Source organism: Vulpes lagopus, chromosome 2 (assembly GCF_018345385.1).
Source record: "Vulpes lagopus strain Blue_001 chromosome 2, ASM1834538v1, whole genome shotgun sequence".
NCBI classification, from domain to species: domain Eukaryota; kingdom Metazoa; phylum Chordata; class Mammalia; order Carnivora; family Canidae; genus Vulpes; species Vulpes lagopus.
Window position 1 is genome coordinate 13,302,616 of NC_054825.1, and position 288,358 is coordinate 13,590,973.

Below are 288,358 nucleotides of genomic sequence, written 5' to 3' on the forward strand. Positions count from 1 at the left end.
CCGTATAAAGTGCCTTGGTTGTTGGGGAAGGTGTGAGTGGACCCTTTGTGTGCGTGAACCCTTTGGTTGTTGGTGTGTGTATGTGTGTGAAGCTCTTCACTTATTGGTGTGTGTATACGCTTTGATACTGGGTGGCCACGTGAAGCCCTTTTGATTATTGAGGAGTGTGTGTGTGTGTGTGTGTGTGTGTGTGTGTGTGTGTGTGGGTGTGTGAAGTCCTTTGGTTGATGGGGGGTGAAAACTCTTGGCGTGTGTGTGTGTGTGTGTGTGTGTGTGTGTGCGCTTCAGAAGCACATTGCTTGTTGGGTGTGTGTGTTTGTGGACATGAAATGCTTTGGGGTTGGGATGTGGTCGGCTGGCCTGGAGGGAACCCTCCAGCTGTCTGCACGAGGGTGTGCAGTGTTGGGGCTGCTGAGGGCTACGTGTGTAGGAGCCCTTCAGAGTGCGTGTAGGTGTATGTGCCATATGTGCCATGCTTCTGTGTCGCACCCCAGACCATAAGGAATTATCAAATGGAGGTACTGGCCTCAGAGGTGGAGCTCCCGGGTAAACACAGCATTTCTTTTTTCTTTTCTTTTTTTCATTTTATTTTTTTTTTCACAATTTTGTATTTTTTTATTCATAAATTTATTTTTTATTGGAGTTCAATTTGCCAACATATAGCGTAACACCCAGTGCTCATCCCGCCAAGTGGCCCCCTCAGTGCCCGTCACCCAGGCACCCCACCACCCCCCCGCCTACCTCCTCTTCCACCACCCTTAGTTCATTTCCCAGAGTTAGGAGCCTCTCATGTTCTAAAAACAGCCTTTCTGTTCAGGACACGGAGTTGAGCCAGGTACGATGAGGCAACTTTCTACGCTGGGAAGCAAGGACGGCACCCGGGGGCCCTGGTGACCAGAGCCCTGGGCCCCAGACCCCCCAGGAAAGGGAGGGCACAGTTCCCCCAGCTTTCCTCTCACCTCGCTCTCCTCTCCCCTCTTGGCCCTGATTGGCCTTCAGTCTATCGTGCAGTTGTTATGAACACTCCCACCACCCCAAGGACAAGGTGGACACAAATATTTGCAGAGCATGCAAAAGCTCCGTGTGTGACCCTGGAGGAAATGAATCTGGGGAGGGAGAGTTTTCAAAGGCAGCCAGTGACCCGCTCGGGGCAGGGAGGAACTGGGGATTTATCACCTCCACCGCTGAGCCCAAAGGCAGACCCTCCAGACCCGTCAGGGTCCCAGCAGATTATCTTCAGGCTGCGCGTAGATGGTCTGCCCCAGAGCAGCCGTAAACAGGCCTAAAAACACAGGGCCGTGTGCTCAGAATGCTCAGCAGGGCCTAGTACAGGGCCTTCCACTACGGTAGCCACTTGCCCTGCGTGGCCAGGGGGCCCTTGAGACGTGGCTAGTCCACACTGAGATCACCTCTAACAGAATCCACACCGGAGTTTGAAGACTTGGAGTGAAAATCATATGTGACGTATCTCATTAGCAGTTGTACGGGCAGCCTGGGTGGCTCAGTGGTTTAGCGTCACCTTCGGTCCAGGGTGTGATCCTGGAGACCCGGGATCGAGTCCCACGTCGGGCTCCCTGCATGGAGCCTGCTTCTCCCTCTGCCTGTGTCTCTGCCTCTCTCTCTCTCTCTCTCTCTCTCTGTGTGTGTGTCTCTCATGAATAAATAATTAAAATCTTTTAAAAAAAATTAAAAATGGTGCACGTGCATATGTCAAGTACTTTGACGCACCTGATTCCTTTATCTTTTTTAAAGTGACCGCTAAGAATGTTTCAGATTACATATGTGACTTGCATTTGCAGGCCCTGTCCTATCTGTGTTAGCACGAGCCTCTGATGTCATACCCTCTTTCACGAATATTGTAATTCCCATTTTACTGATGAGTAAACCTGCCCAGCGGTTGAGTGACCAGACCAAGAACACCAGCTAATGAGCCACGGAAGCCAGAATTCACATCAGGAGAGGCCAGTGACCCTGGCCCGAGAGTCTCCTACTTGCTGAGACTCCTAAAACGTCACGTACTGTTGTTTTGACAAGATCTTCTGCAGAAGTGTCTGGTGCCAGCGAGGGCCGCAGGAGATCTGGAATCTGGGAAGGCAAACTAAAAGCCTGGGACTTGGCGATGAGGTGGGGGGTCTCCCAACACTAGCCAGGGAGGGTAAAGTGCAGGACAATTCTTGGTGCCCGGTGCCTGGGTGGGCTTTTCAGTTCTCCGAGGGAACTTGGGCTGGCCCCTTCCCCTCTCTGGGCCTCAGCGTCTCCATCTGTGAACAGAAGGGGCTGGATTAAATGTTCTCTGAGGTTTGTCAGGATCTGTGGTGCATCTCAGCAGATTCCTCCCTCAAGCTGGTTGAGAGGGAGCTTGAGAGCAACGTGCTGGGTCCTTGGGCAAGTGACACCTCTCTTATGCCATCTGTGAGATGGGGACCAGAACTGTGGACGTGGGGATGCTGCTGGGAGGGCCGATGAGGTAAGGTGGCCGGCGGCCTCAGCCCAGGCCTGGCACACAGAGGGCACCGGATAAATGCAGCTCTTGTCTTCCCCGTGCCAGTCAGTACCCAGGCCGACCTGCTGGCTCGGAGGGTTCTGGGTCAGTACACTCGGGTTCACAAGCAGCATGTGCCTTGGAGCCTCCCCCTAACCTGACTCACTCAAATGCTGGATTTGATCGAAGGCAGGCTCACCTCCTGCACTTGGCTTCTGAAGGCTTGGTTACAGCTGCAACTCCATTCCCTGATTACAGGAGTAACAGAAGCACCCAGAAAGAGGGCGGCTTGGCCGGGGCCCAGGCCACCGTATTGCAGCGGGAGACTCAAGGTTCTCGGAATAGAGCATCTTCTGGCACGTTCGGAGGAAGGCGGGGAAATTTCCACCCATCTCCCCACCCCACCCCAGGTCGTGTATTAATGTGTAGTCCCCTCGGATGTCGTGGTCAGATGTCACTTTTCCAGCCTTTGGAGGAGAGATGCAGATCCAGGGCCACGAACCTTCTTCACCCCCTGTCTCCCACCTCCCTCGCCCTGGGAGGACGCTGACCTTGGATCTTCTCAGACAGCTGTTTTCAGTTTTTCACCCCTGAAGCGTGTGGGTAAACACCCTCCTTTATTAGATAAGAGCTTTATCGGCTCAGCCGCCTCATCTTCTACATACAACCTCTTTCTCACAAATGCAAGTCTGCGTTAAGAGTCAGTCGAACCGGATTTTGTCCCCTGGGTGGTGATGCTGGAATTCTTTTTTTCTTTTTTTTTTTCTTTTTCTTAATTGAAGCTCGATTTGCCAACATACAGTATAACACCCAGTGCTCATCCCATCAAGTGATGTTGGGATTCACTGGGGGGAACCTGGAATTCCGGGCCTAGGCGCACAGCAGTCTCTGGCGTTCGCCGGCTGCCATCTGCTGGGCAATGCTGGTATGACATGGTCCCCAAGGCGGGACCGTCTCTCCAGGGGTGAAGAGGTTCATCCCTTCAATCGAAAAATACTGATTAAGGGGAAACTGTGTACCAGGCATAGTTCTAGGGGTTCATCGGTGAACAAAACTGGCAAGTATCTCTATTTTTCTGGAGCTTACGTTCTTGCAGGGAGTGACAGGCAGGCCAGGAGAAGCAATAGAGAATTCCGTTAAGCTAGAGTTAAGCTTCCCTCTGCCCCTCCAGCTGCTCATGCACTCTCTTTCTCTAAAGTTAATAAATAAATCTTTTTTTTAAGTCATCAGTGCATTAAAAAAACTACAAAGTAGAACATGTAAGAGGGATGGGAAGTGTTGGGTGGGGGAGGTGAGTTGCCACTTTAAATAGTTTTCGGGTCAGCCTCATTCAGAAGGTGACTTTTGAATAAAGGATTGGAAGAAAGGAAGGCCTTTGGGGAAGGGGAAAAAAAACATACCTGGCGGAATGGATGGGAATGCAAAGGTCCTGGGGTAGGACTGTGCTTTGTGCATTTAGGGAGTAGCCAGGAGGCCAGGGTAGCTGAATAAGAGTGAGCCAGGGAAGAGGAGTCAGAGAAGTGATCAGAATGAGGGAGGAAGGCCAGATAGTCCAGGGTCTTGTGGGCTGTTGGCTGTCTTGATTGACTTGGGCTGCCATAATAACGTATCATGGTGGCTTACACAATAGATATTTACTTCTTAACAGTTCTAGAGGCTGAGAAGTCCAAGAACAAGGTAACAGCCAATTCAGTTTCTGGTAAGAGTCCTCTTCTGGGCTGTGAACGGTGACTTGCCCACTGTGCTCATGTGGACTTTTCTCAGTTCCCTGCTGTCTTCTTCTTATAAGGCACTGACCCCACCTGGAGAGCCCATCCTCATGACCCAGTTTAACCCTAGATAGTCCCCAAAGGCTCCAAATGCCAGCACAGTGAGCATAAGGGCTTCCACATGTGAATTGGGGGTGAGGAAACAAACATTCAATCCTTATGGATTGGCTTTACTATTGGCTTTTACTTCAGAGATGCCATGAATGGTGGCGTGTTGGGGTGTGTGTGGGGAAGTCAGGTCTGTAGCATCACGATGCCAAGACGTATGGAAAATGCTCTCAAACACACACGCCGCTCTGCTAATTCTCTTCATTCATTCAGTGCATGAGATGGGGAAAATTAAGTCAAGCCATGTGTGTTGAGGTGATGTGTGCGTGTAGCCTGTCAGTATGTGCATGGGAGTAAGTGTGTGAGTGTGTGTGTTTGTTGTGTGTGGGTATGTGTGTGTAATATGGAGCAGCTGCTCATTGAGTGACTAAATGCTTCATTCTTCATTTTGGTACCTACTCCAAGAAAAAAAAATCAATTTGTACCACAAACATGCTTTCTTTTTTTTTATTTTTAAAGATTTAATTATTATTATTTTTTAATTTAGAGGGAGTGAGATTGGGAGAGGGGCAGAGGAAAGAAAGAGAGGATCTCCAGCAGACTCTGCACTGAGGGGGAGCCCACCTTGGGCTCAATCCCATGACCCTGAGATCATGACCCAAGCCAAATCAAGAATTGGATGCTCAACCTACTGAGCCACCCAGACATCCCAAGCAGGCTTTCTAAGTATCTGCTTGCTGAGACAAGTGAGGCTTTCATTAGGGCCCCTCACTTTCCTTCCCCATCAGCTCTGCCCCAGACCCTATAACACACCCTCTTGGCATATTTACCTACAGTAGGTTGAGTTGCTCTTCCCTCAGTCCTGAAAATGTATCTAGATATCTTTCCTTCTGCAATCTTTGCTGCTTGCCCCTCTTCTTGGGAGTGGAGCCCACCCTTCTGCTAGCTTCCTATGGAGGGTACAGAGTTGGGTAAGACCTGCCACAGCCCTGCCCGAAGGAAATGACCTTTTCCTGGAACCCCAAAGTCATGACTGATCTCAATTGCCCAGTGTAGAGAGGTCAGAAGTGTTTGAACTCTGGGGCCCGATCTGGGTGGCTCTAAATCATGGATTTGCTACTTCCCAACTTGGGGACGGGGGGTGAATTATTTCATGTCTCCCAGCTTCTGCTCCAATGGGCAGGTCAATACCCATCTCATGGAATAGTCGAGGGGACTGTCATTCACATCCCTCATATTTACTGAGTACCTACCATGTGTCAGGTGTTGGTCTAGGTGCTGGGGGCACAGTAATGAACTCCATGGAGTATATGTTCTAGCAGGATATAATGTTAACTGGCGTAAGATGGCAAACTTTCAAAAGCAGGTGTTCAAGTTTCTAAAAGCACATATTCAGTACACTCCCAGGTGTTGTGTGTGTGTGTGTGTATGGAGGATACCAAGAGATGGGTACTGGAGATACTGTATAACACCATTTATATTTACTTAAAAAATACAAAAAAAATACAAATTTACAAAAATACAAAATACAAAAAAAATACAAATACAGGTGTATAAATATTTTTAACATATATCTATTTTTTTAAAGATTTTATTCATTTATTCACAAGAGACACACAGAGAGAGAGAGAGAGAGAGGCAGAGACACAGGCAGAGGGAGAAGCAGGCTCCATGCAGGGAGCCCGATGTGGGACTCGATCCCGCGTCTCCAGGATCAGGCCCTGGGCTGAAGGCAGATGCTCAACCGCTGAGCTACCTAGGGATCCCTAACATATATCTAAATAGTAATATTATTAAAACATTTACCAGAAATATAAATATTAACAACTTCCAGATAATGTTCTCTGGTGAGGGAGAGAGAGAGAGAGAGGGTGAGAGAGACCAGAGAATGGAGTTTGGAACTACATGTTAACTACCTCTGTAATATTTTATTTCTCAGTAAGAAAAAACCTGAAGCAAATATGGCAAAATAATAACTTCCATTGAATATTGTTAGATTTATTATTTCAGCTACTAAATGCAAATATGAGTCCTAAATTATATGTATTATTTCTGATTTACCTATCAGCAAACTGAGCTCAGTGAGTTATTTTACCAAACAGGAAGCTGGTAATGGAAAGTAAGTATAACTAAATGTGAAGTCTTAGCTCATTTCATTAAATCATCCAGACTTCTGAATGTGGGTTAATACATAACTAGATACTATTTGTTAATATTTTGTGGAGGATTTATGCATCTAAATTTATGAAACATTTTGAACTACAGTTTTCCCTTTTTATTACTCTTCATTTTTTAGAGCAGTTCTCGGTTCACAGCAAAATTAAATGGGAAATACAGAGAGTTTCCATATAACCCCTGCCCTAACATATCCATGACCTCCCACTGATCTTTTCACTGTTTCCACAGTTTTGTTTTTTCAAGAAGGTGATGTAGTTGGAATCATATGATGCGTAGCCTTTTTCACATTGGCTTCTTTCACTTAAAATATGCATTTACGTTTCCTCCGTGTCTTTTCACGGCTTGATAGCTCATTTCTTTATAGTGCTGAAGAGTATTCCATTGTCTGGATGGCCCACAGTTTCTTTATTCCTCCCCCTGAGGGCTCTCTTGGTTGTTTCCAATTTGGGCAATTATGAATAAAGCTGCTATAGACATCTGCATGCAAGTTTTTATTTTTATTTATTTATGATAGTCACACAGAGAGAGAGAGAGAGAGAGAGAGGCAGAGACACAGGCAGAGGGAGAAGCAGGCTCCATGCAGGGAGCCCGACGTGGGATTCGATCCCGGGTTTCCAGGATCGCGCCCTGGGTCAAAGGCAGGCGCTAAACCGCTGCGCCACCCAGGGATCCCTGCATGCACGTTTTTGTGTGTGTAAGTTGTCGGTTCATGTGGGTAAATACCAAGGAGGGCAATTGCTGGATCATATGGGAAGGGTATGTTTAGTTTTGGAAGAAACAAGCTCTCTGTCTTCCAAAGAGCCTGCCCTGTTTTTCATTCCCACCGGCAGTAAAAGAGAGTTCCTATTGCTCCACAATACTTCTCAGCATTTGGTGTTGTCAGTGTTTTGGGTTTGGGCCATTCCAATAGGTGTGTCGTGGTATCTTGTTTTAATTTGCTTTCGTGTGGTGATATATAATGTGGAGGATAATTTCATAAGCTTCTTTTTGCCATATATGCATCTTCTTTGGGAAGTTCTGTTCAGATCTTTTGCCAGTTTCTAAAATCAGGTTGTTTGTCTTCTTATTGTTGAGTGTTAGAGTTCTTCGTATACTTTGGGTAGTAGTCCCTTATCAAATGTGTCTGACACAAATATTTTCTTCTGGTCTGAAGTTTGTCTTCCCATTCTCCTGACATGGTCATTTGCAGAGCAGAAAGTTTTAATTTTAATGAAGTCTAGGTTACCAATGACTTCTTTCATGAATGGTGTCTTTAGTGTCATATCTAAAATGTCATTTCCATACCCAAGTTCCCCTAGGTTTTCTCCTATGTTAACTTGCTCTTCTCTTCCTAGTTTCCTAATGTGGAGACTTAAATTATTGATTTTTAGATATTTCTTCTTTTCTAATACATGTATTTAATATTATGAATTCTCTACTGAGCACTGTGCTTTCACTGCAGCCCACAGATTTGGATTAAGTTGCATTTTCATTTTCATTTAGTTCAAAATATTTGAAAATTTCTCAGGAGAAGTCTCACTTGACCCATGTGTTATTTACAAGTGTGTTGTTTAATCTCCCAGTGTTTGGGGATTTTCCAGCTATCTGTCTGTTATTGATTTCTAACTTAATTCCATTGTGGTCTGAGAGCAGACATTGTAGGATTTATTTTCTCTTAAATTTCTTAAAGTATATTTTATGACCCAAGAACATGGTCTATCTTGGTGAATGTTCTATGCGAGCTTGAAAAGAATGTATTCTGCTGCCGTTGGAAGAACTTCTTCTATTAAAGCCCTTTAGCATATTACTCAGTTTTTTAAAAATTCCTCATCTGATTATTCAAACATTCCTTCTATATCTGATCTGGTGCTGATGCTTGTTCAGTCTCTTCAAACTGTGTTTTGCCTTTTAGTATGCCATATAATTTAAAAAAAAAATCCAAAGATGATGTACCAAGTGAAAGGAACTGCTATAAATAGGCCTTTAGGGATATAGTGTTAAGCTGGGGTGGGGGTGGGGGTGGGGGTGGGGAACCGTTCCTTAGTCCTACAATTAGCTCTCCTTCCTTTTTTAAAAAAAATGTTATTTATTTATTTATTTATTTATTTATTTATTTATTTATTTGAAAGAGAAAGGAGAGCAAGTGGTGGAGGGAGGGGCAGAAGGAGAGAGAAAGAGTCTTACGCAGACTCCATGCTGAGTGTGAAGTCCAACTCAGAGCTTGAACTCATGACCCTGAGATCATGACCTGAGCCATAACCAAGTGTCAGAAGCTTGGTCAGGTGCCCCTGGGTGAGTCTATGCTCCTGGACTGTGAACTCCACTTCACCAGTACCTCTGTTCCCACCCTGCCCTCAACTTAGGTGGGAAAGGATGGCTGGTCAGGGCTGGGGTTGGTATTTCCCCTCCTTCACATGAAAGACTGAAGCAGGCTGGAGCTGAGTATTTCTCCTTCCCTGGGTCGATTAGGCTCTGATAAAACAATAACAGGTTAATCTCAAGGAAATAGCTTCTCTTCAAGGTAAGTATTGTTGAAGAGAGAATTGTCTTTAGAATGTTCCTTTTTCCATCCCCTTGCTGAAAGCACAAGGATATTTTCTCCGATGTTTACTGTGAGAACCTGGTGGAGTTCCTGAAAATAAAAGTCACAAAAACATGCCTCCCCCATAACTGGGCTCCCTGGTTTTTGTTTTTGTTTTAAGATTTTATTTATGTATTAGAGACACACAGAAAGAGACAGAGACATAGGCAGAGGGAGAAGCAGACTCCCTGCGGGGAGCCCAATATGGACTTGATCCCAAGACCCCAGGATCACAACCTGAGCCAAAGACACTCAACCACTGAGCCCCCAAGGTGTCCCCCTCTGGGGTTTTTATTCACAGACTTCTGTGAGCAGAGCCTCCAAGTCTTTGTCAACTACAGGGCTGGGTTTCCTCCCTGCTCCCCCTTAGTGATTTCCCCAGAGATTTTGTCAGTGGGCAAATTGTGATTCTCTGTATCCTCCTGTCTGTTCTCCAATTCAGGGGGCAGTGGTTTGCCCTATGACCTCACTTCTCGGGTGGATGTAAGGGGAGTTGTGGAGTTTTCAGTTTGTTCAGCTTTTTATCTGTTGGGAAGAGTTGGCACCTTCTAAACTCCTTAGCTACCAAGGGAAACCAAAAGTTTCCTTGTCTTTTTGTCTTTGCCTGGTTTGGGTCCACCAGGAGAACACCAGCTTCACAAAATGAGCTGAAAAGTGCCCCCTCCTCTTCTACTTTCTGGAAAAGATGACATAAAATTGATGTTACTTCTTTAAATGTTGGAAGAATTCTCCAGTGAAATCATCTGAGACTGGGGATTTCTTTTTCAGAAACTTTTTAAATTACAAAGTCAATTTCTTTAATGGTTATATGGCTCTTCAGACTGTCTAATTCTATCTTGGTTGAGTTTTTGTTGTTTGTGGTATTTGAAGAATTGCTCCATTTCTTTAAAGTGGTCACATTTATGATTATTGTCTTTTTATCTTTGTCAGTCTTAGTCTTGCTAGAAGTTTATCAATTTTATTGATGTTTTTGGAGAACCAAGTTTTCGTTTGATCTTTCTCTATTGTTTTTCCGTTTACAATTCCAAGGATTTCGGCTCCTACCTTTATTATTTCCTTCCTTCCGCTTACTTTGAGCTTAGGTTTGGTCTTCTTTCTCTAGTTTTTTTTTTTTTAAGATTTTATTTATTTATTCATGAGAATACACAGAGAGGAAAGAGAGAGAGGCAGAGATACAGGCAGAGGGAGAAGCAGTCTCCATGCAGGGAGCCCGACGTGGGACTCGATCCCAGGTCTCCAGGATCAGGCCCTGGGCTGAAGGCGGCACTAAACCGCTGAGCCACCTGGGCTGCCCTGTTTCTCTAGTTTCTTGAAGGGAGAACTTAGATTGTTAATTTGAGACATTTTTCTTTTTTCTACTATAAGAATTTAAGGTTTTAAATCTCCCTCACTCCTGCTCTAGCTGCACCCCACATATTTTGATATTATATTTTAATTTTCACTTATGATCTATGATTTTTATATTTCCTTTGACATTTCTCTTTAACCCAGGAGCTATTTAGAAGCATATAGCTTAATTTCCAAGTATTTGAAGATTTTCTTGTTGGCTTTCCACTCACTGAATTTTAACAACTGTCTCCAATATTATTTTATCTTCATGAGAACAGGATTTTGTCTATTTATTCTGTTGTTGTATTACTAATGCTGAGAACAGGATGATAGCATGTGCTTAAAAATAAGGATGAAAAAATAAGGATGAATGAATGATGGAAATATTTAACTTAAAAGTCAATAAAGAAAAAACTAATTTGTAAAGACATATGCACCCCTATGTCAGCACAGAGTTATTTACAAAAGCCAAGGCATGGAAGCTACCTAAATATCCATTGATCAATGAATGGATGAAGATGGATATACACACATATACATACAATGGAATATTACTCAGCCATAAAAAAGATGAAACCTTGTCATTTGTGATGATATAGAGGGACCTGGTGGGTATTATGCTAAGCAAAATAAATCAGACAGAGAAAGACAAATATTACATGATTTCACATATATGTGGAATCTCAAAAACAAACAAAAAATTAAAAACGAGTAGAAATAGTCTCATAGATACAGAGAACAAATTGATGATTGCCAGAGGAGAGAGGTTGGAGGGATGGACAAAATAGGTGAAGGGGATTAAGAGGTCCAGTGTTGCAGTAATAAAATAAATAAGACATGGGGATATAATGTACAGTACAGGGAATATCATCAACAATATTGTAATAATTTTGTACAGTGACAGATGGTAACTAGATGTATTATGGGGACTATTGGGTAATGTATATAAATAACAAAATACTACTTTGGACACCTGAAACTAACACATGGTTGTATGTCAGCTAACACATGGTTGTATGTCAGCTACTCTTCAATTAAAAAAAAATCAATATATTTTTTTTTATTTTTATTTTTTTTTTAATTTTTATTTATTTATGATAGTCACACACAGAGAGAGAGAGAGAGAGGCAGAGACACAGGCAGAGGGAGAAGCAGGCTCCATGCACCGGGAGCCCGACGTGGGATTCGATCCTGGGTCTCCAGGATCACGCCCTGGGCCAAAGGCAGGCGCTAAACCGCTGCGCCACCCAGGGATCCAAAAAAAAAATCAATAAAGAGAAAACTAGAAGCTACAGAGAGAAAGAGAGGTATCAGAACATTGATGGTGATTCTCACTGGCTAGGGAAATATGGTTTACTTTATTCTTTCTATATTTCATATTTTTCAGATTCTCTGCAGGGAGCATATACTACTTTATAATCAGGTAAAAGAATTCTAAAAGTGGGACCTCCTATTTCTGATCATTTTCACTCCCTCTCTGAACAGGCTATATCAGAATTTGAATTGCTGAATTGCTGAAAAAGCTGAAGATGAGAGGCAGGGCTAAAAAGACCCTGAAGAAGGTCCCAGAGCTGGCCTGAGCCAGACTCCCTCCGGCACACAGGTAAGGACCCTGCCAGCCATCACTTTTGTTGGCTTCTGGGATTCCTGCTACAATCACTATATCACGTGCATTTCATGTGATAAAGGTCAATTTCATCCTTCTCACTGCTCAGAGGCCCCTAGAGAGCTCGTGAATTAATGTTCATTCCAGGAGATCTGGTTTGCCCTTGTAAATAAAACATCCATCTGCCTAGGTCCAGCCATAAAAACTCCTTTAACAATTTACTTTAAGGAAGCGGTATTTGTGTTTGCTTTCAGGACTCATGGTGTGCAAAAGATTACAGAAAAAAAAGATAGGAGGGAGCAGAGAAGAGATGCTACAGCGTCTACAGTGTTGTTTTTTTGGTTTTAGGCTTTTTTTTTTTTTTTTAATGTAACTGTCTTTTACACCTTTGGTCACAGCCTCTTCATGTTTTTTTTCAAGGCAATTTCTTTGGGAAGACAAATAGATGAGACACTCATGGTGACCCCAGCTGGCCAAGGTCACCACCCTAACAGTTATTAGGTGTGGACAATTTCTGAAGATGATTGAATATGCTTTTCTACTTCTGAAGATAATGCTGAAACCCTGGTTTAAAATTATAAAATACATCCATTCAACGGAGAGGTTGCCCAGATCTGGACATTTGTATTCATTCTTCCCTAGTTTTGAGATGAAGGGTCTTGCTAGAAGGTTCAGGGATTTCCTCGGGGCCCAGGATTGGGCAGGTATGGAACCTGATATCTGGGGATGGCCCAGAGTACCATTCCCGGGGGACAGGCCACACACAGTGGGAAGCAGTGTGGCAGCAGCTACCTTGTCCTTGGAGTGGAGCCAAAGGAACCATCAAGATCAATAGGCATAGCCGTACCGAATTGTTGGAGTTTTAAAGGATAGCGAAGGACATGAGAATCTGGAAAATAATGACATAACCTGATGGGGGAAAATGAAGATCCACATGTCAGAAAGAGTTACATCAAACAAAACAGGCTCTGCTAAGACTGGCCAGAAATAGAATATTTTTATTAATTTATTTCCATTAATATAAGCCAGTTTGCCCATTCCTACAATTCCTAGGCCCCTGACCTGTTTATCCATTTGATTTTTATTGACACCTACTATTCAATTAAATTTTTAAAAACTTCAATTATTCCTCTATGGCTCCCTGGTGGAGACCATCTTTGCTCATTGTGGGGACCATTCACCAAATATTTCTGACTCTCCGCTTTCTGAAAGTGTAAGGATTTTGCCTTCCTGGCCTGTAAGTGTTAGGCATGGCCATGAGACCTGCTCTGGCCACTGACATTTGTGCAGAGGGACACTTTGGGCAGAAGCTGCAGCCAGTACATTATTCATTCCATCTTCCTCTCTCTTCTGCTGTGATTGTGGATGCGTGTGTGTCAAGAGGAAGGTATCCTGGGTCCCAAAGTATCCAGAGCACTCGTTGCTGACCTGTGTTGGACTGGTAGCATGAACAAGAGAAAGCATTTATTGTGCAAAGCTGCCAAGATCTGGTGGTCATTGCTGCTGCATAACCTAGCCTGTCACTGATGTGCACACACACACACACACACACACACACACTTACTGAGTACCTATGTGTGCAAGAGATGGACCCAGGGCCAAAGGGGGAAATGTGAGGTAAGACGTAATCTCTATCCTCAAAGTTTACAAGCTGGCTTGGGAGAAAAAAAATATCGAGACAATGTGTAATGATAACAATACGAGAGTGGATGGGTCAAGAGCAAAAGGACAAGATGTTTGTGTAGCTGTCGCCTTAGAAGGAAGGAATCAGGTGGGGTCCAGGCTGAATGGCCCCCCCCAGTTGCGCTTTTTACCCTCTGCACCCTGCTTTCTGCCCCAGGAGACTGACCTGCCTGTATTACATTAAGAGGCTCCTTTCTCTGTGGCTACTGACCGGGTTGGGTGAGTGTGGAGGAGGATAGGGTGAGGGTGCGGGAGAAGAGCCAAGAGAAGGAGGAGACTGAGGCTGGAATATTCATTCCTCTGGCTTCCTTGTTGTGGGGTTACCCAGGCTGGCTACGCCCCTGGCTGCCAGGCCCAGCTCCTCTCACAATGATCCTCTCCTCCTGACTGTCTCTTTCCAGATTCCCATACTGTTCTCTCCCCTTACCCCTTAGGCCCACGGGTGGCAAGAGCCCCACAATCAGATATTAGCCCCATAGCCTGTACTCTCCCATTTGGTTTCCCTATACCTTTTGTAAATAGTTCTTTTTCTTTTTAAGGATTTGTTAAATTATCCTATTTTGAGCATGCTGTCTGTTTCCTGATAGACCCTGACTAATAGATCTTGCTTTGGAGAGCCAGCAGGAAATGATCATGCTTGGTCTAATTATAGGGTCAGCTGGTAAAAGAGGCAGGAGGCTTTAAAAAATGATTAACTCTTCATTAAGAAGTGAATTATTAACTGGCTTTGCTTCTCCCACCCAAACTGCAAGATTCTGCTCTAAAGAATAAAAGGATTGGAAGCAAAGCACTGTCCCCTTTGCACCTCTGAGGAGCACAAGTGGGCCATTGCAGAGCCTTTCTCTTATAAAGCACTTTGCAAGTGCCAGGGCCACAGGAACTAGCTAGGAATCATGTCATCTCCAAAATGCTTCCCCAATCCCACTTCTCTGAATTATTGATGCCAGAATTCCAACTACTGTTTTCAACTAAAATCTGAGGATAGAAACCTAATTTCTGGGTACTCAAGGAAAATCCTAGACCTTTCTTTTGAGTTCCCACATACAGCATAGAGCTGCTTAGGATAGAGATACCGGCTCTTTGTCACAACCCTACTGACTGGGAGTTCCTTTTTATCTACCTTGGGCTTCCTGGCGCAAATTCGCTGGGTCTATTTATTGGTTATTTGGCCAATTGGTTGGTTGGCTGGTTGGTTTTCCCTGGGAGAAGCCAAAGGAAGCTTTGAGAAAGTTGGATTTGAGAGAGTTCTGGGCTCCTCTGTTCCCCACCCCCAGGGACTCTGCTTCTTAGCTGCACCCCACTCCGGGAAAAGATCGGAAGAGGTTGGTCCCTGGAGCCCCAGCAGTTCTCAAAGCATCTGGAATGAGCAGACACTTGCTTGCAGCTGCTGGGGCTGGGGCTGGGCCCGGAGGGGCAGGCTTGCTGAGGCATGCAGGGATGTAAAGTTAGAGGAAGTGTAGCCAGCAATTTGGAAAATTTAGGAGTTCCTGGGCTGTCATTGCGTTTTTCTGGTTGTCATTGACTTGTGTCTGTATTCTCCCCCAGAGTAGGTAGGAGGTGGGGAGGGTGGAGGGAGGGCATTCCTGTGTGCCAGGCCCGCACATCTGAGCAGATGAAGAAAGAGCAGAGGAGGGGGCAGGGATTGTCTGGAAGTGTAAGGGTCCTATTGGCTCCCGAGTGCCAGAGGGTGTGTGCCAGGGCCTGGAGCCGTACCCACCAGGCCACCAGGTGCAACAGAGCACCGCCATGGGAAAGCCTCATCAACAACTCCCTTGAAATAAAAACATGCTTTTCAGGGAAACAAACACTGATTCAGTGGGCGGGTAGCAGAGGATTCACGTTATAATCATAAAGAAAGGCAGGGCTGCTGAGCAGTGTATGTGTGTCAGAAAAGAAGAGGGGAGATGAGGCGGGAAGGAGTGCAAGCCCTGGAGAGCCAAGTCCTGCTGGTCAGACCCCGGGTGCACATTTTGGAGGGGGAAGAAGAGGCAACTCCTAGATGCTGGGTTTTCTTCTAGAGGTCACTGGAGAGCTCATCACATCTCCGTGGAAGTTGCACTGGAGCAGCACTCTCTCACTCTGACACACACACACAAACACAGACACACACACGATCATCCACGATCACACAAGCTCACACGTTCACACATGCTCACACTCACCGCACTCACATATATACACACAGAATCATGCACAACACACACTCTCCCTGTTACACACACACACACACATGATCATGCACCATCACACAAGCTCACACACACACGCACCTCTGATGACCACATTCTCTTTTAGATAATGCTGCAAATCAAGTGAAACAATGTCTTTGCTATTCTCTGCTCTGACCTATTTTGTTTGTTTTATAGTTTAACTCTCAGAAGATTGTTTTATTTCTCTGAATCCAGGCACCATGGGGCCCCTCACTATGGTCCAGAACTCCTTCCCGCTTCTAAAGCTCCCAGATGGTTCTGCCCAGCTCCTCCTTTGACATCCCCAACAGATAGGAGTCTTAAATGGTCCAGAGTGTTGATGGTTCCTTTTTTTTTTTTGTAAACTGCTCCCTTAAAGAGAGATCAGACAACTTGCATCCAGTTTCCATCCATCTGGGGTTTAAGGGCTGCTGTTTGTTTTTTATGTGCGGGAATCTCTCCTAGCCAAATTCCGTTTAACCGATGCAGTGGCTAACCTCTGCTTTCTATTCCTGCAAACAGCTGCTGCCCACCGCATGCTGGGCCTGCTTTGCTAGCAAGCCTTCCACTGGCGTTCTTTTCGGCTTTTCAATTTACCACCTAACCACCAGTCTCAATAACCACAGATAAGCAAGTTTCTGCTGCGCTGTGCTTGTTTTCAAAAACTGAAAATGTTATCAACCCAGAGTCAAGTCCAGCCTTAGACAGACTGTAAATACCCAAGGGAGCCAGACACACCCAAGGCCACTGAGTTTGCAGTAATTCCAGGAAGGGGCATTGCATGAGCCTGTTGGGTGCAGAAGGCTTCCTGGAGGAGGTGAGATTGCTGATGAGCCTTTGTTATGGATTGAATGCTGCCCCCCCCCCAATTCATATGTTGAAGTCCTAGCCCCTGGTACCTTAGAACGGGACCCTACTTGGAAATAGACTTATTACAGATATAACTAGTCCCACTGGAGTAGGCTAGGCCCCTAATCAACAGAGCTGATGTTCTTACCCAGATGGGAAATCTGAAGACAGGTGCACACGAGAACGCCATGCAAAATGGAAGTGATGAGTCTAGAAGCTGAAGATGGCCAGCAAACCAGCACAAGCCAGGAGAGAGGCCTGGACAGAGCCTCAAGAGGGACCGACTCTGCTAACTCCTTAATCTCAGACTTCCAGCTTTCGGAACTGTGAGACAACACACTCCCATCATTGAAGCCACGTAGCTTGGGGTCTTCTGCTACGGCAGCCTGGCAAGTGAACACAACCCGAAGGACAGGTAGGAATTTGCAATGTACAGAGAAGGTACCTGGCCACCACTTATCGAAAATAATAAATCTGAGCAATTCCTACCCCTGCCCCTCCTGTCACTTACAGAGCTGTTAAAAATAATGCATCTCCGGGAAAGAATCTCTGAGCCTGAGGACAGGTCACTAGAAACCTCCAAAACTGAAAAGCAAATAGAGCAAAGACTGGAAAAACCAGAACAGAACATCCTGGGACTGTAGGACCGCTACCGAGCTGTAGCGTATGTGTATGGGAATAGCAGAGGAGAGGAGAGGGCCTCTGGGCCTCAGCTCCTGCCCCTGAGTGGGGACGAGGGGGCCTCGAGGTGTGTCCTGGGGTTCGAACCCTAACAGGGCCATTTCCAGCTAACCCCGGGTTACTCTGCAGGGGGCGTGGACGCTGAGGGCTGCGGGAGCAGGATCCCCACCCAGCCGGGCCTCTGCCCACCCACCCAGCCCTGGGAGTCCAGGTGCGGTGCCCTGCCAGGGCAGAGCAACGAACTGGCTTCATGTCCTTCCTGTTCACGGAGAACTCTGCAAAGACTTGGGCATTTTTTAACAGTCCGGCCTTCTCCTGTTACCCCGATGCCTCCCACCCCCTGTCTCACGCGTACACAGATTTTTAAAGATTTTTGATGGTAGTAAACTTGGCCCATCACCTCAACCTCCAAGTGGAGACCACAGGTGGAGTCCCACCCACCACCAGGACCCAGGGGAGCCACACCCTACCCCATGTTAAGGACACATCTGGGGACAGCCATTGTGACAACATGTCAGGGGGCCAAGTGGCGGTACCTGCCCAGCCGGGGCTCAGCTTGGTCCTCAGCACTGGACAGGACTCCCCTGGGGGCCTCTGGCCCACATGCTGTGACCCCTGAAGAAGAATCAGCTCAGGATCAGAACCCCGTTCAGGGAGCTAGGCCCTTTGTACCTAGCGAGGACGCAGATGCCAGGAGTCAGGTGGCTGAGGTCCACCGCCAGGTGGGAGCCACTGTCTGGAAGGCTGCTGGCTGGCAGCTCTGACGGACCCTCGGGGTTCCTAAATCCCTCTGTCTGCGCAGGAGCCTTGGTTCTTTGGGCTCGGCCTGGAGAGGTGGGAGCAGGTGAGCACTCTCCAGGGGTGAGCGGCACCGCGGAAGGGGTAAGACTCCTAAAGGCAAGCTTACGGGCCTGGGAGGTCATGCCTGGCCAGCAGGGGGAGACGCTGCGGTTAGAGGCAGCTGGGAGGCAGGGGCCAGCCTTGTGCCAACCTCCAGTTCTTCGGCTCCAAACTGGAGAGAACCTTCCTGGGGCTGCCACCGAGGGAATGGGCTAACTCGGGAGAGGGCGCTCACTACGTGCAGAGCACACGCATGCTTCGTTCAGCCTCCTGCTCAGCACCTGGCATCCGGGGGCCCAAGGTCTGGATTCAGAGGGGCCTCTGCTCACCTCCCAGCCCCTGCAGGCACAAGCTGTTTGGCCTTGGGCAAGTCTGTACGTCTTTGAGCCTGTTTCCCCATCTGTAAAATGGGCGCAATTACAGTGCCTACCCCATGGGCAGGCTTGCGCCGTTGTCTCCTTGCCCTTCCCGCCTCTATTTGCCGGGGTGATGTTTATTGAGCATGTCTGGTAACCCAGACACGGTGGGGGGATGAGGACAGTATTTCAGGAAGGATGTGGTCTTAGCTGGGGTCACGTCCTCAGAGAGAGAAGCAGATAACGCACCACAAAGCAGCCACCTGCTCTTCAGCAAACACAGCAAAACTCCCCAACTTTAAGTCCCAGGAGCCAAGGCCACAAAAATGAACAAGATACGGTGCCTATCCTCAAAATGTCCAATAACGTCTGATAATATCGTTCCCACCAGCAGTTAGCTGAGTACTTCCGGGGGCTTTGCATGCTTCATTTCGTTCACAATCCTCCCACTCCATGCAGGAAGCCCTGTCATCCCCATTTTACAGACAACGATCCTGAGGCTCTAGAAGATTCACGTGCCCAAGATCTGCATGACGGCCACTCAGTGTCCAAAGTGCTCTAACCAGAGCCTGGGAGCCTGGGGACGCCTCTGCAGAGCAGCGCAGGCTGTAGTGAAGGAAGAACAGTACCGGGGCTGCTTTTCGAAGGCCTCAGAGAATCTCCAGCAGGCAGAGCCAAAGGGAAAGGAATTCCTGGAGCAGAAACAGCGTGTACAGAAAGCACCTGGATATGAAAGAGAACGGTTAGTGGGTATGTGCCAGGTGTTGAATTCTGGAATCTAAGAGGCGTTCAAGGTCGTGGCCCCTTCAGCTGTGAATGGAGGCAGGGGCGAGATTATAAGGAGTTTTGAATGGCAAGCTAAAAGGTGGAACTTCGGGAAGCCATAGGGAGCCATTGAAGGTTGCTAAGCAGGGGGAGAGAGCATCTGAAAGACCACAGGCCCGGAGAAGTGAGTCATGCTGTCGGCGTCCCGAGGGGACCGCATGGGTGCGGTGCTCTGAATAGATTCCTGAGGTAGGGCCCTCTGTTGGGGAGGAGGATCCAACTGGGCCCAACATCCCAGTGAAGGCAGCAGGTTGAGAGGGAAAAACAGTTGTCAAATTAGGACGTGGGCAGAGCCCGTGAAACCTGGAGCGGGGGGTTAGATCAGCCCGGAGTTTCCCCGCTCCCGCTTTAGCACGGGGAACTAAAGAAACAGCTACGAAAGTGTGTGATTTACTGAGCTGAGGTCCTACCTCTCTCCGGCCCCCTGGCTCGGACTTTCCCACTCTATTGAGATGTTCCAGAATTCTCCGCCTGCTCAGGCATTCTGCACATACCCACGCCCACAAAGATGAGCCCGTTTCCTGCCCCCGTGTCCATTGCCGACCCCGCTCAGCTGCCCACCCCATCCCGAGGCTCCGGCTCCGGCAGGAGTCGCAGGGGCCCCAGGTGTCACAGCCTCGATTCCGCGAAGAACTGCCCAGAGCCCGCTGTTATTCTCCTATTGAAGAAAAGTCTAGATAAATTCGTTCTTTGGCTGGGTTTTTCACCATGACTGGTTTCCATTAGCTTCTCAAGTGGAAAATAAATGCTACCCGGTGGAAAGCTGCCACTTACGTGCAGAGAGTCATTGTTCATTGAATATGTTTCATGCCGAGTGACCCAAACCCCCAGGCTGCTGCGGCTCTGGCCAGGGCCCGTGGGGAGCGTGTTCTGGAAAGCCTCGTGGCAGGCCCCGCTGGAGGAGCCAGTGGCCGGTCACCTCTTGGTAAACCTTCAGGCTCGGGCAAGTCGGAGAAACTTGAATATCCGCTCTCTGCACCAGTCTGCAAAGCCTGGACCCCATCCTCAGCCTCTTGCTTGCCAGCCTGGCAGAGAAGCTTCTCGAAGCCTCCTAGCCTCTCCTCACCCTGCAGCTAAAAACAAGGGTTGGAGGGGCAGGGGTAGAAAACGAAGCCAGGAAAGGAGCCCAGGCAGCTCTGTGGGGCCCCAGGGGGCCCTCCTCCTGGACACAGTTCTCCCCATGGGGGGCCAGCTCTGGGGCGGGGGGGAGTGAGGCCAAGAAAGGTGTGGGCTTCCCAGGCCAGCCCCGGGGCACTGAGTGGCAGGGTAAGGCACAGGTAAGGAAACAACAGGTTCCAGGAAGTGGAGACAGAGGAAGCAAGTAAGGGGACCAGAAGCGGGGAGAGAGCAGAGCCAGAGAGATGGGAAGTGGAGAGACTTGGCCGGTGGACGCGGCTGTGGCCTGCAGGGGCCAACGTTGCTCAGCCCTCCTTTGCCAGCTGGACTCTCCCTGCAAGGAGACGGGAGGACTGAAGTCTCTACCAGGAAAAATTCAAGCCTGGAGATAATTTAAGCTTTCCTGGGACTTTGCCAGCCATCTCCAGGGTTTTGTCAAAATTTCCACCTACTCCCTTTGCTGTGGAAGCCCAGCCTCCACCTTAGAAACCCCATCCTCAACACGGGCTTTTGGGCCTTTTTTTTTTTTTTTTAACTTTTTTGGTTATTCAGAAGGGTTTATGGATGAAGATGTGAGGGATAAGGAGTTTATAGGAACTGGCTAGCCCTATAGGCCTCTCCCCTGCCTCCCCTCAAGGCCCCCTCCCCACATACACACAGGCTTGTGCAGGAGGCACTTCTTGGAGTAGAGGCAGAGAATCAGGAACTGGGATGTCCTGCTTTGACCCCCTCTCCCCCCCCCAGAGAAACACCAGGCATCCAGAGAGGACACACTCCCCACTGCTTGGAGTGGCAGTTCCTCCGAGGAGTAGGTCAGGATTTTTCTTCCCTGGGAAGAAAAATTTATTTATTTTATTGGGTAAATATAGAACCAGATTACACAATATATAAAGTACTGTAGGTAAACATATATTTATGTTCTCTCCTTCCAACCCCTCTCTTCTGGGGATTACTATTTAGATGGGTATCATTGATTTTTTTTTTTTATGCCTATAAAAACGTATTGACCTACTGGCTTTTTCCTCCCCAGACAAAAACTAGGACACATATTTCTAAACTTGTTTTTAAAACAAGAATTTAGTGCTACACCAAAGTATTGTTCCAGCTCATGAGATATGGGACTGACTCCTTATGTTTTAACCACCGCATTGTATCCCATTGTGCGGATGTACCATTGTCTTAATCCGTGCAGGCTGCTCCAGCAAAAATAGCATAGACCTGGTAGCTTATAAACAATAGGGATTTATTTCTCACAGTCCTGGAGGCTGGGAAGTTCAAGATCAAGATGCTGGCAGGTGCAGTATCTGGTGAACCCGTGCTTCTACGTTCAAGGCTGCCTGTCTTCGGGATGCCTGGGTGGCTCAGTGGTTTAGCACCTGCCCTTCGGCCCAGGGCGTGATCCTGGAGACCCGGGATCGAGTCCCACATCGGGCTCCCTGCATGGAGCCTGCTTCTCCCTCTGCCTGTGTCTCTGCCTCTCTCTCTCTCGTGTCTCTCACGAACAAATAAATCAAATATTAAAAAGAAAAAAAAAGGTGCCTGTCTTCTCACTGTGTCCTCACGTGGTAGAAGGGGCAATGGAGCTCCGTGTGGTCTCTTTGATAAGAACACGAATACCGTTAGTATTAATACTAATACGGGGGAGCCCCATATTAGTACTTGTTACATCATGATGTCATTGGTGGGGAAGGCCCCACTGTCTGGCTGCAATCACCTGTCAAAGGCCCTACCCCCAAATGCCATTACATTGAAGGTTAGTTATCAACAAGTGAATTTGGGGGACACACCAGTTCACTCTGTAGTAACCGCGATGCTATTCACCAGCCTCCAGTTGATGGACATTGAGGTCATTTCCAAGCAGGCTTCACTTGGTCTTGTTGTTGGCTCAGTTTGGTTTGATGTTGCTATTATTAGAGACTAATACCTATTAGTCTATTATTATAGATGATTAGTCTATTATTATAGATTAGAGATGATCACGGTGGCCCTCCCCTGGGGTCTGACGGCAGCCAAGGGTCCGGGGTGGCTTTCTGAGCCAGAGGAAATGTGCGTTTCAATTAGAGGAGGCCCCGCCAGCCGGCATCTCAAAAAGACCTTGCAGTTCATGCTCTTCTAATTATCTTCAACCCCCAAACCAAAGGGAGATCATTTCTTGGGGAAAGCCTTTTTTTTCTATTTCATTTCACTTTTAGGTAAAACATGTGAGATTCCTTTGTACGCTCTATGGTCTTCGCAGCTCAGATGCCAGCTAGTGATGATGTGCTCCCTGTAGTCTCAATAATGGTGCTTCCCATCCCCTCCCGCAGATTTTCCCAAGTCAGGGCCCAGCCAGGTTTCCCGGGAGTTCTTGGAGTGGGGGGAAGAGTTGGCAATTTTAGGGTTCCCTCCAATTCCTCACTCTGAGCAACCCTGAAATCATTTTATTTGGGATCATTTTGTAATCCCATGCATGCTGTGCTGTCCCACGCCTCATTCAGTCACATTGGGACTGAGCCCTTTTCTGTAGCACATGCACCCCTCACACCGCCTCACACACACACACACACACACACACTCACACACGCCCTCACATGCACCCCCACACACCCCTCACACACGCTTATTCATGTGCCACAGACTCCGGGAACCTTAGGAGAACCGGAAGGATTTACATCTTTGGATACATTGAAATAACATTTCAAAGTTCGATACGCCCATTACTATAAAACTTCCCCCAAACTTTTCCAAAATGGGGGCTCTGGTCCTTCGGATTTTTTACTTGATCCATCTCTCTCTATCCCTGTATTTCTGCTCGCTCTAAGAAAAACAACTGCCCAAATAATAATAATAATAATAATAATAATAATAATAATAATAATAAATCCTTCCCTTTTCGGATACACCAAAATTCAGGTCTCCGCAGCTCTGCTCCTCATGTTGGGCAGGAGGACAGGACGCGTGGAAGGGGCCTTTCAGACCAGGGGACCCACCCTCCTTACAAAGGGGGCCTGTGAGCCGCTAAGGGTTTTCACCCTTTTCCACACCAAGCACTTCCATTCACTCCTTTAATCCATTCTTCACCCTGAGCCGAGAGTTCTTTAAAAAAACCTAAGTCAGATTATCTCAGAGCCCTGCTCCATCGCCCCCAGCCTCCCTCCATCCCCACCAGCCTCCCCCCTTCCCCACCAGCCTCTCCCCTTCCCCACCAGCCTCCCCCCTTCCCTGCCAGACTCCCCCATCCCTGCCAGTCTCCCCCCTTCCCCGCCAGCCTCTCCCCTTCCCCGCCAGCCTCCCCCCTTCCCCACCAGCAGCCCCTTCCATCCCCACCAGCCTCCCTCCATCCCTGCCAGTCTCCCCCCTTCCCCACCAGCCAGCCCCCTCCATCCCCGCCAGCCTCCCTCCATCCCCGCCAGCCTCCCCCCTTCCCCGCCAGCCCCCCAGCGCCATTAGAGTAGAATGGGAAGGCTCTCCTGGGCACCCTTTCCTGCGTCTGTGTCCTGCACGCAGCCATTCCTGCACTCAGCTCTCCAAGCTTATTTTAAGGTTCTGCTGTATCCCCTTCCCTCTTCCCCCCGTCCCCCCCCCTTTTAACAGACTGGAAGTCCGTGGGGTTAGGAGGAGCCCACAGGAGTAAGGCCTCTGGTGCCGCCAGCCCCTGGGCCGACCTGCTGGGGCCCCCGGGACAGCCTCCCGGGGCAGGGAACTGGCTCCGATCATCAGTCACGGTTTCTAGATCTTTTGATCCAGACTCGAACCCCGGTTTTCAAACCCTGAACTCTTGGTCTGTGCATTGTGCTGCAATGGCTCTCTCCCTCCCTCTCTCTCTCTCTCTCTCCCCTTCCCCCCCCCCTTTTAGATTTTTTGTTTTATTTGAGAGACAGTGAGCATGTGCACAGGCAGGGGGAGCCACAGGCAGAGGCAGAGGGAGAGCAGGCTCCCCACGGAGCAGGGGGTCCCATGCGGGACTCGATCCCAGGACCCCGGGACCTGACCTGACCCAAAGGCAGATGCTCACCTGACTGAGCCACCCAGGCGCCCCAGCAACGGTCTTCTCTTGAGGTGACAAGGGTCCCACGGCCCAAAGAGGGACACAGATCGACAGAAACCAGGAGAACCACACATTTTAATGAAGACATCAGCTCATATTCTCTTAGCAGAGATGCTCTCACAAGACAGCAGCTTCTTTCCAGAGAACACTGTTCAGTTCTTGCACATGGAGGGGTGAGGAAGGGGTGGCCCAAGGGGCACGCCTGAGGGGCGAGGGCAGTTTCTAGCCGGCTAACCACTTGACCTGCGTTGAGACAGGTGCAAGCATGGAGGGCAGATGCGGGATTGCTCAAGATAAGGAAGATGTTTTTGGAGACTGTAGATTAGATAAAAGAGGAAATATGAAGCAGGGAAGAGAAACTTCAAGGAAAGAGCAAAGATATTTCAAGGGGATTTCTATAGCATTTTGCTGCATCATGACATCTCAGCTTCTTTCTACGCTACTGGGGCTGTGTCCTCACTGGCCTCCCCCTGGGTCCCTCCAGTGCCTTCTCCCCACACACTGACAGTGACCAATCTGAAATGCAACTCTGATTGTCCCTTTTCTGTCTGAAGCCTTCCATGACTCCCCACTGCCCTCATAACAAAGCCCAATCTTTCCAAGTAGCCATGAGACCCTTCATGGTGTGGCAACTCAGGGCCTCTCTCTCTCTCTGCTCACCTTCTACCCTACACTTGGAGAAGTGAGCTGCCGCCCTTTCCGACCTCCCTAGCCCTCCCTGTGCCAGCTGCTCCCTCACCACTGGGCCTTTGCACAACCATAGACCCACTGAACTCCCTGCCTTTTCCCCCATGATCTCTTTCTAATCCTCACAACTACCCTGGGAGGAGGGCATCTTTATCCTAGTTTCAGAGAGGAGACTGAGTCTTGGAGCCCTGAAGTCCCCTACCAAGACCACATGGCTTTCAAAGCAGAGGAGCCAGGTTTTTAAAACTAGGCCTCTCTGATGTCTGTGCCCCATCCAGAGACGACTGTCACCAGGGCTGGCAGTCTCAACATGATGTGAACATATGATACTCAGCACAGGAACGACTTATCCAATTATTGCACCACCTTACAGAACCCTGATGCCAGGTAGTTTTTCTCATGGGAAAGAATCAAGAAGAATCTAGAAAGACAAAGAAAGCCTGGGTGGTTCAGCCCTTTAGTGCTGCCTCCAGCCCAGGGCGTGATCCTGGAGATCTGAGATCAAGTCCCACATCCTGCTCCCTGTAGGAAGCCTGCTTCTCCCTCTGCCTGTGTCTCCGCCTTTCTCTCTCTCTCTCTCTCTCTCTCTCTCTGTGTGTGTGTGTGTCTCATGAATAAATAAATAAAATCTTAAAAAAAAATAAAGACAAATACTGTAGGATTCCACTTATATGAAGTCCCTAGAGGAATCAAATTCAGAGACAGAAAGAATGGATGTTGCCAGGGGTCGGGGGTGGGGAGTGAGGGGGGAAACGTTTAGCGTTTCATAGGTGAGAGCTTCAGTTTTGCAAGACAGAAGGAGTTCTGGAGATGTGTGGTGAGTGGGTGATGGCTGTGCAACAACGTGAACACACTGGACACCACTGAATCGTAAGCCTAGAAATCATTACGATGCTAAATTTCGTGATGTGTATTTTACCACAATTTTTAAACAATTAATTACATAATAAAAGTTACCAAGTTCGTAGGAAAAAGTAAAGTTGGGGCCTAACACTCAGAAATTTGGTCAATTATGCATTTAAAAGAGAGATAGGAACCTAAGAAAAATGATAGCATGGTCTTACATGGTGATGGTTAAAAATACACAAATACTAAATAAATACAGAACCTCACTTTGGGGACGCCTGGGTGGCTCAGCGGTTGAGTACCTGCCTTCAGCTCAGGGCGTGATCCCGGGATCCGGGATCGAGTCCCGCATTGGGTCCCTGCGAGGAGCCTGCTTCTCCCTCTGCCTGTGTCTCTGCCTCTCTCTGTGTGTCTCTCATGGATAAATAAATTAGATATAGATATAGACATAGACATAGACATAGACATAGACATAGACATAGACATAGACATAGATATAGATATAGATATATAGATAACCTCACTTTGAAGGAGAAAAAGAAAGATCCAGAATGGAGGTGCTCAAACTTCTTGGTTTCAAGATCCCTTTATACTCTTAAAGCAGTAGGAACTCCAAAGAACTTGCATTCATATGCCTTTTATTTTCTGCATCCAAAATCAAAACGGAGAAACATTTAACAAACTAGCAGGCACAAGCACACATTCACCAGCCATCAGGGTGATGATGTCATCACATGTCATAAAGCTTCTGAAAAAGTCCACGACACACTAGTGAGAGAATGAAAGGGGAAAAGGCCAACAGTGTCACAATATTCTAGTATGCAAATAGTTTTGACCTTGCAGATCTCCTGAGAGGGTCCAGCAGATTTGCAAACATTCCCAGGACCCGCTTGGAGGATTTATGATCTCTTCTAGAACTAAGGTAGGGTCCTCAGTGGGGCCGTGGAGAGGACGGGAAACGGGGCGGTGAGGTTATCCCAATGCACAGTCAGGAAGGACCCCTGAGGAGCTCCAGGGAGGCTGGTGGATGCAGAGAAATGCTGGCGAGGCTCAGCCATGCCCATGTGACTGGTGCACCGCGTCCCCTGTCGCTCAGCAGCTGGATGCAGGCTGCCCACACTCAGGTGCTTCCTGGGAGGACACACACCTTCTGGATCCTACCCAGGCCTCTGGGCAGCTGCCAATCTCCCCAGCTTACTCCCATAGTTGCAGCAGGAAGGAGCAGTTGTCTGAAAGTGGCTTTGCAAAGCCTTGCCCTGCGATGCTCCTGCAGATCCCACACGAGCCGCAGCCAGTTTAATAAGCCTGATTTAAAAACAAAAACAAATCAGCTTATTGTCAGTGTGAAATGAGTTGTGTTCGGCCTTAATCCCCTGTGGTCAGCCGGCACTCAGAGGCTACACCAGCTGTCCCGGTCCCCGCAGACCGCCTTAGTGAAGGTTACGTCCTCTTTTTAATGACGAGAAGCAGAAATCCAGTAATGCATTCAGTGCAGTGAAGACTTAATCCCAAATATCATTTTTACTCATATGAGGAAAGTTAACTCGCTGAAGATTCAATTCAACAAACACTGTCTCCGAATTGAGGTCATCCATTTACTTAATTGTAACATTGCTCTGTCCTACACCAGCTTCTGACCAACCCCCAGGTCGAGGCTCTCTGTTGGGTTTTATTCATCAGACTTTCTGGTCGCCTTCTGGTAAGTGAAGTCAGGGCAGGGAAGGCACTGGCAGGGTGCCCCCGCTGATGCCAAGTGGAGCTCCCTGCACAACCAGGCATTTATGGGTCGGGAGGGGGTCACAGGCATGCGGAAATCAAAGACATGCCCCTTTGGGAATGCTAGGGGGGTCCAGGACCATATGGGGGAGATGGTGGAAGGGCCGTGGAGCATGAGAGGAGGAGCCCTACACTGCAGAGTGGGCGCTGTGCTAGGGTTCTCCAGAAACAGAACCAATAGGAAGTACCTATAGAGAGAGATTCGTTATGATAAGGAATTGGCTCACAGGATGATGGAGGCTGACAAATCCCAAGACCTGCACATTGCGTGGGCAAGCTAGAGACCAAAGAAAGCCAAATGTGGAGTTCCAGTCCAAGTTGGAAGGCCTCAGAACCAATGATGTAAGTTCCAATCCAAAGGCTGGCAGGCTCACGACCCAGGAAGAGCCAGTGTTTCAGTTGGAGTCTGAAGACAGACAGACACTGCTGTCCCAGTTTGATGGCAGTCAGGCAGGAGGGATTCTCTCTTGCTCAGAGGAGGGTCAAACTTTTGTTCTACTCAGCCCTTCAACTGATTGGATAAGGCTCACCCACATTAAGGAGAACCATCTTTGCTTTATTTAGGCTACTGATTTAAATATGTTAATCTCATCCAAACACATCCTCACAGAAATACCCAGAATTGTATTTGACCAAATATCTGGGCACCCTGTGGCCCAGTCTATTTGATACATAAATTAACAATCACAGGCACTCAAAGCAAGAGACAAAGATTATCTCTGAATCATGAGGGATAGGGTGGTGCTGTCTCCGAAGCACAGGAGAGCTGAAAACTGGGTGCTCTATCTCCGAACGGTGGTGTTTCTGAGGCTGGGACTCTGTCAAGTGCTGCAGCCTGAGGGGGCATGATATGAAGATGAGCTAACTTTGTAGCATCTATAGGGCCTGAACCATTAGAGGACCATTGTTCCTCTGGGCAACAATCACCACTCCCAACGCTGGGATCAAGGAGGATCTGTCCCCAGCTGCCAAACCTTTCAAGACAAGGCAACATTTTTTTTTTTAATTGGAGTTCAATTTGCCAACATTTAGCATAACACCCAGTGCTCAAACCGCTAAGTGCCCACCTCAGTGCCCATCACCCAGTCACCTCATCCCCCCCACCCACCTCCCCTTCCACTACCCCTTGTTCGTTTCCCAGAGTTAGGAGTCTCTCATGTTCTGTCACCCTCACTGATATTTTCACTCATTTTCTCTCCTTTCCCTTTATTCCCTTTCACTAATTTTTATATTCCCCAAATGAATGAGACCATATAATGTTTGTCCTTTTCTGATTGACTTACTTCACTCAGCATAATACCCTCCAGTTCCAGTTCCATCCAAGCAAATGGTGGGTATTTGTAGTTTCTAATGACTGAGTAATATTCCATTGTATATAGACCACATCTTCTTTATCCATCATCTTTCGATGGACACCGAGGCTCCTTCCACAGTTTGGCCATTGTGGACATTGCTGCTAGAAACATCGGGGTGCAGGTGTCCCGGCGTTTCGCTACATCTGTATCTTTGGGGTAAATCCCCAGCAGTGCAATTGCTGGGTCATGGGGCAGGTCTATTTTTAACTCTTTGAGGAACCTCCACAGTTTTCCAGAGTGGCTGCACCAGTTCCCATTCCCACCAACAGTGCAAGAGGGTTCCCCTCTCTCCACATTCTCTCCAACATTTGTTGTTTCCTGTCTTGTTTATTTTCCCCATTCTCACCACTGTGAGGTGGTATCTCGTTGTGGTTTTGATTTGTTTTTGTTTTTCTCTGATGGCCAGTGATGCGGATCTCATTGTGGTTTTGATTTGTTTTTCTCTGATGGCCAGCATTTTCTCATGTGCGTGTTGGCCATGTCCATGTCTTCCTCTGTGAGATTTCTGTTCATGTCTTTTGCCCATTTCATGATTGGATTGTTTGTTTCTTTGCTGTTGAGTTTAAGAAGTTCTTTATAGATCTTGGAAACTAGCCCTTTATCTGATACGTCATTTGCAAATATCTTCTCCCATTCTGTAGGGTATCTTGTAGTTTTGTTGACTGTTTCTTTTGCTGTGCAGAAGCTTTTCATACAAGGCAACATTTTAGAGCAAAGCGTCTCCACTCCGGATTACATCTCTGTGGCTTTATTGATTAACGCTGAGTCTCCAGACAACAACGAGAGTAAGAACATTCACCGAGAAGAAAAGAAAGGAATGAGAATTCAGAGAACCTGCTAGGAACCGGGTTCCAGGAAACACTCTGCAAGTATCTCGTTTAACAGATGGAGAAGCCCATGGCGGCCCTCCTGTAATTAGCTAGGATTAATGGTTAATCAACATTACTGGGGACTGTGATAAGCCTGACCCTGTGCTCTATAGTCTTAACTCATCTAATCCATTAATAACATTAATTAGAATAACCCGAAGGTAGGAACCATATCCTTCCCATTCTACAGTTGAGGTAAATGAGGCTCATAGGCATGAACGGACATGGGGTCATACAGCTACAGAGAGGTGGAGCTGGGATTCGAGTCCAAATGGTCCCTCCAGAATTAACCACTTCGCTATGCCCCCTCCTCCTATAAGTGGGGCACCCATATGGGGTCCCCTAGGTTTGAATTATACACTAGGCACCTAGGGAACATGGCTGGGGGCTGGCCTGAGAGCACAGCTGAGTGGAGTGAAAAACAGCCTTCCTGCGGGATAAGGAGAAGCAGAGCAGCCTTCCAGCCTGGACCTCGCTGGCTCCCACCTTCCTCTTGCTATGGCCACAGGCAGCCTCTGGAAGAGGATTACTAGAAGCTGAGGGGGAAAACAGCCCCTCAAGCTAGGCCTAGGGGGCAGCGGCAGCCCTGAGGGCAGGAGTATGGGTGCCCCCGCCTGCAGGGAGAGTTGCCATGCAGAACAGGTGGGCAGGAGGCTGTTTCCTGTCTAAGGGTCCGTTGGCCTCTTGTGTCCCACTCCAGACTCCCCTATTACATCTTAAACACTGTGGTGACAGGGACTCTGTCCTGTCTCAACACATAGCAGACAGGCCACCAAGCAGCGGCCCCTGTGCTCCAAACCGCCACAGCGATGCTCCTCAAGCCAGCTTTTTCCCCGAGGAAAATAGCTAAGTCTTCCCTTCAAGTCCAGAACAAGTGCTGAATTTTAATTCTGGATTTAATTCCATGTGGATTGAGCCAGGAGCCATTCGGAGGCGGATTAGTAGCCCTGACATTCAGCCTTTGGGAAAAGTGACATAAATCACTAAGCCTGGCCCCTGTGGAGGACTCCCTATGACTCAGGTAATGCTTTTAGGGAATGACCCCTCTGGGCCAGTTTAATGTATTTTGCAGATCACTTTGCCTCCCCCCTGCTCCCTGCCCTCCCCGCCAGGAGCAGGACTCAGCAACATGATGGGGAGGCAGCCAGAGAGGAAGGACACAGCAGAAATAAGAGGTTTAATACCAATTACCACAGATTCCTAAAGTGGGAAGTTTTTCTCCTCAGGGCGTTTGCTAGGCCCCAGCATATGCCCAAAGTGAAGAGTAAAGAGAGTCTGAGGAATTGGGGCTTGTGTTAGTCAGGGTTCTCTGGAAAAAACAGAACCAAGGTCTGAGAACCAGGTGAGCTGATGGTGTAAGTTCCAGGGCAAAAGCCAGCAGGCTTGATCCCCAAGAAAAGCTAATGTTTCCATTTGTTTGTTTGTTTTTTAAAGATTTTATTTATTTATTCATGGGAGACAGAGAGAGAGAGAGAGATGGAGACATAGGCAGAGGGAGAAGCAGGCTCCATGCAGGGAGCCCAATGTAGGACTTGATCCTGGGACTCCAGGATCATGCCCTGAGCCTAAGGCAGATGTTTAACCACTGAGCCACCCAGGCATCCCTAATGTTTCAGTTTGGGTCAAAAAAAGGCAGAAGGAATTTTTTCTTTCTTGCAGGAGGATGAGCATTTTGTCTATTTGGGCCTTCAACTGATTGGATGAGGCCCACCCACCTTAGGGAGGGCAATCTGCTTTCCACAGTCTGTAGATTCAAATGTTATTTCATCCAAAATCCTATTCACAGACACACCCAGAATAATGTTTGACCAAATATCTGAGCCCACTCAAGTCTACACATAAAATTCACCATCATAGGGCTCAAGGTAAAAAAAAAAAAAAAAAAAAAAAAAAGAGGAAACATAGTATAAACACCCAAGTGCTAAGCAAGAGAAGTCACCTCTGTACTTCATGGATGAGATCGATGCAGCCCTTGATTTTAAAAATGTGTCCATTGTTGCATTTTATATATATGAACAAACAAAAAATGCCCAGTTCATAATAATTTCTCTTCGAAATAATATGTTTGAGATTTCAGACAGACTTATTGGAATATACAAGACATACAATATAACAAAAAGTGTTGCAGTAAACCCAAAACAAATTGCATCTAAAGGACTTTGTTGAAATTGTTTATACTCCAGATTCCTCAAATTGGATCAGTATAAATTCAGCATATTGTATTATTGAGATTTTCTATTTGTAAAGGATTATAAATTATGTAAAATATATATTCCTAAACTGGATCATGTAATTAACTGGTTTCTATTTTATGCTATTAGGAAATATTATGCTGGTACCTCTGACCCAGGAAAAGGCCTACTTATCTTGCAGCTGCTTCAGCCTGAGGCCAGAGCAGGTGTAAAGCCAAGTAGCGCCAAATGATTGCAGAAGTGAAGAGGAGCCTGGGGAGGGACCAGGTGAGGGGATGTACAAACTATGTACAACCTGGACCATAATCAATCAACTAATTAATTAATATGTAAATTCAATTACCTTCTATTCTTTAAAAACTATACTGAAATTTCTCTTTAGGGACAAACATTGGATTATACATCATTCATTCAAACCTTCTAATAATTCCAATTCATTTGTGGGATGATATTTTTTCCCCTTTGTTGGTGCCACCAGATAGAAAACCCCTGTCTGAGCCATGGTTGCCTACAGGGTCTGCCTCAAACTCTTCCAAGGGCATCCCCAGTAGAATGATGGTCACTAGGGTCTCTGGCACCCAGTGTTCTATTACAGCCAGGGCTGTAAGGTGTCCTACCCACACATCATGGCCAGGAACACACCTACCACATGGCCTGGATGTAGACAGCACCTGTCACGTGGCTGCCTGGCCTGCCCCCTACTTTGTTGCGTTACCAAAGCTGGCTGCTCTACAGTGGTGGCAGGCATGGTACTAACCCTCACTGCCCCTATTTACTTGATGCTACCAATGGCTTCTAGCATCCTCTCCAGCATCCCCCTTAGTCCTGGTAACCTCCTCTGGACTGCCAGGGCCAAGGTTATCTGTTGGTTTATAATCTCATAAACTAGTATTTTTTATCATCCTATATGAGAGTATTTCAATATTTTAACCACAATGAGACCTCACCAGTAAGTCCTCAGTAAATCACAACCCTAAGTCAGAAGGACCTGGAGAGCATAAAGAAGTGGGTGTAATAGAATGGGACCAAATAGGAAGGGTTTCCCTACCAACTAGACAAGAGCAGCGGAGTGGGGCAGCCCAGGAATCTAGAACAAACACTCCCCAATCTCCACTGTGGAGTTGAGGAACAAACTGGAAAGAGAATCTAGAAGTACAGGTCTGCTTTGAAAATCTTCTAGACTCTGTGCACTTAGCCACCAAATGGTAAGAATTAAGGATAGAGCACTGGACATATATACCATGTACCATGCACCCATACCACACTAGCACCCATGGAAGGCATTCTTCCAATAGTTTCCTCTACAATTCTCAAAAAAAAAAAAAAAACAACTCTTTAAAGAACATATTATTAGCTCATATTTCACAAGAGGGTGATAAAACTCCAGGAGTTTGAATTCACTTACTCATTTATCCCATAGATAAACATACCAAGTACTGTGCCAAGCACTAGGTAGTAACCAACCTCAACAGACCCCAACAGCCTTCATGGACTTTACAGTCTGGGGGGCATTAAAGAAATGAGCCCACATATAAATATACAATTGCATGCCACCGTAAAATACAATCAAGGAAGGGCCAAGAGGGCCATGAGAGGACGACATTGGAGACCTAATATAGAACGACCACCCAGGGAAAGCAGCCTTCTGGAACCTATAGTCACCCAGCCAGTAGCGGAACCAGGATTCTAACCTAAAGCCATGTTCTCCCCCACCAGTTCCCTATCACTAAGCAAATGGGAACAGAGAGAGCATCAACTGTTCCTTTGATGTCAGTCCACATGTCTGGGACATATCTGGGGCCACTGGGGCCCGAGGTTGCCACTTTTAGATTCATACTTCTTATCCTACCTCCCCTCTTCAGTGTCAGGGGTCAGGCTAGGTCATGGGAAGCTGGTGATGGGACCATCTGGAAAATGCTGAATGGTAGCAAGATGGTTCAAGGCCCAGATTCCATTCCTGACTTTGCTACCAGCCAAGGATGAGACTGAGACATTTTGCTTTAAGTGAACTATAAGGAGTCATGCAAGATCATTGTTGCCATTTACTAAGCACCTACCACATGTCAGGAGCTAAATAGCTGCACTGAAGGAGCATTGTCATCTGTGGTTGATTGAATGACAAGCCCTGTTCTTCACTCCTCCTCGCTCCCACACTCTTGCCGTGGACTAATTGTGGGCAGACTGTTTCCTACCCCTGTCACTGGGCTCAGCCTGTGACTTACTTTAGTCACTGGATGTTTGTAGATGAGATGCAAGCAGGGCCTGAAATGTGCTTGAGCAGTCTTGTCCTGTGCTCTGCCATTGTTATGAGAAGAGATTTCCCCCAGATGGCTGCTGCCACTTTAGCTGGGCCCACAGCGAGATCCACAGAGTAGACTTGAGTCAGCCAGACCTGCCACTTGAAGCTGAGCTGCCCAGTGCACCCAGCTACAATGATTGGCCTGACCAGCCCTCGGAAACATTTATTGTGTATGTCACTGAAATATGGTGGTTGATTGTTACACAGCAGTGGCTAGCTGATACAGCACTTCAATCTCACCCCAACTCTATGAAATAAGTATGATTCTCTACCACTTTATAAATGAAAAAACTGGCATTGAGGCTTCTACATTGGCCTGTGTCATAAAATCAGCAAGTGGCAGAGCTCAGATTTAAACCTTGGACTTTCTGGAGCTAAAGTCCAAAAAGTAGGTATTGGTACCTGTGCAGTAGAACCCTGCAGGGATGCGCTCCTGTGATGACAGATTCGGATATAGTATAACTGATAATAGAGCTTGGCCAATAGACCCTGGAGCTGCCCAGGGCACAAGCTTATCCCAGTCGTTTTATAAACTTATCTGTGATGTTGCCCTGCATTTCGTGTGTGTGAGTTTTTCCTCCTTTAACAGCATTATGGTGGGTCTCACAGTATTATAATTAGCTAGAGATCAGGAGCAATGTCTATTTTTTATTTTATACTTTACTGTTTTTTAAGAGAGAGAGTGCATGTGAACAGGAAAGTGGAGGGGCAAAGGGAGAGGGAGAGAGAATCTTAAGCAGGCTCCACACCCAGCACGGAGCTGGACGTGGGGCTCAGTCTTGACCCTGAGATCATGTCCTGCACAGACACCAAGAGTCGGACGCTTAACTGACCGAGCCACCCAGACGCCCAAGAGCAATTTTTAAAATAAAACTCCAGTGCATATGTGGGAAAGAAAGAAAGAAAGAAAGAGAAGTGAGGGAAATGGATTGTAATTAAGAAGATAAAAATTCCAGGGGGGAAGAGAATAAAAATGATAACTATTATTCATTACAGGAGCTGGAATGGAGCTGTCATTCCAACCAGGACATCATTCCAACCAGTCTGGCGGTTATAATCAGGTAAGTGGCAATGGTGACTTGATCCAGGGGTATAAGAGTTAAATGAGCAGCAGGAGAATGAGAGCAGATGCTATGACCCAAGTGCCCTAAAGCCACGCTGCAAAGAAGATAGACAAGTAAGCCAACTCAAGTCCGGTGGATTCCTCCAAATTCTTTCCTCTCATCCAAATCTCTGAGCCACAAGCTCTGGATCTGAGACAGTTTGTAGTTAACTTGGCACCTCACCTCTTTTCTTGCCTGGGGAGGCGGCCCTAACTGAGCTGGAGGGAGGGTCACCAGCAGAGGCCTGTGTCCTTACAGCAGGAAGGGAGGCTCCAAGGTTAGGGCTCCTCAGTCCCCCTGGGGCTCTCCATGCAAGCTGGGCCCAGGTGTACTCCCCTCCACCTGGGTCTGGACCAGCTCCGGGCTGCAGACCTGGGACGAGCTTAAAGAGAATCTGGAGAGGCTTCTGGTTTTAATAGAGGCCACGCTGGGTTGGTGATGGGGGTGGAGAAACATCAGGAATAGGAATCCAGGGTAGGATTGATTTGGGTCAGAGTTTGGGCTCCCATCTTCAGCATGTAAACTGAAAGCCAAGAGAGGGGTTGATTTGTCTGCCAGGGGATGTACCAACTCTGTCCCCTTCATCCCTTCAGGCTCAGCTCCCAAGGAAGGCCTGAGGACAGGATCAGGTGCCCTTGACAAGTGTCAAGCTGTCACTGATGGCAGCAGCATCTGCTTCCTACCCCCTGAAAACTCAGGAATGGACACTTGGGAAAAATAAAGGACAACCATGCAGGTCACCGAAACACACCAGGACCCCAGGCTCATTGCCTCTCGCGTCCCCAGACTTGGCTCCGGAGGCCAGTTCCACCAGGGGTGGGGCATGCCTCTCCCTGCCCAACCATCTGGGTCACAGCTTTGTTAAGTGTTTGTTTCTGAACAGGCTGACTTAAGCAGTGACTAAGCTTGGGAGTCATAAAAGCTGGTAATAAACCTGTCAGTGAGGCTGTGGGCCAGGCCAGGATGCGGACCTCGGGTGTCTTTGCAGCTGGGCAAGGCCCCCAGGCAGTCCCGGCCTCAAATGTGCTGAAACCCACAGAGCTTGCCAGGTCCTTTCTGGTGGGCCAGGATCATCCAGCTGGGGTCCACCTTGGATAGAGGGCAGGGCTGAGCCCGGACAGGAAAAGGGGCCAAGATCAGTGTGACCGGATGACCTGGGCTCGAGCATCCTCTGAAGCCCTGTCTGAATCTATGGGCAAGAAGCCCTGGGAATTGAGGAAGGAGGTGTCTCCCTGGGGATTTCCAACTCAGCTTGTTGCAACACCTTCTGTTCCCTGTCATGGTTTTCACAAACAGTGGCCGTGAAACCCACAGTCTGAAGAGCCTGACCTCAGCTCAGTTCAGCCGTGTGACTGGGGCAGGAAGCATCACCTCCGTAAGCCTCAATTTTGGGCAGCTGTAAAATGGGAATGATAGTACCACCAAGCCCTGCCTGCCCCACAGGCATCTGCCAGGCTCCAATGGCAGAAAATATTCAGAGGATTCGAAGAAGGACAAAGTGCCACAGAACAGTAAGGAAAAATCTCTGAATTCAACCCATCAGACCTTTACCAAGCGTCAGCTTCATGCCAGACAACGTCTGGGCCCTGGAGAGGCAGAGACGAGGGACAGCTCTGGTTCCTGCCCTCCTCCAGCCTAGCACTCGGGGGAAGCTCGGAGGCGACAAAAATGTACTCTAGTAGCAGCACAGTAATAATATAGCTCATCAGTGCGCGCTCACCGTGGCCCCGGCTTGAGCTGACTCCCTCATCCACATCTCATCCTTGAAGAGTTACGCAGGACACGCATCGTTATTTTCATTTTGCAGGTGAGGAAATTGCTGGTGAGGTCAGGTGGGGTGAAGTCATTTGCCCAAGCTCACTCAGCTAAGAGTTGTCTGATTTCAAAGTCGTTCCTCTCCAGGGGGTACACCTTTCTAGCACACACGTTTTACCTAGTGCTGCTGCTACTTCTGCTTCTTCTTAGGTTTTATTTATTTATTCATGAGAGACCCACACAGAGAGAGGCAGAGGGAGAAGGAGGCTCCCCACAAGGAACCCGATGTGGGACTCGATCCCAGGACCCCGGGATCACACCCCGAGCCTAAGGCAGATGCTCAACCGCTGAGCCACCCAGGCGCCCCTTACCTAGTGTTTCCGTTTGCAGCCTCTTGCAGCAGAACTAAAGAGCTTTGTGCTCTATTATATCCGTACATGGAGGGAGCAGGTCTATAAGGGTCTACAGAGAGCCCTGGTTCTGGAAGTGTGTCCTCACCTGCTCTCCTGCCCAGGTGGGACCCATCTCGCAGACGCGTGAGCAGCCTCCCTGTCATGTTGGTTGCCAGAAGTGGAGGTCACAGCACAGCCTGGCCCAACCTGCTCTGTATTTAAAAACAAACAGACTGGCCTCCTTTTCTTGCTATGGGATCTGGAGCAAGTTCATGCTCTTGACCACACTCTAGTGGCCTCTGGGAGAATAGTGACACCCACGTTGAGGTGCTTTCATGGGGAGGAAAGAGAAGACTGCTGCATTATGAAGCACATGGCTTCTGGAAAACCCTCACCAGCTGGTCTTCCCCTTCTCCACCCTCCTTTCTCTCCTCCACTGGTTTCCAGGCCCTCAAGGAAGAGGCTGCGCTCAGCCTTCCCAGCGCACCAAGCTCCTGCTCTGGAAGCTTCTCCTGCTTCTTAGAGGGCTCAGCTCAGCAGAGGCTAGCTTTTTGTACTTGTTAGAGTCAAAACATAGTGGTGATGGAGCAAGACTCATTTCCCCTGGGCTTTGGCTGCCAGGAAGGTGGAGAGACTCCTGAAACTTGAGGTATCTTAGATACGGCTCCACATGGATCTCCAGGCCAAACATCGTTCATTCCATCAACAAGCACCTGATGGGCCCCTGCTGCTCCGAAGGCTCAGGTTATAGAGTGAAGGCTTCCTTGCCCAAGGGGCTCCAAAAGAGACACATGCTCCTCTGCATGCAAAAAAAGTGCTGCAAGCACTTCCAGGGACGTCTTCGTGAGGTGTCGTCGGGGTGCCAACATAGGAGAGGGAGTTCTGCTTTGGCAGGAGGGAGGAGGGAGATCAGGACTGGCTTCCTGAACCGGCTCCTCAATGTATGAATTAGAGAACAAATCTGAGTTTGCCAGTGGGGGCTTTGCAAGGGGGGGGGACCCCCAGGTGTTCAGTGTGAGGAAGCAAAGGAGCAAGCAGAGAGGCAACTGGCTAGAGAGGTAGAAGGGGACAGATACCGAAGGATCTGTGGCTGTTCTGGGGGGTGGGGAGCCAAGACATGGGGACGTGGCATGGTGAGATTCATCCCTCGTGCACCAAAGACCAGGAGGGAGCCTGGAGGTCTTGAAGCCTGGGAGCCACAGCTGGGAAGGCCTGCCCGGGAAAGTCATGCTGGTTCCCATTTCACTGGTTCCAAGCTAAGAATCCACTCATCAAGGAATAGGACTAATTAATATTACTTCCAGTATTTCACGAGAACCTTGAAGGACCAATCTCCCTACGTACACATGTGCACAGCCTGTTCAAAACTGCCAATAGCACCCCCAGAGAACAGCTGTGTACCCTCCTCTGGGGGGCATGCCTTGCTGCCCCTCTTTCCAGCACAGAGTGGCTTCCCCAGCTGGAAAATGGGCCTGTCACTGAGGCCACCTCTGAGCTGCTGAGATTGCAGCTCAGCAACCCTCCCCACCTTCCTCTTCAGCACTTGGCTCCAAGAGCCAACTTTCAGGTTCACATTTGTCATCTTCCCAAATCACTGGGGCCCAAAAGAGAATAATAAGAAAACTAATACTCAAGTGGCGTCTTCCTGGAGAAAGGGAAAACCTGGACCCCTTGTACTTTGTTTCTGCTGCATCTAATTCAGCGGTTCTTCAGCATGAGAGTGTACAGGTGACCACCGGGTTGGGGGGGTGTTGCAATGCCAGTCCTCAGGTCCTACCTTCAGATATCCTAGTTCCGCCAGTCTGGAGTGGAGCCCAGACCACACTTCGGGAAACCCGATTGTATCAGTGAAAGCATCTGATGGCCAGAAGAGAAGAACTCTGAGTGTGCCTTAACTCTGCCAGAATCCCAACAAGGGGGGGGCGGGCCGATTATGGCCGCCTCTTCAACAGCCATCCCCATCCCTGGTCCACCACCCCACCTTCTTTCTTGCTACCTAGAAGCCCAGCTCTGTTCAGGAACCAGGCAACCATGTGTTTCATGGCAGGCCACCCCCTTCCTGCTCTAGCTCCAGATCCCCAGAGAAGAAACCTGGTTGGTCTACATGAAGGGTTTTCAACCCTGACTGTGCAGTAGAGTGCCTGGGGAGATTTTAAAGGTACCCCTGGGTGGATCTGAGATCAGGTAAAACAAGAGTCTCCAGAACTGGGACCTGGATATAAGCACTTTTTTTTTTTTTTTTAACTCTCCAGGTGATTCTAATGTGCAGCCTTTGTTAACCACCAAGCCAATCACAGTAGCAATTCCATTCTCCCTGCTGGTGATTGACTTAAGAATGCACACATGGCACAGTTATGGCATAAAAGGAGACGTGGAAGGGAGTCGGCTCCATATTCTTCAAAAGGGATGTGAGGAAAAGGTATGTCTTCTGACCTCGTGGCCTTTGGACATGGTTGTGTAGATTGATGGCAACCATCTTGTGACCGCGAGGGACAAGCTTGCAAAGGTCAATACTGTAGTTCCGCTTTATCTGCACTTGTACCTTCTGTGGCTTCGGTTACCCACAGTTAACCACAGTCTGGAGGCAGATGATCCTCCTCCTGACATATTGTCAGCAGGTCCACAGTAGCCTGACACCGTTCCAATGTCTGTGTCGCTCACCTCACTCCATCTCATCACATGGGCATTTTATCATCTCAAACCATCGCAAGAAGAAGGTGGTGGTAGTTCAATAAGATACTTTGAGAGGGACAGGCTACACTCACATAGCTTTTATTACAGCGTATTGTTATAATTCTATTTTATTATTAGTCGTGTTATTCTCTTACTGTGCCGAGTTTGTGAGCCTTATCATAAGCTGATAGGGAAAAACCTCATTATATATAGTGTTCAGGACCATCTGTGATTTCAGGGATCCACTGAGGCCTTGCAATTATCCCCCATGGGCAAAGTGGGGCCACGGTACACTGAGAATGGATTAGCAAAAATATGGTGAGAACCTAGGTCTTGCATTTGCCATTGAAGCATTGCATTTGATATTGAACTGTGAAGTCAACCAGACCTTGAGCTGCTCCATCTCTGGACCTCGGGTTATGTGAGAGAGTTAATATTCCTTATTGGTTAAATCACTGGCTAGGTCATTCTGTTGTTGGTTTTTTTCATTGTTTTGTTTTGTTGTTTTGCTAGCAAATAGCGTTTTAGATGACACAAAAAAGACAAGATTTTCTTTTTGTTGTTGTTTTTTTTAAGGTTGTATTTATTTGAGGGAGAGAGAGCACACACGCCCAAGAGTTGGAAGAGGGGCAGAGGCGGAGGGAGAGGGAAAGGGACAGTCTGAAATCTTAAGCAGACTCTACATGCAGTGCAGAGCCCAGCAAGGGACTTGATCCCACAACCCTGAGCTCATGACCTAAGCTGCAACCAAGAGTCAACGTTCAACCAATTGAGCCACCAGGTGTCCTGACAAAATAGTCTTTAGATGACACAAAAAGACCAAGATGTTCTTGGTTCCGATTGCCCTTAACAATGATGCCTTTCTGATCTTTTGGTGATGAATATCCAAATGGCCTTCCCGCAGCATCTACACTGAATTTGGCTTCCTTAGCGTTCCAGAGAGAACCCAACATCTTGTTGATTAAGCCTATGGGGTCTGGCCCTGAAGTCAGCCTGCGTTCAGGTATGTGCTCCATTATTAATCAGCTACGTGACTTCTGAAATTATGTAAGCTTCCTCAGCCTCAGTTTGCTCATCTGTAATTTGGGGATCATTTTGCCTATTACCTTTTTCGGATTTGACATATGGATTTAATGAGATAATATTGCAAAATAAAATGCAAAAATCCATTTAACAACAATATTGGTGCCTATAAGTGTTACTACTCAGTATTGAGTCAGACACAGGGAGTCTGATATGAGAACACTCCTGCCTTCTCTGTAAAGATAACTCAGTAGTAAAACTAACTGCCTTTGTATGTTTATAATTGTTGGGATCCCTGGGTGGCACAGCGGTTTGGCGCCTGCCTTTGGCCCAGGGCGCGATCCTGGAGACCTGGGATCGAATCCCACGTCAGGCTCCCGGTGCATGGAGCCTGCTTCTCCCTCTGCCTGTGTCTCTGCCTCTCTCTCTCTCTCTCTGTGACTATCATAAATAAATAAAAATTAAAAATATATATATAATTGTTAAAGTCAAGAGAAAGCCTTTGCCAGGCTCTCTCAATTCCTATCTCAAGCAATGTGGTCTCCCTGGCTCTTCCAGGGAACGGAATGAGCATAACTTGCTACATCCTCTAACAAAACAGAGATGAGGGATGATCCATGGTACAGTTACCTGGGCACAGCATCCATATTCGTGTCATCACAAGCCATTCTTGCTGCTGCAAACTTGAATACTCAGAGGTCTAGGGTGCCTGTTTCCTGACACATGATTCATCAGGCTCAAGATATCCCACAAAGATGCCTGTCTATCCATGTGTGTCTGTGATGTCTGTCACCATGGTACTCAGGAATGCTTGGAGCTGCTGCCATTTTTCCAAATGTGGGAGAAAGTGGCTTCCTGGGCCCGGGGCCTCTCCTGGTAACGTGTGGCTGATAGGCTTAGGACCAGTCAAGGCAAGAAGTAGGTCTTCCTCTTCTGGAACATCCTGATCCCAGGCATGCACCCGAGTTACACATTCAAGGAGTTCCTAGGCCTACCCTACCCCCTCAGGAGCAGAGCCCTTTCCCCAGCCCCCATCGCCTGCGGTATGTGTGAGCAGTATCCAGGCAGAGGGCCCCCCGGGTGCTGAAGATATCCGCCTGGGCTCCCTGGGGCTCCAGCCTTTACACTGGCCTTGCCAACAACCACATGCTCACTACACTGTTCAGCATGGCTGGTTCTGAGGGGTAAGATGAGATCTGAGGAGGCGTGTATGTTCATGTTTTACTTTAATCACATCTGGTTGAATTTCTTGCGGTGAAAATGTGTTCTGTAGGGGCGTCTGGCTGGCTTAGTCGCTAAAGTGTATGATTCTTGATCTCAGGATTGTGAGTTCGAGCCCCATGTTGGGTGTAGGGCTTACTTGGAAAAAAAGAAAAAAGAAGAGAAAGAAAAGAAAAGAAAAGAAAAGAAAAGAAAAGAAAAGAAAAGAAAAGAAAAGAAAAGAAGAAAAGAAAAGAAAGAAAAGAGAAAGGAAAGGAAAGGAAAGGAAAGGAAAGGAAAGGAAAGGAAAAAAAGAAAAGAAAAGAAAGAAGAAACAAAAAGAGAAGAAAGGAAAAGAAAAGATGTCTGTGAAATACTTCTTTTCTTAAAATGAAGGTAGGTGGGGCCAAGGGACCCTTCCATGCCTTGTCTACAATGAGAGTTTCCTGTTGACCTAACTCAGACGGGCACTTGGCAGCTTGGGGGAGGGAGTGGTACCCAGTCGCCTTCTTCTCCTTCCTCTTGCTTCCAGACACTGGATCTGTACCCACAGGCTGAACTCACCTTTGCCCTTACAAGTCTTGTTTATTCTATGAGACTTGTTCTGAGGCTACACTCAGACCCTGACACCAAAGCTAATCCAGACATAGCAGCTGGATGAAGCCAAAAGTTGTCACCAGTTGATTCTCTTTCCTACGTGTCTCCTGGCCTTGCTTCAACACCATTCCTGCCAGTGCCTTTTAAAGAAGATTGCACTTAAAAAAAGTAAAATAAAATAAAATAAATAAAATAAAATAAAAAGATTGCGCTTATGACATTCCAATAAACCCCCCGAATGATAAGATATCATTATTAAACACCTGTATGCCCACCACTCAGCTTAAGAAACTAAGGTTTAACCAATAATATTGAAGATGATCACACTCTCTCCCCCTCCTCCTCCTCAAAATAACCTGAATTTGGTGCCCCCCATACATCAATTGAGATTAAACCTGACTAAAAATAACAGAAACCATGAAACAGGGGCTGAAGGGAGGGAGAAGTGTATTTACCTTTGTAAAAAGATCTGGAGGGAATCAGCCCACGGCTGCTGTGGGAGCTCCGTGAAGTTCAAGAAGCAGCCAGCCTAAGTGCCACGGCTTGCAGCGCGGCTTCTTCCTCCCAGACCAAGATAGCTGCCAAGCTCCAGCCGTCTTGTCTACTGATCCGGTTGGAAGGAGAGAAGGAAAGAAGGGCATGTCACCTGCCTGAAGCAGCTTCTTGGAAGTTTGCAGGCTATCGTTCCTTTACATCCCCCTGGCCGGGCTTAGTCATGAAACCATACGCACAAAAGAAGCTGGAAGCTGTAGTTTTTATTCTAGCTGGTCCTGTGCCCAAACAAATGTCAAAAGTCTCCTTCTAAAAGGGAAACAGTGAAATTAGGAGATACCTAGGGGTCCCTGCCTCATCATGGCCTTATCCACATGCCAGCTAAGGACCTTAAATTATTGAAGATGCCTTAAAAAAAAAAAAAGAAGAAGAAGAACTCTTCTATATCTTTAGTGTACTTCAATTAAAAGTATGCAAATAAGAGGCACTTGGGTGGCTCAGCCAGCTTAGTGTCTGACTCTTGGTTTGGGCTCAGGTCATGGTTTCAGGTTTGTGAGATCAAGTCCCACATTGGGCTCCGCACTGAACGTGGAGTCTGCTTGAGATTTTCTGCCTGTCGCCCTCCTCTGCCCACCCCACCCCTGGCCACTCGTACTCTCTCCCTCTCTCTCTCTCTCTCTTTCTGTCTCTCTCAAATAAATAAGTTTTTTAAAGTATGCAAACAGGTAAGCTCAATGAATTTCACAAGTGGATCCAGATGTAGAATGTTACCGACACCCCAGGTAGCCCCCCGCCCTTAACAAAAACATAAAGTCCATTATTAAATAAAATCCCAGGTTAGAAGCTCTCTCATTCAGTGCTGGCTCGTGAGCAATGAGTCTGCATTACCCCTCAGGCTCAGAGGGCTGTGTTCCACTTTCTCATCAGTAAGTATTTCTCCTGTTGAATGAACAGAAACAGAAGTTGAACTTCCCCTAAGAGAGATCCTGACTAGAATGTGTCCATGGGTTTGGTTACAACAAGCATGTTAGATACATGGCACATAGCACGCATGGTGACAAAGCCGAGTCACAAAGCCACTGGTGCTGCCCTCCCCATGCCTGGATCTGCCCCTGATGGGAGGCGTGTGATAACACCTGAACGTGGCCCTTGAACCAGCTCTGCTTTAGGTTTCTCGTCCGCAAAATGAGGATAATATTGTTGCCGTGACCAAAGAGGAAGATGTGGCCAAGGTGGTCTGTAAACACAAAGTTCTACGGAAAGACATTGCCCATTCCTCTCTGAGTTCTGCCTCTATGGCCATCCCCCCACAAGTGCTCCATCTCTGTTGGTACCCCGGACTCCCAGGAAGGAGGAGACACCGCCACCCCCCATCGCAGAGCTGAAGAAACAGCCGGTTGATGGAGCCAAGGGCTTGTTATTTTCCCATTCTCAACTGGATCTGAGTCCTGACCCCTTCGGCCCGTGTTGCAGCAGCCCTCCCCCGGATTTCTGGAACACTCGGGCTTGATTCCATCTTTCACTTTTGTGCAGCCTTTCTCCCTCCTGTTCTCCCTCCTCGTACTGTGCCTGCCCATATATATTTAGCTCTTTTAACCCTGCTCCATTAATCATTGGTGCAAGTCGAGTCCCTGAAAATGTTTCCCCTGAATTCCTTCCAAACTGTATCTAAAATACTTACCTTGCAGTAAATGTATCATCCAGGGTGTCCCTGCTGCCTCCATTACCAGGAGGAAGACAGTAGGGACACTGCGAGGAGCAGAAAAGGCGGGGCCCGGGCACTCTGTGTAGAGTCCTCTGTGTCCCCCCGGCCCCCTGCCCAGCTTCTTTTTCTAAAGATGCTGACACAGCATTGAAGGCCTAGTGTGTTCACCGTAGCAGTATAATCTGGTGATGAAGGGTTTGGACTGTAGCATCTGAGAGCCTGGGTTCATATCCCGGCAGCTTCATCATGTCTCTGCCTTGGGATCTTGGCCAAGTCACTTAATTTTCTGAGCCTCCACATCCTCAGCTACAAAATGGGGATGATGAGCATTGATTGACCTCCCTGGGCAGTTATGAGAAGTAAAAGGGCTAAAGCCTACGCAGTTCTCAGCATGGTGCCTGGTACTTGGTAAGTGCTCGGTAGACGTGAGCGCGGTGGCTGTATTTCCTGCGGCCTACCCCGTATCCATTCTTTTTGTTGTCATTATTAGCAGAGCCCTGGTTTTATGCCAGGTGCCAATACACCTCAATTTAAAAAATACTGATGCTAGCTTTTTCTGGCTTCCTTTGAAGCCAGATGGTCATGTGACTTGGTTCTTTTTTTTTTTTTTTTTAAGATTTTATTTATTTATTCATGAGAGACACAGAGAGAGGCAGAGACACAGGCAGAGGGACAAGGAGGCTCCCTGCGGGAAACCCAATGTGTAACTCAGTCCCAGGACCCCAGGATCACGCCCTGAGCCAAAGGCAGACGCTCAATCACTGAGTCTCCCAGGTGCTCCACATGATGTGGTTCTTGCCAGGGAGACAGCCACTGGAATCCCAGCTGGTGCTCCCAGGAAAGGTTTTTAAAGGGAACAGATAGAATTGGTGTGTGCCTATCTGCCTTTCTCCCTTTCCTTCTTTTTCTTGTTTAGAGTACGAATGTGATGTCTGGCGCTTCAGCAGCCATGTTTTGACTAGGAGCCAAATTTGAGAATGGCAACCATGAGTTTGGAATGATAGAATAGAAAGAGGAAAGGAGCCTGGGTCTCTTCTCCCAGATAATGCCACGGAGCTGCCACATTAGCCCTGCAGTGCCTGCCTATCGACTTTGTTACCAAATCAATGAATAAATAAATAACCCCCAATCTCCTTAAGCCCTTATTTGTCAGGTTCTCATTACTAGCAGCCATACACTATTCCTAGCTGCTGCAAGCGTTAAGCTCCTTCAGATGAGGGGTAATTCCAGTTAGAGCCTGATGGGTAGTTGTCAACTGTGTGCTGCAGAAGCCAGGGGTTCTACAGAGTGACGCTCTCTCAGACCCAAGACTGGGCAGGGGGTGGGGGGCAGTATGGTACCATGCTGCTTCTCCCTACCCCATCTTTTTTTCCAACTTTCTTTTAATATATTATATAGGGAGAGAAGCGGCCTAGTTCATTTTTGTGTAAAGGACCAATTCCAGGGCAAAAGGTAATAATAATAATAAAAAGTTTGGAAACCTCTGTTCCCATCCAACCCCTTCATTTTACAGATGAGTGATCTGAGGCTCCAAAAGTGAGGTCATTTGCCCAGTCAAGCTCAGCCAAGCAAAGCCAAGAGGAGAACCTAAGTTTTCTGCTCTTTCCGGGTCCCCTGCCAAGGGCTGGACCTGCCATAAAAAACCCAAAACAAAACAAAAGGCAGATTCGAAGAGTTTACAACCACTCACAAAGCCCCCACCGCCTGAGCCCTGATGGGCTGCCCACTCTGGGGGGAATGGACAGACCAGCCAGTTAAAACTGGTAAAGGCTGGGAAAGCCCTTTCAGGGCCTTGGGCAGCCAGTCCGCCCTCCTGCTGAGACAAAATTGGACCTAGTTCCTCTTCTCTCTCCACAGAAGTTTGTTTATTTTCTTAAAAGCACCCCCACACTAGATGTGTGGAGCAAAGGGGGTGAATGGATGGTGTGAAATTCTCAGGATTTGGGGTTCTTCGTCCCATTCTTGCAGTTTTCCTTTTCACAATGCTAGCTTAATCAACTCCAGATCAATGGCTGTGAAGTTGCAGCTGGAACCACCTCCTCATTCAAGGTCAACCCAGTTCTACAGCTGGGTTAACTGTGGGAGGGCGGGGAGAGAGAGCATTTATCATGGAGCCCATAAAATAAGTGTTTAGAGGCCCCATCATTTGGTTTGCCATTTGGGCACACTTGAGTGGAATAACCAGATGTAAAAACAATTCAAAAGATCTCATTCTAGGACTTGAACTAGAAACTCTTCTTCTCATCCTTTCATCTGATCTCTCCTTCCATCTACCCACCCAAGAAATATTTATTGAGCACCTCCTCATGCATCTAGCACCGGTTCAGAGGAAAACAGGGGGGTGACTGAAAATTAGCCAAGTATATAAACAAGTATACAAAGAGCCCCTGGAGCAGCCCAGAGGAGGCCCCCTGCATGGCCTCCAGGGGTAGACAGGACAATGCAGCCCCACCCCCAGCCCCAATTTATCGGATGTTTGCTTGTTATTAAGTGCCCAGTGTTCAGTGCTCAACACTGGATTCTCTTGCTTAACTCTTTTTGGAAACAAGCTTTCTTCTGTCCCTCAAGTTCCGGGCACCCAGTGGCAGAGAGGAGCCCCACAAGCTCTCAGGGAAATCCCCATTATCAGAGAGAGCTCAGCAGCACTTCCCTGGGCAAGACCCAAGGCTGCTTAAAGACTCTTATTTATAAACTGGGAAGATTTCAGAACAACTGTAGAGCCAAAAGAAATCAGCACGATTCGATCTTTCATAAACTCATTTGGCAACTATTCTAAAAGACAGTGGAGGGGAACCAGAATTGACACTCTCCTTAGAATTAGAGACCTAAATTCAAATACTCCTTCAACTATCCCTGCCTCCCTTCGCAAAGCCCTTCACTTACTGAGCTTCATTTTCCTAGTGATAACACTATTCCACTCATGGAATTGTTAGGAGGATTAAAAAAACAAAAAAACAAAAAAAACAACCCTGATGCTCAGCACATTTCTGGCATAGAGCAGGGGCTCCACGGACAATGACTGAATCTGCCTTGGGGCCCGGTGGCTTAGGCCAGAGGCACTGAGGGTCTGCCCCGAGGGTAGGCACTAAGGATGGAAACAAGGGCTGTGAAAGACAGTGAAGTGCTAAGATTGGTGGGACTTGGCCAAATACCCAGATAGAGCAGAAACAACCATCACAAGGGGAAGGAACTAGGAAAAGCTTGGGAGACTTGCTGGGGTGGTGCCATTAATAAAGCCTGGGACACCAGAGAGGCTTAGCTCGGGGGTGCCGGTGGGCCAACTAGGTAGACATCAGTAGGCATCTGGCTACGGGGGACGGTAGAAATTATCCACGTGGTGGTGGAGTCGAAGCAGTGGGTGTGGGTGATCTCTTGTAGGAGACATCTCCCATTTTTCACTATCCAGCATATACACACACACATCACTTTGAAGAACTGCTCCTCCTCCTCTCCCATCATGGGCATCTGGCAGGACCACCATCACTGCGCTCTGCGCCACCATGGACAAGAGTAGACAACAGGCCTGGGTCTACTTGGTCCTGGCACACAGCTGCATGACTGTGCCCATGTTGAGTGTTCAACCCAACACAGGGTGCTCAGAGTCCTTCCTCGACTTTTAATTTGGAATTAGAGAAGAGCTTTGTCTTTGGGTCCCAAGTAGGAAGAAGTTGAGAGCTGCCAGGTGCCATCTTCTGTGGTATGTGAAGACAGCTAATGTGCTGGAGAGAATAAGCCAAGCAGAAGCCAGCAGAATCGAGGAATTGAGAGAGGGAAAATCCTGACCACAATGTGTTCCTGATTCCAGCCCCCAAAACCTCCAGAGCTGCTGTGCTTCCTTCAGTTCTTTGAGTTACTCCAGGCATGGAAGTTGTGCAATTCCCTGTTCATTCAACTCACCTTAAGCTAGGTTTCTGTCTCTTGCAACCCGAAGAGCCTTGGTTAATTTGGCTCTCAAAGACAGAAAGACCACATAGCTGTGTCTTTTAACACTTTACCACTCATAGACCCATTTGCGAAGCTGACGAAAGATATGATGTCTATAAAGTGTTGTCTATGGTCTTAGGGAGGGCCCATCCAGGAGCCTGCCCAGAACTACTAGAACCCCTAGGATGGAGGAAACAGCAGAGAGCCTAGGACTGAACACTGGAGAGCAGATCCTTTCAGAAGACAAGGAGAGACTAGGGCCAGAGGAGAAGAAGCAAGTGCACAGAGGCAGAAGGAGAACCGAGAAGGAGTATCGTGATGGAAGCCAAGGATGAAATGCCCTGAGGACAGATACCACCAGTGACTCACTGAGGGTCAAGAAAGGCTGTGGAATTTTGGGGGCTGCATCATGGAAGCCTGGGGGAGCTCCGCAAGTGAAGCATGGGGCAGGTCCATGGAAGCCAGGCCACAAGGTGTTTAAGTGTGAGTGAACCTTGAAAATATGATGCTGAGTGAAAGAAGCCAGACACAAAAGGTCACATGTCCTGTGATTACATCAACATGAAATGTCCAGGGTAGAATCAGTAAATTCATATAGATAGAAAGTAGTTTTGTGGTTGACAGAGCCTGAAGAATGGGGGAAATGGGGTGTGACTGCTAATTGGTATAGGCTTCCTTTTTAGGATAATGACAGTGTTCTGGAATTGTATAGTGTTGCTGGTTGCATATCTAATGAATACACGAAAAACCTGCTCAATTATACTCTTATTTATGTTTTAGAGAGAATGAGAGTGTATGAGCCGTGCAGAGATAGGCAGAGGCAGGAAGGGAGAGAATCCTAGGTAGGCTCCACGCCCAGCACAGAGCCTGACATGGGGTTCAATCTCACAGCCCTGAGATCATGACCTGAGCCAATATCAAGAGGTGGATGCCTAACCAACTGAGCCACCCAGGTGCCCTAAATTATATACTTTAAAAGAGTGAATATTATGGTAAGTGAATAATACATCAAATTTTTTTAAAAGAGCAGCTAATGAGGGACAGGAAGTAATGAGAATAGACCCTCCTCTGAGGAGTTTAGCATGGACTCCAACAGGAGGACTGCGTAGCACTTGGAGGCAAGTGACAAGTTCAATGAAATGATTTTTTAGGATGAGAAACCCTGACCTTAGAACATGGGTGTGAAGAGCAAAATAATGGCCCCCAAAGATGTTTCTGTCCTAAATCCCTGGAAACTCTGACTGCCCCCTTACATGGCAAAGGGGAATTAAGGTTAAAGACAGAATTAAGGCTGTCAGTCAGCTGACGTTAAAATAGTGAGATTATCCTGGATTATCTGGTGGGTTCGACGTAACCCCAAGGGTACTTAAAAGTAAAGGGAAGCAGAACAGTGTCACAGTGATGTGAGGACTCAACTGGCCATTGCTGGCTTTGATAATGAACAAAGGAAGCCATAAACCAAGGAATGGGAGCGGCCTCTAGAAGCCAGAGAAGACAAGGAAATTATTTTCGCCTCCAGAAGGGAAAGCCACCAGCTGACACCTTGACTTTGGCCCAGTGGGACCTATGTTGGACTTTTGACCTATAGAATTCTAGAATAAATTTTTGTTCTTGTAAGCTATCGAGTTTTCGGTAATTTGTTACAACAGCCATTGGGGGTATTCTAAAGGTGGGGTGACTGAAAGTGGAGAGGGAACTGAGTAGATGTGAGATGGTAGGGAGATAAGAGGAACGCTGGCCAAGAACCAACTAGTATGTGAAACCACAAACTGCCACTAAATGGACTGCAGAGCCAGGGACAAATCATTATTTTTCTTCCTAGGCCTCAGTTTTCCCATCTGTGAAATGAGACTATTGGAGTGGATGGCCCCTGATACTCTGACTCCAGAGGCAGGGCCCTGGGCTTTGCAGCTGCAGTCATTGGGCAGCTCACACCGTGTCTCTCTGCCCTGGGTCTCATAAGGGAGACTGATCTTATCTTTGGCTTTACACTGTGGTTTGTCAGGAAGGCTGTCCTGCCAAAGGATGGTGACAAAGGAAGTTCAGCTGCCTTCCACCAAAGCAGGAGAGTTGAGGGGATCTGGGACACTCCACCACCAGCACCACAAAATATATCCCCCCAAGCCCTTGAAACTCCCCCTTTGAGTTTAGGCGTGGGAAACAACTACTTGGTAAGAGCAGTACCACTCTCTACCCTCTCCCCATTGGCAGACCCCACTAACGAGTTTGCGCCTCAGAATCCTCCTCAACACAGTGCCTCATGTTGCCACTACCAATTGAGCAGAGCTGGCAGGTGAGGTGATAAGTGTATGGTGGCCTTGGGTTGAGGCATCGCTGAGGCTAGCATCCTTTTTGAAAACGTGGAAACCTTTTTGGGATTAGATAAGACCTTAAAATGGCTTCAAATCATAAACAGCAACCTGCAGGGTAATTAGTTCATCAAGATTCTGATTAAGATTCCTGGTGGCAAGCAATAAAAATCAGCTCTGGCCAACTAAAGAGAAAACACCAAATCTGAAGGTACTGGGTTGTTCGCAAAATTGAACAAGAGGCAGAGAAAAGAGGCGAGACCACAGACATTAACAGTGAGAACACAGTCATATTGGTGCCACTGAAGCTTGATTGAGGCGCTACCAGCACAGTTGGTGCCATTGGGCATTCCTCACCATGGCCACTGTGTTGGCAACTCCGCTGCCAGCCTCGATGACCTCTACCTGAGCCCATGTCTTTGGATCACGCTCCAGGTCCCAAGTCCCAGGGGAGAAAGCCAGTTGCTTGAGCACAGGTTAGGTGCTGCCTCTGGTAGGTGAGAACAGAGGGAAGGCCTCGGCCCAAGGATTTGGGGGCCCTGCCTCCCAACTTACCCCACACTCTGGAAGAATGCCCCTAGTACCAAGCAGTTTCACCTACTAAATCCCCTTCAAAGGGAGTAAAACCTTCTGCATTCAGATAATTTACCATGGAATGTTCCTGCTAGTAAAGACTTGATGTCAGCAGTTCAACTCCTGTTTCCGAAACTCAAGTGGCTGCTTAGCATCAGAGCTGGGACTAGAACACTGACCTCCCAGCACCCCCAACTCCAAGTGGTCTTTCTGCCCCACTGCACTCTCCTCCAGCCCGCCACTGGTCTAGTCCAGAAAGTGGGCATTGCCATGGCGACAGGAGGTCACAGCTCTTCCAAGCTTGGATTAAGTTCCTGAGGGGTCCTAACTCTTTAAGAAGGGATGAGCAGTAGCTCTATATAATTTAATCTTAACTTTGTAAACACAACTTTCAGGTGAATGCATTTATAATTCAGTGAAACACCACATTTCCGGTTTCTGCATGCTTCTGTATATTTCTTCTGAGAAAATGATTGCTCCAGGGACAAGTTCCTAAACACCACAGCAAGGACCTCTGGGAAGCAGGACAACAGGATGCATAGTGCCGGCGGTGAGAGGAGGAAGAGGAAAGACAGACAGGGAGGAAGCTGGCACTTCCAGTGACTTCATTATTTTTCATCAAGTGGCAGCACTGCATCTTGGTTGGACAGGGCAATTAACAGCTCCCCAAGTTCCTAATGAGCACTGTTCCTGAGATGAGAGCTTCCTGCAGAGTTTCCCAAGGGAATTTATTCCTGGAAGCTAACTTCTCAAAAGTGGCCTCCTCTGGGTGCACCTGGGTCCAGGGCTACTGGATTTGGCCAATTGGTTAGAAACAGGAATTCTGGGGCCAGAGCCACCATGGAAGTTTTGTGAGGGAAGATCAGTAGCACAGCTCAGTCCTGACTCCAGCACTCATAATTGTGCCCAACAAGGACACTTAACCCTTTCCTAGGAGCTTATGGGTCCTGCTTTCTTACAAGCCTCTTCTGAGACCCTTTTTTCCGCAGGGGTCCACCATGCTTTGTACCTTAGCTTACTTGGGCATGGACACAGCCCCCAAAGGAGAGTTTATGGTTGGCCAGGAGCCAAAGCTTTGTCCTAGAGCAGAACCTAACCAACCAGACTCTCTCCTGGGGAACTTGAACTTGAGACTTACAAAGAATTTGTTACTAACTATTAGCAAGAATAGTAGAACTTGAAGCTCAGAGACACTGAGTCTCTGAGGGAAAGAGGAAAGCTCTTGCAGCGTGGCTGCTTGAAAGAATGCAGAGAACAATATGCCCTGTGATTTGAGATCATCGGAATTCCAGATCTCTGTGACCCAAAAGATCCTCATTCACACACCCAAACACATGGTCACATAGCCAAGTGGACAATGAAACATTTTTATCCAACTGACTCAAGCCTCAAGCCTAAAGGAGTCCACTTTTGCCTCACACTGAGAAGACATGTGGGATTCAGCCAAGTTTTAAAAATGACTTCAGTCCTAATCTTAGTTTGTTAGTGAAACATGGACAGGGTTAAAATCTAGGAGCAATTGGTTCCTTAACAAGGAGAAATATTCTCAGTGGAACATAATCCTCTAAAACCCCAAGATCTAGCCTTTAATAGCCATTAGCCATCTAGAAACCATGGAAATGGTGGGAGGCCTTTGGTTCAGTGGAAAGCACTGACCATAGGTAAATTATGGAGGTTCCCAAGGCCACAGTCATCTGATCTGTAAGCTAAAGCGTGGCCTGCAAAGTATGGGCTGACCCTTATGCTTCTTCAGCTCCCACTCACCTTCTATGAACAGCTCTAGCCATACTCAACGCTTCCATGGTACTGTTCCATGCCTCCATGCAAAGAGTACCTCTATTTAAAATGCCTTCCCAAGACTTATTTGCGTAGCAAACTCTATTCCAACCTTCTATACTGTAGGAACTAAATCCCTTGGGTTGTAGGATATGAAAACTGACACTGAATGATTAGAAGGCTCTGGGATGCCTTGCAGATTTAAAAAAAAAAAAAAGAGAGTTTACCATATTTCAATATGGACAGTGATAAGAAAGCTCATGAATTGAGGAGTGTCACTCTAAAGAAGTGGTTCTCAATTGGGAGTGATTTTTGCCCCCCAGGGGACATTTGGCAATGTCTGGGGATGTTTTTGTTTGTCATGACTGGGATATGGGGTGTTAGAGGCATCTACTGGATGGAGCCAGGGCTGGTGCTAACTACCTTAGTCACTTAACAACCATTTCACCTCATGATTTTGTGAGTCAAGAATTTAGGCAGGGCTCAGTTTAGTAATTCTTCTGTTGCACACAAGCTCAAATGGGGTAATCAGGAGTATCCAGCTGGGCACTGGGCTAGTCTAGAGGAGTCCAAGATGGCTCCTTGTATAATTGGTACCTTAGGAGGACAGCTGGAAAGCTGGGTTCAGCCTTTGTCTGGGCTCAATCTCATGCCCCTGAGACCATGATCTGAGCTGAAGCCAAGAGTCGGCTGCTTAACTGACTGAGCCACCAAGGCAGCCCAGGGTAGCCACATTTCTTATGTGGCAGACCAGGGCTCAAAAAGCAAATATTTCAAGAAGATGTAGGCTGAAACTGAATGGCTCTTAAGACCTATCATTAGAAATCCCAGAACATCATTCAGCTGGGTCCTCTGAGCTAAGCAAGTCACTAAGAACTGCCCAGATTCAAAGGGAAGAGAAATGATTCCACTTCTGGATGAGGGACAACATGCCAGAACAGAAAGGGAAGGAACTAGTGGTCGTCATCCTTACAGATCATCTACCACAGTCTACACCGGTAATGGCTCAATAAGTGTTTAATGGGTAAATTAATCAATGTGAAGATAGATTAACCCTCCTGAGTTCACACAGTTGATAGAATGGTTAAGTGAAAACAAAGCAAATGAAAAATGCTTTTGAAACTATCAAGTGCTATCAAGATGTAAGGGGTTTCCTGTTGGGAGAAATAGTGCCAAGCTCAGTCCAGTTTTTAAGTGGATGTTTGCGGGGTTCCCTCTGGGCTCTCTTTTCTTTCATTGCAGAGATTCATGGTGGCCATTACTAATCAATCTCTGTTCTTTTTTGCTGGCATTGCACATGGTCTCAGAATCATTCTCCACACAGCACTCCTGTCATCCAGCACAAATTGGTCAGAATTGACGTAGACATCAAAAACCTCTTTGCTCTCTTGCCTAAATTCGTATTGCTAAGCCATCGCCCAAAACCCAGGTCCTTAGTTTCTTAAACCATATACACAAATTGCTTCCTTATTTTTTTTTAAAAGAGAAAAATATAAAGTTTGAACCCTGAGGAAGATGAAATGACAAACACCGTCACCCTCCAAAATTGGATTTATAATGGAAATACAAACTGATTATGGTACTGAGCTATGCCATTACAAATTATTTTTTAAAAATAACTGTATGCAAGAATAGTCATATGACATCTCATAAAGGAGAAAATCTGTTTACCTTGACATATTTTCCTCTGTGAAAACTCCATTTTAAGGTGAGGCAAGCCAAAACTTGTATATCTAGATGAAAGCAAGCCTTGCTGGCTGGCCACCATCTGCTTCCATCCTCCTCACCCACCCAGATTCCCCTAACACCCACTCTGCTGACTACTCAGCTGTTTAGGGAATTTGGAAAATATGTTTGACTCTTCAACTAAAGGCCTTAAGGGAAACCGAGAAAACAACACCATACAACCTCTAGCTCTAGTGTGACTTTCTGCCATTTAATCATACCTTTGACAGGGTGCATAGCCTTGAAATCTTTCTCTTCCTTTCTCAGCCTCTAGGCTCCCACCACTGTCCTCAGGCAAGAAAACAGGCTGAAAACAAGTAAGAGAAGTTGGAGGGCCACCTACGTGTCTCAGGACTCTGAGCCCATTTACTTACCTGTATAATAGGAACAATCAAAGCAGCCTTGAGAGACCAAGAGAGTTCAAAGGCAGTGGTGGATGGGAACCTGGGGGTTCTCTTTTCAGCTATGCCAGGAACTACCAGCAAAATATGGAACAGAACAATCAGACAGTTAGCTTTCCAAATGTCAGCTTCCCAGCTTCCTCAAATGTGGGCAATTCCAGGATTGTAGCTATCCTTCCAGGTGGCAGGAATCAGGCCCTACTGACTGGGGCATTGCTTCATGGAGCCATGTTCTATACTGTCTTCTTAGAAACAACCCAAGTAGAGTAATAGCAAACCCTACGAGTACTGTGCTATACACCAGCTCCTACACCCAGTGTTTACAAGCAAGTCTGTGAAGTAGGTGTTATTGTTCTCATGTTACAGACGAGCAAATGGGGGCACAGAGTGGTAAGTAGCTCACTCAGCATTTCCCAGCTAGTAAATGGCAAAGTCTGGCTCCAGTAGCTTTAACCTCTAGGCTATGCCAGCTTTCCAGAAGATGCAGATGGTTGGAAAGAAGATAGGGCCAAGCAGGTCAGCTGGAAAGAGTTTCTCCTTCCACTTCTTATGCCTCACAAGTAGCATTTTCAGCTTTACACCACAAGGCAAATAAACAAACCAAAGCTACGTGTAAAAACGTGGGCAATTCTCATGTTTGGTGTCAAGCATTGTGTTAAGCAAAAAAAAAAAGCAGAAGGATGATACACTATGATTTCATTTATATAAAGTTTTAAAACATACAGAAGGTGACATATTATCTGGAGATGAGATATGATCTAGAGATTTGTACATATACAGCAACCGCACCAAGACGTTCCCTGGAATGAGAAACCTTGCTTTCAAGATTCACCTTGGGGACAGGTGCCTCCTGGGTCGATATCCAAAAGCTTTCACATATATCTGCTATTTTGAAAATTGAGTTCGATGGTAGGAGCATGAATGTCCAGTAAACCTCTGTGCCTTTCTGGATGTCTGAAATATTCCCTGATTTAAACAAAATTTTTTTTCTACCTTAGAATACTGACATCAATGTGGACATCCCGTTCATCTGTTGCCCTTTAGTTTATATCTGCTTCTACCTCTTTACATTAATTATCAGATGGCCTGAGTTCTTCTAATAATGCCAGTGTAATATTAACAGCTCACATTCTGGGGGAGCTTAGTATGAACCAGCACTTATATAAAAACACCAACTCACTTAAATTCAAAGGAACTCTAAGGTGGGGACTGTTAGCTCCTTTTTGCAGATGCAGGAACTCAGGTTGAAAGGAGCTGGGGACTTTCTGTGGTTCCTCAGCTACTATGTGGCAGAGATGGGATTTGAATCTGTGTGGGTCAGACCACAGGGCCTAAATTTGAGCAAAAGTCAGGTGCCAGGGGAGGAGCGAGACAAACGGGAAGGATGACACGGCCCTGACCTCGAGGGGCCTCTGCTCCATCGTGGATGGCTTGTGCCCTCATTCTTCCAGCTGCTGGGAGTGCTGCCAGCTGAGCTCTCAGCTGAGTCTCTCCCTAGGACTTACCCTTGGCTGAAGAAAATCCAAAGTTGCACCCTCTTCCTGGAGCAGCAGCTTCCTATGCCTGTTGACTTGGGATTATAAAGGCCAGCCTTTGGCCAACTCGGAAGGGCCTCCCAGTTTGGAGCTCCTGGGGGTGAGGACCTCAGCTCTGACTGCACTGCAGCTCCACTTCTCCCTCTGCCCGCTCCTGCAGCCATCACTCCCCCATGAGTTTAACCCCAAGAGCATCCCCCAGTTACTGTCATGCACACAAATCTCCATCTCAGAACCTGCTTTCCAGGGAACTGGCCTGCTACGGTCCCATGGGGGAAGGATGGCTGTCACATAAGACACTGGAATGATCCCAGGCTACACCGTGAATATCCCAGAGAAAGGTCAGGAGAGCCCAAGGAGTTTACAGACAACTTCCTACAGGAGGTGGGGACCAACCTGAACCTTGAAAGATGGGGAAAATTAGACTATTATTTGACTGTCAGAAGGCATGAAGTACTGATGCACACTACAACATGGGTGAAACTTGAAAATACTCTGCTAAGTGGAAGAAGCCAGACACAAAAGACCACATGTGCAATTCCACTCATGTGAAACATCCAGAGCAGGGAAATCTATACAGAAAGAAAGCAGATTGCTGTTTCCCTGGGTCTGATAGCCGGGGCTGGGGACTGGGAGGTGAGAGCTAAGGGATGTGGGGTTTCATTTTGAGGTGATGAAAATGTTCTAAAATTAACTGGAAAGGTTGCACATATCTGTGAATGTACTAAAAACCATTGAATCTTACACTTTAAACAGATGACTTGTGCGGTGTGTGAATTGTATCTCAATAAAGCTGTTAAAAAGAAAAAAGACAGAGGAGGGGGATCTGGTTGGCTCAATCTTAAGTGTCCAATTCTTGATTTCTGCTCAGGCCATGATCTCAGGGTCGTGAGATCAAGCCCTGCGTCGTCGGCTGCACACTCAGGGGGGAGTCTGCTTAAGATTTTCACTTCCTCTGCCCCTCCCCCTACTCTCTCTCTATCTCTCAAAAAAAAAAAAGACAATGTGCATGGGTTGACAGGAAGCTGAGAGAACTGCACATGGGCCACCATGTGAGCAAAGGTGTGGCAACCTGAGTGTGTGGGTGTGTGCAGGTGAGACGGGAAGTAGAAAACAATAAAGACAGTCGGGAGGCTTTGGCCACATAGGGAAGGCCTGAGGCCCACACAGGAGGAAGCTTGTCCCGGGAGATCTGGGAGTAGTGAGGTGGAAATGGTGCTTTACTTTAGGCTGATCAGTCTATACTGAAAGGACAGTGAGTCAGTGGAGGCCGAGAGACCAGTCAGGGGACCCTTGAGCAATCCCGTATGTGAGCTGGGGGACAGTGTCTTTGCTGCAGCAAGATATTACCTCATTTAACGCACGTGCTCACGCACACATGCACGTGAATGCACAGGCATATACACACATGCACACACTAGAGTTACATGTCCTTTTGTGTCTTTCTCGACTCACTGGGCTCATCCCTGTATCTCTCCTACCAGTCCACCTGTGTCCCACACCACACGCTCAACCACATCAATATCCACCATGACTGCCTTCCTATAAAATGCTCTCTGCCAGGTTCTAGAATTTCCTTTGAGATGGGAGTGAGCTTACAACAGTGTGCAGCCTCCCTATGAATCTTGTCAGTTACCTCAACAACGCTTTCTCACCTCCTAAAACCAAAGCTATAATTTGGGCAGGGATTTTTGTTTGGCTGAAGATAAAAGTAATCTTGCCCTTCCCCCAGGACCTCACCCATCGGCCATCTGGGACTTCATTAAATCACTCTTATCCACTCCCAAGGGTGAGCTGAGAGTCTGTCCACCCGGCTCATCGTGAATGAAGTCAGCCAGGTGAGATGACTCAGGCCATGCCCCCAACCCAACTACCCTAAGAAACACAGAACGTTAGAGGCAGATGGACCTGAAAGGTCCTCCAGCCCCACTTGGCCATTTGACAGGGGAGGACCCTGGGGCCCTCCACCTATCACTCACTGGAGGAGGCAGAGGGGCTTCCCCTCCCTCTGAGTTTCACCACTGAACCAGCCTGACCTGACATTCCACCCCTGACATGTGGGGAACAAGTCAGTGTGTCTTCTTCCCCTCCCCAGGAGAATGGGCAAGAGTTCTTGAAGAGGCTTTTCTCCTCGGTGTCCCTTCTTTCTGAAAACACAGACCTTCCCATACAGACTCTGTGAAAGTCACGCTCACCCAGCAGCCACTGGGATCTGGGGTCAAATATCAGCTGAGGACCCCAGCAAATCATCCCTACCTAAAACTGAATCTGTGTCTCTGCTTTCTTATGGCGTAACCCCAACCTCACCAGCCTGAAGATACAGAAGTGGTAATAGGAATGTACACAACAGGAACGACACTGGAGCAGTGTCACTGCTCCTGGCACCTTTCTGCCTGGCTTAAGAAAGTCATGTGCACATGGGGCATCTGACTCTTGATTTTGGCTCAGGTTATGATCCCAGGGTTCAAGGATCAAGCCTTGCATCAGGCTTCTTGCTCAGTGGGGAGTGTGCTTCTCCCTCTCCCTCTGCGGCTCCCTCAGCTCCTGTGAGCTCTCACTCACTCCCTCCTTCACTTACTTGCTCTCTCTCTCTCAAATAAATTAAATCTTTAAAGAAAAATGATTCTCTCTCTCTTCCTCTGCCCCTCCCCTCCCCTGCTCACACACGTGTTCTTCTCTCTCTCTCTCTCTCCAATAAAAAAAAAAAAAAGAGGGATACCTGGATGACTCAGTGGTTGAGTGTCTGCCTTCAGCTCAGGGCATGATCCTGGGGTCCTGGGATCGAGTCCCACATCAGGCTCCCTGCAGGAAGCCTGCTTCTGCCTCTGCCTGTTTCTGCCTCGCTCTGCATCTCTCATGCTATAAAATCTTAAAAACATAAAATAAGAAAGAAAACTTTCTTACTTTCTTGATACTGTGCACAGTATCAACTCCAAAGGGCAGGGACCAACTCTGTTTTCTTCTTTGCTTTTTCCCCAGAACCTAGATAAGAGCAGTTCAAAAAATAAATTTTATGACAATGGAGCAAAGACATATGGAGATGATGGAGAAAAGATCGACTTCAACAAATGGTGCTGGAACAACTGGACATCCACATACAAAAAAAGGATCTAGACACAGATCTTATGCAAAATTAACCCAAGATGGGTCACAGATCTAAATATAAATGTAAACTATAAAACTGCTAGAAGATAACAGAGAAAAAAACATAGATGACCTCGGGTTGGCATCATCTTTTTAGATACAACACCAAAGGCACAATCCACCAAAAATAAGAAAAATTGCAACTGGACTTCATGAAAATTAAAACTTCTGTTCTGCAAAAGACAATGTCAAGAGAATGAGAAGACAAGCCACAGACTAGCATAAAATTTTTGCAAACAACACATTTGATAAAGGACTGTTATCAAAGATATAAAAAGAACTCTTAAAGCTTAATAAGAAGACAAGCAGATTTTTAAATTGGCAAAAGACCCAAAAAGAACTCACCAAAGTTGATGATCAGGTAGCAAAAAATAGCTTATAAAACTATGCCCTGCGTTATATGTCATCAGGGAAATGCAAATTACAACAGTGAGATACCATTATGCACCTATTGAGATGGACAAAAAACTGACACCACCAAATGCTGGCAAGGATGTGGAGCAACAGGAACTCTCAATCATTGTTGGTGAGAAAGCAAAATGGTACAGCCACTTTGCAAGATAGTTGGGAAGTTTCTTACAGAACTCAGTTTATTCTTATCTAGCAACCACATTCCTTGGTGTTTATCCGAATGAGCTGAAAACTTACGTCTGCACACAAAAGCTTCACGTGTACGCTTATAGCAGCTTAATTCATAATTGCCAAGACTTGGAAGCAATCAAGACGTTTCTCAGTAGGCGAATGGGTACACTACACCATAGTACACTATTGTGTACACTATAGTACATCCAAACAATGAAATATTATTAAGCCCTAAAAAGAAAAGAGCTATCGCACCATGAAAAGGCATGTAGGAAACTTAAATGTATTTTACTAAGTAAAGGAAGCCAATCTTAAGAAGCTACATGCTGTATGATTCCAACTATACGATGTTCCAGAAACAACAAAACTATTGCTGTTTACTGAAGACAGTAAAAAGATCAGTAGTTGCCAGGGGTTAAGAGGGAGGCAGGATGGATAGGTAGAGCACAGAGGCTATTTTTAGGGCAGTAAAACTACTCCGTGTGATATTGTAATGATAGATACACGTCATTATACATTTGTCCATAGAATGCACACCACCAAGAGTGATCTCTAAACTATGGACTTTGCGTGACAATCGTGTCAGTGTAGGTTCGTTGAATGTAACAAAGGTACTACTGTGGTGTGGAAGATTGTTAGTAGGGGAGGCTGTGCATGTCTAGGGGCAGGAGGGAAATGAGAACTCGCTGTACTTACACTCAATTTTTCGGTGAACCTAAAATTGCTCTAAAAAATAAATTCTATTAAAAATACATTTAGAATCAATATTTCCATTTTTCCTCATAATTCCAAGGTTCACAAAGGTGCCTAAATGTACCCATGAATCAGCCTGCTCAGCTTGCCTCAGAGTCCAGGACTATACAGCCTTGTGACAGACCCTCTGAGGGTGCCTCTCTGAGGCTCAAACTGTCTCTAGCAAGGGTAGAAACCCACACCATATGCCTAATGAAATAAGAGAGAAAAACACACTCTCTCTGGGTTATTTTCATTCTACAGATGACCCACAGCAAGGGTTTCTGGGCCCCAGAACCTCACATGTCCACCCAAATTTGATTTTAAGTCATGTCAGTCCGTGCCCTGGGTGGCCAGGTCAGAATGTACTTGACCACTAATCACCGAGATCCACCCTTGATGTGTAGACACTGTTGCTAGGTTTCCATGTATGAGAAAAGGCCCTGACAATATGTGCACCAGATTGAGAGGACTGGAAGGCCACTTTGAACTAAAAACAGCTCCCAGGGGCTGGGAGTAAGAGGGATGGGGGAGATCAGGGTCATCTGTCAGTTTGGAGAGAGCAAAATAAGTCAGGTGTACAGGCTGCCCCAGGAAAGGCAGGGAGGGTCCCAGGAAATGTGAGCTATCTGTTGGGCTAGCTCAGAGCTGTGCTCTTGTGGGCTGTTGAATCTGCCTTCCCACTCCAAGGCCATCTGTGCCAGTCCCCAAGATGCAAAGCTCCTGGGCCTCCCCTTCCCCTAGACACAGACATTTGGGTAAGCCCCAGAGGGACCATGGAAAAATATTAGAGACAGTAAGGAAACCCCAATATTCTGGAGTAGAAAGGCCCACTCCACGTTCCCTAGCTCCAAACATTGTGCGATCTTGGACAAATCACACAGAGCTGCTGGGTGATAGTAACAGAAGGTGCTAACAGAACAGTTAAGAGCATGAGTTCTAGAATCCATCAGGCCTGGGTTTGAAGTCTAATTCTACCACTGGCTCCTCAGACACCTTATTTTGCCTCTGTAAACCTCCATTTCCTCACCGGCTAGTACCTCGTAGCGTTGCTCTAGGGCCCAAAGAGAAGTGACTGAGTTCATGCAGGGAGAGCACTTGGTCCAGGGTCACTGAGACTGTAGCACCTAATACCACTGGGGCCAGGTCCTAAGCCGATGGCACCTTTTCTTCTCTCCCCTTCCTCCTCATTTAGTGGCTGCTCCATAACACTTTCTTGTTTCTATTGTTATTCAAGCTACTCACTTGCATAAAGAGTCATAGTTTTTTGAGGCTCTCCCCATCTCAGTTTTTCTCATCTCAAAGACATCCACTTCAGTCGTTTGCGTTATAATACTTTTGACACACCTGGAGTTGTACTGTCCTTGAGAAGGGAGTGAATCAGCCAACAGAGATGTTCTAAGCCCCTGCTTAGAAGGCTGATTGTTCTCTCGCTCTTGCTAGATCAGATCCAGAAGAGCTAAGCTCAAACAGCATAGACGAGGGATCCAAGGACAGCAGCCTGTCAGCGATGGGGCCTCAGAAACCCAACCGTTTGGTTAAAATAACATAGTCACCGTACACTTTGCTTTTAATCGACATACTTCCTCCTGTTCCATTTTAAATCCTGGTGCTGGTGGCTCTCCCTGGCCTGGGAAAAGATTCGCTTATCAGGCATAGATCAGTACTGACATCCAGTGGTCACAGAAAATTGTCTGCCTGAAGCTCTCCATCTCTCTCTGTCCAGAATCCAGTGGGTGTTCACAGGGAGGAGTGATAGAGGATGTCGGCTATCAGTGGGTGCTGTTAACTTGGGAGAACCCTGTGATTTGCAGTCGGAGGCCATGTAACCCCCGCCAAGCCCTTGGCAGTTTGCAAGAGGCCCATGGGATATTTGAATACTGATCCCAGAATCACAGGGACAAATGGGGACCATCACTGGCAATGTGGTTAAGACCATAAAAAATAAAATGTCAGTGGCTACACAGGCTTTTAAGTTAAAAACCTTGGTTTAAGACCTGCTGTTTCTCTGTCACCTTGGGCAAGTCCCTTAAATTCTCTGTTCATCAGCTGCCTCATGATTGAAGTTCAATTTGCCAACATATAGTATAACACCCAGTGCTCGTCCCATCAAGTGCCCCTCTCAGTACCCGTCACTCAGTCACCCCATTCCCCCCCACCTCCCCTTCTACTACCTCTTGTTCATTTCCCAGAGTTAGGAGTCTTTCATGTCTTGTCATCCTCTCTGATATTTTCCACTCATTTTCTCTTCTTTCCCCTATAATCCCTTTCACTATTTTTTATATTTCCCATATCAGTAAAACCATATAATGTTTGTTCTTCTCCGATTGACTTACTTCACTCATTATAATACCCTCCAGTTCCATCCACGTCAAGCAAATGATGGGTATTTGTCGTTTCTAATGGCTGAGTAATATTCCATTGGATACATAGACCACATCCTCTTTATCCATTCATCTTTCAATGGACACCGAGGCTCCTTCCACAGTTTGGCTATTGTGGACATTGCTGCTTGAAACATCGGGGTGCAGGTGTCCCAGCGATTCACTGCATCTGTATCTTTGGGGTAAATCCCCAGCAGTGCAATTGCTGGGTCGTAGGGCAGGTCTATTTTTAACTCTTTGAGGAACCTCCACACAGTTTTCCAGAGTGGCTGCACCAGTTCTCATCCCCACCAACAGTGCAAGAGGGTTCCCCTTTCTCCACATCCTCTCCAACATTTGTGGTTTCCCGTCTTGTTCATTTTCCCCATTCTCACTGGTGTGAGGGGGTATCTCCTTGTGTAGTCCCCTGATCAGCTGCCTCATCGTTGAAGTGAGGCTGATGCCGCCCACTGAGCAGCCTCACAGGGTTGTGGTAAATGTCCAATGGGAATGTATGCAGAGTGGTTTGTAAATTGCAAGCACTGCGTGGCTGGACCACCAAGATGAAGGTGGTGATGGAGAGGACAAAGGGGAGCTGGTAAGGAGGTACCAGGAAGGACTAGGACTCTGGGGGCGTGGCCACATGACAACTCTTCCAATTTCCAATGTCACTGAAGCTCTGGAGACTCAGCCTTGGACTGCCAGCGTGACCTCATCAGAAAAGCATTTCCTCTAAGTTTTCCTCTGGACTCAAGCATTGAGATAAGCATTGGTGAGTAACTTTAAGAACCACCTACCTTCAACAATTACATCTTAAAAAGATTTTATAACATCAAGACATAACTCAAATGAAAACTTTGAGGCACTACTTAGACTTACGTCAGAGGGAGCTCCCATTAATATCAGCTGGACTAGTAGACCACACCCTTGTTCATTTCCTTATCATTTTTTTCTTGTGTCTCCATTTGTCTTTGGCCTAGGGCTTTGCCTAGGGAGACTAGTCTCTCAAAGTAGCTCTAAATGAAATTATGAGATGACCAGCAATAGAGAAATAATGTGTACGTAAGAGAAAATGTAAAGAGGTGATTTTTGAGACTCAAAGACCACATTCCTTACTCAGTTTGTGCCATCAAATTTCATAACTTATTAGAATGTAACTTGAAGAAGTTGAGTCTTCCTACTGAGCTTTATTTAAAAGAAACAACCAATTCTCTCATTCTTCCTTAAGTTATCAGAGGGCTTTGAACCCAAAGAAATATCATGCTGCCTTTTCCAGATTTCCATATAAGTGTATCTGTAGAGGAAAAAGAAAATCCATTCTAGCCCCTAGAATAGTGTTTTTCACAATTTATAGAATTATAGGAAGGGCTGAAAAAAAATACAGTTCCAGTTACACAGCAAAATCAGGCCACAGGGGAGCAGCTGACTCTTCTAACACGAGGAAGCTACCTGCTGAACTGGGAGGCTTCCATCCTGAGCTGCAGAGACATGCCACAGTTGCTCCAACCCAGGCCAGCAAGTAGTGCCCCACACCTGTCCCCCACAAAGTGAGCAGGGGATTGGACATTAAGATTTCCTCTAACACTGCCTCAATAGAGCCCTGTCCCTCCTCGTCAGTCCTTGTCAGAGCCAGCAGCATCAGAGCAGCCTCTACTTCATGTCCACTTCCCAAATCTCTCTGACTGGCTAAATAGAAGTCACACCCAGAATCCTAGCTACAAGGGATTCTGGGAGATGCTGTTTTACCGTTTCTGGTTTCTGCATGATACCAGGAGAGCAGAATAAATGGTGAGCACCAACCCACTGTGCACACCATAATGGCTTATTTTTATTTTCTTTTAGAGTTATTTTCTTTTTTATACTAATCTTTTTTTAATTACAACAGTACTATATGCTCTACCGCCAAAGATAACAAACAATATAGAAATGAAGTAAAAAAGTGCCCTGCCCCAACCCCATTTTCCAAAGGCAATCACTGTTCACAGTTTGGCTTCTATACGTTGGGGGGTGGGAGTTGTACCACATACTGCTCTGTAATTTGCTTTGTCACTTGAACGCATATCCTGGACATCTTGACCATGAAAGGACATGTGATTCTAACTCATGCTTTAAAAAGAGACACCGAGCATCCCATCAGAGAAGTTTGCTACAGATGGACATTAAAGTCGTCACTAATTATTCCCTATTATACATAATTCAAAAGGAACAGCTGTTCAAGCATTTGGAAAGGTCAGTTTTCCAGAAGTGATAAACCTGTACCATATTTTGAAGCTGTGTCTTCCTAATCACCACACAGTCAGGAGATTTAGTTCAGCCAGCCAGAATTTAAGACTCAAAAATTTTAGCTTAAGCCCTGAAAATTTTTGACTCAGCAGATATTGCTGGAACCTCAGAGGTAAGCATGAGGGGTTCACAAACATGCCCCCCTTCTTATTCCCAAGGTGCCTGCCCTCTGCCAGGAACACACAGGTCTATGCACAGCTGGTGGGTACCTGGCCCAGGGGGTGAGACGCAGAGGGCTGGGAGAGCAGGAGCGAGGACATGGTATTGACCTTGATGGACAGTTGTTGAAAGTGCCAGAAAGCTAAGATTAAGAATCCTCTACCATGGGCAGCCCGGGTGGCTCAACGATTTAGTGCTGCCTTCGGCCCAGGGCATGATCCTAGAGACCCAGGATCGAGTCCCACGTCGGGCTCCCTGCATGGAGCCTGCTTCTCCCTCTGCCTGTGTCTCTGCCTCTCTCTCTCTCTCTCTCGCTCTCTCTCTCTCTGTGACTATCATAAATAAATTTTTTTTAAAAAAAGGAATCTTCCACCACATGAGTATCAAGGGGTCAGAAGGAAGGCTGGGTCATGCATCATCTGCTGAGTCCCCAGACGGCCAACCATGACATGTGACATTGCTTGGCAAACTGGGCACCAGCTGCTACAGATCACCCCAAAATGTGTTTCCCCTGCATTTGTTCTTAAAACCTTCACTTCCCCTTGTCTATACATGAGCTAGGCTTCCCCCAGCATCTCAGCCAACCACAGTCTAAGCCTGTATAACACAGTGGCCTCAGTGATAAGGGTCACGGTGAGCATGTGCTGCTCTGTCCATCACATCCATCCCTGCTTCTCTCCCCGACAGATTAGAGAATGTGTTCTCCTCCATTCTCTGCCCTGGAATCTGGACAGAATTGTTTCCTACCCTCTCCACAGATGTCCCCCTTCCAAGACCAGTGGCTGATTTTAAGGATCTGATGCAGCCTGAGTCATCAAGGAAGAGCAAATCCCAGCACTTGCACAAAATCTGTGGAAAAAAAAATCTGTGCCAAAAAATATCCTATCTTTCTCAGAAGGTCTGAAACTGAGGCTTGTTGCTACTACAAGGGAAAAGCTAAGGCTTGAATGTCCAGAGGCCATTCTGTGAAACCCGAGGAAGGCAGATTAGAGAAGTAAAGAAATGATTTCAGAGACTTCATTAGAGCCTGGATCAAGCATCACCTGAAGGCAGGATTTTCTTTAGACTTCTAAATTACATTAGCTAGTATATCTACTTTATTATCTGAACCAGTTTAGGTTGGAATTTTCTGTCATTTGCATCATCCAGAGATAGACACTTTTTTACATATCACCCACAGGGGCATTTCCTTTACATGGCCTCTAAAAACAACCTATGTGCAACCTCTATCACTGCACCCAGTTGCTGCCCCAGAAACCTCTCCTGCTGGCCTCTCAGTGAGAGCTCTTTGAATCCATGTCCTAGAAACTTAACTCAAATTGGCTTAGATGAAAAAGAATCATTTTGGCAGAGAAAGGAGGAAGAATCAAAACAAGGACCTTCAAGACTTCAAGATTCAATATCTCTCCTTGGCCTCCGGGATCATTCCTCAAATCTGTTTTCTCTAAGAGGTTAGAACGTGGATACCCTCAGCTCTAGGCTCAGACATACATAGTTACCACCCAAGAGGGAAAGGTTTACTCCTCCAGCTGAAAGCATAAAAATCCTGAAGAGCTCGAACTAGCCCAGCTGGGGTCACATGGCCATCCTCGGGCCAATCAAGTGCAGCCAGCGGAATGAAGTACAATGACTGGCCCAGCTTTCTCATTTGTTTGTTTGATTTGGGTTTTTGGTTGGGGGTAGGGTCTACTGGCCTGACCCTAGACTCCATTCACTGTATAGAGGAAGGTATGGTTCCTTGAAAAAAAGGGAGCAAAGCTGAGAAAGAGGTTGAGGGATGCTGACAAGTCATGATAAAAATGTTTGCAAGACCCTAGAGTTTTTGTGCTGATCCACTGAAAATGGTTGCAAAAGAGCTTTTGTAAAATGGGCTTTGTTTAAAGCTGGTGGTCATTTGTGGACAGAATCACCCGTAGAGCTGAGAGGCCAGGAGGTGGGGTGACCGAGCCAGGACATGAAGGCAGGCCTGATGGTTTGCAACTAGTATTGCGACGTATGGCAAGTCATGCAATGTGGCCAAGCTCAGTCCTAGAAGGATTAAATGATGTCATGTGCCTCGCACAATGTCTAAGGCTTTAGTACCTTCCTCCTAGCATTTAGAATCATCATGGAAGCCCAACTGTGAAAGTCTTTTTCTAAAGATGTCGGTAGCAGGAAACTTCAAAATGTTGGGCCCCAGACCGAGTGGGGCCCAAACATCCAAGGGAAAAAAACCAAAATGATGGCAAATCAGCCTTGACCTGAAAAGGTTTCAAGATCTAATCCATAACAAAGAAATGCCAAAGGAAGGAAGCGAAGGAAATGTGAGCTCGGGTGGGCACTTTTTCCTGGTCAAGCCATTGTAATGCACCCAATCGGCATCCGCTCTGGTCTGGCATCTGGTCCTGTTGATTTCTACATTGTCTCTTCAGTTAAATGCTATGAGGTTCATACTCTTCTTAAATTAAAACAAAAACATCCAACTTTCAGGGACTCCTGGGTGGCTCAGCAGTAGAGCAATCTGTCTTCTGCTCAGGGCGTGATCCCAGGGTGCTGGGATCTGCTTCTCCCTCTGCCTCTGTCTCTGCCTCTCTTTCTGTGTGTCTCTCATGAATAAATAAAATCTTTAAAAAAAATTTAAAACCAAACCATCCAGCTTTCAGTTACTAAGTGACACGACAGCGATGGGGCTGATTGACCCTATAAGTCCCTGCTGACAGTCTGCCCGTGGTTTCCCGATGGCAATCTCTCTCCAGTCCCAACAATCTTCCTGACCTGAGCATCCCTCTGCTCACTCTTTCCATCTGGGGGGCCCAATGGCTGGAGAATACACTTGTACACTTGGCTGCAGAGGATGGACTCGGGTGCAGAGTGTGCCGTGCAAGGAAACCACCGCCTGCAGATGCAGCCCGCTGTGGTTCTCGGGGCCACTGGGAGAGGGACCCACTGTGCTTCTGGGCCACTGTCCTCTGACTCCAACCCACTCACTCACCAGGGCCCTCACAGAAGCCAGCTGCCCGGCAAGGTGAGAGATTAGACTTTGACATGTGGAACATGAACACGAGATCAGCCCAACCCAGGAGATGGCAGCTAGCAGCTCAGAAGCTGGCTGGGGTCCATCAGCCCCAAGTCAGAGCTGCTGGTGCTAGGCCGAGATTAGAAAAGACGGGCCCCTTTTGGCCCAGTGAGGCCTCCAGGGCCAGGCCCAGGACCACAGAAGGTTTATCACACCTGGACCAGAGGAAGTTCCTTGTCTACAGGGTGTGCACTTCCCCGGTGGGGAGGAGAGGTCAGTGTGGTCAGAGCTGCAAGCACGCAGGCAGCCTGGGGAGCCACGTGGCCGCTTCCTTTGCTCCTGGGAGCTGTGGGGGCCCAAGAGCCACAGCTCAAAATCAACAGGAGCTGGTCGTGGTGGTTGTACCCTCGCTCTTGCACTTTCTCCCCACCCCTGCCCTCTCATGAAAGGCAACTCTTCTGATTAATTTCTGGTTTCCTGTCATTGTTCCTGACTTGTCATCAATCTCAAGGTGTGCCGGGATGCTTTATATTTACTTGGAATAGCTTGCCTAGGCCTGCTGAGTTGGCAATCCTATTAGCAAGATTTTTTTTTTCATTGTGTTTGTGAAATGAAATAAAATAAAAGGCCCTGTCTCCAGAGAATTCTTCATGCCCCATTTCTCTGCACGCCATCAGTTTCTGGGGGAGATCATGAGGTCTTCTTGGGAAGTGGGGGGCAATGATGCTTCTCGACCTTGGTGCCAAGAAGGCCTGGGAGGAGGTATCGCTGGTCCAGCCAGGGGCAGGTGGATCGAAGTCCTGCCTGCCTTTGCTGCACACAGAATCATAGTGAGGGGGGAGGGACAGGCCAAAGCAAAGAAGTCATGCAGCTGAAATCAGGGCCAAGAGGCTGGCGTGCGAGCCAGGGGCCCCAAAGCAGGAAGGTGGGTTCCTAGTTCTTGAGCAAGTAATTCAAGCTCCCTCTAAGGCTCACTTTCCTCATTTGCAAAGTGGACAGAACAATTCCTGCCTCATAAGGTGGCCAGGAGGATTAAATAAAATCTCATATGTATAATGCCTTGGCACAATGCCTTGTGCAGGGACGGTGTCCAACAACTATTTTGGTCATTCCTTTTTTGGCATTACATTCCATAGTGCTGTATATTAGAACATGGATTCTGGTGGCTCAGGGAGAGGCAGGAAGCCCTTTTGAGGAAGAGTGGGATAAGAAAGGTTTGGGAAAGGCTCGAGAGCCCATAGCACACAGATGACTAATGAGGGGAGAGGGCAGTAAGCCTCCCGAACCTGCTCCCAGGAGGTGATGTATTGCAGAGAAGCAAGAGGCAGAGATATTTCTGCACCACTAAATGGGGAGAGCTCAAGAGTACATCTCTGGGTCACAGAGCTCAGCCTTCCACTTGCTGCACTCTGCGTGAATAGTCCTTGTGTTAGAATTTATAATAAGTCCATTCTTAGCTGGTATTTTTTGTGGCTGGCTCCTCCATCATGGTGAGCATTGGGCTATGTCTAAAATGTAAGCACTCCTTGATTCCTGTCAGAGAGAGAGAGAGAGAGGAGTGAGTTCTCTGGTAAAAGGTTAGTAATAGTTGAAAGAAATTTTTATAGGAAAGGAAATCTTCCTACAAAGTCCCACTTGGGTGGAAATCTTGACACTATCCAACAATGGAATATTACACAGTCAGTAAAAATGCTCGTATTTGAAAAGAGCAGAGTACAAAGGTGTACATACTGTGTGACCTAAGCTCTGTCAAAATGCATTTTTAAATTTTGAAGATGAAATACACCTCCTTACCTTTAGGCAGTGGGTGATGAAAGCTTTTTTGGTCTCCTTCCCACTTTTCTGTATTTTACTAATTTTTCAAACAGCATGTATTTTGTAATAATAATGAGGACAAGAGGAAGTAGTTGGAGGAGATAAAGAACCTTTAATGGCCTCTCAAGCCTCCATGTATTGCTAGTTCCCATTTAAAATTGCACTTTCCCTCTCAGGATACTCAAGAAGTCACAGGGAATGGGGAAGGGAGAAAACAGCACCAGGTGACACATGCATGAGCATCAGACCCCAATCTACAATTGTAGGACCCAGGGCCCCTTCCCAGGCCTACAGGGTGCTGACAATGTAGGTAACGAAACATCCTTGTGGTGATTTCCTTAGCACCTCACGTGCCAGAAAAAGAGAGGACCCATGAGGCCAGTGGTTTTCCAAAAGCAATCTTATATAGAAGTTTAGTATGTAAAACAAGTTATGAAGGAGCCAGGAAGCTTCTTGTGAGGAAGGGATGCTGAGTTTCAATCATCCCCTCTAGCCCCCCTCCCCACATCCCATCCCTCAGTCCTTCTTTTGAACTCTGTATCTAGAAAAGAAACACAGTTAGAAAACCTTGTACTTCACTGGCCCATAATGTGGAGAACAGGTAAGATCATGATGGGGGAGTTGAGGATTCTAAGTAACTGATAAATGCATTTTTGCGGAAAATTCATATCCATTTAAATAGCTCCATACAGCTCTGTTTTAGGAACAAACAATAAGGCTGTTTTTACCAATATGTCCTCTGGGAAGGGCATAGGGTTTGAGTTGTGAGAACATTGAAGTCTGGCTTGCCTAGTTGCTACGCGGACCCTACAGTTTATGAGATTGAATAAAATCCTAATTACTAGGAGTTGATTCAGGCTTACAGTAAGTTGTTTGCTCCTGGTGAGTTCTTTGCTTGGTTTCAGGGCGGGGAAGGGAGGAGGTATGTGGAAATACTCTTAGATTTGCCTCCTGAAGGAACAGATTGCTGTGGGTTCTAGTTGTTATTGTTGTTGTTGTTGTTGCTGCTGTTTTATCCATGTGAGTTTGTGAATTGCGAGAACTTGTTTGCAAATATGATCTGAAATCTTAAAGGCAGGGGTCTTTTCTGCATTTTGATTATTTAGCTTAATGTAGCCCCTTTCTGAGGTCTAGATCCTGGCAAATGGGAAGCTCTCAGTGGCTTTTTGAACACTTCTGCCTCTGAGTATGTGTAGCCACTGGAGGCCTGAGCGGTCCCTTCCCTCTGTCTCTAAAGAGGGGAAGCCAGAGGCTACGGGCAGCCTTTGTAAAACACACTGGTGTGAGTTTGTATGCAGGTAGGTGTGCTCAAAGGGTCACTGGGTGTGCTTTTCTGGACAGCCATGTGCTGGGGGGCGGGGGGGGGGCGCGGGCGAAAGAAAGGGTCCAGCCTTTCTTGTTCCCCAGAGGCAGCAAGTTCCTCTGCTGGGGTCCTATACTGGGCCACCAGACTGCCCCCTCCACCAGCTACTTCCTGGGTGGTGACTGACCTTAGGCAAATTTTCCCACCTCCTTGAGTCTAAACACTCACCTGTGAAACCGAGATAATCACAGCCGCTTATTATGAAGACTTTTTACATAATCTCATTGGCTTTGTGATTATGTAAGAAAATGCTTTCAGAGATACTTACAAATCATGTAGAGACGAAGTAACATAAGATCTGGGGTTTGCTTTAAAATAATTCAGCAAAAATAGAGTGGGGGGAGGAGTCCATGGGCATCAGTTTCAAGAACAGGCAAAACTAATCTGTGGTGATAAAAATAAGAATGGAAATTGAAATGAATAAAAAGAAGTGAAAAATGACAAATGGAAAAGAGCACCAGGAAACTTTCGAGAGTACTGAAAATGTTCTGTAACTTGATTTGAGTGACGATTCCATGGGTGTAATTTTTGGCAAAACTCATCGACCTACCAATGGTTCTCTATATACATTATACACCAAATAAAAGTTAAAAATCATATTTAGCAAGATCTTTATAAACGTTGAATCCAAGTGAGGTGTATGGAGGTTCGTTATACTATTCTTTCTCCTTTGTGTATGTTTGACTATTTTTGTAATGCAAAAGAAAATTAAACATTAAAAACAACCAAAAAAAAACAAAAAACAAAATAGGGGCACCTTGGTGGCTCAGTGTTTGAGCATCTGCCGTTGGCTCAGGGCGTGATCCTGGGATTCCTGGGATTGAGTCCCGCATCAGGCTTTCCACAGGGAGCCTGCTTCTCTCTGCCTATGTCACAGCCTCTCTCTGTGTCTCCCATGAATAAATAAATAAAATCTTAAAACACACACACACACACACACACACACACACACAACCAAAATAGCTGTCAAGTTCCTGGTCCTGTGCCCAGCCCAGCACGGGGTGGCCTCCCCCTCTGAGAACGGCCCCATCAGAGCCACCCTGAGCCCTCCTTCCTGGGTGATGTGGGAATTACATTATGTCATAAACAGATGCTGGCCTTGCCTGTGAGCGTGCTTGACAAGATGCGCACTTTAAACTGATTTTCTCTGTCCTTCAACTGAAATGAGGTGAAACAAATAGCCAGACAGTATTGGAGATACACGCCTTTTCCAAGCTCCCATTCAATGTGAACCCCTCCGCACAAGGGTCTTCCTCCCCACACAGAAGCTGTGCTCAAAGTAGCCCCAGTGAGGGCCAAGCCAAGAGGAAGTCACAGAGGCCAAAGCTGAAGACATGTAGACCTTGTAAGACAAGCAGGAACCACTCTGGATCTAATTTCACTTTTGCAGGGTAAACATTGGCTGTGGCCAAATCAGAGGGGAGAAGTGAGGACCGGTGACCTTTGAAGTGAATCAAACACATCTCTTAAGAAAGCCTTCATTTTTATGAGGGTGGTGGTTGCTTGTTCCCACGGGGCTGAGCAAGAGCACTGACCCAGGAGGATGGAGAGGGGAGCGGGGGAGTGGGGGGGACTGCTCCCAGCTGTCTCACTGATGATCCATGTGACCCTCGGTGAGTCACCACCTCTTTCATGGGCTGCTTTCCTCCCTCCACAAAGGAAGGTTTGAACCTAAGGAGCCCTTGGATATGTTCCAGCTTTGTGATTCTTTAAAACAAACAGTGAGCCTGAGGTGGAGAAGGACTCCAGGTCAGGGAACAAGCTTTGCATTGCTTCCAGGTAGGAGACATGTAAGGACACAGGTGGGACAGAGACTGTAGGAAAGATACGGGGTGTGGCCAAATCTCCCCAAGTTTTCAGAGACACTGAAAATCTGGATTTTTATGTCCTATCTCCTGATTTTCAAGTGATAGCAATTAATTCAAAATTAAAAAAATTTATTTGTAAACGGCATTAAGTCCCTGGTCAGCAGAATGGGCCTTCGGTGTGATGTCATAGCCTCCTGGCTAGATCTCCGTCTCCAATCTTTCAACATTAGGGTCTCATGGCTCCCTAAGTCTCAGAGCTCACCTCCTCAAGGCTGAAGGTAATTGTTAATGACAAATATTTCCAGCATTTTTTAACCATAACTTATTGTAAAATATTTGTTATATCTACCGGTGGTTGTATATGTGCACAGGCATACATAAAACCAAAAGAAAAGATTTACAAAATAAAATTTACCCCTACTACAAGCAATGCCCTCTGATAGTTTCTATTCCATTTTTGAACACTTTGGTGGGAACCCATTCAACTGACCTCATGGGTCTTGCTGGGAAAACACTGCTTTAGGCTCCATGTTTACTAATTCTCATTTAATTCTCTTTCTTACCTTATGAGGTAGGAATTATAGGAATTATTATTACATCCATTTTACGGAATGGAAAAATGAATCTCGAGTTTCACACAGCAGATGTAACTTTCTTTCCTCAATTAATCGAGAAAGGCAAGAATGAGATGAATTGGAAGACTCCAAAGGGCAAGGTCAGAAAGGAAAAGTTCAGAGGCACAGCAATCCAGGAGGACCTTGAGGAGAACAGAAAAGTAAAGCAGAAGGATGAAGCCTGTACATGGTGGGGCATGCAATTTATAGGCTCTCTTTTGTCTATACTATGGAATCCACAGGAAAATATGCATGGCTCCTTGAGCCATGGGTAAGTGGCTTCTTCAAGGAGAAGCCGGGTTGGTCATCCGGGTGGCTCCTGCAGATTTAAGGGGGTGGGGTGACAAGGTTGCTAATGCCTAGGTCACATAAATGCACTTGAAATTCCATCTCCAGACTTGTAAGGGCAGGTGATTGGTAGCTACAGTGGGAGAGAGTATGAGTAGCATTCAAATCCAGATCCATGTGACCACCAAGACTGCCTGGGAAACCTTACCACTCAACTCGACCCATCTCCCAGTTCATATGAATAAACTGACAAAAGTTCCATGCTTTCTCCATAGGCAAGGGTTAGAGAGGACAAGAGACAGAAGTGTAGCCTAAGGATGTCAGTGGGGGAGATTTAGTTTCTTTTCTTTTTTTTTTTTTTTTTTTTTTTTTAGATTTAATTTATTTACTTGAGAATGCACACACAAGTCGGGGGAGGGGCAGAGGGAAAGGGAGAAGCAGACTCCTCGCTGAGCAGGGAATCCAATGCTGAGCTCAATCCCCAGGATCCCAAGATCATGACCTGAGCTAAAGTCAGACACTTAACCTACTAAGCCACTGAGGTGCACCAGAGATTTAGTTTTTTAAGGCTGATGAACTTGGCTCCCGACTAGACCAGTCAGCCAAGCCTAATACTATTTTTTCTGTTCAAGCTTTGCAGCGATCTGGGCTGGGGCAGGAAGGCCAGCAAAACCCTGCCCAGCCTGGCCTAGCCCAGCATGGCTCTGCACAGCCTGGCCTTCCTTCACCTGCAGTACCTCTGGGCTGTTGAATCTAGGATGGCTGAGTCTCTCCCCATCTCTTTGTCTCTTTCCTTTTTGTCCCGAACCCCCAGATTCCTCAAGAGAACCAGTGGAATTGAGTGTCTTGTTGATAAATTCCAGGGGCAATGATTTCAGACATTGCATTGGGTGGCTTTCTGCTTTCTCCAAAGTGTGCAGTACAAGCACTACTGCTGGGTAATATTTAAGCCAAGGAGTCTTAGATTAGCATCTCAAAAGTCAATTAAGAAGGCAATTTCTTCCCTTGGATTGTATTTGTATATTATTAATGAACTACAAGGCCTCCTTGTGTGGTAAATTAGCCTAGGTAACTAGGGAGCGGAGTACAAATATTTTTTCTCCTTAATGACCCCAAACATTTATCTCATAGAGAAAGCTATATACAAGCACAGGGAGGGCTCCCTGTTCCGGCAGCTGAGGAAGCACACCAGAGCAGCTCTGATAAATATTGATGTTTGTTTATCCAAATGTCACAGACCATCTTGGCAAGCTGCCACCCTCTCCCACCCTATGCAGCCGTAACTGTCAGCACTTATTATGCAAGAAGGAGATATAGGAACCCCAACGGCCTTCATTGAATGACTTTCAGCCTTTGTTTCCTGAACACACACACACACACACACACACATGCACGCATGCATGCATATGCACATGTAGAGAAACCAGTTGTCTCAACCTATAAGTGTTAGGAATGGGACCAAAAAAACTTATGTTCTACCTTTAATCGAAGGGCAGAAGAATATACTCCTCCGTATAAAGCAAATGGCAATTGGAAGATCTGGACCTCATTGAAAGAACTAGTTCAGGGACATGTGAATGCTACCCCCAAGGGTTGCTTTGCCACAAAACCAATGCCGTTAAGAAATAAGCTATGCTACCTGTAAGTCCCAGAGCACTAATGCAGGGCTGTTTATAACCACCTACCTGGTAAGTCACCATTGAGCTCCTGAGCACCTACCAAGTCCAAGGCAGTGTGAACATTACCTCTCACTGAACCCCACTCATCTGTTTCTTTTAAGATTTTTATTTATTCATTTGAGAGAGAGAGAGCGTGAGCACAAGGGTGTGTGCATGAGCTGGGGGTAGCAAGGAACAGAGGGAAGGAAGAGGGAAAGGGACAGAATCCCAAGCAGACTCCGTGCTGAGCAGGATCCCACAACACTGAGATCATGACCTGAGCCAAAATCAAGAGTTGGATGCTTCACCAACTGAGCCACTCAGGCGCTGCCCGGCTCCCCACTGCCACCTCCATCTATTTCTAAGCAACATGAGTCCGGACTAAAGTTGAGTGTAAATTAATAAGGTCCATGTATTCATTTTTTTAATAAATATTTATTTAATATTTAGCATGTAAATGCCAGGTGCTAGGCACAGAACAAACACTGAAAAGACCCGGGCCCTCAAGAAGCCCAGCAACTACTGGGCAGACAGACAAGCAGTGAAGCCCTCTGAAGCAGGCCATGAGAGAAAGAAACACCCCAGGCTCCCTGGACACACAGGAGTAAGTGGTCCATGAGGAGCGGTCAAGACAGTATCCTGGGGAGAAGCCAAGGGCTCCCTACTCTTGTCCTCTGCTTTTGCCCACGTACTTCCTGCTCCTGGGGTGCTAGACTCACTCCTCCAGGTGGCCTGCTCAGGACAACTGGTGGAATTGAGATGAGAAAATCCCAGGCAGGCATCTCCCCATGCCCCCAGATTCCCAGCTTCTCCCTCTAGAGACAAGACAGAGGAAAACAAAATAGCTCCTCTTTTCAGCATGTTCTTTCTTACAAAACCTCCTGTTTTGTGTGTCTAGGCTCCTTTACACTGCGAGCTCCTTGCCACACTCAAGATCATGTGGACACAGAGAGCCCCGAGGGCACTCACACCACCCTAGGGAGATCTGCATGGGGTCAGAGACGTGAGAGAAAACCTCGTGCAGCCTCTGGCACCTGCAGGTGGCAAAGAACTAGAGCATAACTGCCTGACGTCTCCTTCCTCAGGAGTCTGTGTCCACGTGTGTACACAGATCTCTAATTTACATTTTATGGGTTTCTACCTGGATGGCATAATGAATATCTGCATGCAGTGTTCTCTCTCCTGGAATATCGCCTGCCTCCCCACCCCCATCAGCTTCATCTAGTTAACCACCTACTCACCCTTCAGATCTCAGGAAATGTGCCTCCCCCAGAGAAGCCTTTCCTGACCCCTTGGGCTAATTGCCTGAGTTATTCACTCTCCTGAGCCAGGTACCTCTCCTCCGTGACCTTTGGATGGTTTGCAATTATGCACTCATCTGTATCACTTCCTTTTATCTCTGTCTACCCATGGCCATGGGCTCCCTGTGAGAAGCACAACGTCCAGTGCACTCCCCTCTGTAATCCTAGCTCTGGCTCAACGTCCAGCACCGAGTATGCACTCACCGAATTCCCTTTGATTAGTGAATGAAGTTCAAGGAATGGGACTCTCCCCAGAACCCGTTTCTCCTGTTATGCCTTACTTCTGCCTGGCTCGGAGTTCTGATTGGTTTGAAGCTTTGCTTTGGTGATCAAAAGCATTCTAGGCCAAGTCCTTCAACCTCCCAATGTCTCCGGTGCCACTTAGCCTAGAGGAGGCTTTTGAAGGCAACATGAGAAAAATAATAAACAGGAATTTTTAAAACTGGATATTTGAGTCCAAAACAAGCCAAATATTTCACCAGTAGTAACACACATTCATTGTGTCAGGAGAAGACTACAATAGATAAAAATCAATAATGCTTTTGTTCCAGAAGATTAACCTCATGTTTCGAGCAGGAAGGGGATCTAATGGACAGCTTTTCCCCTGCTTTTCTCCCTTCTGTAATATGATGTGGTTACACCAGAGAGAGGGGTCTGAGGAGACAGAAGGTTAAAAGGCACAGGACATTGTCTAATGCAGAAAGGAAGATCTGGAAAGGTCAGAACCTCCCTGATCTATCAAGGTGGCAGATGGATGGAGGCTGTGTGACCTTCAAACTAACTTTGGCATTCAAACAAAAACCTTCCAGGATATCTGCTAGCAGCCCCCTTACCCTCAAACGAAGGCCCTCAGACATAAGAGCTCACTCCTGGGCAAAAGCTGATTGGACCCAGGCTGAGAGATCTTGCCCCCTGGAATTTAGAATCAAGCCACAAAGCCACCCATTGGTCCATTAGGTGCTTCAAATGTGACATGAGGACAGGTCAGGTTAACAGTGACAATGTTGGCCATGTGCCGGAAGAACCAGAGAGAGGCAGCCTGCAGGCGGAGAGCCAAGAGTGACAGGAGAGGAGAGGTCAAGGACCACAAACAAGACAGTCACCCCACTCCCAACTTTCTGCGTTCTGGTCCTTGTTCCTCATGAGGCCAGCCTGAACTTGATGTCCTCGGGACCCACGATAGCACTTGTGTCCCCCTGGAATATGCCCTCTCTCCTCTTTCCTGTTGCCAAAGTTAGCCTGAGTGCATTTCTGTTCTCTGTGTTCGTCTTCTGTGGCTGCTGGAACAAATTACCACTAACTGGGTGGCTTAGAGCAACAGAAATTTATTCTCACACAATCCTGGGAGCCAAAGTCTAAAACTAAGGTGTCAGCAGGGCCCCACTCCTTCCAAGCCCAGAGGGAAGCATCTTTGCTTCCTCCAGCTTCTGGTGGCTCCTGACATTCCTTGGCTTGTAGCTGTATCCTCCTAACCTCTGCCTCCACTTTTCCCCGATTTTCTTCCTTTCTCCCTGTGTCTTTTCCTCTTCCATTTCTCCTAAGGACAATTGTCGTTGGATTTGGGGTACACTTGTTTAATCCAGGAGGATCTCATCCCAAGATCCTTAACTTAATTCCACCTGCAAAGACCCTTTTTCTAAATGTGGTCACATTTGTAGGCACCAGGAGTTAGGACTTGGACATATCTTTTGAGGGGGCCACCGTTCACCTCACTCTAGCTGTGGCTTGCTAAGCTCTAAGATAAGTTTGCCAGCTATTCCTGATTAGCCTTGCAAATTGTGAGTGACCAGCTGATGTAGAGCCCACAACACAAACTATTTATAGAGCCTAAAGGATAGATACGTGAAGGAAAAGCAATTTACATTTTTTTTGTGTGCGAAAAATGTTTCACAGCATTTTGGTTTTGAATATTTGGAGTTAAGCTTAGTCCATCACTTCTGAAGTCGCTGTCTTCTCTAGCCTTTTTTGTACTTTAATAATGATAACATAGTTAATATAAATAATGATAACATAAACGATTACTGTCATCTATTGAGCACTTGTTAGGTACCAGGCACTGTCCTTGGTTTTTTATAGGGAATCACACTGAATCTTCACAACAGTGCTCTGAAGGCAGACCCCAGGAGTCATACCCGAGTTGGTCTGGTACCAAGTCAATGTTTTTCACCATTAAGATGACACTTGTGGTGACCTAGAGCACTTGAGGGCTGTGTGTATCAGAAGGAAGAGGAGGACTTAACATAGGCATCACCTACTCTCTACCAAGCAGTGTGTTTACTGCTTCACATTTGTCATCTCATTGGATTTTTATAGCTCCTCGGTGAGAGACAGAGTGCAGACATGAGAAGAAGGCTACTCACACTTAGCGGGGGCTTCCTGTGGACATAACCTGCTGAGTCAGTGGAACAGCATGTTCCCAGATGTTCCTGCCTGTCAGGACCAAGAGGCATCAGCCCCTACAGATCTGCTCCTAATAACTTCAGGAAAGAGGACACAGGTAGACACTGGAGGGGCAGGTGCAAACATAACATCAGAAAGTACTTCCTGAATTAGAATTATCTTTTTTTATTTTTCAAAGATTTTATTCCTACATTTAAGAGAGAGAGAGAAAGAGAGAAAGAGAGAGAGGCAACACAAACTGGGGGGAGGGGCTGAGGGAGAGAGAGCAGCAGGGTCCCTGCTAAACAGAGAGGGCCTGATGCACAGCTTGAACCCAGGACCCCAAGATCATGACCTAAACTGAAGGCAGGTATTTAACCTATCGAGCCACCCAGGCACCCTTAGAATCTCTTCTTGCTTGTGAAGCTGCTAATAGCACCTCCCCAGCTATGGGCCTGGGTGGGAACTGAAATGAAGAAGCATCCAAGGGCAAGGCCCAGAAAGGAGGCTTCTCTTGGCACATGTTTTGTCTTCACACTTTTCTGCCCCAATCCCAGGAAAGGATTTCCTTTCCAAAGCCTCACTGTAGACTCAGAGTTGACCTCCTTCTTATACCTCCTCTTCTCCTCTAAGTTGAGGACAGGCAACTCAGCTAAAGATCACAATTGACCTCCTCCCCACTCCCCACCCCCAGTTATTGCTCTTCATTCAGCTCCATCTACACGGTCACCTAAGGCGGCCACGAAGATGTCATCCTCAGCTCCCCTCTGCCCAGGGCGATCAGCCATCAAGTCCTGCCCATCTTTCTACACCCTCCATGACTTCCTCTCTCCCCTAATCATCACTACCCTGGGTCAGGTCCCCAGCATGTCTTCCTGGGCTCATCAGGTTTCCCTGCCTCCATCAGCTCTTGATTTAATCTTGCTCTTCTTTTGCTTTCATCTCTGTGATGGTCCCCCGTTAACCTACAGCAGTGGTTTTCAAACTGTGTGTGGAGGGACCCCAGTTTAATGAGTCTTGTTAGGGTTTTAATGAATCCAGAAAATGAAATTCTGTCTGAGTCTTGAACACATTGAGAGATACAGGATTCCAACAGATAGAAATGAAAATATCACCTTTATGGGAACCTGGGTGGTTCAGTCAGTTAAACGTCTGCCTTTGGCTCAAGTCAATGATCCAGGGTCCTGGGATCAAGTCTCACGTCGGGCTCCCTGCTCAGTAGGGAGCCTGCTTCTACCACTCATGCTTACTCTCTCTCTCTCTCTCTCTCTCAGATAAAATCTTTTTTTTAAAAAAAAAGGAAGAAAACATCACCTATATTACCTAGTAAAGCTACATTGAAGGATATGGCTTAGGTCTGGCCAAACAGCATGGCAACACTTCCCTGAATGAAACCCCAGATGCCCTGAGCAGCACAAACATCCCTCCTTCTTGTGGAGTGATTGTTCTCTGAGAGGAGAGTTCCCGTGTATGGATAAGGGAATATGAGCTAATGTGCGAACCCCAGAATTAGACTCTTGTAAAAGCGGTCAGGCAGTTTTACAAAGCGTGCCCATGGAACACTAACCAGGAAAAGAGAGGGTCTGGAAAGGGGATCCCTGGATGACTCAGTGGTTTAGTGCCTGCCTTCAGCCTAGGGTGTGATCCTGGAGTCCCAGAATCGAGTCCCGCATTGGGCTCCCTGCATGGAGCCTGCTTCCCCTTCTGCGTGTGTCTCTGCCTCTCTCTCTCTCTCTCTCTCTCTCTCTCTCTTTGTGTGTGTGTGTGTGTCTCATGAATAAATAAATAAAATCTTAAAAAAAAAAAAGAGGGTCTAGAAAGTGTTCCATGATCAAATGCCTTTAGAAAAGTCTGCGCACCACATTTTCCATTGAGCATCACAGCACACGTGAGTATATTAGAGGTTTCCAGGTCTACAGTGAGGAAATTAGACTGATTTTCTTCATCAGAGGTCAGCCCATTGTTTCCTGAAATTATTTGATGATAAAGCCCTTTGGAAATGGTGACTCTATATTTCCATGTGAAAGAAAGTTCATCAGAGTAAGGCTGCTGGCTTCTCTCTGCCCCCTTGGGAGGAGGAAGAGGTGACTGGTTGGAGAATAGAGCAGGATGGAGTTGTAACTCAGGTCTTTCTCCTCCTCTCTTCAAGTAGGGTTTTCCACAGTGAACCTTTTTGTTCATTTTTGTTGTTTCTAAAGTCTTCTGAAACCTTGTGGTTTTGACAGTAGAATGAACAGTTAAGGATGCTTTCATTAAAATGTTTATGACTGAAGTAGAGAGTATGAGAATTCTCCATTTCACAAACTGAGTGCAGTTTGTTCAAGCTTTCTTATGACCTCTGAACTGTGAAACAAAGGGGGCTCTGCACAACCATTTGAAGTGGCTTTGCGGTTAAAAGAAATATGAAATCCTTTGAAGACTCCTCTGCAAAGCAGAGGCATGTGGAACAGTTTCAAAGTAGAGGATTCCTAACCTACACATTACTTTCTAAGTATATGTTGGTTTTGTTCATTAGAATACGTGAGTGGAAAAAAATAAATAAAATAAATAAAAATAAATAAATAAATAAATAAATAAATAAAAGAATACGTGAATGGAGTATGAAATGTTGTGGTGGGAAACTGGTCTTGGTCATGCACAATTTGCCTTCTCTGCTTTAAGAAAGGGATCCACCCAGACCCCCACCCCCATAAACCTTTGAGGTAACTGAAGAACATGGAAAAAGAAAGGTCAGCCTAGCTAAGCAATTCTGTGGCAAGAACCATATACTCATCAGTCTAGAGTCTTAATTACTCTCACTCTGAGGGGAACAACTGTAAAAAGACACGTGGTCTAAACAGGGCAGGATTGATGTTTTCAGCCAGCTCATGAATTGTCTTCAGTCCAAAGGTATTTTGGTCTGAGACAGGAAATGAGACAGTGAGGGTAAAAACATCTGAAACATATGAGCATCTTCTACCTATTGATCTAAAGGTATTAGAGGATGTAATGAGTCCAAGTGTGGTTTGAGGAAAAAGGCTTTAGCACAAATGAGAACAGAATTTCCTGGGGGCTGAATGAGCGTCTAGGTCAATTCCTATAGAGTTCCAGGAAAAGAGGAGTTTTGACAACTATCGGTTTATTTGATCAATGCATTCAGGCCCTCAAATGGACTTCTTTTAAATATGTCTGTATAAACCTGGCAAGGCTCTTAATAAACCAATACTTGTCAATGAATCCAATAACTGTCAAAGCTCCTGTTTAGTTAGGAAGAACATGCCTGCAGGTGTACCTTTCAGTGTTAACAGTTGTAAAATTTGGAGTGTGCCTTTCTACCCACGGGAGTTCACATATACCAAATGCATGTAAATCAGTCATTCAACACACTTTGAATTCCTGTGTCTGGAGTTTTAAAAACCAAACCAAAACTAAGATAGAGTCCCTGCCCTCGAGAAGCATAGTCTAGTTGGAGTGACAGGCATATTGGCTAATTGACACTGTGGAGTGACAGAGTCAAGGACAGAAGTAAGTACTAAGAACAGTGAGATCCAAAGGACAGGATGTCAGAATGCCTAGGGGGGAGATAGAGAGTCTTCAGAAATAAAGGACGAGACTAGCAGGAAGACAAGGGCACTCAATTATGAGAGAATTGCTTATGCAAAGGCCCTGTAATATAAAGTCTTAGTGTTCAGGAGACTGCTAATGGTTAGGCATGATGAGTATAGGAACAGAGAGGGAAGACATGTAAAGATGAAGGTGAAGAAATATAGGGAGAGCCCAGATCTTTCACTCATTGATTCAGATAATGTTATTGAGTACCTATTATATATCTGGTAGATACTGCTTTTTGCAGCAGTGAACAAGACAGAAGCAGTTCCTGCCCTCATGGACTAAGTTTGCATTCTGGTAGAAGACATGGAGAATAAATAAGTTGATAAATCATTTCAGAAAGTGATGAGGGCCATGAAGGAAACAATCAGGGAGATGAGACACAGTGACGGGGTCAGGGAGCAGCTCAGAAAGCATGGTGTTGGAAGACTAGCTAGAGATGATAGCTTTGGAAGCCCTGAAGGATGGAAAGACCAGAGATGAGTACTGAGGACCAAAATCTGAAGGTCCCTGTTATTTAGAGGACACAGAGAGAGGAAGAGGAGGCAGCAAAGAAAACCAAGAATAAAGATTTAAGACATAAGTTGGGAGACAGCAGAGTAATGAAATCTGAAGAAAAGAAGGAGTATGACGAGAAGATAAGCCTCCATTACACTTATTCACTTTTAATTCGGTGTTTGAAAAATAAATAGTTGTCAGATTCCCAGATCCAAATATAGTGGACTTACCCCCAAGCATCTAATTTGCTTCCTTTCCAAACCTCATTTAAAACTGTGTTAAGGGAATTAATTTGTAAGACCTAAACCCACAAGGACAGGGAGAGTAGGCTGGGAGACAACATAAAAATTCTGGAAAGCAGACAGATGAGTGTCAGCTGACTTAACAGACTGTGCCAAGTCCCAAACTGGCAGTGGGAAAAGCTATGAGCCAACCTGATAGAACGGAATATATGTACAAAATTCAAAAGACTCAGCAAATGGTGGCACCAATGGCACCAGAAATGAGACTGAAGGTGGGAAATTAATGCTCAATCAATGGTTGAGCATCCACCTTTGGCTCAGGTCATGATCCCCAGGTCCTGGGATCAAGTCCTGCATCAGGCTCCCTGTAAGGAGCCTGCTTCTCCCTCTGCCTGTGTCTCTGCCTCTCAGTCTGTGTCTCTCACAAATAAATAAATAAATAAAATCTTTTTTTAAGACATGAGAGGGACTAGTTGAAAGCTGTTTGAGAGAGAGTTAGATTCTGCTACCACTCCACGTTACTGCCAACTGCCTCCCAATCCATGCTGGCAGAAGGCTGGAGGTATAGTACTTGAAAAAGTAAAACATAGCAGAGGGCAGGAGTGCTGTAGTAAAAACAGAATACTAATAAATGTGTGCATACCAATTTATGAGATTCCCCCTGATTTCTGCCCTCATTCAGCTCCCAGAACCCTGACATTCTAGTCTTTACCTCCAAGGCAGGAAAATCAGAGTATTCTCTGAGGAATCTGACTCACCCCAGACAAAATGTCTAAGGAAACAGCATAAGCGGGGCACCTGAGTGACTCAGTTCATTGGGTATCTGACTCTTGGTTTCAGCTCAGGTCATGATCTCAGGGTTGTGAGATCAAGCCCCATGTCAGGCTCTGTGCTGGGCATGGAACCTGCTTAGGATTCTCTCTCTCCCTTTCTCTCTGCTCCTGTCCCCAGCCCCAGTTCATGTGCTCGCTCTCTCTCTCTCAGAAAAAGAAAGAAATGAACATTGGATTGCAGGTGTCCTGCCATTTCACTGCATCTGTATCTTTGGGGTAAATCCCCAGCAGTGCAATTGCTCAGTTGTAGGGTAGCTCTATTTTTAACTCTTTGAAGAACATCCAAACATCCAACTCTTTGAGGACACAGTTTTCCAGAGCAGCAATGTCCACAGTAGCCAAACTTTGGAAGGAGTCTCGCTGTCCATCGAAAGATGAAGGGATAAAGAAGATGTGGTCTATATATACAACGGAATATGACTCAGCCATCAGAAATGACGAATACCCACCATTTGCTTCGACGTGGATGGAACTGGAGGGTATTATGCTGAGTGAAATAAGTCAATCAGAGAAGGACAATCATCACATGGTTTAACTCATATGGGGAATATAAAAAATCGTGAAAGGGATTAAAGGGGAAAGGAGAGAAAATTAGTGGTAAATATCAGAGAGGGAGATAGAACATGAGAGACTACTAACTCTGGGAAACGAACATGGAGTAGTGGAAGGAGAGGTGGGCAGAGGGTTGGGGTGACTGGGTGACAGGCACTGATGGGGGCCCTTGACAGGATGAGCACTGGGTGTTATGCTATATGTTGGCAAATCGAACTCCAATAAAAAAAATATACAAAAAAAAAAAGAAAAAGAAAGAAATGAAAACAAAAAGAAACAACATAAGCAATTACCCTAAGAATGGCTGATTCAGATAATCCTATAGCATAGCTCAAAATCTACAAGGCCCCCAGCACACTCAAAGATCTCATTACCTTTTTTTCCCCACCTCTCTTAAATATGTGCAGACAACCAAGGATTAACCACTGCTGAAAAAAGGCTTTAATATAAAAGTAGGACCTAAAACAAAGAACTTAAAAAAAAAAAAAAACAACCTAGAGGAAACTATGAAAAGAGAAGACAACTTCAAAAATGACCCTATTTCAGAGAGCAAGAAAACATTGCATCTGTGATATAAAATCTGGATTCTATTAAAATGGGGGAGAAGAAGCATTCAAAGAACGGGGGGAAAATATCTCTGAGAAATTAAGAGCATTGAGTCAGAAATTAAAAACTCAGCAGAAAGGATGGAAGATAAAGTTGAGAATCACTCCTATGGGGAAAAAGCAAAAAGAACTAAAAAGTTACAGAGAAAGGGGGAGAAAATCAGTAGAGCACACAAGGAACTCCAATTTCTGAATAACAAGAGTTTCAGGAAGAGAAACCAAGAAACTTAAGGGAAGGAAGCAATCATACATAAGATATGCTTTTGGTTGAAAGCCTATGAATACTGAGCACAAAGGGTGAAAATGACTCTTACTGAGCACATTAGTGTAACATTTCAGAACTCCAGGAACAGAGAAGATCCTATAGGCTCCCAGGGGCAAAAACAGGTCACACACAAAGAAACAATAAAAATAGCTTCAAACTTCCCAATAACAACGCTATAAGGTGGTGGAGCAACGTCTTCAAGATTCTGAAGGAAAATTATTTCTCTATTCAGTCAAAATATTAATCAAATATGAGGACAAAAATATAGACGTTTTCATATATGGGAATTCTCAAAATTTTATAACCCACACATTTCTTTGGAAGGTCCTAGAAAATGTGCTTCATCAAAATGAGGGAGTAGAGAGGAAGACCTAAAAGATAAGAAAAAGGAGATCCAAAGTAGGAGAAAGGTGAAGGCAATCCAAGATGGTGGTTGAGGGAGACCCTGGGTGACACTATGGACTGGATGTAGAGGATGACTAGTTCTGATCAGAGCCCTTCAGAAGGCTCTGATGGGATATTTTCAAGAAGGTGATTTGAATGAATGTACTGAGAGGCAGTGGACATAACTGGCAGAGAGATATGGGTTGAATGAGTATTAAATATGTAGGAAACTAAGGAAATGGTAAAACAAAAGAGTTACTCCCAATGAATATAAAAAGTTCCAAGGAAAAGGAAAAATATTTATTTTACTGTATGAGTCCACTCAAAAGAATTATATATGATCTCATTAATATTAAAGCTGAATATTGACCTAACCAAAGTAGATTATAATTTTAGTGTGTGAATAGGACTGTGGGAGAAGAAAAGTGTGAAATCTTCTTCTATATGAAGACCTTAATAGATAATGCCTAAAACTGAAAAAAAATTAAAGTAGCAATATAAGCATATTCTTAGAAATATGGAAGTAAATACTAAAAGTATCAACATACTACTAGGAATAGAAAATAACTTTCTTAGTCAGATAAAGGGCATCTACCAAAGACCCACAAGTAATGTCATACTTCATGAGGAAAGACTAAATGCTTTCCTCCTAAGATTAGGGAGAAGAAAAAGGTGTCTGCCCTTGCCATGTCTATTCAACACAGTACTAGATATTCCAGCTTAGCCAATTAGACAACAAAAACGAAAACAAAAAAGGAATTGAGATAGAAAAGAAGTAAAATATATCTGCAGATGGCATGATTGTGTACATACAAAATGAGAAGGAATACAGGGCACCTGGGTGGCTCAGTCGGTTAAGCATCTGCTCTCAGCTCAGGTCATGATCCCAGAGTCCTGGGATCAAGTCCCACATTAGGCTCTCCCTGCTCAATGAAGAGTCTATTTCTCACTCTCCCTCTGCTCCTCTCCCTGCTTGTGCTCTCTCTCTCTCTGTCAAATAATCAAATCTTTTAAAAAAAAAAAAAAGAAAGAAAGAAAGAAAAGAAAAGAAGAAGGAATCCACTAAAGACCACATTTGAATTAATGATCAAATTCAGCAATATGGTAGGATACAAGATCAATATAGAAAAATTAGTTGTATCTCTATACACTAGCAAGAACAAACTGAAAATGAAATAAAGAAAACAATCCCATTTATAATAACACAAAAAGAATGAAATGCTTAGGAATAAATTGAACAGAAAAGTACAATATAGGCACATTGGAAAACAGAGCATTATTGAAAGAAATCAAAGAAAATCAAAATAAATGGGAAGATGTACCATATCCATTTAACACTGTTAAGATGGCAATTCTCCCAAAATGCAATCCCTATCAAAATCCCAGTTGACTTCTTGGCAGAAATTGACAAGCTGATCCTAAAATTCACATGAAAATACAAGGGACCCAGAATAGTCAAAATGATCTGGAAAGAGATCAGTTAACTGGAGGACTCACACTTCCCGATTTCAAAATCAGCAAAACTACAGCAATCAAGACAGGGTGGTACTTGCATAAGGATAGACATATAGATCAATAGAATAGAATTTAACATCGAGAAATAAACTTCCACATTTATGGTCAATTGATTTTTTTAAAAAGAATACAGGACAGTTCTGTGGGGAAAGGATAGTCTTTTCAACAAATGGTCTGGGACAACTCATATCTACATGCAAAAGAATGAAATTGGACAACTACCTCACACCTTCCCCAAAAATTAACTCAAGATAGATTGTAGACCTAAATATAAGAGTTAAAATTACAAAATTCCTAGAAGAAAACATAGGACTAAATCTTCATGACCTTGGGTTAGGCAATGATTTTTTAAATATGATATCAAAAGCATAAGCAACAACAAAAAATGGACAAATTCAACTTCACCAGAATTAGAAGCTTTTGTGGTTCAAAGGACACCATCAAGAAAGTGAAAAGAAAACTCAGAGAATGAGAGAAAAAATATTTGCAAATCATATATCTGGGGAAAAGACTGGTATCCAGAATATATAAAGAACTCTTACAACTTAATTTAAAAAAAAAAAAAAGATAAGTAGCCCAATTTAAAAATAGGCAAAAAAAATTGAATTGACATTTCTCCAAAGAAGATCATCATTAGACATTAAGGAAATGCACATAAGAACCATAATGAGGTTGCTCAGCGGTTTAGCGCCTGCCTTTGGCCCAGGGCGCGATCCTGGAGTCCCAGGATCGAGTCCCGCGTCTGGCTCCCAGCATGGAGCCTGCTTCTCCCTCCTCCTGTGTCTCTGCCTCTCTCTCTCTCTCTATGTCTATCATGAATAAATAAATAAATAAATAAATAAATAAATAAATAAATAAATCTTTAAAAAAAAAGAACCATAATGACATACTACTTCATGCCCATTAGGATGACTAAAATCAAGACAAGTAATGGTGAACAGGTAGAGAAATTGGAACCCTCATACACTGCTGTTGGGAATGTAAAATGGTGCAATTGCTTTACAAAGAGTCTAGCCATTCCTCAAAAGGTTAAACATAGAATATGACCCAGCTATTGAACTCTTAGGCATATGTCTAAGAGAAATGGAAGCATATGTTCACACAAAAACTTGTACACAAATGTTCATAGCAGCATTATTCATCATACCAAAAAGCGAAATAGAACTAAAGGTCTAACAGTGGATAAATGCACAAAACAAAGTGTATATCCACATAACAGGATATTATTTGACCATAAAAAAAGAATACTGAGCCATAACATAGGCGAACCTGGAAAACATCATGCCAAGTGCAAGAAGCCAGTAACAACAACAACAAAAACCACATATGATTCATTTTGCATGAAATACTGAGATTAAGCAAATACGTAAAAACAGAAAGGGATTAATTAATCCTTGTGTAGGGCAGAGATGGGAGGAAATGGGGAATAATTGGTAATGGGTATAGGGTTTAGTTTTAGGGTATTGGAATGTCCTAAAATAATATTGCTGCAATGGTAACCCAACTTTGAATATATTAAAACTAATCAGCCATACACTTTCGACAGGTGAATTTTAGGGTATGTGGAAAATATCTCCACCAAGCCATTAAAATCTCATTAATCATAATGATATTGGCAAAACACAAACGTATTGTAAACATCTTCATAGCACTATAATATGTTTACTCATCTTACTACACAAGGCCCCGTTGGCACTTTTTCAACTTGTAGTGACCTTATAAATTTTGTTGGTCTTCCAAAGTAAGATAAGTCAACATTCTGTAATTGGAGGGAAAAGGTACTTCAGAGTTCAGTGGTCAGGTGTTACCCAATAGGAAAATATAAGTCAGCAGGTGTTGCTTCACATCTTACAACCTAAAACTCTAACACATCCTTAACTGTTGGGCAGTCATAGTAAAACTTGTCTTTGGGAGGAACCTGAAGAGTAAGCTGAAGAATGGTGCTTGGTCAGGAGGGGCCCTCCTGAATTTCTCTTGCTGATGTTGATTATTTGGTTCTTCTGGGTGTGAGGTGACCAATATGGCATGGTGGTCACCAGGTCAGAATCTGGACACGGATGAACCTGGCTTGGAATACTACCGCTGCCACTTAGTAGCTGTGTGACTTTGTGCAAGATGCTTAGCCTTTCTGGGCCTCCATTTCCTTCCTGTAAAATGGGAATTCTATGCTTACTTCTGTTTTTATTTGAAAGTTTATTCTAGAGTAGGGTGCCTACTAAGAAATAGTATCTTTATTTTATTTTATTTATTTATTTATTTTTTTAATTTATTTATGATAGTCATACAGAGAGAAAGAGAGAGAGGCAGAGACACAGGCAGAGGGAGAAGCAGGCTCCATGCGCTGGGAGCCTGATGTGGGATTCGATCCCGGGTCTCCAGGATCGCGCCCTGGGCCAAAGGCAGGCGCCAAACCGCTGCGCCACCCAGGGATCCCCTAGTATCTTTATTTTAAAAGACTCTTAATGGGCACTTACGAGCAATACCTCTTGGCAATATTTTCCTGACTTGAAAAAAAATAGTGATGTCATGTTTTGTAGATCAGTATCTTATCCACTCATTAGTTCTGTTTTATTTTGATTTGACAGAGGAAGAAAAATTCTTCTGCCCTTCATGCTCTTCCAGCCCAACTAAGGATTAAATTTACATTAAACATTAACAGGAGAAAAAAAATTTCATGCACTTCATTCCAAGTGCATGGAGGCCCAATAACAAAATTGAGACCTAAAGAAATGACCAACACAAGGCAGTTTTTTTTCACTTTTCAGACAAAGAGATAATATCTCTGTGAGGAATTGACAGGACAAAGAATACTTCCGGAGCTGCAATTAGTAAGGAATTTTAAATGGAATTTGGGCTGGGTAGTAAATTAGTGAAAAGTAACAAAGTTTATTTATATAGTCTTCTCAGCTCTAAATTCCCTATCTCTGGTGATCAGGATGGCTCTTTACTTCCCATTTGCAGGGAGGGGACCTTTCACAGGGGAAATTTATTTCCTGCTTTCAGTGGGATAGAGGTGGGTCTGAGTGTCCTTACACAGGCTGCCTCTTAAGTAACTTTTATGTAAAATAATCAGTATATGGGGCGCCTGGGTGGTTCAGTTGGTTAACCGTCTGCCTTGGGCTCAGGTAGTGATCCTGGGGTCCTGGGATGGAGCCCAGAATTGGGCTCCCGTTCAGCCAGGAGTCTGCTTCTCCCTCTGCCCAACACCACCCCAGCGCCTGTTCATGTTGTGCGTGCTCTCTCTTTCTCTCTCTCTCAAATAAGTCTTTAATAAAAATTTTTAAAAAAATAGTCAGTATGCAAAAGTATCACATTTTGGGTCACCATGCCCTTGTCCCCTATAGTTACTTGTCAAAGTTCTTGTGTGAAACTCAGCTATCAATCAGGAAATAATTAAAACATTTTATTTTTTTTTATGATTTATTTATTTATTTTAGAAAGAGAGAGAAAGAGAATCCCAAACAGACTCCCTGCTGAGCATGGAGCCAGATACAGGGCTCCATCTCACAACCCTGAGATCATCATCTGAGCCAAAACCAAGAGTTGGATGCTCAACCGACTGAGCCACCCAAGCACCCCAAAACATTTGATTCCTAAGTATTTTGTTACTCAACAATTGAGGCTGTACTGCTGCCTAGCAAGAGCACATGGAGTGCCAAGTCAGATTGGGAATGCCTAACTGAAGAGCCCCACTCTTCTCAGGTGTGGTGGGCAAGAAGGGCCAGGATAGGCAAGAGGTGCTATACCTGTCCTTGGCTCAAGCCTTCTAAGGCTCCATTCATCCCAGGGATTCTTTGGGAACCCCAAATGACCTATCAGTCAACCATCCAAGGAATTCCTTTTCATACCATTTTTAGACCTGGGCAGAAGAGGCCTCTGCCCCAGAGGACCCCACATTGTTTCACACACACACACGAGCATATATGTGACTCTGTCACTTGGGGCCTGGTGCTCAACACAAGTATATCACTATCCCTAATTGTAGACATCCATCCTCAGGATCAATACTGTACAGGTCTGTGGGAAAGTTTTTTTTTTTTTTTACAATTTTGCCTTTGTCCTCAAAACAAAGGCAACTGGGTCCAAATGCCATGAAGGTTTTAAGTTGCTGCTGCCAGCAGCAGAAATGGATACTGCTTCAGCCAGAGGAGAGGACTGAAGTGGTAGGAGCCCTCAGCAACAGAAAGGCAGATTAATTAACTTGTCGATTTCTTCCTCTTAGCATGAATTAAGTAGATTTTTGTATAGTACAGAGTCATTCCTTTAACAATGAGTATCTTTCTTTCTTTTTTTAAAAAGATTTTATTTACTTATTTTAGAGAGAGAGAGACTGAAGAGGGGGAAAGAAGGAGAGGAGGAGGATGGCAAAGGGAAAGGCACAAGCCAACTTTGCACAGATTGCAGCCCTGAGACAGTGACCTGAGCCGAAACTAAGAGCCAGCCACTTAACCGACTGAGCCACCCAGGTGCCCATCTTTTTTTTTTTTTTTTTCTTTTAGCTGTGTCTTATTTGCAGTTCCTAGAGAACTCAAGAATTAGCAAAATCACAACAAAAGTGTGCATGGGCAGTGGAGAAACATACTATCATATTAAACAATTTATATTATTCAAACATATTTGTAAGTCTAGGCGTCAACATGAGAGAAGGATGATACCAATTATTTAGATCATCAACTAAGAGAATGGAAATTAGAATTGTGATTAGTTTTATTTTTGTAAAAATACTGAGATGTTATTCCTTTTTTGAAACATCACATAAAAACTGCAACTTTAAACAATTTTATTCTTGTTTATTCTATAAGAATGAACAATTCTTGTTCATTATTATAATTTCTACTTTGCCTTTTAATGTTACTATTTTTGTGCTTTAAGAAATAAATTGTCAGGGATCCCTGGGTGGCCCAGTGGTTTAGCACCTGCCTTTGGCCCAGGGCGTGATCCTGGAGTCCCGGGATCGAGTCCCACGTCAGGCTCCTGGCATGGAGCCTGCTTCTGCCTCCTCCTGTGTCTCTGCCTCTCTCTCTCTCTCTCTCTATGTCTATCATAAATAAATAAATAAATAAATAAATAAATAAATAAATAAATAAATCTTAAAAAATAAGAAATAAATTGTCTTTTAAAATATTCAATTCTTATTTTTACATTTATCTTCATTTACATTTTTGATGGAAAAGAGATAAATTTTCTTTTAAAATATTCAATTCTTATTTTTACATTTACCTTCATTTACATTTTTGATAGAAATGTATTCAATTTGATACTCTGAATATAATTTCATGTTCTTTTTAATCCTTTAGATCATTATTGTCAATGGCACATAAATTATGTGTATATTTTGATATAATTACATAACTAGAGATTTTTTCCTATCATGAAAGCACAAAAAACAGGTTTTATGGAATACATTATAATTCCTAAAATAGGACTTTATTTTATCGCTTATCCAGATATTTCTGGGCTATCAATAGCACATACATAATAATAATTAAATTCAGTTATCTTATTATTTTGCCAGTTTTTAATCATATAAAACTATAGTTTTCCAATTTAAAAAAATTGCCAAAATGAGGCTAGATTTGTTCATGTGGAAGAAGAAGATAAATTCTACTTAACAGCTTCATTTATAATTTTTAAACATTTAGGCCATTTGTACTCTAGCCCTGATCCCTGCATATTCGAAGCTTCTGCAGCACTTGACCTGGGACTCATCATCATCCCAAGAACCATCCCTTCATTTGCTTCTCATCTTTGCTTGATTATACTTAGCTTCTTGCACAAACAAGTATTCTCTACTGGGCAACTCCAGATTCATGTTCTCCCAAGGTTAGCCACCCAACAACAAAAAAAGGGTCTATTCCTATAGTCTATATATTCTTCTTGGAGTCAGGTTCTAATGGGCTCTGCTTAAATCCATGCCCACCCTTTCTAGAACAATTGCTGTTGTCAGAGGGATTGACTACTACAAATGGGCCAGACATGGGTCATGTACCTAGCCTTGAGACTGGTGGTTAGGAATTGAGAACTCCAGGAGAACAACACAAAAGTAGGAGTTCCCAAAAGAAAAGAATGCTGGGCAAACAAAAACAAAACCCCAAACAGCAAAATAGGCCTGTTATATCTGCCTAGGTAGTACCCACAACTTTGTAGGGAAGTTGCCTCCCCTCTTGTGGCCAAAGCTGACTCGACCAGAGATCAGCCCCAGAGCAGCAGCCTGCAATATGTATTGCCTGGACATGAGGAAACAGATAAGCTCTGAGGTGACTCAGCACAGCTGACCAGTGGAGGCCCTTCACTAGGTGGCTACAGGCTAACCAATCAAACTTCCTCACTTGGAACTATAAATGCCAGGCTGGCAAAAAAGGAAGGCCATTTTGCTCTCAGATTGAGATTGCCAACAACACTTAGCAATTTGTCCAGATTTCCATGAAGCTCCTCTGCATCCCCGGGCATAAACAGGACTCCACATAGTAAACCTAGTTAGCTGAAGGAAAACCAGGACTGTTGTTTTCTCCTTAGAAAATTGGCTATATTGATCAGTACAATCTGATGTCCTGGGCATTTCTTTTTCTGCCTTTTAAAGGGAAAATGTTTTTGTTGCCGAATTTCACACAGCAAAAAATGAGCTACTCTTCTGGCAAAGGAACAATATGGCCAGCATAAAGCTTCTCTCGTTGGAAGGGATTTAAACACTTTGGTAGGTGGCCAGAGGAGATTTAACCACAAGACTTTCTGGGGGAAGAAGCCAAAGTAAAAGCTAAGCACAACAGAAATAGTACCCTGCTGGTAGTTGGGCTGGTGTCCTGGGTTCAAGTCCCTGCTGGGGCACCGTGAAGAAGCTGCCTCTCTTCTCTTTCTTCTGGAAAACGAGGAATTTCAAAGTCATTCATTCGTTCTACAAACCTGTGCAAGAGGGAAGTGTGGCTGAACAGTGAGTAAGGTAGAAAGTGGGAGACGAGGCCTGAGAGGTAACAGGGACCAGGTCATTAGAAACCTTGGACTAAGGCTTTATTTACCTTGTGTGAGAGAGGAAACTGAATTCGTTTCTTATGGCTGCTATAACAAATTACCATGAATGTATGGATCAAAACAACACAAATTTATTATCTTAGAGTTCCGGAGGTCAAAAGCCTGACTTCCAGCAGATCTCACTGGACTGAGATGAAGGTGTTGGCAGGGCTGTTTCTTTCTGGAAACTCTATGGGATAAACTTTTTTTTTTTTTTTTTTTTGTCTTTTCTAGCTTCTAGAGGCTGTCCGCATCCCTTGCTCCTAGCCCAATTCCATTTTCCAAGCCAGTAATGGTGGCTGAGTCTTTGTCATATCACATCACTTCGATTTCCCTTCTGCCTCCCTCTTTCACTTTGAAAAACTCTGTGATTACATTCAGCACAAGTGAATAATCCAGAATAATCTCCCTATTTGAAGGTCAGCTGGTTAGCAATCTTAATTTCAGCTACAACATGAATTCTCCTTTGCCATGTAACACAACATACAGGTTGTGTTACATCTTTGGGGAGGCCATTATTCTGCCAACACCAGAAGCACTGGTGCTTTTGAACATATTAGTGGCAGAATCAGACTGGTGCTTTACCATAGTCCCTTTGGCTCCAGTGTTTGCACAGACATTGAGGTGCCAAGGGCAGAAGCAAACAGGTAGTTAAGAGAACACTCCAGTAATCCAGGCCCCAGATAATGATTGAACCAGGATGGCAAATGTATTAAGAAGTGGTTAGGTTCTGGGGCACTTGGGTGGGTCATTTAGAAGCATCAGCTCTTGATTTCAGCTCAGGTTATGATCTCAGGGTCCTGAGATCCAGCCCTGTGTGGGGCTCTGTGCTCAGTGGCGAGTCTGCCACGGCTTCTCCCCGTCTCCCTCTGTCCTTTCCCCTGCTCACACACACACTCTATTTCTAAAATAAATAAATATCTTTAAAAAAAAGAAGTGGTTAAGTTCCAAATATATTTTGAAGGTAGAACCAAGAGATTTTGTTAACAGAGCACATGTAGATACAAAGGAAAGGTGTCAAGAACAACATAAGGTTTTTGCCTGAGCAACTGGAAGAACAGAGGTGCCATTAACTAAAATAGTGAGGACTGCCCAAGGAACTAGTGTAGAGTGAGCATCAGCTCAGTTTTACACACAGTGAGTTATCCACAGCCACGCCCAAGTGGAGGTATCTGCTAGGCTGTTGGACATATGGCTTTCCTAAAGTAGTTCAGTGGAGAGGTACAGATTGAATCAATACATCTGGAAGCATAAGCATATGGATAATATTAAAATCCATGAGGCTGATTAAATCACCTAAGGAATGAATGTAAACAGAGAAGAGGCGAATGAGCCTGGGGGCCTCAGCAGTTACAGTGATCTCCAGTCAATCTGGCTCTACTGGCAGATCTCAAGAATTTACCATCATTAAGCCTATTGGTGATACTACCTGTTATTTTCTCCCACGGTTCCCTTCTCCTGTTTTGCCAAAGGAGCACAGCCAACAGCTCCTATTTGCAAGGCAGGTTGGGAAATGTCATTTTTTCAGGCTGAACAATTTGCTGCTCTTGAATCTTCTGGATTTTTTAAAAAGTATTTATTTATGTAAGTAATCTCTGCACTCAATGTGGGGCTCAAACTCACAATCCCAAGATCAAGACTTGCATGCTCTTTGGACTGGGCCAGCCAGGCACCCCTCAAATTCTTTGGAATGAAAGGCAGAATGAGTGGACCCTGGAGAGGCAGCAAGCAGTTTCTGCCACAAGCATCAGCATAAGGCAAGAACAGGGTGTTATAGGAGCATACAGCAGGGGGCCAAGCCTAGGCTAGGGCCAGAGAAAGTCTCCTAGAGAGGAATGTTAAAGTCTAGATGTGAAAGGTACTGGTGGCACACAAAGAGAAGAGGGAGAGAGCTTCAGGTAGAAAAACTAGCATGTGCAAAGACCAAGAGATAAGAGAAAGAACAAGGCGCAAGAACAAATCACAGCAAGTGTGGGAAGCCTGGGGCACAGCCATGAGCAGAGAGAGTGTTAGGGATGGTGTGGAATCTCAAGGCAAAGGCTAGATTGAGACAGGCTTGTGGGATTGCACTCAGGAATTAGCACTTCATCCAGAAGCCCATGGGGAGCTGTTGAAAGATTTTAAGCAGGGAGTAGCTTAATTTGGCTTGGCTGCAGTGGTAAATGAAGTAAGATGAGTAAAGTTGAAGGTGGGTAGACCAATTAGGAGGCAGTGGCAGGAATTTAGGTGAGAGATGACAGTGGCCCAGACTGGAGAAGTGTCAGGTGATAGAAGTGGAATGGGTTAGATAACAATTTAGTAGGGTATAAATGCTGATGAAGTCCTCATCTATCTAATAAGAATCTAATAATAGGCAATCTCTCCATTCTCTGGGCCAATGTCCTAGAGGAGTGACAGACCTCCAGTTTACTCCTCCTACATTACCTGTCCATTCCCGGAATCCACATCTCCTTACTCAACTGTAAAACGTCATTTGCTTTTGAGTACTTCCCCATTCACTTAATTTCCAACCAAATTGCATTGACTCTTCATCTAAAAATGTCTCTTAAATCCAATGTATTGTGATGGCCTTAGTTTAGTCCCTGTTCAACTCTTACCTGGATTCAGGCAAAAGTTCCTCATAAGTCTTGCACTCTTTCAATATAAACCCCCTTGCAGTCTGTTACCAGTAATGTCTTAAAAAGGATTGCATTCATTCAACCATTCTTCTATTCCTCCTGCCCTCACCTATGAGCATGTTCTCTCATAGGTGCTTTGGGGACTGAGGATACAGAGACAAAAAAAAAGCCATGGTCTTTACTCTCAAAAGCTCACTAGTGGCCTTTGATTCCAAGCAAGTAACTCACAACATGGTAAGAAATGCTATTTCCATGCTGACCTCCAAGTGCACTGAGGGCCGTGGAGAAGCTCCTAACCAGATTTAAAGGAGGTCAGGAGGGAAAGGGGCATGGACAGTAAGAGAAAGCTTCCTGGTAGAGGTAATACTCTAGTTCAGTCTAAAAAGAGCCCAAGTTATTCAAGCAATGCGCAGGCAGATCAAAGGACGTGAAGGAAAAGCATTAATTCACCTATCCATAAATATTTACTGAGTACCTACTATGTGCTAGGCAAGAATGACAAAACTAAGGGAATTAAGATCATTGTGCATTCAGGAGCCTGTAAATGGGATTCCATATGGTTAATGAGCAGAGCCAGGATTAGGATGACCTGAGTGAGGCACTTGCCTTGAGCACAAAATTTAAGGGGGTGTCAAAAGCCCAGTCATCAAGATAAATAACATTTAATACAACATCTAAAAGTTAAAATTAATATGAAATCTATGATTAGCAAAATATCAAGATTTTAAATAAAGACAGCTTCTGATAGTGCCATGCCAAGAAATATTGGAGCTTAAGACGAAAGGAAAAATGTGAATCCCTATATCTACATTTTTATGTCTTTTGTTTTTTAAGTAGGTTCTATGCCCAGCATGGAGCCCAATGCTGGGCTTGAAGTCACAACCATGAGATCAAGACCTGAGCTGAGATCAAGAGTCAGACGCTTAACCAACTGAGCCACCCAGTTGCTCCCATTTTCACATATTTTTAGTGGCTAATTTATTCCAGAACATTAAACTAGTTGAAAATATATCAAAAGTTTGAAAGGTAGGTACATTGAAGTTCACATTAGGTCTAAATAATTTGTGCCCCAAATAGAGTTTATTATAATTTTACTTTCCTGGCTTTAATAGAACCAAATTTGTCGATAACATCTTCAAAATCACTTCTGAAGTAGTGAAAAAAAGAAGCTTAAGTGTAAGCAAAGGCCATATCACAAAAGCCATTGTTTGCCTTGCTAATGAGTCTGGATGGCATCCTAAAGGGATGCTGCCCTAAAATGAAAGGCTGTGGGTTAAACAGCTTGTCCAAATCTCTGCTCCTCTACTTATTAACCTAGTAATCCTTGGTACATTATCTACATTAAGCATCTGTTTTCTCACCCATAAATTGGAGATGATAGTACCTACCCCAAAGGGCAATTGAGAGAATGTAAATGCTTCTAAAGTACTTAGCACAATGCTTCCCAGTTATAATGTTCCTGATGTTTGAGATATATAATTATTAATATGGCTGTGGAGAGCCATTGGAGAAATTTTAGCAGCAAATGACAGGATCGGATTTGTCCTGGAAAAGATTACTCTAGCAACAATGTGTAGAATGGTTATAGGAGACACAATGGGCAGAGTGATTAGGTAGGATGTAATTGAAGAAGTCAAGTCGTTGCAAGTGAGATGAAGAGGCCCTGAAATAGGCTCTAGTGATAGGGAGACAGAAGTGGAGACACATTTGAGATATACTGAGGAGTATAAAGAATGTGGGGGAGTAAGAAGGGCAAGCAAAGTTTGGACAGGTGGATGACTGGTAGGAAACACAGAGGATGAGCCAGCTTGAAAAGGCTGGTTGTAAGGTGAAACAATTAGATTATTGAATGTAATTTGACTGAATGTAACAGAAAATCCAGGGCCACTACAGTAGCTCTAACAAGTCATCAAGGATCCAGGTGTCTGTCTGCTTTGCCATCTTGAGCATATGGCTTCCATCATCAAACTTACCTCAAAGTCCAAAATAACTACTGGAGCTCTAAAAATCCTGATTTTATTTCAGACAGCTGGAAGAAGGACCAAAAGAGGAGAGCAAAATGGTATGGCTTACAGCTGGGTCAATTCCCTTTGAGACACTTCCAGAAGGTTCTACACAATTCTTCACACAGATCAGAAGCCAGTCACGAGGATATAAGGATAAAGGAGACTGGGGAATATGAATCTTTTATCTAGGTGCATTGCCATTTGTGATAAAATGAGAGTTCTCTTATTGAGAAAGAACGGGAGAATAGCCCAGAGGCAGGCAACCAACAGGGTCTGTCAAAAGGGAGACATTCAGTGTAGGTCAGATTGAGTTGAAGATGTCTTCAGAATAGTCAAAAATGTAGCTGGAGAGGTGTGAGTTGAAACCTCCAGAATCAGTCATTATCCAGGTAAAAGATCTGGAGAAAAAAAGCCAGGTCAAGAACTGTGGAATCATTCAAAATTGTATGGGCTAGTGGAGGAGGAGAAGCCTTAAAAATCAAACCCAAAACGACAAAAACAGAGAAAGGGAAGCACAAAAAGGATTAATTTCAGTATTGTTGAATCACTTGGGGTCCAAAATAATGTAGAGATTTTTAGAGATCAATCAACAACATTCTTCTTCTTCTTCTTCTTCTTTTTTTTTAAAGATTTTATTTATTTATTCATGAGAAACACAGAGAGAGAGAAGAGGTACAGACGCAGGCAGAGGGAGAAAGCAGGCTCCATGTAGCAAGCCCAACATGAGACTGGATCCCGGGGTCTCCAGGACCACACCCTAGGCCAAAGGCAGCACTAAACCGCTGAGCCACCTGAGCTGCCCCACTCTTCTTCTTTACCTGAGTTCTGAGCCAACTGAAAATGAATATTGGCATCAAGTAGATACTGGCTAGGGTGATGGAGAAAAATGCCTGGTTGCTTTGAGGGTCCAAATGAGAACGAAGAGCATGAATGTATAGATGCAGAGGGGAGGAAGTAAATAGTTGAATTGGGTGAAGTTTTGCAGGTAGAGATAATGGAAGGAAAAGAGATAAGACCATGGCCTTGGCATGAAAATCTCTGGAGACTTTACAAAGACTATAAAACAGAATCTAAACTTGCCTTGACAAACTCTCCCTAATTCAGCTCAAGCCCACTTTACCTAATCTTACCTCCATCTCTCCTCCCTCCTCCCTACACCAAAGTTATTTATTGGTATAAATTGGTATAAATATACCACCCTCCATTCATCCTGGTCACAATTTCTCTAAACTGCTGGATTTCCAACTTCTGGACTTTGGCCTCCTTCTGATTAAAATGCCCTTCTAGTCATCGAAGGCCAACAGAAATTCCATTCACCCCAAGAATTTCCTCAACTTCCTCAGCCAGAATTAACTCTTTGTCCACTATGGGACTAGAATTGCCCCCTTACGCTCTTTCTCAACCCTCTCCCCATCCTTGGCAAAGTTGCTCCATACACCAGCAACCAGAAGAGACAAGTTCCTTGAGCATAAATGATTGGATTAGTAGAGCCCACCCTGGGTTTCTCTCCCAGCACTTGAAATTGAAATAGCAGGCCCCATTAGGCACCAAGAACACAGGACCCTCTAGATTTTGGTGCAGACCTGGTGCCTTCTAAAGCTGTCTATTTGCTGAGGTCATGAGGCAGTAGGAACCTTAGGCAGAAAAAATGGCACAGACTTGCAAAAAGGTGTAGCAACAAGATACTAGGTCAGGATGGGGCCAGAGGAAACAAGCGAGAGCAACAGCCCTCTCAGTCCTAAGTTTCTGAGAGCCCCAGCTGAATATCTTGCAGCTGAGTTCCTGGAAAGACCCCAGTATCTTTAACATGAATCCAACTTCACTTAAGTGAGCTTGAAGCAGTTTGTGTTCCTTGCCATGTACTGTCCCTATCCCTGAACCAGCAAGACTCTGTTCTAACAGTACACTGGGTGCTATCTCTTAACATCAGTTATGTAGGTGTGTGTCTGCCACACCTTGGCAGCCCTGGAGGGCAGGGACTCTGTCCTATTCATTCCACATCCCCGAGCCTGGCACACACTGGATGCTAAAAAATACTCATTGAATTTGAATTCTCACAATTCACAAAATGGTGCGATGTATCATTTGTTAGATTTGTTATCATTCTAAATTTCTCTGGGCTTTGCTCCATATTTTGTGATATTTGTGTCATTTTATATCATTTTTATCAAATTGGTTTTCATGCTACTCACAAACTCTCTATATTCACATGTTTGGCTTTCTCGTCCTAGGTAGTGGTCAGGAGAAACGATTTAGACTTTAACAGCAAAAGTGGTCCATGCCTGTCTCTAGTTGGTGAGGATGCTAGTCTTTATAAGCATCCCATCTTGCATTATTCAACCGCCTTTACCCATGAAATAGATACTTCCCATGAAGGGTGTTGGGGCAGCTTAATTTCAATGATGTCATTTAAAACTCATTAAAAAGTCAGCAGGCAGGCTAAATGCAACTTCTTCCTTCGAAAACCTACTTAGAATCATAGATTTTCAGAGCTGGGGCCAAAGGTTTTTAGACTTTTGAGTTTCTATGAACTAGGATTGATTTTTTTTTTAAAAAAAAGGTCGCTGAATTTATATTCTTCCAGGGAATGGAAGAATAATAAGCTTCTATAAACATAACATCACCTCCTGCAAGGCACAGGACAGCCCCTATAACAGAGAACTGTCTCGCTCCAAATGGCAATAGTGCAGAGTTTAAGAAAACTTGGGTTGGCTGAATGACATAGTAAAAGGCAAAAGAAACAAAGGTCCCAAGTTGGTGAATGTTTGCAAGTAGCAATATGGAATGGGTTGGCCAGGTGGGTTGTGATGAGGTCAGCCAGTCAGGGGCTGGACTCATTACCTGAGGCCTGAATGGGGCCAACACTTATAAGCATTTTGATTTTTTTTTTTTTTTAAGAAAGAGCATGAGAGTGAGCATACACAGTGGGGGGAGGGTCAGAGACAGAGGGAGAGAGAGATGCTTAAGCAGGCTCCACACCCAGTCCAGAGACCCCTGATCTCAGGATGCTGAGATATGACCTGAGCAGAAATCAAGAACTGGATGCTTAACAACTGAGTCACCTAGGCATGCCAGACATTTTGATAGTTTTAAAGGGAATAAGGCACATAAGATGTTTAACACTGTGCCTGGAATATAGTCAATTCTCTATAAACACTGTTATTTACAATAATATTATAATTACTAAAATCATATGTGTATAATAAATGTCAGCCATTTTTAACACCAGGGAAATTTTTTTTTCTAATCTTCCCAAAAGGTGTGCTGAGCTCCTTCATGGATTTGGAGTGACAAGTTTTGCTGGGGGAAGGGAGTAAATCTGTATAATGGATTGAGAAGATTCAGGATTCCCAGAGGCAATCTGAGGAGTGAGGCAGGACGAAGGAGGAGAGGAGAGGAGAGAGGAGCCTGTGAGATGGACTGCCACACTGTGGACTCACTCCCAGGAAGATCACCAACTTTCCTTGTGGAGGTGGCTAAGGAATACTTTAAGATGCTGGACGGGTCAATGTACACTTTGAGGATTTTGGATCTCAGTAATAGATAAGAACCACTACTTTCGTCCATCCCCACTTCCAGCTTCTCGGACATTTCTTACAGTGGCGCATGAGTTAAGGATCAGGTTTTCGGCTGAAATTGAGGAAGAGCCTACACTTCCCATTTGGATTGAACCTATGTAGGTCTGAGACAGCAGTCCTGAAGCAGAGGCCAGGAGCCCAAGGTGACCACGAGAAAAGAAGTTGCCAGAGTTCTCAGAAATCCTGACAGGACTTTGGGCTTCCATATATGTGGAATATGGGGTTTAAGTCTGGCTCCTCAGCAAGCACCTACCTTACGGGAGCCATTCTAGTCTCACACCTGGACTTGAGTAAGTTAAGACAGGCCTGGTTCCAAAGCTCTGTACTTGCTCCAGCTGGGTCGAAATGAAGCGGAACTCTGGTTTTTTGTTTTAGCATCACCCAGATTCGAGACAATCACTAGCTTGAAGATCTTCCAGGGCTAGAGAGAGGGGCCATGCCCTGACCCCTAGGGCCATCCAGAGCCGTCCTGACTTTAGAGTATGGAATATCTGACCCTTGTAGGACTAGGGGTAGAACTGGTGTGGTGTCAATGTGGCAGGAGCCACATAAGCATTTATGATGTAACAACCAAGTAGCCAGAGGACATGATGAGTAACACTGTTCTGGGCAACCTGGCTTCCTTAAAACTCTAGGGCTTCGGTCAAGGTGCTACCCTGTGCAAAATTCCAAGTCCTTCCTGACCCTCCTCCCCAACTCCCCCTTTCTGTGCAGCAGGGAGGGAACCCGTAAACCCGGTTCCAACCCTAGCAATTTGGTTATCATGGTACAGATCAGTGACCAAGGGCTCCAGAGTTAGTTTTAGCCAAACCAGCCTCCCTGCGTGACCCTAGGCCGAGTTCCTTTGCCTCTCTGCGCCAGCGTTTACACCTGTGAAATGGGTGGGAGCTAACAATAACTTCTTTCGTGGGCTAAATGTGGTAACACACACGGAGCTTAACACACAAGAGCTTGACAGTGAGCCACTCTTCATCATCTGATCCTCTTGCAAATTCATCATCACCATCATCATCATCATCATCACCATCACCATCATCATCATCCCGGCTCATCCTGGCTCTTCTACGTCCTTCTCATTTAAATCCCGAATCTTCACCTTGGTGGTAAAGTTCGTTTGCATCTTCCGCGTTTCTCTCCGTCCCTCCTTCCCAGGCCCACCCTTCGCAGACGCAGAGCGTCTGCTGGTTGGATTGACGGTCAGCGACGGCGGTGACTGAGGCAGTTCAGCCCTGTCTTGTTCCCGGGCTTGGGAAGTCTCGGAACGGCCAGCTCGGATCCTCTGCGGCGCTGCCCCCGCAGGGAAAGCCGCGCCAGCCCGGGTGTCAGGGGCGCAAGTGGAAGCAGCACACTGCAGCAGAGGTAACAGGCAGGGACCGCGGCCAAAGGGGGAGGGGGGGCTGGGCGCATCAGAGGGTAACGGGAGGACCGGGATCAAGAACGCGCCACGCCACCTCCGCCCGGCCTGCTTACGCCGCACCGGTGGCCCCAGTTATCTCCCCGGATCGCGCCCGCGGCTCCAGAAGTGACAGCCACGTGGACCACGCGGGAATGGAATGTTGGCGAGGGGGGCGGGGCTGGAAGGGCGCCCGGGAGGTGAAGAGGGACCCGCGTGCGCGCGCCCGGGCGCCGGCTGCCAGGCGACGCCGTCGGGAGCGAGCACGCCCCTGACGTCACACGGCGCTCGTCCAATGACCGCGGGCCGGAGGGAGTGCCGCCCCGCCCCCTCCGCGCCGCCGCCGCCGCCGCGGCCGCCGCCGCCACAGCAGCCGCCTCCGGGAGCGTCTGAGGAGCCGCGCGGGCCGCCGCAGGCTCTGGCGCCGCCGCACCGCGCCTGCCGGAGCCGCCGGACGAGGCCCAGGGAGCCGCTCGCCCCGACCCCGCCGCCCGATGTCCTCAAGATGGAGGCAGCGGGGGCGGCGACGTGAAGAGCGCGGCGCTGTGGGCGCGGGAGCCGCGGCGCGGGCGGCCCGGGCGGAGGCGGCGCCGGGATGGGGCTGCTGCTCATGATTCTGGCGTCGGCCGTGCTGGGCTCCTTCCTCACGCTCCTCACCCAGTTCCTGCTGCTGTACCGCAGGCAGCCCGAGCCGCCGCCGGACGAGGCGGCCCGCGCGGGCGACGGCTTCCGCTACATCAAGCCGGTGCCGGGCCTGGCCCTGAGGGAGTACCTTTATGGCGGCGGCGGCGGCGGCGGCGGCGGCGGGGCTGAGGAGCCCTCCGGCGGGGCCCCCGACGGCGGCGCGGCCCCGGCCCCGGCCCCGGCCCCGGGCCCCGAGACCCCCGCCCCGCCGACGCGGGAGACCTGCTACTTCCTCAACGCCACCATCCTGTTCCTGTTCCGGGAGCTGCGGGACACCGCGCTGGCCCGCCGCTGGGTCACCAAGAAGATCAAGGTGGAGTTCGAGGAGCTGCTGCAGACCAAGACGGCCGGGCGCCTGCTGGAGGGGCTGAGCCTGCGGGACGTGTTCCTGGGCGAGACCGTGCCCTTCATCAAGACCATACGGCTCCTCCGGCCCGTGGCGCCCTCGGCCGGCGGGGAGTCGGACGGCCCCGAGGGGGAGACGCTGCCCGCCACCTCCCCCGAGGAGCTGGCCTTCGAGGCGGAGGTGGAGTACAGCGGGGGCTTCCACCTGGCCATCGACGTGGACTTGGTCTTCGGCAAGTCCGCCTACCTGTTCGTCAAGCTGTCCCGGGTGGTGGGCAGGCTGCGCTTCGTCTTCACTCGCGTGCCCTTCACCCACTGGTTCTTCTCCTTCGTGGAGGACCCGCTGATCGACTTCGAGGTGCGCTCCCAGTTCGAAGGGCGGCCTATGCCCCAGCTCACCTCCATCATCGTCAACCAGCTCAAGAAAATCATCAAGCGCAAGCACACTCTCCCGAGTTACAAGATCAGGTGAGAAGGAGGGAGGTGGGGGTGTGTGTGTTGGGGGGAGTGTGGGGAAGATCCCCCCGCAGGCGCGGGGGCCTAAGCTGCGGGGAATCCGGGCCTGGGCGGGACGCTGCTGCCTGCGTGGAATGGGAAGGGCAGAGGCTCCTTCCCAGCCCCTGCTTTTCCAGCCCCTGCTTCTCCCTCCCCAACCCTTGGCTGGACAGCACCCTGGAGGAAGGCAGGAAGTGCACACACGTCTCTGCTTCCAGAGGGCATCGGCGTGAGCCAGAAGCCTCCTCGCGTGTTGGTGGGCACGCAAGGTGCTGCCATCGTGGCTAGGAGCAGCATGTTGAAAATGACAGGGCAGTCGGTCACCCTCCCTGATCCCCCAGGTGTAGGCTTCGGGGAACGGTGAGCAACTGTTCCCCTACGCGCTTGCTGCATGGAGGGCAGTTTTGCAGCATCACCTTGACCACGTTGGGAAATTGTTCCTGGACAGGAAGCACAAGGCATGAGAAAGAAGCGTGCCGACAGCCCGAGGCTGGTCTGTTTTGCAACTGCCGGCCACTTTTGCAATGGCGCTTTGGCAACTTTAAGGGCAGAAGTGTAATATGTGTTGTAGAGGAATAAATACACTCCCACGGCACATTGGAAGCCCGTTGGGAGCCTATACATACTGTAGTTCTCTGTAGATTTTGTGTTAAGGTCATGTCTTCCTTTGGGGTAGGTTCTGTAGCCCAGACCTAGACTTTGCTCCTCCTGTGTCAACTGTGGCTCTAAGTTTCTCACGCAGTACCTGAGATCATCCTGCAGATGGGATTTTAATGATAGGGAGTGATTTTAACCTTTCAAAGCTCTCCTGTATGTGGTGGCTTAATTTTGTGTAGTATACTTTTTTTTTGATTAATGGACGAGGGTTTTTTTGTTTTCTAATGCCATAGAAGAAATGGAAGGCAAAAGGAAGTTTTGTAGGGATGGGGGGCTTCATCTACTTAGGCCTGACTTGTTGGAGTGGAAAGGGTCACACATGGCTATAATTAGCTGATTTGTTTAATGTCACTTTCTGTCCTCTAAATTTCTGTTCATTAAAATGTTTGACTCTTGGATTTTGTCCTTCCTTATAAAACGGTGTCAGTCTGGTATTTGCCTTACCAGTGCCTTTGAGTTGCATATTTCTAGATCACTAATTTTCTACCAAAGTGTCCAGCGAACCAGTAATCCAGGTAATCCAGAGATACTTTGTTTGGGTGTTGTTGGATTATTGACTTGTGTATGTGGCAGATATTGCCTTACTAATTATGTTTTATTTAAGGGAATAGCATAGAGTGACAGCTTTAAACTGTTGGGTGGCAGGAGAAATTTACTTCATAATGGGTATGTTTCCATAGATTTGCAGAGGGTGGTGAACCGTTTGTTGTTCACTGTGTTTGATTTCCTATTCTGTGAAGTAGAACATACTTTATGAAATCTACTCTTTAAGTTTTGGAATGAAAGTGACTAAATGCTAGTGTTTAACCAATGACATGTTTATTTATAGCAGTGTGTTGCTAAGAAAGTAATGAGAAAAAGTTACAGATTTTGGTATTCTATCTCAACTTCGATTCTTATGTTTTCGGAGTAACTTTCAGATAATAAAATTTGACTAAGTTATTATCTGGGGGTTGCTTGCAGAATAGCTAGTGGCAATGAGGTTGGATATCATTTTGACAGTTTTTTGTTTTTTAATGTAGACTTGGAATTCAGTTGAATCTGAAGGAAATTATGAATAGCAGTAATGGCGGCATTAGTAGCTTTTATTGCTTTGAAGGACCTTTATCATCCGTATCATTGAATAGCATCACTGTTTAAAGTACAGCAAAATTGCTCTCATCCACTATATCCGAAGGGATTTTTTTAAACAAAGCACGTGTTTGATTATGTATGATAATTCAAATTTTAAACTTTACACATTAAGTGATCGCCTCCAGAAATGTACACATTTTTATTTGTACTCTTTATATTAGAAGGCATTTCAGTGGTCAATCAGTAAATACTAACAGAACTTATCACTCAGTCTGCAAATGTTTGTTGTACATGGGTTATGTGCTTATCCTTGTTTGAGGGTTGGTGCTTCAATACTGAACAGCCTCAAACATTGTAGATCTTAAAGTTTAATGAGAACTGAATTAGCAGTACTTAATATGATTTAGCTAGAACGTGATTGATGGAGAGTTGAAGTAAGTAGGCAGCTGATTGTAGTTTTGTAAAAGAAATAATAGAAATGTGAGGATGAAACAGGCAGCTCCAGAAGTGTTGAGTTCTCTTGTCTATGTAGCTCTCATGCCAGAATATTTTAAACTACTGATGTTGTTGAGCAGATTCAGATTTCAGTGAAAAGAATGAAGTAAAATATATTTAAGATGTATCACGATTCTCATGGTGAGAATTAGAGTACCTAGTGTTTACCCTTTTATATAGATGAGGGAGTAGTAGTTAAAAAACTTGCTTAAAGTCACACAACTGTTTTTTTTAAAGATTTATTTATTTATTTATGATAGACAGAGAGAGAGAGAGAGAGAGAGAGAGAGAGAGGCAGAAACACAGGAGGAGGGAGAAGCAGGCTCCATGCCAGGAGCCGATGTGGGACTCCAGGATCGCGCCCTGGTCCAAAGGCAGGCGCTAAACCGCTGAGCCACCCAGGGATCCCCACACAACTGTTATGTAGTGAAATCCAGCCCTGATAAAGCCAGAGCTGCCTTTTTTTCTTCAACTCTGTCACCTTATTCTTAAAGTTTTTTTTTTTGTTTAAGTATGCTATCAATATGACATATATATGGCGATATCGTTACAAAAATCAACTGAGAACTCTGAGAAAAGTGTTTAACTAAAGATTTTTTTTTCTTAAATTGAAAAATTTGAGAGTGGGTCCTTTAAAGGTGAAGTCTTTGGGTGCTGCCCCACATTGTATTTCTTTTTTAATCCAGCAGATTTTGTTTCCAAATAGAAGGTCTGCTAGTTTATCCTTTTTAGCCATCTAATCTACTTAGAGCTAAAGCAGTAAAGAAAATTGTATTGAGTCTTAGGATCCTTTGGCTCTTTAATTATTATATAACAGAAATACCTTGCCAATTAACATTGTTGTCACTTCTCCCACCCTTTATTTGTTTTTCCATTTCATGTTGCTAAAGTGAAGGTGGCTTGTCAGGAATGCCAGTTCCTGATGTCTCTCAATCTAGAGATTTGAAGTTCATGTGGTTGCTTTCTAAGGATTGCCCTTATTAACACTTCATTTTACCCAATTAACACAGTTTATAAAACATAATATTTTCAAAAAATGAGTTATAATATGTATATGTTTTTTACATATTCTAGTTTTACTAATATTAATTCTAAGTTCATCTCCCTCAAATGTTTTGAATATTTTTCCTAAAATGTATGCCTTAAAACAGTAAATTAAAGGGACACCTTTAATGAGTAGCTCAGTCCATTAAATGTCTGCCTTAGGCTCAGGTTATGATCCCAGGACCCTGGGATCCAGCCCTGCATTAGGTTTCCTGCTCAATGGGGAGTCTGCTTTTCCCTCTCCCTCTGCCTACAGCTTCCCCTGCTTGTTCTCCATCTCTTTCTCTCTCTCTCTCTGTCAAATAATAAAATCTTAAAAAAAGAATAAAATAGTTAATTAAAGTTCTAGTATTTGGGGGGGGGGGCGGAGTGCCAAGTATTTTTTTTTAATTAACCCCAAAATTAGTCTTCAGGAGAGAAAGATTACCACTAAGATTTTTGACTACATGGAGAATCCATCTTCAACATGAAATCTGAGTAATAATCTGGGGAGTTTAGAATTTGAAAGTTAAATACTTGAGATTCTTACTGGCTTCTTTTCCTAGACTATTACTGTTGTATTTTAGCAGTGGTTACATACTGAAAGGCCAAATTCTGTTTGTAGGTACTTTTTATTCAGCCTCACGGTATTTTTTTTTAATTGCCGATATTTAAAAATGGAAGATTTTGCATAATTTGGATTTCTGACTTCTCTTAGGAAACATTGGAAGATCTTGTTGCACCAGGCCTGCATTTCTCACAGCAATAACAGGATGGAGAGATGGATCTGGTAGCAGCTGCAGGAAGTTCTTATGCATAGATTATAGTCCCCCTACTTGCTAATGGTCCTTGTCTGGCCTGTCATCATATGAATTTGAGATCCTTCCTAAACAAGGAGTAATACTGTTGCTAATCAGTGAAAATGGGGAGAGTTAATAGCTGGATAGTAAAGGGTGATAATTACTATCCTTCTTTAAACATTATTATCTTTCAAGGGACTTTCATTGACCAATTTTATTTTGTAAAAGATGTCATAATGTTGAATTAAAAAAATCATTCTACCAGAATTTTTTTAAAAATCCCTTGAGACACTTTCCATTCTCTGCAGTACAATGATAGTAAGTACATAGTAGCTGCTTTTCACTGGAGTGTGGTGGGTTTTTGCTTGAGTGTGAAGTGGGTCATTAACTATAAGCATATACTTCTCTGATCTACAAATAACATGAAGTAGCTTCTGAATAGGACTATTTTTGTAATAACTGTTCTGTCCTTTTACTCCTGAAAAGAATTCTGCTATATACATTTGTGGAAAATTTTTCACATATTCCTACTGACTAGAGATCAGGGAGGACCACTGTTCCACCAAAGGCAAGAACTACGCAGCATTTACTTAAGTAGAGCTTTTTGGCATATTTTTATTTACCTGTATCTTCTCTAAGTATACCATAAATTTTAGACTTGGTCTGGAAAGCCTCTTACTCTATAATGTGGTTTGTAATTGAATTATTTTTTCTTTGTCTTCTGAGAGGAGAAGAAAAACATTTACTCTTCCCGTTAATTACAGCTTTTTCATTTTACTGACTATTCAGGGTAAAAATGTTTTTTTAAAGATTTAAAGAGGGAGTACGCGGGTGGGAGGGATTGGGGAGCACAGAATCTCAAGCAGACCCAGCAGTGAGTGCAAGCCTAACGCAGGGCTTGGTCTTGTGAACCTGAGATCATGACCTGAGTCAAAACCAAGAGTTGGATGCTTAACTGTCTGCACCACCCAGGCACCTGATAAAGATGGTTTGAGTAATCATGCCTTAAAAACTTTCAAAGTAAATTTACTGAAAGCTGACAAAATGATTTGTAAAGTGTCATGTATTTATTCACTTACTCTTTCATATACTTTATATGGACAACTTTTAAAAGGTGTCTCGGGCTGGATAATACTAATTACGGTAGCTTGAGAAATTCCCTAGTATTTGTAGGAGTCATAGTTTTACTTACTAAGGATGGTAGGAAATAGAATCTTCGATACTTTGGGAGAGTATGGATAAGGACATTATTGTATCATTGTAGCTATTCTGGAGTAATGATGTAGTAATAGCTAATTTTTTATTTGTTGTGCTTTCGCTTTTCCTGCTCTTCAGGTGAATATAGAAATAGAATTGAAAGATCATTGTCTTAGATAAATAAAATCATTTTTTAAATACTTATTTTCAGTAACAGTTTCCTAAAGACTACCATACCTAGTGCTGTGGTGAGTATTGTAAAAGGTAAAAATGATTAGTCTTCGGGAGAGAAAGAGTAGTTCATCTTTCTGGAGAAAACAGAACAATTGAATCTCATTATAATGACATCTTGGATATATTGAGACCTTCCATTTTGTGAGGAATAGGAAGAGGATAGATCATTATCTCTGCTGATGACTTTGTGTTGTATTATATTTTGTGACCTTAGGTCCTTGGTTCAACGAAGTATACAGCCATTAATGCTGGTTTTACTTTTTGCAAGTTGGATTTTCTTAAGATTTTTTGAATTATTGTGATTTGGGCTTTATAACACGTTAGATGGAAAATAATATATTGATAAATTAAATCTTCACTCTAGAAATTTGACTCCTACATTAAATGGAAAGAAGCAATTATGAGGAAGAAGACTGTAACATGACTAACATGCATGTATGCTAGCTGTCCAGGAAAACTCCAGTTAGTTCCTGCCAATAGCTGAAGCAGATCATTATAAAGTAGATTGTATAGGAGTAGCATACCTGCTGATCGAACACTTAATATTGATTTATAAATATTACTAATCTATCATATGAGGCAAAGGCAAGGATAATAAAATCAGTTTGCTAACTATATGCCAGGCATTGTGTGGGAAGTTCTAAACACTTGCTGCCTCAGTAGTTAAAACTACTGTGTGGGAGAGTTTAATGTCTCATTTTTACAGATGTGGAAACTTCAGACTTAGAGGGAGCTACTGACTTTCTCAAAAAAAGAGTCTGGATTCCCAAAACTCATGCTGTGTTATTTCTGTAGAGGGCTAAACCAGCTGTTACTCTAAAACAAGCTGGTGTTTGGCCCTTGAGTTAAAAATGGTTTTTACGTTTTTAAACTTTACATTTAAAGTTGCTTGAAGAAGAAGAATATGAGACAGATCATATACACCCACAGATTCTAAAATATTTACTATATGGTTCTTTATTTAAAAAATTGCTCTAAACGTTTAAACAAAAACCCCTAAAAAACAAGACAAAAACTATGCTTAAATGCCTACAAAAACAGAGCAGATGTACATGCATGTTGAAAGGTATCTTTAAGCCTTTTTTTTGAGGGTTTCATCTTTTTTGATTTTTGGAAAGCTAATGAGAACTTTGGCTCTCTGCAGAAAAATGCATAAACAAATTTTCATGAAATTTATGGTCCCATCAAAACCTGTCTAGGATGCTTAGACTCCAGGTTGAGCAGTAAGCAAGACTGAGGGATACAACTTTGTTGCCATAAGTATAACTAAAATTAAAGTGGTTAATTATTAAGCACTTTAATAATTTTGTTGGCCGCCTTAGAAGGTATATAGGACTTATATGGCTCAGGTATTTCAAAAATCTGTATCCAAGGCAGTGTAACCAGCCTCTCTCTTCTTTTCCCTCTTAGTAAGATTGCCGATAGCAGAGTGAGGCTTTTTGAATCACTTGTTCAGTAAGAATATCTGAAATTTAAAAAAAAAAAAAAGAATATCTGAAATTTAAAGTTAGAGTTTCTACCACTCAATACCATGTTTAGAAGTTAAATATTGACCTAACATTCCTTCCTATCAGATTCTCCATTTTCTTAGAACACTGTCACCAGGAAACAAGTGCTATTAAATCCTTTTGTTCCCTTTCTAGAGTCATAGGACCTGCCGACACTTTTGGCATGGCATTGGAGCACATCATAACTTCACTAGAAAGTCATAAACAACCACCTAGTTATTAGTAGAAGGTTTACAAAAGTTTGGTTTGAAAATGTGTCTTGCCAAATTGCTAAGACTTACGTAAAACCACATACTTACTATACTTCCACCAAGGAAAAATGGAGGAATAGTTGTTAATTATTTATCTTCAGATTGAGTAGAACTGCAGGTGCTAAGTAGAGACTGTCACTACTTATTGGAATTATTTTATTCTGTTGGGTTGAGGCTCTAGAGAAGTACTTAAATTATCTTTTCCTGTCGATAGAGCTTTGGGGTAATACGTACCTGACTTCAGCACTCTCTCAAACGAGAGCCCTTGAACAAGAGGCCTTATCTTCCCTAGTCTCAATTTCCATATCTGTAAAATGGAAATAGAAGTAATATCTATCCAATTATAGACATTAAAAATCACATGTCGTATCTACTGAATAAACACGTAACTTCCCTTTAGTAACTAATTGAATATACACATTTATTGATTATCCTACATCTGTCAGACATTATATTCGAGATATGTCAGACCTTCGCTAGGTGACACATTAAACTTGTTTCCCTTTTCAAAGGAATGATAAGCTCATTATAAAAATTCAGACAGAAAATATGAAATATCAAAGTGAAAAACCTCCTGCAATATCCTAAAATGGTTAAATTTGGGGACTATTCTTCCATACTTTTTCCTAAATGTATTCTAATTTATTATTAATTAATAAAAACAGAATCACCCCACTCTTACCATTTTGCTTTTTTCTTTTTAAGTTATACCTCAGCTTTCCTAAATATACCTACTTCATTTGTTTTAATAGGTTCTTAGAATTACATTGATCAGAATTACTATAAGCAATTCCTTATTGATTTTTTTCATTTTTCTAATATAAATAATGATGCCATGAACATCCTGCTACCTATATCTTTGTAGATCTTAGTGGCGTTTTTTTCTGATGTTTCTTCAGGTTTGTTGTTGTTGTTGTTGTTGTTGTTTTTTGTTAGCCATAACTTTTGCAAATGCTCAGATAGTATTTAGGAACACAAGTTGAAAATGTACTCCTCTCCCTTTTAATTTCATCCCCCAATGTATCCAGTGTTAAGTTTGAAGTGTATACCTAACTATACTCAGACACATATTCAAACCTCTTGCATTCTGGGGAGGTTCCTCTCTTCCCTTTTCTTCCTCTCCCATCTATCTTCCCCTCCCTTTTTCCTTAACAATAAAATGGGAGAGTTTATAAATGTGACCCTGCAAATTGGTTTGTAAGTATAGCATGGCTGTCCCTCTAGGCTGTACGTATGGATCTAACTCCTTCACCACTTTACTTCACTTCTGACCATGTCTCTGGCTCTGACCTTATCTTCTATAACTCTTCCTTTCACTTAGTCTATTTGGACCTCCTGGCTCTTCTCACACTCCAACCATGCGTCCATCACTAGGACTTTCCTAGTCTTTAGGAATGTTTTTCCCACAGATAGCCAGAGAGCTCACACCATCATTTTTCACATCCCTGCTGAAATACCATCTTTTGACTATTTTGTATGAAAAAGCACATTAGTCCTTTAAATGCCAGAACATTTTCTTGGTACAAACTTCTTATTGGCATATGTATGCATTTGTGTGTGTGTCGTGTGTGTCTCTGTGTGTGTCGGCCTGGTAAATAGAAACTGCCCAAATCCTGAGTGTATGCTTGATAAATTTTCACAAAGTGAACTCAGCTATGTAACTGAAGTGCTGGAATTTTGAATTCAGTCTAAAGAACTCTGTATTTGAATTTCATAACCAGATGTAAATAAGAACATATATTAACTTTTTTTTAATGGTGGAGGTCATTATTATAAATACAGTCTGCTGCTGTGTAACCTAATTCTGATTATAAAATCAGTATTAAAGATTGATTGCCTCCTCTCTTTACACACACACACACACACACACACACACACACACACACACACACATTGTGTTGATTGAAGTCTCCAGCAGTTCACAGTGCTGAGGTAAGGTCAGCTCTCCTCTCATTTCCATAAAAACAAAACGCAAATGTGTTTGCAACCTTCTCTGACACTTCAGAAGCTGTGGCTTTTAATTTCACATTCTTAGAAAAGGTCACTATAGAGAAACTGTAGATGATCCTTTCCTTGGACTGATACAGAATAACAGTAAAACTAATTTTCACTGGTCTGGTGCATAATTACCAATTTTCATGAAATCAGCAGAACGCTTTAGTACATATATTTCTCTTTACACATTGGGTATTTATGCTCATGAATTCTTCACGTACTTTTGGGAGAATGGAGGTGGTGATATGGTGGTTGGAGTACTGAGATGTCTGTGTTTTGGTTTGCATAGCTTTGAGAAAAGAGCTAGAAAATGTCCCACTGCACAGCATAATTAGTTCTTGTTGGTGTGTACTTAAAAACAAGAATACTGTGGGGGCGGGTGAGTAGCTTAGTTGGTTAACCCATCTGACTCTGAATCTCAGCTCAGGTCTTGATCTCAGGGTCCTGACTCTAAGCCCCATTTTACTGAAAAAACAATCAGACAAGAATACTATGATTAGCACAGTAAAAATGTTTTGGTTGGATTTTTTCCTTTGTATTAAGTACCTGTATACTTGGTTCATTGGTAAGGTACATGCCAGTTAAACAGGTATCTGTGACCTCTGTATGTTTAGAAACAGTGTTTCTTATAGGATCCACTCCCATATCCTACCTTGTATAATCTGCAATTATAAGCAACTATTGTTTTTTACTGTAAAATCTTTAATAATGATGAGGACACATTTGTATTTTGTAGCTGGCTACAAAAATCTGTATTTTAAAAAATAACTATGTTCTGTTTTTAAATATAGCCATTTCATTTAGACATCAATATCTACTAAGTAGCGCATCTAGTGTTTGTTGTATGCTTATTGTCCTCTTCACACAATAGTCTTTCATGTAAACTGGATTATACTCCTCATTACTAAGGATGATTGTGGTTGCTGATTGTATAGCCCTGCTACCTTAGTTATTTGGTCAAGCAAGTAAAAAAGTTCTGTGGCTGAAGTAAGAGACTATTCTATTATAGCTAATTTCACTGTATGGTAATCATTTTTATAATGTATTGAAAACCTCATTTTGTTCTTTATAATATTCTGTAAGATTTAGGACAGGTGATGTCTGGTCTGTTTTAATATTTGGAAAGTCATTAGTTCTCAACATTTAACTTTGGGTTTTAAACGGGACTAAAGTGCAAACTTTTGACATGGAAGAATTTAAATGCTTGTAGCAAACAACATGTGCTTCGTTTTCTAATACTGGAGTGGTAGATAGTACAGATTGAATTTAGTTCAGGTGTTTTGAAATTAGTCAAGTGTAAGGAAAAAATTCCCGAGAGTCTTAGTCTGTAATAAAGCCCACAGATACAATTTATCTAAATTAGAGGCCTTTTTTTTTTTTAAGTAAATAGTTTATTTAAAATATTTGAATAAATTATTCAAAATGTTTGGAATTTTTAGTGCTCTAGATTTAGGATTTGGAATTGTTATTCTGAGAATCATCCCAGTCAACAAGCATTTATTAGACCAGACTCTGGTAATAATTGTTGGGGCCTTGGGGATAATCTGTGCTCTTAAGGTTTCTCTCTTGAAAGTAACTCCACCTCTTTGTCCTGAAACAATAGGATTAGATGACTGGGAATTTCTGTTTTACTTCTGGAATTACTATTGATTTGTTGATTTAATGTATCTTTAGGTAAATCCTGCAACCTGTTATTTTTAAAACTGAGTGAAATAAAAACTAAGGTTTTAAAAATTCTTCAAAAAAAGAATTATGTAATTATGAGGTAGCATTGTTATTCACCTGTTATTTCTGCAGAGGTCTCATGTAAGGACTTCTCTTAAATATGCAGGAACAAATCATCTTAAAAATAATAAGTAAAAATTTAATAAGTTCCAACTTTAGGTAAGAGAAGCAGAGATACAGATAATATTAAAGCCATTTATGTTTCAGAATATACTTTACTACTTTTATTTGGATGGTGGAAAAATTAGGAGAAAGCTAGACAGTTATAATCTTAAAGTATTGACTTTCTCCTCATTTCTCTTGTTCAGAAAATTTGCTGTTCCTTTGTGTCTTGAATGGAGTTTTGTCTTGAATACATCTAACAGGCTTAATATCAGACATCTGTATTATATACTTCACTGCTTATGTCTTTACCATAGTAGGGAAGTGATAATTTTGCTTTAAGATGTTTTCTCTTTCCCCAACCACTAGACTTAAGTATAATAGACTTAAGAGATCGTTTACTCCATAATTGTTTGGTATCATCTTTGTGCAGGGCACTATATACTGTAAAGAGAATTAGTGCTAAGAGGGGATAAATAAAACAGCTCTTCCTTTGAGATTTTTTTTTTTAAATCTAGCACTGAGAAACAGTTTACTTATTTTTTAAAAAAAATATTTATTTGAGAATGCATGAGCAAGAGGGAGAGAGAGGGAGAAGCAGACTCCCCACTGAGCAGAGAGCCCAACTCAGGACTGGAGCCCCAGACCCTGGGATCATGACCTGAGCCAAAGCCAGGTGACCTACAGAGTCACCCAGGTGCCCTGAAACAGTGTACTTAGAGTAGGATAATGGGTTAGAACTTAGAATTTAAGAATTGCCATGATAGCTCTTAACCTTCTTACTCGAGTGGTTTTGAGAGTGTGGTTTGGGGACCACTTTGGATCTCCAACACCCTTACGGGAGTCCACCATTTCAAAACCATTCTAACCATTCTCATAATTCTACCAAAATGCTATGTGCCTTTTTCAGTCTCACTCTTTCACAAGTCTACAGTGGTATTTTCTAGGAATTACATGATGTGTGGTGACATCTCATCACCCTGATAGTTAATGGATTGTGAGCTTTATATATTCTTGTGTTTAAAAGTGTTATTTTTAAAAAGATTTTATTTATTTACTTGAGAGAGAGAGGATTGAAAGGGACGGTTGGTCGGGGGGTTGAGGGCAAGGGAAAAGAGAAGCAGTCTCCCTGATGAGCAGAAAACCTGACATGGGGCTCTGGGATCATGAGTCCCAGGATCATGAGCCAAAGGCAGATGCTTAACCAATTAAGCCACCAAGGCACCCCTAAAAGTGTTATTTTTAATTTCTAATGTGGTAAATGTATCTATAAACCACATAAACAATGGGTCTTTGGATTCCTTAATTTTTAGAAACGTGTAGGGGTCCTGTGAACAAAATATTTGAGAACTGCTGATCTAATCTCGTTTATTTTCACCATATGGAAGGGAGGTACCCCTGTTGCCTCTCTTTCTGAGTCAGCTTTAGCGAACGTTACACGCATACATTATTTTCAGTTGATTTATAGTATTTACATCTTGGTGTTTGTTGTAAGGAGGATAGGTTTGAGTGGATTTGTTGCAGATATGATTATGAAAACCACTTGAACTTCCTCATCCTTAGTTTCTTACAATACCATTGTAAGAAACTTACAATACCATTGTTAAGTAAGACTTACAATACCATTGTTATGAGAATCAAGGATATGTGTGAAAGTATTATATCATTTGCAGATGTGCTAGAAATCAATAAAGTAATAATTGTTGTATTCTCTTATTCAAAGGTATGTATTGGGGGAGCTGGTAGAGAGGAGGAGGAGTTTGGATTTGAGGACAGTTCTCATGGTTCTTGCCTTCCCCCACCCTGCCCCCCCAGCTTTGTGGAAGCTGAGAATTTTAATTTTATTGATGCTAGGCTTTCGTCAGAGACCCCCACATGTGAGTTGTGATGAACATAAAAAGACATGGTTGAGGGTTACTTGGTTCCCTGAGTGTTCATCTCATTTGATACTGTATCTCTGGTGCATAGGATATCTGTTAACATTGACTCAAAGGTGAGTTCTATTATGAGGGACCTGCAGCCTCTGTGATCACTCTTTTGTTTGGTGTATACAGTGTATATATAAAACCAAGTCAGAATATTGTAAAGCATTTTAGATCTTGATTCTTTTATGCAGAATTAGGATATTGAATAAAAGTGAATATTTCATATTTAGTAGTGGGCATGTAGGTGATGGGGGAGAAGTTTTTATAATGGTGTTTGTTGTCCTTATTCTTACTAGTTTCATAACTATTCATGGATACTTTTTTTCTCCTTACGAGTAGAGGAATTAAAATCATTTTCCCAAGTATAGACTCTGTTAGCATGGTACACACCCAGGAACTCATAAATAGAACAATTCTCCATAGGTTTCCATAAGTCAGTGGCTTCATATATTCAGTTTTAATACATGCTTTAGTTATAAAGCTTAGTGATGCAGAGGTAGAAAAGCAACACCTAAGGTAGGGAGGCATACTGATTATTATTATTTTCCCTGCAATTGCAAGTTGATAGACTCACAAAAAACACAATTTTTAAAAAATCAGTCAGTGTAGTGACTGAAATCATGGTCACATGGAATCTAAAATCCAAGAAAGACCAAAAGCTATGACCTTGAACATCATACTTGGTGTGAATACTGACTCCTTTAGTGGTTGTTTGTGGAGGGGAAGGACTTTGCTCTGTAGTATGTCTCTAGGAGACCAGCCTTAAAATAATAATAGAAAGTTTTGGGAAATAACTTCTAGAGCACTTCCTTGTGCCTAATGGTTTATGTGAACCTTCTCATGTAATCCTTACGATAACCCTATAAGAAACGTAATATTATCTTTTACAGATGAAGAACTGTGGTTCTCAAAGTTGAAGTAGTTTGTCAAGTCTTCAAGCTAGCAGATGTAAGAACCAAAATTCAAAACCAAGCACTGACTCTAAAACTTGTGTGCTTATACTGCTTTAAATTGCTTTGTAAAAAAGAAGCTGCGTGAGGCATGCTCAGTGCTTTTTATTATTTTATGTAATTATCATCCTCCTTTTTCATGAGGAAACTGAGGCTTAAAGTCAGAGTATGCCCAAGGTTATGTTGCTAGAAAGTGGCGGAACAGGATTCCAAGCGAAGCTCCTCAAGCTCCAGGGTCTGCTCTTACCCTGTTCTCTAATAGCTGTCATGTATGTTTCTTTTCTTCCGGCAACTCACAGTTTATTGGGAGGAGGGGACGGAGTGAGGGAGAGCTAGAAACATGTAAACAGGATGATTAGTTCATAATAGAAGTGTGTGTAAAGTGCTTTTAGAATACAGGCAAGGAAGCAATACCAAGTGGAGAGGGGCACTTTACAGAGAGGAGGTGACTTTGAAGTAGAATTTGAAGGGTGGAAAGGAGCTTACCATGTGGGACTAGTTATGGAATCACAGTGGTTAGTAGACAGTCTCTGAGGAAAAGTAATATGGCAGTACTAACCGTGGTAAGCATGGAGGAGTTTGGTGGATGAATTGTCTCTTAAATGTAGTATCAATCAAGTTATCCAAGTAAAATAGAAAATTTACAATTTAGGTTCGTGGTTTACTAATATGGAAAATTAAGAGTATTTTGAACCGCTTGTGCTTTGTTTTCTCTCTTGCTTGTACGTAGTTATACATTAGTGTGCCATGCTTTGTATAATAATGTGTGCCAGAAAAGTTATGGCCAGTTGAGGTTTTGTAATGATACTTAAATGCAGCAGGGAACTCACCATTTAAAGGAATACTAAGGTACCTCTGAAGAATGATAAATGAAAAACAGCTTGAAATGATTACCCCTCCTTATCTAGTTTATGTATTTGGTTTGGAAGAATTTGGAGCACACTTAGATTTAGATTTTCTAGTTCCTAATGTGAGAGAGCCAAGACTGTCAGCCTGAAAGGCAAAAACCACACAGAACTCCAATTGCTTCTTCTACTCTCTTTCTTAGGCAGGATGTAGTGTTGTTTGTATTCCTCAGCCTGAAATAAAACTAAAGTTTCTGCATGTCTAACTTTGGTCTCTGTGTCCTCAAGTAAGCCCATTTGTGGAAAGGGATGAGATGACATTTGAGCTGACCAGTTAAAGGATAGTTTTATCTTTAGACACAGGGAGATGGGCTGGAGAGTATAGTGTTGGTGGGAGAAATAACAAAGGAACTGAATCAGAACATTCTGTGGTTATCATTATTCGTGAGGCAAGGGGGAAGCCAGTTTGATAAGACTCTAGCATAGCGAAGGAAGAAAACCAGAGTGTGTGTGTCTGTTACATACCAGGAACTCCTCCACTAGGTGTTTCACATGTGTGAACTCTCTTAAGTCTTTGTAAATAATCGTGTGAGGTAGCTTTTTATTTAAAGAAATAGCAGGCTTGTGTTTTGGATTTAAAAATACTTTTTTTTTAAATACTCTTATTAAGAAGAGGAAACCAAATTTCAGAAATCATAACCTTCTAAGTAGTGAAAATCTAAAGCAGGCTGGTGGGCAACATAAAACAACAGTGGAAGAGACATTTTTAGCAATAAAATAGAGGGGATTGGAGGTGAAACTGATTAGTTGTGAGAAGAGAAAGAGTAAAAGGTAACTACAGGTTCCCAAGTGTGTATTTAATCTTCAGTGCCAGTAAGAAAATAGGAGAAGAGGAGCAAGTTTGAAGAAAAGGTGTCTAATTTACTTTTAGGCATCAATATATAGAACTTGTAAAAGCAGTGGGAGCAAATGATGTTGCTAAAGAAAGTATAGAGAGAAGGGAGAAACGAAGGGAGAACTGAATTTGTTTTAGTGTACAGAACAAACCTCTTCTAGTTCTTCATTATGGAAAATTTCAAACTTGCTTAGAAGTTAAAAGAATAGTCCAGTAAACCCCCATAATCCATAGCAGACCGTCATTAATTTGTGGCCACTTTTGATTCCCTGTCCCCCCACACTCCCCTCCCCAGATTATTTTGAAACAAATCTCTAGGAGTTGGGATTGTAGGATTCTAACTTTGGTGTTCTTTTCATGACACCCTCCCTCCTTGACAAAGTCTCGTCCAACTTCTGCCTATTTCTAGAGATACAGTGCATGGAGATAGCTGTCTTTTTTTGACTTGCTCCAATTGTTAGTATGTTTTCCCTTTTATTGAGCTGAAAACTTGAGCAGATTTATTACTTTGGCAAAGACATACAAGCCCATGCTGAAGTCAAGAGTAGATTTAGACCTCAGACTATTTTTATATCGGGTTTGTAGTAAACCCTCTTTCTCTAAAGATCACAGTGTTTGCAAACAGTTTTACTGCTGCCATGTGATGGAGATGTCACCAGCTGGCATTCAGGGTGCTCTATAAGAGCATTCTTGAAGAAGCATCTTAGAGAAAAAACATATTTTAGACATTAAAAAAAGATTCAGATCCACATACAAGAAGAAGGCTTGGCTTCACTTGTACGTCTAAAATTTAAATACTATGTATTTTTAAAATGTTACCAAAGTAATGTACATTTTTAAATTAAACATGGTTTTTCTTTTAAACTTTTACTAAAATACAACTCCTCACTTAAAATGTGCACTAATTATAAAATTCAGTTTAATGCATTTTTGCAAAGTGAACAGAAGAGCATTCAGAACAAGCAATAGAATATTACCAGCAGCCAGGAACTCCCGTGTATGCCCCCCAGGCACTGCCCTCCCTGCTCTGCCTGATTTCTACCACCATTGCTTTGGGGTTGGTCTTTATTATTTTATCTGTTTTTGAACTTCATATAAATCAAGTCATATTGTACCACTCATTGTTTTTCTAGATTCTTTATGTAGCTCAGCAGTATGTTTGTAAAATTAATCCATGTTATTGTATATGGATATAGTTCATTGTATTTGCTGTGGAGTATTCCACTGTGTGATTGTACGTCAATTTATCCCTTCTTTTGTTGATAGACCATTGGATAGCACTGTTGTGAATATTCTTATACATGTCTTTTGGGGAGCATTTTTACCCATTTCTGTTGTGTATATCTAGGAGTAGATTTGCTGGGTCACAGGTTATGCATCTCTTCAGGTTTAGTAAATACTGCCGCTGGGTTTTCAAAGTAGTTCTAATAGTCTGCATTAGTAGTTTCACATCTCTAGCATTTGGTATTGTCTTTTCACTTTAGTTAATGTACATAATTTAAAAATCAAATATAACAGAAGGACTTATAATGAAAGTCAGCAATCACTTCCCTAAATCCTCTGCCTTCATCACCTGTAAGACATACTCTTCAGAAGCAACCATTTGTAACTGTTTCTGTTTTTAACAGCTTTTAAGAGGCACTGATTAAGAACATAGATTTGGGAGCCTGACTGCTTAGATTTTTATCTTGGCCACACTGCTTACTAGCTGTATAACCTTGAGCAAACTGTGTAACTTCTGTGTCTGTTTCCTCATCTACAAAATGGAAATTGTAGTACTCATCTTCTAAAACTGTTGTGAGAATTGATAAATGTCATGCTTTTTATACAGTAAGTACTTGGTAAAATTAGCTTTGCTAATTAATTGCAGTGTTACTTCTGTGGTGCTCAACAATGTCATATCGTGATACTTATTTTAATAATTTTGGACATTGTCTATTGATTGACTTCTTTCTGAGGTAGGTAGGATTTAGCTAGGTGATAACCCTCTCTCACCTTCCCTCTGCCTTCTTCAGGTCTAGTTATATCACTTTCTTCATTCATTGAACTATGTCCTTATTTATATATAACTGATAGCACTTAGGTTTTGTTCAGAGTTGTCTTCCTTGACTGGTCTATGTGTTTACATTGTTACTATGTCTGTATAATTTTTCTTTATTGCAGATCTACCTAATATGCAAGTTTATGTTTCCTTCTCTATATTCCAATTTCAGAATCTTTGTACCATTCAAGGCAGTGTGTCCCTATGATCAAGTTTGAATTCTTATTTCTTACCTAATTGCCTTAGCCAGATTTTCAAGATTTAAATGAAAAATTAACCTCTCCCTTCTCATTCCTTCTGCTTATCTTATTCATTGCCCTTATTTCCTACTTGTTCTAGAACAAGTTCTTGTCCCATTACCTTATTTCTTCTTGTTCTAGAACACCAGCATGGACCTCAACTCCAAACAAAGGGCCTCACAATGTATCATCAGGGAACAAGAACTCTGGGCACAAATGCCCAGTGTCTCCTGGTACAATCAAATATGACAGCATTCCGAAGATCGAGGAGATGGAACTGAGAGCCATCTTTCACTTGGGAACCTGACCAGTCCCCCTTCTGGGCCTGCAGTGTGGGCCTTGCCCTTCTACATCATAACTGTGTGCTCACTAGGACAGGACACTGCTAGAATCCTCTGTAGATGAAGTTAAAAAAAAAAAAAGGAGCCTTCTTCACATGTTCCATACTAGGCTTATCTCTTGGCTTGACATACCTGTCATCTGGGTGTAGGGTATCATTGCTTTTTGGACTTGGAGTCACTGTTTTCTGGACCATTTTCTTCTTTCTTGCTTTATGCCCTCATTTTGCTGGCATTTATTTTCATGTAACTTTTTTTTTTTTTTTTAAGATTTTATTTATTTATGAGAGACACAGAGAGAGAGAGAGGCAGAGACACAGGCAGAGGGAGAAGCAGGCTCCATGCAGGGAGCCTGATGTGGGACTTGATCCCGGGTCTCCAGGATCAGACCCTGGGCTGAAGGCAGTGCTAAACCGCCGAACCACCCGGGCTGCCCTATTTTCATGTAACTTCGTAATAAAAGATTTAGTCTCCAGCAGTCTGTTTTCTTCTGAACCTGTTTCCTTATCTACGTGAAATGAAGAAATGATTTGCAACTGTACTTCACCATGTTACTTTATGGATCAAAAACAATAATATATGTGAAACCATGAGCATCCTTGCTGGGTACCTTCAGGCCAGGTTTAGTGCATTATTCCTGCAGAAAACTGTGTGGCAATCAAATCAGTCTCAGGGACTATTGACCAGGCTCTCGAGTTACATTTGAGTTTTCTTGTGGACTGAGTTGTGTACCCCAGAATTCATATGTTGAAGCCCTAACTCTCAGTGTAATGGTGTTTGAGATAGGGCCTTTTATGAAGTAATTAAGGTTAAGTGAGGTCAGAAGGATGGAGGCTTAATCCAGTAGGAATCAATGTTCTTACAAGAAGAGAAAGAAGCACGAGTATGTGTGCAGATAGAAAGTCCTGAGAGGATACAGCAAGAAGGTGCCTGTCTGCAAGCCAAGCTGAGAGGTCTTACCAGAAACCAAACCTCTTGATACTTTAATGTTGGACTTGTAGCCCCCAGAACCATGAAAGATAAATTTCTGTTTTTTAAGCCACACAGTTTGTGATTTTCTGTTTCAGCAGGCCTAGCAGACTAATATAAGTTCTGGTATTGAATTCAGTATCTGTACAACTTCTAAGTGCATAGTATCTGTAAGACTTCTAAGATCTGGTTAGACCAGCGAAAGCCCAGTTTCAGGGTAGTTGTAAGGATTAAGTGAGCAAATAAGTGGTTTTTAGTCAGTACCTGGTTTGGTAACTGTTTAATAAGTCTTTGTTTTTCGTAAGCCTTAAAGGAGACTATAGGTTATTATTATTATTTTTTTACTATAGGTTATTTTTATGGAGCTGTCATTTATGGTTTTGTTTCTCATTTAGTCAGATAATTATTTTTTAAGATTTTATTTATTCATGAGAGACACAGAGAGAGACAGAGAGGCAGAGACACAGGCAGAGGGAGAAGCAGGCTCCATGCACGGAGCCCGACATGGGACTCGATCCTGGGTCTCCAGGATCACACCCTGGACTGAAGGCGGTGCTAAACCGCTGAGCCACCCGGGCTGCCCAAATCAGATAATTCTAACCAAACATTTATGTATCGAAACAACAAGAGAATTATTTCCAGGTAAACTGGGTTGGGATTTTTCTTAAAAGTTTTATTCAGATGTAATTCATGTTCCATAAAATTCACTTACTTAAAGCTTACAATTCAACAAATTTTAGTATATTCACAGATATGTACCATCATCATCACAGTACAGTTTTACCACCTCAAAAAGAAAAACCCCCTACCCTTCAGCTGTCTTTCTCCTGATCCTCCTACCACCCCAACCCTAAGTACAAATGTACTTTCTGTCTCTCTAGATTTCTCTATTCTGGATTTTCATATGAATGGAATCATCTAATTTGTGGCTTTAGGGCTTACTGGCTGCCTTGGTTATTTCTTTCACTATTTTTTCTGCTCCCCTCTCTCCTCTCCTCCTCATCCTTCCCTTTGGCACTCCCCATTATGTGTGTGTTGGTGTTCTTAATGGTTTCCCACATTTCTCTAAGGTTCAGTTAATTTTTCTTTATTCTTTTTTCTCTCTGTTCTTTGGCTTGCGTAACCTCTGTTGCTCTGTCTTCAAATTCACTACTTCTTTTCTTCTGCCAGTTCATATTTATGGTTGAGAGCCCTTTTGGTGAATTTTTTATTTCAATTATCAGTTTTCAACTCTGGAATTCCCATTTGATTTTTTTTAATATGCACAATTCCTATATTTTTATTAGTATTCTGTCTGATGTGACATTGTCATAATACCTACTTTTACCTCTGTAATCATGCTTTAAAAAATTTTTTTGTGAACATATTTGTAATGGCTATTTTGAAACCTTCCCTGTTAAATCCAACACCTGCTGATTCTCAGTGGTGGTTTGTGTTGCCTGCTTTCTGCTTTATGGGTTACAAGTAAATCTGCTTTCCTGATTCTTTGCATGCTTCACAATTTTTGTTGGAAGTTAAACATTTTAGGTAATATATTGTAGCAGCTTTGAGCCCTGGTCCCCCTTTCCCAGGGCTTATTTTTTGTTTGGCTTTTAGTGATTGGTGGGTTATTTTAGTGAAGTCTACCCTCTACCCCCATTGTGCCTATTGTTTTCACCAGTACCCTGAGGCATACATTGTTCTACCAACTAATCCAGTCAAATTGTGGCTTCTTTGAAGGAATAATTTCTGAGGTCAGTGTTTGATATTTGTCCTGACCTGGGAGAGATTCCCCCAGCTGTTTTATTTCCTGTAAACTATTAGGCAGTCTTTTTTATATGCTATATCTTCATTAAATCCATGAATCTCCTCCCAATTGCCTTACATCACAACCTCCATTGTTCTTGAGAGCACACTTACGTTTGAGCTTCTCCATATTTTATGGTAAATGAAATTAGTTCTTTTGGGAAGAGACTGGGAATTTTTTTTATGGCCTGCCTTTCCTTTTCCAACCAACTTAGCAAAAATTTTGAGCCAGGGCTCTGGAGCTGGGGGTGGGAACAATGGCAGGCTTCTCTGTGAGTGACACCCCCAACTCCCCAAGCTAGGTGTGAGGTGGGGTAGGGGAGGCAGAAGCCTGAGGTCCTTTAGGCTAGCCTCTCTTGGCATAGAGCCATTGCATCATGAGCCAGAGCAAAGACGATCAGGGCACTGTACCCAATGTGAAACCTCCATTCCACAGATGGGGGCGGGGTCAAGAAAGGGAGCTCCCATCTCTTTGACTACACCTGCCTGGAATTTAGCCCGAGTCCTAGGTAGTAAAGGGCTGAATGAGAAACACTGCCATCCTGCTCCTCTCAGGAAGAAAGCCCTTTGTGAGCTGGAAGTGAGACCACTTGTGTTCTTGGCTGTGGCAATCTAGAGTGGAATCTCTTGCTGACCTTGTTGGAGGGAAGTAGTCTTGGTTTAGGCACCACAGACTCTCACCTTTCTTACCAAATTTTTGTAGATTTTCTTGAATATAAGTTTCCTCATTGCTGTTTACCCTTAGGGCATTTCAGAGGCTTTAATTATTTTGTTTCTGTTATTTTTGTTTTAATAATTTCTACCAGTTTTATTGTGGAGAGGGTCAGTGGAGCTTTTCCTGCTGTCATTTCAGAAGTTAATCTTTCTGGGTTGCTTTTTAAGGCTTCTGCAGGAAGAAGTGCAGGTAGTTTGTTCACCTGAAAGACAAAACAGTAACATTTTTAGGGTGATTGGTTAACAGAAGAAAAAGGCTCACAAATTCTTAAGAAGGATAATGTAGGATAGGAAGGTAAAACGGAGGGGCAGAAGTAGCCTGCTTCATAGTTTAGATTTTTTTATGAGTTTGGGATACTTAAAGCCTTGCACATAAAACCTTAGAAAACCAGATGTCCTTAGAGGATATGAATGTGTGGATTCTGTTTATTAGCTTGGTGAACAAATAGCTTTACCCCACTGTTCAGTGTGCTATATTTAAATGGAATTCAGTTTTGTGATTTTAGTGTATTTTTGTGCATAAACACCTTAGCAAATTCTGCTAGCAGCATTAATAAACCAAATAAGATTTTGTTTCATAGAACATTGAAGTCACACACCTGTGGGAAATGTTTTTATTGAATTTTAAGTTTATACATGGCAAGAAAAGTTTATTCATAGAGCAGCTGTGACTTAGCTGTATTGTTATATTCAAAGTTGATTGTGTACCAGTATAGTGATCTTTGTAAAGATAAAGACAGTGGTGTGTCTTACAGGAACCATAAGGCTTGCATGTTAAAAGCACTCAATTACATTAATGTATTAACATAATAAGACTTAGTTCCTAATTTTTTTTCTTTTCACAAATGTGGTGCCAGTTTGAATTAAATTACTTCAAATGCAAATTAAGGAACTGAGAGGACTCTGCCTCCCTCCTAGTTCAGAAGCAGGAGAAAAGCACTGAGCATTATTTGTATACCTACGTATCTTTCCCTAAAAAGTTTTTCCTTTGATCCTGTTCATTGGGAAAACCATAAAACAGTATTTCTCTCCCTCTATCAGTATCTTTCAATATTAGCTATAGTGGGCTATTAATATTTTCTAAATGTTTATTTCATTTTTAATGTGGGATTTCCATAAATCAGCTCAACACATACTTGAGCCCTGATTGTGTGCATGAGGGGTACAAACAGTGTGAGACCAGGTCACATATAGGCATAAATGCATGGCAATTTAAGTGACTCAAAATAAAGAAGAGTGAAAGCAGTGTGTGTGCTCTGCTGTGATCTAGGACCTAAAGCTGATTTTAGAAAGTGTTTAGGATTTGGCTAGGCTTTGAGATGTAGGGGAAACATCCAGTTAGTTCAAAAAGCCTGAAGACAGGAATGTGTATGGTATCTTCTGGGTACGTGAGGTGACTACACTTTCTAGATAGGAAGGTTACTAATAAGAAAAAATGTCATTGGAAAGATTAATTGTGGTGGACCTTGGATGTGAAATCAAGAACTTTTGACTATCTTTTTGTGTGTGGTTAATAAGAAGCCATTGAAGCTTCAAGCAGACAAATGCCATGTCTAGTGGCAGTGTATAAAGTGAATTGAGAACTTTAGGTCGCTGAGCCCAATTTTCTCTTCATTTTCTTTGTCATTTTCTTTTGCTTTAATGAAGACATATGAATTGTGTTTCAAATTAAAGTTTTTAAAGCCTACAGTTCATAACACAGCATAAGTTTCTCCATGAAAACCAGAGTATTAAAGAATATGCACATAGAGGCCTGAATTATTCATGGGTAACTGAAGTGTTTGGATTTTGATGCAGTCAGACTACCTTGAATTCTGGTTTTGCCACCCACCATGTAACATTGAGCAAATCCTTTAACCTCTAAGACTCACTATTCTCATCTGGAAAGGGAAGCTAGTTATAGCATCCTTTCAAGCATTGTGAGCATTACATGAGAGAAAGCTTGGAAAGCTCTTAGCATACTGCCTGGCAAATAGTAAACAATTCTAATGAATACCTTTACCACCATTAATTGTTATTATTAATCATTACCATGTACTAATTACTATCAATTATATTGTTTCCAGGAACAGTGCATTCTGAATTTTGATCTTGTACAATAGGAACACTCTTCCCATCTGGTCCAGAAAGAATATCTATCCTGCCCCACCCAAGTTTCAGGGCCTAATGGTGGTCTTTAGATTTTTGTTTCCTTTTTTCTAAGTGTCTACCTTATCAATGAGGGCATGCCAAAAAAAAAAAAGAAAGAAAAAAAGAAAACAGGAGTTCTGGGTGCCACAGAGAAGGCACCATCTGCTGTCAGTTGTAGGAGAGTAAATGATAAGCTTTGGGTTTTTAGGGCACATGCAGTATTAGGTGTTTTGTGTTGTTTTCCTATAGGTAAGTTTTGTTATTACTCTTCAAACTGTGGTGTTTATTGCCCCAAAATTTAGTCTTATCTTTACTTTTCTCAGGTTTAAGCCGTTTTTTCCATTCCAAACTTCGCAAGGATTTGAAGAAGATGAAGAAGAGCATATCCATATACAACAATGGGCACTTACTGAAGGCCGCCTTAAAGTTACATTGTTAGAGTGTAGCAGGTATGTTCTTTGTTTCATCTTTGCTACGTTATGGGAAAGAAAGTGCAGTGAAAATATACTTAACCATATTTGTGTTTGTTCCCCCTTTGGGTTAATTTATATTTTATGATCTGTAAATCTTTAATCATAAATTTCATAAAACTAATCCTTTCCAGCTTGCAAAAAATATATACCATATTTTAGGAAGTATTCTAATGGAGAGGATCATTTATTCTTCAGTAATTCCCAAACTTTTTAGATGCTTGATGCTCTTTTGTCATATTTCTAATTTACTGACTTTTGGAGAGCTGTTTTGGTACAACATTCTCGAGACTTGTATGTGATAATCATAAATACCCTGGAAAGTTGCAAATCCAGATTTAGAAAGCCCTGCGATTCTTAACATTTTAGAGCTGAAAAGGGATCTCCAAAATAATCTTGTCCAGCCTCCTTATTTTACTTTGCATGCCCCATGGTCTAAACTGTGTTCATATCTTGCTTAAACTACTACACTAACCTCCTTACTTTTCTCCTAATACTGATTACAGATGTAACCACCAGAATGAGCTTTTTAAAATGCAAATCTTCTTGTCACTTTCCTACTTAAAATTCTTTAATGGCTTCCCTGTTACTAGAATATAGACCCAAATCCTTGCTGTGGCCTACATGCGTCTCTTGCTTCTCTAGCTTCTTTCACTTCTTAGCTCCTCACTCATAATGTCTCAGCCACATAGGCTTTCTTTCTTAAAGCAGGAGGTTGGCAAACTTTCTCTCTCAAGGGCCAGATAGTAAATATTTTAGGCTTCATGATTCACATGGTCTCTGTTGCCATTACTCAGCTCAGCCTTATAGGATGAAAGCAGTCATAGACAGCAGGTAAACAAATGGGCATAGTATGGCTGTGTGCCCATAAAACTCTACATATGAATTTCATAATTTTCATGTGTCATGAAATACTCTTAATTTTTTTCTATCATTTAAAAATGTAAAATCCTTTGGTAGTTTATAGGCTACACAAAAACAAGCAAGGGGACTGGATTTGGCCCGTGGACATAGTTCACTATTCCCTGCCTTAGATATTTTAAAGTACTATGCTTCTTGTGTTGATTCTCCACTGAAGGCCTTACCCTGTTTTCTGCTCCTTGAAACCAAACTTCCTTGATCCACTTCAGCAACTGCCTCTTTAATTGTTCTGTTCAAGTACAAGAATACTGTCCTTATGCTACATTTCTATGACACTTATTTGCACCCTTACTTGGTACTTATCACTTCTATTTTTATTTCTAGCTCATAAAAAAAAAACAAGTGCCTGGATACAGAGTTATATTTTGTACCTAATGTATTTGTGTCCTTGCTAATATGTTAATTTTGAGTGTACTAATAATGTGCTAAACATTTTTTTTGTTTTGTCTTGGAGTGATTCAGTACTGTACATCATTATGTCAGAAAGACTGGTTGAAAAGGAATTCTTTTATCAAGGAAAGACTAAATATAGTGTAGATTTTGTAAAAGGGACCACAGTGTACAGTAAAAGACATATACAGTAAAAACCCAGCTTTTTGAAATGACTAAACTAAATATGATATGGTAAGCGTGAGTATTAGATACCTAATTTTAATTTGGGCTTGTCATATTAAGATTAGGAAGGACATTTTTTTGTTGTTGTTGTTTTTGGAAGGACATTTTTTAAGTGACCTATGACTAAGGAAATTTTGACCAGATGTTTCTTTTTTTTTTGTTCTACTGAATTTTCTTGTAGATTCACATTTCTTGTAGATTCAGAATCATACCATTGGATTAACTTTTCCAAAATAGTATAGCAACTTTAAGACATTAGAAGGGCAGTTTTGGACAAAATTTCTTGGCCTCTCCTGTATCTGGCTGCACATCTACCCTTTCCCAAACCTACAAAGACAGCCTTGAAGGAGATTTATTATTCATTTATTCAACATACATTTGTTTACTGTGATGTAGGTGATGTGTAATAAGGAGATACTGTTATAGGAATTTATAAAAACTAGTTCTTTTGCCTTAATGTTGCTGGTGGCATTATAGATTGATTATATTGGTTGTGGCTGTTCAACTACTAGCTGTTGGTGTCACCGGTGCTCACCATTCTTTTGCTTTATCTGAGGTACTGCTTGTTAAAGCTTTGCTGTCAGCCATGAATCAAAGACTTCATGAAGGCACTGAGCAAGTATAGTCAGGCATTATTTAGGTCACATTGGATTGAGATAAGTGTGTCTGTCCTACTTTATTTTAATAAAGAACTATATAATGAATCTCTGAAAGAACTTGAAAGAAAACTTTCTTAAGGGGTATAGGAGAGGGACCTGGGTTGATGATGGACTGGGGGTAAAGGTGAGAGGCAAACTTTTCACTATAAACTTTTTTATATTGTTTGATTTTTGTTACTGTATCACTGGTCAAAAAAATTAAAAAATAAGGATCAGCATTTCTAGGGATTTGATATGGAAAGCATGGACAGTAGTTCTTTGTTAACTCACATTTTTATAAGTTGAAGAGGAAAGTAGAGACAATAGCCTGTAAACTTGGGTTATGTTGCCATCACCTTCCTCCAGGTGACAGCTTCTTCTTGGGAGAAAGCACACACCTGTCTAGAGCATTTTCTAGTCACTATCTTTATAAACCCAACCATGTTTTTTTAAAAAGATTTTATTTATTTATTCATGAGAGACACAGAGAGAAAGAAGCAGAGACACAGGTAGAGGGAGAAGCAGGCTCCATGCCAGGAGCCCGACGCAGGACTCGATCCCGGGTCTCCAGGATCACACCCTGGGTGGAAGGCGGCGCTAAACCGCTGAGCCACCCAGGCTGCCCTAAACCCAACTATATTAAAGTTACCTAGTGTTGTGGTGCTAACTATTTTCACATAAGCTAAGGATTACTTAAAATTGTTTATGAAGTAAAGAATAAATTACATTTCTACTCATCCTTGTCTTTTTGTTTTCAAATTGAATTCTAAACATTCTTTTCATATTTTTTCATTAAAATCTCACATTACTTTTCTTCTAAACTTTTTTCTTAGTATAAAAATTAGAACTCTCAGGTAAGATAGATTCCAAGTTTGTAGGATTCAGACTAAAGAGGATATATATATTACTGTAATCTAGGCATTTATATTTTAATAATTTTTCCTGGTCCTGAATAAACTCATGTCCTGTGATATACTGTAAACTCTAAAGCAGAAAGAAAGTGACACTGTAGAAAAAAATGGAAGAAAAATAAGTGCCCTATTTTGGAGGAAGGAGGAATGCTTACTTCAATTTTGGAAACTTAAAGGTTTTCTTGAGAGATTTTTTTTGCCACGACGACTTCATTTAATGATATAAAGGTTTGAGCCAATAGAATAAAATTACTGAACAAATTTTTAAGAGAACGTAAACATTTTTTAAAGATTTATTTATTTAATTTAGAAGCAGAGCATGTGGGGGGGTGCATAGGGAGAGAATCTTCAAGTGGACTCCCAGCTGAGTGTGGAGCCCGACACAGGATTCTGTCCCATGACCCATGAGATCATGGCCTGAGGCCCAACCGAGCCACCCAGCTGCCCCTGCCCCAAGAACATAAGATTTAAAATTAAAACATATCTGTGGACTGACCATTTGTATGTGGCTAAAATTGTTTTGAATTAGCATGCTGTCATGAGTTATTTTAGCATTTAGACATGCATATTCACGTTTATCTTGCTCAAAAGAGACCTACAGATTCTAGTTAGTATAATGTCATTTGTATCATTTACTATTGTTAATAGTTTTAGGTTAACATTCTTAGGAATACTAAGAATTATTTCTTAGGCTTTTTAGGACTTGACCTTGAATCTGGTAAAAATAATGAACTTTAGTTAATTCTTTCCCTGGTCAATAAACAGAACATCAAATTCATTATCCCCCAGAAAACTATAGTTCTGTATGAAGATTTCTTTTTATTTCTTAAACTATTTAATTTGAAATAATGGCTGTGTTGTGAGGACTTTTTTTTAAAGTTTATTTTGATATAGTTTCACACAAATCTGTGTGAAGATTTTTTTCAGATTTATCTATTGTAAGTCTTTCAGAGTGCATTTTGACAGTGAGGAAACAAATCCCAAGTATTCATAGAAAACAAACTTTACTTAAAGTATTGGAGTTGTACAACTGGAAACTATGCTTCAAAGGCAACATGAAGTGGTAGTAATACTGGCATTTGAGTTACATAGTGCCGTGTTCATATCCTAGCCATGTGCTCTTACTATTATATGTCTTTAAACAAGTTCCATATCCGTAGAATGGGCAAGGATGCTTGCTCCTTGTTGGTAATTGTGATAAGAGATAGTTACATAACCCTCAAGTGCTTGCTGCATAGCAAGCCTTTAGTAGATATAGCCCCCCCCTTTTTTTTAAGATTTAAAAAATTTTATTTGAGAAAGATTGTGCAAGTGGGGTGGGGGGTGGGGGTGAGAAACAGAGGAAGAGGGACTCCATGCTGAGTGAAGAGCTCAGCGCATGGCTCCATCCCATGACCCTGAGATCATGCTCTGAGCCAAAATCAAGAGTTGGATGCTCAAACCAGGTGCCCCAGTAATCTCTCTTATTATGCCTTAGTGTAATAATCATAGTATTAAGAAGAAAACAAATCTTTAAACAAAAATATGTTCTTCTTTACGTATTTGGTTGTAAGAACTGGAATTTGAATTTTATTACTTTAAAAGGGTCTCACAGTGTAAAAGGAAGTTATTTTCTAATTGTCTGCAATACAGTTTTGAATTCCCCAATTAACTTGCATGTAGAAACACAAGTTTGCTTGTAAAATTGGTTCTAATACTTTGTGTCAAATTTTTTAAAAAAACATCATTCTGGTTTTTTGTTTTTTTTTTTTTTTGGCATTGACTAAAGCTTTTTTTAAAATTTTTTTTAAAGATTTTATTTCTTTATTCATGAGAGAGAGAGACAGAGAGAGAGGCAGAGACACAGGCTCCAATGCAGGGAGCCCAACGTGGGACTTGATCCCAGGTCTCCAGGACCACGCCCTGGGCTGAAGACAGCGCTAAACCGCTGAGCCACCCGGGCTGCCCTAAAGCTGACTTTTTAAACCACAGATGAACTCAATTGCTGTATTCGTAGCACTGCTATTAGAAAACTAAATTATTTCACATTAGTATTGCAGTTATATTGTTAAGATTATTTTTTGATTTATAAATTTTCTCATAAATTATATTTCATTTTAGGATTTGAGGTATTTTGCAGAGAAAGTATTTGCCCATGTGCAGTTAAATAGAAGATAAAGTATATAAAAAAACAACCATATAGAGAAGAAAAGATCAGTTTTCTGGCAACAAAGGAAACTTGATGGATTACGTAGCTTTTATTTTTCTGGTATACTGTGAGTGTTCTTCAGGGGAAAAGAAATTCTGGCACCAAATTCTAGGAGGAATTTGTCATATACATCTTTATATTTTTAAAGACATTGATGTAATAGATATATTTTCTTTTGTTTGTCTGGTTTTATCAACTAGTTATGTTTTAAACAAACTAAGATTATAGTTTGTAAAGGCAGAGACTCTGAAATTTTGTTGTGTGAGAGTTCTGTACTCTAAAGCAGTATATTTAGGATAACCTGTACTAATTATAGATAGGAGATTCTAATTAAGGTCAATTCTTCACTGAGTCACACTGTTCTGAAGACTATTTTGTCAGTAGCTTCTAAAGTGTTTTGTTTTACTGGATTCCAAAAATAACGTCATTTAAAAATTTTTCAAATGTTAGCACAAAAACAGAAAACTACAGCAGTTAACATTTTACTCAGTTACCACAAGTCTTCCCTTATTCCTATTATCTGCACGGATTCATGGATTTCTGTTTTATTTTTCTTTACTATTTTTAATATTTTGGTACCTAAATTGTCCCATATTTGGCCTCTAGGAGCCCCTTCAAACTGGCTCATGTATGCTGCATCTGACATAATCCTGTCTTTTTTTTTTTTTTTAAGGTCTTTATCATTTTGTGGTGTAACAGCTATTCTGGGTTCGTTTTGTATCTTCTCTGTCACAGTCCTATAATCAGTTATTTTTCCAGAGCCATGGTTCCTTTTAGTTGAAAATGATATTAAAATCAAGATCTGGTTTTGGGTATTATATTCATTGCTGCTCATATATAATCATAGGCCCCATTAGTGGATGGTTAGCAAATACATACATGTATAGACACTTATAGGTATATAATACATATAAAATATACATAATTTGGAAATCATTAATTTACCTAGTTCTCCCAATTTCAGTTTATTCTCTTAGCGTTGTTCTTTGCCTTGGTTCTTTGCCCTTTCATATTTTTGTACCTTAAATCCTGGTTCCCAATAACATCAGCAATTTACTTATTTGCTTAATCCTGTAATGCATCTCAAATAGTTTCAGAATTGCTTTGTCCCTAGAAGTAGAGAAAATGTACTTACAAAAAGGAATTCAGGATTTATTTGTAGTTCCCCCCACCCCCACTCTACCCAAGATAAGGGTCATATGGTCAAGTACTGTATTCATAAATTAGATTAATTTTCCCCCTTCAGTGTGTTATGTTATTCATTTGAAATATAGCTGGGTTTTTTTTTTTTTCTGTTTGCTTTCAGTTTTGGTTTTCCTCCCTCCCACCTCTGCCTTTCTATCCTTATTGATTCTTATTTTAATATGTAGAGCATTAACATACTTCCAAAGCCCAAAACTATATAAAAACATACACAAATAGTCCTCACTCAGCATGGAACTATGTTAACCAAAACCTTGCATATCAGAACAGTATAAAGCAGGGACAGAGTTCTCATTTGCAGTAACTCAACGTAAGGACTGCCTGTAAAGTGATTCAGATCTTCTGTGTACTTACTGATGTTTTTAGTCTAGTTCTGTCAATTGCTGAATGAAAGTGTGTTTAAATTTTCAAGCATGACTATGTATTTATCTCTTTTTTTGTAGTTTTGTTATTAGGTGCATTTTCTTCGTGATATATTGGCCCTTTTACCATTACAAAGGGTCCCTTTTTTGTCTCATAATATTTCTTGTTTTGATATTTATTTTGTGTAGTATTGATAAAGCTGCTACAGTTTTCTTATGTTTATTTATATCGTTTCTATGTTTTTTCTACAGTCTTTCACTTTCAGACTTTTTGTGTTTTCTTGTTTAAATATACATTACAAACAGTTGATTCTTTTACGTGTAGTCTGACAATCTGCCTTTTCATTGGAGTGTTTAGTTCATTTACATTTAATGTAATGATTAAGTTGTATTTAGGTCTGTCATTTTGCCATTTATTTTTTGTCTCATCTGTTTGGTTCGGTTTGGTTTTTTTGCTTCTCTGTCCCTTCTTTCTGTTCTTACTGTTTGTGAATCATATATTTTTAGAAATTAGACTTGATGCAGACCTTCTATTTGTAAAAAGCACAGTATCTCTGAGGCATGATAAAGTGAAGCACAATAGAAGGAGATACGCCTATATTAAGGGAGACAACTTCAAGGTCACATTTTGATAGAAGGAATTAATCCTTCACTAGCACTGTGTCCATATTATATAGCAAAATATTTAATTCTTCTGTAGAGAGAAGCCTATTAACAGTATGGATTTTGAAATTCATATACAAGATGAGCTCTTTTAGAAGTTACAACCACAAAATAATTTTTAGCTTGCATTGGTTTGTAAAGCTCTCATTTAGGTTATAGTATTGTTTGATTCTATTCACTTATTTTTTTATTCTAGTGGAAATCTTTTAAAAAATCTTTCTGAAGCAAATAAGGCTAAATCTTAACTTCCTTTTTTCCTAAGTAGTTGATAAATGGGTATTCTTATTATCTGCATTTACTTTAGTGTTTGATATTTTATCTTTATTAAAAAGGGAAAAATCTAGCTAAAGTTGAAGATATTTGGGATCATGACTCTGCAAATACTTATATTGTTATTAATAGCATTTATTACCTGCAATGTATAATATGTCGTAGGCACTTTGCATTCATTATTTCCAGCTCTCAGAATATCTTTACAAGATTAGTGATGTATGTATTTTATAGATGATGAATTGAGATCTATAGGTTACTTGCCCAACACATCCTAACTACAATTTGAATCTAGGTTTGTCTGACTCTAAATTCCCCCATTCTATTATCTTCATATCCTTTGAAAAAATCTTAACAAGGAAAATCTGGTCCTGAAATTTTTCATATTATGTCAGAAGTATATGAATTTTGAAAGTGTTCTGCCTATTTGAGAGCAAGTCACTATTTTTAAAATATTACCTTTTCAGCAAGATCTTGGGACAGATCTTGTGTACTAATAATGAAGTATCATTTAAGTGAAGGCTGAAGCCTTTCCTTCATGGAAGGAGAGATCAGAATAAATTAGATGAAATATGAGACTTTTAAATTTTACTGTTGTTGAAAAATGTGAGGAATTACTTGGAACTGTTGCTGAATATTATTCCTAAAGGTCTTTAAAGCTATGTCTATAACTATAAAGGTCTGTAACACTGTGAATTTGACATAACCCCACCAAATGAACTGAATTCCTATAGAGATCTTGAGACTACATCTGTATTTATTAGCTGCTGAAGTTCCTCTAAGTAAAAAAAAAAAAAAAAATTTTGTTAGTTTCTATACATTTCTCTAGGGAATAGTTAAATAATAATCCTCCCTGTAATTAGGTTGCTTTTGACTAGAAGCAGACTTTTCAGAAGATTCCAAATTTGAAATTCATCTATCCTGGGGCTCTCCTTTCTTCCCCCACCTTCTCTAAGGTTCTTGTGTTCTAAAAGAATATTGTTTCTTTTATAGTTGTATATATGCAATGCTGTTTCATATAGCAAAACAATTGTTTTAATTCCTCTGATGCCTGAATTGTAAACGAATTTAAGAAACTTAAATAGTAACTAGCTGACATAAAAGCAAAGCTGTTTTATTTTTATTTTTTTTTAAGATTTTATTTATTCATGAGAGACACAGAGAGAGAGAGAGAGAGAGAGGCAGAGACACAGGCAGAGGGAGAAGCAGGCTCCATGTAGGGAGCCTGATGTGGGACTCAATCCCGGGACTCCAGGATTGCGCCCTGGGCTGAAGGCAGGCACCAAACCTTGGAGCCACCCAGGGATCCCCAAAGCTCTGTTTTAAAATGCCAAACTCCGAACTGTTTTAAATGTGATGTTCGTATGCTGTTTACTTATATATAATATCTTTTAAAAAACTGAACTGTAAAATGAACTGTGGCCAGAACATAAAATTCAAGAGAATATTATGTCTTTGATTTTTCCCTCTCTTTGCACCATTATGCCATAACTGTCATTCAGTACTTCTAATATTTTTTATTTGTAGATAAGATCGATGATTTAGACCAAAAGATAACTGCCGCGCCCCCCCCCCCCCCCCCCCCCCCCCGGTTTCTGTCAAAATTTCTTGAATTCATTCATCTCAATTTATGTAGCCCTGACCTTCATTCACTCCCTGTGTGATCTTGGGTAAATTACCCAACCTTCCATGCCTCAGTTTTTTAATCTGTAAATTAAGGTAATATTAGTATCTGTCTCATAGAGTAATTATGAAAATTGTGTGAGATGATAAACTGAAGCTCTTAGAACTGTCCTACAGTAATTGTTAGCTGCCACCACTGCTCCAGTTTCTCTATCGCTGCTACTACTATTATATTGTAAATAGTGCAGTAAATACAGAAAAGTGGGAAGCTAGTGCCTGTGCTCTAGAAACTTAAAATGTAGTTGGGGCTAACAAATACATAAACAAGCCAGCTACACAAGGCTGTCTTGATTTGAAATGAGGCTTAGAGAATAAGTACTATAGAAATTTAGTGCAAGGAAAAATATTTTGTTGTTGAAGCTGCTATGGAAAACCTTATGGATAAGAGGTGTATCTTTCAAGACAAGCAAACAGTTGGGTGGTAGATTTTAGAAAAAGAGCCAAAAGATAATGTAGGTGATTCCATATTTATTTAACATAGCACTAGAAATCTTTAGTGTCAGCAATCAGACAATAAAAAGAAATGGAAGACATCCAAATCAGCAAGGAAGAAGTCAAACTTTCACTATTTGCAGATGGCCTGATACTCTATGTAGAAAACCAGAAAGATTACACACAAAAAATTGCTAGAACTAATACGTGAATTCCACAAAGTCACAGGATATAAAATCAGTGTATAGAAATGTGTTGCATTTCTGTACACCAGTAATGAAACAGCAGAAAAAGAAATCAAGAAATCGATCCCATTTACAATGGCACCAAAAACAGAGATACCTAGGAATAACCCTAAGCAAAGAGATAAGAAATCTGTGCTCTGAAAACTGCAGAACAATTTTGAAAAAAATTGAAGAAGACACAAAGAAATGGGAAAACATTCCTTGCTAATAGGTTAGAATAACAATCATGGTTAAAATGTCGGCAGCAACCTTTTTGACCTTGACCTTAGCAACTTCTTACCAGAAATATCTCTAGAGGCAAAGGAAACAAGCAAAATTGAACTATTGGGACTTGATCAAAATAAAAAGCTTCTGCACAGCGAAGGAAACAGTCGACAAAACTAAAAGACAGCCTACAGAAAGAGAGAAGATATTTGCAGATGACATATCTAATACTATTTGGTTAGTATCCAAAATCTATAAAGAACTTATCAAACTCAACACCAAAAAAACAAATAATCCAATTTAGAATTAGGCAGAAGACACGAATAGACATTTTTCCAAAGAAAACATCCAGATGGCTAACAGACACATGAAAAGATACTCAACATCATTCATCATCAGGGAAATACAAATCAAAACCATGATGAATACCACCTCACACCTGTCAGAATGGCTAAAATTAACATAGGAAACAACAGATGTTGGTGAGGATGCAGAGAAAGAGGAGAACCCCCTTACACTATTGGTGGGAATGCAAACTAGTGCAGCCATTCTGGAAAACAGTATGGAGGTTTCTCAAAAAGTTAAAAATAGAACTACCCTATGACCCAGCAATTGCACTACTGGGTATTTAGCCAAAGGATACAAAAATGCAGATTCTAAGAGGTACCTGCGCCCCAATATTTATAGCAACATTATCAACAATAGCCAAACTGTGGATATAGCTCAAATGTCCATTGACTAATGAATGGATAAAGAAGATGTGGTATATGTATATACAATGGAATAATACTCAACCATCAAAAGGGATTGAAATCTTGCCATTTGCAATGATATGGATGGAGCTAGGGTGTATTATGCTAAGTGAAATAAGTCAGAGAAAGACAAATACCATATGATTTCACCCATATGTAGAGTTTAAGAAACAAAACTAATGAACATATAGATGTGGGAACAAAAGGAGGGAAGCAGACCATAAGAGACTCTTAACTGTAGAAAACAAACTGAGGGTTGATGGAGGTAGGTAGGTGAGGGATGGGCTAACTGGGGGATGAGAATTGAGGAGGGCACTTGTTATGATGACCACTGGGTATTATATGTAAGTGATGAATTACTAAATTCTACTCCTGAAACCAGTATTACACTATATGTTAACTAGAATTTAAATAAAAAATTTAAACAATTAAATAAAAATACATAATGTAGATGATTGGGAAAAGAGCCAATAAAACAAAAGTAAGGGCAGCCTGAGGTGGTTCGGGGGTTTAGCGCCGCCTTCGGCCCAGGGTGTGATCCTGGAGACTGGGGATCGGGTCCCACGTCAAGCTCCCTGCATGGAGCCTGCTTCTCCCTCTGCCTGTGTCTCTGCTCCCCCCCCCCCCCATGTATTCTCATGAATAAATAAAATCTTAAAAAAAAAAGACAAAAGTGAGAATTTTTGAAGTATTTTCAGAGACCTGTCTGAACTATCGATGTTTAGATGAAAGGTCAGGGCCAAATTTGCTAGCAGAAGTCCAAGATAGTTATCCTTTAATCAGAGGTAAGTTATTGAAAGTGTCTGAAGATGACATTAAGAAACACTTGTTTTAAGACGATTGCTATTTATAAGGTAGATTGCATAGAGAGGTAAAGCCCCAGAGACTAATTAAGAGGTGTTACAGGTTAAAGGTGAAAAGGTAAGCACTTGAAAGATACTTGAAATCAATAGGAACAGAAAGAAGGGGACAAATAAGATAACTAGGACAAGATTTCTTGAGTGGTTGAATATGTGATGGGTATAGGTGGAAGAGGCAAATGACTATTAAGGATTTGAGTTGAGTAGAATTATGGCAAATTGACTTTGATTTGGTCATCAGATATTATTTTTCCAGATAATAGTTGTTATAAAAAGCAAGACACAGTTTCTGCCTTTCATCACTAGTAAGAGAAATAGAGGTGCTTATTTCAGAGGGAGGTAAATGTGATTTTATATATTCTTTAGTAGTAGGGCATGGTTAGATTTCCCTCAACAGATATTCTGTAAACTTGGGCTTTTCGAAACAAAACAGGAGAGGGGCACCTGGGTGGCTCAGTTGGTTGGGCCTCCAACTCTTGATTTTAGCCTGGGTCGAAGTCCTGGGGTCTTGGGATCAAACCCTGTGTTGGGCTCCTCACTCAGTGGGGAGTCTGCTTGGGATTCTCTCTTCTATCTGCCCCTCCTCCCACTCGCTTGTGTGCTTGCTCTCCCCTTCTCAAAATAAGTAAATCTTAAAAAAAAAAAAAGAAGGAGCAAAGCAGGAACAGAACTAGACATTAGGTTTGGAAGTCTTTGTCATAGACAAGAGAGTTAAATTCTGAGTGGGATGGTTTCCAGGGGAAGGGAAGGGATGGTATAGGCCCTAAGCATGTATAGGAGGAGGTCAGCTACATTCGATTCTTTTCACAACCCATGAGTTGATATTTGACTCCCTACAGGTGTAAGACTCCTTTGAAATTAACTTTAATCTTTTTTTTTTTTTAAGAGGATTTTTGTTTTTCACTTTAGGTATAAAATGAGCTTCTACTAAAAGGGCACATTGGGAATTTCCTGTTCTCAGTGGTTTGGCCTTGAGTCTTATAAATTGTCTCTTCTTGATAGGTAGTGTTTGTGTTGTTAACATGAGATTTTAATATACTTTTGCCATTAAGAAAATTAACCTTTTGAACTTAGAACTTTCATAGAACTAACAATAGCTCTTTCAGGAGACAGAGGGGTCTAAAGGCAGTTTCCTTTGCCATTTTGTTCAGTAGTATGGACTCTTCCCCCTTTCAAAGTAGTATAGTAAAAAAAATTTTTGTACCATTTCTTGGTCATTCAGCATATACTGAGTGTTCATTTGACTCAAAATATGTATGAGCCAGTGATTGTTACAACCTATTTATGGTGATTATATAATTGAAATGGAAAGCCTTTAATTCAAGATTGAATTGTAAGTACATAGGCATGTAGGATGAAAAATGGATTCTTGTTTCAAATGTTCTGCCTAAGCTAAAGCAAATGCTTTCTAAATTCACCTAACTGGTACTTGTGTTTCCAGTAGGAAATTCTTCCTGACATCTCTCCAAAAATTTACATGTTAGGAGATACCAGTCAAAAAGTGGAAGGAAATACTATAATTCTTCTTTGAGAGTTAAAGTTTAACATTCAACATAGAGTCATTATTGGGTGAAGAAATCCACTGACTACACGTCAGAAGCAGGCACAGGAAACACTGACATAGGAAGTATGTCCTGGGGATCAGATATGGGACTTATAGAGAGGAACAGTCATGGTCTCAACAGTCAGTCTTTAGATTTTATTCATTCATTCATGAGAGACACACAGAGAGAGGCAAAAACACAGGCAGAGGGAGATGCAGGCTCCATGCAAGGAGCCCGATGCGGGACTCAATCCTGGAACTCCAGGATCATGCCCTGGGCCGAAGCTAGGCCCTAAACCACCAAACCACCCAGGAATCCCAACAATCAGTCTTGAGTGTAACTTTTGCCCTGTCTGCTAATGGGAGTCATTCTTACAAACTAAATGAATATTAATAAATTTATATGCATAGTATATACAAACCCTAAGAAATAATACTTTATTTTTTTCAAAAGAGAAGTTTTCCAAGCAAAATAAATCCTTAAAATAGCAGTATGATACATGCTTCTGTGTTAACTTTTCTGGGAGAAACTAAAGTTACTTTGTTAGAGTACTAATAATGTTTGCTGGCTTTTTCTAATAATTGAATATTCACTATAGGCTACAGTTCTTTGTAAGTGCTTTAATGGAAGAAACGTAAAGAGAATATGTCAATGTTGTGGTATGCTCTGAGGTAGAATCAGAAATTGATCTAAAATCAGAATTAATAGAGGCACCTGGTTAGCTCAGTTGGTTAAGCTTAAGTCTGCCTTCAGCTCAGGTGGTGCAGGGTCCTGGGATGAAGCCCTGAGTTGGGCTCCCTGCTCAGTGGGGAGACTGTTTCCCCCTCTACCCCTCTTGCCTGCTTATGCTCTTTCTCTCTGTCACTTAAATAAATAAATAAAAATTAAAAATCAGAATGAATAAAAGCAGTATCTATTTCAATAGCAAAACCTGTTCTGGACAATCCAGCAAAATATTTTTATTATTAAAAAAAGAGGGGATCCCTGGGTGGCGCGGCGGTTTGGCGCCTGCCTTTGGCCCAGGGCGCGATCCTGGGGACCCGGGATCGAGTCCCACGTCGGGCTCCCGGTGCATGGAGCCTGCTTCTCCCTCTGCCTGTGTCTCTGCCTCTCTTTCTCTGTGTGTGTGTGACTATCATAAATGGAGAAAAAAAATAAAAAATAAAAATAAAAAAAAAAAAAATAAAAAAAAAATAAAAAAAAAAATAAAAAAAGAAATTAAGTTATCTGAGACATAATGAACCCTAACATCCAGTCTGGAGGTGTTTTTGGAAGTACTTTTAACAGTTGGACCAATTAGCAGTGCAAAATGAAAATTTTCTATGTCTGGAATATTTGTCACAAAACAAAGATCAAGATTATCAGAGCAACTAATGCTTTGTGTACTTTAAAATTTCATTGTTAAGAAAAACTATTGAATGTTAAATATTTGTGGTATTTCAATATTTTAAACAATTTTCATTTGGAATTTATTTTGTTTCAAAAGGTTTTCTGTTTTTTAATGTTTTCTGTTATCAAATACCAGATAAAAATCATGCTTATGTTTTATTGAAATGTGCATCTTTTCATAGTATATTGATTCATAGTAATGATAAATCAAGGATTTATTATCATATCTTTTTGTAGCAAATGTTTAAAAGTTTTAGTGTAACCTTAATGATTTTACTCTTTGTTATGATCATTCATTATTCTTTTTTTCTTTAATCAGCTTTATTGAGATATAACTCACAAACCATACAATTCATCCATGTAAAGTATAGGATTCATTGTGTTTGAGTACATTCACAGGGTTGTGCAACCATCATCACAATCTAATTTTAGAATATTTTTGTCCCTCCTAAAGAAACTATACATTAGTATTCAATCCCTAGTCCCCCTAACCCTCCTCCCTGGCCCAGAGTAACCACTGATATACTTTCTGTCTCTAAATTTACCTACTCCAAGCCTTTCATATAAAGGTGGATTCATACAGTACGTGGTCTTTTGTGACCGGCTTTTTTCACTGAGCATCTTTTTGAGGTTCATTCATATTGTTGCATGTATTATTACTTCATTTCCTCTTATTGCCAAATAATATTCCATTTTGTGTATTTGCCACATTCTATTTACCTCTTCATCAGTTGTTGGGTATATAGGTTGTTTTTATGTTTTGGCTATTAAGAATAATGCTGCTTTGAACATGCGTATTAAGATTTTGTGTGAATGTATGCTTTCATTCCTCTTGGTTATATACCCAGGAGTGGAAGAGCTGTGTGATATGTTAACTTTTTAAGGAACTGCCAAACTAATTTTCAAAGTGGCTGCACCATTTTACTTCCTTCCAGCAAAGTACAAAGATTTGTTTCTCTACATCCTCACTAGTATGTGTTTCCTTTTTGATCTCTAGTGAGTGTGAAGTGGCATCTCATTGTGATTTTGATTGGCATTTCCCTGATGGCTAATGGTGTTGAGCCTGTTTTTATGTGCTTATTGGCTATTTGCCTATCTTCTATGGAGAAATGTCCAAGTCCTAATTGAAAATATTTTCTCCCATTCTGTGAATTTTTTCACTTACTTGGTGATGTCCTTTGAAACACAAAAATTTTAATTTCGTTGAAGTCTCATTTTTCTTTTTCCTTTGGTATTTACACTTTTGCTGTCCTGTCTTAAGAAAATCATTGCATAAATCAAAGTTACAAAGATTTGCTTTTATGTTTTCTTTTCTTACCTTCAGGTCTGTGACTCAAATTTTAAGTTAATCATTGTTAAGCTTTGTGTGATTCTCTTCAAAAACATTAAAAAGAGGTTATGAAAAATATAAAAATATGATTAAAGTGTTATGCTTTCAAGGAAGGATTCTTGAGGGCAGCCCCGGTGGCGCAGCAGTTTAGCGCCGCCTGCAGCCCAGGGCGTGATCCTGGAGACCCAGGATTGAGACCCACGTCAGGCTCTGTGTGGTGCCTGCTTCTCCCTCTGCCTGTGTCTCTGCCTCTCTCTTTCTCTCTCTCTCTGTCTCTATGAATAAATAAAATAAAAATCTTAAAAAAAAAAAAAAAAGAAAGGATTCTTGAGAATTGTGCTTCAATCCTGAAGATTAATATCTTCTGAGAATTTGGGAGCATTAGCTGGTGCATAGCCTGCGCGTGACAGTAAAGACCTGCAGGTAGTAGTTTACTCTTTTGAGCAGATGGTGGCAGCAGAGCTTTGATGAAAATTTTCATTTTTCTAAACTTAGTATTTTATGAATAATTATGAATCTTCTTAATTTTTTCAGTAGGCTGTTAAGCACAAAGTTTAAATTTACTTTTAAGATTAAAAAAATAAATATAGGATTGTTTTTGTTTTGTCATGAGTTTATTCAGGCTTTTTGGTTTATGAAACCAGTTTGTGAAGTATGGACATAATTTGCTTGAGATCTCCAACCTTAGGACACAGTTTTCTCATATTACTCTAATATGTTATATCCACCTTTTCTTTTTAAATCTCACTTCTACCCCCATGATCTTTGTGTAGACATAAAGTAATAAGAATAGCAGACAAAACGCTAATTAACGCTAAAGCTTTTCCCAAACTTATTCCTGAAATACACTGGTAGGCTTATGCTCTGATTTAGAAGACAGGTAATATGGAAGCTAGACATGTGGGTAATATTCTTTTCCTTCAAGAGTAAAACTGCCTTATATCATCTCAAGATTGGGCCTGAGATTTCCTTTTCAGATCTGAATATTAAACAGTAAAATTAGATGATAGTTAATCCTTGATAGCTGTTTTTAAAATAATAGAAATAAACAACAGGACACTTAGTGTTTGCTAGGTGCTATACTAAATGCCTTGGATGCATTGTCTTCTTTTGTTTTCACAACAGTCTAAGTGGTATTATTTTTGCTCTAAATTTTAGAGACACAGATGGGTTTTGAGAAGTTAAATATTTTGCCTAAAGTCACACTGTTAGATGGTGAAGTGTATGGGTGTGTTCATAAGCAACTATATTGTACTATTTTATTTGTGTGTAATTTTCACAGAGGTGGTATCCTATTCTTTGTATCACTCTGCAACTTATTTTTTAAATTCAGTCTAATTTGAAGATATCTGATCAGTGTGTTTCCCTCATGAATATATATTTTTTCCCATTTAGTATAGTTAATTGTTTTAAATTTAAAATCAATTAGCCAAAAAATAAAAAAATAAAAAAAAATAAAATCAATTAGCCAAAATATAGCACATTAGTTTTATTTTTTTATTTTTATTTTTTTTAAGATTGTATTTATTTATTATGAGAGACACAGAGAGAGAGAGGCAGAGACACAGACAGAGGGAGAAGCAGGCTCCATGCAGGGAGCCCGATGTGGGATTCGATCCCGGGACTCCAGGAATACGTGCTGGGCCAGAAGGCAGACGCTTAACCACTGAGCCACCCAGGCGTCCCAAATCCGTTAGTTTTATTTTTATTTATTTATTTTTTTAAATTTTTTATTTATTTATAATAGTCACACAGAGAGAGAGAGAGAGAGGCAGAGACATAGGCAGAGGGAGAAGCAGGCTCCATGCACCGGGAGCCTGACATGGGATTCGATCCCGGGTCTCCAGGATCGCACCCTGGGCCAAAGGCAGGCACTAAACCACTGCACCACCCAGGGATCCCCCAAGCCCGTTAGTTTTAGATGTAGAATTCAGTAATTCACTAGTTGTATGTAACACCCAGTGCTTTTCTCCTAGGGTCAGGAACATGTCACGGATGTCAACTCTCACCACTGTTGTTCAACATAGTACTAGAAGTCCTTGCCTCAGCAGTCAGATAACAAAAAGAAATACAAGGCATTCAAATTGGCAAAAAAAAGTCAAACTCTCATTCTTCACAGATGACATGATACTTTATATGGAAAACTCAAAAAAGACTCCACCCAAAATTGCTAGAACCCATACAGCAATTCAGCACAGCAGGATATAAAATGAACGCACAGATATCAGTTGCATTTCTATACATTAACAATGAGACAGAAGAAAGAGAAATTAAGGGACGCCTGGTGGCTCAGCAGTTGGGCATCTGCCTTCGGCTCAGGGTGTGACCCTGGAGTCCGGGGATCAAGTCCCACATCGGGCTCCCTGCATGGAGCCTGCTTCTCCGTCTGTGTCTCTGCCTCTCTCTCTGTGTAGCTCATGAATAAATAAATAAGTAAAATCTTTAAAGAAATTAAGGAATTGATCCTATTTATAATTGCACCAAAAACCATCATATACCTAAGAATAAACCTAACCAAAGATGTGAAGTATTTGTATTCTAAAAACTACAGAACACTTAGGAATATATACTACTTTCTATTTATCTGCTAAGAAACAGCTTGTCCTTGAATTTCACCTAATTTTAGCTTTACTTCACTTTTCCACTAGAGGGTGTACGAAGTATTTGACTTATTTTTTTTTTTTTCTGTTACCAAAGTTATAAATAGTAATAGAGTAATTTATTACTTCTTAGTATAATCAGAAAGAAAAATTTCATTGTGTATAACTGGTATAATAGTCTCCTTGTTTTATTTTTATACTGCAGGTTACTCATTTTTGGATCCTATGACAGAGAGGCAAATATTCATTGTACACTCGAGTTGAGCAGTGGTGTTTGGGAAGAAAAACAAAGGAGTTCTATTAAGACGGTACAGTGGATTTACATAGTGTTTTACTCTTTATAAAGTTTATATTCTATAAGCATACCTTTAATAATATTTTTATATTTATAGAGTTATTTTTTATCCTGTACACATAATTATGAACAACTGTTATTCTGTTGCAGCACAACATCAGTAATAAAATGAATCACATAAAACTGTGATGATACTCAGATTACTTGCTTGCATAAGAAACCTAGTCTAATTTTCCTTCTAGAACTTGAAAATTATTTCATGAGGATGGACTTAGAAATCATTCTAAATACCTTAGAAAGCAAGTAAATTCTTTCATTCAGTAGATGTTTTATGAGTGAGTGCTTGCTTTGTACCAGGCACTGTGTTAGATGCAGGAAACTGTTCAGAACAAAAAAGGACCTTTTTTTGTGGTGCTAACATGGGGGTAGAAGTTCGGTGTGAGGGTTAGAAGAGAGATGGGAGAGGTAAACTACCTACAGGATGGTAGTAGAACATGACAATAAATGGGTAAACAAAAGAAGTAAACATGATAAATTTCCAGAGATTGACAGCTACTATGAAGAAAATAGGATTATGACAGAGAAGATTCTTTAGATCTGATGATAATAGGGAAAACCTCTTAGAGAGATGGCACTTGAGCAAGATGCCCAATTCAGTTAGAATTTCAGATAAACTAATTTTTTTGTTATTATAAGTATTTACCCAATTTTTCTATGCTAACTCTGACAACGCTACACTGGAGACTTGAATCCTGAAAAGGAGCAAGCCACCTGGAGAGTCTGGGGGAATGAGGGAGTGGAAGGCATTTCCTGCAAAGGGAGCAGCACCTGTGTGGGTGGGTTTGAAGAACAAAAAGAAGGCTAGTATAGCTAGAGCATGGTATGAAAGCTAAAGAGTCACGCTTAATCTCATACAGAATTTGAATTTCATTATTTGTGGTGGGAGAGTTTTAAAATGACAAGTGACCTGATCTTTTGTATATTTTGCACAAAACTTTCTGCTTCTGTGGACAAAGGATTGTAGGAGGGCAAGAGTAAACCTGAGAGATTGGTTAGGAGGCAGTTAGGGGAAACGTTGGTTACTTTAGCTACTACCTGAGGAAATAGAAAAAAAAAGAGAGTGGATTTGGGCTGTACTTTTGATGTATGAAGGACTTAGAGTTCTGTTTTCTTTTTTGATTAAAAAAAACCCCACACTACTATTACCTAAATTGCAAGACTGAAAAAATTATAAAGGTTTTTAAAATATTTTTTTAAAGATTTTATTTATTTATTTACGAGAGACAGAGAAAGTCAGAGACACAGGCAGATGGAGATGGAGGAGAAGCAGGCTTCGTGCAGGGATCCTGATGTGGGACTAGATCCCGGGACTCAGGGATCATGCCCTGAGTCGAAGGCAGACACTCAACCACCGAGCCAGTCAGGCGTCCCTGCTTTTAAAATATTTTAAATGCTAGAATTAAAAATAAACAAAAGTAGTGCTTTCCTTTCAACATATTTAATTGGACTTGTTGGATTCTTTGTGTTCTTAAATGAATAAAAATTGTCACTAGTTATTGGTTAATTTGTTTCCAAAGTGAGTTGGTATTTTCTGAATATTCTGAGTAGCAGTTTTAATAGCAGTTATTATGTGCTTCTTGCATTTTGCATAAATCTAGTAGTCTCTTTAAGATTTAGAGCGTTTATCCAAATTATCCATAGAATTTCTGTATTAAGCCCATGAAATTTCACAATAGAAACAGAATTCCAGAATTTTATGGCTGAAATGGAGGAGGGAGTCTATGCCTCAAAGGAACCATTGCCCCTCTTTTAGAGACAATTTATTTCATTTACTAAGTGTATACTGAAATATTATGGGTTTGATAGTAATAAAATTCCAAGAGTGCTTTTTGGAACCCCTAAACCTCTCTGGAGTTACTTTTAGTCTTTTGAAAGATAAGATCCATTTAGCATGTCAAAAGTTTTTTGCAAGAATAAGTTATAGTTGTATTCTTTAAAAATGTAATACTTAATAACTTAGATATTTAGCTGTTTCTAATACATTTAATTCTTGGTGGCAATATAGCCAATCCTGTGATTATTATTTGTAGCCAGTATTTAGGAAAACAATTTCCCTGTTACATCTTCATTATGGTGAATAGGTACTTTCTCACTATGCTACTTAGCTATTTTATAGTAGTAATGATGTGCTTTTGGTATTTCTAGAGTAATCTGTTATTCTTTGTAGCATTTTAAAAAATAGTCACAGTTCTCAATTTTTATAAAAGATCTATAAGCATATCTCCATGCTCTTGAGAACATGACTTTTTTTAATGGAAATATGGTATGCTTTAGACATTCTTTTGACCTCGAATTATTTCTAAATTACATAATTTCTTTATGTAATAAGTGTTGTGAATATCCTTACATAAAGATTGAATATGTGAAATTCTTTTGGAATAAATAGAATAATTTTGACCCGAGTGGGAAAATAGGAGTAAAGCTGGAAAGGGAGGATGGGCCACAGGGTTTTAATTTGGAAAGTAGTAGGGAACTATTGAAGATTTTGAGCACCTGAATGACATGGTCAAAATAGTGGTTTCTAGGAAGGTCCCATTTCTTTGGTGGTTGTTCATACCCCAGCTTTCTTTTAAGTTATGTTTTAAACAATTTGAAGCAACTCCTCAGAGGAATAAAATAACCAGTTTGTTCTGAATTACATGAATACATGAAAAAGCATTATTGTTTTATCTGGGTATAAAATGGTCATAATTTGCCATTGCTAATGGCATTTTCAGTTTCTTTTATTATATTTGCAAAAATATGAGATTAGACAGCTTTAATATTTTACAGCAAAGGTTAATAAGACCTTAATCTTGAGTTACAATTTTAGGTCTTCACATATGCCATAGGTAGTTTTGGAGAAAGATTTCTGGGTTACTTAATTACATCAGGTATCAAAAATGTCAGCAGCAGTTAAGTGTCTCTAGGCATTAAATTACATATGACTGAATTTAATAACTAGAGAGGAGAATTTATTGTTCTTTAGGACTACATAAAAGATTACAGAATTGGATTTGATCATTTGCAATATATTGCAAATTGGGATTAAAAAAATGAATATCATTTAAAAATATGTAAAAGTACTTGATGAGTTTAGAAGCTATCTTTGTATAAATACAGTTTTCAGGTTTAAATTAGTTTTTTAAATGTTGAAATTTATTCAATGAAGAGAGCCACTTGTTTCAGTGAATATGTAGAATAAAAGAAACTTGTTTCTTTCCATAATTTAAATGTGTCTTTGTGTCTTTAAAGCATTATAATGTACCTTATCATCTTGCTGATAGTGGAAGATCATTAGTAATAATAATGATGATAATAATAATAATGGGGCACCTGGGTGGCTCACTCAATTAAGTGTCTGCCTTTGCCTCAAGTCATGGTCCCAGGATCCTGGGATCAAGTCCCTAATTTGGCTCCTTGCTCAATGGGGAGCCTGCTTCTCCCTTTCCCTCTCCCTCTGTCCCTCCCCTGGCTCATTCCCTCTCTCTTTCAAATAAATAAAAAGAACCTTTAAAAATAATAATGATAGATGAAAAGCTCTAGATTTGTAGTGTTTGCACAAGTGTTGGGAGGTGGAACTGGAGCAGTCATAATGCATTAGTTCCATATTAGCAAAATAAAATGATTAATGGTTTAAGCAAGAAAAAGACTTGCCTTGTGTGAAAAGCTGTGGGTCAGTATGGCAGCTCAGTGATACTGTAAGTACAGAGCCTGGCTCTTGACTGGCTTCTCCTCCATCATCCTTAGTGTGAGATTTTTATCCTCATGGCTGCAAGATGTCTAATGCCCCCCCCCCCCCCCCCCAGGTATCCACCTTTCAAGAAAAAGAGTGAGGTCTTAAAAAAAAAAAAAAGGTGAGGTCTAAAGCATGCCATAAGCACATGTCAGCCAGGTTTTGTCCTTTTTAATTGCTTTCCTGGAATCTCCTCCCATGGATTTCCATTTACATCATTTGGATAGAACTGAGTCACTCGGTGTTTCCAACAGCAAGGAACTATGGTGAATCATTTTAGTTTTTCAGCCTTTGTAGAGTAGAAGGCAAGGGTGAAGGGTTATGAATGCATTTTAGGTGTCTAATCCATAGTCTTATGATAAGGAAATATTCCAGTCTGCCTGAGGACTTATTTTTAAGGAAATGTTTCTTATATTGGGATATAAGCAAGTAATTGAAAAGAATATGGATTTCCTCCTATTTGAAACGGACAAGGAAATAGAAAGGAATCTTCTGGGTCCCTGAATTTATAGTAGGTGGACAGAAGGGAGATACTGGAGCAGTCATATGTTCAGTATAAATAGAAGCACTTCATGTCTTACAGAGCCCAATATGCAGGTATCTGAGGGAACTATGGTTCAAGGCATTAGGAGATGTCATAGTATTTCAGATTTGCCTGAAAGATAAGAAATAACAAATCCCTGAAGAGCGTTCAGCTAATGGTTGGAAAGAATCCATAAAGGATGATCATTTGGAACTCTTAATCAGAATGAGTATATTCCTATCAGAGGGTTATGTGGTGTCAACTGGCAACTTGCAGTTGGCAGCTGCTGTAAGAAAGGCTTTAGATAGGGTCAGCCATACCACAGATTATGAAGAATTCACCTCCTGGATTCTAGACTTTATCTCTCTGTTTTGACTTGAGTGGTACTTTTCTTTCTCTTCACTGCTACTTCCCAGTCAAAACCTCATTTTCTGAAAGATAAATAATTTGTATCAGGCTTCCTCAATTTTCTTTTTAAACATACCCTTAAAATTAAAGAGGCACTTTGAAAATAAAATAACCCTATTTTCAAAGAACTGTCAGTGTAAGAAAAGAGGCATGGAAACCAAATGTGTAACACGAGTCTATGAAATACTTTGCTCATACACGGAGAGCCAAAGCCTTTTGCATATAGGATCTATACTTGTTCCATTAAATCCCACTACTCTAACAAATACTGGACCGAGTGGTATTCTAATAATTAGAAGACAATTTGAGAGTAGTGGTACTGGAATCAGTTTAGAGCAGAGGCAAGGATAGCTCTCAAACTATAGGGATATGGGATCTGAATGGAAGGATGACCTTCATAATAAGATCAGCCATGCTCAACTGTCTAAAATTGAGCCTGATTCAGAGGCATTGTGCCTTATTACAGAACCTAGTGAGTCTCCCTACACTTTCAGAGTAAAGGTTGGGGCAACTGAATGCAGGAAACACTTGGTGGAGGGCAGATAACGTTGGAAGAAAGTACAATATATAGAGAACTCATTCCCTATATAATATTGCAGTGCTAAACAAGCATATAGAAGAAATGGAAACAGTCAACTTTCAGAGTTTTTTTTTTTTTTTTAAGATTTTATTTATTCATGAGGGAAAGAGAGAGAGAGAGGCAGAGACACAGGCAGAGGAAGAAGCAGGCTCCATGCGGGAGCCCGACATGGGACTCGATCCCAGGTCCCCAGGATCACGCCCTGGACCGAAGGTAGCGCTAAACCTCTGAGCCACCCAGGCTGCCCCAGAGTTTTTGATGAAGAACCATACCAAAGGTTCCCAAATCATTTCATTAGCAGGATAATATTTTGTCATAGAACTGCCTTAAGGATAAAGATAACCAGGCATAATATCATGAATGATTGAGTCCAGGACTTGGATCAGTTTCTACAAATGATCTGAAACCACACTGTTCAATAGAAATCAAATGTATGCCATTTAGGTGATTTTAAATTTTTCTTGTAGCCACATTTTAAAAAGCTAAACAAGTGAACTTATTTTTAGTAATGTTTTATTTGAGCCATGTACCCAAAACATCGTTATTTCAACATGTGATCAATATTAAAAATGAGAGTGTTTTTTTCCTTTAAAGTCTTTGAAATCTGGTGCGTATTTTACAATTATAGCACATTACAATTCATCCTAACCACATTTCAAGTGCTCAGTATCCACATGTGCTAGTAGCTACTATATTGGACAGCACAGATCAAGAAGAAGGATGGACAACAGAATCAGATTTGCACATGGCACTAAACTTTTCTAAGATGCTCCAAGTTAAGAGGAACAAAATGAAGAAAAGGCTCTTAGGACAATTACATAAGAATTCAAAACTATGTTTAAAATAATTGAGATCTAGGATCGTTATAGAAATAAATACATCTTTGTGCCTGTAAAGCAAGAAATTTCAGCTTTTCATGAGAGTAATGTCACTAAATGAATACACTTATTTAAAAACCATGAAATTCTCACAGAATTAATTATTTGTGCATTTCTGGTTTCTATAATACAAGAAATTTATGAGAGCTGGATAAACTAGATAACGTCTGGAGAAAAGTAAAATTAAAATGGCAGCGAGATAGTGATATATGGTAAATGAATGGGAAAAAGTGATCTTCAGCTCAAAATACAAAGATGGGTAAATGATTAATGGAAGCATATAAATACAAAAAGTAAACAGAATGATCAACAAATATACTGAACAAGGAACTAAGTCTGAGGGGCAATGAAGATAAATCTTATGTCCCTGATGATTGATGATCAGATGACATAAATGCTAAAAGAAAGATACTTAAAAGGTGTTTGACAATTCTGCATACTACATACTTGCTAATATACTTCATAGATAAATATGCTGTATTCTTTTTGTGCTTATGTGTACTGTACCTAGTAGAAACCCTGGTATGTTCCAGTTGTGCAGTTAGTGTCCTAGGAGGGTGAAGGAGGATAAGTGATCATTTTGAAATACAAATCTGGGATAGGCCTACTATATTTCCTGCTTATACTGGATGCTGTAGCCCCTGGCCTACAAATATGAATTCCTCCCTTGTCCTTCCAGCCTAAGGTTGATGGTGACTTGTGACTTTTGCTAGTATTTAAGTTGCTCCACTGTCTCCCTGTTTGATTTTCAGTTCTATCATTGAGTAGCCATTCCCCATTTTTGAAGTATGTCTGCTTCAAATACTTAGATGTTTTCTGTTTCCTTATCAGACTGTGACTGGTATATCAACCAATCATCATTCCTCTAAAAAAACTTTGCCTAATGAGCATGAAATGCCTTGGGAATATTTCTCATAGTTGGGAATTCATATTTATATTTGTGTGACAATTTTATTGGTGTTAACTTCACCAGTGTCTTTCTTTACAGTAGACACTGTGATTGTTTTTGCTTTTAGCACTTGGCATTTAGTGGGTATTCAGTAAATGTTTCCAGGAATACTAAAGATGACTGACTAGCTGGGAGCTTCTATTTACCCTCAACCTTTTTGCTTCTAGACTTGTAGATTTCAGCATAACTTAGTCACAAAATGAGATTTACTGCTCAGTATTCCTTCTGTTAAAAGCCTGGTATTTACAGTGAGAGTTTTAGTTTACAAATGTGGTACATAATGGTTTAATGGCATTATTAAAAGCATTAAAAGAATTTCTTATTCTAAGTGTATATGTATAGTTCAGTGTAGCCTAAGTAAAATAACTGTGATCTTACAATTTATTTGTCCTACTTCCTTTTTGGTTTTGGAGAGTTTTAGAAGTCTTGCTGAATGATAGCTATCCAGATCTATCTGCAAGTTGTTGAATATACACACACAAAGAGTCAAAAAGAGTTACCCAAAGAACTGTGATTTCAAGTCGGAACTGAGACAGACAAATGTATAAATACATTAGACGAGATGCTTCAGAGTTGGCATTTTGGTTTGTTTGCTTAAGGCCAGATGCCTTGCAGATAGCATTTTGGTGTTCCTGTTTAACCATTTGCCATTTACAGTCTTAATCTTATCAAAAGGAAGAAAAAGATTAGAGCAAATAAAGCTTTTTTGAAAATGCCAGTTTTTATGAAACCTCTGGTTTAGTTCAATTTGATAATATCTGTGAATACAGGAGAGACTCAGTGGAATTTTAACCATATGTAATGTTCTATAATTTGGCTTCTTAAGTAAACTAGATGCCTTTTAAGCTTTAGGAGTAAATCCTATGGAGCATTTCCACTCTTAAAGTTCATTTTGGTTAAAAATGAGGGATGCAGTTATCTGTTTCATATTTTCTTAGTGTGTTAATATGATTGTGAAATACTGTGAAAAGAGTAGGAACTTAGGTTAAAATATAGAAACATCAACTCTCCAAATCAGTATAAGGTACCATGTGAATATGAAATAGAAGCTGAATATGAGGCGTAAGCAATGAGAATATGGTCTTCTCTTTAAAGGAAGATAAACAGTGAGGAAATAAGATCAACAGTATGGTGAACATCAGTACTAACAGCATTTGAATGCTCTAAGAGAGTTTCAGAACTAAGTACTATGCTCTGTTTTTAGACCTCTTTTTCAAATAGGATAAAGAGAAGCAGAATGGTTTCACAAAGAAGTAAGAATCTATTTTTTAAAAGAGTTTTTGAGAATAAGTTAAAATAATATTAATAAAACTTTTAACACTGTTTTTGAATTGTTTCTCAAGACCCTCTAGTTTACTGTGGTCCAAGTAACACTCATTTACTCAGTCCATACTTTGTCATGAACTAAAGCATCCCATTCTAGACACAGTAGCATCTGCCCACAGAAGCCCACTTAGCCAAGTAGCTCATTTCCTAAGTCATAGCCCTGGGTGCAGGATGCAGAGCTAGGAAATAAACAATTAGAAAAGCGTTGGGTGTTACCAGAGATCCTGCAGTAGCATATACCTCCCTGCCCACATGTGTTCAGTCTCATGGTCATTAGGAGCAATTTCTTGTGCCAGTCATGATTGTAAGACTCTGTATGCAACAACTATTTAAATTTCTTAGCAGCCCCATAAGAATAGGCTGTCATCTCCATTTTATATAGGAGGAAACAGACACAGAGAGAAAATAACTTACCCAGATCCCCCAGGTAGCAGCAGGTGGTGAAGACAGTCTGCACACCCCAGGCAGTGAGGCTCCAGAGTTGGTGTTCTTAATTACTGTACCATTCTCACCACTGGTGGGTTCAGATCTGGCCTCTTTGACTCTAGTTCTCTGCCTTTGGAACAAGTTATTCCCTCGTTTCTAAAATAGATTTAAAATAGTAATAGTACAAGGTTTAAATATCTGTAAAACATTTGGCACGGTATCCAGCCCATAATAACTATACTAGTAACTATTATCAAACTGGACCTAAAATGCTAACTCCTTTGCTCCTATGTTTTTAATGCTGACATTTTATGTATTCTTTTAAATCCTTCCTATAACAACATGGAAAAGGACAGGGGAATCGCTTCTTCAGTTGTGGGATAGTGTTTTTTGTTTATTTTTTAAGACTTAAGGGCCAAACAATGACTTTTAAGAACATTAGCAAGTTTAAAAAAAAATGTGTCTAAGAAAGGCTCTTCTAAGAGATCAGCCAGCTGCTGCCCATCTCACGTGAAGATAAACCATGGACAAGCATTTAAATTTCAGGAAGGTTTAAGATAAACCAAGAACCTGTAAGGAATAAACAGCGTTAATGTCATAGCATAGGAAAAAGTCTAGGTATCTGTAATTAACAGCATAGTTTTAGAACATTTAGAAAGTAGTAATATCTGGGACTAAATAGATCTCTAGCACTCATTTTTTACATTTTACTGTAAATGTGAAGTTCTATCGTTTACTAATTTAAAATGAGTAGGCTAAAAGTAAAACTAGGTTGAAGTTTTTGTTCTTCAAAGGGGCAAGGACAAAGGGCAACAATGATCACACTTAACTCCTTTGTCCTGCTAAGTCAGTCTTTTTTTTTTTAAGTATTTCCATAAGGTGCTATGTATTTCTCCATATAAATACTGAACATGACTAGTTCAAAGTGGGTTTGGGACAGCTGTGTTTCTCATTTGTAAGCATGTTAATTTACATGGACATTGAATCATACTAGACAAATAAGTGGTTATATTTAAAAGCTGCTTATATATAAAGAGTATGCTCTATACTGGAAAAGATAAGAATGTTTTACTAATCATTGTAAATAAGACTAAGACTACCTCTGGGTAATTCGTTATATTTCTTTAAAGGTTATCAAGTGACTCGTAGACTATGGACAGATGGCTCGTTTTCTAAATGAATGATGTGTGAATTATCTTTCGTAAATTCGTCAATACTGAGAATGTTGTTAGAAGTCTGAGTGGGAAGCCATTGAGCATAAGGAAGTGTAGGTATCATGAAGCAGAATTTTAATTCCTGTGTAATACATTATGTGTGAAATTTGAGGAAATACATATTTAAGAATAAAATCAACAGTTTCTGTAAGATAAAATTGATATCTTTGGAAATTGGTATGAGCTATATTTCTTACCCATATAAAAAAATCAGAAGGCTATAAAGAAAACAACGAAAGCCAACCGTAATCCCATTACCCAAGAAGACCACTGTTAACTTTTTAGAAGAACTTTATAAAAACAAGCATATACACACTATTCACAGGTTATGTTTATGGTTCCTTAAAAATGAGATCAGGTGGTGCCTGGCTGGCTCAGTGGTTGAGCATCTATCTGCCTTTAGCTCAGGTCATGATCCCGGTATCCTGGGATCAAATCTTACATCAGGATCCGCACAGGGAGCCTGCTTCTCCCTCTGCCTATGTCTCTGCCTCTCTCTGTGTGTCTCTCATGAATAAATAAAATCTTTTTTAAAAAATGAAAATGAAATCATGTCTTTCATAATCGCCTCTTTTTCCTGCTTAATAATGGTATTCTGAGAGCCTATTTTTATTTCCATATACATGTCTTACTGTTTTTATTTCTGCCTGATACACCACTATGTGTGTTTATCTAACCGGTGTCATTTATTGATGAATGTGTGGACTTTTCCAATTTTTTGATGTTGTAAAGAAATCTGTAATGACATTGTGAGTATATCCATGCACATCCATTCTTTAAGTCATGATTTGGCATACTTTTTCTATAAAAAGCCAGACAGTAAATATTTTAGACTTTGCAAGTCAGATAGTTACAGTCACAACTACTCAACTCTGCTGTTCTAACCTGAAAGCAGCTACAGACAATAAATAAATAATATGGCTGTTTTTTAGTAAAACTTCTTTAAAAACAGTCCCCAGGTTACAGTTTGATGGCCCTTGATCTAAGTGATTCTTTGGTCAGACTACCAAAAAAAAAAAAAAGGCTCTTGGTTCACAGTTGCAGTCCAGCTAGAATATAGTCTGTAGATTGTATGTGTTAATTTTTCTGACTTTGATCTCTGTACTGTGGTTATAAGAAAATGTTCTTGTTAGGAAACACACTCAAATATTTAGGGGCAAAGGAGGCATTATGTCTGCATCTTATTTTCAGATGGCTCAGAAAAAAAAATATGCAGAGAGAACCAAATGTGGCAAAATGTTAACAACTGGGAAGTCTGGATTCAGAATAAAGTGGAAATCTTTTGTACTATTTTTGCATCTTTCCTCAAGTTGGATATTATTTCAAGATAAAAGTTTAAAAAAAATCTGACTCTTTAATAGTTCCTTAGTAAGATGTAAATCCCCCTGCAGAAGTACAGTGATAGTATATGAAGCTGAGGATAGACTTGGTGATCTGAATTGGAGCTATCTGACAAAGAAATTTAAATGGCAACAATGTTCCACTCTGTTGTTTCCATAATAACTCAGACTCTGCTTACTTCTCAGAGGTTTTTATTTCACCGGAATGGTTATATAAAATTTAAATTAGTTCCAAATCATAGCATTAATGGAGACTTCAATCAGATTTAAAAAGAGAGAGAAGAAACCTAAGTACATTGCAGGTAGTTATTTTGATATGATTTCTTTCCTAACAGCCTTTGAACTTAGAGGATCATTTTTAATTTTTGTTCTTAGATCTCTGTTTTTGTATAATGGGCTTTACTTTTTCAGTACATTTTCTATATCTTTGTTGTCTCTTAGATGAGATGACCAAAGGATGCAGTTCTAATTTACCATCCAGTTGTTTGAGACCAGGTTATCAGAGAAGTTTCCAAGCTGGCATTCTGTTTTGAAGATTGAGGGGCCTCGTTGTATTTTTATTTTCACTCCCAAAAGGAGTCTTCCTGTTCTAGCTGAGGAGAGACCATGGGAGTGCCTAGATTATACTAGTCATTTATTCCTATAGTTTCTTTAATTTTGACAACTAGTGTGATAGATGTTAGTATTCACAGTATACACATAAGACCCACAGAGGCTAAGTCACTCATCTGAGATCTCCAAACTAATGCACATTAGAAACCCAGCACTGAATACATGCCATCCCAGACATTGCAGTTTTTCTTCAAAAAGGACTTTTGAAACCACCCGAATGCTAAGGAGGGGCTGATTCCAGTGTTGCTTTGTTAACTATCCATTAAGAGCTGATTACTAAAAATTGAGGCATTCTACTGACAAAGAAACTGTTCACATGTAAAAATCAAAGTGAGAGAATTTAGGATTTATTCACTGTACTATTCAAATATGCCCCTTTAAGAATTCATTTTTTAAAATAATTTTTGTTCTCATTTGGGACAGGGGCATGAAAATTTAGTTCTGCAGTAGCACTTCTTTACCTGACAGATTCTTTTTCATTTATCTGGCTTATAAGTTTAAGAACTGTTCTAATTTAAATCTTTATGAAGTAAATTTTAACTACACGTCTTTGAAAAGTTCTTTGGGAGTTGATAGTAATTTTAATGCCAAGAGATAAAAACAAGATATTTGCCGTATTTGTTTCCAGAGTTATATACCTTCTCTGGATTATGTACAAATTGTGAATCCTCTTTACTCATACGAGACAGTTTCAGAAAAGACTGCTGATAGATATGGTGCCTGCTCTTTCCTGTTAGATGAGGGTGGACCTGAATAGAAGGTGGCTGAGAATGTAGTTGAGTTCTCAGGAGCAGCACACAATTACCCAGTAGTTGAGGGTCCCATGCAGTATTTCAATTTGCATCTTCTGTGTTGTCAAACCTGTTTGTGCTTAAAAGTAGGTTGGATTGGGCAGCCCAGCTGGCTCAGCGGCTTGACGCCACCTTCAGTCCAGGGCGTGGTCCTGGAGACCCAGGATCAAGTCCCACGTCGGGTTCCCTGTATGGAGCCTGCTTCTCCCTCTGCCTGTGTCTCCGTCTCTGTCTCTCTGTCTGTCTGATGAATAAATAAAATCTTTTTTTTTTAAAGTAGGTTGGATTGATATAGAATGACCCTTTAGGAACTTTCTATTTTCTTTCTTCCCGTATGTGTCCATTTTCATTCTAGAACCTAGAAATTGTTTTATTAACTTCTCAGAATTCTAATTTATCAAAATGTGCTTTATAAGCAGCTGTCGAGTAATAGTACTCTAGTTCTAGCTCTGTCACTTCAGAATTGAGCGAAATGTTACTTGTGTTACTTAACTCAAAGAGAGAAAATGGCTGTGAATATGAGCATATGCTTCTCCTTGTGGTAGGATCGTCACTTATTGTTGTGATTTTTAAAAGTGATGGGTGGTAAAATACGAAATCTGGCCCAAGATCTTCCACAGCATGTTGTTGCTACTTCTAATTGAGATGGACGCTAAGCTGTTGGTTTCTAGCCTGGCAGGAATTTGTGCCCTGTAACCATAAGCAGATTGGTCTGACATCTGGTATTCAAAGAAATGACCAGAATGTTACACCTCTGCCACATTCTGTGCTGAGTATGTAGTACATAACGTTACCCTTGCATACAGCTCAGTAATTTAATATAAAAGTTCTAGTTTTAGAAATCCTGACTTCTCAATTGTAATTCAGAGTTTAGGGAATAAATCTTTAGTACTGTAATCACAATTTCCTAGATCTCTGATACTCAGAATTTAATTGCCAGAGCCATAAGCAAGCCACCTAAATAGATAACGGCCCATTAAAAATGGAGATTTTTAGTTACCTTCTGAAAATCTTCACATCAGAGTTTGGGCTACTTTGACCAAAGGATCTGTATTATATTCTCATGAACATGGGGACCAGATTTTTCAAACTCAAGTGACTTTCTGACAGAAATGTTTGCTGTATTAGTAGAAGAGTTTCTGAAGAAAAGTTTTCGAATTTGAATGATTGCAGAAGATCCAGGGTATTCAATTGGCATAAACAAAATAGTTATACTTTCAGGCATGTATTTTCAAAAACTTATAAAATTTATAAGCTAATTGTTTTTAGAATCTCTGCACTTGTTATTCTAATTTTATCCCTGCTTAGGATGTGTACCCAAACCAGAGGGCACTTCAATAAGAATAGTGCACTTTTCTGGGGTAATAGGAATTAGGAAGCCAGGCTGAACCCTAGGTGATGGCAGATTTTTAAAGGAGAGGAAAACAGGTCAAATCTCTATGATCTGTGAGGAAGTAGGTGAAGCTTAGAGAACTGGGATGGTACGGAAAAGAGTCCTGGAGGAGAGTAGAGGTGTTGCCAGAAACATGAGTATCCCACATCAATTTGTGCTGTAGAGGCTCTTAGCCAGTCTTCAGAAACTCATGTTTTCAGTTTTAAAAAACAATAGGCAACAAAACCACTGCAAATCAGTACAGCAATAGTTGAATACTGCAGTAAGTAGGAAATTCCCATCCAAAAAAATGTTTAATGTAGACGGCTCCTTCTTCAGAGGCCTCCTCTTGTAGAGCCAGATGCTTGTCACTTAGCTGTCTCCCATCAACATGCTTCTAAAATTAAAAAAAAAAAAAAAATCCTATAGGAAGCTCTTCCTGTTCCAGACCATCACTGCCCTGACATAATCCACTCTGGCCACCTGGGAAAAGCCGAATTAAGTGTAGTTTGTCTTCCTTGTTTAATCTTGTTGTCCTGGGTCTTTGGTGGCTGGCTCAGGGTCCTTACCACCCCCACCCCGTACAGAAAAGGAAAGAAAGGGAGAAAGGGGAATTAAGTTTCAAACCACCCAGATAGGTGGGAAAGAAGTAGTTCATAGACCTTTTCACTTGGATGCTGGCCCTGCAGCCAGGCAAGCAACACCACTAGGCTGAGCTCACCTGGAAACTTAGAGCTAACGGTTGTGTCACCCAAGTCAGACCTGTTTCTGTGCTTCTCACCATTTTGTCCATCACATGTAGACATTCTCTTTCCTAACTACCCACTAGGGGGATCCCTGGGTGGCTCAGCGGTTTGGCGCCTGCCTTTGGCCCAGGGCGCGATCCTGGAGACCCGGGATTGAATCCCACAACCGGGCTCCCGGTGCATGGAGCCTGCTTCTCCCTCTGCCTGTGTCTCTGCCTCTCTCTCTCTCTCTGTGACTATCATAAATAAATTTAAAAAAAAAATCTAACTACCCACTAGGGAGTCTGTCAGAACAATCCCTCTAAGTCACAAGTTCCTCATCTCAATGGCAGATTGCCCTGAGAAAAGCAAGAACTGTATGATTTTTTTTAGAGCCTCAGTCTTCATTTAGTAATTTATGATGTGCCTCTTTCTCAGCATTCACATTTTGGTTAAGTAAATAAAGTGTGTCCATGGAAGAATTCTATTTTCAAACTACTTTGGTTTGTGTTTTATGGCCTTGAGCTTTAAGTTTAGAGTACCTGAGTTCAGAATTCAAAATTTGGATAATTTGGAAATTTGGATAATCTACATCAGTGACCGATAGAAGGAGAAGCTCTTAATGGTTTACAAATATATGTATCTTTATAAAACATTTTTGTGAATAGTATATCTTATAGCAAATAATCAAACTTTGAAACAATTTGAAACCTCTTTTGAACATTTGACTTTTTAGATTTTTTTTTTTAGATAAACCTTCCCCTTTGTTCTAGTATTTGTAAAATTGGGCGTTTTTTCAAGGTGCGTGAATGATCAGTGTGGATTAAATATTATTCAAGTTTGCAGTCACATTATAGTGTTGATTAGCACATCCAAATGCTTCTTATACCGTAATTATTATTTATTAACGTTTGAATATCTTGGGCATAACATTGGTGGTGGAATTGATTCTCTTCTTCCTTTCGAAAGATCATTAGTTGAATGAAACAAGGTTTCCTCCCTCTTCACATGGACTGAACTTGTCAAAGAGCTGTAATACTAAACTTCCTTCATTTCTTCAAATATGCCATGCTAGCTTTCATCTCCTCCCTTCAGATCCACTGCTCTCATTGTTAGACACATTGCCTCTACTCCTGACCTGGCTTCCTGATAAACTTACTGCTCCTTCAAGTGCCAAATTAAATTTGTCTTTTGTCCCCGTTACTTTCTTCCTTGGTAGCTTTGCTGTAAGTTTTGTTAAATGTCTGTTTCTTAGATCACCATTGATTTTTTTCTGAAAATGTTACCACCATTTCATTTTGGGAAGGAGTTGCAGAATACATGCTCTGAAGACCATGAGCATCTTTTAAATTTGTAATATAATGAGAACTCTTGTAGAAAAGGTATTGGTTTACATTATGGACCAGGAAGACTAGGAACGATTATTTGCAGGACACCTGAGTGGCTCAGTGGTTGAGCATCTGCCTTGGGCTCCGGGTGTGATCCCAGAGTCCTGGGATCGAGTCCCACATCAAACTCCCCATGGGGAGCCTGCTTCTCCTTCTGCCTATGTCTCTGCCTCTCTGTGTGTGTCTCTCATGAATGAATGAATAAAATCTTTTTAAAAAGGGAATGATTATTTGCATTGAAAAGCCTGCTGATAAAAGTTCCATTATATACTGGCGTTGTGACATATGTGTACAGATTGTTGTCTCATTTCTCCCATCCCTGCCCCACTACTCTACTAGAAAAAGCTGCAAAATAATTCTCAGATGTCTTTTTCAGAAACATATTTGATGAAAGAATACTCCAAAGTATACCTGGTCACAGTAAATTAGGGTCTTTGACTTAGTGATCCTTTTTCTTGCACTTCTGGGGGTTTTTCCCCCTCAATGTTAAAAGCTTGTATAAAACAGAACTTCTAGTTTGTAAAAGAGCTATATTGATGTGTTATTAAAATATATCCTTTTCTTATCCATTGTATAAAATTATGTGCATATAAGGAAGAAATTTAAAATCAATATGTTGTTTTCCCCCCAGGTGAAAATACAGCATCCCAGCTGAGTCCAAGAAAGGCTAAAAGGATGTCAGAGTATGAGAGCTCTTAAAGGTTATCTTGGTGTTTTTACTAAATTGCTCTCCACAAGATAGATGCACATACAGCTAGAATTTTTTAACCTGTGTCTGACATTATTGGTGAAGTTAAATGCAGGCTGTCTGCAATCTTGTATATATTGACTTGTGATTCACTGCATGTAATTGCTGTTTAGTTAGTATGTGTCAGCAGTTCTTGACAATTGATAAACTTTTTTTGTATGTAATTCAGAAAATACTAGAAATAATATTTCTACTCCAGTTAAAATCTTTTTGGTTTTAACGAAATTCAGGCCAGTTGACACAGGCTAAGCCACAGAGGAAGGTTTTCTAACTTTTATGATGTATTTGTAGCTTTCCAGTTTAGTAAATACAGCACTTTGAGCTTAATAAGATACTGTGTATAACACAGTGTTTGTTAAGTTAGAACTTGTTTGAAACAGATACCTACTAAAATTAGCTAAAGTAAAAAAGGGGTACATTTTTGGTGTTGCATAGATGCCACAGGTGGATATAAGGGCCACTGTTCATGGTTTGTGGGTTAGATTTGGCTTAGCTCTTAGCAGGAATGCAGGTAGGCCTTAGAAACAAACTGGAACCAGAAACTAAACCGCTGTCAGGCCTGTCTTTCCTCTCTGCTTCTGGTTGTTTATATACCTTATTCACTCTGCAGACTAGATTTGTTTCTCAGTTCATAAGAAGATTCACAGATGGCCTATAGCAACACTTATGTTTGTCCCATTCAAGGAATCTCTGAATCTGCATTCCCACCATCCAGGAAGGAACTCTGATTGGTCCAACTTGGGTCAAGTATGTGCCCTGGCCCATATAATGAGGCAGAGCAGTAGAACCATATTATATAAGCATGGCCGTTTCCCACCATAACCATACTGGGAATTAGAGAGTTGCAGAGATAGACCCAGAGCAAGGGAGAACATGACAAACATTAGTGTCTGCTAAGCACATAGTAAGCATTTAATTTGTACTAACTTACTAATTCTTACTTCTCTTGTAAAATATCAGTCATGCCACAAAATACAGGTTTAAGGGACATATTTATTTATTTTAAAGATTTTTTTTTAAATTTATTCATGAGAGAGAAAGGCGCAGAGACACAGGCAGAGGGAGAAGCAGACTCCATGCAGGGAGCCCGATGTGAGACTCGATCCCGGGACTCCAGGACCATGCCCTAGGCCAAAGGCAGGCACTAAACCTCTGAGCCACCCAGGGATCCCCTAAGGAACATATTTATAACAAATAATAAAATAGGGATGCCTAGGTGTCTCAGCAGTTAAGCATTTGCCTTCGGCTGAGGGCATGATCCTGAAGTCCCCCCACCTTAATGTATACCTAGATTTGTTACCACAGACATTTCCCCTCTACTTTCATCCCCCTTTTCTTTTTTTAATAAAGATTTCCTGACCAAGGGTACCAGGGTGGTTCAGTCAGTTAAGCATCTGACTCTTGGTTTTGGCTTATCCTGAGATTAAGTCCCATATTGGACTCCATGCTGAGTGTGGAGCCTGCTTAAGATTCTCTCTCTCCCTCTACCCCCCCCCCCCTCCTAAAACGGATTTCATGCTCAGCAGCCCAAAGGACAATATAATACTGTTCCATGTTCATTTTTTCTCCATAATACTTTATTTGGCCATAAGAAATACAGTTTTTCTCTCCCTATAAGATGAAAACTTACAATTTTGTGCAAAAGTAGATAAATACTACCATTTACGCCATAGTTCCTACCGTTTTGGAAGTAAGCCCACTGCTTGAGCCCATTGTATTTTTTTAAATTTATTTCTTCATGAGAGACACAGAGAGAGAGGCAGACATAGAGGGAGAAGCAGGCTCCCTGTGTGGAGCAATGTGGGACTCAGTCCCAGGACCGCAGGATCATGACCTGAGACAAAGGCTGATGCTCAACCACTGAGCCACCCAGGTGCCTCTAGCCATTGTATTTCTAATGGGTTTGAACTGGCTATTGTTCTTTTACTAACTGTTGACACCAGTCACCATCTTTGTCTTTTTTAATAAGACAGTTTTTTAAATTATTATAAATTTAGCTTCGCGGTCTTGATCCTATAAAACTAAATTAATGTTTGCCCAATATAAGATAGTTTCATATTCTAATGTCCTGAATTGATGTTTGTGTCATAATAGTTTGCCCTTGTTTCCTTAGCTACAATATTGAATTCATTCACAACAGAATGGTTTTTTATTTTTTTTATTTTTTTTTTTTTTAAATTTTATTTATTTATGATAGGCACACAGTGAGAGAGAGAGAAGCAGAGACACAGGCAGAGGGAGAAGCAGGCTCCATGCACCGGGAGCCCGACGTGGGATTCGATCCCGGGTCTCCAGGATCGCGCCCTGGGCCAAAGGCAGGCGCCAAACCGCTGCGCCACCCAGGGATCCCCAGAATGGTTTTTTAAAAATTTCCTTTTGTACTCCCATTTTTAACTAGCAGTACTAAGTTTTGCTAATAACAATAATAATAACTGAACCTTTTCAGAGCCCCACATTTGAGACGGAGATTTCATTTTACCAATGACATTCAGTTATATTTTGGTTGTTTCTAGCATTCTTTTTTTTTAAAAAAAAACAAAACATTTTATTTATTTATTCATGAGAGAGAGAGGCAGAGACAGGCAGAAAAAGGAGAAGCAGGCTTTGTGCAGGGAGCCCGATGTGGCACTCGATCTTGGGACTCCGGGATCATGACGTGAGCCAAAGGCAAACGCTCAACCACTGAGCCACCCAGGAATCCCAGTTATTTTTTTTTTTTTGTAACTGTATCAGTTACATTTGCCTCAAATCATGGTCGAGGATTATTGTAGACATCAACATGTAGATATTTCATCCCTAAATATTTTAGTATGAGTCCTCTAAAAATAGAGCATTTTATATAACCATAATAACCACTATCACACATAAGAAAATTAATTCTTTAATTTTACCTAATAATCTATATTAAAGTGCCCCCAATGTCCCATAAATATTTTTATAGCCTTTTTTTCTTTCGAAACTGGTATCTGATCAGGATTTATAGATAATATTGGGTTGTTGCATCTTTAGTCCCTGTGTCCTATTTTGTTTTTTTGTGTTTTTTTTTTTTAATTTTTATTTATTTATGATAGTCACACAGAGAGAGAGAGAGAGAGAGGCAGAGACACAGGCAGAGGGAGAAGCAGGCTCCATGCACCGGGAGCCCGACGTGGGATTCGATCCTGGGTCTCCAGGATTGTGCCCTGGGCCAAAGGCAGGCGCCAAACCGCTGCGCCACCCAGGGATCCCCCTATTTTGTTTTAATCTAAAACTAAAACAGTCTCTACCTTTGAGGGGGGGACAGTGTTGCAAGAAGTTGATTTCTCTAGTATTATCATTTCTTCTGCATTTATTAACTGGCTTCTTTTTGGCAGAAGGCAAAGGGTGGGTATTCTTCAGCTGGGTACTAAATAATATGTAAACAAATGAATAGATGAATTTAAGAGCTAGCCGCCCAAGCCATACTTACATAAATTCTGCATTTACAGTGAAAGCTATGTTGTTGAAAAAAAAAAAAAACTCCCAAGAAAATCAAAAGACTCGAGATGCCTGGGTGGCTCAGCGGTTGAGCGTCTGCCTGCCTTCAGCCCAGGGCGTGATCCTGGAGTCCCAGGATTGAGTCCCACATTGGGCTCCCTGCATGGAGCTTACTTCTTTCTCTGCCTGTCTCTACCAATCTCTCTCTCTCTCTCTCTCTCATAAATAAAAAAATCTTTAAAAAAGAAAAGCTCTACAAGACAAAAAAATGTAGTAATAAATGCTCAGCTTTACAATAAACATTTATTTAGTTACAATAATTGTAAGCAGTACTGCTCGGTAGCTTTTAGAATCAAACTTGATACCTTAATTTGAGTTAGAAAATTAATAGTTAACACCTCTGATGATAGAGTTTAGAAAGTAAAGAGCAGAGGTGAAGGTGATATTAGAGTCCTAATATCAAGAAAAATGAAATGAATAGAAATATAAGTGTATTAATTAAAATTATAAAGAGGATATTTAGAGGAGCTAAAAATAGTGATGTAACTCTACTATAATTTTGAGAAAGAAAGGTGGAGCTAACATCCTTGTCTGTTACAGTGGGAAGTCAGCAGATTGTCTAAAATTTGATACATTGGGCAATAACATATTCTCTAGGGGAAGAAAAGATAATCCCTAAACAACTAGAAAAGTTTAAGGGTAGTTTCTATAGTGTGGGAATAAGGGGCTTAAAAAGAAAGGACTGTTTCTTTTTAGTATGTTATTTTATGTATTTGATTTTTTTATAACCACATGCAAGTATTTGATAAAAATTAAAAGTGTATTCATATTCTTTGGTGATTTAACAGTACATAAAATTAAAATGGGTTACATTTTCAAGTGTTGGGTGTTTTTTTTCAGATAGTTTGTTCTTCTGGTTATGTCTAGTTTAATTCTGTATTCGCAGTGTAGTATTTCCAGTTATCTATACATTTGATTGACATAAGTTAAACGGAAAAACTATCTAAATGTTGTTCTCCTTCCTGATTGACTTAAGGACCATCCAAATTCATCCCAAGTTGTTTTATTAAATTAATCAATTTGGAAAACTAAGGGCTATTTGAATGCATTATCAGTAGTCTATATATTTAAGCATCTTACAACAAAAATGGCACATTGAGGATTTGTTTTTGCTTTATTTTTAATAGTGAATTTATTGCATTAAAATTATACTGTAATAAAGCTGAGTGTACAGTTGATAAATTTTGGTAATCGTATGCAGTCATGTAATCTTTACCCCAGTCATGATATAGAATATTTCCATTCCCTGAAAATTTTATTTGTGCTACTATATGCCCTCAATCTGCTGTCTCTGAAACCCCAGTCCTTGACAAGTACTAATCTGTTTTCTGTCACTCTAATTTTGCATTTCCTAGAATTTCATACAAATTGAATCATAGAATATATGGTCTTTTGTGTTTGACTCCTCTTATTCCACATGTCTTTGAGATTTATCTATGTTGTATGTGCTATATATAGTAAGCCTTGACATCAGAGTATAGTCCTATATCCCTGTTCTATTTAAGGATGGGTTTGAATATTCTAGGACCTTTACTTGCCTTTGACTTTGCGACTCCAGAGGCCTGCAGAGGTTTTTGTTCAAATCTGTAGATAAATTTGGGAAGAATTGGCATCTTAGTAATGAGTTTTCCAGTCTGTGATCATGGTATCATTCTCCATTTATTTTGGTTTTGTTCATTTTCCTTTGCAGTGTTTTATAGTTTTCAGCATACAGGTCCTACACATCTTTCATTAAATTTTTTTTAATAAATTTATTTTTATTGGTGTTCAATTCACCAACATACAGAATAACACCCAGTGCTCATCCTGTCAAGTGCCCCCCCCCCAGTGCCCGTCACCCATTCACCCCCACCCCCCGCCCTCCTCCCCTTCCACCACCCCTAGTTTGTTTCCCAGAGTTAGGAGTCTTTATGTTCTGTCTCCCTTTCTGATATTTCCCACACATTTCTTCTCCCTTCCCTTATATTCCCTTTCACTATTATTTATATTCCCCAAATGAATGAGACCATATAATGTTTGTCCTTCTCCGATTGACTTACTTCACTCAGCATAATACCCTCCAGTTCCATCCACGTTGAAGCAAATGGTGGGTATTTGTCGTTTCTAATGGCTGAGTAATATTCCATTGTATACATAAACCACATCTTCTGTATCCATTCATCTTTCGATGGACACCGAGGCTCCTTCCACAGTTTGGCTATTGTGGCCATTGCTGCTATAAACATCGGGGTGCAGGTGTCCTGGCGTTTCATTGCATCTGTATCTTTGGGGTAAATCCCCAACAGTGCAATTGCTGGGTTGTAGGGCAGGTCTATTTTTAACTCTTTGAGGAACCTCCACATAGTTTTCCAGAGTTACTGCACCAGTTCACATTCCCACCAACAGTGCAAGAGGGCTCCCCTTTCTCCGCATCCTTTCCAACATTTGTAGTTTCCTGTCTTGTTAATTTTCCCCATTCTCACTGGTGTGAGGTGGTATCTCATTGTGGTTTTGATTTGTATTTCCCTGATGGCAAGTGATGCAGAGCATTTTCTCATGTGCATGTTGGCCATGTGTATGTCTTCCTCTGTGAGATTTCTCTTCATGTCTTTTGCCCATTTCATGATTGGATTGTTTGTTTCTTTGGTGTTGAGTTTAATAAGTTCTTTATAGATTTTGGAAACTAGCCCTTTATCTGATACGTCATTTGCAAATATCTTCTCCCATTCTGTAGGTTGTCTTTTAGTTTTGTTGACTGTATCCTTTGCTGTGCAAAAGCTTCTTATCTTGATGAAGTCCCAATAGTTCATTTTTGCTTTTGTTTCTTTTGCCTTTGTGGATGTATCTTGCAAGAAGTTACTGTGGCCAAGTTCAAAAAGGGTGTTGCCTGTGTTCTCCTCTAGGATTTTGATGGAATCTTGTCACATTTAGATCTTTCATCCATTTTGAGTTTATCTTTGTGTATGGTGAAAGAGAGTGGTCCAGTTTCATTCTTCTGCATGTGGATGTCCAATTTTCCCAGCACCATTTATTGAAGAGACTGTCTTTCTTCCAATGGATAGTCTTTCCTCCTTTATCGAATATTAGTTGACCATAAAGTTCAGGGCCCACTTCTGGGTTCTCTATTCTGTTCCATTGATCTATGTGTCTGTTTTTGTGCCAGTACCACACTGTCTTGATGACCACAGCTTTGTAGTCCAACCTGAAATCTGGCATTGTGATGCCCCCAGCTATGGTTTTCTTTTTTAAAATTCCCCTGGCTATTCGGGGTCTTTTCTGATTCCACACAAATCTTAAAATAATTTGTTCTAACTCTCTGAAGAAAGTCCATGGTATTTTGATAGGGATTGCATTAAACGTGTAAATTGCCCTGGGTAACATTGACATTTTCACAATATTCTGCCAACCCATGAGCATGGAATATTTTTCCATCTCTTTGTGTCTTCCTCAATTTCTTTCAGAAGTGTTCTATAGTTTTTAGGGTATAGATCCTTTACCTCTTTGGTTAGATTTATTCCTAGGTATCTTATGCTTTTGGGTGTAATTGTAAATGGGATTGACTCCTTAATTTCTCTTTCTTCAGTCTCCTTGTTAGTGTATAGAAATGCCACTGATTTCTGGGCATTGATTTTGTATCCTGCCACGCTACCAAATTGCTGTATGAGTTCTAGCAATCTTGGGGTGGAGACTTTTGGGTTTTCTATATAGAGTATCATGTCATCGGCGAAGAGGGAGAGTTTGACTTCTTCTTTGCCAACTTGAATGCCTTTAATGTCTTTTTGTTGTCTGATTGCTGAGGCTAGAACTTCCAGTACTATGTTGAATAGCAGTGGTGAGAGTGGACATCCCTGTCTTGTTCCTGATCTTAGGGGAAAGGCTCCCAGTGCTTCCCCATTGAGAATGATATTTGCTGTGGGCTTTTCATAGATGGCTTTTAAGATGTTGAGGAATGTTCCCTCTATCCCTACACTCTGAAGAGTTTTGATCAGGAATGGATGCTGTATTTTGTCAAATGCTTTCTCTGCATCTAATGAGAGGATCATATGGTTCTTGGTTTTTCTCTTGCTGATATGATGAATCACATTGATTGTTGAACCAGCCTTGTGTCCCGGGGATAAATCCTACTTGGTCATGGTGAATAATTTTCTTAATGTGTTGTTGGATCCTATTGGCTAGTATCTTGTTGAGAATTTTTGCATCCATGTTCATCAGGGATATTGGTCTGTAATTCTCCTTTTTGGTGGGGTCTTTGTCTGGTTTTGGAATTAAGGTGATGCTGGCCTCATAGAACGAATTTGGAAGTACTCCATCTCTTTCTATCTTTCCAAACAGCTTTAGTAGAATAGGTATTGTTTCTTCTTTACACGTTTGATAGAATTCCCCTGGGAAGCCATCTGGCCCTGGACTTTTGTGTCTTGGGAGGTTTTTGATGACTGCTTCAATTTCCTCACTGGTTATTGGCCTGTTCAGGTTTTCTATTTCTTTCTGTTCCAGTTTTGGTAGTTTGTGGCTTTCCAGGAATGCATCCATTTCTTCTAGATTGCCTAATTTATTGGCGTATAGCTGTTCATAATATGTTTTAAAAATCATTTGTGTTTCCTTGGTGTTGGTAGTGATCTCTTCTTTTTAATAAGGCTGGCTAATGGTTTATCTATCTTATTCATGCTTTCAAAGAACCAACTCCTGGTTCTGTTGATCTGTTCCACAGTTCTGGTCTCGATTTCGTTGAGTTCTGCTCAAATCTTTATTAACTCTCTTTTTCTCCTGGGTGTAGGATCTATTTGCTGTTTTTTCTCTAGCTCCTTTATGTGTAAGGTTAGCTTTTGTATTTGAGTTCTTTCCAGTTTTTGAATGGATGCTTGTATTGCGATGTATTTCCCCCTTAGGACTGCTTTTGCTGTATCCCAAAGATTTTGAATGGTTGTATCTTCATTCTCATTAGTTTCCATGAATCTTTTTAATTTTTCCTTAATTTCCTGGTTGACCCTTTCATCTTTTAGCAGGATGGTCCTTAACCTCCACGTGTTTGAGGTCCTTCCAAACTTCTTGTTGTGATTTAGTTCTAATTTCAAGGCATTATGGTCTGAGAATATGCAGGGGATGATCCCAATCTTTTGGTATCGGTTCAGACCCGATTTGTGACCCAGTATGTGGTCTATTCTGGAGAAAGTTCCATGTGCACTTGAGAAGAATGTGTATTCAGTTGAGTTTGGATGTAAAGTTCTGTAGGTATCTGTGAAATCCATCTGGTCCAGTGTATCATTTAAAGCTTTTGTTTCTTTGGAGATGTTGTGCTTAGAAGACCTATCGAGTATAGAAAGAGCTAGATTGAAGTCACCAAGTATAAGTGCATTATTATCTAAGTATTTCTTCACTTTGGTTATTAATTGATTTATATATTTCGCAGCTCCCACATTCAGGTCATATATATTGAGGATTGTTAAGTCCTCTTGTTGGATAGATCCTTTAAGTATGATATAGTGTTCCTCTTCATCTCTCACTACAGTCTTCGGGGTAAATTTTAGTTTATCTGATATAAGGATGGGTACCCCTGCTTTCTTTTGAGGACCATTCGAATGGTAAATGGTTCTCCAACATTTTATTTTCAGGCTGTAGGTGTCCTTCTGTCTAAAATGAGTCTCTTGTAGACAGCAAATAGATGGGTCCTGCTTTTTTATCCAATCTGAAACCCTCCGCCTTTTGATGGGGTCATTAAGCCCATTCACGTTCAGAGTTACTATTGAAAGATATGAGTTTAGTGTCATCATGATATCTATTCAGTCCTTGTTTTTGTGGATTGTTCCACTAAACTTCTTCTTAAACGGGAATTTTAAGAGTCCCCCTTAAAATTTCTTGCAGAGCTGGTTTGGAGGTCACATATTCTTTCAGTTCCTGCCTGTCTTGGAAGCTCTTTATCTCTCCTTCCATTTTGAATGAGAGCCTTGCTGGATAAAGTATTCTTGGTTGCATGTTCTTCTCATTTAGGACCCTGAATATATCCTGCCAGCCCTTTCTGGCCTGCCAGTCTCTGTGGAGAGGTCTGCTGTTATCCTAATACTCCTCCCCATAAAAGTCAGGGATTTCTTGTCTCTTGCTGCTTTAAGGATCTTCTCTTTGTCTTTGGAATTTGCAAGCTTCACTATTAAATGTCGAGGTGTTGAACGGTTTTTATTGATTTTAGTGTGTGTGGGGGGGCTCTCTCTATTTCCTGGATCTGAATGCCTGTTTCCCTTCCCAGATTAGGAACGTTTTCAGCTAGGATTTGTTCAAATACATATTCTGGCCCTCTGGCCCTTTCAGCGCCCTCGGGAACCCCAATTAAACGTAGGTTTTTCTTCCTCAGGCTGTCATTTATTTCCCTTAATCTATCTTCATGGTCTTTTAATTGTCTCTTTTTTCCTCAGTTTCCCTCTTTGCCATCAACTTGTCTTCTATGTCACTCACTCGTTCTTCCACCTCGTTAACCCTCGTCGTTAGGACTTCTAGTTTGGATTGTATCTCATTCCATTGATTTTTAATTTCTGCCTGATTAGCTCTAAATTCTGCAGTCATGAAGTCTCTTGAGTCCTTTATGCTTTTTTCTAGAGCCAGCAGTAGCTGTATAATAGTGCTTCTGAATTGGCTTTCTGACATTGAATTGTAATTTAGATTTTGTAACTCTGTGGGAGAGAGGACTGTTTCTGATTCTTTCTTTTGAGGTGAGGTTTTCCTTCTAGTCATTTTGCTCAGTGCAGAGTGGCCAAAAGCAAGTTGTATTGGGAAAAGGAGAAAAAGAAAGGAAAGAAGGAAAGAAAAGAGAAAAAGGAAAAAAAAAAGAAAGAAAGGAAAAATAGGGTGGGGGAAGGAAACAAATCAAAAAGCAAAAACAAAACAAAAACTCGGGGGAGAATCTTCTGATTCTGTATACTTTAAGTCCCTTGACTTCCCCTGGAACTTGTCCGTCTAGTTGGTCTTCTGGGGGAGGGGCCTGTTGTGCTGATTTTTAGGTGTTAGCACTTGGGGGAGCTGCTCTGCCCCCCTGCCTGGTGCAGGGCTCAGTGGGGGTTGTTTACCCCGTGAGGCCCCAGGAGGAACAACTGCAGTGGTGGCGGCCAGCTCTGGAGCCCTGGATTCAGCTCCCAGGATAACTAGGAGCTCTCCGTCTGCAGGGGCCTGGAGGCTCCGGGGGTGGGGCTGCTGATCTGCTCAGCTCGGGGCAGGAGCGTCCTTGCTGACCTGAGCCCTCCCGGCCTTGCTGACCTGGGCCCTCCCGGCCTCTGCCTGTCCCGGAGGAAGGCCGGATCCTGGGCTGTGTCCCGGTGCCCTGTGCTCCGGGGCCTGCGCAGCCCCTTCCGCGCAGAGCCTCCGCCCGAGCCCCTCCGAGCTGCTCCCGGCCGTGCAGCCTCCTCCGGAGCCGCCGCCCGAGCCCCTCTGAGCTGCCTGCAGCCCTCCAGGGAGCTCGACGCACTCTCCCTGGTGGCAGGTGTCCGTTAGTGTCCCAGGGAGCCTGAGGGCACCTCCGCCCTCCTGGGGTCCTGCTCCAACTCCCTGCGAGGCCTTTCCGCCTGGGAAGATTGGTGCAGCTCCTGCTTCTCCGGGACGGAGCTCTCCTGTCCTGGGGACCCTTGCCCCGGCCTTAACCCAGCTCCTCGCGGGGCCCCTCCCCCTTGGATGCCTTTTGTTTTGTTTTGTTTTGTTTTTCCCATCTTCCTACCTTGATAGCGCCAGCTCTTCTCACTGTAGCATTCCAGCTGTTCTCTCTTTAAGTCTCAGGCCGAATTCATAGATTTTCAGGATAATTTGAAGGTTATCTAGGTAATTTGGTAGGGACAGGTGATTTGGAGACCCTACTCTTCTACTATCTTGCCCCTCCTCCCTCCAATTTCTCTTTCATTAAATTTAACCCTAAATATTTTTTATGCTATTGTAAATGAATTTGTAGTCTATGATCTAATTTCACTTATTAGTTCTAATAGTTGTTTTGTAGATTTCATAGGATTATTCATGTATAAGATTATGTTGTCTGTAAATGACCATTTTTTTCTCCTCTCATTCCAGTCTTTATTCCTTCCTTTTTTCTTGTGTTATTACCCTGACTGTACCCTCCAGTGTAATACTGAATTGAAATGGTAAAAGCAGAAATCCTTCTTTGTTCCTGATCTTAGGTAGAAAACATTTGAGTATTATGTTACCTGTAGATTTTTGTAGATTCTTATAATCAGGTTTAAGAGTCCCCTTGTATTTTTAGTTTATTAAAAGACTTTGATCATGCGTCGATGTTGGAGGCTTTTTCTTTTGTTTTTGTCTTAATATGGTAAATTATATTGATTCCTGGCTGCTTAAATCAAACTTAAATTCCTGGAAATCAACTCCACTTGGTTCTGATTATTATCCTTTTTTATATATTGTTCAGTTGAATTTCCTAAAAATTTTTTTAGGAAATTTTTTATGTGTTTGAACATTAGAATATTAATCTATAGTTCTGCTTTCTTGTTTTGTGTTTGTTTGGATTTGGGATACCATTGGCCTTACATATGATTTGGGAAGATTCTAGGCAAGATTGGTATTATTCCTTCCTTGAGAATTCACCAACAAAGCAGTCTAGACTGGGAGTTTGGGGTTTTTTAGGGGCAAGGAGGGAGATTTATGAATTTTATATATTTAGTTAGATATGGCAGTTTTCAAAATTTCTGTCTTGGGGTTTTGTCATTTGTATCTTTTGAGGAAATTTTTCCATTGCATCTTTCTAAGTTGTCAACTGTATTGGCATAAAATTGTCCAAAATATGGCCTAATTCTCTTAATGTCTGTAGATTTTATAGTGATAGTCCCTCTTAATTGATTTTAATAGATGTCTTTTCTTTTTTTCTTTATGAGTCTAGCCTAGAGGGTTATCAGTTTTATTATTTCATTAATCAGCTCTCATGATTGGTTTCTCTATTTTTATATTTCATTGATTTCTGCTCTTATTCTTCTAGCTTGAGATTTCTGATTTAAGATAGGAAGTAAGATCACCAATTTTGGATTTTTTGAAAAGCTGAAATCTATCAATTCCTAGTAAACACAGCTTTAGTTGCATCCTACAGATTTTAATAATTTATAATTTCATCATTCCATTCAGAAATGTTTTTAAGTTTTTCTTTTTATTCCTTCTTTGACCATGAATTATTTAGAAATGTATTACTTTACTTTCCAAATATTTGGGGTTTTCCTAGTTATCTTATTTTTAGTTGATTTCTAATTTAATTCCATTCAGAGAACGTATCTTGAATTTCAGTCTTTTAAATTTATTGACACTTGTTTTATGACCTAGCACATCCTGGTGAACTTAACACATGCACTTGAATGTGTGTTTGTCATTATTAGGTATCATGTTCTTTAAATGTCACTTATATCAGGGATGATGTTCAGATCGTCTTTGCTTATTTTTTCCTGGTTATATTGGTTGCTGAGAGAAGGGTGGAGAAACAGGTTACAACTCTGATAGCTGGTCCTTATGGGAATAATTGCATAGGGACATGCATATGAGGATAGGAGTAATTGTGACCATACTTAAAACCTACCACAGGGTTCATTTTATCTATTATGTTTTTGTATATATTTTAAATTTTCCGTAATAAAAATTTCAAAACTAAAACCTCTCAGGGTAATGAGATGTCACATATTTCAGACATATTCATGCAGATGTATAGAAAATATTTAGAATCTCTATTTTATTTTTACCTCATCATTTAAAGAATTATATTTTGATATATGTTTTACAGTTACATGGTATATTTAATTTTAAAATATAGATACATGTGTGGGGGGGGGTACAATTATATATTTTTGGCTATTTTGTTTAAATATAGTTTCATCCCAATGAACATGTCAGTTTTGTTCCAGAAATCATATCATTTGGATAGTCTTGTATAAAGAATTGTAAATTTATGAAGTATAAATTTCACATAAAAATTTTTTGTATGATATTCATTTTTAAATGCTTTGTTTTGTCAGGTTTTTAATTAGGAGGTGTTTTTATAATCTTGCTGTTAGAACTTAAATTTTTAAGTTACTGTTTCAGAGAAGGCTATACCTATAATCCCAGAATTAGATAGGTCAGCACTGTGAATTTAGAAGGAAACAAAACAATCTTAACAAGAAAAGAGGAAAAAAAAAATAGTATCCTTCATTCAGTTCCCTTCATAAGTTATGAAATCAATAGCATCAGTAGTAAAAAGGGGGACAGGCAGTAATGTACTATCTACACCTATTGTTACTCCTGAAAACCTTATTCTTTTCCATCTGGAATGTTCACTTCAAGAATCATTTGAAATAAGAAAAGCAAAGGGAATAATATGATTGATATATAGAAAATAAGTCAGTTACACAGAACCTATATTGGCTTCAATTCCTTCTCAACCCCATCCATCCAACCTCTATTCCATGTTAAGAACAAAGCGTAAATCACGAAGAACACATTCCAGGTGTTTTTAAAATTTGTAGTTCTCAGACTCCTACAATTTAGCTTTTTTGCCCATTTGGTACTATTAACTTTCTCATATTAGAGCATTTTACATTGTAAATTCTTTAGCTTCAGTACTCTGTATATTAAGAATATATTTAGGGGTGCCCGGGTGGCTCAGTTCGTTAAGTGTTTGCCTTCTGCTCAGGTCATGATCTCAAAGTCAAGCTCACATTGGGCTCCCTGTTCAGTGGGGAGCCTGCTTCCTCTCCCTGCTGCTCCCCTGCTTGTGCTCTTCTTCTGTCAAATAAATAAAATCTTTTAAAAATGAAAGAATATGTTTGTGGATCTGAAAGAATGTATTCTTAAGGGGTTTTTTAAAAGTAAGAACCACTATTAACATTATAAGGTGATTATTTACCATATCATAAGGCAAGAATTAAACAAATGTTTTTTGGAGGCTTAAACACATATGTTTTTTGGAAAGGTTCTTTGTTCGTAAACCTTTAGATAATCAAAAACCTAACTACATTTCCCATTTCTTGAGCATAATGTGATTAAGATTTTCCTTAATCTAAAAGCAACTTTACAAAATCTAGTAACATATTTAAAAAACAATGCCCAGTTAGGTCTCTTTTACTGGTCAACACCATTAGGTTGGAGAATTGAATTTCTGGTTTTTAACATGGGGTTTATTTATTAAAGCAGTACAGACAGTGATATATTTGGATATTAGCAGGTTATTTGGCAGTCCGTCATGAGACCTCTTGAAGACCAGAACTAAGAAACATGGGCTGAATGATAATACAATTAGACTGATTTGTAATTTATTTAACTCAATTAACACGGATTGAATTCTTGTCATCTAGAAGGATATAGCATTCAGTCCTTTTTTTTTAAGCAGTAATTTAAATGAGGGCATAACATGTTGTATTGTCTTTCTAGTTCACAGACGTGAATCTGAGAGACATATTCTGATAATTAGGTGACATTTGTTTAGAAAAATGATGTTGATAAGTTAGAAAAGGATCTCATTAATAAGATACCTGTTACTAAACAAATGTAAACTCTTTTCCTTTGTCCCCCCAAAAAGATAATTTAACAATACATCATAAAAAAAGAGGTTCCAAAGCACATCTAATGACGTAGAACGTATTTCCCATTATATTTCAGAAAAGCAAGATTCAGAATTATATTCATAATGGGATCTCAATTTTGTGTTAAAATATATATATTAGAAAGTATACAACAATTCTGGATGGTATGCTTAGGAGAAGTTTTCCAAAAGGAAATTTTGGAAAAGAAAAATTTTGCCTATTTTCCAAATTTTCTACAGTGAGTCTAGAGACACATTGGAGATAAAGTGTTTAATGTTTTTGAACCACAAATTTGCAGTCTGTGCATGTCAACTTATATTGTCACAATAAAGATCTCCTCTTTTATTTGTCTCTAAAAATAGTCGCCTTGGTACAAAAGTCAGCCTCAGCTACAGAGGACTAATATTTTCTCACTCCTCTATCATGAATCCACTTACTGTTTTCATTTTTTTCTCTTTTATCAAAGGTTGAATTAATAAAGGGGAATTTACAAAGTGTCGGACTTACACTTCGTCTTGTCCAGTCAACTGACGGGTACGCTGGGCATGTCATAATTGAGACTGTGGCCCCAAACTCGCCTGCTGCACTTGCAGATCTTCAACGGGGAGACCGGCTGATTGCTATTGGAGGTAATTATGCTAATACGTGATACACTTTACATTTATGGAAAAATTAGAGAGCAAATGTGGGAGTTTTCCTTATCTCATTCTTTCTGTGAGCACGTTACTTTTATAATGAAAAGAGAATAACTTTATTAAAAATAAAAATCTGAAGGAACCCTTAATTTAAAACACCAGTGCCATTTTAGTCCTAATGTATAAATCTTTAAAATACTTCATCTTTAGACCACTCTTTGGTAAACTTCTCTAATTTTCCTTTCTGTCCCACCTTTTTTTCCTCTAGTATGGAAGAAAGGGCAGGTCAGTAGTTACTTCTGTATAACTACCACCATAACTAGTCTGGCCCTAAAAAGATGGTATTAGCACTATGACATAGGACTAGATAATGAGCATGAGAGGGACTAATATTTTTTGTCAAAGGGGGCATACTTGAACTGTCCTGTGGCCCCATATTGATGGCTCTGTATTGTCCCTGATCGGCCAGCCATTTATTAATATGCAGTCATTAGGATACAGCCCAAATCACTATTGCTGGTGGAAGAATGTGTCACCTGCATGCCTTCCTATCAGTTGGATTGATAACTACATAAACTTTGTTGTTAGGCAGATTATTTGCTCGGATATTTATGAATAAGCAGTAGGACTCCCTATAAGCACCGATGGGGGAAAAAGTCCAAACCTTTGCAGACCTTTGTAGTACCTGGCGCCCCCTTCTAGACTTGTCAAGAGATTTATTGAATACATGGTTGGTCATGGCTGAGCTTCCAAAGACAATGTGGTATATTCTCTCACAGTTAAGATAATAAATAACAAGGTAGATCAGTTCCTAAAGTACAGAGTTTTTCCTTAGTTACATGTTAAACTTTTGATTCAAACCCTCATGACAGTAAAATACTGAAAATAATTTAGTGCACACTTGGAAGCCCAACTAAGTCCTTATTTTCACATGGAAATCCCTCTGATATGCCATAGTGCTTCTCAAACCTTCTTATGTATTCTAGTCACCCAGACATGGTGATGAAATATGGATTCTATTTCAGTAGACCTGGACAGAGGCCCAAGATTCTGCATTTCTAACCAGCCCCCAGATGCTGCTGCTGTTCATAGATACTTAGGATAGCAAACCCATGAAATAGACCACCTCTGTTACATGGTTTTTTAACATAAACATAGCAGTTACTCTCCCTCAACTAAATACTATAATTCAGTATAAATTTTTTATATCTACACGTACTCTTGTTCTGGTTTCACCTACAGGATATAATTTTTTTCTTTTTTATGTTCTTTTATGAATTTTTTTGTTTTCAGTTACATGTGTAGTAAATATTCTCAAAAATAGATATTCCCCCCCAAAAAAGCATAATAAATGTCTACAGAGTGGAAAAAGTAAAGGTCACCACTTTGTGGCTAACATTTATAAAAACAAAATATTTACTGAGATAACGGACAAATACATATTTATTTTTATAGCTGTAATTTGTTTATATGGGTGTATAATTTTTTAAATAATCCGTAATGAGATTGGTGGTAGCTGAAATAAGATTGACAAAATGCTTAATATATTTGAAGCTCAATGATGGAATTAATTTTTCTATTTCCTCTACTTTTGTGTTTATTTGTAACATTGCAAAGAAAAGGAATCCACATTTGGCCAACTAGCCCTAAGAAAGACAGTGATGGTCTCCACAAAGCTCCTGGTGATTAGGGAAGAGATGAGGGCAGGTGTTAAGTCCCAAAGAATGAGTTTAGATTGAGTTGAAGTTTTCCCTACTACAGCTCAGTAGACGGACTTATTTTTCATTTGTACATGTGTCAGACTATAATTTTGCTGGAATATAGTGTGGCTAGAGGGAAAGAGCAGGCTGGATGAATCATGGAGAGAGCCACATTAGAAAGCTCTGGCTTTCAGTGTAATGAGTTTGTACACTAAAGGTTTTCAAGTCAAAGCTTTAGGAAAACTGGGGAGCAGTATGTTTGGTGATTAAAACAGGGAAGGTCTGAGGGGTCACAGCAAGGTGCTGTTGATTCTTGTAATTGAAGCCAATGACCAGGTGGATCGGAACATGAGAGGAAAAGGACTTAAAACTCTGATAGAACAAAGAGCTGCTTAGATCTGGGGGTCAGCGGTCTCTGGGGTGCAAATTGGGTTAATTGGGAGGATGGTTTAATTCACATAGTGAGGGCCAGAGAGTGAAGCTCAGAGATGGGTCTTAACTACGCTGAATTTGTTAGGTTGAAGAAACATCTTAAGTGCTGATCTCGGGAAGTAGTTATGGATGTAGGACTAGGATGAAGAAGAGGTGAAACCAACCAAAGAAAACATTGAACATTGCTGCCACTGAGGTGGATGTGATCCAGAGAGAGAGCAAAAAGGGAGAGAATTACAAGAACAGGATATACAAAACCATGAGGACGTTTGCATACAAGGAGCAGATATAGGTGGAGAAAAAGGAGAGGTGGTCAGAACCAAATTAGTACAGTGTTGTGAAAACCTAGAAAAAGGCTTTAAAGGGGAAGAAGGAAGAGAATAAAAATATGAGCCAGGATAGCTTATGGAGCAAAGTCCTGAAGGAGATGGGGAGTAGGATCCAAAATACAAGCAAAAGGCTACTTCGTCCTGAGATAGGTTCATACTAAAAACGGTTGGCCAGGAGGAAAGTGGTGGCTGCTTGGTGACCTCTTCAGTCAATAAGGACATATCACCTGCAGAATAAAAGCCAGTAGGGAGGATAGGCTTCAGGGGAACAGGGAGTTTTTGAAGCTGGGGTTTTGGAGACTTAGTTGTTTAGAGACCAGAAAGAATTCAGAAGAATGCTCCTGCAGCATTGAATGCCTTTCTGAAGATGGTCAGCACTAGATCCCCGTGGTACTCCCAGGAGCAGAAAAGTGAGATGGGGCTAGCAAGCTGGGATCAGAAAGCCAGTTAGACACATGAGGAAAAAGGGCCAGGGCAAAAGAATCTGAAATCTTGATGTGAACATCAGTGAAATCTTGAGACAGGTTGGGGAGAAAATCAAGTGATATCAGACCAGGAATAATGGGGCCTGGAAACTACTACAAAACAACCAGTTAGCAGAAAGCATTGTGCAAAGTGGGAAATAGACCATGAGCAGGGATGAATTGTGAGTAAAAGACCTTGGTGGAGAGAATTGTTAAGTGATAACCAAGTCTAAAGCATGATCTTGCCTCAACCACTGAGGTAGCAGAAGATAAACGTTGAGGAACTCTGAAGTCAGTTGGGGAGATGGGGCTGATGTTTCTCTGACTGACTGACTGACTTAGACCTTTGGAAAGCAAAGACCCTTTCTTACCTTTTTCTAAGTCCTACAGAAAGGGATAGCTTGGGTAAGGACTATTTGGGGAGGGGTGAGGAGCAGGCAGGAAACAAATAGAGCCTATAAAGATAACACTTAGAGTCTCTCTGGAAGACTCCACCAGAAACTGCTAGCTTGGACTGCCTCAGGGAAGGGACTGTGTGGTTGGGAAATAGGGGTGGAAGGGAGATTTTACACTCTACATTTTTCTGTACCTTTTGAATTTCACACTAGCCACCTATTAGAACATTATATAAAATGAAAATTAAGCTGTTATTATTGATGCAGATAGTAACCAGCTTTAAATTGCTGTTTAAAGCAATTTATGCTTTCCTTGTTCTTTCTGATCCTGATAAAAGGATTAGTTTGATGAGTAGGGCTAATAAAAAAATATGTAAAAGAGTCCACTATTTATAATACAGTATTCTGCTAAGTTTACTTCAAGCATCAGTCTCTGAATTTGATCATTCACCACATTTCTGTATTGCTTTTCCATAATCCTGAACTAATGGCAGTTACATTCAGCAAATTCAGGTGATTTTCATGGCAGTTACATTCAGCAAATTCAAGTGATTTTCATGGCAGTACTTCACATGTTTTTCCTCTTAAAACCTTCAACAGGTGTGAAAATCACATCTACCCTACAAGTGTTAAAGCTGATCAAGCAGGCCGGGGACCGGGTCCTGGTGTATTATGAGAGGCCTGTCGGCCAGAGCAATCAAGGTGCAGCACTGCAAGATAATTTTGGACAGTTGGAAGAAAACTTTCTATCAAGCTCATGCCAACCAAACTATGAAGAGGAAAGCACTGGGTTGGCAGTAGATGCTGAAAATAGAGATTTGGATTCTGAATTTGAAGACCTGGCAAGTGATGTAAGAACACAGAATGAGCTCAAAGACGAGGTTCCATCAGTAAGTCACAGCCCCAAACGTACGCCAACAACACTTTCTGTTAAACCCCTTGGAACAATATCACCAGTTTTAAACCGTAAATTAGTTGTAGGAAGTCACCTACCACCACCAAAACCTCCATGTAAAGAGGGAAATAAACCCTTGGCCCTAAAAGCTTCTGAGATAACAGATCCAACACAAGTGTCAAAACCCACCCAAGGATCCACTTTCAAACCACCCGTGCCACCACGACCACAAGTGAAAGTTCCTTTGCCTTCTGCTGACCCCCCAAATCAGACAGAACCAGATGTTCTCACTGAAAAGCCAGAAAAGGTGCTGCCTCCTCCTCCTGCAGATAAACCTGCTGAAAAGCAAGCAAAAACTATGGATCACACAGAAGATGTAGCTGCATCTAAGCAATTTTTAGCAAAGCAAGAAGTAACAAGAGATTTTACTTCAGAAAGTTCCTGCCCTCCTAAGGACGGTTCGGATGACCCTCAAACGTGGGAATCCTCAGAAATTCCTTACCGTAATAAGCTAGGAAAATGGACAAGAACCAGAGCAACCTGTTTCTTTGACATAGAAGCCTGCCACAGATACTTAAACATTGCATTGTGGTGCAGAGATCCTTTCAAGTTAGGGGGTCTTATCTGTTTGGGGCATGTTAGCTTAAAACTTGAAGAGGTGGCTTTAGGATGCCTGGCTACGTCAAACATGGAATACTTTTCAAAATTCAGATTGGAAGCCCCATCACCTAAGGCAATGGTCACAAGAACCGCACTACGCAATCTGAGTATGCAGAAGGGATTCAATGACAAATTTTGCTTTGGTGACATTACCATTCACTTCAAATATTTGAAAGAAGGAGAACCAGACCACCATGTAGTTACTAACGTAGAGAAAGAAAAAGAACTCCATTTGGTCGAAGAGGTTTCTGCCCTACCTAAAGAGGAGCATTTTGTTGGACAGATGGGTTTAACAGAAAATAAACATAGTTTCCAGGATACTCAGTTCCAGAACCCAACTTGGTGTGATTACTGTAAGAAAAAAGTGTGGACTAAAGCTGCTTCCCAGTGTATGTTCTGTGCTTATGTTTGCCATAAAAAATGTCAGGAAAAGTGTCTAGCGGAGACTCCTCTCTGTGGAGCAACTGATAGGCGGATAGACCGGACCCTGAAAAACCTCAGGCTGGAAGGACAAGAAACCTTCTTAGGCCTGCCTCCTCGTGTTGATGCCGAAGCTAGCAAGTCCGTCAATAAAACAACAGGTTTGACAAGACACATTATCAACACAAGCTCTCGTTTGTTAAATTTGCGCCAAGTCTCTAAAACTCGCCTTTCTGAACCAGGAACTGATCTAGTGGAACCTTCACCAAAACACACACCCAACACATCCGATAATGAGGGCAGTGACACAGAAGTCTGTGGTCCAAACAGTCCTTCTAAACGAGGAAACAACACAGGAATAAAGTTGGTGAGAAAGGAGGGTGGTCTGGACGACAGCGTTTTCATTGCAGTTAAAGAAATTGGCCGTGATCTGTACAGGGGCCTGCCTACAGAGGAGAGGATCCAGAAACTAGAGTTCATGCTGGATAAACTGCAGAATGAAATTGACCAGGAGCTGGAACATAATAATTCCCTTGTTAGAGAAGAAAAAGAAACAACTGAATCAAGGAAAAAATCCCTTCTTTCTGCTGCTTTATCTAAATCAGGTGAAAGACTACAAGCTCTAACACTTCTCATGATCCACTACAGAGCAGGCATTGAAGATCTTGAATCTTTAGAAAGTCTGTCTTTAGACCAGCACTCAAAAAAAATGAGCAAGTACACAGATGATACAGAAGAAGATCTTGATAATGAGATAACCCAACTAATAGACTCCCAGCCGTTCAGCAGCATATCAGAGGATTTGTTTGGCCCATCTGAGTCTGTTTAACAAACCGCTGATTTAAACTTTCGAGTGATTGGGGGAAAGTTGCATCTTAAGTACCATGTGTAAGCCCTCTTCTAATGCACTTCAGCCTGCTTCTCCACAGCAATTTGCTTGTGTAAGAACAAGAGTGAAAAAGGTTGTTTTTCAGGAAAAACATGACCAGCTCACTAAATTGGTTGTTTCAGATTGCATTTATAGCTATGCTTTTTTGGGTTTATACTGGGAATTTATTTTTACTAATTTATTTTTAACTTTTTCTAATTATGTAATTATGTAAGCTAACTTTTCATGTTTATGTACGTGTGATGTCTCATTGTGTTATTTTCCTTCATCTTAGTTTTTGAATGAGTGTTAAATAGGATACTGTCCAAATTCTTGAAGATTTTCATTTCCATCACGGTTATAACAAGTTTGCTGCATGCCCAAATCGACAACAGCAATCATTGAGGGAACAGGTTTTGAGTCTTTGTGTTAGGAAGTTTGTCATCTCTACTTGCTTGAGATTTTTGTTATTTTGGGGTTTGGGGGCGGTTTTTTTGTTTTTGCCAAATGTAACATAAAAGCAGATGCTGCGGCTTTAGTCAGTTACACTGATTTAGTAAAAAAAAAAAAAAAAAGTTACATATAGTGCTTGCTTTCTATCCTTCTGTGAATTTTTTTCTAGTTTTTGTGCAGTTTTAGTGAGAATACAGTTATTAATTTGAAGAGGTTGCATTGAAAAAATGTAATAGGGAATAGAGAATGCAGTTGGTCAGTTTTGTAGAGAAGATTACTAAAAACACAGTAACCAGTAGGATTTTGAAATATAATCTTTCGATATGTTGATGCTTTCTCCTTTTAAATGGAAGTTCTGAATATTTATGATTTTCATCTTCAGTTCTCCCATGGGAAATAAAGCATGTCAAGGATAGTTTCAGAGAACTGTTCTTAAAATGACCATGTTGATAACTGGGTTTGGCTCTTTTGTTTTAGGAACATATTCATGCAGGAGGGTGTTATGAAAGAAAGGAATCATGCAGGATAGATTTATTGCTTTCCTGACATGCTGCCCGTTGAAGGAATGGTGGTCATTCTGAACACTTCTGTAGTTCAGATGGTCTTTTGTTTAAAAAAAGAAAATAAAAATTAACAGTATAGATACATAGGAATTGGGATCAGTTCTTTGATAATGAAGATCTGTTCTGATACTCCGTCCATTGTATGGACGCCAGGAACACATGACTGAGGGAAAACATGAGAGCATGACCTCTGTGTTGGTATACCATACAAGTTTTGGCCTTTTACATGTCTATTTTCCTTTTGTAGGTAACTACTATGATAATTGACATATAGTAAAGACTGACATGAATTTAAAGCTAGGTGGGACAGTTTTGATGGACAGCAGAAAGAAGCATAGTAGAAGAGTAAGGGTTCCAGCCCAGAACTCCAGACAAGAGCTTAAGATCAAGCTCTTCCACTGGCCATTAATGAACTCTGTAACCACAAGAGGGTTCCGTGCGGCAGTCTCCCCAGCTCCAAAGTAGGAATAAACAATACTTTAACTACCTCACAGGATTGTTGTGAGGAGAAAACAGAACTGCGAAAGTGCTCTAAACAGTCAAAAGCTATTCAAAAAAAGGTATGACTCATATGGTGGGGGGGGGGGGGGGGGGACAAAAACAATTTTGAGGGCAGAAAAGTTATTCCACTTTTAAAATCAATAGCCAGTTCTCATTCTTGCTGTTTTATTGAGTGAAATATTAGGAAGAACCTTTATTGGCCAAGTTGATAACAAAATTATATCTGTGTATCCCCTTTTTTTGTTGCTAAGCATGCTTGCATTTTAAAAGAACACTGCTGTAGAAGTCTTTATATACCAACTTCTCTGAAAGCTAAAAAAAAAAGTTCTGTAACGTGCTTGAAACAATCTGCCCAATGGAATAACCAACTTTTATCTTATGAAAAATAACTTACCAATGATGACCTGGAAGGCCAGTGTCTGTAAGTGGCTGGTGTGTATGGATGGATGACACCACAGAAGTTTTAGTGACATCCAAGCATGCTGCTGAAACCGATGCATTTGAAAGAGCTGCAGAAATAACGCAAAATTTTGGTTTCATAAAAATCTACTCCTGTTTTAAAAGTATTTAACTCTGTAGAACCACAATTATGAAAAGCTCAGTAATGCTGCTAATGATATTTGTAAAATCTACCTTTAATGTAGTGCAATATTTTTATATCTACTGGGACAGGCAGTAGAGGCATCACAGTTGTGCTTTAGTGCAGGGGAGGGGGGGAAAATCACTCCAAACAGCCTAGGGGATAGTGAGGTGTAAGGCTTCCATGAAAACAGTTGTATTCTATTACATTCCTGATGTAATCTTGCTGCCATGCTATGTTATCAATAGCTAAAAAATAATAAAAAAAACTACCACAGAAAACAAGAATATCTTCATTTGCTGACATCTGAAAGAGGTGATTGCTGCATCTCTCTGGAATTACTGCCTGGTTGAATTTGGCAGTCAAGCTCTTCACAAAATGCCCTTTTGCTAAGCAAAATTGCTATTTTGAAATTTGCCTAAAAGCATTAAGTTCTGGTTTTATGGTTGTTTTTGTAAGCTGTGAAATATCAGATGTATGGATTGGCCCTGCTATTTATTAGGAATTAGACTGCTTTCTGTATTTCTGGTATTTAGGTGAAGAACTAGGTTAGACAATCAAGCTGAACAACATTTTGGCATTATTTTGATAGCAGAATTAATATGCTACATTTCCTAATATCAAGCCCTGTACTCTTGAGTATCAGAGTATCTGAGATCCTATTGGCCTATGATTTTGAGAGAGAAAAAAAAGCTGAAAATTGGAGGGTACTGTCAAGTTCTAAATTTATCTGGATTTTTTGAAAGGCAGTTTGAAAATAACTTGGCTATTGCTTATAAAGATAAGATCTTAATTTCCCTAAAAGTGAATAAATTTAAAATCACTTTAATTTAAAAATGTATTGTCTTTCTTTCTAAATTGAGATAATAGCTTTCCTTTAATTAAAAGGGTTGGGGAAGGTTTAGAGCCCCTCTGAGTAAAACTGCCATTCTTTCTCACACCTGTGAATCTCATGCCTGAAAGTACACACCCTGAGTTGTGTAGATTCCAGGGCCCTGTGGGCTCACCTTGTGGAAGAGCTTAGTTACTTCTATCAGATAGAGTTATTTGTTCACAACAGTCAGGAAAACAGTTTAACTTTAGAAATGCAAGAATAACTTACTGGGCTTTTCCACATTGACACCATGGGACTAGTTACAGATTCAATTTAAAGCCAAAAAGTAGGGTTCAGACTAACCTGAATTTTACCTGATGCCTGCAAGCAGAGAAGAATAGTTTTTAATTAGATATTCACAGTCAAAACAATACCTCATGCATGTTATTCCAATGATCATGTCTGGCTTATAAAGGAATACAAACAGGCACAGTAGTGTTCAGAAGATTTATTAAGGAAACTAGCTAAAACATGTATGCACATACACTTAGCAGTTGAAAGAATTGAATATTCTTTGCTACCTCATTAATGTTTTTGTATCTATTTTGGTAGGTACAAACATAACCCACCGCTGCTCAAGAAAACATTCAGGGAGCTGTATGTTCACAGTTCTGATACACACATTAAAAGAAAAAAAAAAAGCCTCACTTTACAGTCTTGCTAATAACCTCAGAATATTAGTCATATAAAAGAACTTGCAAATTTTTTCCCTCTCAAATAAAAATACTTTTGCTCCCAAAACAGTTCTGAAAAACTCACATGTCTTTTATGTTCTCTCTAAAGATCAACAGTGGGCATGCCTCTACCAGTCATTCTTGAAGAACTGAAGCCTTAAAGGCAAGAATGAAATTGGAATAAATCATTCAGTATTGTATACTGGTCAGGGGGAGCCATGAACGCTCTAAGAGAATTGATCTGTAGCACGTTCTTTAAGGGTCTCCCCAGTGGGAATAGAAAACAGTCCTGCCGTCATACATTAGCCATATGAGAGTGCTTCTAGAGACATCTTACAAAGTCACAGATTTGTGTAAATTGCCCAGTGCAAATATGTGAGTAGGAAACGTCCTTTCTTCCACCAGGCTGCACTTGAAAGCCAGATTTCAAATCCTTCAAAGCCCCACATAAAATTTCATAAAGCAAATGGAAACAAAGTACTAGCTAGTCTAAAGTTCATTGCTCCTTGTCCAGGTTAACAGAAACACAATTTTAACTTAACAAAGTACAGACATTAGGTAATTTTTGTCGATTGCAAAGCTACAGAATTAACAAATATTAACAAATATCTGAGACATTCTACACTATCTGCACACTCCAATCACATCTCATACAAAACCTGATGTCAACAGACAGTGCTAACACAGTATTTGCTGTTAAATTGAAAAGGCACGTCAATGTTGTCATGCTTAGAAAAACCACATTACACAGCACTAGATGATATAATAATAGTTCTAGATGTTTCTAGGATTTTTCTGAAAGGGAATGTGTCCTGACCTATTATTTTTACCTGTTTTCCTAACGTAATTCAAGATAATTTCATTCCTCCTCCATCTTTACTTAAAATTTGTTTTCACATTGATGTGAACAACCTTCAGAAGTCTAAAAAAAAATAATTGCAATTCAAAATGTAATAGGTTCCTAGAAAACACTTGGATGACCTCATAACAGGTCAAGAATGTAGTCTAATTTTTTTGACATAGCAGCTATTAGCCTTTTAAATTTCTAAAAGTTGATGGTATAAAGTGTTATCTACCCTCAATTTTCTTTCATTCTAAGACAAGTATATATTTTAAAGGGAACACTAGTTCATAACATACTTTTGGGTGCTTTTCTCTGCTTTCAGAACATTTACTATTTTTTCGTATTGGCTTTAGTGTCTGCTGCCAGCCACATGACCTGTAAACATATAATTTACAACCATCTGTTTCCAGGTAGATGATTCCGTAGAAAATTAATGCCAGCTACGATTTATGGGTAAGTCCAAAAAATGACGGCTCAAGTTCCTGTCCTCTGCCTTTGAGATAACTAGCCTTTAGCTCATAAATATATTGATAGTAATTACAAGTTAACCCCACTCAATGTCACTACATCATATGCTGTCTTATTTAATTCTATTTTTCAGACTTCCTTCTAGTTTCTCAGCGTTGGAAGTGTCTCGGAGATAATGTGTGCTTTAATTTTAAACACTCATTACCAGTATTCAGAAAAAAATATAAGATTTTTTTGCCCAAGTGTTCATGAATGTAAGTTTTTTAAAAATTATATTTGATTTGGATTCAAATATTTATAGATTTACACTATATCTATTTCGTCAAAATATATTGTATAATATTTAATAAAATCAAATACATAAAATAAAGTTTTCAACACTATTTATACAAACCCCTAGAAAAGCTGCTTTTTCTTTATAAGGCTGTTGGCAATCAATCACAACACGGAGAAGACTGAATAACCTCTGGTTGTTTTGCTTTCACCAGGGGTGAATTGGTATGACTAAGACAGTTCTGGAGGAGTCATTTCACCGGAAACACGGTTTTATACAATTAAATACTTTGATGACTTTTGAGGATCTCAGTCACTTTCAGATTCTTCATCATCGCCGATCGGATACGACTGGATATTATTCTGGGTGTACATTTTGGTCTTAATGGGGCAGTTGTGATCCATGAGAATAGCCTGGAAGAGAACAAAGTGCAGATATATTAACCCTGTTTCACAAAGATAAAATAACCTACTATTTTCAAGGATTACTAGAGTTGGAAAGCTATAGATAATGCCACCCACTGTCGACCAGTCCGGTGCAACTGCCAGGTGCCTCTGTCCCAGAAGCCCTGGAGTTCCACATTCCACAGTCTGTGAGGATTCCAGATAACAGAAGGTAGTACAGAAGGGGGTCTCTGCCAGGGGCTACATCATGTAGTCCAGTTAGGGCAACTTGTAAGCTATGAGGCGAGGCCTATGCAGGCTACATTTAGGAAGAGTTCTATTTAGCATCTTGGAATTGGGATGGAGGAGGGGGTCCTGGAGGTCACCCAGTCCAACTGCTGCTCACGGATTTCACGGTAGCAACACCCTTAATAAGATGAACTACACCCTTAACGAGATGAACTTCTGTTGGAAATGGACCTGAGGGTAACTCCCTCCATTGTTTCTATATCTGGAGCCAGTTCCAATTCCAGGCATTTTCACAAAGACCATTGCCACTGCCCCTTAAGTTTTCCTACACTAAACGTCACGTCTTCATAAGTGGCATTTCCACAGCACCTCTCCCTAAATCCTGAATGTCTTCCCCTAACTCAAATGTAGAATTTAAAACCAACCAACTCCTAGGAACATAAAAATCTTGTGTCTTCTCATTACTGAAAACAGTCCATTGATCCTCAATTGATAAACATCCTCAAAAAATACTTGTAATCATTACTCCTCTTGAAAAATGTGCAGACCAAGCATGCTGTCTGCAAACACAGCAGCCCCTTATCATGCCAGGACCACGCAGAGGGTTCTTGCTGCAATACCCCAGCTTCATGAGAACTCTATGTGGGAGGCTGATAACTGTGTAGGCACAGAGGTTAAACAACATGGCAATGGGCATATAGCTAAAATGGGGCAGAGATGTGCCAGCCAGCCTTATGCCAAAGTTGGTTCCCACACTGCTCCGTGGTAGAGGCAGAGGGATACAAAACACCATACAACAGGACACTGGTACAATTAAAGGAGATTCTCCTATGAGGTGTGTCTTTTGGAGTTTCCACTACATAAACTATTCCCCCGATACCTTTTAGTGCAGTGTGAAAATCTACATGGAAACCTTTATCTGTTAAAATTTATCTTATGTTAACCTCTTACAACCTATCTTGGTGTTTGTCAGTTACTCCCCGCCCAGGTCTTGTCCCACACATTTGATAACTTCTCTGACTCCACTCAGTGCTAACCCATTTATCGCTTACCGAGAAATTCTAAAATCTGCTTGGGTGATATGTTAAGATAACCACTTCCTTGACCCTCTAAGTCAGGCTGTCAGCTCAGCTTGTCAGCTGCAAATTTAACTTTTTTTTTTTAAATGCTTCGTGCCAAGTGAATTAATATATGTATTTAATAAAGAGCTCAATTTCTAAAACTCAATAACTGAGGCAACAGATGCTGTACACCAGGACCATTCTCCCCATATGGATGTGTCCTTGTTACACAAAAGGTTTAACCCCCAAAGAGCTCAACGTCTTACCTCCCCAGGGTAGTGATCCTCAAAGAAACATAGGAATCACTTGGGGGGGGAGGGGAAGTTAAACATGAAATTCCAGGCCCCTAACCTTTCATGCCAGTGGTGTGTGTCTGTCTACATACCATGAGAAGCACTGCCTCAGTGATGGTATTATCTAGAAGTATAGCAGAGCGGTGTGGCTGCCAACAGCTTGCTGGGCACCTGCTCCCATGCCCCTAAGCTCCTATACGAGCAACTCAGTGACTTCATGGCGAGAGGAGGACAGGTGCCACAGCACTTACAGGTGGAATGCTCGCTGTGGGTGAAGTGCTCAAGGACAGCTGTACAGAGGAGATAGGATCATAGGCTGAACCTTGAAGGATGGGAAGGATGTCCACAGCAAGAATCATCCACTCAGTGAACCACTATGTAGAACAGGGACACGGGCGCTGCGGTGGTTCCATCAGTTAAGTGGCTGACTTGATTTCAGTTCAGGTCATGATCTCAGAGTTATGAGACAGAGCCCCACATTGGGCTCCATGCTCACCAGGGAGTCTGCCTGGGATTCTCTCTCCCTCAGCCTCTGACCCCTCCTCTCACCCGCTAGCACACTTGCTCACTCTCAGTCTCTCTCTAAAAAACAAATATAAAATAAAAACAGGCACACTAAGCCAGCCTGGCCGCCACAGATGTGGTGATGATGAGGCACACAGTGAGATACTATTAGAAAGCCCAACCAGAGCCAGACTGCAGGGCCAAGTAAGGGGCCTTGATCACTGGCCCATGCACAGCAATAGCCTTGGGAGGGATAGCCATCAGTCTACCCTACTCATAACTGCCTTCTCTCGCCCTCAGACCTAACTCTGCATAACATGTAGACTTCTTAAGGACCCCGAAACTTAACACTGGGCAGGCACGTAGTATGGATTCAAAAAGCTGTGTCGCAAGGGAAGAAGTTCAATCAGACTGGTGATGGCATCAAACAGACTTCAGTGGTCAGAAGTTATCAATGCAGCCAAACCACATTTGTACACAAAGCCTATCTCAGATAAATAAGTTTTTTTTTTTTTTTTGAAATACTGTTTTGTAGCTTTTAAAACCTAGTTTACTGGCTCCTGAACCTCTTTTGAAAGATTGTGTGACAGCTCTGCTTTTTATAACAAGTTATAAGCCAGACAGCAGATGTAATATTCCCAAAGTGCCAGGAACAAAGAGGGGTGAAGGTCAAGTGGGTAAGTCAAGTGCACAAGGGCCAGGAAGAACCCGGTTCAGGGAGCCGCCAGGTAATTGAAGCCAGCCCTCTGCTGGGGAAACAAGGCACGTCTGACTCTACTGAAGACCAGAGAGAAAGTAAAGTAGGAGAGTGTTGAATTCAGAGTCCAGTTACTGAGAGTTGAACCCCTGCCAAATGCTTGGCTTCCTATCAGACACCGAGCAGAGTGAGGATCTCCAAAGTGGTAAAACCGTTGTTGGACTAAATGAGGTATACAAATTAGGCAAACACACAGCTGGGATACAGTACAAGCACTGAGTAAGCCCTCCAGACTTCAAGATTTTGAGATGCCAGTTTGAATGCTTGAAAGTTTTATTTACCATATCTAAAAAAAAAAAAAAAATAGTGATCTTTTTACATATCTACTGTGTAAATGCCCTACAAAGGGACACATTTCTATAAATAGATTATAACATGCAGGTCCTTGCCTGGCTCCCTGCATTCAGAAAAGATTCTCTGGAACAGCTATTGAGAGAGCCCAGAGTCACCCAGGAAAACCACGCTGCAATCTCAAACACCGACTTTCCTGTCTGGGCCACAACTAGAAACTTCAGGAGTAAGATATAAAAAAATGTGCCCTATCTTCAAAAATAATTCTTCAAATCTGAAAAAAAAAAAATATCCCTATCAGCACACAGCTAATTCTCAACTGGATGTTCTGAGAGTCATGGGCTGCTTGTCATGTGCAATTAAACCACAGCTGGCCTCAAATGGCAGAATGGGCATTTCTTCACTTGCAGAGGGACCTGAGTAACAAACAGGCTTTTTCCTCCACCCGTACTGATTATTTCAAAATAAACATACAGGGGCGCCTGGGAGGCTCAGTCGGTTAAGTGTCTGCCTTCAGTTCGTCATGATCTCGGGGTTCCTGGGACCGAGCCCCATATCAGGCTCCCTGCTGCGGGGAGTCTGCTTCTCCCTCTCCCTCCGCCCCTCCCCCTGCATATGTGTGTTCTCTCTCACTCTGATGAATGGATAAAATCTTAAAAAAGAAAAAAGTACCAAATAGAAGAAAAGCTCAAGTGCTGCCACACCAGTTCATGCTTCTACAATTGCGGCCCCATGAAAACAGTATTCAATCTTTAATATAAAAGAGCTTAAGTCCAAACACGGCATTTTCAGAATGCTGTTTAATGAAAGAATTGTTTTTTATGGTTTATAGGCCTTATTCCAGCTTTCCTGTCCCCCTGCATTTGGTAACTGCTCATCCTGAAGGCCAGCACCGGTCAGTATTGGATTTTCTCAAGTGGGCAGTAATCAATTCTCTCCTCCATGGCACTGCTGTCCCCGCCTCACACCCCTTGATCATTAGGTTCCTTCCTGCTCCGCTTGCTCCACGAGAAGGCAGCAGCCGCTGGCCATCCTCAGACGTTACCATTACACTGGGCAAATGGAACCCAGTGAGATACCTGCAATCATGGGCAGCAATTATGGACAGCGAGATGCACATTTTCTCAAGTTTTTAATGATTCCTCTTGCTAGGCATTTATTAAGGATTTTGACATTTTATAGTGAAAGTGGCTTTCTGGAAGCCTGCAATTGTTGCTTTGGTTTTACATTGTCTCTTCCACTTCCTTTGGCATTTTTAAGTGAACTAAAGCCCTGATTTACAAGAGGGAAGAGAAGACACACCAGGGCCTGCCTCCTCCCCCTGCCAGGGGGGACCCCCCCTGCTCATCCTCAGCCCTCACTCATTTCCTCCAACACCTCAGATAAGCCATCACGCTGTTGCTGACACACAGATAACACAACAGCTGCTAACGTCTGCTGCTTGGCTACGGAAGCCCGTTCGGCAGTTCTGGGGTCTTAGGAGCAAAAGGAAGCTCTCGCCTCACAGAGGGGCCTTGGGTGGATACAGGGGACCTCTGGGCTGACAGTAAATCAGAGTATTAGGTAAAAGCTAGAAACAAGTGTGGGGTGGTAGTAGAAATAGTAACACATTTACTGAGCATTTACTGTGTGCTAAGCACGGGGCTAAGCACTCTGTGGGATTCTCCGCTGAGTCCACCGAGCAACCCAATGAGGCAGGTGCTCTCATTTCCCCAGCTGACAGTTTGGTGCCAAGGCCATGCTAGCCCTTCACTATCTCCCAAGAATCTTAAACAGTCTCCTGGGTGGCAGGAGCATCTGTAGATGATTTATCTTTTTTTGGTAGAGAGAGTTGGGAGTAACCTTCATTTGGCCTTAATCAAATTGATATGATGGCAAGGAATGACAGTTTTTAGTCATTGCACTAAGAATTTTCTGACTCTGATTTGGGCAAGGTACCCTGTGGGGGTCAGGCTGAAAGACAAGTCAGATGAACAATAAAAGCACTATGGTTGCTCAGAACTAGAGGCATTTAAGCAAGAGGAAGGAAAAAAAGGGTGGTTTTCATTGGAACATTTCCACAACACCTTCCACTCCTTTTCTTTCAGTTGAATGGATCATAAGTAATTCAAAATTACCTAGTTACACCCTATATAATAAAGGGCATAAGACCAGTGCTCCATGCTGAATATATTCTTAAAATATATTGAAGGAATTGATGAATAACAAAGAATGCACCAAATAAATAAATGGCTGCACATAACCTAAACTTTACAGTCTGTGATTGTTTTTGAACCCACTTTTGGGGGAAAATCATAAAAGGGCAGTTCAAGAAATGCCAAAGCACCAAGACCCATTTCAGTTCAACCATCAGAACTTCTGATGTACCCCCCAAGAGAACATTACAACATTACATAGCCACTCATAATCACAAAATACTGTCTCTCCTCGCCTGGTTATCTCATTCATTCTTAATCTAAATCACTCTTCTTCCAGCTAGATGAGTACCCATCACCATGTGAGGTTTTAAAAACTTCACTACAAGGTATCAATACTTAGAATCAGTAAGTAAATCTGTTCAGAAGAGGAACGTCTTCTACTCAATAGTGTATCTTTCATCTAGTTATGATTCTGGTTATGAAATTGCTAATTTAAAGGTTACCTCTGCTCACGTGTGCCCAAAGATACATATACAATAGTTTTCCAAAATGCTCTGTTATCTACACCAAAACCATCTCCAGAAGCTTATGTAGCAGGGACTAAAACACCATTACTAAAAGCAGTAAGGCTTAGGAGAAAAACACATAGCATCAAAAATGGCTAATCTTGGTGCAGGTGGGGAAAAAAATCAAGATTTTTAAGAACTAAAGAAAATTACATCGAACTACCCCATGTCTGGCTGACAAAAGAGCTGTACAGACTGCCAACCTACAAACAAAAGTCATTTCATTCTTCATATTTATAAACATAATGCTTGATTAGTAAAGGAAGTATGGCCTAAGTGGTTTAAACTCAAAAGGAACTGTTACCATTTATGTTTAGGGAGTTCTGCCCAAAAGGAACAGAATATATTTTATAACTAAGTCATGGAGAAACTATCCAGAAGACCAAGAAACACTTGACTGCATCCTAAAATTTTCTTACCATCTTTTCTTCCTTGGCAGGTGGACTTCGAAGAAAAAAGCAGAGAGGAGCAAAAAGAATATCAATTATTCCAATAATGGTCATGAGCCATGGAAATCCAATTGCCTTTGCGATAGCCCCACCAGCAGAAGGACCTTTCAGGAAACAGAGAATTAGATCAAGCTCTCTCCAGATGTCTCATAGATAGAAAGATACAAAAAGTTAAATAATTTTCAATCAGCATTACCATCCATTAAGCTAAACAGTTGTTTTGAAAGCCCGCATCCTTACCTATGGCATATCCCATACAGAACGCCACATCTGCAATGGCATACACACTGCCGTAGACAGACACATGCCGCAGGTCGACCAGGTAGCCCATGATGGGCATCATTGACGAATCCACCATCCCTGTGGACAGTTAGGGAACATGGTCTGTGGAAAACGGATGTAACCCGAAAATGCGGGGAATACCAGGGACTGTGTCCTAACCTCACAAGCCCACCAGCTCTTCCCCAATTGTCATCACCACCTGTGAGTCTCGAGGCAGGCTGCCTGAGGTATACCCTTCACTAAAGACAGACTGCAGGTCACTGAGCTGGGACTAGAACCCAGGCCACCTTACCCCATCTGGCCTCCACTGTCTGAAGGGCTCATCTTCCTGAGGAGGGCACCCAGCCCTCTGGTGACTCACAGACCATGCTTCACATTGAGTGGAGCACTGGCTACTGGCTGTGTGGCACCCTCACTCACTTCGAGCTGCTGCTATCCAGATTAACTCTCTTCTAGTCGATAGGTCCCTTACCTTCACCCAGAGGGCACACCTATAAGCCTCATACAGCCCCCTCCCCATCCACACGCCCTGGCCTCACATGTGGACCATAAGAAGCTGGAAAGTATCAGGGAAGACAGGAAGGAATTAGAATATGTAGGGGCCTTGCGGGGGGGCGGTGACTCTAGCCTGCTCAGGAACAGATAAAGAGGTCTGCTAATCTGGGGCTCACACACACACACACATACACACACACACCACCAAGGCCACATTAGAATCTCTTGTTCCTTCAACAGTCAGGGACAGGCAGCACAAAGAAAGAGTATGTGTGTTCAGAGTCCTGGGCTCAAGTCCCTGGCAGGGTGAGCAAGGCCATTCCTCATCTCTCTGAACACTGGCTTACCCATCCCTAAAATGGTGCAGATAATGATGGGCTAAGACAAGACTGTCTCTGTGGACAACACCTCCAGCAGAGTACTCAAATCTTAGTCCCCTCTTCTCCACCAACTAGATGGCAAGAAGAGGAGGGAAGTTTCTAGTGCCAGATGGTACTAGAGGCAAGAAGAGGAACGAAGTTTCTTTCATTCAATTCATATTTGGTGATCCCCTAATATGTGGAAGGTGCTGGGGACATGGGGTGAATAAAATGGACAGAAGAGTTGGATGGGCCCCAAAGAGTTGAAAAATAAATTACAGCTGTCACTGACACCACTGGAGTAGGTAGGTGCTGTGGGGAGGATAAACCTAAGCCCACCTGGGGCTCCTTTCTCTCTTTCCACGGTACCCACTCAAAGATTCAATTCTTGCCTTTAGCCTGTGATAGATTTAGCATTGATGTCTAGTATGACCCATCTGTATATTACAAAAGAGAAACAAACGTAGACTCTTTACCCAAAATATTCACAAGTCTGTTCTTAACATGTTCTTGTTCCTCGCATTTCAAACACTCATCCCCTTTGCCAGTGATTCCGCAGCACACGTAATCATGAATACATCAGCCCACCTCTTCTATACCAAACCTTATAAAAAAACTACATGTGCAGTCTCTGTCCCCCAGATTCACTGGAGCAGGTCTGTGCACAGATCTGAGCCCAAACACACGTGCTCTGGTTGAGGGATTCTCTTGTTTGCCCAAGGGCAGCAACGGAGTATCCGTTTGCTTCTGTAAATATCAGGCTTTTAAAAATACTGGTTTTCAGGAAATAAATGACTAGTACGGAGAAGCAAGGATCTGTCTGTAGACAATCAACAGGCTGTACTTGAGCTTGGCTGCCCACAGCCTCTGCTCAAGCTTCCAGAAATTTTAGGTTGAGGAACGACAGTCTGCCCAAATAAGAGGAAATCCTTCCTAGTAATGGGGGAAACAAAGTTTTAAATTTAGGCCTAAGGCTACATGACTTACCAATTGCAAAACCAACTCCAAAGTTGGGAGCTATGAGTCCATAGATGTTTTTGGCAAAAGGAATCTGTGAGAGGAAATAAACATTACACTAGAATCATGACATCCAATGGTAAATCTGGGAAAATATAAAAGACATAATTTCTCTAGCCTGGTGTGTGTATTCCCTTCTGAAGGAAATGGGGGGAAGGAGGTGGATGGAGTTTGGGGAGAATCAGGTTCTCCAAGTCTTTGAGTTGAAGCTGAAATGGATTTTGTGACCACCAAGAAAAACTCGCTAACTGCTATAGTTGAGGTTGGCCTTGACCACACTCCATTTCTGACAAGGACCAGAAGGCCTCACTTAGGGTAGATACTGGCCATTGGTAGAAGGTGTTTTATTCTAGAAAAACATCTTGCTATTGTTTCCGGCTAGTTATCTGAAAGTGTTTTAAGGCACTGTAATGTTTAAGATGATGGGGGTGGAGTAGGTAGTGACATGTACACTATCCAACAGAACATACTAAATAACCTCCAGCTGACATAAAATGTAAATATCCCTTGGAGAATCTTGTCCAAAATGTGTCAGATGATAAAAAAAAAAAAAAGTTGAGGAAAATGGAAGACGTAATAAAAACAAATGTCAAATTTCAAACAGCTATAAAAGGTTTCCTGGGGATTCTTGCCCAAAGCAGAAGTTTTATTTACAGATCATTACCGCTTGTCAAATACCATCTTTTACTCACACATAAAATGCTGATTCCAACAATTATCATTCCTAGAAGAGCACAAAGCCACCTATCAAAAACAAAACAAACAAACAAACAAAAAACAGTGCCTTTAATAAATGACCACTCTAAAACAAAACAAAACAAAACAAAAAAGACCACTCTAGGTTTTTTTCCCCAGGCCAAATTTTCAACAGAAATCAAAACAATTGCTTCTGATAACTAAGGTAGAAACATCTAGAATTTGCTTTAAAAAGCTACATTATTTTTTTTTAAAGCTACATTATTTTGACGGAGTGAGCGTTGTCCGCATTTCATCTTACCTCCCCATTTTGTGTGCGAGCATCCCAAAAATATTGGTTCCAATGAGATAAGAGATACTAGCTGGCAAGAAAGCAATGCCTGTAAATTTATGAAAAGGACACCTTATCAGTATTGATTATCAGTCAAGTGTTAGAAAAAGTAATAATTGTCAGACACCACGATGGTGATTAGAGCCGATGAGAGAAGCCCTGGGGCCTGCACCCAAGCAGCTAATATCCGGCGGCTGACGGGTCCAGACTGGACCCCACCTGCTTTATCCGGCCTCACAAAGCTGCTGAGACGCTCCAGAAATGAAATTCATTCCTCTATCAGCAGCTCCATCTTGCCTGGTGGCAGCTTCACACACGGCCTGGTGCGGGCACACTGCGCCGTGGGTGCTGGTCACTGAGAGCCCCCATGGGCCATGAGCAGGGTGCCACCCGCCCCCGGCCTCACCCCCGTGTTGCTTTACCACAGAGGTAAGACATGAGCATTGAAAAAAAAATGGGGAACATGAAGGACATAGAACAAAATTGAAATGATTCCCAACCCCAACACTCAGAAAATGACCATGGTGACCTCCTCCCATAAGTTTATACACACAAGTTTACACACACACACAGATCAATGCACGTGCCTGAGATTTTAAGAAAACAAAACAAAACATGGGTTTATACTATTGTTCTACATCCTGCTTCTTTCAACTAGCTTTATGAGCATCTTTCCATGCCTAAAAGAAATAATAAATGTCTATGTGGTCATTTTTGGGGTGGCCAAGTCACATGACTGGCATTGTCATGTCCAAGGTTCTATGCTCTCCCAGAGACCTGGCACCCCTGGGCCAAGCCTGGGGCAATTTCCAGCAGCTGGTGGAGTGGCTGCCTTGAAAGTCGTCTCTGCATTGAACAGAAAGCCCTCTTTGAGTCAGACCAGCCCAGCTGCCCCTGATAGGGACCTGTCCCTATCAGCTCCCTGTGTCCCCATCTGCTATCAGGACAGTAGGACAATCTCTTCGAAAGACGGCTTTTCAAACTTCATACTTTTAGTGTTCTTCTTGTACCAGATTTGATTCTAAGCCTTGCCCACAAATGGTGAACGCTGCTTTGTCTGCGATCATAGGACTGCGTAAGCTAGACATGCACGCTAGCTACTAGAGGGTCAGGGCTACTCAAAGTGCACAGGGCCTGAGGCCCTGCCTGTCCCTGCTGCCCACCAGCATGCAGCTAAGGGTGATGTTGCCCCTTCAAGGATCCAGCAGCCTCCCTGTACCTCCGTACGCACTAATGCAAGCCATCAAGCCCTCCAGAGAGGTCGAGCCTTCCAGCACGGGAAGGACTTCAAACTGATTAGGTCCAGGAGCTAAATGCAAAACCAAATCATTCTAGGCTTAGTGATCTGGGAAATAATAATAAAGAGCAATCTCATCTCATGTTCCAGGAAACCGTTTCCATCACACTTGGCAATCTGGGTGGCCAAATAATTGTTGGGTGTAATCAGATTCAGCAAACAGTACTGATAGCGCAGCCCCGGCTCACTGCTACGGCAGAAGACAATGACCACAACGTGGCTCTGGTCACCATGAGAGCGTCTTCAAAGGAAGGAATCAGATGACGTCTGCACTGGGACGTGGCTACATTAGGGACGTTAACAAATGTACGAAGGCAGTGCTCTGGGAACCCAGGAGCTCCCCAAAGCAGCTGGTAATTAAGCCTCATCTCAGATGCAACATAGTAGAGTCTGGAGACCTAAGAAATCATGAAGGCCTTTGTCCCAGGATGAGTATCTCTGGGGTTTAGGGAGGGGGTACATGAAAGGAGGAGGCAAAGTGTAAGATCAAAACCAGCACAGGTACCATGATAAAGAGCCACCAACACTGGGCCTCAGTGTCAGAGAAACAAAACGAAAATGGAGGGGGAGGGCCTAGACCCCATCTAGGAAGGCACCTGCTATTCCTCCCGGACAATTACTGCTCTTGAGGATGGAAGTCCCAGATTGGAAGATCCAGTTTTCCCAGAAAAGCTTGACCTCCAGGTTCCTACATGAAACCTCTTGGGATTTGTAAATGCTGACAACTAATTTTTAAAAACATAAAGCTCTCGCAGGCTGACACCCAAAACCTACGTATGGGCTGAGCCCGGTCCACAGCCACCGCTGTCAACTGGGGCCAAAGAAAGTGATTGCCAAGAACCTGGCCAGGAGCCCTGCTTCCTGGTGAATCTCAGCACAGGATGAAGGCAGAGCGTCGGCGCGGGGTTGCCAGCGTGCTCCAGGGGAAGCCGCAGACCAGCTACAGCTTCCTGACCTACAGGTGGGGCGCGGAGCTCACACGTGGGACCTGCGGGGGGGGCGCACCTTGTGTTCCACAGACAGCAAACGCTCTCTCAGCAAATCCAGTTTCACGATCCTCCAGCACGGGGTGCAAGGCGTGACAGTGGGTCACTGTAACCTCTTAGAGCCCGGGACGCCGCGCACATCGCGTAGGAAGGCTCGGAGGTTCAAGTGACAAACAGCCCTCCCGGGCTGACTCCCCTGCCTGGGCCTCTGCGTGAGCTCCAGCTTACTCACATCTCGCCCTGGCCCTTCCCCAGGCTGCACTGGGCCCCCAGGGGCAGGGACCACTTCACCTGTTCCCACGGCCCAGCTCCAGGGTGGCACATGGGAGGTGCTCAGGACACGGCTGAGCACTTAGAGAAAACATCCTGGGTGAGGACATGCACATCACAGAACCAAACATGTTGAAGGAGGCCGCTGTCGCTTGAGGTCAGGCCCACGTGGTCTTTGGACCTCAGGCTCCCGACTGCTGTTGTGACACAGCGTCAGCATCCTCTGCATCGCCAGGGCCCCCGCTGCAGTACACACACCCCAGAACCTGTTCTAGGCACTCAGAGAAACTTCAATGTGCCTCTTGCAGCAGCCTGCCTGGTGTCCCAAGAGGAGCCCAGCTAGCTTTGCTCAGAGACCCACTGCTCTTCCAGGCAGCTCTTTAAAGGACGGCTGCTACTAGGGGCAGGTGTCTAAACACCAAGCCCTAAGGCTTCCCACCACTTCCCCCCACTGGTCCTGCTGTGCATTCCAGAGCCAAGAGAAGCCGCCTTCCCCCTCCTTCCCCAGTCCAGCCACCAGCTCAAGAGAATGCATCCCAGCCACAGTTTGGCTTCCCGGTGAACCACCACCAGGGCTTTGGGGCGCTCCTAGTGACTGGATATCTACTGCCACTCTTCTGTACAAGCTCCAAATTACCTCACCTTGAAACACGGCGCCCAGAACCCACCCAGCCCAGCTCCATGCTGGGTGCCCAACACATGACCCCTGGCACCTCAGGGAAGAAGGACCAAGTGAATCACAGGGCCGGCCCATCTGGCCCCTGGATCACTCCTGGCTCTGGAGGTAGTCGCATCCATTCTGCACCCCTGGGGCCCCGGCTCACACAGCTTCATGTGGCTCATGTCACTGCAACCTGCGCTCCCTCCAGGTCCCCGCCTGCTGTCATGGGGCGTCTGCAACCCTAGGGCAGGACCCTACGTTCTCACCATAGGGATCCCTCCATGTCCCTTTCAGACCTTCATTGGAATCTAGGGAGACCTTTGGGAATCTGTTACCAACTGGCCAACTTTGTCCCTCCAAAACCTGTATCACCTGCAAGTGCAACAGGAAGTCTTGTCCACCTTGGCCCGACACGACGGGAACAGTATGGACAGGATGGCCTGTACACAGTGCCTGCGGCCACACGCGTGAGCCTCTCCCTCTGCTGGGCTGCTGTCTCCTTCCAGGGGCACCTGCACCCCTTCACGCACCTCTGCACATATGAGAAAGTTCACCCACAGGGATCGTCTGCCCATCCCTGTGCTTTCATGGTAAGCCTGGCCTCAGTCACTGGCTTGACGGGCACAAGAGGGCTTGAACCCCAATGAAGCCCACAAAGAGCCGACGTTGGACATGTAGCCCCAGAAGTGATGGTGGGATGTATCCATGGTCTTCTTCTGAGCTCTGGATGACTCATTCCTTAGGTCCCCAAGGACTTGGTCAGGAACCAGAATGGGGCATGGTACTAGTTTGCCCTATCCTAAGGGAGACGCAGGAGGCTGAAGTCCTCACATCCCAGAGCCACAGCATTCAGCAATCATCTTGCTCTTGGGGACCCAGCCAGGCTGGCACAGCATGTGCCCCAAGGTCATGGCTGGCTGGGAACTGAGTGGTCCCCCTGCCGAGCAGGCAAGTATCCTATCCCCACCAGCTGTACCAGCACATCTCCTTAAGGAGCCAGAAGAAAGAGTTCAGCTCTACTCTTCTCTGGGGCCCATTCCCCAGACCTTAAGTTCCGTTTTGGGGTTTGGAGGCCTTACCATGAACTGAGTTCCTAAGCCTCCTGGTGTCGAGGAAAGGTCATCTGACCCCAGACTGGAGTTGAAAGAAAGATGCCATGAAATAATTCTCTCCCCGCCAACCCCAAAGTCAGAGCCACCCCCAAGGGGCAGGGGTGTCTGGAGAACAGACTCACAAGGGAGCCCTCTGGAGTGTCGATGGGCTACCACCTACCTCCTCGAAAAACTATGGCCCAAAACGCAGCGTTCAACAAAAGCAATCATGTGTCACCCATGCAGCTGGTAAGACTGTTTTGCTTTGACTTCAAATCTTACAGTTTTTTTTTCCCAGAAAGGATGAGGGGCGTGTTCCCTTCACACTAGGGACAACATGGCAAAAGAGGCAGAGATACGGGAATCTCTTGTGTCTCTGTGGCAGGAAGGGAGTGATCTCATGGTGAGAGGCGTGGCCAGCGGGGGGGGGGGGGGGGGGGGGGGGGACATCTGGCCTCGGAGATAAGCCCGAGGAGAGGATCTCCTGATAACATCGAGGTGGCCTGGGCCTGCCATCTACCCGGAAGGCCCAGGGACTGATGGACTTTGAGGACTTTAGAAAGCAAGCCTCGGGCTGCGTCTGGAGAGGGAGAGGGCATTGGGGCGGAGGTGCCTGGCTCATGGCCCAGATGCACCAAGCAGGAGAGGAAGTCAGGTGGGGGCATCGGAAACACTGCAAGAGTGGCTCGGCCTAAGAGCGCTTGCAAAGCGAATGCAGGAGCTCCGGGGACGCGGCAGGTGCGGGCATCTCATGGCCCGGGGTCAGAGGCCCCAGACCACCAGGGGGAGAAGCAGCGCCACGGGGTTACGGCCCGCAGCAGCAATGGGATGTGAAGAGCGGCTCCTCATCTCTTGCAAAACTGCTTTTCATTAACTCCAGTTAGAAAAAGATCTTCCGGGGACGCCCGGGGGCTCAGTGGTGGATTGTTTGCCTTCAGCTCAGGGTGTGATTGTGGGGTCCTGGGATCGAGTCCCACATGGGCTCTCTGCAGGGAGCCTGCTTCTCCCTCTGCCTGTGTCTCTGTGTCTCTCTCTGTATCTCTTATGAATAAACAAATCAAATATTTAAAAGAAAGAAAGAAAGAAGAAAGAAAGAAAGAAAGAAAGAAAGAAAGAAAGAAAGAAGAAAAGAAAGAAAAGAAGAAGAAAGAAGAAAGAAAAGAAAGAAAGAAAGAAAGAAAGAAAGAAAGAAAGAAAGAAAGAAAGAAAGAAAGAAAGAAAAAAAAGAGTCTTTCCCTCCGCAAAGTGATGTGCTTTCTCTGGCAGCTTCCAGTCTTTGGGGTTTCTTCTTTGTCTCCCCTGCCAGGAGGTTCTGAGTTTTGATTTCTAAGAACTAGCCCTAGTTTTGTTCCAAGAATTCTTTCTCCTTCATGGAGAGACTCTTGCTGTTGGGGCTTGTTTTGGATTCTGCTTTGTGACATGACTTCTATACCCTAAAACTCACCCTGCTCAAGCATACAGTTCAGTGGTTTTTAGCAGAGTCACAAGGTGTTGCAACCATCACCACTGTTTGATTCCAAAATACTTTATCACCCCAAAGAGAAACCCACCCATTGGCAGTCCCAGTCTCATCCTGCTCAACCCCAAGCAATCTGGGACTTTTTAATGAAGGATTATTTGGTGAAAGAAAACAGTGATTCAGTGCAGCGCCCCATAAGGACTGGGGTAGGGACAAGTCTGAAGGAGGAAGCAGGATCTGGTAAGACACCACTGCAGAGGGGATAGAAAGTTGTTTGTGAGGGAAGGCGGGGGACACCAAAAATCGCAGCTTCACTTGCCAACCAAAGATGGCAATTTATAAGCCAAGAGAGCTATGAAAAGAAAATAAGTCCCCAGGAAGGATCATCAATAAATTCTTAAAGAAAAAGGTATGTGGAAGAAAAAAAAAAAGGAAAAAGAAAAAGAAAAAGGTATGTGTGCAGGGACAAGCTGTCAGACATTAAACAATGTTCTAAAATTCCAGGAATCAAATAGGAGGGTACTGACAGAGGAATTCATCTCCACACATGGAACAGAAAAGAGAACCCAAGAACAGACCCAAGAACACACAGTCAAGTATGATAAAGGTGGGAAAAATCATGTGGGCTCCTAGGACAACTGGCTGGCCATACAGAAAAATGTTAACACCAAATCCTTAACACAACCCCGTACCTAAGTTAAGTCTATGTAAATCCAAGATGTTTATGTATAAAACAGATCATAAATTAGGGGAAAACATGGATGAAAAAAATAATCTCTACATGGGAAAGATCTCACCAGAGCTTCACTCCGATGACAAGGACATGAAGGGGCAAATTGCTAACCCTGACTAGTGGCATCTTAAATGTTCTGAGTATGTGTGTGGCGGGGGAACCCATTCGTAAACTCAAAAGACATACAACAAAATGACGGCCCAATTTGTAAAACATCTGATAAAGAATATCAATATACAAAGAATATTTAAAATCAGTAAGGACACATAACTCCACAGAAAAAAAGCAGGCAAAAAATATTAAGAAATCCACAATACAGGAAATAGAAATGGCTAAAACATGAAAAGATGCTCAATTGTACTCGAAGAATTTGTAAAAATGAATCAAAATGAGACACACACACCCCACCTCATATGCAACTGGAAAAAACTGACAGTACTGGTGTTAGTGCAATATTACCAATTACCAAACACCCATTGAAATTTCAGGATTTGCACACAGATACACTTCTAAACACGAACAGGAATATGTGTAAGAATATCTTGCTACAGTATGGTTTCTAAATGGCAAAAACTGGAACTAACCCAAATGTCCAACAATAGGACTTGGCAGAAAATTTATGGTATAACCTTAAAATAGAACAATATCCGAGTATTAAAATGAATGATGGGCTTCCAGCTAAACAGGGCAGATGGAATCTAGAGGTTTTTCTCCATTCCCATTGCAAATTCTGTTTAAAATTTAGTAAAGGAACAACAACAAAAAACTCTATACCTTCCCCTCGAAGTCCAAAAACAGACAAAATATAAAAAGAGAAAAGGCAATGAGAAGGAAAAATAAGCAGAGGGAGAACAGTGAGGGACATAACAGAGAACACTGGAACCTTCCACCTGCACATGGAGCAGCCAACAGGAAGCAACAGCTTTTGTACCTCCAAACCTAGAACACTCAGGAACTAAAGGCTCCGGGTACTGTGAATGTAAGGCTGAGGCTATCAACTGAAAAGAGAGCTGAAAGGCTGTTTTATTTTTTATTTTTTATTTTTTTTGAAAGGCTGTTTTAAAAGTACATGGACTCTCCAGCTCTCAATCACTCACCCTGGCAGGAGGCAGCTTCTTTAAAGAAACTAACTGAATTGGCCCAGGGACCCCAGGCAGCACAGAGACCAGAGATAACACAAGAGGCTGAGTTGGGAAGTGAGTGGAAGTCTTCCTACTAAACGGGAAGAGGTTGTTATTTCCACAACCCTTCCACACATACAAAACCACTCAGTAAATATGAAAGGGCTCTTCAAATTTATGAGGACACCAATTATAAAAATCCAATAGGCAGTTTAGAAAATGAAGAAATCAGTGGAGATAAGAAAAGGCAAGATAAGAAATCAAAAGGATAAAACACAGAGGGTCCAACATTGAACCAAGAGTAATAATAAAAGAAAATGGAGTACAGGAGAGGATTCATTAAAGAAATAATACAAAATGGTTTCCCAGGACTAAAAGGAACAGGTTCCCACGTGAGCAGGCTAACCAAACACGTGCCCAGTACAGTAGAAGAAAACAGACCTCACTGCAAAAACCATCATGGATGCTCATAACCTAGAGAGGAAGAGATCTTTCCAGCTCTTACAGAGGATGGGGAATGAGAAGGACACTAGCCTCCTCAACGGCAATCCTGAACACTAGAGCACAATAGGACAGAGGCCTTAAAACAGAAGAAAAATAATTTCCAATCCAAGACTCATATACTCAAATAGACTAAATCAACCAAAAATAGAGAATAGATATGTTTGTAGATATGCAGGATCTCTGAAAACTTTACCTGCCACGCACCATCTCTCAGAAAGCGGCTAGAGGATGTGTTCCATCATAATGACAGAGTAAACCAAGAGAAAGGATACAGGAAACGGGAAAGAGGCAAAGATGTCCAGACAATGGAAGAAGAAAGTCCTAGGATGACCTAGTGAATAAGCCTAGACGGGAGCAAGACAAAGTAATGTGGGACTAATGTCCACAAACAAGCAAAAAGACAAATAGGTTAGGCTTGCCGGTGTACTTGGCCACATTTAGAGGGCCTTTCACCTCTGCCAGAGAATTTGAGAATATGTTCATAAATGCTACCTTGAAAACTAAGAAAATGGAAAAACATGGCAATGACTAACTTTAGGAAAAATAGAAGTCCGTAAAAAGAAGTAATCACAAAACTCTATATGTAGCTCTTCTTTGAACAATATTTGCATGGTCACAATGTCAATCTGAATACCAGTGTAACCAGCAAACATAACTGTTTTAGGAAAACAGAAGTTGAGAAAACAGGTGAGTTGGTGGATATTTTCAGGTGGAATAATAATGGAATTAATCTCCATCTACCATATTAGGGAGCTGATAGAAAATGTGAGAAATTGGAGAACTTTAAAGAAAAAACAGAAGTTACACATATTATTTAGAGACATAAATTAGCAGAAGAAACAACTAAAGGCATTAAAGAGGATCAAATCTGAGGAAGGGGGTTAGCGATGGGGAGGCATGGGATAGGGACTGTTGGCTTTCTCATTATAATTCTAGTATTTAACTTAAACATTAAGTACATGTGTAATTGATTAAAATTCTAATTTAATTAATTTTGAAAATTAAATCTACCCATTCTGACATGGACACATGAACAAACAAAAGGTCACACAGTGATACAACTGGCAAGATTCCACTTGGCTTCAACTTTTAAGCATGGCAGTAAATGCAGAACCATCTAGAAAAAGACAGAACTATTAACAGTGAATCTCATAGAGGACTGGGCTGGGAGGAAAAAGGTGAACACGAGATTTTTTAAGATTTACTTTCTTGATTTGTGTACTTCTGACTTTTTAAAAAATATTTTATTTATTTATTTGACACAGGGAGGGAGGGAGAGAGTGAGCCCAAGCAGGGAAAGCACCAGAGGGAGAGGGAGAAGCAAGCTCTTCGCTGAGCAGGGAGCTGACCTGGGGCTCGATCTCAGGACCCCAGGATCATGACCTGAGCCAAAGGCAGATACTTAACCAACTGAGCCTCCCAGGCACCCCAACTGTTTTTTTAATAATAAAGCATGTATTACTTGTAAATTAAAAATGTTAAAATTCACCCTCTTAAATCCTGTTTGTTGTTAGCCTCTTTCACATACATTTTATTGCTGTCCACATACATTTAACATAACTAGTCTAATTCAGAAACATGGGAAGACACTGAATATATTTTTGCTCTCTCATTTCTGCCCAGGTGTGATGCCTCTATGTTAATTCTGTATCCCATCAAGGATAATTAAAAAAAAAAAAAAACTGGGGCCGAAACAGACCCCAAAGCTCATTGCTACCCTAAGCACTGACCCCACTAAGTGTCAAACAGAAACAATCATTTTATAATCCTGGTACTTGCAGATTGGCCGGGCAACAATGACAGGATTCACCCCAAGGACAAAAGTTCTGGAATCAGAAGCTGCCCTAGTCCTTACCCAGCTGCCACTTTCGGGAACACATGGTCTCCATCATCCAGATGGGCAGGGCTGGCTCCAGCATGGCAATCCCCATGTTTGCAAAGCAGATGGACCCTTCAAGGGAGGAGGACGGTTAGTGTGCTTCTGTTTTGCATCTTGAGCATCCCCTCCTGATTCCAAACACAGTTAAACCCGCATGCCCACAGCCAGAACATTCCACTTGGGTGCTCAGAACTTCTCCTTTTGTGAGGAAAAGCTGTTATTTATAGGTCAAGGGGATAGTGAGGAGGCTGGGTTTATTATTACTATCATCATCATTGTTATTTTTATCAAAGAACAATTAAATATTATGTTAAATCCGTTAAAATGAAATACTAATGATTAAAATTAAATATTAAATTCAAACAAAGCATTAAGAAAAACTTTTTTCAAACTAGAATCCCAGAGTCATAAAGGAACTGGAGGGAGCTGTAGACGTTATTGGATGACCCATCCCAACCTATTAGTGAAGGAGTTCCAATTTATTAACAAAGTAACTTGCCTGAGGCCACCCACCAGTGTAGGCCACTTCCAGGCCACACACAGACCCCAGAAACTGGAGGCTCCTGCGTCCAAGTTTTACTGTGCAAGGAACGCAGACATTTCTAAAGATGCCCTGGGATGCCCCAAAACTCAGTGCATTCGGTTCAGGTGTGCTGTTGAGGGATATTTTTTTAATCCACTATACACATAGAGTATTTCTGCAAATATCCATTACCACCCTGTTAACCAGAAGGTAGAGCCATCGGGAAAGAAGATGCACAGAGCTGTTCCCCACCATGCTGGGAGCTTCCTGTGCTGTGTCCCCAAGAACCTCTAATTTGCCTAAATCCTGATTCAAACGACATTGTGCAATGGTGAGTAAGGTGGTCACATGATGAAGAAAGGTCTTCTCCATGCTTTTTTTTTTTTTTTCATGCTTTGTGACATTACAGGTGGAACAGAGAAAGGATGCTGACGTGACTGGCTCCCCTCACCTGCCTGCTGTTTTCCCAGATTCGGTGTTTGTCTATTTGCCATCTACTAACTAGGGCCACACTGACACAGTTGTTCTATCTCCCCTGTGACCCAGGGCCCACACTCTGAACCCCTCCTGGTCCAACTCTTTTGCAGAGCAAACCGACACCCCTGCCCTGAATCCACCCCAGGACCAGGCACCAGGCATGCAGGGACAGCCCCCAGGCCCCAAAGCCTGCCCATCCTAAGGTGCTCCCCAGCCCTGCCTTGCCTTCCCCATGCAAACCTCTGACCTAGGAAACTTGCTGCTTCCTCAGGAGGCCCTGAGTGGCGTAGCATGCCTCCTTTTCACAGGAAATGTAAGCAATAAAATCTCCTTTCAATAGCACTGACCTCTCTGCATCATCACTCAGTCACCTTCACAAGTTAAAATCCCACCACAACAAATAAGACATATCGCCTGCCCCCCAACTCCCTCAGCCAAGGCTGCCTGGAAGTGTGACAGCCTGATAGTCAGGGCTGGGTGGATCTTTCCTCCCTGAGTCAGGGTGAGACGATGAGGGTCAAAGAAAGCCCGAGGCAGGGGGTGCTGGGCTTCAGGGATTCCCACTCTCACCACACACCTCCTCACTCCCCCTCAGACAACCCGGGCTCCATGGGCACCTGGGTGTTGGAATTGTCCCTGCGTCTTGCTGGGGGCACAGAGAGGTCCCCCTGCATCAGGTCACCACACCAGGTTTGCAACACCTTGGCTGCCAGGCATGATGGAGAGGGTCTAGACCAGGGCTACACAGGTGCCCCCCGAAATCCAGCAGCGGGTGGCCAGCGTTCATGACCACTGCTTAGACAAATCTACCCCTAACTGCATCTGATGCCACACTTCAGGGCTGCCCTCTCCTGACCTGACCCCAGGCCCGGTGCTGACCAGTGTCCAGACCCAGGCAGCATAACTGGTCTCCTGTTCGGCAGCCCCAGGCCTACATCACCAAGCTGGTCTTGGAGAGACAGTCTCTTGGATGAATGACGCCCATTACCCTCCCACAAGCCATAGAACCAGGGCTTCCTCTGAGTCCATCTAGACCAAGAACCCAAAGATGGGACCTTCTGTAGACAAGGGCGGTTTCCCAGCAGCCTCTGGGGTACTGCACAGAGTGACCTCTCCACGGGAGGGAGCTGTCCTCTGGGGCTGCACTGTCAGCCTTAATTCATGCATGCCCAGGTGACTCAGACCACCCACCTACGATGCCTGCAGTGAGGCCACGGACTCCTTCCAGAAGTTCACGGCCACACAGCGATGGCCACCGACACAAATAAACCTCTGTGTCAGGGCATCTCCGTGACCTGGACATCTCTGCCCCAAATGAAAACCGACAAAGGAACTTGGCTGAGTGTCAGAAATTAATGATGGAAGAAAGCCAGTCCCTGTGGTGCATTCGTAACCCCTCTGCTATTCGTGTTTCTCTACCGTCCAATGTTTCCAGCAGCCCAGCGAGCACTGGTTCTCGCCACCCACCCCCCACTCTTTGGCTGAGAAGGAGCGGGGAGACTGAGGAGGGCCCCACCTGCAGCGATGAGGATGTACGGGTCCTTCAGCAGCGTGGTTAGCGGTGTCCCCTTCTGGCTCTGTCAGCAAAAATCAGGGGTTAAGAAGGTTGACGGGGCCACAGTGGCCCCCTCCTTCCCCAGGGGCTTACCTCTGGCTGGACCCGGGACGGCTGGAGCACACAGAGCTGAATAGCTACAAGAAAAAGGAAGGGAAAAAAGGTGCCCCAAGCACCTGCTGCAAACACCTGCTGACACGGATCACCTGCTGACACAGGTCACAGCCACCAAGAGCATGGCCAAGGTCCCCACATGGACTCACCTCCATCCAAGAGCACCAGGGCAGCCAGCACCAGGAACGGAGCTGTCTTCCCCACAAACTCATAGAGCACACTCCCAAAGGGGGGACCCACTGCAAGGAAGAGAAAGAGGAGCTGGTGCCAGGGCCTGGGACTGGTGCCCCCACCCCCAACTCCACTAGGACCGTCCATTTGTTCCTCGAGTTTGTACTTTGTTCCCAAAACTATTTGGGGGTGGCCACCCTACATTCTACTCAGCCCAAGGTGCCCCGGCAACTCCCTCCAAGCAGTTTTCTACACAAGGCATGGGCAAGAGCATATGAGGGTCACCCCAAAAGTAAAGACCAGAGAGCAACCAGACCCAGGCCACACAACCGAGCTACTCAGGGAGCACAGGAAAATGGGTCAGCGCGGATCTTGTTCCTTCTAAACCAGCTCGGAGAGAACTCTGGGCTCCCCAGTGAAGGCTGGGGATGCAACAGGGAAAGGAGAGGACCCACACGTCCTCTCAAGGAAGGGATCTGTCCTCGGGGGCAGGGGAGGTCAGCCAGGGGGAGGGGGGGAGGTCCGCGGGTGGGATGGTAACCCGGAGAATGTCCAAGTTCAGGCCTTCCTTTTACATCTGGACCCGGGGAGGTCTGGGTTGGTTTACTTTGCCCAAGGTCACCCGGCAGCCTGGGAGGAGGCGGCAGGGGAGCCCACATCCTCCCAGGTCAGGAAGGTCCCACCGGTTTTCCAAGGGAGCAGTTATCACCGCATCTCCTGTCCTCCCTCCGGTGCTGGGAGGTGGGCGGCGGGGAATAAAAAGGGAACAGACTCAGAGTGGGCTGAGGGCAGGCTGTGGCCTCCAACGGCAGACAGGCCCTCCCCGCAGCCTGCTCCCGGAGGCCCTCACCCACCTAGCACCCCCATGGCCAGGCCTCCCAGGGCGATGCCCATGGCGTTGCCTCTCTCTTCGTCATCCGTGTACACGCTGGCCAGCATGCCCATCCCTAAACAGAGAAGAAATGGTCAACAGCCCAGCTTCAAGGGAGCACCAAGAGAATCATCAGTGACTCGCTTGCCCAACTCTGGCCCGGACCTGTGAGCTCCCAAACCTGTCACATTCGCAGAAATGTAAGGCCAAGCCGAATCCAAGGGAGCAGTACCCTCCCGACGGAACCCCCCCCCCCAGTACCACCACTGACCCCGGGAGTCCCTGCACTGTTCCAACTGACTCTGCAAGGGGCCGCCAGCCAAGGCGAGCCTGGGGACCCCTGCAACAGACCGAAGCTGTTCCCCCGGCCCCCCACCAGCCCCGGGCGCTGACTGATTGGGGTTTCGGGGCACCTACCAGCCACAGACGAGCAGGAGGAGCCGATGCCCTGCAGCGACCTGGCGATGAGCAGGAAGGCGTAGCTGCTGGAGAAGGCGAACACTGCGGAGGGGGCGGCCGCGCCGCGCATCAGTGCCAGCCTGACGCGGGGCCACCGGCTCCCAGGGGTGCTTTGAGGCCATCCCTCGCCTCGACGGCGCATTTCCCTACTAACCGCGCTGTGCTCCTGTGCCGTGAACAGCTCCACCGACCCCCCTTCTGCAACCGCTGCCAACACCCGGCCCACCCCCCACCCCGGGGGACCCAGGCTCAACGCCCAGCGTGTGGTCCTCAGAGCCCACTCGGGGACCCACACGCAGCCGGAAACAGCAGACACTTACTGATCGTGGACACAAACATGATGCAGAATCCCGCAAACATTGGAATTGGGTAGCCAATTCTGCAAAAGAGAGCCACGGGGAACGTCTGGTGACTGCTCCATATTTCCCTAAGGCTTTGTATGGAGCCTTACCTTTGGGATCAGATGGATGAGGGTTTGGTCGACTTTTCTAAAAATTCATATAGTTGGTGCTTCCTATGTGACCTTTTCGTGTTTGACTGCCTTGGAACGTGAATACATTTAAGGATTGCCACCCTGGACAGAAATTTCTCCGGAATAAATGTTAACACAATATTGGCAAGTAACCCAGGGCATGTCTAAAATACACAACACCCCGGTTTCCATCTTTTTATTATTATTCTTTAATTACTGTCTTTGCTAGAGCTTCTCCAAAGGGACGATGGCAAGCCAATGAGTCCAGTGAAAGGTCATCAGGTGAGTCATCAGTGCGGCAGCAGAGACAACGGCACTACATCTGAGAGGCATCAGGATACAAGGGGATATTCAAGTCTCCCTGCGCGTTGACCTCGATGAGGCCAGCCTAAGGAACTAGGCCTTGATTTTGGTGCAAAACTTCAACATCCTACTTGCTCTGAAAGACCTACAGGGCTCTGCCCCCCCGGGTGGACAGGGGCAGTGGGAAGACCCCGGCCTCCTGGTATCGCACCCGGCCCTACCGTGTGAGCCAAGTAAGCCACTGGCCACCTCCCAGCGCTGGAGGGAAGACAGGAGATGTGGGTGATAAACTGCTACCAGGCACCTGGGACATAGAAGGTGCTTCAGAAAGGGTCTCCTCCCTCATCCTCTTTTCTTTCCTCTCTGTGCCTGCAGAGTATGCAGACTGCTTGGCTCCTGCTCTACGGATGGATGGGACAGGAGAGTGAAAGCAGCTTCCTGGCCCCTGCCGCCCTGGGTGGGAGGCCAATGCTGGCTGAGTGACTGACCATCCTCTAGCAGAACAGCCCAGAACATCTCCAGGCTTTGTTTCCCTCCAGCCCTAGACCCTCGGGCTCCTGGATAGGAACCAAGTGAGGACCAAGGAGTCCTGAGTCCCAGTCACTCAGCCTGGAAGTGAGTGACTGGGACTTCTAGTCTAGGCTTGACTAAAAAATCACGATAACGGGACACCTGGGTGGCTTAGCGGTTAAGCCTCTGTCTTCAGCCCAGGGCATGATCCCGGAGTCCTGGGATCGAGTCCCACATCGGGCTCCCTGCATGGAGCCTGCTTCTCCCTCTGCCTGCATCTCTGCCTCTCTCTGTGTGTCTCTCTTGAATAAATAAATAAAATATTTTTTAAAAAATCACGATAACGATACCTTCACTTAAAGTTACATGCAGGGGCACCTGGGTGGCTCAGTGGGTTAAGCGGCTGTGTCAGCTCAGGTCATGATCCAGGATCCTGGGATCGAGCCCTGCATTGGGCTCCCTGCTCAGTGAGGAGTCCGCTTCTCCTTTTTCCTCCCAATAAAATCTTTTTTAAAAAAGATTTTATTGGGGATCCCTGGGTGGCTCAGTGATTTAGCACCACCTTCGGCCCAGGTTATGATCCTGGAGACCCGAGATCAAGTCCCACGTCAGGCTCCCTGCATGGAGCCTGCTTCTCCCTCTGCCTGTGTCTCTGCCTCTCTCTCTCTCTGTCTGTCATGAATAAATAAAATCTTTAAAAAATAAATAAAATTTAAAAATGAATAAGTAAAGTTCTACTCAATTCTCTAAGCACTTACAGCCATCAGCTCAACGATTTGACAAAGGCAGATGACTACCTCCCCATCTCACATGAGGAAACAGAGGCCACCAAAGTGACCTGTCAAATGCCCTCGGGCTAATTTCACTCAGGGCCATCCTGTCCAGTCCAGGGCTTTTCCCTGCAAACTTCACCACCTCCCCAGGAAGCCAAAAGACATATGTGGCTTTACACAGAATCTTTCCACAAGGTCCTCATCATACTCCCCCTCCTCTTTTTTTCTTTAACTGCTTCATGTGCTCCAGAAACTAGCAAAAATACAAATAACATCTCAAAATAGCATCATTTCAGACAGCCCTCCTCCCACCATCCCATGAAAAAGTCCCCCTACTGTGACCCAAGGTGAGTTTGCAATGCACCAGGTGGGGCTCAGAGCCAACCAGGCAAGTCAGGGCAGGATGCCAGGGTTCAAAAAAGCACTTCAGATGGCCGTCAAATGACAGCTTCTCTAACCTCAGCTAGCCTGGAGTTGACTGCTCCATACTCTTTATTCACTTGGGCAAAAGAGCCCCACTCACAACACCAGGCCCTACACAGCACTGCAGGATACTGAGGGAAGAAACTACCAGGAGGCTGAGAGCGAATTCATAGGCAATTCATTGCTTCTCAGCAACCCCTTCACATCTTGGGGGAAGAAGGAATTGTGGCAATGCCTGTAGCTGCCCTGCAATAAACCTCGGCTTCTCACCCCCTTTCAACATACTCCTTGGAAAACGATCTATTTATCAAAGCTGTTGGAAATACCAGTGCAGCGATGCTCAGCCTGCAGCCGGATAAGTGGTGCAGGCCACCTGGCAGGACACATCCAGAGTAACTTCCTCTTACCAGGAGGCTCTAGCATTCCACAAGAACGTTATTAGGAAACTAGGAAGGGGACCACTTGTGATTCTCACCCCCGCTCCGTGAGGCAGCTGGCATGATCCTCATTTTTCAGATGACTATATTGAGGGCCAGGGAAATTAAGTAACCTGCCCCAAATTCAGGATGACGGACCTATCTTGAGTGCCTAGGGCGTGCCAGGTCCTGCTAGCATACATTTTGGTGGGGGATCACACCGGGTGAGTGGAATGAATGCTCTACGGCTTAACGCCAGATGGCTCCATGCAGGGATGTGTACTTATATAGGATTCTTGTTATCAAGCCCAGGTGCTGTGTTTGCTTTAAAACCACTGCAGCTGGGATCCCTGGGTGGCGCAGCGGTTTGGCGCCTGCCTTTGGCCCAGGGCGCGATCCTGGAGACCCGGGATCGAATCCCACGTCGGGCTCCCGGTGCATGGAGCCTGCTTCTCCCTCTGCCTATGTCTCTGCCTCTCTCTCTCTCTCTCTCTCACTGTGTGCCTATCATAAATAAATAAAAATTAAAAAAAAATAATAAAACCACTGCAGCTACTGTCTTTAAATCTCTTTGGGATTTTAATAAAGCATGTATGGAATAACCACGGGGCCAAACACGAAGGAAACTCAAAGGCTGGCCAGTCTAAACCTTCATGCTGGATGAGAACGTGGAGGTTCAAACACAGAGCGGCTCCCCCATGGTGCCAGAGCAAGCCCACCACTCTGGGTACCACGGGCTCACACCCCTTCTTCCTGTTACTGGACACGCACGTACTCTGGACTTTCAGCGCTGGCCAAGCTGCTGCCCGGGCTGCCCGGTGGAAAGTGCTGGGCAGCATCTTTCCCCCAGGGCTCAGCCCTAAGGCAACAGGGCACAAGGGGCAGATCCTGGAGCTCTCCACCCTCAAATTCTTCTGTTCCCCCTCCCCCACCGAAAACGCACCTCCAAGGAAAGATGTCCAGTGCCCCAGGGTCACCGGGAGATGGGCAGATCACCAGTGCCCTTTCTCCTTCCTCACAGTATCTTCTAAATGGACAGAGGCTCAAGTGACATTAATCATGAACATGTGAGTCAGCCTCTTGTCTCAGTGCTAAGCAGAGCTAGATCTGATGCAGCCTTTAGCGAAATGTCCCATTTCTATCCCCTTAGGCATCATCCCAGCCCACGATCATCCTCTTTAAGAGCATCAGGGAGCAGTTAATCCAATTGAAAATAGACTAAAAGTCATATATTGAATCCCCAGGAAAAAAGTACAAAGCAATAAAAGTTATGTTCATTATATATACCTACACACCAGTGGAGAAACTCCGTATTCCCTAACTCATCACTGAAAATCGATACTTTTTTTTCCTTTAATAACTAGCTCATCTTTGCCATAGAGACCAATGCAAGCTCCCTTCTCAGGCCTGTTAAAACTCAGGCTCCCTCAGGGCACCTGGGCGGCTCAGAGGCTGAGCGTTTGCCTTTGCCTCAGGGCGTGATGCCGGGGTTCTGGGATGGAGTCCCACATGGGGTTCCCTGCAGGGAGCCTGCTTCTCCCTCTGCCTAAGTCTCCGCCTCTCTCCCTCTGTCTCTCGTGAATAAATAAATAATATCTTTTTGAAAATAATCAGTAACAAAAAATAAAATAAAACTCAGGCTCCCTCTGCCCTGGGACATGACAACAGCAAGGACACACAGTAGAGGATCTGGAGGGTACAAAGCTATCATCAGAGAAGACAAGACGTCAAGGGTGACATCACCCTTCTCAGTTATTTTCTAGAAGGTGGTACAGCAAGTGAACATCGGGAAATGGGATGACGCCTTACATTGCTAAGATGTACCAAGGAGTTGATGGTCCATCGTTTCGTATGTAAAACAAAATTCTTCGGTTTAGTGCTTGCTCAGGTCTGTCTTTTTTGGCTGGTAGCTGCCTGCAGGAGGTTGCGGAGCCCTGGACTCCTCAGTGTGTGGGGGAGACCCCTGCTCCCTGACATGCAGCTCGGGTGGGGGCTTTGCTCCCCCGAGAAGCGCCCCATCCCACTGCCAGCTTCTCTTCACTGCACAAGTGAGACTGTGTCACACCATCCTAATGACATCTAGGACGGGAGATCCCTTTCAGGAGGGGCTGGCTTCCCTGTCCGCAGAAAAACTGAAAAGGTCACTGCTTCTTCCCACAAAGCCTACTTCAGACCAACTGGCTGAAGCTAGAGGAAAAAAAAAAAAATCACCGCAGCCCATTCTGTAGAGATCCATGCCCTGCGGCTTCCTCCTTGTCATTCAGATGTGGGCTAAGATTTGTGAGGACAAATAACCGCTTTCAAATATAGGGGTAACTATGGAAATAAATTAAGCCACTGATGCTGGCTTGATAAAACGCAGACCTAGGAGACCAGGAGGATGAGCGAAGGAGGGGGCCGAGGGAGCGGTCCCCCAGCACCCCAAGTGAACTCGTTCCCCGGCCATCCAAGGGCATTTGGAATAGTCTGGAATAGCTCCTGGTTCTCCAGATACAACCGCTACGGAAGCCCTGTGGTGAGCAAGTGAAGACCATGATGCCGCGTCCTTAACCTGATTCCTGGAGAGAAACCTAAAGGTGCCCTTCCATCGTCTGCCTGCCTGGGAACCCTCCCGTCAGGTGTACATAGGCCTCAAATTCACGTACGGGGCAGGTGGTAACAGACGCTGCTGGTCTAATGCCTCCTCCCCTCCCTCCGACACACAGCTGCAGTCGTGAAATGAATAAACTGGGATTCTAAGTCACAGGAGCCTCCAAGATAAAAGTCAAGCCAACCAAGGCACCTGCGGGCTTTGGAAAGTGTGTTGTTGTTTATGTGATCACTGCACTTGCCAAAATCAAAGGCTCTTCGCTCCCTCCTCTCTGGGCACCCCTTTGCAGTAAAAATATAGCCCCTGAAGAAGAAATGAAAACGGAAATAAAACAGGAATAAAACTCATATCATATTAGCCGCCCTGTGGGCACTTAAACATTTCTAGGGAATTGCCACTTTATACTCAGGGTCTGGAATGAGGGCTCTTATCCGGTATTTAGAACAGCAGACAGGCAGCCCGCCTCTTGTATCACCGGCCTGAAAGAGCCACTCGCAGCCGCAACTTGACCATGAACAGGAGGGTCTGGGCTGCGACGCATGTGATGATGAGTGGGTCCCACTTGCCGCAAATGGTTCTTGAAAGGAGTGGCTCCGACCAGCCTCCTGGGGGGGATGGAGAAGGCTTTTCCTCCCCAAGCGCTGCAGAGATAGATCCTGGCAAGCAGGGCCAGATCACACCAGGGGCTAGAGAAAGATATTTTCCGGGGGGCTGGGGAGGTGAGGGAGGGTGTGTCCAAAAAAACCACACTAGTTTTTTCTAAACTCCCTGCTCAATGATTATACATAGCAATTGGGGGGGCGCCTGCATGGCTCTGTTTGGTTAAGTGTCTGCCCCTTGATTTCAGCTCAGGTCCTGATCTTAGGGTCATGAGATCAAGCCCCACAGGAGGGCTCCATGCTCGGGAGGGAATCTGCTTGAGATTCTCTCTCCCTCTCTCCCTTCCCCTCCTTATGCATGTGCTCTCTCTAATAAATAAATCTCTAAAAAAAATAGCAATCAATAACTCACCGTTTGGGCTTTCACTCCACTAGTTCAGCCTGGTACAATGAGAGAGAGCCCAAACAGATGCAAGAAGGACAGATTTTGACCTGCGCCATTGATTCTAAGTAGCTAAATGTAAAAACTGTAAAACACTAAGCAGGTGGAAAGCACAGGAAGGGAGGGAGACACCCAGACAGAGTCTGGACACTGGCTCTGGTCCTGCCGCTGCCCTGGGGCGGGTACTTTCTCTTCCACTCGGGAAGAGAACTGAGTGGGCACCCGATCTGCAGTAAAAATATAGCCCCTGAAGAAGAAATGAAAACTTCTTTGCCTACAAAACGGCAGGACTGGCCCCAAAGCCCTTGCTGAAGCCTCTTCGAGCTCTGATGCTCCATGCTTTTCACCGCCCTTCTTTAATCAGAAACTATTATCCAACTGCAAAATGCTGTTTTCAACACACTTGTTTCCAACACTGACAATGTGAGTCACACATCTTGTTCATAATTGAGGATGCGATTGGCACAAATTATATCAAAAGACTATATACAGCAGCTCACAAGGGAAGTCCTGTTAAGGAAAGCAGAATGTAGCCCTTCTCTAAGCAGAGCCATGGGGCGCCCAGAAATGCTGCCGGTCCCCCCAAATTCACGTCTATTGGGCTTGGAAAATATTTTAAAATATACAAAAAAATTATGAGCGTTTTGGAGGGACGACAGAGTTTATGCTACATCAGTATTAAAATTTGTTTGCATTTCCATATTACAAGGTACCACTGGAGAGGCTTTTGAAATTTGCTGGGTACCTGGGGGAACCAGTTAGGGATGCCAGTTTTGTTCTAAATTGCAAAGCGGATTACTCATAAGAAAAGATTGACTTTCTCAGGTCACAAAACAAAATTAGGTTTCTCTTAGAAGATTCCCTTTTTTTGTGCCCCAAATAGTGTTGGGTGACTACAAACGGTAAACTCTTTGGAGTATTTCATAGGATAAAAGGTCCCACTGGCTTTAAACAAGCTTCTTCCCCATGGTGTGAGCAAAGCATTGAAAACGAGAATGAGGTTTTTAAAAAAGCTTTTCATTTGCCATTTGCATTTGGAAGATTGGAATACTCACACCATTTTGGCCAAGTCCCTAAGTGCTGTGTTAAGCATCTCAGCTAGGAACATTCGTGCCCAAGTGATTGAAGACATTACTGTTGTAACGCCTTGCCAATTTTCCTCATGTAGCTTTTGAGCTGTTTGCTTTCTCAGAATACAAAACCCAGAGACGTCTTCTGTAATTACACCAGATGCATTTAGAGAAGCACTCTTGGAGGCTGAGAACAACCCTACAACTACGGTTTGGTTTTCTTGCTGAAGAAGAGAGGAACCTGCAAATGGCACCTCAGTAACGATGCTTCGAGGTGGGGATCCCATTCACCCTGTCCTCATGAGGTTCATTTGCACTTAGCACACTTTACCCGGAAGCTTCATAATATTGCTTGACACAATACTGGGGGGCTGAACGTGGCTTGGGATTGTTAAAATGTCTTTGGTGGCCCCACTACCCGGTCCAGAGAGTCAAACTGCAGAAGTTTAAAAACATGCTTCCATCCAACTGGCCACAGGTACGTGACCAGTAACCCATGTGTGTCTCTGGGCAGCCTGTGCGGCGGGCAGACCAGATCTGCCTCTCTGAGCTTCTGCCACCACCCCGGGCCCCCTCACTCAACAGACCTCCTCTTCTCTGCCCCAGAGCTGGCCCCAGTCTCACAAGAGCCCTGTGCTTGCTTGAATGCTCTGCTGTTACGGTCTTGAAATGCTCAATGATGTTTGAACAAAGGACCCTGCAAATGATATAGCTGGGCCTGCTTCCCCTACCATAGGCCAAAGCCTGGGTAGAAGCAAAGATGTCCCTGTTCCCCAGGCTACATGGGGTGCCAGGCTGACCTACTAAAAATCGTGCTTGGCTCCCACCTCTTCAGCTTGGTTCTAGAACCTCTAGTGGCTCCCAAGCACCCCGCTCACACCAACAAAACCCCCCTCCTCTCCCAACCTGACACTTGGGGCCACTTACAGCCTTGTCTTGGACCCTCCTTGTCACCTTGACTTCCTTATTCGGACTCACGCCACGCACGGGCTCCTTGCCTACTGTAATCTTTGTCTCTGCCCATGTGTCTGGGGCTGGTTCACAAGTAGGACTCTGGGCACTCCCCTCTACCATTTTTTTCTGCCTTTAGAGCTACCGTGTTTGTAGGGCAACCCACCCCACTACTGACACTGCCCCAGCTCCCCCTCTTTGCAGCCACTACCTTCAGGGACTGCCTCTTCCTTTTCTCTGCAAGCCTCCTGTCCTATACTTTGAGCCCCAAGGTACCAAGCAGAGCTGGGCCACCTCAGCTGTAGAAGGTACCAAGGTACCAAGCAGAGCTGGGCCACCTCAGCTGTAGAATACTTGCCGGATGGCCACTGATAGCAGAGATGTGAACAATTATTCAAAATTTGGAGGGGTCCAAAAAAAAATCACCTAGAATATCCAGATTAACATATAGCTAGCTTGGGGCATAATCCACTGGTTTGACTTCTCCAGAAAACAGCCTCACTTTTTATTTGTGTACTGGGACGCAGCTCAGTAGCTGCCCAGGGAGCTGTTTACATTGCCCAGGGCCTCAGAGCCAGCTAAGAGGTCCATCTACGCAGCAGGACTACTGGTCTTTCTCCACATTCCAACTGCCATCTTGAGCCTTTACCACGCCAGCTTGAAAGCAAACCACCCTGGCTTTCTATAGGAAAGTGGATGACCCGGGGTAGAAGAAAAGACAGAGCTGTGTGACATACAGAATCCAATGCTGATGCCATGGTGGCTGCAGAGGTCTTGCTACCCAAGGGTGATTCTGACAAATGTACTACTGAAATCTGGCATTTAGACAGAACCTGAGTTCTCCCACTCGGGGAGGGACCCTTTACTCTGTTTCAATAGTTTCTTATTTTCTAAGTGATAAAAGGGGCAACCAAAAGGTTGAACAAATAGGAAATCACAATTAAGGAGAGAAACATGAGGAGGAGGAGGGTGGGGGTGCAGGGTTCTCCCCACCTCACCCACCACTAGATTTCCACATTCTGATAAATGAACAAGAAACAGAATTCTAGGGAGAAAAGACCTTGCAACAATATAAATATAAAATTCCTAGCCAGATGGCACCTGGATGGCTCAGTAGGTTGAGCCTCCAACTCTTGGTTTCAGCTCAGGTCACGATCTCAGGGTTGAGGGATTGAGCCCGGCATTGGGCTCCATACTCAGTGCAGAGTTGGCTTCAGATTCCTTCTCCCAGGTCCCCCTCTGCCCCTCCCCATGTGCACTCACTTTATCTCTCTCTCTCTCTCTCTCTCTCTCTCTCTCTCTCTCTCAAATAAATAAATAAATAAACTCTTTTAAAAAGACACCAACCAAAAAAAAAAAATACAAAAAAAAAAAAAAAAAAGACACCAACCAAAAAAAAAAACCCCTCCTTGGCCAAAATTTCAGCACCTACCCACCTGTTGGTCAACAACCCTATGAAGGGGTTGGTCAGGAGCTGGATGGTGGCTTTAGAGGCAAAAAGCAGGCCAACTTGCACATTTTCATTCAGGAGAGCTTTGTCTTCTCTGGGACAGTCAGGAGGCGCAGCGGATGTGTTAGTCACCGGGTGCTGCGTGGTGGCCGGCTGGTGCTGCGTGGTGGCCGGCTGGTGCTGCGTGGTGGCCGGCTGGTGCTGCGTGGTGGCCGGCTGCAGCAGCCCCTCGGGGGGTCCTCTGGGGCTGCTAGTCCCCGTGATTATGGTGGAGTTGTCATAATAAGAGAAGATGCTCTGGAATCTGTCTGAGGTAGAGGTGGTGAGCACTGGCTTGGGAGTCTGGATTTCCGTGGCATTCTTCTCATGATTAATGCTGTACAAGTAGCTTGGGATGATAGGGACTGCAGGCAAAAACACAACAGGGAGGCTGTGGCTGTATGGGAGCCCACCCCGGGGCCAACGGCAGCAAAATGACGGTTGTGTCAGATGCCACCCAGGGCCCAGAGTGGTCTGCCCCTGGAATGGGACCCCTGGGCCCACACTGGAAGGGCCTCACGGGGCAGAGCTACTGGAGAGAACAAAGCCCCAGGAGGCCAGGAGAGCTCCAGCTGCCCTCAGAGCCAGCTACTGTGCAGGAGGGACCTTCCTGGGGTTCTGGGCCTCTGTGGGGTTGCTCCTTCAGGGTTCCCTCACAGGAATACATTAGGAGAGCAAAATGTGGTCTGAAGTCTGTTCAGTGCTGACCTGGGGTCAATAGGAGCTCCCCAGAGAGAGAAACTCAGAAAGACCTTTAAGTGAATGAATCCAGGAAAGAGGGATCTTAATTTCATTACAGGTCTTAGGGGAAAAATAAACCCACAGGAAGTAATAACTCGGAAATCCTGCAACAGGCCCACTTCATCTTTCCATTACTTGAGTCGGAAGTCCCCCCAATGTTTCATGCAACCTGGAAAAATGTAAAAACTCCTGAGACTTCTACAAAGGCAAAGAAAAACTCATGTAAAAGCAGCTCTGGGCCTGTGTGTGACAACAAAGCATTCAACACAAAGGAGAAGCATGGTCCTTGTTACTGAACTCTGATGAGATCCCTACCCAGGTAATCCTGGAGGTGAGAACCCACAAATGCACAGGAGGGGAATAACCCATCCCTGAGAATCCAATTTCTTTTAAAAAGCTATTCATTAAGATTTTGGAGATTTTTAAGAAAAGTACACCAAATACTTTGCTCTTAATGGGGCTTACTAGAAGACCTGGATTTTAATTATTTAGTTCTTTAAAACTCCATTGTAGAGAAAAGACTAAAATCCAACACTGTTCAAACTGCTCTTGAAAAGGTCCCAAAACGTTTCCACCTGGAGCCTTGCACACTGATACAACATATTTCCAGGTCACTTCCCTTTTGGGAGGGAGGGATGCTGACCCTTTCCTTTAAATGATAAGCCAAATTGTTAATAACTATTAACATAATTCCAGGTTAGCATAACAATAATCATCATTTTTGCATGATAATTATTGTAATAATAATAAGGTTAGCATAATTTTTTTTGCATAATAATTATTGTAACGTTATTTTGAACCCCGAGGGACTGCCTGCCGGTTCTTAGTAGAAATCTTTTCATCGCGGTCAAAGCAGGCAGGGGGAAGCAGGAAATTATCAGGAGGAAACACAAGTTCTGGTTCTTAACAGATGTCACATTTTTTGACCTGACCACCAGGAAAACGAAGCCACAAAACGCGGCTGCAACCAGCCCAGTGGGCAGACGAGGGGATGGGGATGGGGGGGTGGCGGGGAGGAAGGAGATGCTTTTGCAAAGCCCCAAGAGATGCTTTTGCAAAGCCCCAAGCTTCCCGGGGCGCGCTCAGGCAGGGGAGGTGGGGCGGCCGGGGAAGGGGTCCCTGCGTACCCACGACGGTGAGCAGCATGTTGTCCAGCAGCAGCGCCAGGAACACGATGAACAGGATGAGCTTCCTGGAGTGGCGGCTCTCCAGCAGCCAGCGGAGCAGCGCCGGCGCGCTCAGGGCCATGCTCGGCGGCTGGGCTGCGGGCGGGGGCGCGCTGAGGGGCGGCGGCCCGGGGGCTCCCCGCGCCCCCACACCCCGGCCGGGTCCCCGCGTCCCCCGCTCTGCTCACCTGCGGCGGCTGCGCCCTCGGGGCACCTGCGCTCCGGCTCCGAGACGCGCGCCCGCGGCGTCGGGGCGCGAACCCGGGGCCCCGCGGGGGGCCGTCCCGCTCCTCCCGCCCCGGGCCCCCGCGCCCCGTGCGTCCTGCGGCCCCGCTCGCCCCGAGACCCCCGCGCGGCCCGGGCGCCCTCCCCGCCGCCCCCGCCGGGCCCCCCGGTACCTCGAGGTCGCCTGCGGCTGCCTGCCCCGCGCCCCGGGCTCCGTGGTCCGCGCGGCTCCACCCCAGCGCCCCGCCGCCGCCGCGCGCTTTACCCGGTCCGGCTCTGACGTCACGGCCGGCGGGGCGGGAGGGCGCCACCCCCAGTCCCGGCCTCGGGGCACCCCTGCGGGACCTGTGCCCGCCTCCCCGCCCTCCGCCGCGCCCCCGCGACGACGGCGACCCAAGGGATGGAGAGGTCAAGGGCCCTGGGTTAGGTCAGGGGCCCCACGAGGAGCCCGGTTCGCGCTTCCACCTGGCCAGCTGCTCCCCGAGCCTCGCTGCCCCCTGACACTGGCCATGAGGACAGGAAGGCTGCTGGGTGGGGGGTCGCAGCGTGTTGGGAGACAGGGACGGGTCTCTTTCCCGGGGAAGGCGCCCGCGCCCCACCGCTCCTCTCCTGTCGCCCCTCTGGAGCGTGATGCAGGGTGCCCTTGGGGTCTTTGACCAGCAGGTCCTTGGGTACCCTCACAGGGAAAGGGGACACGGCTTAGCTAGCGTCACCCTCTAGAGGGAGAGGGGGCGTGAGGACCCCAGGCCCTGGAGCCTAGGACTCGGAAAGTAGGAGCAGGGGCCTGGGCCTCTGGAGCCCCCAGGATAGGTCACCCTGGACAGGGGACACTAGAGACCAGGCAAGTACCTGGCACGTTAGCAAAAGGACTGAAGAGGCAGCTGGCCCAGACTCTGGATGCTGTCTGTAGTCCCCTGCTGGGTGCTGTGCCAGGTGGGGAGGTGGGGAGGGAACCTGGGGGGGGGGGGGGGGGTCAGGTTACCACAGACACAGTGCCCGTCTGTGGGTGCTCAGGAGCTGTAATCCTCACTACCAAGGGGTAAGGGCCCACTCTTGATTTCCAAGGTCCCTCCATTTTATAAGCAGCAGAGAAACAAACCGATGTCCCCCTGACACAGCTGGAGCTTAGAGACCCTTCTAGGGGGTGGAAAGAACTGGAGCTATTTTCTTGGAAAGCCACTTAGAATAAATGTTACTCTGCTGCAGTCTCCTAACCTGGAGCCCAGCCTTGTTTTATTAATGTTGGCTAATTGTCAGCTGGACGCTGCCTACGGGGGGGGGGGCATGGTGCCCCCCCCCTCACCTCCTTCCTTCCATACACCCCCATGCTCCCCCTGATGTGTGAGAAAAATGGTTGGATAAGTAAGTAGGTCAGTGACATGGGGACTCCGGGATGTCCCAGGATGTGTCAACTTAAATATTAAACAGGGAGAGAAGGAAAACCACTTAGGAGGAGAGGGCAGATGGCAGGGAGTCGTGTAGATGGCTGTGGAGGGTATCACCCTCACGGAGTGCCCCCAAGAGCCCGGAGTTCCAGAACCCAAAGACACAGGCTCTGCTCCATGCTTCCTTGGGCAGAGAGGTGTCATAAGCGCTCTTGTCAGGATGCCTGCCTGGGTCCCGTTCTGCTACTTCCTTGATAGGTGACCTTGGTTGGGCAAATTATGTAGCCTCTCTGTGCCTTAGTTTCCCCGTCTCTGAAATGGGGATACTAACTGCGACAACTGTGGGGTCGTAGTAAAGGTGAAATGGGAATCCCTTAACACAGTGCCCCGCGCAAAGCAAAAGCTTGGTGTATCCGCCATCCATTCCTCCAATAAATATTTATTGAGTGCGTACTGTGTGCCAGGCACTATGGTTGATGCTGGGGAGACAGTAATGGCCCAAGCAGGCAAAAATCACCATTCTTGGGGTGCCTACACATTCTGGTAGCAGTGCCATACAGGTGAACACAGGAAGCCACACCAGCTCCAGCTCCAGCCCAGCCAGTGGGAGGAATCTGGAGCCCACGAAAAAAGCCACTCTCCATGCTCCCTCCCTCTGATCTCCACCACCACCCCTGGAGCATCGTGGCCACAACAGTGAAGTTTTTCTTTAAGCCAAAAATTTTACATTATATTCTTTATGCCTTCAAAGTATATTTTCACTGCACTTCCAACAGAATTTGATCCAACTGTAATGTTTTTATCACTTAACTTCTTTATTTACCGCCTTATCTATTACATAAACTGCAACAAATTATGAATATGCATCAGCTTTAAAAAAAAGTTTTTTTTTTTGGCTGTATGTTCTAAGTTTTAAAATTCCCTTTACAATCGCGTTATTGGAACAATCATTAAGGCATCATACACACATAAGAATTTTGATAAATGAATATTAAACATAGTAAGAAAAATTGTAGGGATGCCTGGGTGGCTGTCAGCTAAGCATCTGCCTGCGGCTCAGGTCATGATCCCAGCGTCTCAGGATTGAGCCCCACATTGCGTGCCCGCTCAGCAGGGCGTCTGCTTCTCCCTCTGCCCCTCACCCAGCTCATGCTCTCTCTCTCTCAAATATATAAAATCTTAAAAAAAAAAAAAAAAAGAAAGAAAGAGAAATTGTATTAGAAGTGCATGACTCAGTGAGATGGATCGGGGAAGGATTTTTTGAGCCTTGACAAAACAGACACTAACATTGCCTCTGGATGGTTTTGTGCCTCTGGACAATATAACACAGTAAGGTAGTAAGAATCAGGTTGGATGAGAGTTGAGCCTCTTCTCCGACCAGTGGGAGACGGGAGATTTAGTGAACGGGGAGGTGATATAGGAGCAACCTCATGTCTCTACCCGGATCCATGTCAATCCTTTAAAATAGAGGACATGTGTAAATCGAGGGTCTCCCATGGCTTGGGAAGCCTTCACATATACCCAGCGTCCTGGCATTCCAGGTTGAAGATCCAGCCTGGGATGCCCAGTCTGGTCTGGATCTTTGGGACTCCATAACCTTCTCTTACCCCACTTAGCCCCTGCCTTCCCCTTCAGCCACCCTGGTTCCTCTCAGTGTTTCTCTGCCTCAGGGCCTTTGCACTGTTCCCTTTGCCTGAGAAGTTCTTCCCCTTCTTCTCCTAGCGATCACCTTCTCATTCTTCTTTATCAGCCCTAATGTCACTTCTTAGGAGAAGCCATCCTTTCGTGGAAACCCCCCTCCATTATCAGACAGGGCCTTCTCTTTTAAACCCTCACGGAACAGTTACTTCCTCCAGAACTTGTCTGCCCATGAGGAATAATATTCCCATGAGTGTGATCAATTATCTCTGTCTCTCTAGGTTATAGGACAAGGGGCACTCTTTCTGATCATCACCAAGATTGCTGAACACAGTCGATGCTTATTAAGTGCCTGTAAAGAGTATGTGCACTGGGCAGGTAGGGTTCCCTTCTGATGCAGAGCCATGGGAACCAGAGAGAAATCACCTTTGCTCAAAAAGGAAGATTCTATTTTTCTTTCTCTCTCCCCTGCTGGAGGCCACCCCTTGAAGACCAGGCTCTGAGAAAGACTCCTAGTAACACATTTGTTCTTACTGGGAACTAGGATCAGTGAGCTCAGCCACCGACCCCCCTGCCTCCACCCGCTCCCATCCTTTTCAAACAGTAGGGACTGGAAAGGTACAAAGGTGCCACCAGGGTTGACTTTTTGCAGTAAATTTCAATATTTAGGAACGATAAGGCATGAATGATAGGGAGCTGCTTCGAACATAGCAGCTATTTGAAATAGGCGTTATTCGAGATAAACTAGAATGAATCTAAGCTATAAATAGCATCCTGCCTGGGTCACTTTTACAAGTTATATGACTTTGGGCTTTTACTAAGCTCCTTTGTGCCTTATTCCTCATCTGTCATTCAAGCATGATAAGAGGCCCCCTCCCAGAGCTGTTATGGGGATTCAAGGAGATGATGCTTGCCTAGTGCCAGGCACACAGCAGATGTTCACACTCATAAAATATTGTCTGGCATTGGAAAAAGACACATGAAAAGATGTTTAACATCGTTCATCATCAGGGAAATGTAAATCAAAACTACAATGAGATATCGCCTCACACCTGTCAGAATGGCTAAAATCAAAAACACTAAGTAGCGTGTTGGCGAGGATGTGTAGAAAAAGGACTCAACTGCACTGTTGATGGGAAGGCAAACTGGTGCAGCCACTGTTGAAAACAGCGTGGATGTTCCTCGAAAAGTTAAAAATGGAACTACTGTATAATCCAGGAATCATACTACTGGGTATTTACCCAGAAAATTAAAAAAAAAAAGATTAATTCAAAGGGATACATGCATCCCTATATTTGTAACAGCACTATTTACAGTAGCCAAACTATGAAAGCAGCCCAAGAGCCCGTGGATAGACAAATTGATAAAGAAGATTGAATGTGGATATGTGTATAGTGGAATATTATTCAGCCATAAAAAAGAATGGGATCTTGCCATTTTGCAACAACATGGCTGGAGCTGTAGAGTATAATGCTGAGTGAAATAAGTCAGTCAGAGAAAGACGAATACCATATGATTTCACCCCGTATGTGGAATTTAAGAAACAAAACAAATGAACAAAGGGGGAGAGAAGAGAGGCAAATCAAGAAACAGAGTCTTCACTCTAGAGAACACATTGCCGTGGACCAAAGGGGAGATGGGTGAGGGGGTGGGGGGAACAGGTGATGGGGATGAAGGTGTGCACCTGTTGTGACAAGCCCTGGGTGATGTATGGAAGTGTTGCTTCACTATATTATTCACTTGAAACTAAATATAAATAACACCACTAACTATACTGGAATTAAAACAAAATGAAATAAAAAATTTAAAAAGTGTTCCCTGGCATTGGAAAAGTGAATGTGCTGAGTACCTGGAAGGTGTAGGTGGTCCGTGGGGAAATTTTTCAGGTACTCGCCGTATAAGAGAACTTGGAATTAAGGAAAGGATTTCGCTCCCAGGCATTGAACTGGGGAAGGCAAATAGTGTTCGGAGGCATCTTCAAAAGACAGCATAGTTCTGAGCCTAGTGAAGCCCGATGTACTAGTCAACATGGTGGTGGTGGGGAGCTGGTCTGCCCCCCTGGAGAACCAGGCACAGGGCACCAGGCACGTCACCCAAGGGGAAGCCTGAATGGCTACCAAGCTCATGCCACTCAGGTATGCTAGTGATCAGAGAAATGCCAAAGACCATGAGAAACAATGAGACATGCCTTGGCCCGGCAACAGTTAGGAAGTTGGGTAAATGCCATTTGTTGGTGAAGATGTAAGGAAATGGGGATCCTGATCTTGGGGTGGGGTGGGGACTGGTGCAGGCTTTCTGGAGAGCCATCAGGACCGCTTGGGGGAATGAAGTGAACAGGCCCCCTCCGATCCAGCCTATGTCTCCCCCTGCCTGTGTCTCAGGGAAATCCCTACGAGGGCCAAAAACGGGTAGACCTTGTAGTGCCCTCGGCAGCAGTGGGCAGCTGGAGGCAAGCCTGGTTTCCATCACTAGAGAATAAAGAAGTGAAACTAGGAGGAGCATCCTGGAGCCCTTAGAAGTGGCACAGATTTCACAAAACGTTGAGTAGGAAAGGAGGAGGGGGTGGGGAAGAGCAAGTTCTACGGCATGATTGCATGTTGGTTCATCAATAGCGCGCAGAGCACCCCATACATATCCAAGGCTGTGTACTGAGTGCACAGGAGCGGATGCCTTTGTCGGGGAGGGGCCCAGGAATGGGGGGATCTGGGGTGAGGTGGGAAAGTGGAAAGAAGTGGGGATAAACCAAGAAATGGGCCTTGCAAGGACCAGTGACCATAGTGTGCACAGATGATCAGCTCTCTGTACACAAGGTTCCTTCCCAAAGACGCTGTCAGCAAGGGAAGCCTGGAAAAGACAAAGGCTTTCCGTGCAGAGTTGGCATATGGGCCCCACGTGGACCCTGTCTCCCAGGGACGGGCAGGGCTGCGCTGTGTCTCGAGCCCGACTGAAGGGAAATGACAGCAGATGGAAACCCAGATCCTCAGGAAAGAACGAAGAGCTGCAGAAAAGGTAAATAAATATCTGGCGAGATGCAAAAGACTCAGATGTTTTCTGCTTTTTCCCCCTCTCTCTTATTTTAACCTTTTCCATTTACTTTATAAACCTTTAACTCTTTAAAAATATAACACTGTCAAAAAAAAAAAAAAAAGTACAACACCGTTTTGATGGATTCCTGACCTGTGTGGCTGTATTACTTATAACAACGATAACTATAGGGGTGAGGGTGGTGAAGATGTTATAAAGTGACCAGACTTCTGTGTTTTGTGTGCAGTGGTATATTACTAACGATAAATGGACTGAAAAAATTAAAGGTGTGCATTGTAATCTCTCAGGCACCTGTAAAAAATAATGCAAAGAATAGCAAAACAGCTAAACAGGAAATGAAAATTAAATGGAATTCTATAAAGTGTTCGGATAATTTTAGAAGGTGGGGAAGGAGGAACAGATGAGCAAAAACACAGAGGAGTCAATAACATGATAGATAAAATCCAGCTATACCCCAAATTACATTAAGTGGTAATGGACACTATTATTGAAAGACAGAAATTGTCCGAATGGATTTAAAAAAATCGTCTGACCTCTATGCTGCGTATAAGAGACACTTTACGTATAAAGACACAGACGGGTTGAAAGTCAATGGGTGGGAAAAATATACCAGGCAAACCGTCACCATAAAAGGGTAGAATAATTCTATTAATGTCAGATCACATTGATTCCCAAACAAAATTTTAAACAGAGATAAAAAGAAGGTCCTCTCGTCATGATTAAAGTGATCAATGCCGTAGGAAGACACAGTCATCATAGTGGGTATGTTCGTCATAATAGAGCTTCAAAACATATGAAACGAAGCCAGAAAAGGAGAAAAAAGATAATTTCACAATCCTAATTGAAGGATTTTTTTTTTTTTAAGATTTTATTTATTTATTCATGAGAGAAACAGGCTGAAGGAGAAGCAGGCTCCATGCAGGGAGCCCGGCATGGGACTCGATCCCGGGTCTCCAGGATCACACCCTGGGCTGAAGGCGGTGCTAAACTGCTGAGCCACCCAGACACCCCTAATTGAGGGATTTAACACTTCTTTCCCCTCAACTGATGGAACACCTGGACCAAAAGAATCAGCGGATATTTGAGATCAAAACAATACCAACAACCACATTGGCCTAATTGATATTTATTTACCCTGAACCATAGCGGGCTGCATCCTTTTCCGGTGATCGTGGAAGGTCTCAGCCAGGCTTCATCACATTCAGAGGGTTTTTTTGTTTGGTTGGTTGTTGGGTTTTGGGTTTTTTTCCCTTGAAGCCAGCTCGATCAGTTGCTGAGCATACATATAAATAATGAGGCTACGATCGGTGGGGGGAACAGGCGCATTTCATTTCCATTCGTTTCTGAGCTCTTCTGCATACTGCAAAAGAACATTTATTTTCTGTTTAAAATTGAACCAAATCTGTTGTGGTTGAAGAGGGAACGGCAAAGCAAATGTCAATTCACTTGAAGGACGCCTTGCTGACTGCCGATAAAATTAAGTCATAGATGCTCTGACTTAATAATCCAATCACTGAATTAACTGGCTTCATGCGGCATTATCTGTAAAACGCAGGTCTCCAGGTTTGGCCACTTTAATAGAATCACCAACCTGTCTGAGGACATTCGCTGTAATTGAGGGCGGCAAGGAGCCAGCCAGCTGTGAAGAGCAGTGTTTCATTACCTTCATGCCTTGAATTTCCACCCTCACTTGGACCACTGCCGTCATCCCCAGTGGCTACCCCAACGGCCACCCAGGCCTCCCACAGTCCACCCTCCTCACCACCAGCTGGAGAGAGCTCCCAGACACCCGTGAGGTCATGCTCTTCCCTGCTCTAAGGCAGTGGCCTTCACTTGGGATAAGGTCTTCACTGTGGCTCATGGGACCCTGTCCAGCCTCAACCACCACGTCCATTTCTATTTGCCACATTGCCCTTGCCTCTGATCTAACACTGGATTCCCTTATGATTGATTACCTGGGCTCTCACAAGGCTTCAGATGTCTTTGTGGGTCCCGAGGGTCCCAACATTGCAGCCTGAAGAGCTCTTGGCCTGAAAGGCCCTCACCAGCCTGGCTCATGCAGCCTCCACACCTCTCTGATGCCACTCTGCCTTGCTGTCCCCCTCCAGCCACAAAGGGCTCCTTGGAAGCTGGGCTCCCCGCCTCAGGGCCTTTGCACTCTGTTTCTGCCTGCGAAGTTCTTCCTCTTCCTCTTTGCCTGATTATCTTTCTCATTCCAGTCTCCCATCTGTCTATGCACTCTGCGCTCCTTCTTACCCCAGAGCCCTCCCTCAGGCCATTTCTGCTGCCCAGAATGTCCTCCCTTCCTCCCCTTGATCTACTTAATTCCCCCTTAGCCTTTATGCCTCAGGTCAAGACACAAGTGAGTTAAAAGTAAATGGATGGACTTTTAACATAAGCCTCACCTTTCATTTTAAAGGTTTCCATAGAAATGTAGTTATTTTATCTTTCAGCCATATGCTAATTTTTTCCCTGCCTGCCAACAACAAGCATAAAAAGGGAAGCCAATTACAAGTGCGAATAACGTGGTCTTCTTTTGTAACTCAAGGCTTGAAATGTTCTGTTAAGCAAAGTCTCCTCTGGCTTGGTATTAAATAAACTCTTTTGAAAGAAAAGAGCAAGTGGATGGCAAAGTATTTCCTCTTGGGGAAGTCCTCACGGACCCTTACGCCTATGTCCCCCGAGCTATATTGATAGGTCCCTAACCCTGTTATTCCTGGCACTTAGTATAATCACAATTTCACTGCGATTGTGATTAAAGTCTGACTTTTGCATCCTTCTCCATGCAAGCTGAGGCCAGGTCCTCTGGTGTCTTACCACATCATCGCCCCCAGAGCCTCACACTGCCTGGCACAGAAAACGCTGCGTTTGGCTCACAGTCCCAGATAACCTAAGAAGTGCCATCTGAGGGTAACCAACTGAAGGGACCCGTGCCTTAACAGGTGTCTCCCCTCCCGCCCAGTGACGTGCTAGGCCTATCTGGTCCCCTGCCTTTGCAAAAGCGATTCCCTGCACCTGCAGCGTGTACCCGCTTCCACCTAGCCAAGCCCTGTCTCCTCCTACCTGGTTTGGCATGAAAAACCTTTTTCCCACCATTCCACTGACTCACCAAAAGCCCATTCCGTTTATGATGCCATGAGGGATGGCTGTCTCTGCTTGTTAAATCTCAAGTAATCAAATCATTCGTGCCCTCTCCCCTGCAGTCATCCGGGACCCCGGACACCCCAACCTCTGCTCCTTCCTCTCTCCGAACTTTGCTTGGGCAGATCTGCTCACCTCAAATGACCTTCCTGCTCTTGGACAAGGGAGCCCAGCGAGAAGCAAAATGCCCAGATATCATCACCTGGGCACATTTTCACCATCAAAGCAGGGCCACGGGGCAGGCTTCCTCCAATTCAGTGGAATGGCTCCTCCTTCCTCTTAACGCCCAATCCCCATCACCAGCTCCTGCTCCAGCAGCCTCCTGACCAGGTTCCATCAGGAACCCAGCAGAAGCCATGGACCACGGCTTCCTGCGAGTCCCGCCCCCGCTCAAGAGCCCAAGGTGGCTCCCTGATACTCAAATCTAAACCCTTCTCTGCCTGGGACACCTTCTCTGCCTGGGACACTCAAATCTAAACCGCTCAGCGGTTCAGCATCTGCCTTTGGCTCAGTCCCAGGATGGAGTCCCACATGGGGCTCCCTGCAGGGAGCCTGCTTCTCCCTCTGCCTGTGTCTCTGCCTCTCTCTGTGTGTCTCTCATGAATAAATAAATAAATAAAATATTTAAAATAAACAAACAAACAAACAAATAAATAAATAAACCCTTCAGCCTCGCTCTTCAGGTCGGCAGCAATTCCCTCACCGCACCCCCCAGCTCCCACCCTCTGCCCTCATCAGACTGGGCCCCTCCAAGCCACAGACATGATTCACATTTTCCTCACGCCCCTTCCCAAATATTCTTGGCCCCAGAGCCCAGCTGAAGTCCTCTCTGCATAAGGCAGTAAGCCTGGAGTGACCGCTGCCACCTTCTCTGGGTTTCTGCCTCTAAGAATGCTTACAGCCCTGTTAGTCTGCTCCCCACCAAAGCATTGCCAGAGTGTGGTGTGCCCCAACAGGTTCATCTGGGCTCGTTCTTTTTTTTTTTTTTAATATTTTATTTATTTATTCATGAGAGACAGAGAGAGAGAGAGGCAGAGACACAGGCAGAGGGAGAAGCAGGCTCCATGCAGGGAGCCCGACATCGGACTTGATCCCAGGATCCCAGGATCATGTCCTGGGCCTAAGGCAGGGGCTAAACCGCTGAGCCACCCAGGGATCCCCCTGGGCTCGTTCTTTTTTTATTTTTTCTTTTCCAACTGGACCTTTAACTCCTTGACAGCAAAGGAAATGACCTCTTCCTCTTCAGTCTCCCCAAGGAAGCTTGCACGGAGCCACTCACAGAGCAGGACCACAGAGCGTCAGATGTACGGTGAGGAGCCCTGGGGCCAGAGCCAGTTCTGCCCCAGCCAGCTGGGCCTCGGTTTCCCCATCTGCTAGACAGCAGATGAACCAGGTAGACCTGCACTGTCCACTCCAGTAGCCACTCTCCACGCGTGGCCTTGCAGTGCTTGAAATGCAACCAGCCTTGAGATGCGATGTCAGCATTTATTTCATATGTTAATACACACTGAATTGCAAAGACTTAGCACAAAAGATGTAAAGTATTAAAACTTTTCTATTGTTTTGCTGTGCCGGAGCTTTTTATCTTGGAAGTCCCAATAGTTCATTTTTTGCTTTTGTTTCCCTTGCCTTCATAGATGTATCTTGCAAGAAGTTGCTGTGGCCAAGTTCAAAAAGGGTGTTGCCTGTGTTCTCCTCCAGGATTTTGATGGAATCTTGTCTCACATTTAGATCTTTCATCCATTTTGAGTTTATCTTTGTGTCTGGTGTAAGAGAATGGTCTAGTTTACATGCTGAAATGATACTATTTCAGACACGTGAGGGTAAATAAAAGATCTTATTAAAACTCATTTCACCTGTTTATTCTTCTTTTAACGAGGCTGCTACAAAGTTTTAAATTACTCACCTGGCCCAAGTTTGTGGCTTGCACCCAATTTCTCCTGGGCAGCGCTGGAACAGAACATCAGGCCTGGAAGGGGACTTGGAGGCTACGGAGTCTAAAGGCTGCCTTTTGACACAAGGAAGCACCCAGGGACACACACAGCCTTGCCTGATGTCACATGGGTGTGAGGCCAGGCAGTGGGGACTCAAACTCTGCTTCCTAGACCTTTACGGTTTGGGGGCAGTGGGGGTGTAAATAAGTAGGTGCCCACAGGTGGTCCCCAGCAGCAGAGGACTCCAGGGCTTGGGATGCAGCTCTGTGGAGGTTCACCCCTACCACCCCCACCTCCCCACCCCGCTCAGAGCTGTCTTTGCCCACTTGCTATGCCGACTGCACACCCAGACATCCTCAGGGCAGGAGATTTTAGTGGATAATCAATAGTCCAATAGGGCAGGCTGCAAAGACCCAAACCTAATTATTTTGTTCAGAAACTTGTCTGTAACTAAAAGGCATCTGAGAAATCACTGTCACCATCTCTGTGGGGGAAGAGAAATCCAGTCATTATGTCCAATTGGATTTATATTGACTGTTGTCTTGTTGCAGAAGATGTTGTCTCCCCACAACACCAGTGCTGAGTGCCGCAGGGAAACACGCACGTACGCACACACACACACGCAGAGCTTTCTCTTTTCCAGGAGCCTTTGGGGAAGGTTCTGGTCCACCCTTTCTGCACAGGTGGCCTGAGCTGCCACTACCAGAGTGATTTTCTGGGTTTTGTTTTTGACGTTCCAGATTTTGCAGCCCTGATTCCTCCGAGGGGAGCAGAAAATATCCCTTTAAAAATGGTAGCATGGAGAGAGGGCCTTCTAACAGCCCAAACATTCACCAAACCCCCCTAAATGGGAGAAAATACTTAAAGGATGAGAAAGCTTTCAAGAATTAGTTAAGATGGGGCAGCCCCAGTGACCCAGGGGTTTAGCGCCGCCTTTGACCCAGGACATGATCCTGGAGACCCGGGATCGAGTCCTGCGTCGGGCTCCCTGCATGAAGCCTGCTTCTCCCTCTGCCTGAGTCTCTGCCTCTCTCTCTCTCTCTCATAAATAAATAAATAAATAAATAAACAAACAAACAAATAGAAACTTCAAAAAAAGAATTAGTTAAGGTGTGTGTATGTCAGGTCTCTCGTGTGACTTCAGAATCGCAATAGGAAGAATCTGGAAACCTCCTGTGCGTCAGCTCATTGGGGCCTATGAAATAAGAGGTGGTCACTCTTAGAGTGAAATACCAAGTGGCCACTTAAGAAAATTAGGTAGCGCAGTGTTTACCATAGAAAAATATCCAAGAGATATTATTCTTCAGTGCAATCAAAGCTCACAGGGCAGCATGCCTGTTACAATCCAATTTAGGGAAACAAGCACATTCATTAAAGAGGCTGTACGTGCTTGTGCTGGTGCAAAATGCACACAGATCGGTTCTGAGTGGGGGTTGGTCAACCCTGGAAGGTGCGCACCAGTTCCAGGGAGTGAGATGGGGGGAGGCATGTAGGAGGGTGAAGATCTTTATTTTCCACTTGTAATTTTATGCCCTTCTATATTTTTTGAACGGTTATTTACCACAATCTTTTATTGCTTCTGTCTCATACTTTTTATTATGATGTGTACACACAGAAGAGGCATAAATCATGTATTTACAGTGTAAAGAATATTCAGTGAGTCCCACGTGACCCCCATCCAGGTTAAGTTGTAGATGCCCGGGAACCCCCAGGGGCCTCTCCTCCATCACAATCACCTCCCTTCCCCCAAAAGTGAGCACTCTCCTGACTTATTTGATGACATCTTCCTGGTTCCTCTTCTGGTTCCTTTTGTACGATATCGCTGATGATTCGGCTGCCGTATCCTGTATAACTGAAGTTCATCCACATTCATTATTGTATAGTATTCCCTGGGGTGATTATATCACATTTTCTTTGTTCATTCTGGGAGTGGACGCTGGGGCCTCCCCAATGTAGGGCTCTTGTTGGATGTGCTGTGGTGGCGACACCTGTCCTACACCCTGGTGCCCACCTAGGCATGTGTTTCTCCAGGGTCTGTATGTAGAAGAAACTGTTGGATTGTGGGATATGCACAGCTTCACCCTTCCCAGGCGATGCCAAATGTTTTCTAAAATAGTTACATAAACACAGATTTCTAATTTCGAAGGATTTTTAAGGTCTTCATGTAAATGAAAGGAAAAAAGGGAGAGAGAGAAGTAAAAAGCCTTCCTCAGAGTAACCCCACTGCTGCTGACTACTTCCGCTGCTTGCACTCCTATATCCCAGCACCTATGATGCCATGTGCCCTCTGTCTGTACCTGGATCTCCCACACCCTCCACCCCAAGAACTTGAACCCAAGTCTTCCCTGGGAGGCTTCACGGCCTCTCCTCGGCTGCCTCATCACCTGACACTCTCAGCCATTTGTCAGAGCCCGCTCCATCATCTCCGTCTGTGAACCCCCAGAGGACCAGGCTGGCTGTCACTGAATGTCATGACTCCCCACAGAGCTTAGCACAAGGCTTTGCACACTGAACTGTGCACAATTATTGCCCAGTGAGTCTAATTTGGGGAATGATATCCTTTTGTGGCAAACCATCCCCATAGTTCTTTTTTTAAAAGATTGTTAATGTGCTTTTGTCTTCCTACACAAGTAATACATCGATTGCAAAAAGCTGATTGCAAAAGGTTTCACTTTTAGTGGTTCGAGGGAGTCCAGTGCATAAATGCACAAGGATTCACCTAATTGCTCTCTTTTGATGGACATTTGCATTGTTGGTCAATGACAAATAATGCCACAGTGAATAATCCCTATGATCACACCTTTTCATATCTGTGCAATTATCACCTTCAGGAAAACCCCCGGGAATGGCATATGGGGAAGCATATGAGATCAAAGTACAGGAAATTTCCCAATGTGGGCAAAGCCCATTTCCACCCTCCACAGCTGTTCTTTGCAGAGCGCAGTGGTTAGGAGGGTTTACAGAGGCACTGGCTGGCATCCTCTCTTCCATTTGTCCCTTCTAAGACCCTGGTCACCTCCCCCTCTCCCCTGAGCCTCTGTGTTTCCTCCCCTAAAAAGAAGATGATAATCCCCACTATCCTGCCTCAAGTGACACCATGTCCAGAAGGTGCTGGGAGCCTCACAGCAGTAGGGGTGGTTCCCACCTGGGGTGTGTCCTGGCCAGCTGTCCATGTCACAGAGCCTTACTCAGCATAGCGTGAAAGTTCTGGAAAGACACTGGGTAAATAGAAACTATAGATGTGTAATCACCCATGGTTCTCTTCCAGAGCCCACCGCACCGCTCCTGCCTCCAGTCCCATGCTGGGCTGGTGCTGTGCTTCACAGACTCAGCTCTTGGCCCCAAACACCCCCAGTTACCCTAGAAAATCACTTTTGTTCCTTTTAAAAATCCAAAGTCTTATTGTTTTCTCAAGGAGAAATCTGTTTTCATCTTCTGTTGTCCATTGAACTCTGATCCAATTAAGCAGTTGCCAGCGTTGCGCTAGAAGATTCTCTATGAGAGACCAAAGGAAGGAAACCTTTGAAGAAATGAAGAAGACGAGGATGAGGTTGTTGAGAATGGGGGGCACCCAGCGTGGCCCATCAGTCCGCATGTCCGGGCCACACTTCTCCCCAGGCAAACCTCAGGCACGCTCCTCTGAGCCTTCTTTCCAACTCTTCTTTCCTTGCTCTCGGGCCTGTCTGCAGCCAGTCTAGCTCAGCTGTACCAAGAATCTTATAAATCGGTTTAGCAAGAACCGCTTGCCTCCTTGATACCCAATCACCCTCCATATCCGATCCAGCTCCACACCCCTCACTCTTGAGGTCGGCCTTCCTCTAAAATCATGTTGAGGAGGTTGGGCAAGGACCCCTCTACTCTTGCTGTCTGCTCCCAGAGAGTTTTCGTGCCCTGACCCCCTCACTCTGCTCCTTGGCTGTCCGTCCCCAGCTGCCTTTGCAGGATTTGGAACTGAGCCACCCGTAAGCCCGGGAAACCAATGTCCAGCCACCCAGAAGGGCAGGAGCCATCCCCCTTGCCCAGAGCCCTGCCCTGGGAGCCCATCTGTGGGTGGTCATCGGCATCCGCTGGGCCCCCCGCACTGGTAATGCATGGTAATCGCCCCCTCTGCAGTTGGGGAGTCACAGGAGAGCTCGATGCAGCGACATCGGCAAAGGCCGTGAGGTGTGCTGGGCATTTGAGGACTTCGTGGGGGCCAGAGAGGCCCGGGTGAAACCATCAGTGTTGGGATTCACAAGGGAAGGTGCCATTTCTCCAGAGGTGTGGCCACCAGTTCCCACACTGGGGCTCATCACGCCGCCACATGAGAAGGTGAAGCACATCACCCACCCACCTGCCGATTTCAGGTCCTACAGGACACCTTCCCTCTGCTCCCCACATCTTCCCAAAGGATGAAAGCGGGGTGGGGTGGCAGGGCTGGAGTGCTGGGAACCCTCAACCCCACATATCCCCAGAAGAAGGGGTCCCCCAAGGTGTCGAAGCCAAGAGGTCACTCATTCTACACACCGGTGGCAGCAAGGAGGGACCCTGCACCCGGGACCATGCAGTGCCAGGTGGGGATGTGGCCTCGGCTCCCTGGGATCCTCTGATCTCTGGATGGACCCCAATATAATAAAACAAGAGGGCAGAATTTCAACAGCCCCCACGGAGAGGGGTAACTTTGCCAAGTTCAGGATTTGTTTTAAATAGAAGCTGTTCTCTAATCCAGAATCTCTTTGTGTCTTGCATCATTTGGCCTTCAGGGGAAAAGGTAATGTCCATGCTAAAGAAATTAGTACAAAGGGACTGGGCCTTGGGGTAGAAATATCAGCTTGAACCTCCAACATGCCCAGGTGGCGCACGGCCCTCAATGAGATTGTTTGGTTTTGCTGTATTAATAAAGCTTTCCTGCAGCTCCTCAAGACAAGACACAGTCAATAAAACACCCTGTCCCCGGCCTATTTCCCGCTTCCCTGCCCAGACAGTGTAAATGGCTTTTGGGAAAAACTCAGGTCGCCTCTGTAATGCAGGCCTGGTGTCCTTCAGGCGCCTGTTGGGGAGAGAAAGTAGGTGGCAGAGGGCTTGCTCTGCGAAGCTGCCCACTGGGCTCCCCTGCATTTCAGGAGAAAACCCAGGAAGAGCACAGGGTGAGAGGCAGGGCCTAGAGAATAAGTAGCACCAACAGGGCTCCCAGCACCTCACCTAATACATGAGTTCCTCAACTCACACCGTGTTCTGAGACTGCAGACCCCAAATCACCCCTGGGCAGGTGCATGGAGGCCAGGGGAGGCCGGGGGAGCTCTGAGGAGCACGTGTCCCTGAAGGCTGCCGGCCCAGGTGAAGTCCCACAAGGAAAGGGTGAGGACGGGGGCCTTGAGGCCAGGGTGAGATCCCAAGTCTGAGAAGGGCAGGTGCCTAACACCCTGGGGCTGTTCTCTTTACAGAGTTCCAGGAGGTTCCTGACTTTATTTCAAATGAAGGCAGGATATTGCTCATCCAGGTAGATAAACATCCTAAATGTAAACTAGCTTCTTCGGTGCATCAGGCCCTGTGTGTCCTAACAGCCTGGGGAATCCACAGTCTCCTTAGCTGTAACAGCACAGAACATTCTTTCTGGAAAAAGCCTTAGAGACCCTTGGCTAGTGGTTTTCATTCCTGGCCCACCATTCCCCCCCCCCCTTTTGGTTACGAATTTCTTTCTTTAAACCAAATGTTGGAGGGGAGTAGAGCCCATAAAACAGAGCGAAGCGAAGCTACTTGGTCACCATCAGTGACCGAGATCTTTCCACATGAAAACCCCCGGGCCAAGTCAGCCCCCTTGTTTGACACTGGGGAAACGGAGGCACGGAGCAGCGATCTGTTGGTCTTGTACCGCACTGAGGCTCCAGCGCCGGCCTGGGTCCTGGCACACAGTGGGTGCTCAGTAAGTACTGGCTGGATAGACGCTGACCGCCTCTGCTCGGTCATCTCTGTTCTACTACACAAGCACCGGCTTTGTAAAGAGACTACAAGGGCGCTGCAACCTCAGAGAGGTCCCCTAATTGCCTATGTTCTGAATTTATAGCATTTGAAAGGGTTTTAGTCTCTGATCTAAATGGCAAGAACAAAAGCAGAGCATAAAAGGGCCAAAGAGGATGAAAAGAAGCCACAATTTGTATCCAAGTTGGAGGTGCCTTTTGTCGTCTGGCCTCCAAGCTACTCCAAAGTTCTCTGCAGAACAGATGCACGTCCATCACCATGGCAACAACCTAGCGAGGCCTCCCAACCCTGGCCAGCCCCATGCCTGCCACACTGTGTGCCTGCCTTCCGGGGAGCTGCGTGGGGAGCTGAGGACCTGCTCGGCCTGGCCCCTGTCTCATCCAGCTGTCTCACTGGCTCTTTGTTGGGAGGAAGGGACTGGCCTGGGTCGCCACTTCCATTAGACTCATCTCTACCCACTATGTGCCCGCACGTCAGAGATGCTCTTCTTGGGGGGCTGTACCTCTAGCGCCCTGCACACAGCACAGTGGTCACGGGTAGGTGAAGGAGTAGGCAACCAGAGTCAGCTGGGAGCTTCTCCAATATACTCAGGGGGAGCCTTGCCTGCAGCTGGCTGCATCAGAATCTCTGGGAGGGGGGCGCCTGGGTGGCTCAGCGGTTGAGCATCTGTCTTTGGCTCAGGTCGTGATCCCTGGGTCCTGGGATCAAGTCCCACATCGGGCTCCCCGCAGGGAGCCTACTTCTCCCTCTACCTATGTCTCTGCCTCTCTCTGTGTGTCTCATGAGTAAATAAATAAAATCTTTAAAAAAACAATCTCTGGGAGCTATCCTCAAAGTGGAGGGGGTGGGGGTGCTTCTTCAACGCTGCACATGTGCCTCTCAAGTCCCAGTGGAAGAGGGGAAGGCCAAGTCAAGAGAGCCTCCCAAGCTTCCGTCTTGAGCAACTGGAAGGGTAGGGCTGCCCCTCTCTGGACGGGGCAGAGCCGGCCCAAGGTCATGCCAAGGGCCCGTCTTGGACATGGCAAGTAGAGCTGCTGGGGAAGCCGATGTGAATCTGGAGTTCTGCAGTGAGGGACTGGAGGCGGTTTGCATATCCACAGGAGACCACAAGGGTGGGAGTGGCACCAGGGACAGCGAAGGGTCTCAGGTCTCTGGGGCGCAGGGCAACAGCAAAGGCCATGAGAGGGAGCGTCAAAGAGCGCGGGGCAGTGGAAGCCAAGAGAAAGTGCAAGTGCCGCTGGGGAAGGAGGACACAGTGGTGCCTGAAGAGGGGAGCTAGGAAAGAATGTCCCCACTCCCTGCGTGCTGTGGTGTTAGCCGCGGACTGTGCCCACCTGGGTGAGGGTGCACATACCGCCTGAGCCCCCACCAACCAGACCGTCCCAGCACCACTGGGGGATTCACGGAGAGTGTCCTGCAAACTGATGCTAAACACACGCTTTCCACCTCGCAGGTGGGGGCCGGGGGGGGGGGGGTTAGGAATTGCTGGAGAAAGGTGCCAGTTTTCTCCTCCTCATCAGAGTAATGGGGACAGTTAGGATTTAAGAGCTTGCAGAGCTGGACACGGGGCTGGACACTTCCCATGGATTATCTTGTTTGATCCTCACAACCCTCTGAAATAGGGACTGATTTTATGTGAGTTCGAAACCTACCAAGATTCCGGGCTGGCCAGGGAGCCTGTCGCCACAGGCAGAGGTCTTAACCGCTGAGCCGCACTGCTCCTTCCTGGTCAGCGTTGCACTGAGGGCTGCCCTGGAGGAAGTTTCTGGGCTGGCCACCTGATTGCCTTCCTCTTCACCCCTTCTATTAGTCACCTTCTGTCTGGGCGTCTCTGGATGGTGAGCGCTCCTACCACCTGGCAGAAACTAGAGCTCGGATCTTGTCAGGTCATTTTAAGGTTATTTTAAGGTTACTTTACCGTGTGCACAGGCTGATGTGGCAGGAAGGGACCCGATGCCCCATGGAGCTGTGGCTGGACCTCTGCCTGGAGAGGATGTCGGAAAAGTCAGCAGGAGGCTGGCTTATGGGGCTGTCCATCCCTTAGGACATGGTTTCCTTCTCAGTTGGGGTGAGAGGGAATCAGGTTTTACGGATGTTTATTCAACGTAAGGGGCCCTCCTAAGCAGAGTACAAAATTACCCAATCCAAACCAGGTGTGAACACAAATATTTCTTTAGAACGAGAATAAAAATTACCCGTGCTGACAAATACAAAAACATGCACCTGCGTGACCACATTGTCCAACCACCAGAGTTCCCCGAGCTGCTGTTTCCACAGCTCCCAGGTCATCCCCTCTGCCCCTCACGCACTGACCTTGATGGGAGTCAGTGGATGTCTCTGATCTTAGTTTCAAGCACTGCCTTCTGGGGCGGGGTGCAGCCCACCCAAACTGGGAAAAGGGCAGTATTAGAGAAGGTTCCAATAGTTCTGAGCTGGACCCACCCCAGTGGTTTGACTCAAGCATTCAGGAGCAAAGGCTCTGATCCAAACTTTCCTCTCCCCTATAGACTACCCACAGGGATTTATCCACCCAACATATGTTGGCCAAGTACCTAGTACGAGCCAGCATTGCACGAGGGTCTGGGGTACATCACCGTGATGAACCACACAGCTAAACAGGTTTAGACTTGTAACGTGGGCAGAGAGCCTGGCACATATTAGTCGCTCATTAAATGTTGGTTTTCTTCCCTTCTTCCCATCTGCCAAGCGCCCTCAGAAGCTGAGGCCCAGGGATGCCTGGGTGACTCACCGTTTGAGCTTCTGCCTTCAGCTCAGGGCATAATCCCAAAGTCCTGGGATCAAGCCCCACATTGGGTTCTCTGCAGGGAGCCTGCTTCTCCCTCTGCCTGCTTCTGCCTCTCTCTGTGTCTCTCATGAATAAATAAATAAAATCTTAAAAAGAAGATGAAGCAGCAGCAGCAGCTGAGGCCCAGGTCAGAACAACGCATCCAGCAGGCCACAAGCCAGTCCATGTCCCAGGACACCAGCTCACTCCCACTTCCCGCCCATCAAAGCAACAGCTTCTCTTTTGGTGACAAGGCAGGACAGTCTTGTCCTGGAAGCAGACACCTGGACAGACACCTGGAAGCAGGACCGCGGGAGCTATCCTGACCACTTATCTCTTCCAAGGGACCCAGAAGCAGGCCTCAGTCGTCTGGACCACTCAGCAGAGCAGAGTAACAGCCGGAACCAGCACCAGGGCAGGTCTCCTGACCTTTCCCAGGGGCCCATCAAGAGGCCCTCCCCAAGCCTCTTCCAATGGGGGCTTGCCTGGCCCTGGCCCCCCTCCCTAAGGACAGTATTCTCAAGGCCACCAGGGGAGAATTACCTGACAGCGGAGCTCGAAACAGAAAACCCGCAAGGCCAACAACGCAGCCATTCTTGGGCACCACTCACAGAGCCTCCAACCTGGAGGACTTCGGGTGGGACAGGGCGTCTGCACACTGTGGACGCCTCCAAGGGCCTTTCCCGCAGCTTGGGAGGGTCAGCTGGAGGGCCCTGCTCTCCGGGGTGAGGCTGGTGGATGGGGAAGAAGGTCGGGGTGAAGGGGCTAGTGGTGGATTATGGACAGGGTACCACCTGCCAAGGGGCCAGGACTCCAGTGCTGACATTTCCGGCCCTGCCCTGAGCTTGGAGCAGGGGACAGGGACCGTGGCCCTTGCGCCCCTCCCGGGGGTCATGGCCAGGACAGAGTCCAGAGCGCCCGGTCTGGACGGCTGCTCCCATGACAAGGGTTCAGGTCCTGCCTCCCCCGACGTCCGCGGCGGCGGGCGAGGCGAGGAGCCTCCTCCTCGGGGACCGCGGCGACGCCAGAAGGGGGGTCGCGGCCCAAGACAGGCCCAGGAAGGGAGCCCGGGGCGCTCCAGTCCCTCCGGGAGCCGCGGAGCCGCGGCCGCGCCACCTGCCGGCCTCCTGCGCGGGGCCCGAGCGGTCTGGTGGCGCCACCTGCTGGCCGCTCTGGGGAGCGCGGGCCCGGCCCGACTCGGACCTCGTGTCCCCGTTGGGTCCCCGCAGCCCACCCCGGGGAGCTCCGGAGTCCGGCCCCAGCTGGCAGCACCGGCCAGGACGCTTGCCCTTCCCTGGGCAGCGCTCGCTCTCTCCGCGGGGCTTGGGCCTCGTCGAGCGCCTCCTTCATCCTTGACCTTGGCCCATCCTTGACCTGTGGCTGGTCACCTCGAGAGAACTGCTCAACGTGCTAGCACAGAACTTTAGGTTCGACCTCTGTTAAAAAAAAAAAAAAAAAAAAAAAAAAAAGGAGGGGAGGGGAATCTAACCTGCACAAGGCGACCTCCCCAGCCGCTGGGCCAGCCCCGCCCACCAAAGGCTGTGGTCCCCAGGAGGGGGGACCAGGAGGTCAGAGACAAGCCATGTTCTGCACCGGAGGGACAAGCCATGTTCTGCACCGGAGGTACTGTCCCCTGCGGGGGAGATGCAGCAGCAGGTGATCCCCGGAATAGGCCCCTCTGCCTCCAACCCTCGAGCTTCTGGGCCAGTTCCAAGTCCCCTCATGCCCCAGACCAACCTGGCCAAGCTGAGACCCTGCAGACCTCTTTAGAGATTCGAGTGCTGGGGGGGCAGTTTGATCATGAGCCCCCAGGCCAGGCCCCGGGGGGCCAGGCAGGAAGCGCCTCCCTCATCCCCAGGGCATACACTCTAAGTTTGGAGAAGACAGTGTTAGCTCTTTTGGGGACAGGGTCCGTTCCAGTCTGTAGGAGGCCTTCCTGGCCAGAGGGTCTACTCCTTCAGTGTCCTGCCTCCTTCCAGGTGATTGTCTCCACTGACTGGTGACTCTCAGGGAGGCTGCAGATACAGCAGTTAGAGTCGTGGCTTTCGAGCTCGAAAATCCAACATTGGAATCCTCTGGAGGGCTTGTTAAAACATCGCTGAGCTGGCTTTCCAGCATTTTGATCCAGGAGGTCGTGGATGGAGCCTGAGAATCTGAATTTCCAACAAGTTCCCGGGGGATGCTGATGCAGGCGGTCCACTGAGAACCACTTAGAGCCAGACAAATCCAGGCTTTGCCACTTACTACCGGTGAGTCTCTAAGCTAGTTACACTCTAGTTAGTGGGCCTCAGCTTCCTCACCTGTAAAATGGGCACCATTCTCTCAGCGCTACAGGCAGCATTAGATAAGATGGTGCACCTGAGGACTCAGCTCAGGGCCTGGATGTGATAGGTGTGCAGGAAGTGGTGGCTGCCCTCCTTGGCATTTGTGTGCACCTAAGTCCTACCCTGGCAGATGCCGCAGATTGGGACTGGGGGGACTACAAAGGAGCTAGAACAGTGATGATGAGGGGTGCCGTGGGGGCTCAGCCAGTTAAGCATCTGACTTTTGATCTCAGCTCAGGTCTTGATCTCAGGGTCTTGAGTTCAGGTCCTGCACTGGGCTCCACATTAGGCATGGAGCCTACTTCAAAAGTAAGATAACATAAAGCAAAACAAAACAAAATCTAAAGAACAACGTTGATGGAAAAAGACACAATCATTTAGCAGGGCAGACCCGAGTTTGGAGAGGGCCCAACTACAGCACTGTAACAAAGGAAGGGAGGACAGTGGGTGCAGCGGGATCATGGGGGAGACAGTGGTGAGGTGACCACTCCCAGGAGTCAAGGATCACAACCCAGAGGAGGTACCAATGTGGGCTGAACCGTGAAGATAAGTCATCATCTATCCTAGAAGGGAGAAGGGCATTCAGGCCAAGAGAGAAGTGCCTTGGTTCTCAACTTTGACCACACGCCTGGATCACCCCAATACCCAATACCCACCCAGCCAGCACCCAGACCCATGACTGAATGCCCTGGAGAGGGGAGAGAGACATGTAAATTCTTCAAAGCCCCTTGGGTAGTAGTGTACAGGTGAGGTTGAGAACCCCTAAGCAAAGCTTTAGGGAAATAGATTTACATTTCTACGTGGGGACGCAGAAGTTAATAGCCCAAAGTGGCTGGAATATGGGGTGCATACGTTCAAGAGATGAGGAGCAGGGAGGCATGCTGGGCCATTTCCCTAGAACTACAGAATACCCTGGAGCAAGTGCAATATGCAAATGATCATGACACTTAATTTGCATAACACGCGGAGAGATTCCAAACCACCTGTGATTACCTCCGTGCTTCTGAGCATGTACCTGATTCATCTTTGGAATCCTCTTTGAGAGGAAAGCAGCAATCACTCCATAAATGTTTGTAGAATTGAATGAACCTTGAATAGCCCTGAGGTCCCGTTGTGAGCTCTTGAGTGGTTCTCACTGGATTGACCTTTGGGTTCAAGGGGCTTTGCTGTACCTGGGCTGCTGTGATCTCAGGGATGCCAAGAAACCCCACAAAACCCCTAGTCCTGGTGGCTGCTGGCTGAAATCCCACTTTGTGCCTCTCAGTGGTTCTTGCTTACGCCTGGTCAATCCTCTTTCCTGAGGTAGGTCTTAAAGAGTTGAAGGGGCAGGAGCCTAAGAGTTGTGAGGAGGAGGAGGAAAGATCCAGAAAGGAAGACCCCAGACCCCCCCTGTGAGAGCTGGCCCTTGGCGGTGACCTGAACCTAAGGCAGAACAGAAGCTTCAAAGGATAGTTGCTTACTTTCCTTTCTAATTGGAACCTCCCAACACTTTTTATTGGTTTTTGCGACTTTTTTTGTGCTATACCCTGGAGTTCACCATTTCCGAGATTCCCTCAAAGAAGCTTTCCAGAAACTTTGATTCTCTCCAATAAGACATTTCTTATAACCGACCGAAGAAATAGGAAGACTCTTGGACCACTCCGTGCATGTTCACACACTGACTTGTTACATCCTCTCCCCGGCTGGGGTTCCTAGGAGTGACTCCGAGACAAGGATTTGTGTGCTAGTGGGTCATTTGGGGGTGATCTCAAGAGAAATGGGGAAATGAAACCAAGATGAAGGAGGCCAAGACAGGGGATGCTGATGAGCAACTGAGGCTCTCTTCCACTGGGGACCTCGGGAGACAGTGCTGAACATGACCCAGAGTCAGCCCATGGGTGGGGCCAGCAGTTGGGCACCATCCATCTACTTTGTCCTGTCAGTTGTTGATGGAGGGGTGCTCCCAGGAGCGCTAACCCCTTGGCACTTCTAGCCTGCTCTGCACATGCCCATGCTTTAGTGACTGAGGACAGCCCTCGGGCAAGGCAGGCTGGAGCCCCAGGGCCTGGGAGTGGGGCATGGACAGCATCCGCCACACAGACCAGCTCATTCACTTGCCGACTCCGTCAGAAACAGCCGAGGAGCACATCCCCCCACTGAGCGCCAACCCTTTCCCGTACCCACCACCTACCCAGGCATCAACATTTGCACATGCCTACTCATTCGGGAGGTGCCAGTCCTGGGCCACTTTAGCGAGAACACTGGTCTACACAGAATCGGGGGTCGAGATGCCCCAGGCCCCTGTGAACACAGGTGACAATCCCACCGTGGCCTCCTTGTATTTAGCGTGGCCTGGGCCTGGGCCGACCTTGCAGAAGTTCATGAAGTCATTCAAGAAAAGAGGTTGTTCAGACTAGCTCTGCTTCATCCGGGGTGAACAGGGAGCCTCTCGGGAAGATTTTAATCCAGCTGCAAGTGCACATCGCAAGAGCAAAGGTAATTTTTTTTTCTCGTAACTCAAGAAAAGCTGTGACATCCATAGGGTGGCTTCATCGACATAAGGTGGGCTTTTCAAAAATGAAGACAGGGCAATTAATGGGACTTTGGAGGATGGTGATAGTTTTTGTCTCATGTCTTGATACGAAAGGCATTGGCCACGTTTCTGCAGGGCCTCGAGACCCAAATTAGCCTTCATGCAGGATTTATCTCTAAGCCCCAAGGTCTCAGGGGACAGGTGGCGGGGTCACCAGTTCCAAAGACCCTGGCCCCCAAAAGACGAGGCGAGGAAACCAGCTCAGCTGGCATCTGCCACTCAGGAGAGGGTGGAGATTTCACTTTTTAACAGGGTGGTAAAATAGCCCTTTTGCAAAGAACAGCATGAGATTTTTGTAGAGGTGAAGCAGCCTGTTCTGCACCAGCTTGAAAGCGATGCACACGATCTCCATCCCAATGATGATGTAAATGGAGAAGAACAAGAAGAAGTGGGGGTGTTTGAGAACGGTATCCCCGAACCCAATGGTGGTCAGTGTGACAAAGCAGAAATAGAAGGCGTTCTCGAAGTTCAGCTGCGTCTCCCAGATGGGGAGGATGGCCGCTGCACAGGAAATGTAGGCGAACACAAGGAGGGTGATGACCGGGAGGGGGACGTCCAGCTTCTCCACCTGCCGTCCCACCTCGTCCAGGTTGCTGATGATCGAGTAGGAGAGTCTCCCCGACACGAGCTCGGGACACGAGTTACTCCTCTGCACGGCCTGCGGGGGCGGTTGCAGCGTGTTCTGCTTCTCCCGTGCAAGGAGTCTCTCGAACAGATCCGCGTTGCCACCCGGGGCCGAGGGACACCTGCCGGGTTTGACGTCCGGGAGCTCTTGGGCATCTATGACGATCCTCGGGACAGCTGTGGCCGCGGGCTTGGTGGCCGGCCTTCTGCAGAGCAAGCGACAGCACCACTCGCGAAGGTGAGGCGGGAAGAATGGCAGCTTTTGGAACCGATTGTAAGACGTGGACAGGATGGTGGCCAGGATGTCACCCATGTCCGTGAGGACTAGGAACATCAGGGGGATGCCGAAGAGGGCGTAGAGCATGCACAAGTATTTGCCGAGCCTGGTGACAGGATAGATGTGGCCGTAACCTGCAAAAGAGGACAGAGCCCAGGATTGTGGTGTCTGCTCTTCCCCTTCCCCCCAGAAGCTGGAAAGAGACCTTCTGGCATTTCGCCTCCTTGGTAGGATGGTTTACACAATGTGTTTGAAAATACTCATCTTAAAGCATTCATCTGCCATCTGGCATTGCGCTCGCTTTGGTGGGGGGAGTGGGAGGCGAAACTCGGCTTCTCTTTAGGATAAGGAGCAGCTCATAGCCAGATCTCTGACCCAAGATGTCCTTGGCAGGGGACAAGCATGGCTGGGAGTGAGCTGATCGCTTTTCATTTTGCTGAAAAATTTCTAAGCATCCACATGACAGGATGGCTATAGGGGAGAGGCTGTGGACGGCTTTGCCATTGTACCCACGTCCGCCTCCATCCTCCACGAAGGCACCTGTTTTTAAGAAGCCACCCTTGTCCTCCCCGGGACGTCTGGCCTCCTTGGTTTATTGGTTCCTACGGAACAGGCTATCAGTATGTGGCAACAGTGGACAGCAGTGTGCATAGCGTGAGGGATTGTAGAAGGATGGAAGGAATGAAACACAATTGCTGCCCTCAGAGCCACTGCGGCTGAGATTGGATGAAAACATTTGCAAATGCTAGTGAAGTGGTCGGGATCCCAGCATCTGCAATCTTACGAACCTGAGTTCGAATCCCAGCTCTGCCATTTACTAGAACGTTACCTGACTTTGGCTCACATTTTCAAGTTTCTTGTCTGTAAAATAGGGATGGCAATCCCTGCTTTGTATATTGACCAGCTGGAAGGACGACATGAGACCCGGGCCTGACCCAGAGTGGGCAGCTGATCAGTGTTGGCGTCCCTGCCCTCAGGAGCTGAAAGCAGCTGCCGGTAGCACTTACGTGGGCTGGCATCAACCAACGTGCATAGGCAGGCATGGTTACCACCATTCACAGGTGGGGAACCTGAGGCTCGGAGAAATGAAGCAACCCGGCCAAGAGCACTCAGTGATAAAGAGTGAAGTTGGCAGTCAAACCCCGAGAACCACCCAGCGGCCACGCCAGCATTGATCCCCACGGGGCCAGGAGCACCCACGGGGCTGGAAGGTTGCAATCCTTAAGAACCACTCAGCCAAGCAAACAGAGGGCTGGGCTGAGGCTTCTGTGCTTTTCAGGGGTTCCGTCCTTCCATCACCCCATCCCTGTCCCTCCTGTCAGCAGCAGGGCAGGGGCAGAGAGACGTCAACCCCTGCAGCCCAGGTAGCTGGACCTTCTGGAGAGACCGAGCTCCGTCACTTCAACTAAATGAGGGAAAGGCTTTTGTATTAAATGCCTGTGTTTAATTTTTGATGTCATACAAGATGATTAATACGGAAACCCCTAGGCCAACTATGTAAATTGATTTGAAGGCACTTGCTAGGCTGGCTAAGCCCCAGCCTCCTCCACGGCTAATTCCCTGTGCAGACTCTGGCCTCAGGCCCTGCGTCCCAGGAGCACGCAGGTGTCTAGGTTGCCCACCCTCACCGGAGTCCTGGGAGAGGGCTGTGGACCTCAAAGGGTCTCATCAGTTGGCATCCATCCCAGAGCACTCCACGCCACCCTTGGCTGATCCCACGAGGCGCCATACTGTGGCAGAATGTGCATTCACAGCGCATGTGCATATTGAGCGCTTACTGCATGCGCTGGGGACACAGTGGTGAGGGAAGCAGATGTGGTATCTTATCCCATCTCGCCGAGCTTCTGGTGTAGTGGGAGAGGCAGATGTGAATCAAATAACCACCCCAGCGACTATGCTATGGCAGACAGGGACCAATAACAGGACATAAAGGAGCAGACTGTTCTTGGAGCTCCTAGAACAAAGGTACCTGTCCTGGATTCGCAATTATTGAGCACCTGCTGTATGCCAGGCACTCGTGGGTGGGGTTGGGGGTACAACAAGAAACAGGCAGAGGTCCTGCCTTCTAGGACTCTTAGTTGAGAGGGAAGCAAGGCCTTGACCTTAGCTTTCTACCATCAGCAGGATGTGGCGAGTATCCAACAGGTGTATGCACCAGGGGTCAGGAATAGGGGCCACATTGGCTAACCCTCCCATCAGAGAGCCAGGTTTGTTTCATGGGGCAGCACTTGCTGAGACAGTGCCAAGGATTCCAAATGCCTCTGTTTCCCTTCCCTGTTCTCTGATGGCCTCCAGCAGCTCCGGCCCTCCCCTCAAGGAGAGGAGGTTGCCAAGGAGGCCTCAGCGCCTTGTCCAGGCCTCAGAGAGAGCCCAGAGGCACTGAGGAGATGAAGGCCGGGGTGGGGACTTTCAGGAAAAGGTGGAGAAGAGAACAACAGAGCTGGGCCATGGGGGAGAATAACCATCCGCCCAGTTTGCCTGGAGCTGACGTGCTTCCCAGATCACTCGACTTTCTGTGCTAAAACTGGCAGTCCCAGGCAAACGGGGCAGGTGGGCACTGCGGCCATGAAGGAAGGTGTGGGAAGATTCTCTGGAGCCGGGGAGATGAGGGAGGAGGGCACCTGGAGCCTCTCCTGGGGAGACAGGAGCGCAGAGAGGCCTGGCCACAGAGTCCTGGTGGAGCCCGGGCCCTGGGTGTCAGCAAAGGTTCCTGTGCCAAAGCTTGTCATGGGCCTCACAGAGCCATTGGTCCTTAGATGTCAGCAGCAGCCACAAGAGCTCATAGATGGGGACCACCTTGTTTTCTAGATGGTGGATAAGCTCCCTGATTCTTATGTACCCCCAGGACAGTCAGGAGAGGCTCCACAGTAGAAACTGTTCAGCTTCCAGGACTGGGTCCTGGGGTCAGACCTATTTTAAGGAAAAGAACATCACATTTCTAGAATAAAGTGCCTTGTAGGGTGAAAATCCCCTTCCTAGTGAAATCCCAATGCCGGCAACCACCATTGTTACCATGTTTAATGGACAAAGAACAAGAAGTCAGGTGACCCATCTGGCATAACAGAGCCCAAACACACCCTGACAAGGGTGTGCACCCCTTAATAAAGACTTGCCCTGGGCAGCCCAGGTGGCTCAGTGGTTTAGCACCACCTTCAGCCCAGGGCGTGATCCTGGAGATCCAGGATCGAGTCCCACATCAGGCTACCTGCATGGAGCCTGCTTCTCCCTCTGCCTCTATCTGCCTCCCCGCCCCCCCCATGTGTGTCTCTCATGAAATAAATAAATAAAATCTTAAAAAAAAAAAAAAAAAAGGACTTGCCCCATACATGTTCCACCCCAGTGTCCTCCTTGGCAAAGGTGAGTTTAGTGGATTGAAACTAGACGTGGCTGCCTCCAGGTGGAACATGTTTAGAGTCCAGGAGATATGCTATAGTCCAGAAAATGCATCGAGGAAGCAAATCTCAGAGAGCACATGGCCCCTATGAAGGAAATTGTATTAACTGTACTAATTACTGAACGCTGAAACGCATAACGGAAAATCCTATCATTGCTTATAATGTATTCTTACATTCCAATATGGTCCACTCCACTCAGGCTGTATTTAATAGCCCATGCACTTTACTTCCTTTCTTTTAAGTAGGCTCCACGCCCAGCATGGAGCTCAGTGTGGGGCTTGAACTCATGACCCTGAGATCAAGACCCGAGCTGAGATCAAGAGTCCAAAGCTTTAATGGACTGAACCACACCCAGGTGCCCCCTTGCCCTTTACCTTCTAATCCAAAGAGATTGACCCAGTTGGAAATGACTGGGGATTGACCAACCTCATGCCTGCCAGGTGTCCCTTTATCAGCATCAAGACCAGGCGCATTAAGGGTGACCCAGAGATTAGGGCAGGAAGCACTTTAAACACTATTATTGATTACAGAGAGTGGAGAACCTCCCCAACATCCTCTTCCATTGTAATTACTGGACGGCATGATGTCCTAATTGATTTGATAGTAGCATCGTTTTCTTGGGATTTAAACCAAGATAATGGGTTTCCATTAGATCAGTGGTTCACAGCCCGGACTCCCATTAGAATCACCTGGAGGGCTCTGAAAAATGCTGAGGCCTGGGTCTGTCCCTGGAGATTCTGACTTGATTGCCACAGGGTCCAGGCTTGGGAGCTTTTAAAAAATAGCCAGATGATTGCAATGTGCAGCCAGGGCTGAGAACCCTCGCGTCGGGTCAGTGCTTCGTAGACATTAGCCTGCACCAGCATCGCCTGGAGCACTTGCTAAATACAGATTCCCGGGCCCCACATCCATAGTTTCTGACTCGGTGGGTCTAGGATGGGGCCTGAGAATTAACTCTCATTTCTAACAAGTTCTCGGGTGGTGCTCGTGCCACGGGTCGAGGGACCACAGCATTCGATCAGTTTTCAACGGGGGCAATGTTTGCCCCCCAGGGGACATTTAGCAATGTGGAGACAGCGGGGGAAGAGGTGGGAGGCTCTGGGGGGTAGAGGCCAGGGATGCTGCTACTCATCCTACGATGCACAGGACGGCCCCCACCGGGGAGAGTCATCTGGCTCAAGATGCCCACAGTGGCAGCTGAGAAAGCCTGCATTAGATCAGTCCCCTGAAGTTCTTGAGGAAAAGGATACAGACTGAACCCCTTTGCTCACCTCCACTATCTTCCTTGGGGCTGCCGCTTCCCCGTGACTATTGTCCCACTGAGTGTGGGTATCCCTGAAAAGGGCAGCTGTGCCCTGCCTCTGCCTTGCTGGCAGTGACTTCCTTCTCCAGAAGCCTCAGCTTGCTGCTAAATGTCACAGCACCTACCCTGTAGGGTTGTCGTGTCATGAGGATTAGGTAAAATAATGCACATAAGGCTTGTGGACACCATGCCCAATGCTGGCAAGCGCTCAGTTCTCCAGTAGCTAGTGGACATCTTGCTGCCTGCCCGTTACCAGTCCCTGCTGGAGAGGCAAGGTAGGGGGAGAGACCGGCTCTGAAAGAAGCCACGTAGGGGCACAAACATGTGCCCATTTGTGAAGCCTGTTGCAACAGACACTGGTTGCACCCCCAGCAACCATTCCCTTCATCTTTCCTGGGGTACCATTGCTCCCCCACCTGGTTTAGAGAGGGATCCAATTGGTCTAAGTCATCCTGGCGATCTAATCCCCTTGCCAGGACTGGCTTAGGGGTGGAGGTTTCTAGGAAGGGTTTCTTTGCTGATGGTGATGGTCAGCCCCCCCCCCCCCGCCCCTCTCTATGAGATGCAGTTCTGCCCAGATGGGAGTGGACGGGTGCCCTGCTGAGCAGGACGGAGGGAACCTGATGCTCAGTGCCACGGCTGAGCTGCACATTGACCAGCCCTAGAGCTGTCCCCAATGGATTTCTTACCCGGGAAGGAACACGTTTTCCCTACAGTTTGGGCCATTTGGGTTGGATTTTCCACTAGCGGCAGCGACGAGGATCCTGGTTGCCTCTTAAATCTACCCTCACACTGATCTGAAGGCCGGGGAGGTGTTACAGATGAGGAGCGAGGCTCAGACAGGCCACATTGCTCCGTGGCGGTCACACAGCCGACCCAAGGTGGCCAGCCTCCAGAGTCCACAGCTGGCCAGTGCACACACACACACACACACACACACACACACACAGTGTGAGGGAACCTCAGCATGAGCATCCAAGCCACAGCCGGAGCTCTGTGACCCTTGTAGGCCCGTCTGCCTCAGGAATTGGTGCTCTCTTGAATGAAGATGGGGATCCAGGCCTTTTCACTGGCCCAGAGAGGCAGCGGCTAAGCCATGGGCCACGCTCCTGGTGGGGATGCTGACTCAGGAGCTCCTGAGCTGTGGCCACCTCCACTCCTGTGACCCTGTCCCCAGCAGGGGAGACTCCTGTCAGCCCTGGCATGGCCCCTCCGACCTGGCCCCACCTGCTGTACCATCGCAGAGGGAAGCCAGGGGCTGATAGTTACTAGAGCATCCTCAGATGCTGGCCCAGGGACACGGTGCCCAAGGGCAAGGACGGCCCCATCCCCATAGCTCTAGAGGCTGTTGCTCACACCACATCCCTCCTCTCTCCTATCTGTTCTCTGCTCTGTCACCCAGGAGCCCACGGTTTGTGTGGCCACTGAGAAGAGGGTCTGTGGCCCCCTTTACATGAGCAATCAGTCACTGTAGGGGACAGCTCTGCCCCACACCGTCCCCTCTACCCTGGGCTCTGGAAGGACTGCCCTGGGCCAATAACTTGCACATAAGGAATCTTTCCTTTGTTTGGGGGCTGAAGACACATGTAGGAAGTGCAGGGAGTGGAGTACAGCTGGCTCCTCCTCCCCAGGTGCCTTTCCTTCCAGGCAGTGGCATCAACTCCCCAAAGGACTCCCTGGGAATCTGAGCACCCCCTGCCCCCAGGCTCAGCCAGGCTCTCCCTGGGGCTCCCTGCACAGGACCAGGCAGGGTCCCTGCTGCACCCCCCAGACCTGCAAGGCTGGTAGGTTACTTTGGGGAAAGAGCACTGGATCTGGAGTCTCAGGTGGGCACCAGCTCTACTCACTGCATGTCCTTGGCCCCCGGCAGCGCCTCTCTGGGCTCAGGCTCCCCACCTGATTCATAAGACCTCTGCGAGCTTTCAGGGAGGCAGCTTGGGCAGCCCGGGTGGCTCTGGGCGGTATAGCACCGCCTTCAGCCCGGGGCGTGATCCTGGAGTCCTGGGATCGAGTCCCACGTCGGGCTCCCTGCATGGAGCCTGCTTCTCCCTCTGCCTGTGTCTCTGTCTCTCCCCCCCCCCCCCATCCCAGTGTCTCTCACGAATTAATAAATAAAAAATCTTTAAAATAAAAAATAAAGGAGGCAGCTTGGTACAGCCCTGGAGTAACTGTTAGTTCCCGTTACCACCGCAGCCCTTCCTCCTCCCTCACATCACTGTTGATGCTCCCAGGCCTGCTCTGGCACACCGTGCTCCCTCTCCACACCACGTCCCCCCCCCCCCCCCCCCCCCCCCCCCCCCCCCCCCCGTGCTCACCTCCACTCCCTGGGAGTCTCTTGCCATCTATATGCTGGTGACTCTGAAACCCACCGCCCCAACCCTGCCCATGGCCCTGAGCCCTGACCCCCATTTCCAGCAGTGCTGGGCGTCTCAGCTTGGAAGCTCCATGGGAGACTTGACCTCGACTGGCCCTGAAGCATCACTTCCATCCCCAGCATCCCCAGGCCCAGCATCGCCACCACCCTCCCTGCGGCCTGCCGAGCCCACCCAGCAAAGACTGTGGTGTTTTCCTCATCTCTCGGGTGCCCAACCACTTTCCTGCAAAGTCTTCCCTCCAGTCCAGCCCTCTTCTCCGTCCTCATGACCATTGTCCTGGGTGAGGCCATGGCCATCAGTGCTCATGTGGACTGCCACACAAACCCCCCCTACTGCTCTCCGTGCTGCCAGTCTCCACCTGTCTGGTCCACCTCCACGCTACAGCTGGGGTGATCTTTCTGGAACGCTGCGCTACCGTGTTCTTCCCTTGCTTACAACCCTCCAGACACTCCCCGCTGCCATCAGGATGAGACCAGCCTCCTTAGCCCGGCTTGCAGGCCTCCCCAGGACTGGGCCCTCCACTTCCCCCCACCTCTCTTCACCCCTAATTAACCTCCTTACAATGCCTGCTATTCCTTTTGCTGCTGGGCCTTTGTCCATGCTGGCTTCTTGGCCTGGAGGGTCCCCTTCATGCCCACCGGCCCCCACGGTGACTCCTGCTCTCCCTGTCTGACTCAGCATGGCTGTCAACCCCTCCAGGGAGCCCTTGCAACATTCTTACCACTTAAGAACCACCCCACGCCGGGGGCAGCTGCCCCTACTCTGTGCTCCCACAATACTCTGGGATACATCACAGGCTGACCACATTCGGTTTCCTGACTACTTCTCTCTTGCACAAGAGCCTGTGCTGGCAGGTGCCATTGGCAAGAGGTGTTTTGTACAAGAGCATTCAGCCAAGGGGCAAGAGGGGGCTGAAATGCAGCCTACCCCTTGCTCAATGGGGTCTACACCCGGGCAAGGGGCTGCACCCACCTCAGGAAGGCACGCTTCCCAAATTCCCAGCAGCAGGAGCTCCCCCCTTAGGAGCCAGCAGCAGTCCTGCTCCCTGCCATATCCCCCTAGGAGGGAGCAGCGACCACTCAGCACAGCAGACCCAGTGCAGGGTCAGCACTTCGTCACCATTGCCTGACCAAGTGAATCGAACGTTCCACATCCCCACCAAGGGGCCCCGGCCTCCCCCTCCTCCCTCTCTCTCCTGCAGGTCTCTCTCCCAGGCCCGCCCTTGCCCTTGGACTTACCCACCGTGCTGATCACTGTGCAGCAGAAAAAGAGCGAGCTCAGGAAGGACCAGTCTGAAAAACTGCTAACCCAGTGGGGCTTCACCTTCTGCAGCAGCGTCCCGAGGTCCTGTTTCCTGCCTTCCTCAACTGGGGAAAGAGAGGACCAGTGTGAAGGAGAGGGCTTTGCTGAAGGCAGGTCCCACCGCGTGCAGGGGTCTTCCCCAGAGACCAGCATGTCCCCTGCCTTGTGTCCCTCAACACCAAAACCTGGCTCTGCTTTTGCATGTCTCTGCCCTTAGGTCCTGCCTTTGGTGCCTGCAGGGATTATGAGGCCACATCCCCCATGAGATGAGCACCTAAGGGAGAGGCCCACGGGGGGGTCCCCTCAAGCTCAGCCACAAAATCTCTGTGCGGCCTTAGGAGGGGGAGCATTCTGAAATTTCTGGGCCTCTGTGTCTTTCACTTTGCAAAGGAGCATTCTAACTTTTGCTCAGTCTCTCTCATCCCCACTGGGGTTCTTGAGAATTGAAAGCAAAATGGGTCCTTAAGAAATGTAAGCTCTTATATAGTTACAAACCATGCCCACTCCCGGAGGTCATTAAGCCTGATGGAATTTGGTACTCATACTGGGATATGTGAGCACCGAGGCGCCTGAGGATTTCTGGGAAGCCTTGGCTTTCAAAACATCTGACCCCGGGCCAACAGAGCAGGATCGGGGCTCTGGTTCCTCAGGGCAGGTCCCAAATAATTCTGTTGGCCTGGGTGGCCAGTGGGCTTTGGGACCTCAGAAGCCATCCTGAGACTCTGGCACACAGCGGGAGGTCACTGCTCATGTGAATGGGCACCAACCTGGGAGTTCAGTCTAGACCCAGCTCTGACCCTGGGTAGCTCCCGCAGCCATAGACAAGATGCTTCTTTCTGAGCCTGTTTCCCCATCAGGGAGGCAGCGTGACATGGTGGTGAAAAGTGGGCTCTGGAGTTCAAAAGCCTGGGGTGGAATCCTTGGCTCCACTTTGTAGTTTGTGACCTTGGCCAGTTGCTTAACTCCCGGAGCCTCTGTTTTCTAACCTGTGAAAGGCGTCAATTCATACTGGCCCCTCTGGTTGGTGTGAGGGTTAAGTGAGATATTGCATGAACTTGTTCGGCCCAGGGTCTGCACTTACTGGCCTGGCACCTACTGAGCATCTTAATCTCCAACAAAAATCAGTAGAAAATGGGGTTGGAGAGGTATCTGACCGGCTCATTCCGAAGAGCATGCAACTCTTGATCTCAGGGTTGTGAGTTCGAGCCCCACGTGGGGCGTAGACATTATTTAAAAACAAAAACAAAATCAAAATGGGGTTGGAGGGATCCCTGGGTGGCTCAGTGGTTTAGTGCCTGCCTTTGGCCCAGGGCGTGATCCTGGAGTCCTGGGATCAAATTCCGCATCAGGCTCCCTGCAGGGAGCCTGCTTCTCCCTCTGCCTGTGTCTCTGCTTCTCTGTGTGTGTGTGTGTCTATCATGAATAAATAAATAAAATCTTTTTAAAAAATGGGTTTGGATCAGCTCTGCATTCTCATAGTGTTCTGTGCATCAGAATCACCTGGGGAACTTTAAAAATAAGATTCCTAACACAGCCCCAGAAATCTCGATTAAGAGGGTTTGGAGAAGAGCCTGGAAATGTGTATTTCAGACAAGCTCCCTGGAGGATTCTGATGTGTGGCCAGGTTTGGGAAGCTCTGAACTTGTTGCCATCAGAGCCGGGATGGCTCAGAGTCCTGGCGGTGGTGGTGGTGGTGATGGCAGAGGGCTTCTCCTGGGTCGGCTCCAAGGAGGCGTTTGTCTGGTACAGATGCAGAGAGAAGGAGTAGGACCTTCCAAGGAGGAGATAAGTGGCCTCCTGTGACCAGCCAGCCTCAACTGAAAGAACCTGTCTCAGAAGCAAGGTTGGGCCCATGGGAGGAGCAGTGAGCAGCCCAGTTGAGGACCTGTCACACCAGGGGCATCCTTCCCCTCACTTGTAGAGTCTGTTTTTCCTTTGTCTTCTATTAACTCTCTATATTTTTATTTTGCTCTGTTAAGTACAGATTTGTGAGCCTTGGGACAGAAATAAGTGACTAAAGACACATGAAACGTGGTAAGGACCTAGGTAAAGTGCTTGTGCCTTTCAAGAGGCTTCATGTCCTTTATCTGCTTCCCACAAGTCCCTATGATTGGCAGGCCTGAGACTGCGGGCCCCGGCCATCCAGCACACTGAGGCCCAGGGAGGGTAACAGCTCTGCCTCAGATCACACAGCCCATTGGGGGAGCAAAGGTCCAAGCCCAGTTTGATTGTTCCTTGAATCCTAGTTCCTATAAAATGAGTCATGAGGCCAGGCAGGCCTAATCCAGAGGATCAGCCTAGGAACCCTCAACCCCGAATCTGGTCACCCATGTCCCCCAGTCATCATCACCAAATCTCCGGCAATCCAACCTCCTCAGAGACTGCTGGTCTGGGTGAGGCTGGGAGCTGAGGCAAAGGGAAGGGAAAGTGCTCTGGTCCTTCCAGAGCACTTACTGGGTGCTCAGTGCTTTCCCTACATTCTTCATAGCAACACTAGCAGGCTGTTGTTCTCCCTATTTTACGGAGGAGAAGGCTGAGGCTCAGAGAGAAGTTGTTTGCCTAAGGTCCCACATAGGAATGAAGAAGATACAAGCTGAAGGCTCCCAGACACCCCCCAAACCTCACCAGCCTCCTGCAAGATGGCCCTCTGCTCCCTGGGGGCTGCCTCCACCCACAGAGAAAGGGCCCGCCCCGCCCAGGTGAGCCACCTACCTGTTCTGTTGCATTTCAAGATGCCACAGAGCTCCTCCAAGAACTCCTCAAAATCTGGGTCGTTTGGCCCCAATTTCTGGCCACCCTCGATGGCCGAGAAGAGGGCAGCACCCAGCAGCGCATAGGTCACCAGGGAGCAGAGGAAGCAGAGGCGAGGGAAAAGCTTCTCCAGGGCCTCCTGAAAGCACCTCCTGGCCGGGGGTGGCCCCTCAGCCTCCATCCTCCCAGGAGCGCTCAGCACAGGAGGAACTGGTGGAAGAGGCAGGAGCGGGGCCCCAGCAGCAGGAGGAGGAGGGACAGGGGGAGGAATGGGAGTGCCCAGAGAATGGCCAGGCTCCAGCACTAAGTGGATGGTGCGTGTGCTTCCCCAAGGACTGGGAAGCAGCCGGTTCTCATCATGTTCAGTTACTTAGATGGCGCCCCCCAGCACCCCAAATTGCTATTGATCTGCCAGCCTGGGAGCTGCCCTGCAGGGGCTTTGGGTAGACGCCGTGATGGTTGCTTTGTGCTTTGGCCTTTCCCATCAGGAAGCTGCAATTTTGACTTCCAGGTACCAAATCTGATTTTTGGTTTTTAGGCAAGCGATTGTCCTTCCCAAGAGTCGCTTGTGAAATCTGGTTTCTTGGACTGGTAGTAACAATAGTAAGGGGTATGGCCAGAGCCCTACAGTCTACATCCTTTATCCTGTATGGATCTAATTATTGGTCCGAATTCCTCACTGCCCTGTAGCATCCTGCCCCCACTTGCCATGGCCTTAAGGTGGGCAGAGATAGACCACATGATTTGCTCTAACCAATCAGCTATTAGCAGATGTGACAAAAACTGTCCCCTGGACTCTGTTTCTGCCATGAGAAAAACATGCCCAGCGACAGACATGAGGTTGTGTACACATTCAGATCTCCCTTCATAAAAGGATTCTCTGTGTTCAAGGAACACGGTTCACGACAGCCTCTAGCTATTCATTTCTTCAGGGTGGGCCTCAACTTTCAGGCCCTCTTCTCTGGGAAGCCCTCTGCAATGACTGAGCAAGGTGGGGGTACAAGAGCTTCCCCATATCTGCCGCCACCCCGAGGGACTCCTCCAACCTGCAATCTTTGTTCCAGAACTCCCCATTGGCCTGCCAGAGATTTTGTCATCTCTGCACCATGGACTGAAGACTTTCTCTGCCCCATCCTGCATCCCAGTAAAGGTTTTTCAGTTCTTACCTTATATCTCCATGTCTGTTTCACAGAGGATCCAACCTATAGGTAGTTGGTACCAAAAGTGTCCTGAGAGAGCACTCCCTACAATGGAGATTTGGGACTGGGTTGACCAATACCCAAATGGTGGGGAGATGGTGTACAGACAGCTCTTTCCTGAAGGTGGAAGCCTCCCCAGTTGTTAAACCTCCCCCAGTGGTGAGCTGGAATGGTGTGCAGGTCGAAGGTGTTGACTAGTGCAACAGTTCAGGCATTTAAAACATTGGAGGAATAATAAACGTAAAGACAAGAAGTTTGGATGGTTATCATGAGGTTACATCGATCCTCTGAAAGCAAACTTAGAAGAAGGAGGTTAGGGGACAGGGGACAGCCTCTGCTACAGTTGGTCTCAGGGCTGCAACTGAGATCGCAGCCCTGAGGGGTTGAAGGGGATATTGATCATCCCCTTCCTTCACTACCCATTCTAAATTCCCCTTCCCCTCTGCCAACCCTTTTATTCTCTTAATAAATAGCTTACCCAATGGCATGACCCAAATCCTCATTCCTGGCGGGGTGGGGGAGGGGCGCAGTCTGAGTCCACGGTGACCTGATCTTTTTCAGGTCGGAGTTGCCTATGTTCTTTTCATTCATAGACACAGTTGAGTAAGAAGTACCAAGAAGTGCCCAAGTGGGTCGCCTGAGTTCCACTCTTATTTCCTCCAGCCCCCATGTGTGAAAGCAGCCCTACCTCCTTCCGTTGATAAGGTAATTCCCCCTCGACAAGATGATCACCCCTTTTCTTGCTTTCTGGCTCCTGAATATGAAGATCCTAAAGTACCCAGGGAACAACCATAGGGTGTAGTACAAGGGGACCCTTACTAGGTTTTCTGTGAATATGTTCCCCTTGGGGATCAGTACCTCTACAGAGGCCAGACTTATGGGGATGGGAGAGAGTAAATGAATATGATCATGCAATTTTCAGTTTGAAACAAAAAGCAACCAATGCTTCACTGTTTCTTTACTTCCCTGAAGAATGAGAAAATCTCCAAGCCAAGAACAAGCCTGACTGTTCTGTATCCCCACACCTACCTTTACATATGTATCTAGATGTGGGCAAGTTTAAGAACTCTTTTCTAGCCCTAGATCCCCAAGATTCTCTTCGATTTTCTTCTAAAAGTTTTACAGTTTTTATATTTAACCCTGTGGTCCATTTGAGTTAATTATTGCAGTAAGGTGTGACATTTAGGTCATTTTTTTTCCCTACATATATCCAATCGCTCCAGTGCCACTTATTGGGAAGTCTATCTTCACTCCATTGGATTATTTTTTCACCTTTATGAGAAATCTGTTGAGCAAATTTATGTAAATCTGCTTCTGGGTTCCTTATTCTGGTCCATTGATCAATGTGTCTATCCTTCCACTAATACCACACTATCTGATTACTATAGCAATGTAGTAGGTCTTAATATCAGGTATAATGATTCCTTCTACCTTATTCTTCTTTTTCAAGACTGCTTGAGCTATTTAAAGGCCTTTATATATGTTTTAATTTTTAAGAATTTATTTATTTATTCATGATAGAGAGAGAGAGAGAGAGGCAGAGACATAGGCAGAGGGAGAAGCAGGCCCCATGCAGGAAGTCCAATGTGGGACTTGATCCCGGGACCCCAGGTGTCCGTCTATATAAGTTTTAAAATAATCTTATCTATGTCTACATAAAACCTAGCTGGGATTTTGATAGGAGCTGCATTAAACCCATAGACCAATGGGAGGACACTTGAGATCATTACTGTGTTAAGCCTTCCAGTCCTCGAACGTGGTATATCTCTCCCTGGCTATTACTTTTGAACAACACCTTAGTGTGCTCCCATTGTTCTTTACTCAAGCCAAGAATCAACATTTTAAGATAAGAATGCATGAGTCATTTGTTATTAAGCTATTTACTGTGCTTGGGGTCAGTATAGCTAATGAAAGTGTTAGATGGTGAAGGTCAGAAAGTGTATTTGCATCATCTTTTTAAAGTCTTTTTTTAAAAAAAAACATATTTTAAAAATATAGAATACTTTAGAAAATAACATAGCAAGTGCCGTGTACCACTGATGCCATTCACCACCATCTGGAGGAAGGCAGGGAGCAGAGTAGAGAAAGACCCTGTGATAGAACACAAACTGAAGACAAGTGAGCTCCAGCCCATCAGCCACACAATCTAGTTGTATGCAATCCAGTGTTACAGTTTTATAGTGTATAAGAGCCAGTCATCCCCATTTGGGCCATTGGGCCAGTGGTGGCAGGAATCGGTGGAAACCCACAGGAGAAGGGACTCTTGTAGATAATGTGAGGGCCATGAGATCCAGCCAACCCTCCCCACCTCAGAGATGATCTAAGTTTCTGTCATTTTTAGGAGAGAGGGATTTTTCTACTTCCTATACATTATCTAGTTCCCTTTCCTAGGGAGGAAGGGACACAGGTTATTGAGAGACCTCCTCTTGCTGAAGTCTAAATCCCTCTCCTAACAAGGCATCAGATGGACATGGATCAACCAGCCAAAAATGCACTTCCTTGGGGCTCACTAAAGGCCAGATGATGTGAGGCCAATAAAGGTCCCCACCATCCGTGGAGAGAGAGGATGTAGATATATAGATTCATACACTTCAACATAATAAGGGATGAATTGGGAAGTGAGATACAAACACTATATGGCTTATGGAGGCAGAAGAAAGAGGGATGCTGTGAGCCCAAGCAGCCTAGGGCAGCCTTGTGGAAGAGAAGGGCTCAAAAGATGTCCAAGGAGAAGGAAAATAATGGCCAGCTGAAAGCAGATCAATAGCAATAGGTGTGACTGAGGTAAAATTTTCTAGTTCTGGAGATGGAGGTGAGTGGAAATAACAGCAAGGGTTTTTGTTCCTCTAAATGAGTGGTGTTTTTGCAGAGAACATGGGAAAACAGGTGCAGATAAAACAAAATCAAGCTTTATGGTCATCTCCTGGTCTCCTGAGACCCAGTAGGGCACCTCACCTCAGGCAGGTACGATGTACACAGACGGTGGAGAAGGGGCATGGTGTTATTCCAGCAACCAAGGAGGAGTCCTTCTAATGCAGGCAGAGGAGAAAGAGCATCACCCAGGCTGGCTTCCTCAGATGCAGTAGCAACACTGGCCCGTGTGAATTTTTCCTCCATAGCCAGCCCGGGAGGGAGACATGGTGCCATGCTCTCTCCACATGGGTGTATGTGTATGTATGTGTTTCTGTTTTTCTCTCTTGAAAGAGGACAAACATTTGAGGGGTGGGCCTCTCAGTCACAATGGACCTATTCTTTTAAAAATAATGAGGAGCCAATTACACTCCTACGTTAAACATGGCATCGGTTCCTAAAATAAAATTGCTGTGCTACAATCAAGTTCTACAGCCCACTTTATACTTAAGACTTACAGGCTTAACCACTTAGGGAACTGAAGAAAGAAAGTCTTAATACAAAAAGGTGGGTGAAGAGAAGGCAGGGAGGTGGGGTGGGGTGTACAAACCTGGCTTCCAAAGCTTGTTGGCTTGATGCAGCCCACATACGCAGCCTAGGTGGGCACCTCTCAGGTTAGGTCTCCACCTCTGGTCCCGTTGGCTTTGCTCTGAGCCCAGGGCCATGTTGGCCTGCCATCCACCTCTGGGGAAGGGATGATTCCTTCAGAGAGAGGTGGACCTACAAACCAAAGAGGAAGATTGGATGTCAGGGCTGTCGCTTACCAAAAACCTGCCTAGAGATCACCACTCCCTACTTGACAATCACCTGTGTCCTTGATGGGGGTGACAGCAAAATTGCTTTAACTACATACAGTGTTGTGTTTTTTTTTAATGGAGGTTTATTGATCTCTTACATAATAGTCCAAAAGCAAGAGTTGCATGTCACTGGGGCAGCCCTGCTCCATCCAGACACAGAGTACCCAGGATCTTTCCATTTGCTTGCTCTACTTTATCCTAGGGCAGCAGTTTTCAAAGTGTGGCCCCTAGACCAACAACATGACCATTGTCTGGGAACTTGTTAGAAATGGAAGCTCTTGGGCCCTACTCCAAATCTATAGATTTCAAAATTCTGGGGGTGGGACCCAGCAGTTTGGCCAACACCCCAGGCAATTCTGAAGCACACTGAAGTCTGAGAAGCACTACCCTAGGGACACTGTCTTCACCTGCATACTTAAAACTGGCCTCTGAGGCTTACCTCTGTTTTAGTCAAGGGAAGGGAAAGAGGAAGTCAGGGCAATCAATTTTCTTTTAAGCCGGTGGAGTGGAAATTACACACATCACTTTAAATATATATATTTATTTATATATATAAATATATATTCACTTTAAATATATATATTTAGTTCATATATATAACATTTATATTCATATATATAACATATATATTATTTATTTATTTATTTATTTATTTATTTATTGAGAGCAAGAGCAACAGAGAGGGAGGGAGAGGGACAAGCAGATTCTGTGCTGAGCTCAAAGCCTGATCCCATGACCCTGAGTTCATGACCAGAGCTAAAACTAAGAGTCGGACACCCAATCAACCAAGCCACTCAGGTGTCCCCACTTCTATTCACATTCAGTTGATGAGAACTTTGTCACAGCTACACTCAGCCATAAGGTTGGCTAGAAAATGTAGCCTCCGGCAAGTGGCCATGGCCCAGGAAGAAGGGTTAATTGACTGTGAGGACATAACTGACCATGCCCCCACCAGAGGGCATCCTGAGGCTGTAGCCTGAGACACCACCTTCAAGGACACTGGATGAAAGACTCACGTTTCCAAATCTCTGTCCAGGGCCCTCATAAAATCTCTTGGCAGAAATGACTTATTACAGCCTGCAATTAGTTATCATGGTTGGTGGTAGAATGAAGAAAGTCAAAAGATACAATACATGGCAAAGTGCTTTGACAACTTTGAAGTATGGTTATTTTTATTATTTGAGAATGTTGGGGTCTGGAATTTCCCACACTTTCTATCATGCAGATTCAGCACACAATTAAATACCAAGAGACATACTGAGAGGAAAATGTGACCATAATCAAGTAGGGAAAGAAACAAAAAGTAGACCCATAGATGATCCAGATGAGAGTTAGCATTAGCAGACAATTAGTTTAACATAGCTTAATATGTTAAAGAAAATGGAAGAAAAGGTTGACAAATTGATGAATAAAAAATTTTAACAGTATCTAAAGTTATAAAAGATAATCAAGGGGTCCCCGGGTGGCTCAGTTGGTTAAGCGTCTGCTGGAGTCCTGAAATAGAGCCTCGCATCAGTGGGGAGCAGGGGAATCCTCTGCTCAGTGGGGAGTCTGCTTCTCCCTCTCCCTCTCCCCCTCTCCTGCTCATGCTTTCTCACTCTCTAATAAATAAATAAAATCTTAAAAAAGACAATCAAAATGATATTCTAAATTTAAAACTAAAATATATGAAAAAAAACCTAAAATATATGGAATGTAAAACTTACTGGATGTCCAAAGAATGAGAAGACAAGCCACAGACCAAAAGAAAATATTTTCAAAAGACATATTTGATAAAGGATTATTATCCAAAATCTACAAAGAAGTTTTAAACTCCATAAAAGCAACCTCATTTTGCAATACTTAACATTATCAAATCACACATTGTACACCTTAAATTTACACAATGTTGTGTATCAGTTACAACTCAATAAAGTTGTTACCAGACCCTGAAATCACATTCATGTGTCTAATGCTCTATAAGCCATTGTCCGAGTCATCAGGTTGGACACAGAGAAAGCTTTACTATAAGAAGAGTAGCCCAGGGGTGCGTGGGTGGCTTAGTCGATTGAGCATCTCACTCCTGGTTTTGGCTCAGGCTGGTCGGGCTCCCCACTCAGTGGGGAGCCTGCTTCTCTCTCAATTCCTCTGGCTCTACCCCTGCTCCCGTGCTCTCTCACTCTCTCTCTCTAAAATAAATAAATCTTTAAGGAAGAAGGAGGAGGAGGAGGAGGAGGAGGAGCCCAATGAGAAGACTGGGAATCAGCTCCCAATTTAATCTGCCTTGTCTTTGTTGAACCTAGGGACACTTTCTATCGGGCTAGCAGGGTCTGTGGGGGATAGAGCAGAAACTGGGTGGGTCTTGAAACCTTGCGAGGGGAGACTGGAAACGTTTGAGATTGTGTGTTGTTTTGGTGACCTGGGCTCCATCCAGGGATCCTGGTATTACATGTTGACCTTGGGTCTGCAAAACAGACATTATCAAGTGGTCTCCCTCCTCGATTCTATAGCTAGGACTAGGGGAAAAAAACAAAAACAAATTACAAGTTTAATAATTCTTGCAAGGCTGTGGAGGAATGCACCTGGAGGAATGCAGCATGTGAGGTTATAATGGAGGAAAAGCCTATCTAGCAAAGGTTTACATGAATAAAGAAGCACATGTTGGGTTCAAGTCCCCACTCCTGTTTCTAAGTCCTCAGTATGGGGAATAGAGTGACGACCTTCTCAGCTACTTCCTGCTGAAGAGGGCAGAGGTTGGGTTTGAGGAAGGAAACAGCTTCTCACCTTATTGGAAATATTCTCTGATACTTGGCTCAATGTGTATATTTTGCACGACCAAATATTCAGAAACCACATTTAATTATTACATAAATCCAAATATTAATAGTCCCTGTAACATTGACTTAATTCCTTAGGGAATCCAGAAAAAGAGTCCAGTATGTATTATGATCAGCTTGTTTTCAGCAGAGTGGAGCCCTCTGACTTAATTTATCATAATTAGGCATGTATAAGAATCTGTCTCATATCTGGGGTTAAGGGCTGTCTTTAATCAGGTCATGATCTCAGGGTACTGGGATGGAGCCCCACATCAGGCCCCCTGCTGTGCAGGGAGTCGCTTTTCCCTCTCCCTCTGCTCCTCCCCTCTGCTTGTGCTCTCTCTTTCTGTCAAATAAATAAATAGAATCTTAAAAAAAAAAACCCTGACTTATATCTGAAATAAATTTGTATCAAAAGTCCTTGTGGTGTGGTCAGGAATCAGCATAGTCCCATTTTGACATGATTTTTTTTTTCCTTAGGAAAACATTACCAATCAACAATTTGGAGTTTAACTGCTCTATTCAAGACCTTAGGTAAAAAACCCTGTTCTAAATCTCATGAACCAGTCTTAGTCTTAAGAATGGGTCAGTTCAGGGATGCCTGGGTGGCTCAGCGGGTTGAGCATCTGCCTTTGACTCAGGTCCTGATTCTGGCGTCCTGGGATCGGGTCCCACATCAGGCTCCCCACAGGGAGCCTGCTTCTTCCTCTGCCTCTGTCTCTGCCTCTCTCTGTGTCTCTCATGAATAAATAAATAACATCTTTTAAAAAAAAAAAGGATGAATACCTGACATTACATTGATGTTGATGGAACTAGAGGGTATTATGCGGAGTGAAATAAGTCCATCGGAGAAGGACAATCATCATATGGTTTCACTCATATGTGGAATATAAGAAATAGTGCAGGGGACTATAAGGGAATGGGGGGGGAACTGAGTGGCAAAAAATGGGAGAAGACAAACCATGAGAGACTCATAACTCTGGGAAACAAACAAAGGGTTACAGAAGGGGCGGAGAGTGGAGGGATGGGACTGTGAACCTCTTTGAAGTTGAAACACATTTGCAAGGGCATCAGAATATTTGACTGGGTGACGGGCACTGAGGACACACAGTGAGATGAGCACTAGGTGTTATACTATATGTTGGTAGATTGAATTTAAAAAAAAGAAAATAATAAAAAAAAAACCCCTTGCTTTGCTGGAATCTTTCATAAGGAATTTCAGATTAAACTTTTAACAGCCTCTTGAGGCTAGAAGCTAAACCAAATACTTAACCATCAGATTCTTCTGTAATACTTGCTGATTTGGGTGAATTCCTCTCTTCCCAAGATCCCCAAAATATCCTGAGGTTCCTATACCTGCCAAGAATTCTTTACTAACCTGGTAAGGCTCCTGGGAATGCAACATTTCCAAGGGCTCTACCGACTTCATAAAGTCAACTTTAGTTCCTTAAAGCTATCTGGTCATATTGGAGTCTATGTGTGTGTCTCTCAAATACGACCTTCCACTCAAAGCCCTGATAATACGACCAATGTTTCAGTGGTGTCCTGTTTACAAGGGGAACAGATTCTTATGAATTTGTGCAAACAACTATAATTGCCATGAAAGAATACTCACTGAGAGTTTCTGAATTCTGGGGGGTTCATGTAGGGAGAAAAGATAAATGTCTCCATTTGTTTACAAAGGAAAATTTTACCAAATTTCTGTAAGTCATAGGTATCTTGAGAGAGAGTTTCCTTAAATCTGGAAGAGCAAGCATTGGAGAACCAGCAATGTTTTAAACAAGAGTCACAAAAACTATAATCACCTTCCTCTATCTAGTCCCACATTACTAATTCTTGCTCTGTTTGCAGCTTTCCTATTAGTTCCACAAATTCTTTTTTTTTTTAAGATTTTATTTATTTATTTATGAGAGACACACAGAGAGAGGCAGAGACATAGGCAGAGGGAGAAGCAGGCTCCCTGCAGGGGAGCCCAAGGTGGGACTCGATCCCAGGACCCCGGGATTGCGACCTGAGCTGAAGGCAGATGCTCAACCACTGAGCCACCCAGGTGCCCAGTTCCAGAAATTCTTAGTTTAGTTTTATGATCTTACAGATGTAAGAAACCTGTATTTGTCAAAGTCCTTTCCATCTCTGAAACTAATAATATATGTTAATTAGCTGACTTTAAATATTTTTTTAAATAGTCCTTTCTGTGAACCTCTTTGAAGCTGAAACACATTTTCAAGGGCATCAGAATAAAATGGTAAGTATAAATAATAAAGGACTCAAAAATGGCCATGGTGAAAGATCTGATGAGAGTTCATTATAATGTAGGCGACAAGGGGATTCGGTGATTTCTGTGACACACAACATTTTAATAATCAGAATTACGAGTGATGACATTATATTAGGACATATCAAAAGCTTAGGAATTTTATGTAATTTCTGGAACAATTGTAGCATTCACTCAAACAGTCTAACCAAAGAAGGTTTATCATCACTCATCTGACAACGCTTCCCGTGTAATTTGACATACCAAATAAAGAAGCCTCATTAGTCACAGAGACTACATTTAGAATTTGAATTTGGGGAACGTTGTTAAAAATATCAGAAGATTACAAAGCCCATGCCAAAATAGGATCACAGATCATCATACAACTTAATTATCTATTTAGTCAAGGTGGTAACCAGAGATTCCAAAGGCAGATACAGAGGGATATAGCTGTAGGCAAAACTAGCTCTTTTGATATTGAGAGGATTCACCTTTTTTAAGTAATCAGAGACCTGATAGAAACATAGAAATTTTGTTTTTCTAGGCAGATATCTTTAGGTAAAGAAAAACCTTTGTTTACAATTTCTTTTTCCTAGAAGGTGGAGGAGGGTCGCTAAAGTATCCTCCAGATTGAGAAGGAGGCTTAACACCGAGAAATGAAGCAAGCCAATCCATACCATTTACACAGAATCTATTCAAGGTAGCTTACTGACAGGAGCCGGCGACCCAGGCTGCATGCAGTTACCCCCCATCCCTATTCTCCCTCCCAGCTGGGCCTTATTCCCCAGCTTTTATAGAGCAAGGGGCATGGTGGTGAGGTCACAGAGTAGTTATCTAAAGAGCTGCCTTCTGCGCACCAGAGGATCTCTACTAGTTACCCAAAGTGGAGCCTTCTGTGTAACACTTTAGGGAAGGTCAGAACAAGGGCATCCTAGTCAGGGCGTATGTTAACCTCCATGGGGCCTGGAATGCATAGTCCTGAGGGAGACCATTGCACAAGCACAGACAAGACAGAGAGCCAAAGATGGAGTCAGTGTTGTCAGCACCCATACATCTATGAAGAGTAGACCAATGACCTAAGAAAACGCTGTCATTTTAGCAGAGAAAAAGACCAAATCTCAATTTTATACTGGTGTGCTTTTGATATGAAAACTCATAAATTCTAATCATTCTAATCTAACTCAGAAATTCTAATTTGATATTAAAACTCATAAATTCTAATACATTCAAAAATGACTTCTCATGCATCCTGGCCACATGTAAAATTCTTTTCCAAAGATTTCCTGCTCATAAGCCTTCCACAACCTTCTTTTTACATTTAGATATTGTCCTAAGCTTACCTCCTTTAAATAACCAGTCTCATTTTAGGACAAAATTATTTTCTTTTCCCTAAATGAAAATACCTCTCCATTCCTCCTACCTTTCTTACCAAAAACACATATCCTACATTGCCTACACACAGAGCTGATTTCCTCATAATTTCCAGCAATCTCACCTACATTTATTGGAATTTTTAACTCTTAGAAACCTCAGTCTCCAGAGAAAACTAAGTAGTCACCAACTGTGAAGTGTCTGTTGTACCAGAATTCTTTAGCCTGACAAATGTATGCATACATTTCATGAGTTCTAGAAACATGTGTTCTTTCACAATACAACTTTTTAAATAAAGCATAAAACATGTTTACTAACAGACCCAAGTATCTAGTTTCTCTGAAATAGGAAGCCAAAGCAGATAAACATATGTTTAGTAATTATGTTTCCGGACTTTATTTTATTTGGAAATGATCTAGACATTTAATGGATTTAACTTTATTCATCATTTAACTCAACAAAACTTGAAAGTTCATCTGTTTATACTCAACAATTTTGTAGAGATCAGTCATGACAATTTTATGACATTAAACAGCTAACCATTATTTTTATCTTTTTTGTTGACAAATTCTATAACAGAATAGTATGAGCTCACTTGACCTTTGGTAAACCTTAGTAGAATAAAAGTTTTATGTTTGATGCTGATAACTCCAAATACGTGTCTATTTTTAATTAAATCAACAATCTTGAATTTTAATATCAATTTTTTTCAGACCATGTGAACTTGAAAAACATTTGGGTTAGTTATTATCAGAGTTTTAGAATACCCAGTTTTTGTTTGACCCAGACTAGTTACCCGACTTTAAACCAATTAAACAGAGCTCCTTTACAAATTAATTTTAGCAGAGACAATTTTAGCAGTGGTTGAGCATCTACCTTCAGCTCAGGGCGTGATCCAGGATCCTGGGATCGAGTCCTGCATCGAGCTTCTTACAGGGAGCCTGCCTCTCCTTTTGCTATGTCTCTGCCTCTCTTTCTGTGTCTCTCATGAATAAATAAATAAAATCCTTAAAAAATTAATTTTAGCAATACCTCCAGAGATAGAGAAAATATCTCATATTTTTAACACATATGGACATATATACACAAACAAGATGCAAACAAAATCTAGCCTTTGTTTTACTAATATTTGTGAGAAGATATTAAAGGCCCAATTTCCAAATATCTCCCTTTGATAGAAGAAGTGTAATTGCAAGATAGTATTATAATTTGTGGATCCATTAATTGGTCATTTTTCTTGAGTGTAATAAATATTATGGCCAAGCAGCGTTGGTTAAAAAAAAAATCATCTTTTTCTTTTTTCAGAAGTTCATAACTAAAACCAGTTTTGGAATATGCAGCCCAAGGGCTACAGTTTAGAACCAAATTGGTATTTCACGTGTTACAAGCAAGACAAACGTACAACACCCAAAGACAACAATTAAGTTATTGTGGGAGGAAACATAATTGAATACAGGTAATTTTTTTTAAAGATTTTATTTATTTACTCATGAGAGACAGAGAAAGAGAGGCAGAGACATAGGCAGAGGGAGAAGCAGGCTCCCTGTGGGGAGTTCAATGCAGGACGCGATCCCAGGACCCCGGAATCACACTCTGAGCCAAAGGCAGATGCTCAACCACTGAGCCACCCAGGAACCTCTTGAATAGAGGTAATCATATGACTTTTTCTATCTCACAGACTGTGAAGGTCCCTCTTACAAATGCCCCAGCAAGAAAACTCCCCAAAAAGACCAAAAGCAAATGAGAGGAACAGGCACTGGTTATGAACAACAGAAACTTACCCTTCAGTTGCTGAATTCCTCCCAGTGGCCAAATAGAGGTTGTTCTACTCCAGCTGTGGTTTGATGCTGAATGCAGCTGATGCTGCTCGGAGAGCCAGCCAGGAGGACTCCCGTGGGCTCAACATGTGGTCCAAGCAGCTTCAGGGAGTCTCCCAAGTCACCTCACCACTCAGAGTGGCCCACCCCTAGCACAATGCCTTCTGACTGGCTCGCCAAATTGTTGCCAAACCCTGAAATAAGATGAGTGTGTTTGATTTGCTGGAAGCCAATCTCTGAGTCACAGGGTTTGAAGCAGAGAAAGCTTTAATATCAGAAGGGTAGCCCACTGGGAAGGCAGGGGATCAGTCCCAGATCTGCCTTGTGTTTGTTGAACCTAGGGACAGTTTATAGGGGTTAGCAAGGTATGTGGTGGTTAGGGCAGAAACTAGATGGGTCTTGAAACCTTTCAAGAGGAGGCTGGAAACTTCTGAGATTGTGCATTGTTTTGGTCATCTGGGCTCCATCCAGTATGTCATATGTTGTCCATGTGTCTGTAAAACAAAGATTATCGGGGATCCCTGGGTGGCGCAGCGGTTTAGTGCCTGCCTTTGGCCCGGGGCGCCATCCTGGAGACCCGGGATCGAATCCCACGTTGGGCTCCCGGTGCATGGAGCCTGCTTCTCCCTCTGCCTGTGTCTCTGCCTCTCTCTCTCTCTCTCTCTGTGTGACTATCATAAATTAAAAAAAAAAAAAAAAAGAAAAAAACCCCCAAAGATTATCAAAAAGCCTCTCTCCTTGGTTCCTGTAGCTAGTAACTAGGGAAAGATGAGCAAAGAATGAGGATAATTCTTGCCAGGCTGGGGAGGAATGTGCCTATGAGCAGCATATGAGGTTATAATGGAGAAAAAGCCTAGCAAAAGTTCACATGAATAAAGAAGCATATACCTGGGTTCAAAGCTGGGAAATGAAATAAAATAAACTCTTAAGAAATATTTTTTAAAAGAAAAGTACAACTTGAATTAAAAATGGGCAAAAGATCTGAACAGACACTTCAGAGAATACACACCAGTGACAAATAGGCACAGGAAACGGTGCTCAGCCTCATATGACATCAGGGAATTGCACATCAAAACCACAAGATACCAATACACACCTGTTACAATGGCCAAAATGTGAACACTGAAAACACCAAATCCTGGTGAGGGTGTAGAGCAACAGGAACTCTCATTCGCTGCCGGTGGAAATGCAAAATGGTAGAGCCACTTTGGAAGGCAACTTAGTGCTTTCTTATAAAACTAAACATGCTCTTAATACACAATCTATCAATTGCACTCCTTGGTATTTACCCAAAGAAGTTGAAAACTTGTGTCTACATAAAACCTACATGTGGGTGTTTATAGCAGCTTTATTTATAATTTTCAAAACTTGGGAGCAACCAAGACATCTTTCAGTAAGTGAATGGATAAATAAACTGGCACATCCAGACAATGGAATATTATTTGGTGATTTAAAAAATGAGCTATCAAGCCATGAAAACACATGGAAGAGCTTTAAATGCACAGTACTAAGTGAACGAAGCCAATTTGTACGAAGCCAATTATATGACATTCTGGAAAAGGCAAAACAATGGGGACAGTAAAAAGATCAGTGGTTGCCAGGGGCTAGGAGGCAGGGAGGGATCAATATGAGGAGCACAGGCAATTTTTAGGGCAATAAAATTATTCTGCATGATACTATATTGGTGGATACATGTCATTATATATTTATCAAGATCCATAGAGTGTACAACATTAAGAGTGACCTCTAATGTAAACTAAGGACCTTGGGTGATAACAATATGTCAGTGTAGGGTCATTGATTGTAACAAATGTACCACTCTGGAGCAGGATGTTGAAAGTAGGGAAGGTTGTATATGAATCTGGGCAGGGGCATCTGGGAACTCTCTGTGCTTTCTACTCAATTTCGCTATGAATATAAAACTGCTCTAAAGAATAAAGTCTATTTTTAAAAATGTACTGAATAGGTTTAACTAAAGACTTGGATAGAACAGAAGATAGAATTAATGAACTCAAAGATAACCAATAGGTCCAGTCAAGATGGAATAACCAATAGAAGATTTACCCTCTTACCAGAAGAAAAAAAACCAAGTTATATAAAACAATGTTTTAAAAAATTGGGTATCAGACAACAAAGGACAGTGATCCATAAAGAAAAGAACAAATGAGACAAATGAAAAATAAGTAGTGGGGATCCTGGGTGGGTCAGTCAGTTGATCGTCTGCCTTCGGCTCAGGTCGTGATCCCAGCATCTTGGGATCAAGTCCCACATCAGGCTCCCTGCTCCGTGGGTAGCTACCTGCCTCTCCCTCTGCCTCTGCCTCCCTCTCTTTCTATCTCTTTTGAGTAAATAAAATCTTAAATTAGTAAATAAATAAATAAATAAGATGATAGACTGAAACCTAACCGTAACAATAATCACACTAAATGCATATGGTTTTAACTTCCCAACTGAATGGCACAGATTGTCAGGCTGGATTACAAAAGCAAAGCCTAATTAGTTGCCATCTACAGGAAACACACTTTGAGCATAAAGATACAAGTAGGTTAGGAGAATGGAGAAAGATACACCATGTTAAAACTGGTCAGAAGAAAAGGCTGTAGAGAGCCTGAGTGGCACAGTGGGTTAAGTGTCCACTCTTGGTTTCAGCTCAGGTTCTCGTCTCAGGGCCCTGGGATTGAGCCCCAAAATGGGGCTTCACACTCAGTGGGGAACCTGCCTGGGATTCTCTCTCTCTCTCTGCCCCTCCCACTTGTGCTCTTTCTCTCTCTAAAATAAGTAAATCGGGGGATCCCTGGGTGGCTCAGCAGTTTAGTGCCTGCCTTTGGCCCAGGGTGTGATCCTGGAGTCCCGGGATCGAGTCCCGCATCAGGCTCCCTGAATGGAGCCTGCTTCTCCCTCTGCCTGTGTCTCTGCCCACCCCCCTCTCTCTCATGAACAAATAAATAAAATCTTTAAAAATAAAATAAAATAAGTAAATCTTTAAAAAAGAAAAAAGAAGAGGGGCGCCTGGGTGGCTCAGTTAGTTAGGCATCTGCCTTTGGCTCGGGGTTATGACCCCAGGATCCTCGGATCAAGTCCTATATCAGGCTTCCTGCTCAGCAGGGAGCCTGCTTCTCCCTCTCCCTCTGCACCTCCCCTCTGCTTCTGCTCTTTCTCTCTGTCAACTAAATAAATAAATAGTCTTTTTTTTAAAAAAAGGAGAAGAAGAAGAAAAGGCTGTGATGGCTATGTTAATATCAGATAAAATAGATTTCAGAGCAAAGAATACTACTGGAGATAATGCAGGTCATTTTATAGTGAAAAGTGAGTCAATTAATGAAAAAGACATAACAATCTTAAATGGTTTGCTCCTAGTAATAGAGCTTCAAAATACATGAAATAAAACCAATAAAATTCAAGGAGAAATGAACAAATCCACAAGCACTGTTGGAAATTTCAATACCCCTCTCCAAAGAACTGATACAAGTAGGCAAAGAATCAGCAAGAATATAGTAGACTTGAATGACACTATCAACCAAAATTGCATAACTGACATTTATAGAACATTCCTCTGCACGACTGCAGAATGTAGTCTGTAGAACATTCTTTTCAGATGTACATGGAATGCTTATGGAAATCAATCATATCTGAGGTCATAAATCAGGTCTCAATAGATGTCAAAGGTTCCAAGTCATACAAAGTGTGTTCTTTGGGCACTGTGAAGTTGAATTAAAAATCAGTAACAAAAAGATACCTGGAAATCCCCAAATATTTGGGAACTCAATAACACACTCCTAACCAATCCTTCTTTCAAAGAAGAAATCATGAGGGAAATTAGGAAGCATTTTGAACTGAATGAAAACAAAAATACAACAGATCAGAGATAGCAGGATGCTGCTAAAGCATTACATGAGTGTTGTAATGAGCAGCTATGGGCTTTAAGTAGAGGAGCTGTGGTTCAGGATTTTCATTTTTAAATGATCAGTCTAGAAACCAAGTTTAGAAGGATAAAAGAGAAACTAGGGAGAAGGGAATCAAGTGATTCACCAGTATTTATTGACTGCCTACTCTGTGCTAAGCCTGAAGGTGCTGACGTTGTAGCAGGGAACAGAGTCCCTGCCCTCAAGAAGCTTACATTCCAGTGAGGGGAGAAAGAGAAATAAATTCATAAATCAGATACTGTTAGGTATTAGCTGACAGTGACTGGTTGATGAGAGGGGGATATAGGGGTGGAGAGGCAGCTTTAGGAAGGCTGGTCTGGGAAAGGCCCCTCTGCAGAAGTGACATTTGAGCTTACCCTTTATTGATGGGAATCTGTGCAAAGGTCCAGTACAAGAGTTTTTGAAGCAAACATGATGGCAAATGCAAAAGCCCTGAGATGGGAATGACCTTGGAGTGTCTGAGACAGGGAAAAACATGCCAGGAGCTGAGGTTCAGCAAGCAAGGTGACAAGTGGAGAACAATGAACAGTGAGCAACAGACAGGGGATGAGCAGGTAGCCTGGCCATTAAATGTATTCCAGGTATAGCTGAAAATCTCTGGAGAGTTTTGACATGAGGGATGATGATCTTTAGAAAGATCCCTCTGGCTTGCTGGAGGAAGCAAGGAGACCAGTTGTCCAGGCAAGAGATGGTAGGGCCTGGACGAGGGTCACAGAAAAGAAGTATTGAGACATCATCGGAATCCAGATATATTTTGGAGGTGAACAGGAGTTGCCAGGGGACTAACAGAAGAGAAGTCTTGAGGAAGAGTAACTGTGAGGTCTCAGAGAGCACACAGGAAGTTCAGATGGAAGAAGATTTATACTAGAACAGGGGTGACCAAGATGGACTCAAGGTTCTGTATTTTGTTGAGTCGGCCCACATTTGTTTTCACATTTATGCTTCTCTGAAATCAAGATGTATCCTCCAACAGATAGTATCTTTCGATTGCTGTCAACCATGAAACAATTATAAGGCAATTGTGTGATGAAAACATTCCATTGACACTTCTTGCAAAGATTTAAAAAGTAGTGGGGTGCCTGGGGGTGCTCAGTCAGTTGAGTAAATCTGACTCTTGATTTTGGCTCAGGTCATGATTTCAGGGTCGGGAGACAGAGCCCCAAATCAGACTAGTACTCAGCATGGAGCCTGCTTGAGATTCTCTCTCTCCCTCTGCCCCTCCCCCTGCTTGTTCTCTCTCTCTCTCTCTCTCAAAAAAAAAAAAAAAACTAAACTAAACTAAAAAGTACCACAGCAACACATCTCAGATTTGATAAAATGTGCATATCATACCATGTGGTATATTTGCAGGCAGGGTTGACGGGACTTAATGATGGATTGAATAAGGGAAGAAAGGACAAGGAAGAAATCAAGTCACAATTCAGGACTTGGAGGGAGAGTAGTGGCTTTTGAAAGAGAGAGATCAACATTTGGGTTTTGTTCAAAGTTAGGTTTGGGGTTCCTGTAAGTCATTCAAGTGAGGATGTCAAGAGACAGTTGGGTATTTAGTTTGGAGCTCAGAAGAGAGGCGGAGGCTGGAGTTCCACAGTTGGCTGGAAGGTACATGAAGATGGTAAAGGACGGAACAAGACTTCCTGACCTGTACAGAACGAGCAGAGAAGATCACCCAGGTACCTGCAGGAGCCACTGAGGCAGGGCAGCCAGAGCAGGAGGCTGAAAATCATGGGGAAGCCATCTCAGAAGCCAGAAGGACAACCCAGAGTAGCCAACCCAGTCAAATGCTGCTTATAGGTCAACTCAGATGCTAACACATGTGAATCAGTACAGGGAAAAGTCTGCAGGATTTACCACCACACCCGTACCAGAGGGTTATCTCTGATGGCTGCGATGCAAGGCACTCTTACACTTTTTTTTAACTTTTACTTTCTAATGTTATATATTTCAGTGACTTGTTAGTTACTTAAAGGGAAAATCCAATAAAGCAGGCTTGTAAAACATTATTAACCTTGCGATGATGATGCACCCATGTAATGGGTGTCTGATAAATGTTCGTCTACTTCCCCTCCCGAGTTTCTGCCTTCTGAAAGAGGTCTGCCATTCCAAAGAGACAAAGCCCTCAGAATGGATTTCAGAGATGGAAGGAATTTCTAATATCTCAGCCGACAGGTAGAAGAGATCTTTTTGAACAGAGTGAACAGAGCCGAGGCCCTTTCGACAGCCCTGAAGTCACCCCACAAAACCGAGCCCTCTGACTCACTCGCCCGACCCTTGGAAACTCCAGAGTTGTATAGAAATCTCCGCACAACTTAGATTCATTCTTCTCTGAGATCTAAATTTTTAATGGTTAGAAAGGCGCAGCCATTCAGAAGGTGAGGAAAGGTCCAAATACTGAAAAAGATGAATACCCTATTGTTCATTTCTGAGAATGTTCCTGGAGGTGAATAATTTATGCCACTTATCGATTCCCATTTCTTAAGAGGCCTGGGTTAAGGGAGCCTCAAGTTTTCCACCAAGTGTAAGCCCTGCTTCCCCAGAGGCCTGTCCAGCAGGCAGGATGCTTGCTGCCCAGCGCTGCAGTTCGAGGGTTCTCTACCAACAAACATCCCACTGTGCAAACACATTTGCATCAAGATCATAGATGTCTTTGAGATGATGTAAACATGACACAGAAAAGTAAACTAAGTATTTCATAGGACCCCAGCCTCTTACCAAAGCGATGGTAAATATAACTGCTCCTTGCCTGTGATGTCCCGGTGCACCCACACCCTCAGCCCTGTGACCTTGTCATGCTTTCTGATAGACCCAGCAAGCATTACATTCGCCTCTCCATTAAAGCTGGGCTTGGCCCTGTGATCTTTGGCCACTAAAATG

General features: G+C 44.1%; 3 protein-coding genes across 4 annotated transcripts; 1 reads left to right on the plus strand and 2 right to left on the minus strand.

Annotated features, from left to right (window-relative positions):
• The first annotated feature begins 106,693 nt into the window (after positions 1 to 106,693).
• Positions 106,694 to 193,095, plus strand: PDZD8 (PDZ domain containing 8). The gene is made up of 5 exons (XM_041742705.1): positions 106,694 to 107,808; positions 132,051 to 132,176; positions 151,213 to 151,315; positions 183,838 to 184,000; positions 187,927 to 193,095. Exons 1-5 carry the CDS (start codon positions 106,907 to 106,909, stop codon positions 190,128 to 190,130), a joined length of 3,498 nt encoding a protein of 1,165 aa, XP_041598639.1. The 5' UTR covers positions 106,694 to 106,906; the 3' UTR covers positions 190,131 to 193,095.
• Positions 193,096 to 195,229: 2,134 nt separating this feature from the next.
• SLC18A2 (solute carrier family 18 member A2) lies at positions 195,230 to 231,873 on the minus strand. 2 transcript variants are annotated; one of them, XM_041742706.1, is made up of 16 exons: positions 231,786 to 231,873; positions 231,349 to 231,483; positions 229,428 to 229,845; positions 219,763 to 219,821; positions 219,401 to 219,484; positions 218,967 to 219,059; positions 218,091 to 218,180; positions 217,921 to 217,964; positions 217,789 to 217,849; positions 215,249 to 215,344; positions 205,242 to 205,320; positions 204,937 to 204,988; positions 204,215 to 204,278; positions 202,332 to 202,451; positions 202,062 to 202,195; positions 195,230 to 195,813 (listed from the first exon to the last, which is right to left on the minus strand). In XM_041742706.1, the coding sequence occupies exons 2-16, from the start codon at positions 231,467 to 231,469 to the stop codon at positions 195,709 to 195,711; spliced, it is 1,620 nt and encodes a 539-aa protein (XP_041598640.1). In that variant the 5' UTR covers positions 231,470 to 231,483; positions 231,786 to 231,873; the 3' UTR covers positions 195,230 to 195,708. The 2 variants fall into 2 exon arrangements, with proteins under 2 accessions (XP_041598640.1, XP_041598641.1); XM_041742707.1 differs by lacking the exon at positions 195,230 to 195,813 and adding an exon at positions 199,759 to 200,017.
• Positions 231,874 to 256,632: 24,759 nt separating this feature from the next.
• KCNK18 (potassium two pore domain channel subfamily K member 18) lies at positions 256,633 to 268,602 on the minus strand. Its single transcript, XM_041740218.1, has 3 exons — positions 268,383 to 268,602; positions 265,607 to 265,735; positions 256,633 to 257,429 (listed from the first exon to the last, which is right to left on the minus strand). Exons 1-3 carry the CDS (start codon positions 268,600 to 268,602, stop codon positions 256,633 to 256,635), a joined length of 1,146 nt encoding a protein of 381 aa, XP_041596152.1.
• Between the last annotated feature and the right edge of the window lie 19,756 nt (positions 268,603 to 288,358).

Excerpts from the sequence above, each read along its gene's own strand:
- KCNK18 (XM_041740218.1), bottom strand. The coding sequence starts at position 268,602 with ATGGAGGCTGAGGGGCCACCCCCGGCCAGGAGGTGCTTTCAGGAGGCC. Across the intron at positions 265,736-268,382 it reads CTTGAAATGCAACAGAACAG|TTGAGGAAGGCAGGAAACAG; the intron begins GTAGGTGGCTCA and ends CTCTTTCCCCAG. Across the intron at positions 257,430-265,606 it reads CACAGTGATCAGCACGGTGG|GTTACGGCCACATCTATCCT; the intron begins GTAAGTCCAAGG and ends CCTCTTTTGCAG.
- PDZD8 (XM_041742705.1), top strand. The coding sequence starts at position 106,907 with ATGGGGCTGCTGCTCATGATTCTGGCGTCGGCCGTGCTGGGCTCCTTC. Across the intron at positions 132,177-151,212 it reads ACATTGTTAGAGTGTAGCAG|GTTACTCATTTTTGGATCCT; the intron begins GTATGTTCTTTG and ends TTTATACTGCAG. Across the intron at positions 151,316-183,837 it reads AAAGGAGTTCTATTAAGACG|GTTGAATTAATAAAGGGGAA; the intron begins GTACAGTGGATT and ends CTTTTATCAAAG.
- SLC18A2 (XM_041742706.1), bottom strand. The coding sequence starts at position 231,469 with ATGGCCCTGAGCGCGCCGGCGCTGCTCCGCTGGCTGCTGGAGAGCCGC. Across the intron at positions 204,989-205,241 it reads CTCGCACACAAAATGGGGAG|GTGGCTTTGTGCTCTTCTAG; the intron begins GTAAGATGAAAT and ends TGTTTTTGATAG. Across the intron at positions 202,196-202,331 it reads CTGTATGGGATATGCCATAG|GTCCTTCTGCTGGTGGGGCT; the intron begins GTAAGGATGCGG and ends GTTTCCTGAAAG.